The sequence below is a fragment of the Sorex araneus genome, chromosome 4 (assembly GCF_027595985.1).
Source record: "Sorex araneus isolate mSorAra2 chromosome 4, mSorAra2.pri, whole genome shotgun sequence".
Taxonomy (NCBI): Eukaryota; Metazoa; Chordata; class Mammalia; order Eulipotyphla; family Soricidae; genus Sorex; species Sorex araneus.
In genome coordinates, this window is record NC_073305.1 from 168,652,188 (window position 1) to 168,940,545 (window position 288,358).

The 288,358-nt window shown below is 37.9% G+C and overlaps 1 protein-coding gene across 2 annotated transcripts; it reads left to right on the plus strand.

Annotated features, from left to right (window-relative positions):
- The first annotated feature begins 49,603 nt into the window (after positions 1-49,603).
- Positions 49,604-212,402, plus strand: ADGRG6 (adhesion G protein-coupled receptor G6). 2 transcript variants are annotated; one of them, XM_055136942.1, is made up of 24 exons: positions 49,604-50,103; positions 57,881-57,981; positions 128,970-129,311; positions 131,832-132,455; positions 144,961-145,029; positions 155,836-155,921; positions 158,185-158,237; positions 160,813-160,875; positions 163,963-164,108; positions 167,357-167,468; positions 168,700-168,764; positions 169,353-169,563; positions 170,623-170,794; positions 172,384-172,524; positions 174,409-174,528; positions 177,416-177,461; positions 178,853-178,959; positions 183,770-183,897; positions 184,834-185,102; positions 187,776-187,872; positions 191,178-191,461; positions 203,638-203,739; positions 204,266-204,418; positions 209,517-212,402. In XM_055136942.1, coding segments are annotated over exons 1-24 (3,672 nt in total). In that variant the 5' UTR covers positions 49,604-50,101; the 3' UTR covers positions 209,696-212,402. The 2 variants fall into 2 exon arrangements, with proteins under 2 accessions (XP_054992917.1, XP_054992919.1); XM_055136944.1 differs by lacking the exon at positions 49,604-50,103 and adding an exon at positions 50,464-50,518.
- Positions 212,403-288,358: the final 75,956 nt, after the last annotated feature.

Consider the following 288,358-nt stretch of genomic DNA (forward strand, 5'->3'; position numbering starts at 1 on the left):
GATGGCCACTCAATACCTCTATTGCAAATCACAACACCCCAAAAGAGAGAGAGAACAAAAGGGAATGCCCTGCCACAGAGGCGGGGTGGGGTGGGAGGGGATGGGTTGGGGATGGTGGGAGGGATGCTGGGATCGTTGGTGGTGGAGAATGGGCACTGGTAGAAGAATGGGTATTCGATCATTGTATAATTGAAACGCAAGCACAAAAATTTGTAAGTCTACAACTGTACCTCATGGTGATTCACTGATAAAACTATTTTTTAAAAAAGCATTAAAAATAAATAAAAACTGTAGCACTGTCATCCTGTTGCTCGTCGATTTGCTCAAGCGGGCACCAGTAACGTCTCCATTGTGAGACTTGTTGTTACTGTTTTTGGCATATCGAATACACCACAGGTAGCTTGCCAGGCTCTGGCGGGTGGGCAGAATACTCTTGCTAGCTTGCCGGGATCTCTGAGAGAGACGGAGGAATTGAACCCAGGTTGGTTGCGTGCAAGGCAAACACCCTACCTGCTGTGCTATCACTCCAGACCTATTTAAAACAAAATAGTGATGATATTTATAAAACAAACATATAATTTGCAACTATAGAAATATTAATAAAGTTATAATCTTATATATAAAAACTGATAAAAAGTAGATGCAATGAGAAATCAGCAAACTAATCTATATATTTCAAGAAAAAGTGAAATCAAGATAGAAGAAAAGATATGAGAAAAATAATCTAATACAAAATGACACTTATAATTAATAAAACACAACTCATTTACTGAAGTCAACCTTTGATGAGTGAATAAAATATAAAAAAATCACTGTAATAGTAACAATATCATAAATTGTGAAAAAATACACTAAAATGTTCACAAGCATGAGTGATCACGAAATCCCATTAATCACCGTTTTCTCGAGTGGGCTCAGTAACCTCTCCATTTGTCCTCTCCCTGAGATCTTAGAAGTCTCTCTCCACTCGGCCCTCCCAATGATGTTGCACTGGAGGCTCTTTCAGGGTCAGTGGAATGGGATCCAGCTTGTTACTGAATTTAGCATATGAATACACCATGGGAAGCTTGCAAGGCTGTCCCATGTGGGGAGGAAGCTCTCAGAAGCTTGCCAGTTTCTCCCAGAGGGAGAAGTAGGCTACAATATATTGCGCGGCCCCAAAGTGGCCACGCATCTGGGAGCTCACTATTAAGTCTCTGGATGTTGGCTGTTGGGTTCCTCTGCCGGTACCTTTATGCGTGAGGCCCAAACGAACATGTGGAGAGGGGCCTCGAGCATGGCTGTAGCTAGGTTCTGGTGGTCTTCGGCCATGGGAGTTCTGCTTGGGGTGGGGAGGGAAGCTGGGGCCCATCCCCTCTGAGGAGCTCTGGGGAAGACAGCTAGGCGTGTGGGCAAGAGACTCTCTGCTAAAATGTTATGTTTATTAAATTTGAATACAGCTAAAATCAATAGTTTCTTGGGAAAAATATAAGTTTAAATAAGGAAATTTGGATTTATATTTTAATATATTTAAATTTCCCTCCTGAACCTGTTTCAAAAGGGAAATGGTTTCTTTAAAAATTGACTTGGAAATTACATGTACCAGTGATATAAAACATATATCTGAAAATTAAAGTTCCAGAGAATAGAAATTTGGCAAAAATTTCCTTAATTTATATCAGGGAGTTAGGGGTGGAGTGGGGAGTGGGTGGGGATAATGAAACATTCCAGAGCTCTCCTGGGGAGAGAAAAGGAAGTTAAATAAAAAGAGCAGTAAAGGTTTTCTAACACTCTTACTAGAGGGAGATGGCAGACAAGCAGAAAGCAATAAAGCAACTTGAAGAAGTTTAGTAGGCAGATGTTTGTGATTGATTATGTGAGCAAAGAAAGGAAAATCAACTGTTGGCAATCTGAAATTGCATTGAATATGTATAGTGCTTTGGATATTCATTTTGATTACGTTATTTCTTCCAATCTATGAAAATTGACTCTTCTTCCATTTTCTTGTATTTTCTTCTATTTTAATAGTCTCATATGCTCATGCACACACATGCACACACATCTACATATACATTGTTTGCATATGTAAATACAAGTTACTTTTGCGTGTTAATTGTTTAGTCAGCTCCTTTGTTGTATTGGTTTATTGTTTCTAAGAGTTTTTTAGTGGGGTCTTAGTGTCTTCCATGTATATTGTTGTCTGCAAGTCTTAGTAGTTTAACTTGTCAGTTTCAGTAACTTCAATTCTTTTTCTTGCCTAATTGCTGTGACTAAGTGAGAGTAAGTATCCTTGCTTAGTAGCTGATCTTAGAGGGAAGCTTTTCAGTTTTACATCATTATGATGCTGTCTTTGGGTTTGTAAAATATGGCCTTTACTATCTTGAAATTGGTTCCTTTCTTCCATACAAGTACCACATGCTAACCGATTGCACCACTGGAGCTCCCTATTTTATTGAGTATTATTTAAAAACTAAGTAATGTGTGTTAAATCTTGCTAAAGCTTTTGTCAATTGATGTGATCATATGATTTTTATCTTTTGTTTTGTTATTATGTTGAATAATAATAATTGATTCACATATGTTGAACCTTCCTTGAGTCCCAGAAATAAATGCAACTCGATCTCATGCATGTTCCTTTTGTAATGTTAGTGAATTCAGTTCAATAAGATTTTATTGAGGATATCTGCATCTAATGACCAGAGTGAAAATAAAGTGGATAGGGTGCTTGCCTTGCATGCTGCTGACCTGGGTTTGATCCCGGTTCTTCATATTGTTCCCTGATCCATATCAGGAGGAATCCCTGAGTCCTGATCCAGAGGTAAGCTCTGAGCAACACTGAGGTGTGACCAAAAAATTTAAAAAAAGAGAGAAATTTTATTAAGAATATTTGCATCTGTAATCATCAGGAGTATTTTGCCCTATAGTTTTTCCTTTCAGTTACACTGCTGTTTGCTTTTGGTATCACAGTAATATTGACTCCACAGAAGTTTCCAGGAAGGATTCTTGTTTTGTCCATAGTCCAGAAGAGTTTAAGGAGTGCAGGTAATAAATTTTCTATAAAGGTTTGGTAGAAGTCACTAGTGAAGCCATTTGGATCTACATTTGTATTCTTGGGTAAATTTTTTAATTGCTCTTTCACTGTTCTTACTTGTGATTTATCTGTTAGGATTTTCTACTGCCTCTAAACAGCAATGGAAGGTAATACAACTTTTAAACCTGTTCATTTATTTTAGATATTAAGCATAGTGGCATAAATTTGTTCATTATAACCACTTATCTTTTGTATTTTTGAGGCCCATGTTGTAATTTCTCCTTTTTAATTTCTGATATGATTTATAATGGTTTTCTTCCATTTCTTCCTTATGTATCTAGATAAGGGTTTATCAGAATTACTTAGTCTTCAAAATAACAGCTTCTGGTTTTATTAGCTCTTTATATTGTTTTCCTGGTTTCTATTTAATTGACTTCTACTATTTTTATTTTATCTTCATTATACTTTCTTTGTGTTTCATTTGTCGTTCTTTCTCTAGCTTCTCAAGATGTGAGGTTAAGTAATTTATTTTAGTTTCTACCTGTTTCCTGACATAAAGATGTATTGCTGTGAACTTCCTCTTAGCACTCCTGTTGTTGCATTCCATAATTCTGATAAATTGTGTCTTCATTCTCATTTGTTTTAAAGAATATTTTAATTATTAGTCATTTTTGCAGGGTAGGGCACACCTGGCAATGCTCAGGGATTACTGTTCGCTCTGCACTCGGGAATTTCTCCTGCTGATGCTTTAGTAACTATATGGGATGCCAGAATTTTGAACTGGGTCAGTTGCATGGAAGGCAACTGCCTTACCCATTGCATTATTACTCCATCCCCAAAGAATCTTTTAATTCTTCTTTGATTTCTTTTGGACCCACTGGTTGTTCAACATCATGTAATGTAGTTTCTAATCTTCGGATTTTTCCCTAACTTTCTTTTATGGTTAATTTTTACCATCGAGATGTTGTGTTCTGAGAAGACTTCAAGTGATTTCTACTTTCTTGATTTTAGGGACATTCATATTATGTTCCAGCATGTAATCTATCTTGGAGACTATCCTGTCTGTAGTAAGAAAAATGTACACTCTGAGTTGGGGATAGAGGGTCTTTTCATGTCTTTAGACCCAGTTCTTCCAGTCATTCATTTGGGGCTCTTGTTTCCTTGTTTCAGATTACTGTACAGATTGCACCTGCTGCTTTGATTTTTATTCCCCTTGAAGGTTTGTTACATGCAATTCTTGCATTTCATCTGAGTCTACTTACCTCCTTTCCATTTTCCTCCTATTTTTAGACCTTTGTATATTATTCTGCTTCTGATTGGAATTTTCCTGCTTTTTGTAGATCACTGGATATCCTTTGTAGAGCTGTTTTAAAAGGAGTAAATGTTCCAGCTGTGGATTTTTCTCCTAATGCATTTTTTAAAAATAGTTCCCTTAACTCCAAGTGATAATCTAGCATGATTGATGATTCTTGATTGGAGATAGTATTCTTTCAGTATTTGAACAGTATTCTTCCATTAGCATTTTGCTTGAACATTTCAGTTGAGAATTCTGTTGTAAGCTAATGCAAGAACTAGGTAATAAGTACTAGCAGGAGACATATATTAGTTAGACCTGGAGAGAGGGGCTCATGGGCAGCCTGCCCAGTGAACTGCAGTAAAAAGAACTAAAATCCAGTTGCAGGGATTAAAGATCAAGTTTGCATGCATACTAGTTAACTCAGCAAACTGTAGAGACTGAACAACAGATGAGGATGCACTCTCATAGATCATGCATTTTGGGAAGGATGAGACAACAGTTTTGACTGAGCATCCTTCTCTCAGGTTTCCAGATTCTAGCCTCTTGCTCTGCTGGGGGATGCTCACCTCCATATTGGTAGTAGTAAGACTTCCCAAGGTGCCATTGCTCAGCCACAATTCCAGGTGTTACTTCCCTGGGACAGTCCCCTATGGGTCACCCACACTTCCGGGCTTTCCAACTCCTCACTCTGGATTTTTCATCTGTTCCTCCCCTGCCTCTCTGGTACCCCAGAACCTCTCATTTTCTGCAGCTACCGCAGTCATCTAAGCTGTTCAGTACAGATTGGGACTTTGTTTTTGATATTGTGATGAGACAGTACTGAGTTAAATAAGGATTGAGTACTTGATGTATATTAAAATCAGTTTATAGACATCCCAACTAAATCAACTGCTTGAGGATAGCACAGCAAATGTTATGTTTTTGTCATTTTGAACTTTTTAAATTTTATTTTATTTTAGGCGCTGTAGTTAATAATAATGTTAATGGTAGGAATTCTTGCATAAATCATACTTCTCTCTCTCTTTCTCTCTCTCTCTCCCTCTCTCCTTTGGGGCATTATGTTTTGAAATACAAATACTAAATGGTTACCAGGTTTGTTCCTTTTCCCGTTTTCGGCATGCATTTCTTATCCAGAGTGGTCATTCCCAACTATCTTTGTCACAGTGGCCCCTTCTCTATCCCAACTGCCTTCTCTCCCCAGAACTTTAGGCAGATTTCCAACCGTAACTGATTCTCCTGGCCTTTGCTTCTACTGTTCTTGGATATTAGTCTCATATTATGCTTTTTATTAACCTCCCCCAAATAAGTGCAATCATTCTAGATTTTTGTTTTGTTTTGATTTTGGACCACATCGAGCAATGCTCAGGGCTTGCTCCTGGCTTGCACTTTAGGAAAAACTCCTGGCAGGTTCAGGGGGCTTATATGTGGTGCCAAGGACTAAACATATATTAGGTACTTGCCTACGCACTGTACTATCTTTCTGCCCCCAGAATCTAGATATTAATCTGCTCATTACTGAGACCATGTTTTGTACTATATGTATCTTTTTCATGGTAATGTGAGATGCTTCCGTGAAAATCCTCTATAGGTCTAAGGCTGAGTTGAAGGTTGAAGGCCACATATGAGTCACTATTTTGTTGACTGGTAAATAGCTTTAACTCTGGGGTCTCATTTTAGTCAGACTCATTTCATTGAAGGCAATCATTTTACTGAGGGCAGTCATCCAGCCTTTCAAGGTGGAACATTCCATGGCTTCACTTCCTGGGATACTATAATATTAATTATAGTATAATTAATAATATGTTAATTATAATATAGTATTATAAATACCCTTGAGGAGTATGAGGAAAATATTCTTTGAATCCCTTTTTATTTATAGAACAGGTGGTCAATTCTTTGGGCATAATAGTGAAGTATATAGATCAAGCTACCCCATTTAGAATTCGACAAAGCAGACTTTGACTGTCACTTTGAAAATTTAAAATTGGAGAACTATCTGGATTAAATTTCAAGTTTCATTATAATCAAAAAAACTGATTGAGTTTACTTAAAATAACATATGTCTAGGTCAAAGCATCCTTGTTTAACATTCCAAGAGATTTTATTTCAATTTTAAAAATATTTTTATTCCTCTCTGTTTAAAAGATGTTCATTTTCCTATATACGGTCTGTTGTTCTGAAAAAAAATTATGTCCTTATAAATAAAAGTCTTGAGGTACTTGGTACCACTTTGACTTTAGTAACACAATAAAGTGATATTTACATGGGTGAAGTCTTGGTTTTAATCCCCAGTTATGAAAAAAATGAGAGTCCTATTTGGTACAGTGATGAGAACTCCCTGTCTCAGTTTTCCACGGTGAATTTTTTCCCCGACTTTTCTTCCGCCAAGTCAATAGCAACATAAAAGCTCTGAGCTTTGTGATGGTCAAATTTGTATCAGACATCTCTAAAAAGTTTATTTCTCTAGACTTTTTTCTCAAGACTTCTTCCTGAACAATAAGGGATGGAAATAACTCCATTTCTAAACAGATAAGTGTACCGGTTACATTTTTAACCTGTCCAAGCTTTCTATTCTAAATATTTTGAAAAATTGAGTGGACTTATATACAGTTTCACCTAACTTTGAGATTTTTCATGTACAAATCTCAATGTTCAGTACCAAAGATGACTCTCTTGCATGGGAACTGAAACACAGACACCAGTTTTTCTCTGTGATATATAGACACTTGGGAAAGTAAGGAGATGGTTGCCAGATGTTTGGAAAATCAGTATGATCTGGAAAAACAACATCAAAGGATTTCCTTCCACTCCTTGGTCTGAAAAAAATCAGAATCCACTTTAAAGGACATCTGATTTCACCTTTCTTTGCAGCTGCATGGTATTTTATTGTGTATATATACCACATCTTCATAACCTACTCCTCTGTCATTGGATTCCTAGATATAGGATTCCTAGATATATCTTAGCTATTGTACTAAGTGCTGCAATAAATAACGGTGTGCATAGATCCTTTTGAATTAATGTTGTTTTCTCTTTGAGTTAGATGCCCGAAAGTGGAATTGCTGGGTCACATGGCAGCTTATGTGGTATAAAAAATAACTGGATGAGGAACTGTGAGGAACTGTAGTGTAGTAAAGGGGGGATTCCTAGATTACCCTGACCCTAGAGAATAGGGGTGAGAAAAGTATACGGACAGAAAAGGAAAGAAATAGAGGGAGGAGGGGAGGAGGAAGATGATAAAGATAGATAATAAAGGTACAGGGGTCAGGGGGCTTGGTTATGCCAGTGATATGACAGAGTGGTATAGATGGATATTCAAAATGAATACTCACAACACTGACACTGAAAACATGAACCCTAAACTATTACCACCGAACATTGAAATGTGACTGGCAAGATGGCAAGGAGAGGGAGTAGTGAAGTGTCGAAAGGAGGTAGAAGGGGTCATGGGAACACTGATGGAGGGAAGTTGACACTGTTAGTGAAATTGATACTGGAATACTGTATGCCTATCTGTTAGTGGGCAACATGATCCTTTAAATACATGGTATCTTAGTCAAGCAAAATATGGTGTTTCCTAAAAGGCTCTCTCTCTCTCTCTCTCTCTCTCTCTCTCTCTCTCTCTCTCTCTCTCTCTCTCACTCTCTTCAGCTCTTCAGGTGGCAGGATGAACTCCATAATATAAATACTGAGCAGAATTTTGTTGATTGCTCTTGTGATTTCAGCAGACTTCTATCTGGAGGATACAAAGGAAAAGAAGAAGAGCGGCTTAGACCCAACCCTAGGGTGATACATTCCGCTTGGATAAAATTGAAATTATTTTTCCCCATGGCTTCCAAGCCTTGACAGACCTAATGAGAATAAAGGGCTTATAATACTTAATAGTCATTGCATTTAGACTCCTCTCTTAAATGACAAAGTGTCTCCGTGAGAAGGGACTAAGACTAGAAATCAAGAGACTTGAGCTTTTAATATTGTTTTCCTCTAATTTTCTAAATCATGTAAGCCAGTCATTTTCTTTATTCTGCATTTAATTTCTTTGTTAAAAAAAAGCATGGCTAGCATAATCTTTATATACTCTTCAATAATCTTCTTATCTGCTCGAGCAAATCGATGAACAATGGGATGACAGTGTAACAGTTCTAATACTTTTATACAATTCTAACAGTGATAATACAATTCATAGCAAGAAGACTATGCATAAATGTGCATAAATTGTGCACTAGGTCTGTATTCTGGAATATTAGTGAATGAGTGAGTAGAAACTATGGGGGCAGAGAACTGTTTTCTTTTGGAAGAACTGGATGTACATCCAAGGTGAATCTGTGGCTATACAACAAAATAAAATACTTGTTCCAACAGAGGTCAAAAGGTAAAATGAGAATATCTGATACAGACTAGTGAAGGGGTGGATTTCCCGGTGAATTTAGTCACCACTGTAAATCCCACACCGATCAGAATGGATAATGGGATGAAACGGGGGGGGGGGGGCGGGTGGGAGATGAGAAGACAGTGCAGATAAAAGGAGACCCCCAGCTCTTTCCGGAGACTGCAGGATCAAGCAGGGCTGAGCGCCTGGACAGAGGGTTGAGCACAGACAGGCCTCATAGATCCAGAAAGGGCAGGATACAAGCAGGGCTCAGACGCCCAGGAAAGCTCAGATGCAGGCAGTGACAAGGTGCTGGGCACAGAGCCGAGACAGGGTGACAGGAAATGCGGAGGGTCAGTTGGGAGGCCCAGAGACAGCTACAGAGCGCAGGGATCTTGTCCATGCACACTTACTGTCCCTGGGTAGAAACTCGGGAAAGCTTAAAGGGGGTTAGTGAGCAACACAGGGTTGGGATAGGCCGTCATTCACGGGATGCGAGTAGGAAGAGACAGGGAAGTCATACATGGGACAGCACAGCCTCAGTTACAGGGTTGGTGACGTTGTTCATGGGTGAAGGAGAGGCCTGTTCAGCTGGGGAGGGACTATATCCATGTACTTTATCTGTACAACAAGCTCTAACTTTCAATCTTCAGAGTTTCGTATGCAAATCTTCCATACCATTCTCTTGAACCCACCAGTGCGGGAAAATCCACTTTTGCTCTAACATATAAAATATAGTCATTAATTTTTTAATCTTTTCATTATTACAAATTTAAAAGACCTCTGATACAAGAATAACTTCTCCCAGTTTGATTAGATTATTATTGCTGTTCCAGATATGTATCTTTCATAAACATGCACTTGTGTATATATTAACAGATACACACTAACTCATGCTCCACCAGCACAAGAGCAAGTGCATTCACTCATCTAGTTATGAGCCATTGAAACAGACTTCGGATAATTTAATTGCTAATGACATAAGAGAATTGAAGGAAGCACAAACACTAGAATAATAACATTCAGGAAACAGTATCAGCGGTTTCTGTCACAACAAACGCTGCTGCTTTCAATGGTGAACCATAAGAACAAGAAAGGAAAGCTCTGACTATGATTTCTGACTTGTGACTCAAAATTTTAGACCTGCAAGAGAAAACCTGACTAGGGAAACTTGGGGTTTATGCTTCCCTCTTAGCAAGATGAAAGACTTCGTCTTGTTTTGATGTAACTCCACTACTGCAAACAAGGGAAGAGGTAGGGATCTGGGAGATGCAAATTTCCAAAGGAATGTGAACAAGGTCTGAACAGTTAAAATCAACAAACATCTATTGTAGGTAGTTTTTGAAAACAGACTGAACTTTCTTTAAAGAACAATCACCATGCATTCTCCAAGACTAAATGTTTAAAAATATCTTCTCATTTATTTAAAAAATTAACATTGTTTTAAATATTTAAAAAATTTTTGTTAATATTTTCCCAAAAAATCAACATTGCTTTTTTTTTAAGATTGTATTATGGCTAAGCTTGATGTTCTAGAATATATACCACATCTATTTCTAGATTGTAAGTAATCCCTGATACATCCTTGAGACTATTGAAAATTATGTTTTTTTTTTATGGAAAAAACTGGTAAGTGCAAAATAACAGAGTGGGAGGCTAACACCCAAGAGTAGTAGAGATAAGGACCCGGAGGTCTGCCCCACAGGTTGGAAACTGGCCTCACATGCTGGGGGGAAAGGCAGCTCAGGTAGAGAAGGGAACACCAAGTAGAGGATGTTGGGAGGACCCATTCGGGTTGGAAGATGAGAGCTGACAGTAAACTATAGACCGAACATGATGACCACTCAATACCTCTATTGCAAACTACAACACCCAAAAGGAGAGAGAGCAAAAGGGAATGCCATGCCCTCAGAGGCAGGGTGGGATGGTGGGGGATGGGGGTGGTGGTGAGAGGGATACTGGGATCATTGGTGGAGGTGAATGGGCACTGGTGGAGGGATGAATAAACGATCACTGTATGAGTGAAATGCAAATACAAAAGTTCATAAGTTTGTAACTGTATATCATAGAGATTCTCTAATAAAATTTTTTTAAAAAAAAAGAAAATCTATTTTTAAGTAGTCATTGGGCTGGAGTGATAGCACAACCAGTAGGGCATTTGCCTTGCACGTGGCTGACCCAGCTTTAGAATATCCTGCCTACATGGCAGAGCCTGGCAAGCTCCCCGTGGTGAATTCGATATGCCAAAAACAGTAACAAGTCTCACAATGGAGACATTACCGGGCCCGCTCAAGCAAAATGATGAACAACGGGATGACAGTGCTACCGTGCTAATATATCCTTCATCAAAATGAAGAGATAGCATAGTGGTTAAGGAGTGTGTTTTGCAGGCAGTTGACTTGGGTTCAAATCCTAGACCCCCTATACCCGTACCAGATACTGCCAGGAGTGACCACTGAGCCCAGGGCTAGGAGCAAGTACTGAGCAACTTCTGTGTGCCCCTCTCCTCAAATGCATCCCTCATTCATTTTCACATTTTCCCCAATCCTATCTTCCTTCATCTCCAAAATACTTTTTTCAGTCTTGTATTTGGATGTTTCTTTTCTGAAAACTCCAGAATCATCTTGCATGAAGCACTTACTGTGTCACATTTTGTTATATTGTTAATCATTACCTCTTGAGTCTGGAACCTGGTTTCCTGATGAGACCATAAAATTGAGCCAATGTCAGAATATTGTTTACAGACTATTGGATCAGCACAGCATAGAGAAGAGATGGCTTTCTGATGCGTTAGGGCTTAAGAATACCCTTCCTCATTAGGAAGTAATGAGGGGGAAAGTTGGGGACAAGCCAGGCAGCAGGAAGGGCTTTAGGTCAAAAAGGGTGATCAAAGGAAAAAACACAGATGTGAATCACATCTCTCACTTCTCTTCAACTTTCCATAGAAATTGGCCAAGTGTTAAGTACATTCTAAGGGCCCCAGTAATTAACAATTGTGCTTCACAGAGAGAAAGGAAGACGTCGGCTTAGAGCTCTTAGAGCTGCGTCTGAGAAGGCAGAAACTTCAAGAATGTTCTGGTTTTCTTCTTTTTAAAGGTGAATCAAGTTTGAATATGTAATAACTATTTTAGTTCAGAGTGTTCATGAACGAGTGATTAGAGAGTTCTCACAGTTGTCAAAGAGATGCTCAGTACTGTCATTTATGTTCTGTCTCAGAAACCTGAGGCCCTCCAGAGTTCCTGGTAGGAATTGCTAATATCTACCAGAAACTCTGATGAGCAGCTACATAAAATGTAGGTCTAGAATAATCGATAGCTTTTTCTTTTTTAAGGAATCCTAAGAGGAAATTTAAACTCTGATCGCTTACTTTAACGCAGCGAACACAGATAAATGCAGAAACGCAAAAAATCAGTAGGGATTTGGTGTCTCTGTAGATGTTTTCATGTAAGGCAGCCTAATACACACATCTGCTACGCACACAGATGATCGTTTTTATTTTTAAAAGCAAGTCAATTATTCTAATTTCATCAACAATTCATTTCACTGATTTACAAATTTAGCCTAGTGACATTTAATGTTTTATTCTCTCCCATTTTGTCATTTAAGGCAACCATAAAAATTTCCATCTCGGGGCTCCATTAAATCACATTATTTTTGCTATAGAATCTCACTGCCCCAAGGGGTCTTAGTGTATTTTTATCTGTAAACATACACACAATGTTTTCCACAAGGAGCTTTTCCATTTGCTCTGGTTTCCATTGTGACCATTACATTGTACTGACCACCCACCAGTTCCTTGTTTTTCATGCATAATAAATTTCAAAACACATGTTCCAGCCAACGTCTGAGGTTAAAAAAAAAAAAACCTACCTCAAGGAAGGAAAATTAGGTATTCTTTTGATTTATTAATTGGCCATTAGACATAGGCACTTTTAAATGCACACAGAGAAACAGTGCTGTGATGAGGTCCATATGGCAAAGGAACTATGCTTCCTGTAAACAAAATAAAATGAAACAAAAAGATAAGCCAGACTTAGGAAAGTTTGAGAGGACATAGTTTCAAAGAACCAGAAAATGTAAGATTTCAAGTCGAATTTGGGGCACTTACCAAAATGGTCGTCTTCATCGATGAAATATTTTAAGCAGGAATGGAGTTTAATAACGGCTTGGCAGAAACAATTTTGCCATATAGCTCCAATTTCAGAGTTAGATTTCTCAAGTATGAAGTGTCCATGACTTACATTTCTCTGTGTCTAGGAAGTACATAAATAGTATTTTTCTGTGACTTAGTGTTACTTCCAGACACAAACCAAGGTAAATCTTTTTCTAGTGTTTTGTTTTTGCCTCTTCTTACCAGTTGTTTGTTTTCTGTATTGACATTGATATAGTACCGGATTGTCTTCATTTGATATTTCTAAAGGTAATTTTTAGAAGTCTGATACGATTCTGATATTTCTCTTATTCACGCTACTTGAATGTAACTTCAGAGTAAGTTTCACTTAAAATCCACAGACTGAGTTGATTTTTCGGTTGCTTGCCAATGTCTACTGCTAAAACTCACCTTCGCTAATATGTAGGCTTCTAAATTCCATCATTGTATATTTATTAACGGTTCTTTACATGCCAAACTAAGATTCCTCGGGGAACAAAGCAGCTGGAACACTGCTGGTTCTAACGCCCTTTACAGATTACTCTTCTAGTTGGCAGATTTTGATGAAAGAATAGATAGTTTTGAGAGAGTCTATTACCACAAAACAGAGCTAGAAGAGGAAGGGAGTGGGGAAAGAAGGGACCTTTATGGCAAATTAGTACAAAGGTTCACATTTTTAAAAGTTTAGTGTTAAAACATAAATTTAGGTAATATCAGTTTACAAGAGTGTTTATGTTTACAAACTTCAGGGTGCAATGTTAGTATACCATACTCGACATCAAAGTGCTAATAGTCTTCCACCGTAGCACGTTCTGCCCACCCCTCCTTCATGATCTCAATTCTGTAGTCAGAATTAAGGATTAGTTTTCACTGCACATTTTATATTATTTAGTTTTGTCTTCTACATACAACATGTAAGTAAGATCGTTTGATATTTTTCTTTCTCCTTCTGCTTTACTGCTCTTGGTGAAATACCCTTGAGGTCCATTCATGTGACAGCTTATCTTCTTGTATAGTTGAGGAGTATTCCATTGTGGACTCCACATCTGTATTCACTCACCTATCATTGGGCACTTGCTCCCCCCTCCTGAAATTAGTTTCTGTGAGTAGTGCTGTAATAAATATAGGTATTCATATATTTTTATTTTTATTATCATATATTTTTATTTTATTTAATTATTATATTTTTATTCATATATTCATATATATTTTAATTTTTAATAAAATTAAAATATAAAATTTTGATTTTATATTCTTTGGATGAATTAGAAATTGTTTTAGAAATGGAATTCCTAGATCATATAGCATTCCTTTTTTTCCCCCCTTTTTGGGTCACATCCAGCAAAGCACAGGGGATACTCCTGGCTCTGCACTCAGGAATTACTCCTGGCAGTTCTGGGGGGACCATGTGGGATGCTGAGAATCGAATCTGGGTCGGCTGTGTGCAAGGCAAATGCCCTACCCTCTGTGCTATTGCTCTAGCCCCAGAATTCCTATTTTTAATTATTTGAGAAATCCACAAAGGCCATATCAGTATCCATTCTCACCAACAGTGAATGAGGATTCCTTTTTCCTCCTATATTTCCATCAGGACTTTGACTTTGATAAAGGCAATCATAGAAATTAGATGGCATCCCATTGTAGGTTGGATTTGCATTTCCTTAGTAATCAGAGATTAATGAGTGTTCCAGTGCCTATTGGCCATCTGTATGTTTTTCTTGGGGATATGTCTGTTTAGCTTTTCCCATTTTTAGCAGGGTTGATTGGTTTTTATTGTTGAGTTTTGAGAGTGCAATACCTATTTTGGATGAAGCCTTTCATCAGATATTTCTTTTTTTTTTGTTATATTGTCAACTTTATGCATACATGGTTAATTTTTGATATTTCAGATAATCAGAGCTTTACTGCACTTTTTTCAGTCCTGCCTTTCCATTTGTTATAGTTTAAGCCAATAATTGTTGACATATGTATTTTTATTTTTTTGACAGTCTATATGTACCATTTTGGTTTGTGTTTCTTACATGGTATTATGTGTGGTTTATTTTTTTTTTTAATTTTATTGAATCACCATGTGGAGGGTTACATAGTTCTCAGGATTATGTCGGTTATACAATTCTCAAACACCCTTCCCTTCACCAGTGCCCATCTTCCATCACCAACCCCCCCAGTATACCTGCCGCCCCCTCCCACCTCCCCAGTCCCCACCCTTGTAAATGATGTTTCGCTTCATTTACGCCTTATCACGATTACATTCCATGTTTCAACACATAACTCACTACCGTTGTTGGGGTTTCCCCCAAAAAAGAAAAGCAGTCCTATTGCCAAGGAGGCATTTGATAGTTCTCCACTGCTAAGAATATAGAGATATTAAGTCCCGCTGTTTGTTACCTAACTTTTCTTTTTCCCCCTTGCCCCGCGCCACCGAGTTCACGCCTGTTTAGTAATCGCCACGCTGCCTGACAAGGGAAAAAAAACCCGAAAAGGGTGGTTATTTCCCGTCATCAGCAGGCGTGGGGCTCTGGCTTAGTTGATAGACTAGTAGAGTGTCTGCAAGCAGTTTCTGGAACCAAAGGTCCTGCGCTGGTATCGGCTCCGGCTCGAGATTCCACCAGCGTCCCACTGTTCCATGTACATAATTTTCCCCTTATATCCCATTCCCACGCCACCAGGTCTATTTGCTTAATGGACATCACACTATGTTTGACACCACGCCGCGTTTCTTCCCGAGAAAGAAGGGTATTTCTTCTCAGCCGGCGTGGGGATATAGCTTAGTTCAGTCTAGAGAGATGGCTACCACTTTGATTGCCTTCAATATTTCAGCAACAGACTATTCTTGATAGGATCTCCCACAAAAGTCCGACCTGTTAAAGAGGAACCATTACATATTGCTAATGCTAAGATGACATTAGGTCGCGTGGCCGCACCAGTGGCCGCGCGGTTTTGGGTTTGTGTATAAAGTCCAGGGAAAGTACAACCAGAAATAACATCACTACAAACTTTTACCCTTATATGGTGCTCATAAGATGGAGAAACCTAGAGAGAGACTCGGAGTTGAGAGAGAGAGAGAGGTTAGAGGAATTGGGGGATGCCCGGCTCCCACTGTTTCAGCGCCGTGAGGTCTCTGGTCCCGTGCCGGAATTAGTTCAGTGGGCAGCTTAGAGTCCAAGGACGCTTCCTTGGGCTCTTCCATCGTGCTGGCTCCGCAGCAGGTTCCAAAAGGAGGCACACGTGGGGGAGGTGGGTTTAAGTATCTATTGCGGTGGGCGGGGGTCACTGCCCCCGCCCCCTGGGGCCTCCCACAGGCGCGCGCGTCCTCTTTCAGCCCGCTCAGCATTTCCATTTTGCGCTCAGGAAAACCGCGGGTCCTGCGCTCTGTTCAGAAGGAGTTGAGAGAGAGAGAGAGGTTAGAGGAATTGGGGGATGCCCGGCTCCCACTGTTTCAGCGCCGTGAGGTCTCTGGTCCCGTGCCGGAATTAGTTCAGTGGGCAGCTTAGAGTCCAAGGACGCTTCCTTGGGCTCTTCCATCGTGCTGGCTCCGCAGCAGGTTCCAAAAGCTCATCAGATATTTCTTATACAAATATTCCCTCGATGCATTTTTGTTTAAATGATAGTTCCTCTCATTGTGCAGACTCATGTTAGCTTGATATTGTCACCTTTCTTGTTTGTTTGTTTTTGCTTTTGTTGTTCTTACCAGTGTAGTCGAATTACTGGAAATACGAAGGAAGTCAATATCATGGAATAATTTGTATATATTTTCTTTTCTTTTTTTTTTAATGTTGCTTTTGGGTCACACGCAGTGATGCACAAAGTTTACTCCTGGCTCATGCACTCAGGAATTACTCCTGGCGGTGCCGGGAGGGACCATTATGGGATGCTGGGTTTCGAACCCGGGTCAACTATGTGCAAGGCAAACACCCTACTCGCTGTGCTATCATTCCAGCCCCTGTAAATATTTTCTTCGATATATTTTATGGCTTTGGGTTTAACATTTATATCTTTAATCCACACAGTTAACTTCTGAGTATGATTTGAGTAGTGGCACTTTTTCCATTGTTTTGCATATTGCTCTCATATTTCCTGCCATCAGTTATTGAATAGGCTTGTCTCCATTTTACGCTTATTGGCTCCTTTACCATCATTTAACTGCCCGTTTATTGGAGAGCTTCGTTCTAGACTCACAATTTAATGTCAGTGGTCTGAGCATTTGTTTTTATTCCCATACCACATATTTTTTTACACATACACCACTGTAGTTTCATAATAGAGTTTAAATCAGGGAACGTGATTTCTTCTATCTTATTCTTCACAGGATTGTCTCTCTTCCTCCTCTCCCGCCCCTCCGTCCCCCTTCCCCCCCCCCGCCCCGCTCTCATTCTCTCTCTCTCTCTTCTCTTTTCATTCTGTCTGAATGAGAAATGAATCATATGAGGCTAAGAGAAGTTATGAGAGTCATCTAAAGTTAAGAAAATTCCAGTAGGCACAAAGTTCCAAGCATACTACGTCCAGGAAGGGACAGTTGAATCAATCATTTTAATGGTATGAATGTCGGGTATTTTTTTTTCTTTTTGGAAATAAGAATGTGTAACACTGTTTTCACTGTTTCAATTTGAAATTACCATTGTTATATTGACCCAGACACATGCCTCACAGCTATTTCATCCCTTTGATCACACAAATATATAACTTGGCAACATTCAAAACAATTTCAGTAAAAACACCTTAATGTAAGGGTTATTTTCCCCCTAGACTATTGCAGTAAACTCAAAAGCATTTAAAGTTCTAACCCATTTTCATGGTTAATAAAGCGCACTTCTCAGTTTTAAATATTTCACTTTCTGATTCAAATATCCATAGACAGGTGAAATCTACATTTAATATAACCAGTAATAAATTGAGTTTATATGTCCTATTTTACAACCATTTTTTCATCTAGTTACTCAAAGAAAAAATCTGTCTTTACGAAAACATGTCTATGCTTTTTCCTTATATATCCTCAGCATTTTTGAACTTTTTTAGTGTTCTGGGCTCTATTTTAAGAATTGTGGCATTCATTTTTTTATCTTAGTCCTTACAAAAACTCCATGAGAGTTCTTTTTTCATTTTATAGTAGGAAAATAGAGGTTTATTAATATCCCAGAACTTCAAAACAGATCCTGAAACCATTCTCTCTGACTTTAAAATAATTATTTCTACTTACCTACCACCTTGTCTGGAAATGTACAACTTTGACGTTTCACTTCAAATACAAATATTTCCCTTTTAATAATTTTTATGTCATGTTGTGTTTAATTTGCTAATATTTCTAAGGATTTTTCAACTATATTCTAAGGAGTTTTTTAATTACATAATATATATATAAATATTTTTTCAGCTTCCTGAAATTGTAAATTTTTTTCTTTTGAGTTTCCTACTATAAATTAGGCCTTATAAATGAAGTAAAGTGGGAAAGGTTTCTGTTTCATTCAGATGTAATTTGCTAGGATTAATACCTTTTCTTTAGTGTTTGATAAGGGTTTTTAATCATGGCATCTGCCCTAAAATTTTCTTTGCATAAAAAACTTCAGTTATAAATTGATGAGTGGAATATTGCTCAGACTTTTCTACTTGTTGTTATACTATTTTTTAATAGCATCATTTTAAAAATGTCAATTTAGGTACTAAATATATTGGCCAAAAGGCACTTCATCACCTTTCAAAATCTGCAAAACCCTTCCAAATCTTTCACTGCTAATAATGATGATTTTTATTTTCATTTTTAATTGCTCAGGATAGCTAGAGTTTATGAATCGTGACAAATTTTCTCCTTAACTTTTTCTTTGTTTCATTTATTTTTTTCTACTCCTTAGTTTCTCAATCTTAATTTTTACTTTATTATCTTCATATTTTAGTTTCATTTATTTTACTTGGATTAATTTTAGCTTTCTAAGTTGAAAGTTTATAATATGGGTTCTATATTTTTATTTTTTCTAATGTATTACAAATATCACAATCCTTTAAATACTGTTTTAGTTTCACTCAATAGCTTCGCTCTACTACGTGTTCATTATCACTCATTTGAAAATATATTCTAACTCTTTTTGGTTTTTTTCCCCTTTGGTCAATAAATTAATTCAACCTACAAATATTTATTTAATTTTTAATTTTTTTTTTGCCTTTTGGGTCACACCCGGCGATGCACAGGGATTATTCCTGGCTCTGCATTCAGGAACTACCTCTGGCGGTGCTCAGGGGACCATATGGGATGCTGGGAATCGAACCCGGGTTGGCCACGTGCAAGGCAAACGCCCTACCCTCTATGTTATTGCTCCAGCCCTCTAATTTTTAATTTTTATCTGTAAATGCTTGAAGTAATTTCAAGATGTTTCTCTTTTAAAGTTGTTTTAATTATTAAAGAACATACTATATAATTTTAGTCCTTTACATTTATTGAAAATTCTTATTATGGACCATTGTCCATGTTGGTAATGTATGTTTGAAAGTTGCAATCTAGTCATGTGGTATCTTTTGTATATATCAATGACTTGGTTTATAGTGTTTTTCAAATACATATTCCTTCTGATTTTCTGACTATTTTTCCTGTTAAATAATGGGATAGGAGTATGTTCTGAAATCTACTATTATAGTTCACAAAACTTATCTACTGTTTCTTTTATTCCTGACCCTTTGGGGGCCATTGTTATTAATTGTGTGTACGTTTATAATTATTACATATTCTTGTGTAGACTCATTTAGCTTCATGAAAAAGTTTTGCTTTTTCAGTAGTAATGACCCTTAGTTACACAGTTGTTTTGTCTTATATTAACATAACTAGTCCTTGTTGTAGTATTTCCATGTACATTTATTTGTTACTCTTTTCTTTCAACCTATTAGTGGTATTTGAAATGTTACTCTTGGAGAAAAGTAGTTTTATTAATGCAACATGAGATGAAATAGTAAAAAGAAGAGAGAATGAGAAGAACCCCATAAAATAAAAAAGGATTACAAACCCATGCAGACAATCCCCATTATGTGAAAACCTGGAGTATGTCTCCTCTGTACAATTAGAAGTTCTGATTTTTAAAACTGGTTTCCCATTCTCTGATTGTATGTGTTTAGTTAGTTTTGACTTATAACTATTCTTTTGACTATGACTTTTAAATCTTCAATTTTACTGTTATTTGTGCTTGTTTTTTTTATTGATTCCTCTATTCATCATTTTCAGCTTTGTGTTGATCAAATATTTTGCAAATATTATCATAAATTCTGTATTGACTTTATAACATATCTTAATTTGTTAGTCACTACTCCAAAATATATAAAATGTAGCTGTATATATTAAATTCTATTAAATTATATTTAATTATGTTCAGTTGAATATAAGAAACATTCGACAGTATAGTTCTGTTTAACTACTCACTTTTTTAATGCAAACATTGCTTTATATATATACACATATATAGTTATTTCAGAAAATAGTTGTATGAATTAAGCATTTTTTAAAATGTAGCTAGTAAAAAAGCCGTATATTTTGAAGAATATAATAAAACATATATTTATATTAATTAATATATTGCATATTTATTCTTTCCCATGCTTCATTTTTATATCTAAAGTGTAACCCGGCACAATTTTTCTTTACCCTGAAGAGCTTGTAAATACTGATGTTCTGTTATCACTATTTAATTTCAATTATTTTAACCTTAAAGTGTATTTCTTATTTTAATTTTGAATTATAATTTTTAAGACTATAGATACCTCAAATACCAACTTTTTCTCAGCACTCTGAATATGTCATTCCATATCTGCTAGCCGCTACTCTTTCTGCTTACAGGTCAAGCATTTACCATGCTGCTGTCTCTTTCTCTCTACTATGTTATTGTCCTCTTGCTGCTTTGAAACTTTCTAGTAATTTTTGACTCTCATTAGTTTGAATCAGATATGTCATATTATTTCTCCAGTTTTAAATTTGACTTAGGTTTTGCAAAGCATCCTGATTTGTGTACATGTGCTTGTTTGTTTTTGGTTCTTGGGCCACACTCGGCAGTGCCCAAGGTTTAATTCTGCCAGTGCTTTGGGGACCATATGGGACGCCAGGAATCTAACTTGCCTTGTAAAGGCATGCAAGTGCTTTGTCCACAATCTCTTGTGCCCCAAATTTTGTTTTTATTTTTTATATTTTTTTCTAATTTAATTTTGTGATAATATTATGATTTACAAAGTTCATAATAGAGTTGTTTCAGACAAACAATGTTACAACAACCCCACCAACCAGTTTCTCTCCTACCACCCAAGCTTGCTCCTTTGGCAGAAACATATTTCCTTTATATTGACTGCTACATTGTTTTAATCTATGTAAATAAAAAAATATAAATCACTTAACACAATATAATGCCTGCTTTCATTTGCTTAAATAAGTTTTTAACCTGGCATCTAAAATACATTGCATTTAACTTTATTTTCTACTTGGATCTCATTGTGGTAATCGTCTTATCAGTAACAAAATTTTAATTTTAATTCTTTGATAATATATTTTAGAGTTTATATGAAATAAGCAAAGCCTACAAATGGACAATTTGGTAAAAGTGAAGAGAATTAAGAAAAGGTAAAAAAGAAAATTTGAATAGACCTATCAAAATTTTATTCCAATTTAAAGAGACATGCTATTATTTATATTTTCTAATTCGGTCTTACCTTTCCTTCCAAAATATAACTCCAATGAGATACTGGGATCCTTCCGAAATTATTCATTCTGTTCCAATCTCGTTGTCCCAAATAAAGAATAAGTCACTGGTTTTGACTTAGAGATTACTGTTGAGTAACTCTGAGCTCTAACAGTTCTGCCCAAGGTCTTTTGTTTATGTTTTATCTTAGAGTAGCTGGGGTTTTACCACACTATGAAGTCTTTTTTCTTTATTAATTATGGTTCAACATTATAAGTATTCCCATTCATGATTAAAGATGGGATTGTTGTTTTTTTTCTGACATCACAAAACTAAAATCTGAAAACAATTTTAATCATATGGAAGAGATTCAAGTAATAATAAACATTTGCCCAACACGTTGCAAATTTTAAGGCATTGCTCTATCTATTAACTGAGGCACAAAATATGTAGATTGCAAATTGCTATATGTTGAATAGGTGTGACTGTAGTTTCAATTTTACCAAAATTAAGTTAAATATTCAAAGTGTCCAATAGTATGATACATATTTACAGGATGCTTAGAAAATCATGCTTTAATAGTCCTATGAACCATGTCATCCTCCATTCAGTTTAACTTCTCAGGACTTCATCAAGGATCCATATCAATGATTCTTCATTTATACTATGCTTTCAAAGCTACAATATTATAGGACTAATGGAGATCAATTTGAAAATGGTAATTTTGGAAATTTAACAATTCAATCTGTAAATTAATTATTAAAACATATTTTACATATTAAATAGATTGATTTCAGAACTTGTACATTTGCACAAAATTATAGAGCTCTTAACTTAGATATGTAATATATGTAATTATCATTTTAAGTCAAAATATTAATTTAGCATATTATTAATTGGCATTTTATCATTAAAGAAAGCATGTACTGTAAATAATTATAACTTTCATCTAAGCAACATTTTATATAAGGTAAAACATATTTAAACAGGAAAAATACAGTGTAAATGAATTAATAAACTCATATAATGTTAGTAATTTATTGGTATTCACAATAATTCTGATTGATATTGATATTCGACCTTTGATTTTAAATGGACATCCATTACATACTCCTAATATAGCTGGTTTAGATACAACAAATGCTCTCATTTCCTGTTTGTCTGGGAATTATTTTTATCAATTTTTAAAAACATATCTGACAACTGCAAGGTAGAGGATTCTTGGTAAAGGGTGATTTATATAGAATACTTTCACCATATTGTCTATCCTCTTCTTAAATGTAGAGTTTCATTTGAAAAATGAGAAGTAAATCTTAAATTGCTTTTATAATGTTTTACAAGTACGGGATTTCCTCTTGCTACTTAAGAATTTTCTCTTTTGGGGCTATTTTTCCTGCATTTTATTACTGTTGGTATTTTTGTCTTGTTTTATTTTTATCAGCATGATTTGAAACTCCTGGGTCAATATCTCAACCTATCTCTTCAAACTGGGGAAGTTCTCAGCCATTTCTTTCAACCATCTTTCTTCCAACCTTCTTCCCCTTTTCCTCTTTCTTTTCCTGTAATTTCTTTCTTTTTTTTTGGTTTTGGGGTCACACCTGTGATGCACAGGGGTTACTCCTGACTCATGCACTCAGAAATTACTCCTGGCAGTGCTCAGGGGACCACATGGGATACTGGGAATCAAACCAGGTTCAGCCGAGTGCAAGGCAAATGCTCTACCCTCTGTGCTGTAGCTCCAGCCCCTTTCTTGTAATTTCTGATTCTGCGGTTGTTCCTTCTCGTATTGTCAACTGTATCTCTTAACATCCTTTCGTTTTCTTCTCAATCTCTCTTCCGTTACCTATTCTTCAATGATGGGGTTTTTGTACTTCGTCCTCAGGATCACTGATTTAATTTGCAGCTTCATTAATTCTGCTCCTGAGATTTAATACTGTATTCTTTAGTTCCTTTTTGTCTACTTGACTGATTTTTTTTCATTTTTTCATTAGATTCTTCAGGTTTATTGATACTTTGTTCAACTTTTTTTCAACCTATTAAACATCAAGTGAAAGCAATGTTTGAAAGTCTTCTTTAGACAGTTTTAAAATATTTAATTTAGTTGAGGGTCTGAGAGGACTTTTGTTCCTATTCTTGGATGCATATCTTTGTTTTTCATTGCTCCCTTAGCTGATTTGTCTGTATGGTGGGGCTCCGGCAACTAATAATTCCTGGGTTTCTCTCTCTGGTCAGTGTTCAGTTCCATCACTGGGATGGGGTAAGGATAGAGATCCTCTGTGGTCTACCTGTGCTGAGCTTGAATGCTGGTGTCTCCTGCCCACAATTGTCTTTTTTTTTAATTAAAAATTTTATCTTTTGGGGCTAGAGCAATAGCACAGCGGGTAGGGCATTTGCCTTGCACGTGGCCGACCCGGGTTCGATTCCCAGCATCCCATATGGTCCCCTGAGCACCGCCAGGAGTAATTCCTGAGTGCAGAGCCAGGAGTAACCCCTGTGCATTGCGGGTGTGACCCCAAAAAGAAAAAAAAACTATCTTTAAATTGAATTTTCATAGCTTACAGTAGTAATGAAATTGTTATTACAGTTGCAGAGTACTACTTCAGTCCCTCCACCAGTTTTAAAGATTTTTCCTCCATTTTCACATGATCCTTTTGTCCTTGCCAGCACCATTCCGTTCCCTGTTCTATTGATCATGTCTTCATAATTTTGTCTATTGGGGATTGTATAATCCTTTTCTTTTTTATCTTTAATTCTCATCATATGAGTGAGATCATTCAGCATTTATCTTTTATCTTATGACTCACTTCACTCAGCATGACACCCTCCAGTTCCATCCAAGTTACAGCAAGCTGAAAATTTTCATCTTTCCTCACAGCTGAATAGTATTACATTGTGCATATATACCACAATTTTTTATACACTCATCTGTTGTTGCGTACACTTGGGTTGTTTCCAGGTCTGGGCTATTATGAATAGTGCCGCAATGAAATAGATGTACATGTGTCTGTTCCCACTTATGTTTTTTTGGGGGGCATAGATTCTCAGAAGTAGAATCATCGGATCATATGGAAATACTATGTGTAATGTGTTGAGGAATCTCCAAACAATTTTTCAGAAATGCGAATCAGGCAATAGTCTCATTGAGCAGTTGTGTTTTTTGTTTTGTTTTGTTTAGTCACCGTGATTTACAATACTGCCAATGGCAGGATTTTGTGCATGCAACATTTCAAGATCATACCTCCCACAAGAGCATTTTTATTTTCTCTACCATTGTCTCAGAAACCACCCCCCAAGCCCCCTTCTACTCTTCCCATCATGACAGGCTCAGTTATATAGTCAGTTCTCAGATTCTGTTGCTTTGGGCCATCCTTTGCTGTCCTTCTTTCTATTTTATATCTGTAAGAGAGAGGCCGTTAGTATCTGGCCCTCTTCTGGTTGACTTCCTTCTTTCTATTTTATATCTGTAAGAGAGAGGCCGTTAGTATCTGGCCCTCTTCTGGTTGACTTCACTTTTTCACTCAGAATGATATACTCTAGTTCCATAATGTAGCAGCAAATTGTATTTCATCTTTTTAAAAAAATATTCAATTAGTATTATATTATGTATAGCTATCCCAGTTTTGTTATTCGTAGATATTTATTTATTCTTAAACACTTGAATTATATACAGATTTGGGGCGATTGTGAACAGTGCTGCAAAGAGTGCTGAAAATCTGAATACTACAAATGCCATTTATGACAGTTAGGGACAAATGAAATTTTCAGGCCCTTGGGGTAGATGTTAAGAAGTGGAGTTAGTTAGTGGATGGTAAGATTGCATAGTTATCTAATCTAATGTTGTCTTTGAACTAAAATGAATTATAAAAATATTTTAAATATGTATTTTACTTTTTAAAAAAATCACTGAAAGTATATTGCCTCCTTTTCCATATAGAGAGGCTATAGCCGCCTGGGATACTTCTGAGAGTAGAGGACAGATGACACTGTTCATCCAGGCCACCAAGACCATACCTGGCATGTATTTTGCAGGGCTTTACATATGCTAGGCATGTGCTCAATCATATGAGTCTTCTCCCCACTTTAAGAGACAGTAGTCATCTAAGTAGGTCTGAAAAGTAAAGCTGTCAGTGGAGAACACAACTAACTTTCCTGTATTCCCTCTGCTATTGTTATGGGAAAGATCGAAGGAAAGCAATAGCCAATAAATAGGTGAATTGTTCTTCAGGACATCTTTGGAATAGCTCCTCCCCAAAGCAATGAAGAAATGACCTACACTTTCATTATGAGTATAAGTTTCTTAAGTCAACTTCAGCTGACATGGAAAATTAATGATTCAGGTGTAGCTGGGGAGCCATAAAAGTACTCATAGATATGGTTATTATCAACCTTTTTAAAGAGTTATACTTAATATCTCTATATTAAGAGTCTTTTGGCCCTGCTCCTGGCTGTCTTCACTGAGGCCCCTCGGAGGGGGGCAGGTTGAATTTCCCTCCCTGCCCCAAGCAGAGCCCCGGCAGCTGAAGACCTCTGGAACCCAGCCACAGCCATGCTCAAGGCCACTCTCCACATGTTCAGACAAGGCTCATGCACGAAGGAACTGGCAGAGGAACCCAGGTATGCGGGACCCGGCACTGAGATCTCCAAGTCTGCCCGGATAGGGACTGGGCCTCCTTTACCCAGATTCCCCATTTTCCAGTAGTTTGGCAGCCATACCCACAAACTGTGCCCGGTGCGGTGTAATCCGATCAATGGCCAACATCCAGAGACTATAAAACAAAGCTCCTGGAAGCACGTGGCCACATTCATGGCCACAGGACTTCTTATAGCCTAGTTCTCCCTCTCGGGAAAATCTGGCAAGGTATCAAGAGCATCCTGCCCTCACGGCAGAGGCTGGCAAGCTCTCCGTGGCATATTCAATATGCCAAATAGAGTAATAATGATGGGTCTCATTCCCCTTACCCTGAAAGAGCCTCCAATGTGGCACCACTGGGAAGAATGAAGAAAGAGACGCTACTAAAATCTCAGGGCCAGTACGAATGGAGACGTTGCTTGAGCAAATCAATGATCAACAGTATGACAGTGACAGTGATCTCTATATATTAATAGATTAACTCATAGTTAATAAATTATAATTGACATTTATCAATAGCCAATTTGATACATTTATATGATAAAACATAATCCAAAATGTGGTAAAATAATGATATAATGATTTTTTGAATATCATAACAACCAATTTTGTAATGGAAGGAATAACTAGTTATAAAAGATATTGGTATAATAGTAAATAATTCAATAAAGAAGCATTATCAGTATTGTTGAACATACTGATTTTAAATTATTTTTAATTATATTCACTTAAAAAGAACATTTATTGGCTGAATCAGTTGGGATTCTAGACATAGTTGCTTATGTCCAAATGCACTAGCATTTTCCATGTCAAAATATTTTTTTTCCTGAAACCACCTAACTATTAGCAGCTGTGTATGTGAGAATAGAGGAAGGATTGTTTTCACTTCACTCAAAGATTAATGATATTTTACAGCTTCAAAAGAAAGTTTCAGTTCTGGTTTACAGGGTCGGTACCTCCTTTTTGTCTCCTTTAATTTTATTGCCCTCTTTAAAGCATAATTATTTATTTTGTGGTGCATTAAAATAGTTTGCAAAGCAAAAGTTTTAATTGGAAGTAAGATTTTGCTTAATATTAACTCTTCATAAGTTCACCTTTCTTTTTCTATCATTTACCAGGTAGCACTACAGTCATTCCAATAAAACTTGTTTTGCTTTTTTTTCCCCAAATATATAGTGTTAGGTAATAGAAACAGGGTTGTGTGTGTGTGTTTGAGTGTGTAGGGAGGGGGCTTTGTTCTTTCAAAAGTAAGTTGAAGACTCACAAATAAATCTCGGAAGAGAACAGCACACTGCAGAGTTTCCTTCAGATCCCCAAATCATCACACAGGTAAAAATTTAACTCCACCTCTAGCATCTCAATTAAAATTTTAGAATTCCTGGAGTGACATCTCATACTTTATGTCACTTATATACTAAGAACAACATAGCACATTTGATGGGGTGTAAGGCAGAAGGCAACTGATATTGATCAAATATATATATGTATACATATATATACATATATATATTAGCACTTAGGCTCGACCTGTAAAAACATGTTAGTGATATGTTTTATATACATATATATACACACATATATTAGCACATTATTAGCATATATATTAACACACACATATATATAAATATATACATATATATGTATATATATATATATAAGGCTCAACCTGTAAAAACATGTTAAGTGATCTCCTATATAGGAGCTTAATTACTCCAAGGTGAGATACAACAATTTTTACACACTAACCTCTAAGGAAGCATTTTTGAATCATTTTTAATTGATTATTCATAACAAGCAATATAAAATTAATTATTTAGCATCTATTGGGGGGCAGGTTTGGGTGGTCATGAGAAAATTTGAAATAATGGTGGTGGAAAGGTGTAATGATGATGGGATTGGTGTTCAAATGTTGAATTTAATAAATTATTGTGAACAAATTTATGAAAATAAAATTTAAAAAATTTTAAGTAGAAAAATTCTCATAATATTAATTAAATTCTGGAATATTGACATTTTGATCCATGTCCACAGTTGCCTGACTTATCAGAAATAGAATTAAAGTAGCACAAGACTCATACAACTACATGAAAAATTGAATGGCCTTTGCCAATCCAATGGTATTTCTGATCATTTACTTTCACTCTGTTTCAAACCTCGAGATTTACTGGGTACTTTTTAACTTGCTGTGTGAGTTAGAAATCAGGACACACTTCCTTTAAACTCTCATATTAAAATTTAAAAACTGATCAAAATCTCAGCAAATTATTTTGTAACTATTGAGAAATTAGTCCTAAAGCTTATGCAGGGGCAAAATACCAAAACTAGCCAAGCCAACATTAAAAAGAGACAAAGTCAGCATATCAGCATATCAAAACTTAGTACTAACCTATTTTACTCAAGATGGTTGAGTGGATCAATGGAACATACTAGTGAGTTTAAAATGCACCCACATAATTATAATAAGTGATCTTTTACGAAAGTGTAAAGAAAATATTTTGGGGGAAAGGTGTGCTGTTTTCAATAAATAAGTCTAAAATAAGTAATTCAAAAACATAAATAAGAAATGGATCACAGAAAAATGAAAAACGTTAAACCAGAATATAACAAGGGAAGTCGTAGAAGGCTTTGGGACTAGCAATGCCTCTCCATTCAAAGCATGACCCATGCAATAAGTAATTGGCATGCTGGGTTTCATTAAAATTTAGTTGAGAGTTGTGAATAGTACAGTAGTTGGGGCAAATGTTCCTGACCTAGATAAGATACTAGACACCACATAGTCCTCCAAGTATCACTGATTGCAAAGAGTTCCTGACTACCACCAGGTGACCCAAGTTAGCTCAGTATCACAGGACCTGATCAGTGCTACATTCTCTGGTACTTGATTTGACTTAAAGATCCTATTGGTCAAGAATCACAGTGGGGTTCCAGGTCTTCTGGGTGTCACTTGGGAGGCCTATTCTCCCAAACTAAAATTTTCTTCTCTGCATAAAACATTTAAAGAAAACAGAAGAAAAGCTACAGAAGAAAATATTTACAAAAGAGACATATGTTACATCTGTTAAAATACTGTTTTCTAGAATATGTAAAGAACTCTTAAAATTCAACAATGCCATTTTAAAAATTTACCAGGGACCTTAATAGTCACTTCGTCAAGGAAAATATAAAAATATCAAATAAGCATATGAAAAGATGTTCCTTATATTTAATCAAGGAAATGTACTTGAAAACGATGAGATACTACTGCATGCCTTTTAGGATGGCCAAAAGTAACACAGACACTACCAAAAGGTGATGAGACTGAGGGACACACTCAGTTCTTATTTATGGTATTGGGTATGCAAGTGTACAGTCACTTCTGAGGAGAATTTGGTGGTGGTTTCTTACAAAAGTAAGCATGCTCAACATACGATACAGCAATCAAGTCTTTAATATTTATCAAAAGAAGTGGAAAACTGATGCTCATGCCAAAAATAAATACACACAAAATGATGTTTATTGTGGTTTTATCATTGCAAAACGTGGAAGCAACCAAAATGTCCTTCAGTTGGTATGTGGATAAACTATGGTACTTCCAAACAATGGGATATTACTCAGTGCTAGATAGAAGGAGCATTTTAAGTTCCAAAGTAGGGACTGTCCAGTCTTAAGATCTTAAAGGGCCTGTAAAAATCATTTGGTTTGGCAGGTGGGGCTCAGAAATCAATAAATTTATGAGCACTTTTCATAGCAACATAAGTTTATGTTACAAAAAGAATCATAAGAGTAACAGAAATTTTGATAGATATCTTACAGGATTGGGTTTGATCCTTAGTTATAATCCAGGATAGTCAGACTTCTTCAAAACCCTTAATGACTGGTTTGAGGCTCTTCGTGTTCCTGGAGTGAGCAGATACCATTGGGCTACACTAGCATGCAACAGGGATGAATGGGGATGTTACTGGCGCCTGCTCGAGCAAATAGAAGGTCAACGGGATGACAAGTGATACAAGTGATTTTACAGGATAGACAGGGCATTGCAAGAATATGTCAGGACAGACACTTATGTTTCTTTCTGGCTGCTTGCAGCCCATCTGCCTGTATTGTGTTGATTTAGTGGACAGTGGTGCCAGGCAGGCTGGGTGTGCTAATACAGTGTAAAGCTATAGCTATGCCTGATGATGAGCTGACATGTGATGAAAAAATTCTTCTCAAGATTCATTACAACGTCATCAACTTTGTTGTCAACACAGACAAAAACTCCAATTCAAGCTTCAACCACATGTCATGATCAAAAATCCTCCCCAGAACTGAATTTCAGACGATGATTAAGTAGACCTCAAGATTCCATTAGATATGTTCCAAATCCAAGAAGTAGGCTCAAAGAACATAATCATGTCACAGATAACAGTGGGTAATTATGAAAACTTAAGTGGTATGACAACCTACAAATGGAGAAAACAAAAACCAACTATGCAGAGTATCAGTCTTTCCAAGAGAAATGGACAAATGATTGTGTATTTTGTTGTTGGTGCTGTTGAAGCCAAAGTGAATCTTGTGTGCCTTATTTGTGGTGATACCTTAAAAATTGTGAAAAAGAAAAAGGCAACATGGGGTGTCATCACAGCTTCAAACATTTCATACTTAATGAATTGGAGGGTCAAATGTCCACATAATCAACGTTTGTCAGCAAAGTTTAAAATCACAAACCACTTTCACTAAGTCACTAGGCCTAATTCTATAAAAATACAATATTGTTCAGACAAATCAAGTAGTGTGCAAACTAGTCACAAAGAAGTTGAGTCCATGCAGAGAGAGAGTTTGTAAAAGAGTACATGGTGGTTAATGCAGAGTTTGTTGCCACAAGACAAATTAAAATTGTCTCTGAATGTTTGCCTAAGAGAACTGTCTCTCATAAGGATATTAAAGTAACACAACATATTGAAAAGCATTAAAGAATTCTTCACATTTCCAATTTTCTCTCTGCCTTGTGATGAGACAGCAAACATACACATATTGCCCAATTTGCCATTTTCATTCATGGGGTAACTGCAGACTTTGACACACAAGAAAAACTGCTATGCCTGTGAAAGGATGACCCTCCAAGAGGTGACGGCTTGTTTGAAAGACTTACTTTATCAATAAAGAAATGGGTTGACAGTGAAAAGTTAAGTGGCCTTATTATATAGAGAGCTTCAGCCAAGACTGGCTTGCAAAGGGAATTAATTCCATTTGTTAAGAAAGAACTGAATTGTCTGTCTTGATTTCGAGTTTCCATGCGCAGTCATTGTGGTTCAACAAAGTCAAGTGAACAGTGGTGCCATGCATAAATTTTGTGAGAAGCAGAGAGTTTAACAGCCGCCAGTTAAAGGAATTAGTGCATCATCTTGACTTTGAATCTGATGCTCTTGATTATTATTGTGAAGTGTGGTGGCTGAGTCACAGGAACCAACTCCTGAGGTTTTAGGAACATGCATTTGAGGTTTATTGAGGGATAAAGCTAAGCAATTCCTGGCGATGAAAGGAAAATCCATCAGGGAACTCAAAGAGAGCAAGTGGCTGTGTGATCTAGTGTTCATGGTGGACATTACCAAGTACCTCTCAGTGCTGAAGACTAATGTGCAGGGCCTCAATAGGCTTCTTAGCTTCTTGCTTTCAAGTGTTAAATCATCTGAAGCTAAGTTAAGGCACTGGAAAAACAGGTAGCGTTTTCCCTACCCGAAAAGGCCAGAAGCCATCTTTCACACTTGACTATGCTGGTGAATATATGAAACGAATTGAGGCATTTAATGATAGATTTAAAATGTGAAAAGTAAATTAAATTGAACATCTTTTACTGCATGGTTCAATGCAGAACCAGCTGATGACCTAATAACCTACAACACAGTCATTTGGCTGCAAAGCAGCTATGACCTGAAAGCTGGGTACATCACCCTCCACTGCTTACATGCTAGGAATGTTCCATAAGTGATGAGGAATTTTCCACGTCCTGGAGACATGCATTGAAACATGCACCTGTATTCTGGGCAACTTCCTGTTGTAAGCAGTTCTTTTCAAGATTCACCTTCTCATAATCACAACTGGACTGTAAACTGACCTACACAAATCAGAAAAGGTAGTTTGCGAGTAGCAACATGATACTAGTGATGATACTAATAAGATACCAACATGACATCAACACGATACATCACCTGTCTCACCATCAGGGGCTAGTTAGTTAAATGTTTGAACAAATCTAGTAGGCTAATTCTTAAGCTGATAATTTCAGAAAACCCACAAGTGATTTTGTATGTACCCAATGGTAATTTTTTCTTCTTTTTTTTAATAATGTGGGAGTACTGCTATTTGCTCAGCCATTGATTAAGCTGATTGAATTGGGCGTGAACTCCACATTACTTTTTTTTATTTTATTGTATCACTGTGAGATAGGACTGGAGAGATAGCACAGCGGGTAGGGAGTTTGCCTTGCATGTAGCTGACCTGGGTTTGATTCCTCCGTCCCTCTTGGGGAGCCTGGCAAACTACCGAGAGTATCCCACCTGCATGGCAGAGCCTGGCAAGCTCCTCGTGGCATATTCAATATGCCAAAAACAGTAACAAAAAGTCTCACAATGGAAATGTTACTGGTGCCCGCTCGAGCAAATTGATGAACAACAGGATGGCAGTGCTACCATGAGATAGAGTTACAAAGTTACAGATATTTGAGATCCAACTGTACAATGATGAAACACCTATCCCTCCACCAGTGCACATTTTCCATCAACGATGTCCCCAGTATGCACGCCCCCCCCCATCCCAGACCTCACTCTGACTCTATGGCAGACAATTTCCCCAATACTCTCTCTCTAATTTTGGGCATTATGTTTTGCTCGAATTTTCCCACCACCATTCAAGCCTACCTCCCAGGGGCAGACACTAGGTAATATATTTCCCATTGCACATTTTGAATATCATGAGAATTCACACAGCCATTATTATAAACGTAAAATACTAGATTGTAAACGGTTGGGTTCCAGAGACATCTCTCTATGGCATTTTGGGATTCAATTAGGAGTCTCTGGGCCAGGGCTGTTGGTGCGCTAAGATGGTGCCCGGAGGGAAATTGTGGGCATAACAGTCAGTCTTTTGGATGGGCAGGGACACAGGAAACAAGAGCCCCTGTTCTCCGCCGCCATGCAGCCTGACGATTTAGTCCTAGAACCCGCACACCTGCGCCTTGTTTGTGAAAGCTCTTGGTAACCAGGATTCCATCTGGAGTAGTCAGGGAGACTGCATCTGCTCCATCTCATGTGCCTTAGTGATATTGGCTTGGTATGGGGCCTGGAGAGATCTCCGGTGCTGTGTTGTCTTCCAGGATCACTGCTGTGTCTCTGGGCCAGGGCTGTTGGTGCGCTAGGATGGCATCCAGAGGCAAATTGTGGGCATGGCAGCCAGTCTTCTGGGTGGGTGGGGACCTGGGGAGGGACAGCCCAGGTCCTCTGCTGCCATGCAGCCTGGAGATTTAGTCCTGAACCCGCATACCTGGGCCTTGCTTGTGGAGGCTCTTGGTAACCGGGATTCCATCTGGAATAGGTGGGGAGGCTGCACCTGCTCCATCTGGGGTGCCCTGGTGATATTGGCTTGGTATGGGGCCTGGAGAGATCTCTGGTGCTGTAGTGTCTTCCAAGACTTGCCTTTGTGTCTCTGAGCCAGGGCTCTTGGTGCACTAAGATCCACATTACAAAATTTTCAGCAGATTATATCTTGGTGATATCCATCCTAGAGATGGTGGAGTCAGGCTGGGGTCATGGCAGCAATTTTGGATTGTGGAAGCAAGTGGCTGCCAGGAACTCTGCTTGGGCAGACACAGGCCAACCCACCTCCTCCAATTAACTTCAGTCTGTTTAGCCATGCATGGGTCTGAGCTTAACAGTGGCTTTTGATCTCTTTTGAAATTTATTTGGGGGTATGATGCTGCCAACAGGTCAACGTGTGCCTGTGGGGTGAGTTGCATCAGCAGCCTGATGGTGCCTTCAGGCTTCCTGATACCCCAAAATTGCCATTGTGCCTTTGGCCAGAATCAATAACTTGGGACCAAGTTTACCAAGAAATTAAATGGCCAAAAGTTAGGTATGGGGGAGCCACACCCACAGACTACCTCTGGATCAGCTATACAAGTTCATGGCTTTCTCAGAGTTGGGGTGGGCTACCTCCCCGTACTTCCCAATACACATAGAAGCACTGGCAGTCACCCCCATGAACCAACTCCAGGGCCACCCTGTAAGCTCTACCCAATGGTTCTTGGCGGAAGAAAAGGTCCCAGATCCCTCGAACTAAGACAGAAAAAAGGCATAACAGAATCATAAATTCCTATTAGGAAGTTAAAGAAGTCAAGAAAAGGAGGGTTATTATATGGTTCTAACTACCTGATGTTATAGTAAGGCAGAACTATGGAAACAATAAGAAAGATCAGTGATTTTTAGTGATTGTTGGAGGGGTGGGATGATTAGCTGGAGAACAGTTTGTAGGATGGTGAAACACTCTGTATGGTAATGTACTGAGGGATCCATCCATCTCCTTATGCAAATCCATAAAATGTTTAGTACGAAGGGTGATCCCTAACATGACCTATAGACTTTGGATGACTATTTTGTGTCAGAGTAGGTTATCAATTAGAACAGATATAGCACTTTGATGGGGAGTTGGGGATGGTGGGGGACGCTGTGCATGAATAGGTATTGAAGATATATGGGATATCTCTTCCTTTCAATTTTGTCTTGAGTCTAAAACTTCTCTTTCCAAAACTCTACTTAAAAAAATAAGGGTGGGGCAGGTGGATTGGAGTGCATGCTTTGTATTCTGTTGAAGCCCCTGGAGCACCTCCCCTCTCAAAAAAGTTAATGTCTAAATTGTAACTTTGGAGGTTAAAAAAATAAAAGTAAAGTTTCTCAAGCTTACAAAGTTACGAGATTCTGGTACATGTTTCAGTGCAGCTGAAACATGAAGACATATATTAAGTGAAATAATCCAGATACAAAATGAAAACTATGAGATAAGTAGAATAGTCAGAGAGAGAGAGGGAATAGAATGAATACTAGCAGAGACAGGGGAGGGTGGGTAGTTGTGCGTTGTTCGGGAGACAGTTATTTAATGTACGTGGAATTTCAGTTTGGGAGGACATAAAAGGTCTAAAGTTGAGCAGTGATGTCAATAGACAACAATGTGAATACACTAAAGCTACACTTCACTATCACTATCACTATCATCCCGTTGATCCTCAATGTGCTGGATAGGGCCCAGTAATGTCTCCGTTCATCCTACCCCTGAAATTTTAGAAGCCCCTCTTTACTCGTCCTTTCCAATGGTGCCACATTGGAGGCTCTTTCGGGGTCAGAGGAATGAGACCTATCATTGTTACTGGTTTTGGCATATGAATACACCATGGGGAGCTTTCCAGGCTCTCCCCTGTGGGCAGGAAAACTCTCGGTAGCTTGCCAGGTTCTCCCAGAGAGAAAACTAGGCTATAAGATGTCTCGAGGCTGCACTTCCAGGAGCTTGGTTTTATAGTCTCTAGATGTTGGCCATTGATGGGATTACACAGCGCAGAGGGCAGTTTACAGGTATGACCACATAGCTACTGGAAAATGGGAGATTTGGGAGGAAGAGGCCCAGTCCCGATCAGAGCAGGCTTGGAGATCTCAGCCCTGGGTCCCACATAACGGGGTTCCTCTGCCAGTTCCTTCATGCACGAGGCTCATCTGAGCATGTGGAGAGGGGAATGGAGCATGGCTGTGGCTGGGTTTTGGAGGTATTTGGCTGTTGGGGCTCTGCTCGGGGCAAGGAGGGAAACTCATCCCATCCCCTCCAAAGGGCCCTGGTGAAGACAGCCAGGTGCATGAAAACTACACTCTAATCTATAAATTCATTTATGCATGTTTATATGTCATAAAATAGATATAACAATATACTTTAACTATGATTTGAAAAGCCACATTAGAATTTTCAAAAAGTATGAAATTACAAAATTATGTGTAACATAGCAGATACACAAATGTATAACTACACAGCCAAAGAAATTATGAGAAATAGTGTCCTAACTTTCTTGACAATAAAAAAATAGGATTGGCCTATAGAAAACTAAGAGAAGGTAGTTTCGTATGATTATATTTCACAAAATTACTGTGTCTAAATGGTGTTCATTTAGAGGAGTTGAACTGACTCGGTTCAGATCGGTTTACCTGGTTTGCATATTTGCTCTATAAGTGTGCAAACAAGCACTGTGGGGATCACATCACCCCAATGTTCAAGATCAGTGCCTTTACCCCTCCTGCTGGGTTAGCTAGATCATGACAATTTGAGATGGCAAATCTGTTATAATGCAATCCAAAGAACTCTGGCTACAAACTCTAGGACAAGGAACAAACAGTATCTCAGGATAAACTAGTTATGAATTGACAACAGATTTTGACTGTTTATTCTACTGGTGAATATTGTCTTTCTCACAGAGGGGATTTTTTTCCATAGAAATGTATCATTCTATTTTGAAATTAGAACAATAAATGATAGTAGCTTCCATTGACCTTTTTTAGGTTGTTTTTGTCTGGGGACACCCTGGCAGTGTTCAGGGCTTACTCCTGGCTCTATGCTCAGAGATCACTCCTGCCTTGACTGGATACCATATAGGATACCGAGGATCAAACTAGCATCACCCATATGCAAGGCAAAGACCCGGCTTTCTGTACCATCTCTCCAACTGCTCCTTTAAAAAAATATATATTTTGTACTGTTATTAGTGGAAGGGGTTTTCCAAGTGTTCCTCGGGATGTTGGAATTCTCAGTCTGGTTTGCAGGCTGCTCAATGCAAGAGTCAGAGAATATGGTACTTCTCAGGCCGAGCAGTAGTATCAATTATCCAGGCCACCCTGGGGTTTCTCTGGGGCTTCCAAGTGTACCCAGAGATCCTCTCGGAACCACCCACTAGGGATCAAACCCATGTTGGTGCATGTGCCCTCGATGCTGTACTATCTTCTAGCTTCCATCATCTTTATTTCCCAATCTGTCAGATATTTATGAATGCTATCTCTGAGCATAGTAATAGATGAGTCTGGGTATCACTGATTCCCACTACAGAGGTGGAATCAACTCAGAGAGGCCAGTCTTTGCATGAAGTCTCCCTTCTAGAGCAGTAAGTGGTAGAGCTTGAATTCGCACCTCTGATTCTGTTATTCTCAATGGGCTCTGTTTTTCTACCGGATTCCCAAATTCTTGCTTATTCATGGACATTCAGAGTCCAGAACCCTTTGATTTCTTGCTTCCTAAAGTTCTGCCCCAAGCTTGATTTCCATGAGTAGTGAAGATTCTGCACCTTTTCAGACAAATTAGATTCTGGGTTTCTTTTTTCTAACAATTACTACTTTTACTATACTAGTCATATCTTACTTTCAGTTCAAGTTGTTTATCTTGAGATTGTGGTTTTATTTGTTTCCAAATCAGCTGATTTTGCCAGTCAATTCTAGAAACAAGAGTATCTCTCCAAGCCTAACAAAGAGCAGGTACGATTAAAATCATTATTTAAGAACGAAGTTCAAACTTTGACATTTTATTCTAGTAAGCAGATCAACTATCAAATAATCAATGATCTAACTGAAAATTGAATATGTAGAAATTAGCTTACTTTACTATATATGTATAAAATATGTACAAAATTTGTATATTTTACACAAAAAGTTGTAGAAAATTGTTAAATTTATGTATGTCAAATGAACCCAGCCACAACAGCTCGGATGAGCCTCATGTATGAAGGAACCTGCAGAGGAATCCAGGTGTGCAGGACCCGGGGCTGCGATCTCCAAGCCTGATCAGATCGGGACTGGGCCTCCTCCACCCAGATCCCCCTTTATTCAGTAGGTAAGCAGTCACACCCACAAACTGCCCCCAGCACCGTGTAATCCCATCAATGATCAAGATCCAGAAACTATAAAACAAAGGTCCCGCATTTGCAGCCATGAGACCTCTTATTGTCTAGTTCTTTCTCTCAGAGAAACTGGCAAGCTACTGAGAGTATCCTGCCTACATGGCAGAGCCTGGCAAGCTTCCCGTGGCATATTCATACAGTAACAATGATGAGTCTCATTCCCCTGACCCTGATAGAGCCTCCAATGCAGCACCATTGGGAAGATCGAGTAAAGAGAGGCTGCTAAAATCTCAGGGCTAGGACAAATGGAGATGTTACTGGCACCAGCTGGAGCAAATCAATGAATAATGGGATGACAGTGACAGTGTGATACAGTGATGTCTAATGAAAAGCATTCAGATATATTTAAAGCAGCAAAGATTGATTTCATTCAGAAGTATTTATAATAGGTGCAAAGAGAATAGTATAGAAATAAGTTCAGTTATGAATACAATAAAATAAAAGTGGTGATTTATTTACAATAATAATGGTTGCGGAGGAAGTTGGAAAAGTTACTAAGAGAAAATATTAGTAGGAAAAGATATTATTAAACTGACTTGATAGCACAATTGCCTAAATAAAGTCAGTATGATCTGAAAGGACTAATTTCAGCTAACCAAGAGTAGAAATTCTGGCTAAAGTTATTTGCAAGTGGGCTTCTTGCTGAAACTAAGCTAATGAGGGCATTAGGCTGTAGTCAGACTCAGAGATTCATGTCCTGAGTTTCAGGAAGAAAGTTCTTGTCAGTTTCAATGTATATAAAATATAAAATTGACTGTCCATTTTCATAAAGGTTTCTAAGCCACAGAGATCTCAATGAGGTAGAATTATCTACTTGTATTTCACCATCATCATCCTGTCGATCGTTGATTTTCTCGAGTGGTCTCAATAACGTCTCCATTTGTCCTAGCCCTGAGATTTTAGAAGCCTCTCTTTACTTGTCCTTCCCACTGGTGCCACATTGGAGGCTCTTTCAGGGTCAGGGGAATGAGTCCCATCATTGTTACTGGTTTTGGCATATGAGTACGCCACGGGGAGCTTGCCAGGCTTTCCTGTGCGGGCAGTAAACTTGGTAGTTTGCCAGATTCTCTGAAAGGGAGAACTAGGCTATAAGATGTTGGCCATGTGCTTCCTGGAGCTTGGTTTTATAGTCTCTGGATGTTGGCCATTGAAGGGATTACATGGCACCGGGGGCAGTGGAATTATCTGCTTGTATTGATCATTTTTAATTAATGAGTTTTAAATTAACCATTTTTTATCCAGCTATAGAAACATCTCAGATATTATGAGATGTTAGATATTAGTATCGATATCAATATAATAACAATAAGAATACTAGTATTGCTGCCACAAAGTGTTTATTTCTCTAACACTGAAATTTACTAGGAGAAATTTGATCCTCAATTCCCTAATATAGAAACACTTGCATAAAAACAGTCAGGATCTGCTAGATTTACCCTAGAAAGAAATAAATCTAAATCTAAATATGAATGCTTTAAAGGAGCCAAAGCATACCGTTTATCATTCACACTCAGCACTGCAGGAACTGGAATTGTTCCTCTGTGTCACTCTCACTCAGGAATCCGGACTAATGGAATCTTTAGCATTTAAAAAACAATTTTGCCAGTTGCTATGTCATGAAGAAAGAACAATAATAATTGCACTCCACTTCTTAAAACATATGCCTTAAAATGATACACATCTTTTATACTCACATCCTACTTGCCAAAACAAATTGTATTAACAAGTTGAACATCCAAAGAAAAGAGAGAACGCCTACCATGTGCTTAAAGAGAACTATCACTCTGGTGAACACCCTTTCTGACTCCCATAGATTTATTATAAAAAAATAATAGCAAAGGATTGTAGATTGTTGCATAAGAATCCAGAAAATCATACTTTATGTAATATGACACATCAACAAGTATATGTATCTGTTGTATATGTTTAGACCAGCTAAGTATTATTTCTCCATGACTTCCCTAAGTCTTGAGCCTATTACTTCTTGACCATTTCCAGTGTTACCACACTATTTTTTCACCCAGGGCTACTTGTCCTCTCCTTGTTTTAATATTCTCTATCCACCATCCATCTTAATTAATTCTCAACAAACATTGCTTTCATCATGGGGTTCTCCTGCCAAGAAGGCTAAACAAAATCAGAAAGCAGTAAAATTCAGTTAATTCCTTGGACTGCTCTTGCAAGCCTTCCATAATATACCACCAGTTAATTTTCCAGCCATATTAGCCTCTAGAGTTTCCAAGTGCAGATTGCTTGCTCACTTACTTTAAATACTTATCACCTTTACCAACTTTGTTGCAAAGATAGTTTCTCACTGTATCACTGTATCATGAATGGAGACGTTATTGGTGCCCGCTCGAGCAGGCAAAGGTAGTTTCACTGCCTCAAAATCCTCACCTTCTCTCTCCTTTCTCTTACATTGTGAAGTCTATGCTTCAGAATTTAATTTCTAGTTTTCACATGATAGGGTGTAAAAAATTACAAAGACGCGCACCCGGGAGGGGGAGATGATGTGTTGTGTTGTTTTGTTCACGGGATCTCGGGGCAACACTCTCTCTCACTCGTCACTTGCGTTTGGTGCTCTCGATCTGGGGTGTATGTACTGCATCAGGATGGCTTCTCCTTTGTGGTCCGCTTCTGTGTGTACCACTCTGCTCTCTTTTGTCTGTCTCTCTATCTCTGTCTCTTTCTCTGTAATTTCTCCTCTGGTCTCTTCTGGCCTCTCTCTGTCTCTGCTTCTGTGTCTTCTCTCTTGCTTCTGTGTCTTCTCTCTTGCTTCTGTGTCTTCTCTCTCTACTTCTGTGTCTTCTCCTGTGTCTTCTGTCTTGCCTCTATGTCTTTTCTCCGCTTCTGTCTCTTCTCCTTGCTTCTGTCTCACCTCTGCACCTTCTGTCTTGCTGTACTCTCTTCTGCCTGTCTCTCTATCTCTGACTCTGTCTCTGTAGTCTCTCCTCTGGTCTCTTCCCATCTCTCAACCGATCTCTCTTCCAATCTCTCCTGCTTCTCTTTCTGGAGCCCCACTCGCTCTCACTTCTGACTCTGACCTCCACTCTTACAGTCTTAGTTTATATAGCAATCACATAGGGGGGTGACACAAGGGTGGGTTGAACATTAACAAATCAACAAAGAGGGGTAAGACCACTCCTCCAGGAGATTAACTGGAGATTATCATCTAAGATTATCATCTAAGGAGATTACTCCAGATTACTAGGAAATCCACTCAAGGGTGGGATCCAAACAAGGGTGTGTCACTTTCTTCCTTCCTCAGCTAGTAATCCACTTAAATAGTTATAGTAAATTTACTTCTAATATTTCTAGCAATGTAATTCTGTATGAGTACAGTAAGAGATATATCAGACTTAAAGTTTGGTTCTTCCTGAGGACATTCACTATATATTCCAGACCACCGTCTTCAGGCCAAGTTAGTCTTCCTAACCCCATCAGGGTCCTAGTCTCATAGTTACCTTTGGATCATGACAGCATTTGTCTATGACCATGTTCTCAACTGTTGAGTATTGTGGCACTTTGGCCTGGACCATTTTGATGCCAGGGTATCTCACAGCTTGCTTTGGGGCCATTCTGTCCCTCGTCAGGACCCTGCTTTTGGGGTGGAGAAACTAAGGGCAACTGAGTTGAGAAAGCAGATGCCCAGGAGTAAATAGTATTGAAGTCAATCAGCTCCCAAGTTACAAAGCATAATATTAACTGTCTTCCTGTGTCCATACAGAAAGGACATTGCTTTAAGGTAGACTAAATTCCCTGCAGCAAGGTTAACAGGACAAACCCAATGTTATCCTACAATAGGGGATTCTATGAAAAAAAAATTTGCTAAAAATTGTCATTGAACTTGAACCTTAGAAGGCAATACTTAAGTTAACATTTGTTGAGTATCTTTTGTAATTTAGATGGTGTGGTAGACCATTCATTTTACTGTTTTGTGATTAACCCCCAACTTGTTTTTATTGCCCATAAAGAAGAAGAGTTTGACCTTTGTTGCATCTCAAATCTTATTAGTTTTTCCCTTTAGGGATAAGGATTCCCAGGGATCAGCAGGATTGCAACTGGCAGTACAACGGGTGAATGCAGTACCAGCTATCCAACTGAAGGCTTTGTCTATGCTAGTAGAACTTTACCTATGCTAAATGTATACTAGGCTTGTGTTTTGCCACTTGAGTCATATATCCTCACTGTTAAGACTCTTGTCTTGAGGAGAGCTTAATATTGCTTTGGTATGCAGAACAATCCCCTATGGATACAGGACATTTAACATTTGCTTGACTTTCTTAAGGTTGGGGTATTCTCTATACTCACTGGTTTTATTGTCCTCTTAATTCCCCAAAGACCTTTTATCTGAAAGGTTTTTCCTGAGCACATTAGAATATCTACCATCTCTATTTCTTTAATCCCTAATCTACTCTGGCTTCATGTTATTCCTTTTTATAGCCTATACATCTTCTTTTATTCCTTTACTATCTACCTCCTCTCTACCCCAAAAGAAATATGAACTGAATTACTAATGACAACAATCACAAAATTAATGTTTTAATATTTTATTTTCCTAGAGAACTCAGAAGTATTTGAAACTGTAAACTTTACAAAAACAATGCATTCTATAAACTTTTTTTGGGGGGGAAAGACTCATGGTGAGGAAAAAACTAAGATTGATACCATGCTGGGTATGGAGCTTAGCTCTAGTACTATCTCTCCAGCCCTTCTGAAAAGCATTAATTAACAACCCTGGGAATGAAAACTAGTCTGAGGACACTTGAAAGCAGTTAAAAGTCACATAGCTGAGAATCATTAATTTTTGTTTCTTAGATCTATATGTCTCTTCCTATACATTTATACTAATTAGAATGAACACTAGAACTTCCATATAAAATTTCCAGACAACTATAAATGATATGGGCCTATACTGGTTGTTTGAGGGTAGAGATGTTTGTTGCTTTAGGAAGAAAAGTCCTGGCTGAACAAGTTTCTGTGTCTGTAGAGTTAGTGTGAAGATGAAAGGAGATACTTAATAGTTAAATGCACATATGTAACATGGAGGAAAAATGTGGTAGTTGTCCACATAAATCATTATACACAACAGATTAGAGGGCTCCAGTATATGAAAGAACTTTTAGTACATGAAGTTCACAAAAGCCTCCATTTATTACCAAACTAGAATCATAATGTCACTCATGCCAGCTTTAAAGTAATGTGTAATATGTACTGATTATCCACAGGGTATAGGGTCTAACAAATAATAAGGTCTAACAATATCAAAAATTGGTTATACAAAAGGTGACTTTGGGGCACTTTAAAGGTATGAAAAATTAGTTTGACTATATCAAGAGTTCATCAAGGACAAGTAAGTCAGTTCCTCCAAATTCATCTGCATTATAATTAGAATATCTAAATTACCAAGTCGATCAGGAAACTAGAAAAGCCACATGAATGTCTTGATATATATAATCCCTAAGACCAATTGGGGGTTCCAGTTGGAGAAAGTGTGTGGCTTGAGAATAAGGCAAGACAGACAAACAATTGTTTGAATATGTGTACCTCCCGATGTTGATCATGAATGATTCATATCATCAGGAAGCAAACATCTCATGGAGTTCCACAGGTGCTCAGTGTGGACCAATATTAGCAGAGAAGAGAAATCATTGTTGTTTCTGCATATCAAAAACTTGGAAAACACAGTTAATGAAATGAACTGAATACTCAACTATCAAATGGAATTCTACAAACTGATACACCAGATAGAATACAGAAAAAAAACAAAACAAAACAAAACAAAAAATCCCTAAGTTCCCTGGTCATGGAATCAGATTGTTTCATTAGAGCAAGACAGACTTTCTGATGTGGGGACAGATTAAGTGAAAAGATTTTGGAGCTAGAAGAAGGAGACACCCCAGGAGACAAGCACAGTTCTGGAAGATTTCAGACGTTGGTATGGGATTAGTTTTCTGCTACATGTTGCATAGTTGCACGATATTGGGGAAGTTGCTTAATCATTTTGAACTTCAGTTTCCTATGTTGAAAATAGAAACAGTAAACATTTGAGGAAACATTGAATTTGTGAAAGCATGACATTTTTGTGAGATTAATGTTTGTTTTCTTCTTGCCCTCTATTTCATTGCGCTTATTCTTGTCCCCAGACAAGATTCTAGCTGGTGTATTTTTGTAGCTGCTTGAAACGATGGACAGAGGGAAAAAACTGAAAACATTCAGGCTTTTCATAACCCAATGCACCAAGAGACCAAGAGAATGGTGCAAAAATGAATGCACTGAGAACATGATGAGATGTAGCAGAGAGAGAGAGAGAGAGAGAGAGAGAGAGAGAGAGAGAGAGAGAGAGAGAGAGAGAGAGATGCCTTGGAGATTTAGAAGCTGGTGGTGCACTCTGCTTCCTAGTCAGAGACCGAAAGAGAGGCAAGGCAACTGAGAAAGAAGAGCTTGAAGAATAGAGAAACAGGTACTCATATTAGGAGTTCAGGATGTCATGGACTAGGATAAAACTCACTGACAAGTTGGGCAATTTGCCTGGACTAATGGCCCACACAGTTATACTCTGCTAAAGAAAGATCCTCCTTCTCTTTCTCCTTCTCCTTCATCTCCTTCTTCGTCTTCCTCTTCCTCTCCCTCTTTACCTCCCCTCCCCCTCCTTCCTCAGCCAGCCTTCCTTCCTTCCTTCCTTCCTTCCTTCCTTCCTTCCTTCCTTCCTTCCTTCCTTCCTTCCTTCCTTCCTTCCTTCCTTCCTTCCTTCCTTCCTGCCTCTTCTCTCCCTCCCTCCCTTCCTCTCTGCCTCCCTGTCTTCTTCCTTTCCTCCCTTTCCTCCCTCCCATTCCTTTTCTTCTACCCTCCCTCCCTCCCACCTTTCTTTCTTCTTTTCTCTTTTCCTTCCTTGATTTCTCTTTTAATTCCTCCCTCCCTCCCTCCCTCCCTCCCTCCCTCCTTCCTTCTCTTCCTTCCCTCCCTCCCTCTCTTTTCCCTCCCTCTTCCCTCCCTCCCTCTCTCTTCCCTCCCTCTTCTTTCCCACCCTCCCTCTCTCTTCCTACCTCTCTCTTTCCTCCCTCTCTCCTTTTCCTCTCTTCCTTCCTTCCTTCCTTCCTTCCTTCCTTCCTTCCTTCCTTCCTTCCTTCCTTCCTTCCTTCCTTCCTTCCTTCCTTCCTCTCTCCTCCCTTCCTTTCTTCCTTCATTCCTTCTTTCCTTCATCTGTCCCTTCCCTCCCTTCCTCTCTCCCTCCTTCCTTTATAAGAACACAACTCCTGGCTCTCAGGAGTTATTCCTGTTTCTGTGCTTAGGGCACTTAATTAGGTACAGGAGATCAAACCAAGGTCAGCTGCATGTCAGGCAAATGAGTGCCTTAACTCCTGTACTATTTCTCTGGCCCAAGTGTCATTTGCCATTTTTCTTTTCCCCTTCCTGAGGAAGAATGCCACAAGCCTGGTGACAAGAAAGGAATTGATTAAGGCAAAATGAGAGATAGGGAAATCCACTGAGTTGATTTACAAGCCAAAGTATTTTCAAGATATGTGACTCGAAGCATTTGATTTAGAAAGTTTATACATGCCCTGGCACAGAGCAGAAGATCAATAGTATAAAAACTGTACTTAATCCTACTGGAAGTATATTTTGAGACCTTTAAAAAAAAGCGATACCAATTTGTATTTAATAAGAATAATGTCCAGTTAGGAAAGGATCCCACGGTTCTCCAGGGCAAGGTGTAGAGCGCTCTTTGAGTCTATTGTCAGAGGTCTGGCAGTGACTCAGAGGCAGATAGGCAAGGAGTGAGTCACATGTGCACCGGGCTCTGAATGGTTAAAACAACCAGAGCTGTGAAAACTCCGGGAAGGCCAAACAGAGAGCTGGGAGCTGCCTTCAGACAGTTGAAAGACTTTTTTGTGGAAGATAGAATGTCCTTGTTCTGAATGGAAGTTGAGGGCATGACTATTGGATTCAGTGGACAGAAGGCAGTGTTTTTTTTTTTTCTTTCCAGAGTTGAGTGTACACCAGTGTAAAGGATTTGAAGACATGCGCAATGTTCATTTTGTTTGGAATGTTGTCAGAAGATTCTTGTATGCAGAGGAATGTGGTCTTGGCACTTTCATTTTTAGGATGATATATGGGGCAGGTGGAGACAACCAATACTGCTAAATTCCGAGAAATGTGCTGAGTGCTCTCTGTATCATTTGTTCATCTATTCTGCCCAATACGCCTTATCAGTTAAACATTATATGTACTTTTACAAATCAATTTATATGGCAAACTGCCAGCACTCATGCATTTGTGTATTGCAGGAACAAATTTAAAAACTAGGTTTTAGGCATTACATGCCATCTTCTACTCCCTTTATTTCCCTAATATATACGTGTGTGTCTGTGTGTGTGTTTGTGCGTGCATATGGAACAGAAACTATTCTTCTAAAATATTTTAGTTATGATTCATGTGATTGTATAGAAATTCCAGAACATAAACTTTTAAACATTTAAACAAACTATTCCTATAAAAATCCTAAGCCTCTCTTTAAGGCTTTTCAACATTGATTTTATTTCCCCTGACCAATTAATTTTGTGTATCCTCTCTATTACACCATGGCATGCAGGCATTTGATTAAATGTTATTCTGAATATTTCAGGAAAGGTGTGCTAATTAATTTAGTTTATGTTTTCAGATGAGATGAACATTGAAATTTTTGGCCTTTGCTTAGTGTTTTCTTCTCGGTTTCCTGAGAAGTCCTCATCAATCAGTGGAAGGCATTCACAGAACAAAGACTTCCCCCACGCTTAGCAGGAAGGCGTCCTGCAAAGAGACTCCCTTTGGGTAGTCACTGAACTCTTCTTTAAGTCTCCTGCCTCCTGGTTCACTCTCGATTTTGAACTTGCACTCCTATAACTATGTGCAACAATTCTTGCAATCTTTCTCTTTCATACCTCTTTCTCTCTCTTCATTTTCTCTATTGGTTCTGTTTCTTTGGCAAACTTTGGTCAAAAGTCATTTATATAAATATGCCTGTTTATCTGCCTATGTTTCCTTCTTTTTTTTTCTTTTTGAATTAGATTCCTAAGAGTATAACAAAAGTTTTTATAAATTTGGAAGTGGATTATTTCTAGTGAAGTCATTGGATAAATCTACAGTTTTAGCCAATACCTTTACTGCAGTTGTTTTATTTTTATTTATTTATTTGTTCATGTCTTTTTTTAAAATTGAATCACCGTGAGATACAGTTACTTAACTTTCATGTTTAAGTTTCAGTCATGCAATGGTCCAACACCCATCCCTCCACCAGGGCACATTCTCCACCACCAATGCCTCCAGTATGCCCCCTACCCCCCACTTTCAACCATTCCCCTGCCTAATGGCAGACAATTTCCCCTATACTCTCTCTCTCTCTCTCTCTCTCTCTCTCTCTCTCTCTGTTTTTGGGCATTATGGTTTTTTCGTTTTCCTTTCTTTTCTTCTTCTTCTTCTTATTTTTTTTTTTTTTTTTTTTGCTTTTTCGGTCACACCTGGCGGTGCTACCTTTTGCTAACTGGTGCAGATCTACAACCCCGGGTCTCATTGAATTAATATCTGTAACACAAGAGGACTCACTAGAGGACCTTTAGTTTCCCTTAAGTGCTACAATTCGACGTCTCTATTAATCATAGTGTTTATTCATCAAAATAAATACTGATAAGTCATAAGAACACACCCTGGATTTTCAGGCCTGTGGATTTACTGGCAGAGTGCCAGCTTCCTTTCTGGCTGAAACTATCTGTGCTTGAAGCCTTCTCTGTCTCTTTTTTTTCCACTCCAGCAGTTCTCTTTTGCTAACCAATCCATGTTAACTAAATTTTTGGAGGACTTCTGTGTGTGGCCTAGGCTTGCATACATGCCCCGAGGTTTACGCTGGTCTGATCTGGCTCTAGAAGTGTGTAGAGCTTTAGAATTTGAAGATTTGCCCCTAGAGTTTTGTGGACTGACTCTGGCAAAGTACACAAAGGAAAGGGAACTTCTTTCCAAATGTGAGTTCTTTTTCTCTCTTCTCATCTCCAAGGAGTTGTGTCTGAATTCCTTTGCCAGGCAGGACTTTATAGGAGCACTGGAGACCAGGAAGGGGACTTTTCTCCAATGAGTAACAGGATTTGCATTTGCAGATTAATCCTGCCAAATAAAATGTGAACATCTTCCCAAACCCCATTAAAAGCTTTCCCCCCTCTCCTTCCTGCTTCTTTCTTTCTCTCTTTCTCTCTTTCTTTCTTTCTTTCTTTCTTTCTTTCTTTCTTTCTTTCTTTCTTTCTTTCTTTCTTTCTTTCTTTCTTTCTTTCTTTCTTTCTTTCTTTCTTTCTTTCTTTCTTTCTCCTTTATTCCTCTCTTCTTCCTTCCTTTTTCCCCTCCCTCCCTCCCTTCCTTCCTTCCTTCCTTCCTTCCTTCCTTCCTTCCTTCCTTCCTTCCTTCCTTCCTTCCTTCCTTCCTTCCTTCCTTCCTTCCTTCCTTCCTTCCTTCCTTCCTTCCTCCCTCCCTCCCTTCTTTCCTTCCTCTGTTCCTCCTTTTCTTTCTTTTTGTGGTACAGATTTTAAAAGAAGGTACAATTTATCCAGTTCCATTTAAGTCTCAATGAAGCCACAGAGGATTCAAACAGGCAAAATTGTGGACCCCACAGTTTCTCTCTAGGTCTGGGCAAATTTTGCTCCATCAAATCTCTGAGATTGTTTCCATCCCATATCTGAGCCCCCCTGCCCTGCCCTCTCCACCAACCTTTCTTACCAGGAGGGATTTAAATTCAAATCCAGCATGCTGACAAAGGTTTAAAGGCAAAGGTTTGAGAGTAACCACTTCCCAGAGCTATTTGGACACTTTTGAAGGGACACCGGGAGACGAATATTTCCTTATTCGTGGAGCTGACTTTGGACTCCGCAGTGGCTGGGAGCCCTGGGTGAGTTTCTGGGGTGGGTGGGTGCGGACATAACGCCACTGGCCTGCCTCAGCCCCAGCCTCTTCTTAATGGGGTCTTTACCCTCGGTTGGTTGGAGCGACTTTTCCCCGTTAGTCGCACAGAGATGTGGGATGAAATGGTTCCGTGTATTCAAAAAAATAGATGGGGTCTTCCCGTAACTATATTAGAAGGAAAAAAGAAAGGGGGAGGAGGAGAGTGGGAAGAGTGGTAGGGGGAGAAAGGAAAAGAGAGGGAAGGGGAGACGGAGAAGGAGAGGGGAGGCGGGGAGAGAGTGAGGGCTAGAGAAAAAGAGCAAGAGAGGGAAGAGAGAGGAGGAAAGAGAGAGGGAGAGACCTACAGATAAGAGAGAAGCAGAAAAAAGAGGGAAGAGCCCAGCAGTGGGGCTGCCGCTAGCAGGGCGGCGGGGCGGCGGGCAGCCCGGAGTGCGCAGGGAGGGGTGCGCGCATCACCGCCCAGCTCCCCAGCTTCTCCTTTTTTCTCTTGTTCGGCGTCGGGGGCTCGGGGCTGCGATCTCCCAGCTTTTTGGGGTGACCTCGGGCTCGACCCGCTCCCCGCCTCCGCCCGGGTGCCTCGCGGGGCGGCGCGGGCTGCACCCGGCCCCCCCACCCCCACCCGACTCGGCCCCCGCAACTTCGTCGGGGCGGGCGCTGCCCCGGGGCTGGCCATCGCGGGCGCGGCGGGACCCCGCGGGCTGCCCGACGCCGCCAGCCGGGGCTCGGCCGCACCTGAGCCCCCGACTCGTGCCAAGTCGGGACCGGAAGAAACGGCGGGAGCGACTCGCCCCGCGAGCAGCCGCGGCGGGCCGGGAGGGAGCGGAGCCGCCCAGGGGGGCCGCCACGTGCCGCCCCACTCCGCCGGGGGCGCCCCCCGGACGCACCCCGAGCACCCCGCGCACCCAGCGCCCGCTCGCAGGCAGCGCGCCGACGTCTCCTAAACTTCTGGCCGAGCTGGAACTTGGCCGCCAGACCGCCCCCGGGCGCCGCCTGGACACCCCGCGCCCACCTTGCACCTGGCGCCGTCGGCAGGGGGACAGCCGGGACCCTCGGGAGCTCGGTGGCCCGCGTGCGCAGAGGGGCTCGGGGGTCTCCTCCGGGAGCGGCGGAGCAGCGGAGGGCGCGACCCCTGGGGCTGGCGGCGCAGTGATGCCAACATGTAAGTGTCACCTTGCAGCGCGCCCGCTTAGAGGTGCCCCTCCACGCCCGCAGCCCCCCAACGAAGTGATCTTGGGGAGGACCCGACTGCGGGGATGCGGGGACAGCATAAACCGGTTTGTCTCCACTTGGCCCCTAGGGGCTCTGGAGGGGAGGGGGCTGGGATCTTTCTCTCTCTCTCTCTGTCTCTCTCTCCCCCCTCCCGCCCCCCTCCCACCCCATCCCTCTCCCCCAGAGAGAGGTAAACTTCACTTTGGGGCGGTGTAGAGCAGAATAAAAAGGGCCGGGCTTCAAGAAGGGGGGTTTGGGGTGGAACGTGTTTTTGAGTCTAATTAAAGCAGGACTCAGCTCAGCCCGGCTGCTCCATCCAGGGCCCTGGCCCTGCCAAGGACGATCCGCACCTGGGGCCTTGGAAGGTAACTGGTCGGCTGAGAAAATGTTGACTTTCTCATTGTCACCTTAGGCTATAGGAGTTGTTCTTGGATGTCTGGCTTATTTTGGTTAAAAAAAAGTAGTTCAGGCCATGTGGCATTTTTCCGTGGTGGGGATCTGCGAGCAGATTCGTGGAGGGTTGGGGTTTGTGTGTATGTGTGTGTGGGGGTGTTTGGGGGCGCAGGGGGCTGCAGGCAGGGTCCGGGCTGGGAAGCAGCTGGTTTGGGAGACCCTAGTAGGTCCTGCTTACGTGGGAATTGTTCTCTAAGCGGTGGGTGCCTCAGGGCGACCCCGGGAGAAGGCCACCGCAGGGCACCCCCTGGCCCTCCAAATTGGAAAAAGGAGAAGGCTGTCTGTCTTTCCAAGGGCCAAGCTTAATTTTGTGGCCAATTCAGAAGTTACTTTTTCTCGCAATATGTAATTTTCCCTCTGGCGTTTTATTTAGTCTTTGGACAGACACACGGGCAAACCTTTTAACTGCCGCCCACTAACTAATGTACAAGAGTTTCTAGAAATTGACACCATCCCTCAATGACTGGATCCCTAGTCCTTTACACTTAACTTGACTCCATCAGTTTAATATGGGGCCGGTGCCTTTAGGGAAGTGGGGAGACAGACCTTCCTGGAACAAATCCCATTCTCTCCCTCCCCCGCCCCCCAATCTTGCCCCTCTGCACACATTTTTTTTTTTTAAAACAGGAAAAGTAGTGCCCAAGGCCTAGCTCTGCACTTGTGTTCCTGGTACTTAGAAGTTTAATTAGAATGGAGTCACTTATTTTTACTTTTTTTTACCAAACTGTGAAGTAATTCCACACCTGTGAATTTTAATATTTTGTTTCTGCCAGTGGAAGCAGCAAGGTATAATTCCAAGGAATTTATTTTGGGATACAGCCAAAATTCTCATTTAAGACTTATTCTCAAATACAGAGGCCATATTTTGAATAAATGTGAATTTGTTTTCAATTTTATTTTTTCCAAAAATATGGTAGGTTTTTAAACAACAGATACTTATGGAACTTCCTTTTGCCTTGCTAGGTAATTTAAATGTTATGGGAGAGAAACTATAATGTACATTAAAGAAAATATGATTATCAATATTTTTAAATAAAAGATATGAAGCTGATCAGTAAGAAATGTAAAAAGTTCCTAGTTAAGTCGTTTTGTAGTCCACTTAAATTCACATTTGATTAAAAAAATCTCATCATTAGCATAAAATATTAAATCATATAAAATACAGATTTTAGTAGCCTACATTGACTTCCTTAATTGAGCTATTTTGACTAAAAGTTTTCTATGTCTCGCAAGGTTATAATTGTTTCTTTTTTCATTATGGTGTTGTCAACTAATATGGAATGGTTTAAGATGGTCTGATACTTTTTGGGTATGAATGTGTTAGAATATCTATACTAAGGAAATAATACCAACTCCTTTCACCATAAATTTTCCTTGTATCTTATTGAACAATGTTAAAATAGAGAACATAAACCATATTAGCTTTTAATACTTTTCATTTTCATAAATTTAGGTACAGAGAATAAATATATTTTCTGTCTTCTTCTGGAGAAAGAGTATTGATGTGTATAAAAGGATATTGATGTATTGAAAAATCTTGATGTATTCAAATTTTAAAATTGCAGACTATAAATATATTTTGTAGTAGCAGTGGCTGCATAGTTTTTATCCCTTAAATTTTTTTTTTACAAATTTAGCAAAACTTGCATTAATTAGTCAAGCATGAAGCTACTGTTCCATTTATGGCTTATATAAATTACACGACATTGTGCTTTTCCAGTGTGAATGGTGAATGAGACTATTGTCTTTGGCTTATTGAGAAATAAATATTAGAAGCTTTTCAGTTTTACTGCCTAACTGGACATGACACTGATTTCTGGAAATACGGATTTGAAAGAGAAGCAGTTTATATGTTAAAAAGTAAACTAATAACCGCTTCCTTAAACTTGACTAACCATTTTTTCAACTGCCCATCGCTTACAGAGTTTACATTTTTTACAGAGTGATTTAAAGCTGCTGGATACTATATAGACTCTAGACTAAATAGAAAACAACCTTGTTCCGTATGTGTGGCATGCTTCAACGGAAAGTGTATCTTTCTGCTTTCTTTCTAATTGGCTGTTACTATTCTTTTATCTTTGTTGAATGACTTGAAGATGCACATTGATCCTACCTAAAGGCATTTTAACCTATAACTATTTAAAAAAAATCATTGAACAGCTATCAGATTTGAGTATAGGTCTCTGAGTATCATCTTACTCTTTCTTGTAAGCGTTACTCAGGTTGGAATTATTTGCGATATTTTAAGGAAAACTTTAAGGTTATTGGATTTTAAATATAGCAAAATGATGACCAATTCCTAGTGTATTAATGTGAAATCGGGGAGTGAGTCAGTATCGGCAATAAATTTTACAGAAATTTAATGAATGACCAGTTCCAGGAAAAGGAGTTCAAATGAAACACTGTATCAAAATGGGTACTATTATTAAAACAAAAGTACCCAATAGTGATGCCATGAAATACATATTTATTTTCAAGTGTAAGTATGCATATGTGAGTTTAAGTTTATTTATAATTAATTTTAAACCTACAAAGTATCACAATAGTAAAGCAAAGTACACCTGTATGCTGTGTGTTGAAGTATTTCTTATGAATATCCCATTTGTATTTTCTTTTTCTTCTTCACTCCATCCTATTACTTTTTATACACACACACACACACACGCACGCACACACATCAACATCCCCACTTCCACACCCACACACACTTTTTTAAAATCCTGAACCATCTTAGTGTGAACAAACATCAAAACTTAAGATGTTACTTATTATTAAATTTATTGAGATATTTGTAGACTCATGCAGTTGTAAGAAATAAATTTTTCATGGCACAGTTTGCAACCAGGACATTGGTACAACGTATTTTCTCCCCAGCTTTCCTCAGTTCATATTCTTGATTGTGTATGTTTCTCATGCTTTTAAATTTTATTATCTTACAAGTCAATTATGCCTGTCATAGCTCAAACATTGCCCAAGGTTTCTGCATATTTAAAGGGTTACATTTCTACCTATTTGAAGTAGGGGTGATACAGCTTAATAAAAGAACTTTAATAGGTTAATCCAGTAGCTCCTTTACATTTTATTCATTGCTTAGTCTTAGGTATATGATCTCTACTTATTTCTTTATTTATTTAATTGTCATTCTTTTTGCTCTGGAAGAATATAGTATTATTCATGTTATACATCATGCACATTTATGAAAAGATTTACCATAGAAATATAAATTGGATGTGGGAATGAATTTAATTCTGACTGTTGCTGGTGTTAGTAGAATTGGGACCCTGGTTGCTTCCCCACTAATTTCTTTTTAAATTGTGGTTTCTCATGGATCCAGTACAATGAAAGAAATGGAGGATAGTATGTTTTCTAGATAGCTTTAAGTCTACATTTGGATAGAATCATATCTAAAGGGGATTTGGGGTTCTACCCAATTTTAAAATAAATCCTTTAGAGGGGTTAAGTTCTCAATCTTCCTAAAACTGGATGCAAGAAATATTGTATTTTGTAGCCTATGCAGATTTAAAGTGGGAACAACTTTGTAATAAAGGTTCACAAGAACAGGTGAGTTTTCCAGCCAGGTGACTCTGAAAGTCATTTGGCTCTGCTGCTTCTGGTTATGAGGTCTTCAGAACAAAGTTTTGTATCACAGTTTTTTTAAAACGTTTTATATGACAGGTTTTATTGCAGAATTTTTAGATTCTTTTCAGGTTAGCCTGTCACCCTCTTCTAATCAAGAATATCTTTTTTGAGGGCTAGAAAGATAGTACAGAGGGTAGTGCATTTGCCATACACTACCAAAGTGGGTTCCATCCCCTTAAGGTCCTCAAGCAACACCAGGAGTTAATTCCTGAGTGCAGAGTCAGGGGTAAACCCTGAGCATCATTGGGTGTGACACAAAAGCCAAAAACAAAATCTTTCTTGGGGCCAGAGAGATAGTGCTGGGGTTAAGGCTGCTGCCTTGCATGCAGTTACATCCCCAGGAACAGCTTGAGGGAGCACAGAGCTGAGAGTTGCCCTTGAATACCACTGGGTGTGTCCTGACCTGCTCCTTCCCCGCCAATATTCTTTTTTTTCTTCAAATGAACTTTGAGGTCACAAGCCAAGTGACACAAGATCGTACTAATTTTTTTTGCAGTTCCTATTTAAAACTTAAGTAACTCTGTTCAGGATTTTCCATTTTTGTGACAAAGTTGTTTAAATCTCAGGGATGTGTCTCTGCTAAGTGATCCCCTGAGAAGACACACAGTACTTTCCTTCCTCTGTTCTATTCTTAATTTATTTGTTTCTGTTCTTCAGTAAACAGAAAAGTGGATGAAAGTTGGCATGTCATCTGGTTTGCGTTTGGTTGCAAATGCTTGCCCTTTTCTGTGTGACGGGATGAAGTCTTAAGAATTGCAACTCATCAAGCCTTTTGCTCTTCCTTTGCCATTATTTTCTGATAGGGTTGCCTTGCAGGCTGCTTTGGTCAAGCAACTTCCGGACTGAGTATGGAATTCCTAAAGTCATAAGCTTTTCTAGCAATGCAAAGTCATAGAAAATAAATAGTATTGAGTGTTGCCAAACTAGTGGACATGATTCCCTAAGGACCATTTAGAAAGTGTGTGAATTGGAGTAGATCCTAGTCACCAATTCATAAAGTAGAATTGCCAGTCCCATAAAGATGAAGAAATTGGGTATTTCTAGGGATAGGTATCCTCTTCTTTTGATATTTGTAAGGTGGCAGCTAGCCTCATCTTGCCCCTTATTTTTCTGAGCTTGTTTCTACCTCTGTGAAATCAGGAACTTAGATTTGTTTGGTCTTCTTGGTTCTCAATTTTTGGGGTTATATTGTACTTTTGTTTTAGGAGCATGTTCATCCATCCCCTATGAATGAGAAACACCTCAGTCAGCCAACAGCAATGGGAAACAGACTCAATCTTTCAAATGAGTGAACTTTCTACATGACAGTCTATCATTATATCCTTTTAAGGCCCTTAAGAAGTGCAAGGCAGTGTTCTTTTGTTGAATAATATACTATTTACATATGAGGAACTAGACTCAAAGTTCAAATGATGTCCCTCTCCCCTGCACTAACCACACAGTGAGATACTAGGATATGACAGTGCTACTTCAGATTTGACACCCACAATAGTATCATTATCATTAGACATTACTGTAATAGTGTATCCCATAAACAGTAGCACTGTGGCACTGTCATCCCATTGTTCATTGATTTGCTCGAGCGGGCACCAGTAATGTCTCCAATGTGAGACTTGTTGTTACTGTTTTTGGCATATTGAGTATGTCATGGATAGCTTGCCAGGCTCTGCTGTGTGGGTGGAATACTCTCGGTAGCTTGCTGAGCTCTCTGAGATGGATGGAGGAATCGAACCCAGATTGGCCGCATGCAAGGCAGATGCCTACCCACTGTGCTATTGCTTCAGTCCCCCATAAACAGTAACTTATTTAATCTCAAATATTATAGATGGATATATTTGAAAACACACCTTCCACATGAGAATGCTTTTCAGATCTTAACCTTTTCTTCTACAGTATTCACTAAAAGTTAACTGATGCTAGAAGTTCTAGTTTGGTGACTATGAAAATATGACATGGGTCTCAGACACTAATCATAATTTCTGTTTTCCTTGTGCACATGAATGATCAATTTTGTTTCTGTTCCCAAGTGATTCCCAATGTTGCTGCATAGTCAACTTAGTTGGCATTAGCTTAAGACTAATCCTAATTCATGTTGTTACGACATTTTCATTTCCTGGTAGACATATTATCCATGCTCTAATGGAAAGTTCAGGAGGAAAGGAGAGCTGATGTCTGTCGAGGGTTTGCTAAGTATCAAGCACTCTTCTTAAAAAGACATCATGTGCTATCACTGTCTAGCACTCTATGGATTAGGATCTATTGCTATTCATTTATTTATTTTTCAGTTTGGGGGCTATACCTGGTTGTGCTCAGGGATTTCTCCTAGCTCTATGCTCAGGAGTAAATCCTGAGGGAGAAGTTATGTCAGGGGACATATTGGGTGATAGAGCTCAAACTTGAGTCAGCCGTATGCAAGGCAAACCTGCCTGGTATCCTCTCTGACCCCTATTATTTTTATTTTATAGGTGAGAATGGAAGTGGGTAAGTCAGTTTTCTAAGCGTTGCATAGTTGCCTGACTCTTGGGAAATTTAGAGTCTAAAATAGATGGGAAATGTAGGCTTATGGCAAGTATAGGATTATTTTAATGTCTATTTTTGGATTATTCAAGTATTTTCCTTCCCACTTTTGTATTTTGTGTTTATATAATATTTTGTGTTTATATACCTCACTCTATAACCTTCCCCCAAATAAAGTATTACCATGACTTCGAAGTACCTTACTCGTTTCCTCACTTTTTAGAAATAAATGGAATCTTCAATGACCACTTCTAAAAATCAATGAACTTCTTGGGAAATGTTTTAGGAGCACAGTGTTAGCAGACAACTCCCATGACCAAAATGCCAATATCCCCCTCTTTCCGTCTATTGGAAAACCGTCCCCTTTTTAATGAAGTTAACTTCCTTTGGAGATTTCAAGATTTGCAGATTCCTTGCTCCCTTTTAACTAGGCCTGGGTCATGACGCTCCTATTCACAATTCCCTTCACAGTTGAGATTGTCTTTTATCCTTGCTGCTGCTGTCACTGGCTCACCCCTTCTGGTGAGATTCTTTCAATGAAAGGCTTTTTTTAACTAAGTTAGGTTAATATGGATGTGCTTGCCTAGGTCATTATTAAAGTTAAAGATGAGATGAGTGTACTTGAGTTTTCCAAACAGGACACCTTTGTATTGAATATTTCCATGTGTTGAGCAAGAGAGATTAAATAAGAACCCTCAGTTAGAGTCTAAATTTCAGGGAGATTATAGGGTAGGCTGATAGAATCCTTCTCTCCCTGCCCACTGGGGATAGTGATGCTGAAATGGCTTTCTTTTTTAATGTATATTTTTGACTTCTCCAAATACATCTACTTCTTCATGCAGAAGTCACCTAATAACATTATTCCTAGATCAGGAAGGTGTCATCAACTGGCAAATAAATTCATGAATTGCTTGTTTTGTTTCCTCCCTTGTGTAATTTGCTTAAGGACCATGATTAATTTTTGCATCTTAAAAGTACTGTCTTTTTTTGGAAGCAGGATTGAAAAAACTTGCTTTTCTTGATATTCCTCTTGCATACATTCACCTGGACTCTGAAGGTCAAGTGAGGATGTTTTACTGAGCACTGAGCTTCCTGATGGTGCTTTTCTTCTCTTGCAGGATGTTTCACTCACGTCCAGTGTGGAGCTGGCATTGGAAATGGAAGCCAAGTTCTCTTCTCTTCCTTCTGGCTTTATGTATTGTATCTGGTCCTCACTCAGGTCAGTAATACTTTGTTCTTTCCACCTCCAGTGTCGTAATAACTATTATATTTCCTTCAATATAAGTGTGCCAGTTTTTAAGTGATTTTATTATTATTATTATTATTATTATTATTATATTATTGTTATTATTTTGGTAGGTGGGAACAACCAGATGTGCTCAGAGCTTACTGCTGTCTCTACATTCAGAGATCACTCCTAGCTGTACAGGGGTACCCACTAGGTTTCTGGGGATTGAACCCTGGTCAGGGACTTGCAAGATAAGCACCCTACCTGCTCTACTGTCTCTGTGCCCATCAATAATTTTAGCTTTGTTGTCACTTTGTTTGTCCTGTGTCAGTCCTGCCAGTCTTTTTCTGTCAGTCTAGTATTTTTCTCTGATATTTCTAGGAATACTCCTATTTTAAAGGTTTTATCACCTTATGAGGATAATTATTGAATCTTGACTGCATTTTTTTCAGTTTTATTTATTTCCCTAGGTTATATGGAATGATGAGAATATGATATGAATGATATTGAAAATGTGCTGTTCTTTTAATGACTGAGTAGATGTGCAATGCTTAATTTTTTTCTAAGTTTTCATATAGTTATTTGTGGAAAATAATAATTTCCTATTTTATTTTTATTGATTTTATGATGACTTGCAGTTTGAAGTAAGAGTTTCAAATTAAGCTTCCATAACATGAAATTTATTTCATTGATTTAAAATTATATTAAATAGTTGATTTTTATTACAACAGTTTTGGAAATAGAATCTTAGTTTCTAAATACATTGTTGCAAGCTTTGAAAAATATTTTCAGCTGTTTTTGCAAAGTAATTTTTTTGTGTATTTTGGGCAATATTCAGTGGTCCTCAGAGCTTACTCCTGGTTCTGGTTCTGAATTTGGGGATTACTTCTGATAGGCTCAGGAGACCATATCGGGTGCCAGGGATTGAACCTGGGTCAGCCACATGCAAGGCAAACACCTTGCCCATTGTATTATCTCTTTGGACCCTTATCAAGTATATTAAGATTTTTATAATTTACTTACTTGGAAAATCCCTGGCACCTATTTAAGGATTCAAACAAAAGTGATCTCTTAAGTTTTTGTGTATTTGCTTTAATTACATTTTAGTCATGCTTTCTATTACTTTAATGCCAGGAAAAGAAAGCATACCAGTAACAAGATCTGATAATAAGCGTATATTTAAGTGTCATATAGCATTGAAGAACTTTGAAAAGTGATCTTCAAAGAACCAATTACATGATGTAAGATAAATTATGAGATTAAAATTAGTTGGAGTCTACTTAGTTTCATTTTTATTAGGTCATGCATTTGTAAAGTTTGGAGACTTTTAACTTTATATGTCAACATTTTAATTGTTACATGTACGTTAATTATCGTAATTATTTGAATAAAGTTAAACCCATATCTTTGGGCTCATTAAAAGGAGTCAAATGGGTTGAGACTAGGGTAGGGGAAGGGAAACAATTTGGATGCAAAATTTAGAGGAGTTATTTTTTGTTCAGGTCATTGAATCAAGATGCTTACATTTGTTTTAAGACTTTAAGTTTCTGTCTCACATGAGAAATCTTTTTGAAAAATGTCCTTATTATCCAGTATTTCTTGGGCATCTCATAGACTTTGTGATGTGTAGTTTTTGTCTTTACTCATGAAATCAGAATATTTGTATTTATATATCTATAGCCTTGAGTGACTAAAAATACACCTCATCTCCACTGAATATTTGAACCCACAAATACTTTAGAGTTATTATTGGAATTTAAATATGACAGTTATATGAATAAGAGCAGAGCGGATAGGGTGTTTGCCTTGCATGCAGCCGACCTGGGTTCGATTCCTCCATCCCTCTTTGAGAGCCCGGCAAGCTACCGAGAGTATCCCGCCCGCATGGCAGAGCCTGGCAAGTTCCCCATGGTGTTTTTGATATGCCAAAGACAGTAACAAGTCTTACAATGGAAACGTTACTGGTGCCTGCTCAAGCAAATTGATGATGACAGTGACAGTGATAATAAGATACTTGTAAGGCAATCCAGTATAGAGTTCCTTATATATTTTTTAACATTTTGGTCTTTAATAATAGTTTTATGCCATATATAATTTGGGGGGACATAAAGAGGTGCTCAAAGCTTTCTCCAGGCTTTGTACAGGAATAACTCCTGGCGGGATCCAAGGGACCACATATAGTGCCGGGAATCCAACTTCAGGCACCTGAGTGCTAAAAAAGAGCTCTAGCCCCAGTATTATTGCTCTGACCCCAGTCCCACCATATTTTAAAAGAATATTTAGTGCTTAACTATGATATATATATATATGTGTGTGTGTGTGTGTGTGTGTGTGTGTGTGTGTGTGTGTAGAGAGAGAGAGAAAGAGAGAGATTATATATCTATCTATACTAAACGTTTTCATGTTTTTGGAAAACCTTAAGGTATCTTAATGAGTCTAGGGGCATTGAATGGTATGTTGGTATTAGTGTCTTCCTCATCTATATCATCAACATTGGACCCACCCTTAACCCTGAAGTCACATCCTGGGTTATTACCTTTATCTATATTTGTCTACAGAATAGCCTTATAACTTCACATCTGCCAACAATATTCTTGACCTCTACCTTCAACTCCAAAACCTGCTTTATTTTCAATCATTCTATTCCAACCTGATATCATGTAGATTTTCCTGCTGTCACTGTTTTCTAGACACATGATCTTTCTCTGTTCCTTAACCATAACTTTCTAGTACTGTAATTACACATGCTGGTTCTATTTTGACACTCAGATATTGGTTACTACACCTCAGATAGGCCTTCCTAATTCCAGTTCAATGTAGCCTCAGTCTCCCTATCATTTCCCCTTTAACGGTAATCAAGATTGATTTTATTTGCTCTCTTAATTGTTACTATTTTGTAAATTTGGCTATGGTATCTAGGGTTGGGTTGTTGGCAAAGCCCTTTTTACATATTAGATGGAAATTATGCAGATGGTTAAAAGTTTAAACTCTCTAGCTTAGCTCAAGTAGTGTCTTTAGTTAAATTCGTATAATAAGATTACAACATGAAGTCTTTTCATAGGTAAATTAACATTTTAAGTTTCTCAATATTGTTGCATTTACAATTCAAGTAGTATACACAGTTTTCCCCCTTAAGACTTGAAAATAATGTACAAAATAATCCACAATCTCTTAGCAAATGATGAAGTCAACTTTTAGTAAATGCTACCATAAAATAATAGCTGAATGCTCAAATTATCCTAGAGAAGTGCAAATCAAAGCAACAGAATATTATTGTTTTTACATTTGAGATTGACAATATTTTCAAAAGTTTTCACTGTCAAGTATTATTGAAGTTTTTGGGAAAAGGGAATATATTGACAATAGTTGCTGTGATTTTTTGGGGGAATAATTAGACAATTATCGATCAACATTGAAAAAAAGATTAAGTATGAAGATGACATATCATTCCTCCATGGAGGCATAGAGTCTATAGGAGTGAAAAATAATAAATATAGAGAAGTCTGTTTACACTATTGCAATAGCAGTTGCTAATTATGCTAATTATTTCACGGAAGAATAGCTGTATAATTTATTTACAATTCATGGGGCAGAGAAATAGCACAGATGTTAAGGTGCATATTTTGCATGAAGCTGACCCTGTCACCTCATAGTCCTTTGGGCTCTGCTGGCAGTGGCCCCTGAGCACAGAGTCAGAGGTTCCCAAGGACTGCCAGGTGTAACCCCCAAGTCTCCCCAAAACTAGTGGATAATAAAATATAATTTATATCATGGAATACTGCACAGTCATTCAAAACAATGTTGTAAAATTGTGTGCATTGGTTTAGAAAGATGCCCACGATAATATTAGTAATTACTAAATTGCTGTTTATTCAAGATTTATGATAAGTTAAATTTCAAACTAGAATATATTATGTATATTTTTTTAACAAGACTATATACATAAATTAACAAAACAGAATGATAAACACTTGACTTTAAAGTAAGTCATCTCAGGGGCATAAGCTTGAGTGAGAAAGGGATGTGATGGTGAAATTTTGTTTATTGTTAAACATTTTAAATTTATTTGGGTTTTGGGTTTTGGAGGTACTCAAGGATTACTTCTGTTTCTGTGCTTAGATCACTATCACTCCTAGTGGTGCTTGGGACATCGTATGGGTTAGAGGAATCAAACCAGAGTTGGAAGCATACAAAACTAGTGCCTCACCCTGCATACTATCTCTCCAGCCTCAACAGTAGAATTTCATATTAATTTTAAATTACATTTTTTATTACAATGAGCATATGTTGAAGAAAAAAAACGTTTTATTCTCAAGGTTACATTTTAGAAATGGCCAGAGAGACTGTAAAAGCCTATGAATATTATAATTTTCTGACTCCTTCTTGATAAGACTTTAGTCCATCTTACCACTTTGCATATATTATACATTTGGTCCAGCAACTATTCAAATATATGAAAAGTAGTACTCTTATAAGTCTTCCAGGTTTGTAAAACCGTGTTAGTATTTTTTAGGGGAGAGGGGGCCACACCTATGGTGCTCATGACATATTGCTGGTTGTGCACTCAGGGATCACTCCTGGCTGGGTTCAGGAAACCATATGGAGTTCTGGGGATTGAACCCGTTAACTGTGTGCAAATCGATTGCCCTGCCTATCGTACTATCTCTCTGCCCCTCAGCCATGTTAATATTCTATCTGTAAAATTAGTAAATGTGTCTGAAAGTCAAAACTAAGACTAATTATTCAAGCTATTCTTCTCAAGGGAATATAAAATCAGAATGATACATGGCTATAAGAAAACCATAATTTTATTTATTTTTTTTTATTTTTGACTTTGGGGTCACAACCAGCATTGCTCAGTGCCTACCTCTGACTCTGCACTCTGGAATTACTCCTGGCAGTGTTCAGGGGACCATATGAAATGCTGGGGATTGAACCCAGGTTAACAGCATGCAGGCTAATTCCCTACCTGCTATACTATTGCTCCAGCATATTGAATGCTAAATAATGATCTCTCTTTTCCCCAACAAGGGAAGTAAGTATTCTGCATTACTCATAGACCTTATTTCTCCCCAATATGTCAGATTAATAGAATCAAAAGTTATCAACTAAACAAACTGTAGAAGATTAGATGCATGCGTTTCTCTGTGGCGTCTTTCCCGATGCTTTCCTTCTTCTACCTTTATGATTACTTGAAGTTGATGTTACTCAGTAGGAAATGCAGTTTTGGCTTCAAAAAGTGGATTATGTAGATGTGGATTGGTGGTGATGTCTCTCCATGCAGGCAATTTCAGGTGACTAAGCAGTGTGATGGATTGCTAACCAGAGTGTGCCCTTAGAGGGTATTTAGGAGCAGAGGCCATCAGCTAAAAGACCTGTGCTCTAGGGTCAGGTCACCTTTGTCTCCAGGCATGTTTATTGTCCTCCCACAGAATTTCATGTCAGACTAGCAACATGCTGGTGAGTCTTAAGTCATCTGAGGAATGTCCCTGAGCATCTCCTGCCTTCACTCTACTGTGATGCCTTGATTGGGATTAGGGGACAGCTGAGGGTCCATATCCTGTGCTGTAGCTAAAACACTGCTACTTTTGTGTCATAGGTTATCTTTATGAAGACTAAAAGTTCTGCTGATTGCGACTTAAAACATTAAGCAGTACATTGACTTTGCAGGAGCAAAGTGAATTGGAACAAGACAGAGGTCTTTGAATATTGAAAGAGTCATTGTGTGGAAGTGATAACAGATTTGTAAGTGTTGCAGAGAACGTAGTACATACTAGAGTTGATGCTCTAAGTAGCAAGTGACTATCTAGTAACTGGCTGCCAGAGAATGAATTAATTGTCCTTTAAATTCATCATCAGCACATTAAGAAGGACTCTTCATATTGAGACCACCAAGATCAAGATATCTAAATGATAACACACAAGGCTGAGGTAGCACTAACCAGCACAGTAGATCCTCAATAACTTTAATAATATCATTGTGAGATATAACAGTCATCACAACTTGACTCAATGAATCTAAGTTTTGATAATTTCATTTGCCTCTGTGTTGTAACAAATAATCACTCAATCACTGTTATCCCATTGCTGATCGATTTGCTTGAGCAGGCACCAGTAACGTCACCTATTGTGAGACTTATTGTTATTGTTTTTGGCATATTGAATACACCACGGGCAGCTTGCCAAGTTCTGCCGTGCGGGTGAGATGCTCTAGGTAGCTTGCTTGGCTCTCCGAGAGGGACGGAGGAATTGAACCCGGTTTGGCCGTGTGCAAGGCAAATGCCCTATCCAGCCCTGTAACAAATAATAGAAAGTTAAATTGATTTGGGCCTGCAAGAGGCGTGCTGTGGACATTGGTGAAGGGAAGGTCACACTGATGGTGTTGGAACATATGATACCTGAAGCATGTATTTTATGAATGTAATAAATCATAGCAATATGATTTATTATAATAATTAAAAGGACTCTATATTGAAAAGGAATTTTATATTAAATTTTTTTGGCTCTTCAGCCTAAGGTTTAATCAGTGTATATGTGTGTGAGAGAGAGAGAAGGAAGAGGGAAGAGAGCAGGAAGGGGAAGAAAGAGAGAGAGGGGGAGGGGAGGGAAAGGAAGACATGCAATTTTAATTTTTTTTCAGTCCCCACCTGGCAATGATCAGGGGTTACTCTCAGGGACCACCATATGGAGTATTGGAGATCAAATCTGGGTCAGCAATGTGCAAGGCAAATGGTGTACTATTTCTGGTGTACTATTTCTCCAGTTCCACAGCTTTTTAAAATGTACATAGTGTTATGTGTCTTATTTTAAAACCCTCTTTTCTGTTTATTTCCTTTTTAACTTTGGCAATAACCTTAGTAATGAACTAGAAATTGGGCAGGTAACTTTCTCTAATAAAGTAAATCTGGGTGACTCTAGACTTTGTCAGCTCCCACATTTTCTGCCATTTTAAAATGACTAATCCTTCTAGGAGTTTCCTTCTCTTAGCAAATAGAATTTGCAAGTTTTGGCACCATTCTTACTAAGATTGCAGTAGCGTATTTAGTAAGTAAAGAATGTGGAAAAGAACACATTGGGAAAGAACCAAAGGGAGAGAGGAAAAATGTATTCAAGACCTCGTAAGTGAATAATATTTTACTGGGTGAAGCAGTATAGAGAAAGTATGGAGGTGAGATGAGAAAATGAATTAATCCTACAATGAGATGAAGTCAAATCTTATAAACATCCTCTCCCCTTCACTGACCTAAGGTGATTAAACACCTGAAAAGAAAACAATATCTCTTGCCAGCACATGAGTTGTGGCTATCACCAGTTCAGATTAACCTTTGAAACATTTTCTAAAATAACTTTCAGGCAGGAGGAAAATGATCTAATGTTAGCTATGATATTTCTATGGTTAACACAATGATCTCATTTTTCCCCCCCAAAAAGCTCAATAAGAATATTTGTAAGCAAGTATTCTTGTTAGATGATCTCCTTTATCAGGAAAATAGTTTGAATGATGATACATTCTTTGTCAGCATATCTTGGTTTATAGCCATTTCTAAATCAGCTTCATTATAAACATGTGGTTTAAGAAGGCTGCCCTTAAAAAATGATAAAGGCATCTTCCAGAAATAAGCTGTTAGCAGTGAAAATCTACCTCTCTCTACTATAGTCTTCTCCAAGCTTGATGCTTCTTATTCAGAAACTTAAGAAAAAATGCCTAGAAAACTTAGGTTTTAGTGATGTTTTGCTTTGTTATGGAGTTTTAGACAAAATGAGTTCCCAGTACAGAGGTGTTATAAACCTAGCTCCCACCTGTTCCTGAATTACCTAAATCAGATGTGTACACAGGAATCTCACTGGATGCTAAACTAAGCATATATTATATCTATATTATATTAAACTGTTTCCTAAACCAAATGTGGGCTGCTAATTTCATCCCTTTTTAGAGTGGTAAGCTGATAATCTGTTGTCAGACACATGACCACAAAATTTCTGGTACATAGATAAAGTGCTAATATTTCAATATGCTTTTGTGGTTATCACAGAGCCTTCGAGGATCTGACATAGTGTACTTTCCTTGCGGTTAAATGGTCTTGATGCTTTGGTGTTTAGTTACAATGTTCATCACTTCTTATCAGCTATCTTGTTTTATCAACTCTCTCATTTGCACTCCTTTCATCCTTAGTGGAGTCTTCTTTTTTATTTCTCAAAATGAAGTTCTCTCTGAGTTTTCAACCATTTCTTATATTTCAGAATTATATCACAAATCTGTAGTAATTATTATGGTGCCATAGAAAAGAGAGTTTTAGTAAATATGTAGTAAATTTATCAAGTATTTTCCCCCAAGGGTTCCCTTTGCAATTTTGGATATCCATTGAAAATGAGTCCAGCAGATCAAAGAATTAGACATTTTGAGTCACTCTTTTCCAAAATATTATTATGGAGATACTAAAAGGAGTTATAGAGAACATAACGCTAGTATTGATGCTCCTAGACTTATTTAAGTATTTAAGGGTATATTATATTAGTAATATTCAAACAAGTCATGTCTGTTTGCTTATTATTTAATCTATCCATTATCTAGATTTGTATCTATCAAACTCCTTTTAAAATTCTGGTTATGCAGAACTAAGCCATGGTCTGTAATGTCGGGGAGCTTTAGTGTTGAGGAGAATAACGTGAGGTGAATAGAGGCACTGTAATATGTGCTGTAATGGAATTACAGATGTGACAACAAGCAAAAGCAGAATATATGTCAGAATTGTTTTCATTTCTGAGGTAATGTCAGAACTCTCTTTTCTAGCACGGGTGATGAATATTTACAAACTGTTATGACTTTGTTTTTAACAATTTGATAAGATTTCCCTGCAGTAAGACTGGATAGCTAGCTGTAAGCACTGCTCTTACAAGAGAATGGTTTAATGCCATTTGGTATCTGCCTTGAGAATGGACATCACAAAGAGAATGTAACAAGGGCAGAGTCAAATGCGTATATTCAACAAAATGATTTTGTAGAAGAGTATGTGCTTTTTGTTAGCATAAAGGATCTCTCTAGAAGAGAATAAGAAATGAAATAAATGGGAGGCCAGATCCAGAAAAATGTCACTTGAGAGATTAATTCTGGAAAAATTGAATGAGACCGTCAGCATCGGTGTAGTAAGGGAGATAGCTCCCTGCTGTCACTTATCACCTCTAGCTAACTTTTGCTAAGGCGTGTGATGAGAAATGCATGTTGAAGGGAAGAGAGGGCACGGATTTCCAAGGATCATCGGCTACTCAGTGGCATGCTGTTTTTTGTCTACAGAGTTTGTAATTTTTACTGTTTCATTCTTGGACCATTTGCTTCATAACGCAACCCTACTTTTCTCTTGGTGAGCACGAGGTGAACATTGGAGGTGTTGAGCATCCAGTCACCTTGATAACTTCTTGCTAATACTCATATTTAATAGTGACCCAGGATTGCTGTATCTGTAGCAGGAATGTCTTTATTATTTTTTTAAGTAATTTTTTAAAATCAACATAAGATTTCTTCACAACAGTGTAGATGTTTTACTCTTCAGGGGTATTACCATGCCCAGCAACAAGGTGTCAATCAATATTCTTCCACCCGATTCCATTGGATTCCTTCTTCCCCCTTCCCATTTGCCTTGATAATCTTGGTTCTATGGTCAGTGTAAAGTTTTAGTTTCCTTGGACCTTGTTTGACCCCTTGCTTTGCTTTGTGTTTTAGTACCACTTTTGAGTGAGATCATCTGCTAGTTTTCTTCTTTCTTTGCTTAGTTTGAACATCCTTTAGTTGTATCCATCCTACAGTAAAAGTCAAGATGTTATGTTTTGTTTTGTTTTTGTTTTGGTGCCACATCCCATGGTGCTCAGGGTTTACTCCTGGCTCGTGTTCAGGAAATGGGGGGGATGGGGGACTATATGCAGTATACCAGCAATTGAATCTAGGTCTGCCCTGTGCAATAAAAGTGGATTGTTTTGACAGAAATAGGTTATGTCTTAGCACTGAGAAGGCTCAAACTTACATGGGCTGTATGACACAAATTTGTATACTACATTTCTAGGACCCGAATTCTTTTTAAGTGTGAACTCTCGCTAAACATCTGGGCATTAATTTTTCCCTTTAAATTAGTACTTTAGAGTTGTTTTAATCCATTTTGGGATGTGATTAATTAAATGGTAAAGCCCGTGCTTGGCATGTAGAAGGTCCTGGAATCCATTCCTGGGACCAAAAAAAAATTACGGCGAGTTTTCATCATTTTGTTGCATGCTAGAGTGCCTCCCTGAATTATTCTTTAATGAAAGAGGAAATAAGTGGATGATTAGACAGATGGGTGAGAGAATTTGTTTATCTGCGTAGCACAGCATCTTACTTTCCTCTAAGGAGTGGCAGTCTACCTCATGAAAGAAATTGCTTCTCTAACAGGTAGGCGTACAACAGGGTCAAGAAAAAGGAAGCATGACAGATGTTATGTTTTTATAGAGCTGAGTAATATTCTTCTTTGTATTAAATAGCATCATTACTCATTGATTGTGGGGCACTTGGATTATTTTCAGTTCTTGGCTATTATAAAAGGGCTGGAGGCACTCATCTTTGCTGGATGCGTTTATGCATGAGTGCCTAAACCCTATACTTGTATCCAGTCTTTCTGTAAATCCACAGCTGGAATGATGCCATTGACTGAATTAAGTTCCTTTAAAAATTCTTACTGCCCATAGGATAGAATCCATAGTCTTTAATGTATATCATTTTGTGGCTCGTTGGCTTTAGAAAATCCTTCTTGCTGCCCGCTGATAGTTGGATATCAATGAAATATTGAATGAAAACAAAAGCAATGATTCATATATTTGGCTAAGAAAAACTTAATAGAAATATATAGTGATTTATATATTTATGTATTTTGCTAAGCAAAATTTAATATATTCAGATAATAAATTATTTAAGATAAGAAATTTGTGCTCAGCACAGTTACAACGTTGAGTTTAAAAATGAGTATAACATTTTACCAGTTTTTGAGAAAGGAAATTTCATAAAACTGCCTAATCACTCTCTGAGCCAAAGAAGAAATTGGTCATTCTAAATGACTACAATAACCAGAAGAGTCTATTTGTTTTTTCTTGTTCCAAGGGCTGATCTCCTGGAAACACATTTTTTAGTGCCAAACTAATCTCATCACTATACAGATATACACTTAAAAATACTTCTACTGAAAATAGAAAAAACTTATGACTTTCTTAACATTATTTCAGTTATTCCCCATTCCCTTTAGTGATGTTTCTAGTTACGACTATCTGACACTTCACATGTCCAAGTTCTGTCTTTTCAAAAATCAATACAAATTCCCTCGTTCTCTCAATCCTTTTGTTCTTTTTCAGCTATTTTTTTATTTGCCATTTTCTTCATTTCTGAATGTCCTGAAAGAGTTATATATGTTGGCTTTTTAATATATTGATTATTCTGCTTTAGAGAAGCATTGACAAGTATTAGGGGCATATGTGTCTAAATATTGTCAGAGGTTTCTTATCATTATTTTGGTTAAGTAGATGGAATTTATTCACTGCATTGTTATTAATAGAACAAGAAAAGGTTTTTTTTATAGAAAGTCTATTTCATTAGTCTCTTTAATGAGATCATCAACGATTCAAAATTTATCCAGTTTATATTTAACTTTCAGAATATGACTTTGTGCATAAAGTTTTATTGTACTTTTCCAGTTGTTCCTTTGGTTCTTCTGACTTACCTAATATTTTATATCACTTCTTTTCATTTTCTGATTTACATCTGATTTTCCTTCTTGGTTCTGTTATCAGTCATCTTTCTTCCCTTTCAAACACTTTTTGGTATTCTCATCATATCTTAAAGTGTCCTTGGAAGAGTTATTAAGAGATTATTGCTATGCGGTTGATTCAAATGGAGCTTAAAAACATCTTTATTTCCTGAATACCATGTCTGCCTGGATATACTTGACAGCATTCTTAATCTTCACCAGAATTTTATTGAAAACATTTGAACTGAAAATTATTCACCAGATTAGGCTTAAAACTCACATTTTGAGTGGTGATAGTTATGTGCATATAGATATGAAGCTAATTCCTAAACTCTGTAATATTGTAAACCAAGGATTAGTTTATGAAATAACAAAACTTAATAAAAAGAATTTATAACAAAATAAAATTTCCATTGTGGGAAGCAGAGATAAAGTATACAAAGTTTAGTGCTGCAGGTCACAATTATTTCGGTCAGGAAACTAGCTCTTTAGGCTTTGCTAATATAGATTATACATTTTTAGGCTTGAGATCAGAATAGCACTGAAGCACTGTAGTGCCAGGATAAAACAATTAAACCATATTGCTATGAATGAAAAGCATTAGCTTAAAAATCCAGTAAAATTTGGACATATGTAATTTAATTTTTCTGCTATTAAAAATATTTTATTTCTTTGTTTTTATTCCTTTCTTTGTTTTGGTTTTGGGGCTCCCCCTGCATCGCTAAGAGGTTAGTGCTGGCCCTGAGGTTGAGGGTGTCTCCTGGTGATGTTCAGGAACCACAGGCAGTACAGGGGAGTGAACCAGGCCCCTGTACTATCTCTCCATGCCTTTATTAAATAAATTTTCATTTTTATAGACCATAGTACTTTTAGAATGTTAAAAAATTTAATAATTCCTTTTGAATAATGAAAAATAAAATGTGTTATGGGATCATCATCATCATCCCGTTGATCGTTGATTTTCTCGAGTGGTCTCAGTAACGTCTTCATTTGTCCTAGCCCTCAGATTTTAGAAGCCTCTCTTTACTCGTCCTTCCCAATGGTGCCACATTGCAGGCTCTTTCAGGGTCAGGGGAATGAGACCCATCATTGTTACTGGTTTTGGTATATGAATATGCCATGGGGAACATGCCAGGCTCTCCCATGCAGGCAGGAAACTCTCAGTAGCTTGTCAGGTTCTCCGAGAGGGAGAACTAAGCTATATGATGTAGCTTCAGGGAGCTTGGTATTATAGTCTCAGGATCTTGGCAAAGATCCAGAGTTATGGTATATTTTAGGTTAAAAATGCAAAAAAAAAGAGAAAATGTGCCTTTGAGAACTTATTTTTAAAAAAACTAAGGGCAAAGAATTAACTCAATGGGATGACTGGATGCTTTGCATGTAGTTCTGGTCTTGATCCTCAGCGCCATCTTGCTGGGTCCTTTGAACAGTCATGGTCCCCTGAGCACCACTGGGCATGAACACCAAACATGACCTACGGATATAGGTCCTGAGCACTGTGGGCATGCCATGCCCTCCACTCCCTGAAACCAAACCAAACCAACCCCCCCCAAATAAATAATTAAAGATTAAGTCTATAAAATTCAATTTAAATTTGTACTGTACTTTCCAAGGTATCAAGATTTTTGTTTGTTTGTTTTTGGACCAAACCTACCTGTGCTCAGAGTTTACTCTTGGCTCTGAGCTCAGAGTTCAGGTGATCATAAAGGAGCCAGAGATTGAACCTGGGTCAGGTATAAGCAAGGCAAGTGCCTTATACATTGTATTATTGCTCTCATCCCAGCATCAGGATTTTTTCAGGACATCAAGATTATTGATGAAAGTGAAATAGTTTGATATCAGTGGCACTACTAATTCAATTCTCTGTAAGTAACTTGAGATTAAATTCTGACTTTGATATAAAATTTTGTAATTATGTCCTTGGTTCTTATAGTCAGTGTGTGTGTATGTGTGTGCGTATGTGGGAGGGATAGTTCCTTCTGAGTTCCATGTAGGAGGTACATGTTGTGAAACCTGAGGTTTTGCATTTGATTTCTAGGAATTCTAACAGAGATCCAGTAGATGTTGCTACACTGGATGGTTGATTTCTGCTTTTCTGACCCTGATGTCACTTCATTAATAATTAGCTATTGCCTATCAGTAGATGAATTGGACACTTGCCTACTTGAAATGTTTCAATCAGTTGAGAAAGGATCCTGTGAGAAAAGTTCTTCTCTTCTGTAAGTTTAATATGTATTGAAATAGTAGGATATTTTTTAAAAGATAGTATGTTTTGTATTATGTATTGAGCTTCTTTAAACTATTTGTCTAAAAGGAACCCATGGTAAACAATACATAGGGATTTTCACATGTTGAAAATATACTAATAAAATAATAAAGAAAGTCAAAATATCCAATGATAGGGGATTTGGTAAACTATGGTGTATTTAAATAGTGAAATGATACATATATCCCTAATTTTATATTTTCAAATTTTTAATGCAGTGAAATAAGAATTAAAATATAATTGAAAAGATTAGGATATCAAATTATCTGGGTGTGGTTTTAGAACATTGGTATAGGCTTTTAGAAGAAATAAAGATAGATAGAGATCTCTATTACTAATATTATTTTTTCCTTTGTACGTTATATTTAGGTTGCCAACAATTATCATAAACTGATTTAATAATGATATCAGATGAATGACATAATCTGTATATAGTAATGTATAAAGCAATTGTTATAGAATCCCTTGATTATATATACACATATATGCGTATACAACATATGCATATAGTACTCTTTGGTGATATGTGTAAATTACAGTCCTCAAATGTTAATTCTGAGGCTCTATTTTTATGTAAGAAAATTATTTTTAAGATATATGAAAAATAAAAATCCTGCCCTGAATACTGAAAGTACCACTTCAATTTTACTAAGGTTCACTGAAAAAGACAGCATGAGTAAAATATCAGAGTTAGTGATGTTGAACAGTTGGAACCTTCATATTTTGCTAAAGGGCCTATTTGAAAACTACTCTTTAGTTTTAAAAAGAGTTATATATACAATAACTTTTTGTAACTATATCTACCCTTAATTATGTTGCTGGCTGTTTATCCCAATAAAATATCCACAAAAAGACTTCTAGAAGAGTTTTGTATCATTATTTATAATAATCCCAAGTGAAGAATAAAATGTTTGCCAAGATGCAAGTAGGTAAATATATTTTTTTCTATTTATAAAATAGAACATTACTCTGCATCCCCCCACCCCCAAAAAAGAGAAATGGATTACTAGCAGCTGCAACAACATGGATAGGGAATCTCTAAAACCTGTTGAACAAGGAAGGAGCAGAGAATATATAGTCTGTGATTTTAATTTATAGGAGAGGCTGGAATAGACATACTGAGCTACAATAATAGAAACCATTAAAGTTACTTCCTCCAGGGAGCAAGTGTGAAACTCCATTTGGTTTATGAAAATGCTCCCAAATTCATTTGGGATGTAGTTTCATGGCTAGACGTCTCTCAAAATCCATCATACAACACTCAAAATATGTGCATTTTATTATGTCAGTTATATCTCCTTCCCAAAGTTCCTAGCTATTTGGAAAACAAAAATACTGGTAATAGTTCTAGGATACAGATATAGTACCACCAAGAACCATCAGGATTTTACTTAGCTGTTTCAAGAGTTAAATAATAGCTTTTGGAAGCACAACTTCTTTGTAATATTTTCAGGGCTTTTTGCATTATTTTGGTCATAAGCGAAGGAATATTTAGTTTTACTGAGTACATGGATTATGCTTTTTATATGTGCTCAGGGGTATTCTCTGTGTATGAAAACATTGTTAGAAAGGATATGTAAAAATTGTTTTAGAAGGGATATAGACTTAGTTCAAGCATAAGTTTTTAATAGAAATGAATGCAATCAGCTATATATCATTTTTCTCATTAGTTAATTTTTTCATATTAGACTTTAACTTTCTAATTATGACCTTACATGACACTTAATGATTTTTTTTTTGCTTTTTTGGGTCATACCCGGCGATGAACAGGGGTTGCTCCTGACTCTACACTCAGGAATTACTCCTGGCAGTGCTCAAGGGACCATATGGGATGCTGGGAATCAAACCCTGGTTGGCCGCATGCAAGGCAAATGCCCTACCCGCTGTGCTATCGCTCCAGCCCCACTTACTGATTTTCGAGGCTTGTTACCATTAATAAAATTGAAAGATAAAAGGGGAGTATTTAAAAAAATTCCATTTTTTTATCCTTATGATAAGCATGCTTTTTTCTTTCTATTTTTATTTTATCTTTGCAGAGCTGTTTATCATTTACAGCAAAGTGATTTGTATTTACTTCAAAGCTCTTATTAGTGAACAACTGCCCAAATATTTGATTGTTCAGCCAATATGAAGCATGAACTAGAAAGTAAATTTCAATTAAACACTTGAAAATTCCTAGTTGAGAGTAGACCCAGCACCTGTGGAGTAGTTTCTGAGGGCTTGTTTGTTCTGTTCTCCTTACTGATTTGAAGCTTTACGTGGGTAAATAGTGAGTTGAAAGCATCAGTCAAGATAGTCTCATTTCTGAAGAAGCACCTGCTACGGTCATCTCCCCGATAAAGGTTGCTGTTTGTCTAGGAAGGGTGTAATGAGAATGTGGCCATTGATTGGTACATAATAATGGGATCCATAGTCATCAACTGTTAATATCAAGATCCTAAATTATGAGCAGATCATAGAAACAAAATCACATGGAACCAAGAACATTTCCATATTGGATGAATGATTTGGTGAAGCTGTATATAATTCAGTGACTCCAAAGTCACTGAATTAAATATGATATAAATTAATATTATATGATGAATCTGAACTTTCACATTTCAAAGTCTAATCTCCTTTCTGGATTTCATAGATTTTAAAATTAAGCTGACTGGTAGCCAGTTTTGCTATTCAGAATGGGGGTTTATAGTTATAGTACCATTGACTATAACCATTAAGGAGGTTTCCTATAGATCTGGTATGTACAAATAGAGTAGGGGATATTTTTATGAATCATCTGCATTTTGAAGCCACTGTTTTCTCTTTGGCTTACAGCTACCTGAGTAAATAGCTAAGAAACTGCCTTCAGAAAAGGATATGGGGTTTACCTTATGTGTTACTTTTTTTTTCAAGAGTCAAACTTATATTTTGTTAGGTTTTTTCCATGTCTGGAGACAAGTGCTTTATGTATTTGTTCACATATATTGTTGCTTTTGGTTGAAGTAAGTTTCTACTATTTAACTATTTAATTGTTGTGGCTGAATCCAGGAGTTTCTACTTTGTTATTGTTGTTTGTTTGGGGGCTCAAACCAGCTGTGCTCAGGGCTTGCCTCTAATTCTGTGCTTAGGGATCATTAACTGGCTTTGCTTTGAGAACCTTATCTTCTAGTCATCAACCTACTTGTCCTCAATGTCTAGTCTTCAGCATCTAACTCCCAACATCTTCAACATCTCCTTCTCAGCATCTAATCCCCCACATCTTCAACATCTCCTTCTTAGCATCTCGTCCTCAAAGTCATATGTCTTCAACATATGAGGTGCAGAGATTGAATCTGCATTTTTTTGCTGTGAGAAAGGCAATCTCCCTACATGTTATACTGATGTCTCAGGCTCCATTTTGTTTGAGCTTAAAATATAAACCTTATTGTTTTCACAAAGCAATTTATTCCAAGGGGTGTTTTGCATACCCTTTTCCTTCTTGTGGCATCCTTCTGACCTTGTTTCCTTCCTGAGTGACCCTCCTTCTCATCCCACAGGTTGGTCCCTCTGTGTCATGATCCCCTGTTGATGTGTTTTTCACCTGTGGGTCCCTTGAACTATCCTGGGCTCCAGACAGGGCCAAATATCCCCAATTGAGAAGTGATGAGAGAAGACCCGATTGGAACTCAGTGTTTTGGGTTGCCTAAATGATGCCCATAATGCCTTATCAGTAAGTCTTGCTTTGATTCCACTACAGAGGAGCAAGTTTGCTTGTGACGTAATCTGAACTGAAAATCCTTGTTTTTAGGTTGACCAAATGTCATTCAAAGTTGCCTTACCAATTTCTAACTAAGTAGCTATTTTTATTTTCCTTTATGTAAACTTTCCTAAATCGTTTAACTAAGTTTTCTATGTTTTCATAAACTTATATTGTTCTTCTCCTTTCATGATTTTATTGGGTCCTAAAAAATGTAAAGTTTCTAACTCCACTACAAAATAAAATTAGCAAAAAAAATTGGCTTAGAACAAACAAATAAGTATGACTCAGTCAGTGGGGAAAATTATAGGACTATTCATTTTGAATCTTCAGCTTGCTGTGAGCATCATCATATACGACAGAGAAAGCCATGAGAGTCAGCTAACCTGGGGCATTAGTTATGCGCAGTTAGGGCAACATAACCTCACAGCATGGTCTAAAATCTTGTTTTTCTGTTTTCAGTGTGTCACGAATAGCATTTTTCACTTCTCTCCAGAACCAAAATTTGAAAAGCCTTATTAACTTCTCCTTAGCAATCAGTTTCTGAGACCTCTTTACTATTAAGTCCAAAATACATCTTTCTTTATAAATTTTTAGACTTTTCATTGAAGACAGACCCTTACTGCCACTTGCCTCAACTTTTGTCTTCGTCTTTAATCAAGTAATAAGCCTTTTTCCTGTAAACATTTCTTAATATGTAATTTTCTCAGGAATCTTGAAGAAGGTGTTGAATCAAGATGCCTTTATAGATTGATGTTCAAGAATCTTTACCATTTATTCTTTTTTTTTCTTTTTGGGTCACACCCAGCGATACTCAGGGGTTACTCCTGGCTTTGCACTCAGGAATTACTCCTGGCGGTGCTTGGGGGACCATATGGGATGCCGGGGATCGAACCTGGGTCGGCCGCGTGCAAGGCAAACGCCCTACCCGCTGTGCTATCGCTCCGGCCCCAACATTTATTCTTAAAGAGTATTTGCTAAGCTATTTTCTTATACATAATCTAAAGATAAACAACCTGAAAAACACTTTTCTCTGATAGTCCATGTACTTCCTTGCCTCCAAATCTCTTACATATCATTTGCTACCGTATTGTATTTTATAGTTATCAATATATTATTATTTTTTATTATTATTAGTCCCTAACATGTTGGAACTATGGGTTTTATATTTTTGTATTCTTCACAAAATTGAGAAACTATAGATACTACAATAAATTGATGCACACTTATTTAAAAACCCATACGGATAGGGTAACCCATCATTTTTATAGGTTTGATGTGATGGGCATAGCGCCTGTGCTGTATAAAAGTAGGACAAGGCACAGTCTGCATCTTAGTCATACACTGGAACAAATCTACTGTTATTATTCATAGTGCCACGAACACTACTGGCTCATTATTCACTCATTTTGGCATTGCCGATAGCTTCAGAAGTAGTAGCATAAAAACTCAACTTCACCCAAACTGTCTGAAGACTATGATATCAGGAAATTTACCACTTCTGGGATTTTTGCTATTTTTTTTTTTGCTTGAATGTTTTCTTTGTGATATGTTTCTGCTCATGCTTGTACTGTAACATGTCTTCTTACTGCTTTCCATAGAAGTGTTAAAAGTCTTACATCGTCATAGTCTTTACATCTCTCATGAGGCTAATAGTGTAGCAGAATATTCGGTCAAGGTAAGCAGATGTAAGACTTTAAAAACTGATCGTTCAAGTAATTATTTTTAATAATCTAGAAAAAAATCAGGGCAGCTTAGAACAGTTTCAACTACTCCACAAATTGGTGCTAATCTGAAGGTATAAATTAGCAAAAAATTACTGCTTTGAAGAACTAATGTCATCTTAGTGGATGATCTGGTTTAAGTAGCATAGAATTGAGTGTTGTCCTGTCTGGAACTCCTGAATATATTTAATTCACTGAACTCTGAACACTTGTTTTCTCATCTGTAAAAGGGTGAGGAGGTTGGATTAAAGGCCATCTGAGAAATTGCTCTTAATTTTTGTTTAAATTACATTATTTACATTTCTTGAGTTGGCTTGGGATATAATCTTAGCTTGACATTAAAATTTCCATTAGAAAATAATTTTAAAATTCAAACATAAAACTAAGATTAATTTTTTCTCAGCATAAAGATTTTAGTGAGTTTTAGATTTGGAATTTTAGGATATTTTAGATCAAAATTTCAAAATTGGTTGTATATATTCCCCATTAAAAAATCAAATTAAAATATACTTCTTATGACTTGAATAGAAATTTGATACAGGGGCCGGAATGATTAGCACAGAGTTATAGCACATGTATGGTGCTTGCCTTACATGTGCCTGATCCAGGTTCAATCTTCAACATCCTATATGGTTCCCAATCACTCCAGGAGGGATTCCTGAGTGCAGAACCAGGAGTAACCAGTAACCACTGAACATCGCTGAGTGGGTTCCAAAAACCAACTCCTTCCCAAAATATATGATACAATAAATGTTTGAAATATCTGTCAGTCTGTATGACAGATTTCTAACTTAAATGCATATTTACTGATTTAAAAAGGGGTTTCTGTCTTATAGTTAGTCTATTTATTACACTGGAATTAAATGTGAATTTATTTAAAATGGCTCATGATTATTTTATCCAGAAAGATAATGACATACCCTATGACTAATGACATATTTACCAAAGAAAATGATTTAATCATAAGCTATAATGCTTTAAACATTAAGATGTTTATTTAATGCCATTAATGGTACTTGAACTGCAAAGTACTTATATTTCAATAATACAAAATAACTTCATGAATTATATAGAATTTTGAATAATAAACTACATAAGTTATATAAAGACATATAGTCTAAAACAAAATATTTCTATTGAATATTTCTAGTATTACTAATAATATTACTAGTAAAATATCACTACAAAATATTACTACTAAATATCATACTAGCAAAATATACACAATGATGAGTAGGAATTTGTATGTAAATATAAAAATAGGCATAAAAGTTATGAATAACATCTTTTGAGAAACTTGTCTTCCAAATAGTTGTCTTTGATTTTAAACAAGCTGCATCTGCAATAATCGTGCAGTTTGATTTAAAGCAATATGCATTAAAAACAAATTAAGAAGTATTTGTTTTGTTTTTCTTTATATGTGCCTGGCAAGAAAAGCTGTTTTTAATAAATGGATTCCCAGTGTATTTCCCTTTCCTTACAGTGCTGCAAAGTTGGTGACTCTTCACAATTCTCATACAAAAATAAATGGCAATTAAAAATTGACAACATTTTAGAAATACAATTGGCAGACCTCAAAGCCCAGTTATTTATGTTACCGTATTATCATATTTGTTCAGATTCTCAGCCAAATTCTTTTCTCTGTTTGGTCTTAAATGTGGTTCAAATTGAGTGTCACACTGAATGCTGACTCCTTGTCGAGAACAGAGTTGTTTTGTTCTTATGTACCCCTTGTTCACTGTTCTTTTAAATTAATGGTGCAGAGACAGACTCATTCTATGAGACTGAGATCATCTGTTATCAAAACTCCGTTATTAGGTGGAGACAGAGACCTCATGGCTAAAGTGATCCCAGAAGCATCTGTGGAAAGACCCACAGGATCAAATGTGTGAGTGTGAAGGGAGTGTGCATTTGTGTGTGGGGGTAATGAACGATCAGTTGGCTGTGAATGCTTTTTTATACACTTGTGGAATTTATATCTGTATTTACTTGTTTTGTATTTTAAAAATTCCTCAAAGAATTCTTTGAGATCAACACAGATCATTCTTTCAGATATAAATACCCAGAAAAACATCTCAGCACAATTATTAAATGATGCAGTGCCAAATTATGGGTATCTTAAAAGCATAATTTCTCATTTTGGTGTTATTAAGAAAGACTAGTATACCTGACTGTTTTAGTACTTTGAGTATACTTTAGTCATTAAGTTGTTTTCAATTGTAATGTAACTCATGGGGTACTATCACTTTTACAACAATATTTTAATTTTTAAAAGTTCAGCAAATAAAGTATGAGGCTAATGGGCCATAGAATCTACCAAAACAATTATAAGCAAGATGAGGAAAGAGGAATTCAGTGTTTTTTTTTAAAGTGTCTGAGGATTTGGAGGAACTGGAAATACCATCAAGCAACTTTTCTCTATCAACTGAAAATCCCCTAATTCAAATTTAACAATTGTAGTTCACTTTTCTGTTAAGAATTGCCATTCCTGAATATAGTATGAAAATTAATGCAAGTAAGAAGCAAATTTTGTAAGTAGAGATTTCAGAAGCTAGATACCATTACTCAGTTCAGTTTAAAAATAAATTTATAGCTGACAGATATTGATAGGAAAATTCCATAACACCAGATTTTTTTTTACCTGCTCCTGGTGGTCAGTGGGAAGGACTATTTACCTACCAACCAGGAAGGATTTCTTACATATCAACCACCCTCAGTTTCTGTTCTTTGCCAGAGGATTGTGTAAAAAAATTAGTATTTGTTTATTGTTCAGAAATCACTTGTTTGAAGGGTCAATTCTTTATAAATCTTTCTGCTAAACCATTATGCTCTCTAATTCTTGAGGAAATTTTTGGGTTAGATAGCCACTAACCATGACTCATTATAGTGATTAATCATCAAAATGTTATTTTTTTCAATTAAAAAAGTAGGCCTACATTATAAAATTAAATCAAAGTTGAAATCAGTCACAGCAATGCAACCTATTTTTTTTTTCATAAAGAAATATTATCATTCTTTTGCTTGATAGTTTTCAGGGGCCCAGTCCTGGCAGTGCTCAGGGATTCCTCCTGATTCTGCACTCAGGGATCACTCCTGATGGTGCTCAGAGAATCTTATGGGATGCCAGGGATCAAATCTGGGTTGGCCACATCAAAGGCAAGTGCCTTACCCACTGTACTATCTTTTTGGCCCTTAATTGGATTCAGATAGTTAAGTCTTTTTTTTTTTTTAAGTGCCAGTGATTCATTTCTGTGTTGCAGAGGAGTAGAATGTATTTAAGGATAGTGAACCACAGTGAGGTAGAGCATGCACTGTAGCAATGTCATCCCATTGTTCATTGATTTGCTCAAGCGGGCACCAGTAACGTCTCAATTGTGAGACTTGTTGTTACTGCTTTTGGCATATCGAATACACCATGGAGAGCTTGCCAGGCTCTGCCGTGCGGGCAAGATACTCTCAGTAGGGAGGAATTGAACCTGGGTTGGCCGAGTGCAAGGCAAACCCCCTACCCACTGTCCTATCGCTCCAGTCCAGGTAGAACAAGAGCCTGATAAAATTTATATTTTATTCAGCAGTAGTATCTAGAGATACTAGAAGGAACTCCTAATGAAGTGAATTGAATTGACAACTCTGAGCATTTCTTCCTGTTAGATGAACCTGTCTTTCTAGAGGAGTTTTCCATCACTGTGTTCCTAGTGATTTCACTATCCATAAGTGATGGATAGTTTGTTACACTGTAGGCTTTCCACATAAACAGTGGTGCTCAGCATTTGGGTAGCTGACATATTCCTCACTCACTGCTTAAGATTTTCCTTCCTTAGGGACTGGAGCAATAGCACAGCGGGTAGAGCATTTGCCTTGCACGCGGCTGACCTGGGTTCGATTCCCAGCATCCCATATGGTCCTCTGAGAACTGCCAGGGGTGATTCCTGAGCGCAGAGCCAGGAGTAACCCCTGGGCATTGCCAGGTGTGACCCAAAAAGAAAAAAAAATCCGTTCCTTCCTGAAGGTTGTGAAGTCATGAGCCTTCCACTAACCTGCCACCTGTGTTAGAACAGGGAGGAAGACACAGGGTGGAAGACGGAAGCCTGGGAAAGGGCAGTGTGTGTGTAAAGGTTGGTACTGATGCCCTTCACTCTTCACAGCAACCCAGAGCCAGCTGCTGGGGACTTTTAAGCCTTGTCCTGAATAGGTTCTGAAAAGCCATGAAGTGTTCTGCTGGAAGACTTTTTTTTTTTTCAATTTGCCACTGCTTGTTTTTTAGAAGCACACAAACAGAGTAGGGGAGAGGTTATGAACTACGTGAAAATATTTTTTTTCTTGATGATATTCTCAACCACAAGGGGCTTATGCAAGCCGGAAAGATGTGGGAGTAAATATGGTAATATCATTCATTAATCATGAAAACCATATTAAGTAAAGGGCTTCCCCCAGCCCCCAGTGTCATATCTGAGGTCACCAGATTTAGTGTTGAACTCAACAGTTTTCTATCTTGGTTCAGAATCAAAAAATAGATGATATATTAGAGTTTCGGTATCTTGCCTTTCACTTCAGTGAAGAAAGAAAAAAAGCAGATTCAATGTACTATAACTTTGTGTTATTGAATGCATTCAGTGGACTAAACATTGGGATTGATTTATATACCCTTTTTCCCCCTCAGGCCCATTCATTTGGGGTATTGAACAGGAATAAATTCACCATTTGCTATTTATTTCCATGTTCTTTGCTAGAGTAGAAAAATGCCCTGTCTTGAACAGTCCTTTAAAAAAAAATGGTTACACTTCCAAGTAGCTAGTACATGGTAGATCTTCTCATGTGAAACATAATAGCATCATTTCAACTGGGTTTTCTTAAAACCACTTAATTTAGATAACTGGGTTTGAGCAAGAGTTTTGTGGGCGCTCTAAAAAGGAACCAGCTTTTGTCTGGAAGTCATTGATGGGAGTTACTTTTAGGGAATCCCAGCATCTTTTACAGTTGAGATGGTTTTAACTGGAATGCATATTCCATAGAATATAGCAGGGAAAGAATTAGGAGTGTCACAGAGGGGGAAGCCTGAAACCTGACCTAGCAAATCTGTGCTTTTCAAATTGTTCAGGATTTTTTTTTTTCAGTGGCAGTGGGGGAGGGGGTGAGTTGGTTTCCTCCTCCAACCTTTCCCATCTGTACAGTGCTGTAACCTGGGCATCCTTTTACCTCTGTACCTCTTTTTCCCTCTGGCATTGCCCTTCCCTCCCTTTCCCCCCACGCATCTATGAAGCTGTGGCTTCCTTTAAAGGGTGCAGTTCAAAGAGAAGCCACTGTGAAAAGGGCTGTGTCTTTTTAGGCTCAGCAGAAACGAGTCCTGCAGCCCAGGAGCTTTGTATGAGGCTTTCTGTGATCTCATCTGGCAGGGTCAGAAATAAAAAGGGATTCTTCTGTGTCTGCCGGTACAATCATGACGTTGTATGACGAACATGCACTGGGGAATCTCACAATGGCCAGCCCTTTGACAAGGAGACTTAACACTACTTAGAAATATTACTAAGTGGAGCTTGTTTTATTTTATTTTAATTTCATTTAATTTTATTTATTCAGGGCTACTGGATGAACAGTAGTCCTGAAATGCAGTGCTATTTACAGCTGAAAATTTTATGTCTCAGTATACAGAGGAGATTACCATTTGCTGATTGCTTTAAAGTGACTCTCTGTATAAATTTATGTATGAGTCTTTAAGGTGGGTATATTTACATTGTTTTAAGTAATGATCTTGATCCCTATTGTCAGGATATTGACACAATAGTTGATGAAGATGATTACCCTCTGTTGCTTTCAAACAGCTCTCCCCTTTTCTTAAATAGTGTACTTATGACTAAGGAGAAAACTATGTCACTGGTTCCCTGCCCCCGAAACATTAACTAATCAACTTTATTCACAATTTGTGGAATCTGGCATGGTTTCATGTTACTTTTTTTTTGATCAGTCTTAGGCTGCCTTTCAATGAGATGTGAAAAAATACTGTCATTAGAGAAAAGTTAACTGTATTTAACCTTTTGGAATCATACTGATATCTCCTATTAAGAACTTTAGGATGGTACAATTAAGTAGCGTTGTAGATTTTTAGAAGGAAATACTGTCATATCTGAAATACTAGTATTTCAGAAAAAGAAAGCATCTGTAAATCCAGTTAAAGTGCTTGGTTGTTCTAAAATTGACATGACAGCATTTAACATCAAAATAGGAGGAGGTTCTATTGATTACTTAAAATGATTCTGTTACAACAGCAGATTATAGGTTTCCATATTTGCCAAATAATTAATTAGTTATTAGATTCTTGTAGCAGACAGTACTTTCTAGCATAGTGATGAATGGGTAAAATGTTTTGGAATATCAGTGATAATCTCTTCTAATTCAATCTCTTCTTGGAAAGAAATTGGAAGACGTGCATTGGGTGACATTTTGTAGAAATGAAGCATTTCAAATTTTTAATAAAAGTATGTCATGTAAATTATTGTCTTGATGACCTTTCTGTGTTCTCCACTAAGCTAGAATGTTTTTATCAGGATGTTTTTTTTGCCTCATTTGTGAAGGAAGTCTGGGTTAAGCAGAGTTGACATTCTGCTGGCCCAGATAATGAGCCACCTCGTTCCACGGCAGCTTCTCTAGGAAATGATTTCCTTTCCTTATGAATCTTGCTGGGAGGCTTGGATCTTGTGTGGACATAAAACATTATTTAGAAAGTGAAAAATAAATGATAGCTTTTGCGATAGAGATAACAGTACGTTACATATGTTTTATATACATCCATTTTGCTCATTTTTGAACTTTTATCCTTGTCTTCCTTCTCTGTGAGTTAGTCTATATAAATTAGTGAGAATGCCCTTCCCCTTCTCACTCCAGAGAAAAAGAGTCAGAATGTATATTGAAGGGTCACCTTCAAGAGGAATAGGACAGTAGGTCTTCTGGAAGCTTCCAGAGAGGGCTTTTGCCCAGATGCCTGGAAAGTTAAGCATATGGTAGTGTCAGTGTGCTAGCTCATTATCTCCCCTCGTAGAGCAACCCTGAAAAATCCACCAAGCATAAAAATAACCTGGCACCTATGTAACTGCTTGGAGGCCTTGAACTATTTCGAAAGTCAGAGAGCTGTGATAGGTATAAACTTCACCACCCAATAGCCTAATGGTGATGATATGAGAAAAATATGGTCCTGTTATACTTTTGCTTAAAATTCCACAAAAACACTAAAATACTAAAACACTAAAATACTGAAATACAGTTAGAAATTTAACTGAGACAGTATTTACTTGTATGATTTTTACCCTTAAGCACTGTCTCCTGATCAGACCAATCCAGACTGGATGGAGTATGAGAGACCCACATAGTTAGTAAAAGAGTATGATAGATGGAATCATTTGTTTTCATTATCTCTCACATATTTAATGTTTTTTTAAAGAGTTTATCCTCCAAACCACTTTATTATTTGACAAAGTATTTGCACATGTCAGTAGAGTCATGACATGGTGACCTTGGATATCAGTGAGTTTTTCCTCTTTTGAGTCAATAGTACTGATGAATGAGCATTGGAGTGAGAACAATTTTAGTAATTAATTCATCTTCATCACCTTTAAAGTACAGGCTCCAGAATCTTGGAAACAGTAAGTAATTTTCTGATATTTTGAGGATGGTTCTAAAAATAACCTGTGGCACATTTCGGTTATGTCAAAACATTATAATAGATTATCTGATGTGCTGTGGTTTATTACTATTTAGGAAGGAGGACATAGAGTGCAGAGATATTAATTGATTGGCACATAATCACTTTAGGAATTAGTGGTACAGGAAAGGAAAGGGGCTTAAATTTAGCTCTTTCATCTCAAGCCCTTTGTTCTATCTATCTTATCACTCCACCTAGTTCAAATGGATATTGGTGCATAAAATCTTTTCCTAGAGACTGTATATCTAGTTAAGCTAATAGGTGTTTCCTGGAGAAGAGCTGATAAAAATTACTGCCTGTTGCGGACATGTGCACTAGTTGATTGGGGGAGAGAAATGGGTCTTTGAATAGCTCACAATGAAGTGGTCTTCCATAGTTTGTAGTTTCATGATGTTTCAAATGTGAGCCACAGAATATTAAGCTTAAAAATACATTAGAGGAAGTAAAAATTCCTGAACAAAAAGTAGACAAAATCAGCCAGTGGGAAAGCTTAGGAAAAGAAAAAACAATTATCGGGGCTGAAGCAATAGCACAGCGGGTAGGTCGTTTGCCTTGCATGTGGCCGATCTGGGTTCGATTCCCAGCATCCCATATGGTCCTCTGAGCACTGCCAAGGGTGACTCCTGAGTGCAGAGCCAGGAGTAACCCCTGTGCATTGCCAGGTGTGACCCAAAAAGCAAATTAATTAATTAATTAATTAATAAAAAAGAAAAATATCTAAGACGCAAGGAATGAAAACAATGAGTTTGACTAAGAAGAAAGGGATAACAGAAAGATAAAGCTGCTGCCTAAGACTTTACAGAGCTGCTAAGCAGCTTGGGATCCAGACCGTCCCATCCTCTGCCCTGTGAAGTTGGGGTGAGCTCGGAAACATGCTCAGAGTGCAGGATCCCATCACCTACCTTCAGGAGGAAAAGAAGTCCCAGTATTTGTGGCACTAGAAGTGGGAGTGAAAACTGCCAGGAAGTATTTCTTGGCCCAGAATTAGGAAGAACTTTCTAACAAAGAGAGCCACCAACAATGGGACATCCTATTCCCCCAAATAATGAGCTTCCTCTCACTGGCCAGCAAGGCAGCAGCCAGACATTGTTGACTGGGATGTCATCAGGAGTTCCAGCGCTGGGGCACAGTTGGAATCAGGTGAACCTAATGGTTCTTGGCCAAGATTCTGTGATTCTCTGTTTGGGTTACACCTTATTTCTTTCATATTCATTGTTGTATTTATTGTTTTTCACAAATAGCATCTACATGTAGGGAGAGGTTGGGGTTTATGAAACAAGATTAGCTGTGATTACCCTTTAAAAAGAAGCAACGAAATGAAGTTTAAAATAATGTATGCTAGGGGAAAATTAGCAGATTATGAGTCTTTGCAAACTCATAGTGTATAGAGGCTCTAAGAGTGGTTATAAATTTTAATAGAATGAATAAAGATAATTTGCAGTGGATACAAACACATCTGGGAAAGAGATTATTAGTGGCATTTGGAATGGCAGAAGAAAGAGGTTAAACAGAAAAATCCAAGAACCTTTCTAAGGAGCTCAGATGAGCTTTTTCCAAAAGCATTACAGATGGAAGGTCAGCATCGGGGGAAAATAGTCAGTATGTGAGGCCTTTCAGGTACAGATGTTTGGCCTTTGGTGGACATCTGATTTCTACAGAAGGTCTTTGTTACTTGGGGTGATATGGAAATATTGTGAACTCTGTTTCTCAATTACATATTTGGTAGTGTTGGGAGAGGAGGTTTAGAGAAGAAAAGGATAGGAAGGGGAGGAACAAAAGTCTAGGTAAGACACTGAAAATCAGAAAAGCTCCTGGGAGGACAGAATTACCTTCAGCGAAATGAGAAACCCATGGGAAAGAGTTTCTGGAGAGTATCAGAGTAAAAGGTCACTTTCTCCTTCTGGCAGCCACAGTGCAGAACTGGTGGGTCCCAGCTCAGAAACTGAGACACAGAGATAAAGAGAAGATAGAACTGAACCATGAAATCAGGTGAAATTCTAAAAGGAGAAACTCTCTAGGGAAAGGAGTTGCTCTTTAGAAAATAGTTAAAGTAAGGAGCACCGTAGCACTGTCGTCCTGTTGTTCATCGATTTGCTTGAGCGGGCACCAGTAACGTCTCCATTGTGAGACTTGTTACTGTTTTTGGCATATCGAATATGCCATGGGTAGATTGACAGGCTCTGCCATGTGGGCGGGATACTCTTGGAAGCTTGCTGGGTTCTCCAAAAGGGACGGAGCAATCGAACCCGGGTGGGTCTCGTGCAAGGCAAATGCCCTACCCGATGTGCTATTGCTCTGCCTCTTTACTTACTTTACTTAGTAATTCTAGAAATTTTAGGTACCAAAAGTCTCAGTGATCAAATAGAGCACCGGTAGGACAAATTTTGCAACAAATTTTATAACTCTAGGAACTTATGTTTAAACTAAACCATTACTTCTTATACCTGTTTTCATGTGTCATTAATTATTTCAATTCACAAGATTTCCTAAGTCAAATATTCTAATCCAATGCAGATACAAATACGTACATTGCCTTAACAGCATAGACCTTTGGACCATCAATTTTTATGAAACACGAGAAAACCTTTTTTTTCTTTAACTTAATTTCAATAGTTCTTGTACCTTAGTTATTTCAGATCATGAGATTTCTACACCAGATACTTTTATCAATTCCACAAGAATACAAACATGCTTTCAGATGGAATAATAATTAAAGAAGGCAGTCATCAATGAATATATAGAGAATGAGAAGAAACACCACATGAATATTTGGAGGAAGCTGTGAAAGAAGAGCTTGCAGGAAAATATAGTCAAGAACCCTCTGAGAAATCACAATATTGGGGGAGCAAGGGTAGTCCTGGTTGGAATGTTTCATGGAGGATTCAGATGGTGACCTGGGCTGACTTTCTAATTTTATAGATGTGGAAGGGCTGCAATCAGCCAGTCTTTCAGCTCATCTAAATTCTGGTAGTTGAGGCAGGCTGATTCCTTTGCCCCCTTTAGGTGCTAGTGGTGCCTCTGTCTTCCCCGAACATGGACTTCTATTCTGGAGCAAGCCTGCTCGGGAGACTTCTTCATGTGTAACTTGGCATCCAACACCGTTGTAACTGCATGTTGTTTCTGTATTTGCTTTTATCATGGGGGAAGCTAGACAGTTGGGACCTATGTGTCACAACTACGCTTGTAGTTATTTCTGAAATAATGTTTTGCGAGCAATACTCTTATTGCAAGACTGACCCTAGTCTAAATAGTAGGTTGAAAAAAGTCACTTTATTAACATACAGAGAGGATGATTGTTGGGAATACTTAATATGTTTCAAAATTACTGTTGTCTGATATTATAAAATGAAAGCTGCTTGAGTGAAATTAGTTCTTGGGGTGAATAGTTCATCTATTACATGGTGTCAACTATGCAGTTGATACTGAAATACACAACCAATATAACTATAATAGATATCACTTGCATATTGAGGCATATTTTAAAGTTCGGTGCTAAATATTTATAATTAGGAGTCTCTCCCAAGATATATACACATATCACTATTACTTTCTTTGATGACAACCTTTTTTAGAGGAGAAGTTATATTGTCATTCTATAGATATCTTCCTCATTTTGACTCTTACTGCACTTCCTGAATCTGGTGAGGTCAAAGTGGCGGTGCCTGAGAAATTCAAGGGAACAAGCAGGTTTGGCATCAGTGGGAGGGTGTGTCGTATCTGCTTTTTTCAGAATATCCCTTCCTTCCCCCACAGGGTGAATATATTGGGGTTTCTTCTTCCTTTCTTTGTTCTTATTTTCAGGGTGCGGGGGCGCTGCTCAAAGTGGTGCTCAGGATCTCTAAGGTCTCCACTGGCGATTCTCTGCCAGTGTGGCTGGTGGTTCAGTGTACGGGCCTGAGGAGGCAATGCTGTTTGGGTTCTGCGGTTCCAGGGCTTATTGGAATCACACTGATGGTGCTGGGGGCCTCCAGGGCAGTGTCTGGCAATGTTTATGGGACCATCACTGTATCACTATCATCCTGTTGCTCATTGGTTTACTCGAGTGGACGCAAGTAAAAGTATTTGCCTTTTTGTTGTTGTTGTTTGTTTGGTTTTAGTTCCAACCTGGTGGTGCTCAGGGATCATTTCTAGCTCTGTGCTCAGGAGTGACCCATGGTGGTGCTTGGGGAGCTATAGTGGTGCTGGGGATTTGAACCTGTGTTGACTGCATGCTGGGCCAGTGCCTTACCCCTTCCACTGTGTCTTCAGCCCTAATAGTGTTTCTCTCTCCTTCCTTCCTTCCTTCCTTCCTTCCTTCCTTCCTTCCTTCCTTCCTTCCTTCCTTCCTTCCTTCCTTCCTTCCTTCCTTCCTTCCTTCCTTCCTTCCTTCCTCCCTCCCTCCCTCCCTCCCTCCCTCCCCCCTCCCTCCCTCCCTCCCTTCCTTCCTTCCTTCCTTCCTTCCTTCTCTCTCTCTCTCTCTCTCTCTTTCGTGGGGGAGGGGTGGGCCAATGGTGGTCACACACAACTGTGCCCAAGACTAACTTTTCACTTTGTGCTCAGAGATCATTCCTGGCAAGGCTCAGGGAGACAATATTCTGTGCTGGGGATTGAACCTGGCCTGGCTATGGCAAGGCAAGTGCCTTAACCTCTGTACTAGGTCTTCAGTTTCCCTAGAGGTATTTCTTAAACAATGTTGAGAATATCCTACTAACTTTGCTTATGGTTTGAGAATTTAATTGTTAGTGAAGGCACTAAATTAAAAGTATTTGTTATATGTCATAAATTGAAACAGTGAAAGTACTTGGCATATAAAGAGTGGTTAAAATTTACCCTGATAGATATATCACCAAATTCATCTTATCTGTAGCATTCTCAAATATCCAAATGTATTTTCTTTGACATCATCTTTTTTTTAAATTTTATTTTTATTTGGGCTGGAGCGATAGCACAGCGGGTAGGGCATTTGCTTTGCATGTGGCCAACTTAGGTTCGATTTCTCCATCCCTCTCGGAGAGCCTGGCAAGCTATTGAGAGTATCTTGCTCGCATGGCAGAGCCTGGCAAGTTCCCACTGGTGTATTTGATATGCCAAAAACAGTAACAACAAGTCTCACAATGGAGACGTTACTGGCTCCACTCGAGCAAATCGATGAGCAACAGAATGACAGTGCTACAGTGATTTTTATATATTTATTAATTTATTTAATGAATCATCATGAGATATAGTTACAAAGCTTTTGTGATTGAGTTTCAGTCATACAATTATTGAACACCCATGCCTCCACCAGCATATATTATCCACCACCAACGTTCCCAGTATCCCTCCCATCACCTCCACTTACCTATCCTTCCTCCTCCACTCGGCCTCTATGGCAGACAATATCCTTCTTACTCTCTATATACTTTGGGGCATTATGGTTTGTAATACAGATACTGAAAGGCCATCATGTTTGGTCACCTCCCATCTCGAGCAATCCCTCCAACCATCATTGATTTAGTGATCCCTTCTCTATCCCAGCTGCCTTTTTCCCCAGCCTGTGAGGCAGGACTTCCAACCATGGAGATATCTTCCTGGCCCTTGTCTCTACTATCCTTGCGTGTTAGTCTCATATTGTTATTTTATATTCCACAAATGAGTGCAGTCATTCTGTGTCTTTGACATCATCTTAATACAAAGACTTCTCAGCAAAAAGACTCAAAAAGGTAAATAACTTAAATAAATAGATCTATGTATCAAATTCTAGAAATAATCTAAAAGAAGCTTAATGGAACTCAATTTTATTTTATACGTAATTGAATTATTTTTATTGCTTTTTCTAATGCAAGTACTTTTGCTTATCATCCATCAATCTATCCACCCACCCACCTACACTCACAAACTCTATGAAAAATCTGTATTTATTTAAATAGCTAATCAAATATTCCAAATTTTCAAGTTTTCAAATTTGCCCCTCTGTCCATATCCTTGACACAAACACCTGTCACATCCCATGGTCATTATTTTAACTCTCAAATTATTTAAGAATTGTATGTCTCTATTTTTATATATGTATTTATAGGATAGTTATTCATTTATAACATACTGTACAAATTTAAAATATTAATTAAAATTTTAGTTTCACTTAAAAAATCAAAACAGCTTCTTACAGTTTTTTTTTTTTAAGTTGAGGCTCCTGGTCAGAATATAATACACAAGCTTTCACAGTCACTTGCAGAAGAGCTATGGCCTATTTGCACTCATGCAAGACTCAGCCCAGCAGAGAACCCTTTCTTCTCCGACTGTCAACTGCCCATTGGCATTCTAGGCATAACAACAATCTGAATGCCTCCAAAGAAACTGGAGATCAGCAAACAGTAAGAATTGGCAGGAGGAACTGAAACTAAGGACTTGAATTAAGATCTAGTAAGCATGGTTAAAAGAGTTCTGATCTCAGTGTTTTCTAGAAGCCACGCTAATTTTAGAAACCCTCCTTTCCCTCTGCAGTGCCAAGAATGAGTACCGATACAAATTTTGACCGTTTCTTTTTCTTCTCTTCTCCTTCGCTTATGTGTTCAGATTTGTCTGTGCTGTTACTGATATGATGTTCCGTTGAAACATATTCCTTTGGTGATATCAAGGGCTAGTTTATGCAATGCTGGGTCATACTTGGCAATCATGAGCAGGCCTTCCACAAGACTATTTCATGCTCCTGGGGTATTCTTATTTTAAGGATTATTATGTGATTTACTAGAAGCACAGAATAAAAGCCACTAAGAAATTGTTCACTTAACCATTTCATTGCAACTCTATATTTAATATCAGATAATTGTTTCTGGATTGCCTTACATTACTGAAACCTTAGAAACTAGAGGATTTTTTGGGTACTTTCATTCTAGTGAACTACTCTTTCACATAATAGAGTAAGTATTCTCTTCTGTGTCATATTGTTATTTATGCATGTGTTTTGCAGGTGTGGCATGCATTAAAAATTCTGGGTTCAGATTTTCACAGGCTCCCCTCCAAGTTATTCCAAAATAGGTAGTTTAAAGTCATTCTTCATTAATTAAACTCTCATCTTATTTTTTTTCCTTATTAAGGGTGATTTTGCATGTTGACAGTAACTTAAATACATGGTGGACCAAGCTGTCTGCCCTGTAAGTAATAACACATCTGGCAATGTGGAACATTAGAAGTGAAGTGGGCGTTAGGTTGCCAAGTGTTATACTGACGTAGCAACAACTGCTGCAAGTTATTTTGCAAGGAAGGCAGCAGGGAATGCACATGTATTCATAATAATAAATGCCATTTGTACATTATTTACCAAATACACATTGTTTATCTATGATGTACAACTTTCCCTGTTCATGAATAAATCTGTATTCATTTTCTAGTGTATGCATTAAACTTGCTATAGGAGTTATTATGAAGTTAGAGATCTTCTAAGAATTTATAGGTGTTCATATAGATATAGGCTATAAAGTGTTACAATCTAAGGGTGGGGTGTTTGCTTTGCACATAGCTGACCTAGGTTTGATCCCCAGAATCAAAGTGTCCCCTGAGCACTGCCAGGAGTGATTCTTTTTTTAAAATTTATTTATTAATGAGTTACAGCCAAGATTAACTTTTGAGCAACACCAGGTGTGACCAAAAAAAATTATAGTTCCCAATAAGTGTTGATATACCTATCTATGTAAATTGAGAACTAGATTTTACAAAGGAAAAATTCTAAGAAATGTATCTTTATGCTTTAAGAGTAAAGTAAAGGTGTAGAGTTGTAGAGTTTTACATTATGACTCAACTCTCAGGCTCTGAGTCAGGCAGTCCCAGAGAGAGAAATGCCCTTTTCCCTCCATCATTCCCAATAATCGGAGGGACCTTCACCTTTCAATCAGTCCAATTGCTGAACCGCAACAGGTAGGTAATATTTTAAAATTTTAGAGGTTTAAATTGAAGTATACATAGTATGTTTCTTTTCTTATCAGGTTTCTGGGATACTTTCATTGTTTTTCTTGTTAAAGTAAGATATTTCAGTGAGTATATCCTTGGCCATGATTTTCTCTGGTCATCATAGTCTTTGATGCATATATAAAAACTAGGCTGTGGAGAGCCTCCACGGGACGTGCTTTGCAACAACAGTTGCACTGTGCTTGTAAATTGCACCTTTCTTGGTAAACAACACCTGTGTGCTTCGAAAACCATTCCTAATAAGGAACAGGATGTCTTCTTATAAGAAACCTTCTCATGCAAACAGGAAAAAGGACGAACGAAGCATGGACTAAGGACGAACTAAGGAAAAGGAACCAGGGGGGCCCTAGCTAGGCAGCTTCCCTCCTTATATACCTCTCGCTGCTTGTTTTCGCCCACGTGTCTGCATCTGATAGGTTAGTTACAGCTTATGGGCGTGGCAAGACATCCTGTTCCTTATTAGGAATGGTTTTCGAAGCACACAGGTGTTGTTTACCAAGAAAGGTGCAATTTACAAGCACAGTGCAACTGTTGTTGCAAAGCACGGTCCCGTGGAGGCTCTCCACACTAGGCATTATTGTTTATTACATAAGAGTGTTAATAGCATCTGTCTATCTTATAAGAATGTAAAACTTTTTTTAAAAAAAAGAAACCAAGATATTTATCGCTTGAGTGTAAATAAAGAGGGAAGTCCAAGTGAAGGCTGTATTCCAATCACAGTACTGCCAATGGTAATTCTATGGCCTTGGACCAGTTGCACCTTCTTCTTCCTTTTCCTTTTACTCCTCCTTGAAATGTATTAAATGAATGACTAATCTAATTCTGTTCCAATTAGAATTATATAACTGCAATGACTTTTCAAGAAGAGGGAAAGACATAAAATGATCAAACTCATTTGCAAAATATGCAGAAACATCATAGAAAACTCAAATCCAAAGACAATAGAAATGAAGGCCAGGAGAACGGGTCCGTAGTGGGTAGCTTGCCACAGTGAGGGCAGGGGGATGAGAATAGGGAAGGGACCACTAAGTCAATGACAGGGGAAAGTGATGATTCTGGACAGGAACTGGGTGCCGATAGGAGGTAAAGTGATATGCACGATACCCTTTCAGTAACAGCATTGCAAAGCTCAGTGACTAAAAAGGGAAAAAGAAATAAGGAAAAGAGTCTGATATAGAGCCAGGTTGGGAGAGAATCATGTGGGGACACTGGTGGAGGGAAGTGGACTCTGGTGAAAGGGCTGATACTCAACAGTTTACAACTAAAATTCAATTATGAGTTATTTTGCGTCATTGCATTTTCAGTGTAGCAAAAACAAGCAAGCAAACGAAAAAGTTCACTCACTGGAACTTGAGTAAGTGGGGTCCTCCAGTCACTCCAGATTGCTTTGTGAGTGTCAGAAGTAGAATCTAGAGTGACATCTTGAAGCTAGAGGTTTGCCATCAAGGTTTAATCTAGAGAACATTCGTTGTTCGGCGGGTGGGTGCAGTTTCAGCTGTTAAGAAGCCCCTAGTTCCACACTTGGTGACTCGAGTGGTTATCAAAGCCTGCTGTTCTAAGAACTTGTGTACAGAGGGAACTAAACAGAGTGCAAGGCATGGAGTGGGAGTTTTGGAGAGATGTAGCAAGAGGTAAAGAGGCAAAGCATAACTGAGTGGAAAAACAATTCCCCACAGGCCAGAGAAAATTGCTGAAAGGAAAAACATTTAGGGAACTAAGTTTATCTCAGAGATTTATTCCAAAAATAAAACTCCAAAAGAGTTCCATTTCCCCACAGCGACTTCCCAATTCACATTTTTGATGGACAGGGATGTTTATTATTCAAAATGAGAAATATCAATGTCCCACATAATCAAGAAAATGAAGAATGCTTTACTTGATTGTATGGCACGCTGTATATTTTGAAACAAAAATGTGAAAACATTTGCCATGAACTCCCCTAATTTTCTAATCATTATTTTTAAAAATTTCTGGTGCTGAAGCCACTCCTAGCTGTGATGAGGGCTTTCTCCTGGCTCTGCACTCTGGCATCACTCCTGATAGGGCTCAGGGAACCTTATAGGGTGCTGAGAATCAGACATGGGTCATCCATGTGAAAAACGAGTGCTTTACTCACTACACTAGGTTTCTAGCCCTTTTTTTAAGCATTTTTATTTTATTTTATTTTTTTATTTTTTTTTTGCTTTTTGGGTCACACCTGGAGATGCACAGGGGTTACTCCTGGCTCTCCACTCAGGAATTACCCTTGGCCGTGCTCAGGGGACCATATGGGATGCTGGGATTTGAACCCGGGTCGGCCGCGTGCAAGGCAAACGCCCTACCCGCTGTGCTATCACTCCAGCCCCTTTTTAAGCATTTTTAACTAACATTTACACCTAACAAAAGAACATAGATGTTTTCATAATCAACTCTTCATTTTAGTTATTTGATCAAGGCTAAAGTTATTTAGCTCTTAAGCAAAGTAGATGCTCTGTTTTTGTTTTCTGAGTTGGAGAGAGATTGGGGCCACACCTGGTTATACTCAGGGTATACTCCTGGCTCGGTGCTCAAGGGGAATCACTTCTGCTAGTGCTGGGGAGAACAATATCTGGTGCCAGGAATTGAGCCAAGGTCAGCTGCACCTGAGATATGCTTTAACCCATGTACTACTATTTTTTTTTTACCACCTAGATGTTGTGTGCTTTTTACATTTTTATCTTCTGGGTTTTTAAATGTTTACAACTTTATAAGCATTTTTAAAAAATTGCATGTTTTCCAGGGCCGGAGAGATAGTGCAATAGGAAAGGTACTTGCCTTGCATGGAGCTGACTTAGGTTTGATTCCCAGAACCCCATATGGTCCTCCAAACCTTTCCAGGGGTGTTCACACTGAGTGCAGATCCAAGACTAAGCCCAGAGCACCATAGGATATGGCTCCCAAACCTAGTGTAAATCTTCCTAAAAAAATATACGACATCATAGGAAAATGAAAGAGATTATTTTCATTTTAATTCAACTGACATGTTTTCATCTCCCTATTGAAATATACATTACATTATCGTATGGCATTTTGTGACAAAAGAGAAAGTACCTGGGTGAAGGCACTTGGCTGGCATTGGACAACCCCAGTTGGATGGAACCCTGACATGAGATGGTCTTTGTAGCATTGCCAGAGGCACCCCTAGCCACAGGGCTATAGCCCTGCAGTCGTTGAATGGGGCTCTCAAGCCCTGCAAATGAAAAGAAGCTAGACACTTAGCTATTAAAAAGAATCACTGTATCACTGTCATCCCGTTTGTCAATTTACTCGATTGGTCACCAGTAACGTCTCTATTACACTCAGCCCTGAGATTTTAGCAGCCTCTCCTTACTCAACTTTCCCAAGGATTGGGGGCTCTTTCAGGGTCAGAGGAGTGAGACCTATTGTTACTGTTTTTGGCATATTGAATACGCCACAGTTAGCTTGCCAGGCTCTGCCGTGCGGGCGGGATACTCTCAGTAGCTTGCCAGGCTCTCTGAGAGGTATGTATATATCTGTTACTGTATTTGGGACATGAATACACCACGGGGAACTTGTCAGACTTCCTGAGTGGGTAATAGACTCTTGGTAGCTTTTCAGGTTCTCCAAGAGGGAGAACTAGGCTATTAGATGTAGCTTCGGGGAGCTTGGTTTTATAGTCTCTGGATGTTGGCCGTTGATGGGATTACACAGCAACGGTGCCAGTTTCTGGATGTGACTGCCTAGCTACTGGAAAATGGGGGGTCTGGGTGGAAAAGGCCCAGTCCCTATCCAAGCAGCCTTGGAGATCTCAGCCCCGGGACCCGCACACCTGGGCTCCTCTGGTGTTTCCTTCATGCATGAGGCTCATCTGCATGTGTGGAGAGTGGCCTTGAGCATGGCTGTGGCTGGGTTCCGGAGGTCTTCAACTGTCCAGGCTCTGCTCAGGACAGGAGGGGGAGGGGGAATGTATCTCATTCCCTCCGAGGGGCCCTGGTGAAGACAGCCAGGCACAGGGGCAAGAGATTGCGTTACTCTCTTCCGGGAGCTTGGTATTATAATCTTTGGATGTTGGCTGTTGATGGGATTACACGGTGCCAGGGGCAGTTTCTGGGTGTGACTGCCTACCTACTGGAAAATGGGGGATTTTAAATGGGGAATTTTATGAAAAAGAATAAACAGTGGGAAAAATGTATTTATTAATTTTAAGTTACTATCAGTGAACTAAGTTTTCTGCCAAGAACATAAAGTTCTGACTGATTTAAATATACTTTTATATGTGCCCCAAACATGGTTTCCAGATATGTATGAATTAGTTTTTTTATAGCAAACTGAGATATGAATATTCATAACATATTCTCTGTGAAATGAGATCTATTTTTGACAGTTTTACATAGTTCATTGCTTTTTCTCTTTCTGATTAATAATTTTGATATCTAACTAAACATGTGCATTATGAAGAATTTAACCCAAATTATCTTTGTTATTTGTAGTAAAATGCCTATTCATAAATGAGAAGAGAAATATTGCTTGAGAAATCCAATGACCAGAGATAGCAAATCATCTTTTTTGTTTGCTTTATTTTGTTTTCGGAGCCACATCTGTCAGTGCTCAGAACTTACTCCTGACTCTGTGATCAGGGATCACTCATGACAGTGCTCAGGAGACCACATGGGGACCGGGTATCAAATGTGTGTCAACCAAAGGCAAGGCAATATCTAACCCACTGTACTACCTGTCTGTAGTGACCCATCCTTAAGTAAATGAATGATAAATTATTCTTTTAATAATAAATTCAAGAAAAATTGTACTTATTTACTTTTTTCAAAATGAGAAGAGGAATCTACGTCCATATTCTTGACACAAACCTTTTAATTTACTCTTTATTTCAGTTACTACATTTTCTTTCTGTCTCATTTGCTGAATTTTTTTTTATTGGGGGTAGGGAGTTGGACCATACCTGGTTGTGCTGAGGCCTTACTCCTGGCTCTGTGCTCAGGGATCACTTCTTGTGGGACCCTGGGGACCATATATGCTGCTGGGGATCAAACCTGGGTTGACTGCATGCAAGACAAGTGCCCTATGTGCTAATCTATTGCTCTGGACCTCGTTCATTGAAATGTTTTATGAAAAAAACTTCAGCAACACATAGGTTTCTTACATACAAATTCAGGTTCTCTTAAAACGATAAAGTTATAAATTTTAAGGAATTGATTTTTTAATTTGAGTAATATAAACGAACTTTAATATTTTAATTAAAGTGCTAGAATCAGAAATTTTGGAAAATTTATTTTGTTTGCAATGATAAAAATATTTAATCATCTGTAACTTTTGTCGTAACAAATTTAAAATCATTAAAATTTCTAGTTCACTTTTTCAGTTTAGTACGGTGCAAAAATGTAGACTTTCCCGTATCATGCTAAATGAAATGAGTCAGAAAGAGAGAGACAGACATAGAAAGATTGCACTCATCTGTGGAATATAGAATAATAGACTATAAGATTAACACCCAAGATTAGTAGAAATAAGTACCAGGAGGTTGTCTCCATGGCTTGGAGGCTGGTCTCTCATTCTGGGCAACTCAGAGAAGGGAACACCAAGTAAAATGTGGTCGGAGGTCTCGCAGGGGAAGGGTGATGCGTGCTGAATATAGACTAGAGACTGAACACAATGGCCACTAAACACCTTTATTGCAAACCACAACACCTAATCAGAGAGAGAGATTGAAAGGGAATACCCTGCCATAGTGACAGTGTGGGGTAGGGGGAGACGGGACTGGGGAGGGTGGGAGAGATGCTGGGTTTACCGGTGGTAGAGAATGGGCACTGGTGAAGGGATGGGTTCTCGAACTTTGTATGGGGGAAACATGAGCACAAAAATGTATAAATCTGTAACTGTATGCTCACGTTGATTCACTAATTAAAAATAAATAATTTATTTAAAAAAGAGTAAAATAAATATTGATCATGTAATATGAAAAAATGTAGACTTTCCCTTATAAATTATTTGTAATAGAAAATAAGTCAATAAGAAAAGAGTTGTCAGTTTATAGTCTCCTAGTTGAAATATTAAGATTTATAATACCTGATAGGATTTTATCTGATATATTTAACAAATGCATAATACAGCACTGAATTCCTGTTCCTAAAGTTTATCTAAACGCTAAAAAATGTCTGAGAGTCATCTCCGTTAAACAATAGCTGCAATTTCTACTGGATATTTTTTCTTTTTTGTTGGAAGACTTGAAGGGTTTTTATAGAAAAGTCAGAAGGATGGAGCTAACATGCTAATATGTGATTTATTGTTCTGGATTTATTACTCCGTGAAATGTGAAAGCAAAGCCTTCACTAGATGGTGTCACTGATTGTTTTGTTTCCAAAGAATTAGTGATAAGAAAAACATTACATAAGCTCAAAGCAGTAAAAGAAATACATACTTGAGGAAAATCTGGTGATGCAACAATTAGTATAAACAAGTTTTTTTTCATTGTATATCTTTGTTGTAGAATATTTGAAATAATTTATCAACATAGTATGAATTTATTGAGGTTTTGCATTACAAGCCGTGCTCTTTAGTTGTCTGTACTACATGTAACATTTCAAATATTTTTAAAAGTGTAGCTTGATTTATTCTTTAGCTAAGCTTAAAATTAATTTGGCATTTAGTTACAGCCAGGTTAAAAAGAAAAGAGTATGGACAATACTTTGAAGCAACTTCACTTATGGAAAGGGAATTTTTGTGACTATACAGATTTATAATTTATAATTATCCACGTTATATTTTATTTAGCTTTTTCATGTTATGTGGTATATAGAAGTTCTGCCTACTCAAAAAATTGGTGTTGAATTAGGTAGGTACTGTAAAATTATAAATAAGTTTATTTCCATTTCATTTTTGGTAATAGTTGGCAGGCAAGATTTAAGGGAAAAGATACACAGAGAATATAGACATACTATCTTTAACTTCTCTAACATTGTATTATGTAAATGATTCTAGGAATATAGACATTATATCGCCTTTGTGATGAAATAGGATGATAACTATAGAGATACTGGAAAAATCCCATTAGATATTTAGGGACATGAGGAAACAGAACTGATTTTACTACTTCAGATGACTCAAGGCTAGACTCGTGAAAGAGTAAGGGTGGGGGATCAGGAGAATGAGAGTCAGATTGACCCAAATAAAGGTCAGAATTATGGGTCATTCAATAACTGGACTGTAAAATATTGAGTATGAAGTCAAAGGAGAGTTGAGAAATATTATTTCACATTTTTAAAACTTCGCATCACCAAAAGCTCCCTACAGAGGGACAAAGAGTATGGAAAAAAGTGCTACTGTGATGAGTTTAAGGATATTTTGGAATCAAATTGACTGATAATTCAGTTGGTTCCCAGCCTAGGGAAAATGTACTTAAATTGAGGAAAAATATTAGTGGGTCCAGATAGATAGAATAAAGGTCAAGGTGATTGCCCTGAGCATACAATCAGATGTGAATCCTGAGTGCAGAGCCAGGCATGACCCTGGAGCACTGAGTCAAGTATGACCCCTTGAGCACTGCCAGTTGTGCTCCCTCCCCGCCCCTCCAGGATTGGCTGTCAGTGAAAGCTATTCTTCTAATATGCACAAACATTATAACATTGTATATGTGATGAAAATATTTAACACAAGTTTGTAAATATAAAAATAATAGTATACTTTTGTATCTTTTTTGATTAGAAACCTTTTCACAACATGAATTGCTTTGAATTCACAATAAAATTTCTGGTTTACATGTTTAATTTATGAATTTTCCAGTGGGTATCTCTGACATGCAGAAAAGAAAGGAAACAAAATGTCATAATTTAGGTGCCCCTCCACTCCAATACATTCTGCTAAAACCCTCTGCAATGATTTATTTTTTTTCATGTAAATTAATAATCAAATGTTTTTCTAATGTCAACATCACTATTAAGCTGAGGCTAAAGCATAACAAAGTGAAAAGGGAAGTTTTATTATTATATTGTTAAAAATTAATGTTTCAATAATCAAATCTTAACTACTAGCCAGACTGTAATTTGTAGCAAAATTGACTTTTTACATGAATCAAATTACTGTTATTTATTAGATATGTATGAAAAGACTAAAAAAAAAAATCCCTAAAGGTTAATTTTGGGAAAAGACTCCAGAAGAAATTTTGTTTTGAAGAGTTGGATTCGGAGGGATTACTTTAAGCTTGTTCCTTTTGTTGCTTTCGTTGCAAGTTCTGTTGTAGTCAAGTTCTCATGATGTCAAGACTGTTGGCAAACTGCAGGAAGATGGACAAAACTTTCTGAGACCTCTCAATGAGGGCTATTCGTTACCTTGGTGCAGTGGCCTTCCACTCAGTATTGGAGATTGACTAGTGTGATTTTGAACCACGGTAAGAGAGAATCTATCTCTCAAAGTTGTGTTCATCTCAATGAACACAAATGGTTTACTTGTCTATTCATTCTTCATTGATTTTCATCTCAAGACCAGGATCAGGACCAGACATGATAGTAGGCTTTGGAGATAGAGTGCTAAATAAGGTCTGTGTGTTCATGTGTCTCACAACATAAGAGGAAAGGAAACATGTTAAAAAATGAAATGAAAAGTTTACAGTCCAGAAAAGGGACATACAAATGTAAGAGATCTTACAGCCAGAATAGATGTTCCACTGACGTTAATGACTCACCTTTCCTGGAAAGCACCTACTCTTATTGGTCAGGGCCCAAGTCCTAATTGCTCTGGGCTCTTAAAACAGCTTTAATATTACCTTCGTTTACGTTGCTCTCATGGAGATCTTTCTCTACTTGAGAAACCAGATTTTAATGAGTCAGCTAGCTGATACTGTCAATAATGATAGTATCAATGAGTAAATGAGTAATCGCAGAGGAGCTAATTGATTGACCTGTGTAGATTAATGAATGATCTAAACATTAAGGAGAAGATTGTATGGTTACAATTTCCAAGTTTGTCTGTCCAAATTAATTTTGTGTATTTATTTCATGAGAGGAATGATCTTGTCAATAGCACGATAACTCTGGGTCATTTCTTAGGATTTTCTTGCTGGCTCTGAATAATACTTAGTTACTGCCATTGAGGTTTGATTAGGTTTTCCTCTTACCACACTCCCTGTCTCTACATTCATTTTGATAAATCGTCTTATTCTTTTCAGGAAAATTATCTTTTCTAAGATGACTATTGTTATTAATGAGACAAGAGTAAATTTATAAACATTTAAGAACATTCTGATCTTTAATTTCATGAAGAACCTTTCTTTATAAAACCCCCAAACTGACAAAAGTTTATATTTGAGTAAAGTAGTTAAATATTCTTCTGTATTTCTGTGTTAGTTTTTTGAAAAAAAATATTTTGGACCAAACTACCATGTTTTTTCTGGCCAACATATTTAAAATCTAAACATAAAGGTTTATTTTTCATAAATATATTTTGAATTTGACCTTCACAGGGAACATTTTAAGTGTCGTAATCAATGAGGTTTCAGGTACCACTTTACAGAGAACTACTGTGATTATGTTTTTTGTGGTTGGATTTTTCTGAGCCCATTAGCTACATGGTAATGGAGTGGTGGAATTAAGGTTTTGAGAATCATCACACCACCCGCTTACCAGAATTTCAATAAAAAACAAACATGAGTGATAGGTTAATGTTCTAGTACAGTATATTTTTAAAATGGTGTTTGTTAAGCCCTCTAGAGGATACTTCAAAGGAAATATGAAAATCCAGCTTTGATCAGCTAAGTTTTCTTAAAATTGGACGCTGTACGAAATGTTAAAAGATCAAGTGGGAGAAACAAATTTAGATATAGACATGAGATAGATCATTTTCCCCAGGAGGAACAATGTGTATCTTTGGTTTGGTGAAAAAATAGGATAATAGGAAAAAGTCATTTTCTAGCTCCCCACAGTTATTTCAAATGAACCCTTCCTCCGTTCATTTCTAACATCACTTGTTCCTAACATCACTTGAAAGCCTTTGCTACTCTCTGTGAATACAAAATACACTTTAATCGGTGACAAATAACTTCCTGTCTGCTTCAAAACAATTCATGAAACATGAGCAAAGCAATATCCACACTCAAATCTTTATATTTAGATATTTAGTCTTCACAGAAAAAATAACTAGTTTCTGAAAATTCCTATAGACCTTGGTGAAAATATCAGAAATTTCAGTTAGCAACCATAAATTTTTGTTCCATGAAAAATTAACATGATTAGATTCAAAATTTCAATCATTCACTGATCTGATTTCTGTAAATTGATCAGGACTTAATAAAAATATAATTATTGATCATTTTTCCCCTAATACAGATGATGTTCTTTTGTACCTAGTTAAAAATGCAAGAGTCCAGACTGAACAAAGGTCTTGGAATCTAACATTTGTGTACAAGGTGTAAGGTCATCACATTTTAATACTTACAAAAAGATATTAAAAGAGTCGTTTGCCATTTTCTGGTAATCAATGGAACTCAATTACATTTTTAATTTAACCTTCAATATATTTTCTGATGTCACTGCAGTATGGATGGAAATTTCTTTATTGAGCATTTTTTATGGAGCAAACTCTCTACTTTCATCCCTCTCCTTTTCCTATTTGGTGTGATATTTGAACCACACCTGTCTGTTCTCAGTGCTTTCTTGGATTCCCATCTCAGTGCTCAAGAGTGACACTGGCAGTGCTCAGAGGAACTATGTGGTGTTGGGGATTCGACCAGGGTTATGGCCTGAAAGACAAGAGCCTGTCCCTGTGTGTCTCTCTGGCCTCCTGACTTCATTCTCGGATGAGTTAATGAAATAACCACATGTTGCAGGTCAAGTTCTTTTTTTAAAAAAAAAAAAAAACTTTATTTATTTATTTTGTTTTTTGGGGTCACACCCTGCGATGCTCTGGGGTTACTCCTGGCTATACACTCAGGAATTACTCCTGGCGGCATTTTGGGGACAATATGGGATGCCAGGGATCGAACCCGGGTTGGCCACATGCTAGGCAAACACCCTACCCGCTGTACTATCGCTCCGGCCCCTGCAGGTCAAGTTCTTGGCACTCTGAAGTGGAGAGTAGCGAATTGGAAATTTTATAGTTGTCCACACTTGTGGAGGAAGTGAAAGAAGAAGGTCAAAGAAGAACGTGGGTAACAAGATAGTTATAACAGAAGCCTCAGCAAACACTCCGGGCAGCTTAGGAACTGATATGCCCTTTGCAGTTGGTATATTGGATTGAATCACCTGGGTCTTGTAGCATTCTTTTAACAGAGCCTGGCAACTGCTCTATAAATGGGGCATGACTTTGAGTGATGTGTCTGTATTCAACTGATTGCTCTATGGCCATCATGGCACAGGACACTTTATTTTTATTTATTTACTTTTGGTCTGGCGGCCACTCCCAGTGGTAGTGAGGGGCTAGTCCTGGCTTTCTGGGAGATTCTGTGTGGTGCTGTGGATTCCAACCAGGGTTGGCCTCGTGCCCGGGAAGTGCCGTTCTTTTTGTACTGTCTCTCGGACCCTACACACAGAACACCTAGTAGGTAGCATTTCAATAACCCAATAGCATTTCATAGGACACCTTAGTAGCTACAAAAAAGTGGCCATGTCCTTCATTTATGAAAAGAGACAGAGGTTTAAAGAAGTTGAATTGCTTTCTCTGGGACCACACACAAATGACATATATAACTGATCCTAAAATTTAGTCTTTTTGTATTGCATTTTAGAGAGTAATGTGGATTGTCTACATTCTAAAGTCACTTAACCTTTAATTCTAAGGTAAAATTGAAGATCAAATAATCACCATTAATACTATGAGCAACAATACTGCCGCCATAAGAGATCGAATGTGAAGTCTGGTTAGAGCTTCTGTTTTCAGAAACGTAGAAACACAAGAAAAGTAATGAACTAAAATTGAATATAGAACTAATCAATTTTCTCATCAATGAATGGATGAAAACCCGAGCTAGTATGGAAGCGTGTTTTAAGAATTAAATTGATGTGTCCAGAGAGATAGTATAAGAAGGGAACTTACCTTTCACATGGCTATCACAGGTGCATTCAATTCCTAATATGTTATATCATTCCCAAGCCCATCAGGAGTGATCCCTGAGCACAGAGCCATGAGCTAACATTGAACACAGATGGGTGTGTCCCCCAAACAAACACACAAACAAAAATTTCAATTTTAAAATTTGTACAAAGAAAGATAATAAATAGTATATACCTTGAGATATCTTAAGCACACTATAATTTATTTCTGTGCTTAAACTTGGTATTAGCATGCACATATTAGAGAATATTTTTATTGGTCATTGGGAAGCAGACATGAAACTATTATAATTTTATTACTTTTTATTATATTTTATAAGGAATTAAAATTATTTAGCATTATTTAGGAATATGAAAAAATTTCACTATTGTACTTCTATATGTGTGTTTTATATATGTATTTTATATGTAAGATTTTTATATGTAAGATTCACCACTTAAGTTCCAGTGCTATTGTACCCACAAATACCCCTATTTGTCCTAGTCCCCTTTCCCTCTGGTACCCAATTTTCACCAAGTCTAGGAGTTCATTTTCTTCGCTGTCTTTTTATTTTTGGTTCCAGTTTGCTTTAGTTATTCATGTCCTATTTTTTTTAGTGTAACCATTCACAGCATAGATATATTCCGCTGTTTGTATATGTATCTTATCTATCTATATGACAGTTTTTTTATCCAGTCATTTATAAATGAATATTTTGTGAATTGTGAATAATGCTTGTATGGCCATAGGAGTGTAGAAGTATGAATATCTTTTAAAATTAGTATTTTTATATACTTAGGATAAATTCCAAGTAATATCATGGATCATCTGGTATTCCCATTTTTCTTTGTTAGGGTATCTCCAAAATGTTTTTCACTGAAGCTGAACTAAATACTCTTGCTACCAACAGTATATGAGAGTTCCTTTTATCCATATATTCACCAACACATTGTCACCAATCATTTTTATATAATTTACCTAATAATAAATGGTAGTTGAGCACTTTTTGTGTCTCTGGATCATATATTTGTATCCTTTGGAGAAAGTCTGTTCAGGTCTTTTGCCCATTTTGGAGGATAATGTTTATTTATGGAGTTGAATGATTTTTTACATATTTTGGATATTAATCCATTGTCACATGTATGGGGTAAATTCTTTTAAGAAATCGGTTTTTTTCTTAAGTTTTGTCATTAGAACTTCTAAAACTATATTGTGAAGTAGTGTGTAAGTGGTTATCCTTGTTCTGTTCCAGATTTTAGGAGAATGCTTTTAGTTTTTCACTTTTGACTATATTGTGAACTGTTTTTCATACTTTTCTTTTATATTGAGGTATTTTTATTCCATTTCTGATTTATTACTTATGTTATGAAATTATGTGAATTTTTTCTGCATCTTTTTATTCTGTACATGTGATTATGATTTTGTTGATATGACATGTTACAATAATTAAATTATATATGTTAAACCTTAAATCTCTTGACTGAATCCTACTAACTCATTATTAATGAGTCTTTCAATATCTTGCTGTGTTTGATGTGCCAAGATTTTATTGAAAACTTTTTCATCTGCATTCATTAACGATATCGGTCTCTAGTTTTGGTTTTTGTGCTTTCCTTTTCTGATCTGGGATCAGAGTGATACTCATTTTGTAAACATGTTTGGGAGTGTTATGCTTTCCTTAATTTTTTGGAGTTTGAGCCAGATGGATACTGTTTCTTCTTGGAAAGTTTTGCAGAATTCACTAATAAAGGATTGGAGACAGCATAAGAGTTAAAGTGCTTACCGTACGCATGGCTGATCCAGTTCCAGCCTTGATAACACAGTTCCAGAGCACCTCTAGTAATGATTCTCACACAGTTAAGCACTGAGCATGTGACTGTCATGTGCATGTCCCCAAATAAAAACAAACAGCCAAACAAGATTCACTACTGAAGTTATCCAATCCTTATGTCAGAAAATTCGCTACTGAGGCTACCTGATTCATAAGCTACAAAATTTACTAGTGTAGCTATTGATTCATAAGGCGACTTCTGATTACTTTTTAAAAATATCAGCATTTGTGATTTGTCTAGTCAAGCTATTTTGTCCTTCGCAGTCTTGGAAGTTGTAGAATTCTAAAACTTTACTTTTGACTGTCTAATTTGTTTAGCTATAGGTGCTTTTAGTCATCTCTTCTAATGATTATAATTTTGTTTTAACAATAATCACTTCATCTCTTTCTATTTTTTCATTTTTTAATCAAAATCTTGTTTCTTTGGGGTCAGAGAAATAGTATAGAGGTAGGGTTTGCATGCAGGTGACCCAGTTCAATCCCTGACATCACATATGGTTCCCTGAACACTGCCAGGAGTAACCCCCGACCATTGCCTGGTATGTCCTCCAAACAACAACAACAAAAATAAGTTGTAAAAATAAGTTGTTTCTTTGTTTCGTGGTGATCCTTGATAAGTGTTTAATCAGTTTTATCAGTTCTTTTAAAGAACCAGCTCTGTCTGTGTTTTTTGTTGGGTAAAATGAGACTATTTACACTTAGGTGACTTTTGATATATGAAGTTGAGTTACTACCATTCTTTCTTTTGGTTTTGCTTGATTATGCTTTCTCATTTGTTTCAGCCCTTTCATTTGAATGGGCTCCCCTTGTGATTCTCTAATTTTTTTTCCATTTTGCCCTTTTACTTTGCTCCAGATTTTGTTTTGTAGTTACCATAAGAATTATGCTAGACTTCCTTTATTTAAATGAATCTTTTGTTTCACCCTGGCTTTCACTTACTGTAATTCAATATATAAACTCTGTCCATTTCTTCCTTTTTTTTCTATTTTTATATTTTCTCATAAAATTTTTGGCTATGTTACTGCCACTATAGTAATACTTAAAAATTTTGGCTAAATTTAATGTACTTTTGATTTTTTCTCTTTACGTGCCTTTTTAATAACTCAGTGTGTGTGTGTATGTGTGTGTGTGTGTGTGCACGCAGGCATAGTGGTTGTCAACTCTATTAGTATATGAATCTGAGTCCCTTTATTTCTTATTAAATTATTAAATTTCTTTATTTCATATCTTCTTTATTTCTTATTAAATTTCTTTATTTCATATTAAATTTTTTCAAGCTTCTTTGGGCTGGTAATTTTTAACCTTTTTTTTCTTTTTGGGGTCACACCCAGTGATGCACAGGGGTTACTCCTTTACTCCTGGCTCTGCACACAGGAACTACCGCTGGTGATGCTCAGGGGACCATATGGGATGCTGGGAATCGAACGTGGATCGGCCGCATGCAAGGCAAATGCCCTACCTGCTGTGCTATTGCTCCAGCCCCAATTTTTAATCTTTAAGTATGTAGATACATCATTCTATTTTCTCAAAGATTGCAGGGTTTCTACTGAGAATTCTGTTGAAAGACGGAGACATGCCTTTAGTATGTTATTCCCACTCCCAACCTCTTCAATATTTTCCCTATTATCATTGACTTTTGGTTATTTGACTTGAATTCAGAATTTTGGACGTCCCAATATCTCAACATCTTAGACTCTAATAATTAGTTATTTTCTTCTAGTAGGAAATTCTGAGCCTTTTTTTTTTTTTACTATGGTCTCTGCTCCCATATTTTTGCTTTCAACTTCTGGAATGCCTGTTATTCTGATATTTACTTGTCTAATGGAACCTGCCATTTCTCATGAACTTTATTACTTTTTCTTAATTCTTATTTTTTATCTCCATTTTCATTTGAGTCTTTATTGTTATTTTGTCTTCAAATTCTGTTATTTCTTTCCTAAACTGAGCCTACTGGTTAAAGTTTCCATGTTATAATGAACTTTATTCAGTGTATTCTTTATATCCTGCATGTCTGTTTGTAATTTTAAAAATTGTATTTTCATTATTTCTTTGATATAGTTTTTGTGTTCCTTTTGTTCCTTTCTGTTATCTTGGGCCTAATTTTCTGTGTTTGAGATTCTCTAATATTGTTTTGTTATGACTCTTCTAAATTCTTGCTATTATATCTTTCCAACCTGTGTTGCTATGTTTGTCCTCAGAGGTTTGTCATTTTCTTTTTAAAAAAACGACCTTATTTTCACAGTGATTGTTCGTTGAATTTGTATGCGCACATATTTTTTCATTTGTTTTCGTCAGGTAGTATTGGGTGGACTTTAATGTACCTTTGTCTCTAGGACTGTGGATGAGGAAGGGGACTGCAATCATGATTTGAAAAACAAAATTAATTACAGTGTTGACAGTAGTGGGCCAGGAAGAAAACAACTCAGAAAATAAGTCATGCCTTGCTCCTCCACCTCCGTGGCTATTACTGTTTCCTGCCAGTGCCAAAAATGTGTGCTATGGTTTTCCACATCTGAACTACAGTCGGATCTCTGAGTGAGTCAGTTTCCTAAAGTTGGGGGCAGAAACTTCGATCATCCAGTTGCTGCTGACCTGAAACACTATGATATTATTTTGGTCCCAAAGCTTACTTTCTGCCATCAGTATAGTTTTTCCACCCTTGTTATCTGATATTTTGATATTTGACTTCAACACTTTCTGTCTTCTCCAGTGGGGTTAGGTCTTCCAAACACACGGGTGGCAGACTTGTACCACGTCACAATGACTACCTTACTCAGTTCCTTCTCTCCTGAGTCCATGCATTTTTGTCACTAACGTGTGTGTATATGTGTGTGTGCGTGCTTGTGTGTGTGCGTGCATGTGTGTGTGCGCACGCGTGCGTGCACGCACATGCGCATGTGTGGTGTGTCTCTGAAGAACCAGACTGGGAACTAGTGAGGTTTTCATGTCATTTGTGTGATTTCCTTATGCATTAGAGAGGAGTTTGCTGCTTGCCTGTGTTTCACATTGTTTCATCTTCAACTACCTGGTTTGAAACTATAAATTAAATTTAGTAGAAAATCTAGCTCACCCTCATGATTCTAATTTTATGGATCTGGACAGTGAGACCCAGAGATAAAAAGAGACTTTACTAACTGAAATTAAAATGAAGAAAAATCTAAATGAGACTTGCATAGAAATGAAATTCACATCCCTGCGCATAGATCAAACATTCTTAATGTGAACTGTTCCCTCTCATTATTCCCCTAAAGTTCTGAATCAAATAAACATGTCGTTGTATTTTTATTTATTTTTAAATTATGTTTTTGGGGAGCTCTTCATTTGGTGGGTGGTAGTTGGGTGCACTCTTGTCTCTGTGCTTAGAGGTTGCTCACAATTGTGCTGTGTGGACCACATGCAGTGGCAGGGCACAATCCAGGCCAACTGCTTAGTGTCAAATGCCCTAATCTCTGTACTCTCTCTCTCTCTCTCTGGTCTTGTCATTGTGATTTCCTTCTTATTTGTCTACCAAAGACAGCAAAAGGACTACCACATTGTTACTTGAAGGTTAGACAAAGTGGAATACAACTTGGATTTTTTTTCCAATGAAAAATGTTTGACACTAAAATGTCACTTATTAGTGACTTTGTTAGAAAAGTTGTTTTAAATGTTCCAGCAAGAGCCATTGTTGTTAGTAATTATGATAAAACTGTGCCCCAGGAGTACATCTTTTTACATGGCTTCTACATCATTGCAAATCACATAAAAAAATCAAACTGTGAATTGAAAGTCTGTACCTAAAAGTGATGTCATGGGGCACACTGATGGAGCTAGACAGGATATAGTGCTGTCTTTGTCTTGTGCTCTGCAGTCCAAATCTGATTGTTGAATAATGTGCTTCAGAGGACAGTAGTGCCTTTCACTGGAATACTGTGTAAAAAGTTCCAGCCAGGCAATGTGCTATTTCCAGTCAAGTATATGGAGGGTTTACATACTGAGAGCAACTGGAAAGATGTTGGCATTGGAGCAACTCTGAAGCCAGTTCAAAATTAAGCTTAGACTTGTGTCCAAAAGAACTTCTGTGAACTATAGGTGTTCAATGTTCGGCACCCACTGTGAGAAAATGATTAAACCGGATGAATAGAAATGACAGAATACCAATATCCTTTAAGGCTTGGCTCATACTTCCCGTGAAGATTGGCTTTGCTGTATCAGAGTTAGTAATAACCATAGATGATTCTGAGTGTTCTGCAATTCTTATCTTAGATTATAATCAACTAGAGCATTTGCTTTTATGCCTTGGCCAAGAGTATTGAGCTGCTCTTTAATTTCAGCAATATATTCATTTCTCATTGCTCATGTCTGTTACAAGACCAATAGTGACCAAGGAACTTCAACTGAATTGCTCATTTTTGAATTACCACCTAGATATATAGAAAAGACCATTATAAGATAGCACAGAAAAATTTTCATAAGGAGTTATATTAGGAAGCTATTTTTGATAACTCAAAAATATTTCTGACAGAGTAACATATATATTAAGTAACATCACTTTATAAATTAATATTAAATTTTATTAACATTGTAGTTAACCTTATTTCTTTGACCCCTTTTGTATACTGAACTAGATGTCCTTCTACTAACAACACCATGTTAGCTATTGATCCTTTACTAAAATACCTAATGTCTTACTCATCCTAAAGTCTGGAAGTCAGCTAATTATATTGGATAGATAAGATAGTTTTTATTTCCTTATGCAGTGACTCAACACAAATTCAGTAAGCTTTTATAAATAGCCATTACCTATATATCTCCTGTTTACTATAATTTGTTATTGAATCATTCAAAAAGCTAAGTTTCTCATCTTTGGTGATGTTAAGATTTGATGCCAAAATGACACACAACTTTCCATTGTATACCTTAACCTCTGAAAACAATATATACCCACAGTTTTGTATTTATGTTGGAATTTTAATTTGCCATTGTTTGAAATTCCCCTTTCAGTTTTTCTGTAACACAGACTTCCCTATGTAATTTCAGCCATCATGGGGATTCAGTCTGCCTAGCTATGAGTGTAACTTTGATGAAGAGTGGGATGACTAAATCTTATAGCTTGTGCTGAGGCAGCGTCAACTCATACCTCTGTATTATTTCAAATTACTTCCTGAGATCATACTCTATACAACTTCAAACTGCCTGTTCTCAGTGGGATCATGAAAGGAATCTGCATATTAAAATAATATTTCTCTTCCTCTCAAACAATACTGCAAAGTTAGACAGCCAGCAAAGCACAGAAATCACTTTATAGAAACTTGGGCGACCCTTTGCTCCCCTGGGAATGAAACAGATGTGCCTGCTCCAGCAACCCCACCTCTGGCAGAGACAGTGAGCTTCGCCCCCGTTCAGCGAAGTTGAACAGTTCTCCACACTGACAAGCTTCTGTTCTTAGGTCCGTGCCTGCAATTGGAAACATGTGGCACTGTTTGCTGTGTAGACCACCTTCCCCACCCACTTTCAGTGGTTTGGCCTTCTCTGCGGCTTGCCTGCAGGTGTGACCTTACTCACCCACCTCTAACAAGTCGCTCTTCCATTTTCTGAAGTTTAAAAATACAACTGGCCAAGGGAAGACAGCAAGCAGACTTTTTTACTCTCCTAGAAACCTGTAATTATAATGTTTGGTGAACTTTGTGAACTCCAGGTTTGTGTTTGCTGCAGATCGTGACTGATGGTGAGGGTCCCTGGGGCAGAGGTGCCACCGTTTACATGGAGGGGAGTTGAGTGAGGTGCCTGGATGACCACAACCTGCCAGAGCCTCTCCGAGGTTAACACCTACCTCACCTCATCCCCAACCAGGCGCATTTTGAAATTAGATAAACATTTTGGCAATGGTGTGGCAAACCAAAATTTGGCCTTACTTCTCAATAGGCATATTAACTTTGTAAAAGCAATGTTTGCTTAGTACAGTAAGCCAGCGGGCATCCAGAGCACACAAAAGCAGTTATATTAAATAGAAAGGTGATTTTTTTTTCTGATGTAACCACACTCTAAATCTTCACAATCTGTCATAGCTTGCTCTATAATTCTAAGCCAGCAGCATTCAAAATAGCACAATGAGTACTGTTAGCAAGATGTGGAAATTTTCTTGAGCACTGGGAATATATCCCAGAAGCCAGGATGTTTGCTGACCATTAGCTCTACTTGCATTCAACCTGTATTGGCTGCCTTATGGTTCCAAAGGGGACCAATGAACACAAATAGGCTGAGAGTCAGGCATAAACATCAGTTCTTGCTTCATACTCTCATAAATACACTATAATCGTTAGTATAGTATATTTTAGTATAGTTATACTCTTTTCCATAGGGAAACATGAAACAGTTTCATGACTCTTCTGGAAATTTCTTCCTAGGGAAGGAAACAATCAAAGTTCTATTGAGTGTAAGAGTCTGAATGACACATAATGGGGTTTTAAAACTAGAGGGCAAAAAATGTGGAAATCTAGACCTCAATGTTTAGTGACCAGTTTGAGGTAGTCTAATGTACCAGAACGCATTATGATCCTAATTGTAATATGGCCAGATAATTGTGCTTGTACAGTAGATTATTGCAAGAGAAACATAATTTAGTCTTTCTTTTCTCTCTGATGCAAAGTAATATCTTACTGAATGCTATATGTATGGTAATTATTATTATTACTGTTATTAGTTTCATCATTATTATTATTGTCTTGGAAACCAAACCTAATGGTGCTCATGACTTACTCATGACTCTGAGCTCAGGGCTTACTCCTGGTTCTGAACTTAGTGATCATTCTGGTGGGGTTGGGAGGCCACATGGGATTCTGGGAATCAAACCTGGGCCATCCCCTTGCAAGGCAAGTGCCCCATCTGTCATGCTACCACTCCGGCTTCTAGTTATTATTTTTATTTCTCTACCTTTCCACACAATGTTGTAAAACCACAATATGTTTTGTGGTTATGTCTTACATCTAAAACTTAACAAAAATAACTTGGAAAGTGTAATTTTAAATTTATTAAGAATCTTGAGATTCTACCTTAACTTACAATTATATTATCCTCCCCATAATTATGTTTTTCCACAAAAATAGGAACTTTTTGGTAATTAGAGCTCGTGATTTGACAAATAATATTGTTAAAGTTCAATTTTAGCTTACTAAAAACTAAAAAAAAACCCCACAAAAGTAACTATTTCTCTTTCTCTCAAAGTCCTCTAATATAATTGAGATCTTTGTACAAAGTTTATATTATGTACATATTTTAAAAAGTAATTAATTCTAGTGATGGATTAGCTTAAAGCACTTTGTGTAATTATATAAGCTATTTATCAATAAATTGGAAAGTTTTCCTTAAAGTTTGTTTATTTTAAAATATCCATAGTAAGAAATTTTTACATCAGCAATTTCTTTTTAAATTTAATTTTATTTTTATAAGTAGTTCACAGCATTTGATTACATTTAATATTCGAACACCAATCCCACCACCATTACACCTTTCCACCACCATATTTCAGATATTTTCATCCTGAACCCCAACCCCTGCCCCAAAGCAGAACCAAAATGCTTTATTTTGTATTGTTTGTTATGAATAATCCACTAAAAATGAGACAAAAAAGGTTTCTTAGAGAAAAATGTGTGAAGATTTTTATATTTCACCCAGGAGCCATTAAACCCTTCTATAAGAGATTAGTAATATGTTGTTAAAGGTTGAGCCTTGCCTCTCTCTCTCTCTCTCTCTCTCTCTCTATATATATATATATATATATACATACACATATATGCATGTAAAAATATATTTCCCCCTAAGGTTAGTTGCCTTCTACTTTAAACCCCATCAAATGTGGTGTGCTACACTTGGTATATTGGTGATGTAAAGTATGAGATGTCCAGGTATACATTCACTCATGGCTGAGGCCTGTCCGAGCATGTGGAGAAGGACTGTGAGTGTGGTGGTGGTTGAATTCTGGAGCTTTTCGGCTTCTGGGGCTGGGTCCCTTGGGTGGGGATGGGAACTCGCTATGGCATCTCTGACATCAGCAATTTCTTTACTTTTTTTTTGAGGGGGTTCACCCAGTGATGCACAGGATTTAACTACTGGCTCTGCACTGAGGAATTACTCCTGGTGGTGCTTGGGGGACCATATGGGATGCTGGGAATGGAACCTGGGTTGGCCGCATGCAAGGCAAATGCCCTACCCTCTGTGCTATTGCTCCAGCCTGAATTCGGCAATTTCTTATTTGTAACATGTTTACATTAAAAGTGTTTGACTTTCCCCAGTAATTTATATTTCAACTAGTTGAAGGAAGAAAGTTGCTCTTTTTTTTATTCTTAATATTTGGTCAACACATGTTTTCTCATCATTTATTGCATAGTTCTCTCTTTGTAATTTTTTCCAATTTATATTTAAGCACTGTGATTTATTGTACTGTTAATAATAGATTTTAATGTATATACCACTGCCCCCCCAGCGAAGTTTCAATATTTTCTACCCATGTTTCAAGATCTTTGGTAAACTCAATTTTGTAGGCTGATTCTCAGGATCTACTGAGATTGGCTGTTGGTAGTTCCTACTGAGTTTATATATATATTACACTTACAAGGGAGAAAATTCTGTGTAAGTCTTTCTTTCTGATTGACTTCACTCATCAGAATACCTTCTAGTAGAGTGGCAAATTGCATGACTTCATTATATTAAGGCTAAATAGTACTCTATCCTGTGTGTATGTGTATGTATCTTTATGTAGATACTAGCTTCTTTATTTATCTCTTCTTGAGCGCTTGGATTGTTTACAAATCTTAAAGATGCAAACATCTTTTCCCCCTGCATGTGAGGCCAGCTTCCAGCTCAGATGGAGAAGGGAACACCAAGTATGGGGTGCTTAGAGGGCCCGACCTGGAGGGGAGATGTGTGCTAAAAATAGACTACAGACCTAATGATAGCAATTCAACACCTCTATTGCAGACCACAACACCCATAAGGAGAGGAAAAAAAAAAAGGGAATGCCCTGCCACAGAGGCAGGGTAAGGTAGGCGGCCTGAGGTGGGAGTGTTGGGAGGGATACCAAGATTATTGGTGGTGAAGAGTGGGCACTGGTGAAGGGATGGGTACTCGATCATTGTATGATGGAAACGTAAGCACGGAAGTTTGTATGTATGTAACTGTACCCCCAGTGGCTATAACAAAATTAAAATTAATTTTTAAAAGAGGCAAACATCTTTTCAAAATACCATTTTTTAATTCATGGGGTACTTTCCAAAAAAGTGAAATTGCTGGGTCATATGGAGGCTTAATTTTTTTTTGAGAACTCTCCATACTGTTTTCCATAGATAGATATTGAACTAGCAAACATTCCGATTAATAGTGAATAATCATTTCTCTTTTCCCATGTCCCTGCCTGAACTGTTCACTTTTACTTTATTTCTCAAATTTAAAAAAAAATGCTAAACTTAAGCAAAGTGTTGTCTATGAAGGGACAATAGTATTTCTCTTGCATCTATAATTTGCTTTGCTCTAAACCTTGGCAATTTTGGAGTACTTCAACTTTTGTGTACATGCCTGAATGACTTTAAAAAATTTTTTATTAGTGAATCACGGTGAGATACGTTTACATGCTTACAAACTTTTGTGTTTGCATTTCAGTCATACCATACAATGATCATTTACCCATCCGTCTACCAGTACCTATTCTCCTCCACCAATGTTCCCAGTATCCCTCCCACCACCCCGACCCCCATCTCCCCCGCCCCACCAGACCCCGCCTCTGCAGCAGGGCATTCCCTTTTGTTCTCTCTCCTTTTGAGTGTTGTGGTTTACAATAGAGGTATTGAGTGGCCATCTTGTTCGGTCTATAGTCTACTTTCGGAACCATCTTTCAACCCAAGTGTGTCCTCCTAACACCCTTTACTTGGTATTCCCTTCTTTATCTCAGCTCCCTGAGCATGTGAGGCCAGTTTCCAAGCCCTGGAGCAGACCTCCTGGTTCCTATCTCTACTACTCTTGGGTGTTAGTCTCCCATTCTTTTACTTTATATTCCACAAATGACTGCAATCTTTCTATGTCTGTCCCTCTCTTTCTGACTCATTTCACTTAACATGATACTTTCCATGTTGATTCACTTATATGCAAATTAAATCTGAATGACTTTTTTATGCTTCAAATTCAAAGTTCATTTGGAAAATTTTGAGATAAGATGGACCCTTCACCTGCTCCTGCTGTCTCTTCCAAATATATTCTCCTAGCATGTATAGGAAGGGCAATTTCAAAAAACCAGAACTTGTGCTGGCTATTGATTCCAGGTTCATTACCTGAACCAACTAACATGGAATAAATTGGGTTTGATAATCAGCAACATAAAATTTGTATTGTATTGCTACCTCTGTGTTTCCTTCTCTGATAGCCATATGCGGAAACATATAAAAGAAAACTGAAAAAGGATGCACATCCAAGCCTTTATTTAAGGGAAGCTGAATATAGAATGAATGAGTGAATTGACATATGATTAATATATGCTGCTATTAAATAACAATACAATCCTGAAAAATAACACTGAAAACGATTAGTATTTAAGCATCTTACTGTGGGTCAAGTGAAGTCCTCCTTCTTTATGTGGATATTTCATTAGCTGCATGTAGGCGCTCAAGATGTTAGTAATGCACTATTTAGCCAGTAATGACATCATTGCCTGGATGGGTATTAGAAGTATAATTAGCTTTTATTAGGTTAAGACATTCTCCATTTATGTCGGTAATGTTTAGTGATATTTTTCTGGTTAATGCCAACATAAACCAGATTTTCTCTGCAAAGCTGCCTAAATAATCCATATAGAAAGATTTCTTGTGACATGCTCAAGTAAAATGAACATTAGGTGAGTGTTTGTTTTCTGTAGCTCCCTCGGTTTTTTATAGGAGTCATAAAACATGTAAGATCAAAGCAAGGCAGATATTTTATGCACACTAGATTGGTGACTTTTCTGGCAATCGTGAGGCCTTGCTTCAGCAAGCCCTTGTAAACTTCATGTCCCCTACCCCTTTAACTGTTACTCTCTTTCCACAAACAAGCTGTCAGAGTAGCTTGCTGTCTTTTGTCTTTGTTCTTGTCATCTGTCAAATGCGCTGGGTTAGGCTGAATGAAGTGTCTCACTCCTTATTGTTGACTTTTTGTTTTGTTTTGTGGGGGTCACATCTGACTGTGATTGAAGGCCACTCGAAGCTTGGTGCTTTGGGGTTGCCACCAGTGGTGCTTAGGTACTATATGTTGTGGGGATCAAACCTTGTCATTCTTCATGCAAGGCCTGTGTGCCAGCCCATTGAGTCATCTCCCTATCCTCCGCCAATACTTCTTATAAGCATCTTTGTTCTCTATTAGTTTCGTCTTTCTTGTGTGTAAATGGGTGTGGTTTAAAGACTTTTACTTCTTTTCCTTTTTAAATTAAAAAAATTTTTTTTGAGTCACCATGAGATAGGGTATTACAAAACTGTTCATGATTGGGTTTCAGCGATACAATGTTCCAACAGCTATCTCTCCACCAATGTAATTTCCCAGCACCAATGTCTTCAGTTTCCCTTCCACCCTCCAGACCACCCTCAACTCCTTGCCTGCCTCTCTGGAAGGCACCTCTTTTCTCTCTCTTTATCTTTTTGTCTCTCATTTTAGGCATTATGTCTTGCAATACAGATGCTGAAAGGTTATCATGTATATCCCTTCAATTACTTTGAGCATTCAGTTCTTGTCCAGAATGATCATTTCCAAGTAATGTTGTCATAATGGATTTCCCTCTATCTTAGCTACCCTTCATGTTCTCCACACCCTTGTAGTAATTTCCAATCATTGACCTTCCCTAGATATTAGTTTCATACTTTTTTTTGTATCATCCCACAAATAAATAAAGTCACTCTATATCTGCCCCTCTCCTTCTGACTCATTTCACTCAGCATGATACTCTCCAAGTCCATCCATTTATAGGCAACTTTTATGACCTCATTTTTCCTAACAAATGTGTAGTATTCTATTGTGTAGATGTACCATCGTTTCTTTACCCAGTCATCTGTTCTTGGGCACTCAGGTGAATAGTGCTGCAATGAACATAGAAGTGCAGATGGTGTTTCTGCTGTGTGTTTTTGGACCCCCAAGGTATATTCTCAGAAGTGGTATTGCTGCATCAAATGGGAGCTCAACTTCTAGTTTTGTGAGGAATGTCTATATTGTTTTTCCAAAAAGGCTGTACTTGTTGGCATAACCACCAGCAACGAATGAGGGTCTCTTTGTCTCCACATCCATGACAGAACTGGTTGCTCTTGTTCATTTGGTTGTATGCCAGTCTCTGTGGTGTGAGATGATATCTTATTCTTGTTTTGATTTGCATCCTCCTGATGATCAGTGATGTAGAGAAATTTTTCATGTGCCTTTTGGCCATTCAAATATCTTCTTCGAGAAAGTTTCTGTTCACTTCTTCTCATGGGGATTGGATGTTTTTTTTCTTGTAAAGTTCTACCAGTGCCTTATATATTTTTTATATTAGCCCCTTATCAAAAGAGTATTGGGTGAATAGTTTTTCCCGTTCCATGGGCTATCTTTGTATCTTGGTCACTGTTTCCTTTGCAGAAGCTTCTTAGTTTTATATAGTCCCATTTCTTAATCTTTTCTGGTTTGGTCAGTGGTGTTTCATCCTTGAAGATGCCTTCAGCTTCAATGTCATGGAGTTTTGCCTACATTTTCTCCCATGTATCTTAAGGATTCATGTCTGATGTTGAAGTCTTTAATTAATTTTGATCTGACTTTTGTGCCTGGTGTTAGAGAGAAGTCAGAGTTCATATTTTTACATGTAGCTATCCAGTTTTCCCAGCACCGCTTGCTAAGGGGGCTTTCCTTGATCCACTTCATATTTCTTTATCCTTTATAAAAGATTAGGTAATCATATGTTTGAGGATCTGTGCCACATTACTCAACTCTATTCTATTGGTCTTTGGGTCTGACTTTATTCAAATAGTGAGTGCTTGACTTCTTACTTTCCTATCTGGATGCCCTAAATCTTTTTCTTCCCTAACTGCTATGGCAAGTACTTTCAGATATTTTGAATAGAAGTGGTGAGAGTGAGCAAATTTGTCTTATGCTTGATCTTAGAGTTTTTCTCCATTGAGAATAATGCTTACCATAAGTTGTGGCAGTTGGCTTTGACTGTATTCTGAAAGTTCCTTCAATTCCTATTTTGTTAAGAGTTTTCATCGTGAATCATGTTACATCTTGTCAAATGCTTTCTCTGTATCTATTGATATAATCATGTGTTTTTTTATCTTTTCTTTTATTGATATGGTGTATTATGGTGATTGACTTGCAAATGTTAAACCATCCTTGCATCCCTGGGATGAATCCTATGTGGTCATGGTGTATACTCTATTTGATGAGTCGTTGGATTCTGTTTGCTAGTATTTTGTTGAGGATCTTTGTGTCTATATTCAGCAGGTAAGTCAATCAGTGATTTACTTTTTTGTGGTGTCTCTGTCTTTTTTGGGTATTGGGGTAATATTTGCATCATAGAAACTGTTTGGGAGTGTTAATTTTTCTTTAGTTTCCTGGAAAAAATTGAAAAGGATTGGCAGTAGGTCCTCTTTAAAAACGTGAAAGAATTCACTGGTGAATCCATCTGGGCCTGGGCTTTTGTAAAAAATATATTTTTGCTAAACAAATATGATTAATTTACCTTTTTATAATTTAAGCCTTTTTGTGTGTTTTGCTGCTCTTATTTTAATGCCCCATCTGCTTCAGGATGGTTTGTAGACCCTGCAGAATTGAATCTTTACCATCTCCAGGTTTTTTTCCCTACACACTGCTCACATTGCACTTCAGCTAAGTGTGTTGATGACTTAAATAATCCACGCTCTCTCACTTTCCTTTTTTCCCACTTGCTGTCCCTGCTCCCCAGACATTTTCTGTCTTGCATTCTACATCTGTCTTTATTTCCCTCACTTATGTGCTATGTATTTAGGGTTTAGTTTTTTTCCTCACCCATTAGACATGCTAGCACTTCTGCAACATTTACACCTAGATTGATTAGTTGTTCTATCAGATGTATTTTGACATTATAACTATTCAAGAACTTTATGTACATTATCAAAATTCTGACCATACCATTAAATTATATCTCATATTTGTCCATGGCTGTATTCCCAGCATTCAATACAGTCAGGCATGTCATTACTTAATAACTATTACTCAAGTCCATAGATGTGGGGGATGAAGTAAGGAATCAGTTAAAAAATGAGAATGGATGATTTATATCTCTTTCAAAGAATGTCATTGAATCTCAGATTTGCGTCAAATATGATTTTATGCTTGTATTTACATTTAAGTTGCATCAAATTTGAATTTAAGTTCAAATTTTAAAGTTTGAGTTGCATCAAATGTGATTTTATGCTTGCATTTACATTTTCATGGATATTTGTGATATTGACATGGAGTATAAGTGGGAGGTTGCAAGACTTGGTAAGATCTGACAGTATACTAAACTAGGCAAAAGAGAAAAGATAAGAATCTTTATTCACAGTGTTACAGGAATTGAACCTCAGGGAAGCATTTCATTCTCTTTTGGGGTTTGGATGTGGCTCAATAACACACTTTTTTTTCAGGTTTAAGTCTCAGTTATACAATGCTCAAACACCCATCCCTTCACCAGCGCACATATTCCACCATCAAGAATCACAGTATACCTCTCCCCCTCTCCCCCACCTCCCCAGGCCCCCACCCTGCATGTGTAACTGGTAAATTTCACTTTACTTTCACTTTATTTTGATTGCATTTAATATTTCAACAAAAAACTCACTATTCAATAACACACTTTTAAAAGCAGTCCCAAAAGATAATCTGAAACTACGTGTCCATGTACTTGACATGGGAACTGCGTGTTCATGTACTTGAAATGGAGCAGACAATTGAAGAGAGAAGAAATACTCAGTCTTTCTTGGATGATTCTCTTACTTCTTACTATGACAAATCAAATAAGAAATATGATTTGAGAGACAGTATTTGGATTGAAGAATTTATGAGTAATTATTAAATTACTTAAAGTAAGAGAATTTTAAAAATTTAGAGAATTTAAAGAATTTACTTTGAATTCTTAAAGTAAGAGATATGAGTAATGATGTCAAATACACATTTGCAAGGGGATATTGCACTTAAGAGAACACTTGTATTCTCCGAATTTGAACATAATGAAGGCATGTGCATGGATGAGATAACCAAGGGAGAATGAATAGAGAGATGGGCCAGAGAGATGAAACCCTGTAAAACACTGACTCTAAGCACATTTGGTTAGAAAGAACAAAAATCCTCTAAAGCTGGATCATATGAAGGGTGATTATCATAAAAACCACAGGCATACACAAAGAACATCTCCCACTGATTAATGAACATAGGATGTCTAAAATTAAAACATCCTAGTTTCCTTTAATTTTTCTCTCCTTTACATTTTCTCTTTTTCTCTTTTCTCTGCCTGCCCATCAGCATTCCTCGGAAGTGGTTTACCTAGGTTCAATCCCTGGCGCTCTGTATGGTCCTCTAAACCCACCCGAAGTGATTCCTGAGCACAGAGCTATGATTAAGTGCTGAGCACTTCCAGGTGTGTCCCCAAGACCAAAATAAATAAAAGAGTGGATATAGCAGCTGCTAACATCAAGTTTTAGTGATTACTTCATCTGTTGCTCATAACAATTTTAGTAAAGCGTATGTGTTTCTAACTTCATACTCTTAGAGAAAACAAATCTAAGTAGCCGAGTCCATGATTTGCTTTCCTTCAGTCAGGATTCTCTCCCGGGGTTCCGGAAAAATATAATAACAAGAGACTGGAGAAAGACAGATTCCCTTGGGAGAAGCTACCCACATGGAGATTGTGATTAACCCCTGAATTATGTTGTTATTTAAGTAACACTTCCAAGATTTTAATATGAATTTTATCGCTAGAGAATTTTATTTCTTCAAAAAAATGCAATTCTTTAAAAAGAATCTTGATATACAAAGTTATGAGTGGTTGAGTCTCTGATGTTGTAACATTATGTAATGTTCTAATACCAGTGCCACCACCAGTATCAACTTTCTTATATAACTGGTACCCATGTGATGCTGTGGCTGATACCTCTCTTCTGAGAGCTAGACTTGTAATAAAAATAGTTGTAAGGGCAAGAAGAGCAGAGGGATTCTCTGGTAGTACGAGAAGAGCAAGAAGAGGATAAGGAGAAGGTATGAACTACCGTGGAGAGTCTCAATTAGCTCAGTGGTATCAAAGGTTATCGGAAGCCTCTTTGGTGTAAATGATCTACAGATTTTCAAATGATTTCTGACAATGTTCAAAAGTCAATACATATTGTATATTGGAATAGGAAGGTTCAGAGCTGGTAGTTTTCAGTTTAGGAATATGGAAGAAGATAAACTTAAAATGTGTTGATCAGAGGCAGATTAAGTGATAAGCCACATAAGTTGTTTCAAATAATGATTTGCATTTAGATTATGTGTTTCAGCAGCTAAAGAAAGACTCAACCAGGGCTTAAGATAGAACAAAAAATGTGTGGAGGTGTGTGCATATACAGACATGGCACTTGTTTTTCTTGCAAAGGACATATATCTATATAATAAACTGACACCAGATGGATGTACAACAGTTCAGTTCAGTGTTTGACTTTTTATAAAGTATGACTACTTGTAGTTAATGTTTGCCTTGTGATTACAGAAGAATAACATTAATAGTCTAAATATTAACAATACTAAAAAAGGCAGAAATGTTCTGGAGCGTTTTATGCATAGTGTGATTGGCTTTGGAGCCCCCCGTATTGTAAAGCTCAATGGTGCTGTATTAGTTTTGTCAAACTAAATGATTCAACTGGAATGGTACCTTGTTGTATTTCTACGTAAGTCATTGTGTTAGTATCATCATAGACATTGTACCAAAAAATATGTCAAAAGGATTAGTGTAACCTTAGGAGGAGTTTGGAAGCAAACTAAAATGAATTTTTAGTAGGAGATTAGAAGTAGGAAATAGGTTTAAGGGCAATTCTTACCTACATAGAAATGCTGACTTTGAGTGCTGAACTTTAAGAGTAGCAGTGAGGAAGCCAGCGCTGTCATATTGTCTCAGTCACAGATGTTACAGCCAGATTGTCTTCAGATTCCTTCCGACTCTAAGGTTCTTCCTAGAGCTCTGAGATAAAAAGTAAAATGCTTACTTTGATCAAACCTGTATGTTCTGTCATTAAATACACATCAGCATCCAAAGTATTATTTATATTTTACATGCCAGTGATGTGTATTTGGCAGCATTTTACCTGATCAGAAGAAATAGCATTTGGTTGTCCTGGTTTTGTAATGCTTTTGGCTCTAGAACTGGCCCTAGAACTCTCAGTTGCTTGCATTTAAATGTGATCTTCAGAAATCATCTAGTTGGCTCAATATTTTAAACCCTACTTCTCACTTATTAGAATTTTGCACAAGGAATTCAAACAATGACTTTGAAAAGAGTCAGGCTGAACAGGTAATGAAGATAACTATTCTGAAGATGATTTTCATCATGATTTCCCAACAAATGTATCAGTAGCAGTTTTACATGCAAATAAAGAACAAGGTTTAAATGATTTTTGTTTATGAATTTACACACTGCACAATAAAACAGTGTTGCCGGGACAGTTGTCTTTTGAAAGCAACTAAATTGATCTTATTCATTTACTCATTAAGATAGGAAAGTTCCCCTTTTTGAGAGATTTTTAAAGAATATAGTATTTGTTTATGGAGAAGTATAGACTTAAGGTAAGAACTCCTGGGACCTAGATGGGGGACTCAGTGCCTAGAAGTACTTTCTCGAAAGGGTGATGTTTCAGGTTTAATCTTTGGTGCTACCTGAGTAGAATTATGGGGAACCCTGGGACCACAATGGAGCATGTGATCTCCACTACACAGAACCTGGGGGTGAGCATGCGTGGCACTTAAAGGTGTGATTCCCAGCAGGCATCCTGGCGAAGTAGGCAGCCAGATATTTGGTCCCACAAAGTGCCACAACTGAATGCTACACCGCAACCACAACCAAGTGTGTGAGATCTTCTGGTCATCACGACAATAATAGCACAAAGGGAAGTGAAAGGAAAATGTGTTTACTCTAAAAAGAGAAATTGCCCAGGATCAAGTTTACATACATTGCATTTTTTGCAGTTTTTGTGTTATGAATTACTATTAACTACAACAAGGGGAAGGAAATTGGTGTGTGCGTGTGTAGGCAGAATAATCCAAGTCTCCGAAATGACAAACCAGTAAAATAAGTTATTTAATCTATAATGAAGGTTGTGTCTAAATTGAGACAGACTTTTATATAATGGGAAGGTTTTGCATTTCATATTTGGGAGGATTTCCAAACTCAAATTTTATAAATCTGATTTTCTTGAGAGTAAATATTTTTTATGAGCATAAACAGTAGTCATTTACTGCTAGGCATTTATAAGACTTAAGTAAGAGGGAAGCAGGGAGTGGAATTTGGTTTATCATATGTTTAGGATACCTGAATATTTTACTGTCATAAATAATTGATATGAGTGTTATTATATTGTTTTTGAAACCATTTCCAGACAGAGAGCTGGAGTTGGGTAGTCTTTAGAAGATCTGTCACTCTGATTTTACCAAAGCTCTAATCATTGGGTACATTAGTAACCATCTTTTACAAGTTGTCTTGTCTTTATGGAGAGCAAATTAATTTTTTTAGTGACCTTTTGTGGGCTAGAGCGATATCACAGCAAGGGCATTTGCCTTGCATGCGGCCGACCCGGATTCGATTCCTCCACCTCTCTAAGAGAGCCCAGAAAACTACCGAGAGTATCCCACCTGCATGGCAGAGGCTGCAAGCTACTCGTGATGTATTTGATAGCACAGCGGGTAGGGCATTTGCCTTGCACGCAGCCGACCTGGGTTCGATTCCCAGCATCTCATATGGTCCCCTGAGCACGGCCAGAGGTAATTCCTGAGTGCAGAGCCAGGAGTGACCCCTGTGCATTGCCGGGTGTGACCCAAAAAGCAAAACAAATGAACAAAAAAAAAAACCAAAAAAAAAACAGTAAAAACAAGTCTGACAATGGAGACGTTATTGGTGCCTGCTAGACAGTGACAGTGACCTTTTGCATCCTGTAGAATTAGCCATTACTTTTCATTGCCTCAAATGGGCAAATCCACTGTCACTGTATCACTGTCATCCCGTTGCTCATCGATTTGCTCGAGCAGGCACCAGTTACATCTCCATTGTCATACTTGTTGTTACTGCTTTTGGCATATAGAATATGCCATGGGTAGCTTGCCAGGCTCTACCATGCGGGCGACATACTCTCGGTAGCTTGCCAGGCTCTCCGAGAGGGGTGGAGGAATCAAACCTGGGTCGGCTGCGTGCAAGGCAAATGCCTTACTTGCTGTGCTATTGAATACACCACGAGTGCTGGCAATCAAACAAGGGTCTGCTGCATGCAAGGCAAGCAGCTTCTCATGGGCCCCTAACTTGGTGTTTTAAAATTATTTCTAAAGCATTGGGGGTTGTGCCTCCCAAGCAGGGCGTAGGGTTGTTGGCCAACCTGACTGAATGTTCAGTGTAAGTGTGTGTATGGGGGGTGTTCTGGCTTTGCACTGCCCAGTGCACTTTGCAGAGGTGCTCAGGCTGCACCTGGCCATGCTGGTGACCTGTGCGGTACCAGGCATCAAATGTGCTTTTGTGCAGACTCAGCTGTATGACCCTAGCCACAGTACAACTCTCCTACATCACTTTGCTCTGTATCTATTAATTGTAGTGATTTATTTCACTGGAAATATACTTACATTTAGATAAACTAGTTTAGTTCTAGTTTTTGCTATTATATATAATATATACTATAATATGTGTATAATACATAATATATAACTGTGGACAAGTTATATGATTTTTGTTAATCTTATTTGTTTCACCTGAAGATGAAGGTGGTACTTCTTTCCATGGATATTTTAAAGTCAAATGAGATAATTAAAAGGCCCTTTACTGCAACGTGATCTATAACTATAAAGAATAAGATGACATTGTGTCCAGTTTGACATTTATCCAGTTAGCTCCTAGTCATGTTTCTGTCTAAATACTAGCTACTCTAGATGAGAACCATGTTGTCACGCTTGAAAATTATTATGGTTGTCCTTTTTTCTGAGTGTCTAGATTCTATTAAGGTGGGAATTTCTTCTTTTAAATAGCAGATTTTGTGTTCTAATAATGATTACTAAGGGTCCACACTAAAATAGTGCTCTGTGCCTGGTAGAACTCCAAAGACATTAATTGTTAGCCCTCCTCAGAACCCTGGGAGGCAGGTCTATTACTATCACTAGTGTAAGAACATGAACCCGAGGCTCAGAGAGAAAACGGGCTTGCTCTAGATTCAGTAGTCAGTGTTTTTAGTCAGACTGAACTGCCCTGTTTCTTTCATTCTGTTCTTAGTAGACTATTTGGCACAGGATAAAGGAAGTAATGAGTTATTTGGACCTTGGATATAGTGAGTAGCATCTCCCCAAGGGTGCTGTCTGCATATGTATCTGGGTGACACATAGATTGTGTCTTGTTTTCTTTTCTTTTGTTTGTCTTTTACTCTTTAGCACCCATGTTGAACACGTTGTTAATTTATTGGGATTGTGTCTCTCACAAGCCCAAGGTGCAGTGACAGGAAGCAAAATTGGTCAGAGAAGCTTAGTCATCTCCCATCTATGAAATGAGGAAAATCATTGAAAAAAGAGTTCCAAAGGCCCATCCAAAGAAATCATTCACAGCACACGCATTCTTTCCCAATTTTTGGACACACTCTTTCTTGACTCATTTCTATTTGTTGCACTTAGTCATTCTTCGATTTAGGCGTGTTTCCATTATCAGAGACTCTGGAAGAACAGTGCGGGGAATGAATTAGAAAGGATGGAAAACAGTTAGAAAGGATCGAAGATAGGTAAATGCAAATTAATGCACAACACAAGGTGGCTAGCGAGAAAAGAAAAAAGGAAAACCATACTTGGGAAGCTTCACGTAATGAATACGTTCTTAACTAATTCAAGCATTATTTGTAATAACTACCATCCTCAAGAAAAGCTATTGCATATTACATACTGATGTTGCGTGGTTCAAAGAGAGGGAGGAGCATCACTGTCACTGTCATCTCGTTGTTCATCGATTTGCTCATCGTACCACTCACTTTGGAACAGACTGGTATAAACATTGGCAGAAATCTCATATATTAACACTAAGCTATGTTTATGGAAATCATTTTAAGTGTATTATGCTCGTCCCTGGGCTATAACGATAGCACAGCGGGTAGGGCATTTGCCTTGCTCACAGCCGACCCAGGTTCAATCCCTCCACCTCTCTGAGAGAGCCCGGCAAGCTACCGAGAGTATCTCTCCTGCATGGCAGAGCCTGGCAAACTACCCATGGCGTATTCAATATGCCAAAAACAGGAACAAGTCACACAATGGAGTGTTACTGGTGCCCACTTAGGCAAATTGATGAGCAACAGGACAGCAGTACTACAGTGCTACAGTACCTATCTTTTTAATAATATCAGCAGCTTTCAATAAAATATTTATTTTCTAAGAGTTTTCTTTCTTTATATCCATTAAGATCTACCATCACAGTTCTATAACCCCGCCACACCATTTACGTACCCCTTTAGACTCATATCTACTGTAGAGATTCTTTCTCATCAATATTGATCTGTGAAATCCATGAATGCCTTCTGAGGTCTCATGTACTCCATGAAATTGAAATGCCACTTTAGTGCCTTTTGTGCATGTTGCTGCAGAAAGTCCCTATTACTTTCTTTAGAGTCTCAGAGTGTCTGACCGCCCCCAAGATTGTGGTCCATAGCCCTATTTCTTCCATGTGTTTTTATTGATTTCTCTGTTTCCTTGAGGTAATTTTTTAAAATTTAACTTCTTATGATCCAGTAGATATTTGTAAATGTTAACAGTTTAATTGTCCACAGTAAGCAGTACTCTTGGTTTGTCCAATGCATCTGATCCCAGCCCTTCTCCGTCTCTCTTTTATCTGGCCCACAGTGTTGGGATGCGCCAACTGCAGGGTTGTCCTATCCAGCCCTTCTGGAACCTTCACTTCTCCGTGCTACCCCAACGACTATCCTAACAGCCAGGCCTGCATGTGGACCCTCCGAGCACCCACCGGCTATATCATTCAGATAACCTTCAATGACTTTGACATCGAAGAAGCTCCCAATTGCATTTATGACTCTTTATCCCTTGATAATGGAGAAAGCCAGACCAAATTTTGTGGGGCAACTGCCAAAGGCCTGTCCTTCAACTCAAGTGCAAATGAGATGCATGTGTCCTTTTCAAGTGACTTTAGCATCCCAAAGAAAGGTTTCAATGCCAGCTACATCAGAGGTATGTAAACCAAAGGCAGGCGCCAACCTTCTGCTTTCATTTAACATGTTCTCCAGTAAACACAAGGACCAGAAGACAGAGTTATGCTCTTTCATGTGAATGTGAATGATTAGGATTCGAATTTAAGAGCAGGAATCTGTTAATATTCTGTGAGCATTCTCTTTAGCAGTATATAGTTACCAGATCCAAAATCTGGTTATAGTAGAGCCGAGTTCTTTCATATTGTTTATATGCAGAACCTTTAAAGGCTGGTTGGAAGACATTAGATAGTTCACACATAATAATTAAAATCTGTAATTCTAATATCTCTCCACTGGACCTTTTAGACTATTTAGAAATCATTTTATTTTAGGCCTTTAAAATGCTGCCCTTTTAAGGAATTATGCTAGGAAAAATGCGGAAATATGGGATATATGGAAAATTAGCATATCAATTAAAATACAAAAATCTATTTATATCTAAGCCAATAAACAACTTAGCCTTAGAAAAATCCCTTGGATATTGTTAGTTGAAGGAGGTGAAAATGCTTTTATCAACTCAGTCACAGATTGTAGTATTCATACATTTTAATAACCTCAATATCTTTAATTGTTGTCTATTTAAGGAAAACTGAAATTTCAAAGTTTTGAGTTTAGTTATACATTTTATCTGCTGAGTTCTTTTAGTAGATAAGAAATAAGAAGCAAAACAAAGAAAGAGACGATTGTGATCTATTAAGAAATGAAAAAGCAAAGATATAATTATGAAAATGACTGTCAGTGTTATAACTCTTGTATCATTATTTACTATTTACCATTTGTGATTGATTATAGTATACGTGTCCTTAATTTAAATGTGGCTGGAGCGATAACACAGCGGGTAGGGCATTTGCTTTTTATGTGACTGATCCGGGTTCATTCCTCTCAGAGAGCCCAGCAAGCTACCGAGAGTATCCCGCCCGCACGGCAGAGTCCAGCAAGCTACCTGTGGCATATTCGATATACCAAAAACAGTAACAACAGGTCTCACAATGGAGGCATTACTGGTGCCTCGATGCACAAACCGGACAACAGTGCTCTAGACAATTTAAATGTATATGCCTTACCTTTTAAGTATGAGAGTTACAAGATATATGGAAATTTGAAAATATAAAAGCAAATTGGAATTTCCTACATGTCTCTTCCACCCATAACCATTATTAATAAATGACCAGTACATATATTTCCTTTCAGTTTTTTAATTTTAGCAAGTCATATAGGTTCCTAGTGCATAAATATCCCTTGGTAGCAATACCTATAAATTCTATTTTGAAAGTAGATTAATATTTATGATTAAATTAAATTCCATCATTATTTTAACATGGTATGCATAGTTATATGCATACCATGTTAAATATGCATATAATTATATAAAAATTATATTTTTAATCCCAGACCTATTCTTTGCATATTAAAATATAAGTTAGAAGCATTCATATGAAACCAGTATTAAATTGTGCTTTTAAGGAGAGCTACATTTTTCTCTAATCAGTATATGCTGCACAATACCTATTTTTAAAAATAGAGTTAAATTAATTATATTTTTAAACAATTTTATAATCATAAAATTCATAAATTAAAGCATTCATTCTTAATATATGTGCTTAATAATAGTAATCTCTATTAATAATCAGTAATAACTGTGTATTAACTCTGCTCTAGACAATGTTCTCGTATTCTGTAGATATTCACTTCTTTAAGTCTTATTTGCCACCTAAGTGAGTCACACCATTGTTCTCTTGTCACAGATGAAGAGATAAAGCAGGGAGAGGAGGACACTGCCCAGGTCACGCCACACTGGGTGGAAGAACCAGGATAGGAAGTTACACCCTCTCCCCATTCAAAAGCTAATATTTACTATTTCTCAAAAGTTAGCTCAGATGCCCACACATAGAGGAAATATAGTTGAAATGTCCATTTTTGTTGTGCATATGCATTTTTTTAGTGGATTTCTCCTTGCAACTTAATTTTCTTGGTTCTTAAAAAAAAAACAATGATGGGGAAATGTTGAGGCTATAAGGAGAGCTACATTTAGCTCTCTTTATAGAATGTAGAAACAGAGAAATCAATAAATGTAGAAACGAGGGTCACACATGAACATCTAGGTGGTGTGGAAGGCAGTTCTTAATGAAAATGGGAACCATTAGCTATTATGTTTAACAGTTATTGGAAAAATAATATGGTTTTGAAAAATCTTAATGGAAAAACAGAGCTTTCATTAAATTGATAGTCTCCTTAATTGTCTGGTTTTTTTTTTTTCAGTGCAGGGATTTAAAATATACTTGCATCAACTTTCCTTAAATAATTCAAAGGTTTAGGTGTCAAATCCAACTGTGATGAGTTCAGATTGGTGGTATTACTTACTTCGGTGCACAGAGAAAGGAGGACTCATGGAAAAGGGCGGGTAAAATCTGATTAATGGTGGAGGGGATGGGAGTATCATGTTTTGCATCTTGTTTGTCAACATCTGAAATTAACCAAGTTTTCTTATGTTTTCTCCTAGTTGCTGTGTCCTTAAGGAATCAGAAGGTCATTTTACCCCAGACACTAGATGCTTACCAGGTATCTGTGGCGAAAAGTGTCTCTATTCCAGAACTCAGTGCTTTCACACTCTGCTTCGAAGCAACCAAGGTTGGCAAAGATGACAATGAATGGACAGCTTTCTCCTACTCCGATGCATCCCTCACACCGTTACTCAGTTTTGGAAAGGACAAGAGTGGCTACTTTCTATTTATTTCTGGCTCCAAGTGCTTACTAAACAGTGTTTTACCTGTAAAGGATAAAGAAGACATTTTTACAGAAAGCTTTGAGCAACTCTGCCTGGTTTGGAATAATTCTTTGGGTTCTGTTGGTGTGAATTTCAAAAGAACCTATGAAGCATTTCCATGTGATTCTACCATTAGTAAAGTTATTCCTGGGAATGGGAAATTGTTGTTGGGCTCCAATCAAAATGAAATTGCCTCTCTAAAAGGGGACATTTATAACTTTCGACTTTGGAATTCCACCATGAATTCCAAAATCCTCTCCAACCTCAGCTGTAATGTGAAAGGGAATGTGGTTGACTGGCAAAATGAATTTTGGAATATACCAACTCTAGCTCTCAAAGCTGAAAGCAACTTAAGCTGTGGTAAGTCTGTGGCAGAGTTTTTATTTTTATTTTTTTGAGGCAGGGTCTATGAATATGTCCATCAAACAATAAATTACACATCTGTATGCGGGCATACATAGGTGATTATAAGTCAAATATATTTTATGAAAGCTTTTGGTTCTATCATCTAAAAATTTTCCTAGTATTACAAAATACCACACAATTCATCCATAATTAACAAGTTTTAAAATTAATATTTCTCAAATAGAAATTGAGGAATTTTTATTTGAGAAATATTAATAACAGAACTAAAACAGAAGAATAAAAAAATTAAATATTGTTTTGGAGGTACTGCATTAAAAAATAATCTTGAGAATTAGTTCTAAATAACATAATATAACTTGATCTTGGAATTATAACCTAAAAGCACTATAGTTGCCTAACTAGTATTAAATATCAGAACTATCCTTTTTATGAAAGTGTTGGTGATCAGAATTATTTATAAGTCATGTTTTCTGTTTATTAGAAAATAATCATTCAACCTCGTTTCTAGTTATCTTTCCTTTTTACATTCCCCTTAAGAGATTGTGATTTGTCAGAATGGCTAAATTTAAAATATTTAGAAAAGTCATTCTATGTAATGAAGAACTCTGAAAATCACTTATATTCTCCATGTATCAATAGTAATTCTAAAAGTCCTTAATTTTATCTAGAAAGAATTCAGTTACAAAATCATCGTAAGATTTAAATGTCATATGAATAAATCTAAGATTTAATGTGTAATTTTAAGCATAGGGGTAGCTCTTATTAAAGTAAGGAAGATTGCTCAACATGCCGAACTTATATCTAAGTGTCTTTGGAGGACATTCACTCAGAAATTCATTGCCAGTACTTTGAGCAAAAAAAGAGTTTTTGAGACCGGGTGCCATGCATCCACTTTCTCTGCCCATGCATTTCACTTACGGCTTAGCAACTTCTGTCACGTACTTCTCTGAGCAGCATATATTTTGGGTTGTTGGAAAAAAGAGTAAATCACGACCCTGTTCCGAAGGAGGCTTCAGAACTATGAAGAGCTATCAGACACCTTCTGGGACTTCCCGAGAGTCTCACTCTGCAGATGGAAGTGAAGAAAAGGTGTATGTTTGGGTGAGATAGTGAGCAGAGGAGCGGGCTATGGCACACTTCATCCATCCAGGTCATTATCTTTATGGGGGCCTCCTTACTTCATATACTGGGCCATTATTAAAAAGGCATCATGTAGACTATTTGTCATTTGCCTTTCTGTGGAGTAATATTTGAAGATTAAAAACTGTCCCCCCAAAAAATAAAATTGACCAGGTATACTAATAATAGCTATGGTTCTATATACTTAAACTTTATATATATTTATCATGACTATTGTTTTATCAATTACATATATTAACTTATTCCTTTTTTGTTTGGAAACCATACCTAACTATAGCAGTGTAGCACTGTTGTGCCGTTGTTCGTCGATTTGCTGGAGTGAACACCAGTAATGTCTCCATTGTGAGACTTGTTGTTACTGTTTTTGGCATATAGAACACCACGGGTAGCTTGCCAGGCTCTGCTGTGTGGTTGGGATACTCTCTCTCGGTAGCTTGCCGGGCTCTCCAAGAGGAACGGAGGAATCTAACCTGGGTTGGCGGCGTGCAAGGCAAATGCCCTACCACTGTGCTATCGCAGGGCTTATATCTGACTCTGCACTCAGGGGTCACTGCTGGCACATTGATAGTGGTGCTTGGGATTGAACCCTGGTTGGCAGCATGCAAGTCAAGCACCCTACCTTCTCTACTATGACTCTAGTTCCATATTAACTTATTTTCTACAAGATACATCCAATAATGCAAGCTTTATTATTCACCCTGGGTTTTTTTTTTTGAGTCACACCCAATGATGCACAGGGGTCACTCCTGGCTCTGCACTCAGGAATTACCCCTGGCGGTGCTCAGGGGACCATATGGGATGCTGGCAATCGAACCCGGGTCAGCCTCATGCAAGGCAAAGGCCCTACCCGCTGTGCTATCGCTCCAGCCCCTTAACCCTGTTTTGTATATGTGAGACCTCAGGTACAAAGAGATTAGATAACTAATCAAGTTCATGCAATTAATAACTGGCCAAGAATTATACACAGAAAGTTTGGCTTTGGAACTGTGTTTTCTTAACTGGCATAAATTAAACTGTTTTCAAAATATGCAGGACTATAAGATGAGATTTAATACTAGAGTAGGTCGTCAAGGCAAGAATACAAAGGTCCTAGAATATCCTCTTGGCCAGCAAAGCTTTCTCTAAGAAGACAATAGCTCACCTGATACTAATGCTAATTGTTTTAAGGAAAATGAATGAAATCTCCTACAATGCATAAAACTGCTTATATGCAAGGCCTTTTGTGGAATTTAGTATAGACCAATGTCTTAGCTTTACTTTAGAATACTTTTTAGCTTCGCAGGTTTGAAAACATTATTGTGTATATTTTTCTGGAACTAATATGGCTCTAGTATTCTAATATTCTATTATTCATGCTAAAAAAGTCCAAAATTTTAATAATATAAATTTATCATGGGAGATGTTCCTTTTCAATGATTGGAGTACTTTGTATATACCCACTAGAGCTTTTCTAGATAAATAGACAAGAAGGAAAGCTAACTTGTCACCAGATATATGATATGTGAATTGTGAATGAGAAAAGGGAAAAATAGTTTATTTAGTTTTATTGGGGGAGATGGAGGCTTTGGGGGACCCTACAGTATAGGATATGTAATCGGATGGGCACGTTATGCAAGCATTTTAACCCCTGTACTCCATCTCTGGACTGGAGCTATAAGCACAGTGAGTAGGGTGTTTGCCTTGCATGCAGCCAACCCAGGTTCGATTCCTCCATCCCTCTCAGAGAGCCCAGCAAGCTATTGAGAGTGTCTCACCTGCACAGCAGAGCCTGGCAAGCTACCCATGGTGTATTCGATATGCCAAAAACAGTAACAAGTCTCACAATGGAGTGTTACTGGTGCCCACTCGAGCAAATCGATGAACAACGGGATGACAGTGCTACAATATAATTTATATTGCAAGGTAGTATATAGTACAGCTAAACTTCTCTCAGACATTATATATACCAGTGGTTGACAAATCAGGAGTGTCTGTGGCAGGACACCAATTGGAATACAACTGAGATCATGAAATTTTGTATTTTATAGGTTACTTGTAGGCTTCAGTGGTAAAGCTGAGGGATTCTGAGAAAGAACATGACTCACCATCCTTAGTGTTTACTGTCTGCCCCTTTAAGAGAAACTCTGCCAACCCTTAAGACTAGTCTGGAGAATCAGAAAGATTTGGGTGTCTGAAGCTTATGCTTTCAACTACCTGGAAAATACCTGCAATGTCTCCTGAGTCAGAAGCAAGAAATAAACCATTCATTCAGAGACACTTTGCATGGGTGGGAATTACAACATTCATTTATTTATTTGTTTTCAATTATCTACATTTTGTTTGCATAATAATTTTAGGGTGGGATACGTGGCATATTGTATATGCCAAAAGCAGTAACAATAAGTCTCACATTGAGAGACGTTACTGGTGCCCACTCGAACAAATCGATGAACAACGGGATGACAGTGACAGTGACAGTGACTCTCAGTAGCTTGCCGGGCTCTCCAAGAGGGTTGCACCCGCACAGCAGAGCCTGGCAAGCTATCTGTGGTGTATTTGATATGCCAAAAACAGAAACAACAAGTCTCACAATGGAAACGTTACTGGTGTCCGCTCGAGCAAATCAATGAACAATAGGACTGCAGTGCAGTGCAGTGCAGTACTAATAATTTTAGAATACTTTATTATTCATAATATTTTCTTTTCTTTAAGTGAAATAATTGATTTATATTACTTTACTTTCAAGTATAGAAGTTTATACATTGTCACCTACATATGCTAAATTATTGATATAATTATAAAGCTATTCACTGTCTTTATAAATGTTGAAATATGTAAAGGCAAAATTTTTCAAAATCTCAGGTTTTTTATCTTCAATTTGGACATGCTTGCCAGTAATTCAGGTGTCCCTGGAAGTTTTGTTTAAATATTTATTTGCATGTGGGAGAAAGTAAAAAATAATAACAAACATGCATGTGAACAAAATATTGAGGGGGCCCAATATTAGAGCCCAAAACACAATGCGAAGGGTGCTTTCTTTGCCTCTGGGTGACCCAGGTTTGATCCCCAACACCACCTATGGTCCCTTGAGCACCACCAGAAGTGATCCCTACGTGCAGAGCTAGGAGTAAACCCTGAGCACTTCTGGGCATGGCTTCCAACACTGGGTGTGGCTGGTGTGTGGCTGGGCGTGGCTCCCAACACTGGGTGTGGTTGGTGTGGGTGTGGCTGGGTGTGGCTCCCAAATTTTTAAAGAAATATTAAGGAAGCAGTGGTGAGGAAGTTGCTTCCACTTAGGATAAAGTGAATGACATCAAAATCTAAATCCAAATTAAACAGAATAATCTTAAAGTCGGTATATGTATTGATTCCAGTTATTGGATTACTACTTAATCTGAGAATTTGGGTCAATTTCACAGAAAATTGTGAAATTCATTTTTTGTCTTTTGCAATCCAGATGAGCTATATTATTCATCCCTTTCCATGCCCCTTTCCTTTTAGTTATAGTTTATTTGCCTAAATTCAGTATTATCTTTATTTTTTATCATTTATCTGATATTTCACAAAAAGTTATTGAGGCGATCATAATGTATTCTGAAGAGTGATTATAGACCATGGGTTCCTGAAAAATCTGGAGTTGTGACTTTTGTCCTGTACTGTAGCCATGAATATTTATTAGTGTTCTTTTAGTCTCATTTTACATATTTTCACTTGCACACAGCTTAGATGATAGACTACTTTAAACCATTTTTGATACCATTTTCAAGAGGTACTGTGATTGGCAATGTGTTTAATGACACTTTCAGGAATTTATCGTCCCAACACCACACTAACTACTGGAGTGTTTGCTTCCCTCCACAGTTTCCCACGGATCTCTTCTACCCACCCAAACCTCCCACACAATGACTTTAAGTGGTTATTTATTGCCAAAACAAAATTTCACAAACATATTAATTTTTGAATACTATAGCTAACCGGGTAGAGCTTTTGCCTTGCATGTGGCCGACCCAGGTTCTATTCCTCCGCCCCTCTTGGAGAGCCTGACAAGCTACTGAGAGAATCTCGCCTGCACGACAGAGCCTGGCAAGCTCCCCGTGGCCTATTCGATATGCCAAAAACAGTAACAACAAGTCTCACAATGAGACATTACTGGTGCCTGCTTGAGCAAATCAATGAGCAATGGGATGACAGTGACAGTGATGGCTAACCTTGTAGGCAACAAAAGTGATAGGTTTTACCTAAGCACACCTCGTGAAGGGATCTGCCAGATCTCCTCAGTCTTATCCACTCTATATTCTTCCCACCTCAACTTCCTTTGTCATTAGATTGCTTCTTACCTCAGCTGGCATTTATATTAAGGAATCACTATGTAGGTCTCTTCCTTCACTTTACACAGGAAATTGAGGCTTTGAAGAAATAAGTGACGAAGGTATTGGTGAAGTAAAATGCACCTCTCTTTTTATAAAATCTGGGCATCCTCAGATTTCTTTAGGACTCTCTTTAAGATTTCTTACCCAGGTCTTATGATTACCATTCATTCATTCATCAAATACAAACTTATGGGATTTCATGTCCATATGTTTTCAAACTGATTTCAACCAAAGTTGTAGCATAAGCTGAAAAGTGTTCATGTACTTGAATTCCTTTAGCATTTGCCTGGTCTTCTTGACATTCCACTGTGACGTTACACCCACATTCTGTAGATTCAGATTTCCTGGACCGTTCTTCTAAAGTCATAAAGGGAGAGGGAGTTTCCTGAAGCTTAATCATCAGCTCTGGGAGTTGAGGAACCCAAGTCACTTATTAACGGACAGGAAATACCTGTAACAGAGATTATATCTAAGCTTGTTAGCTAAGCAGAGCTTCCACAAATGAAAAACAAGTATGCTCTATTAAGATTCTAACCTTTCCTTTTTTTTTTCCTGGAATGTTGTGGCTTACTGTTTATGGTAATAGCAATTTCCCAAAACTAATGACTGGTACAGTAACCAATGGGGAGCAAACTTTCATTCCCAACATTCCAGCGACCTGACAATAGATATTACATAGGAGCATTCATTATAAAATCAACTTATGATAGAAAATATGCAGAACTTAAAGAGCCCATTGCTAAATTAATTTAACAAAAATATTAGACATTAAAACAGTCATGTAGAACATAAATTATGCCTTGTCACTTATTTCAAATGTTAGATATATTTGCCTAGTAAGAATTTCTTAAATAATTTTAGAATGAATTTTTTCCAGTGGCATACTAATCTTAGTTGGGGTATACATAACTGAGAAATTTTCAGCAGGTGTTTCCTAAATATACAAATCTTTTATTTAAAAATAAAATTATACATATTTAAAAGATTAGTAATCATAATAATATATTTTGTAATTCAAAAGTTTCATATATATTGATTTATTATCGTTTTTAATTACATTAAAATCATTATCTGGTAATTGCCAAACACAACACCAATCCCTGCACCAGTGTTTCAAGATCTAACTACCGGTATCTTATAGTCCCTTCCCTCTTCACCTTCCAAGACATGATTCATCCTATTAGGCATTAACAGAAGGAAACTTTATTTGCACTGTTTCACTGTTGTCCCATTGTTCATTGATTTGCTCGAGCTCGCACCAGTAATATCTCCTTTGTGAGACTTGTTGATACTTTATTTAACAACAATTAATTTTTTTCATTTGGTAATATCTTTCAATTTGGGGCTGGAATGCTACCAGGAATGCTCAGGGGGTACTTAGGGGACCATGCAGTTCTGGGAATCGAACCTGTACCTCCCGCATTCAAAGCATGTGCTCTGTCCATTGAGATAACTCTTCTATACTAGAATCATTCTTCTTCCTTGAACACTGTGTGGAGGGAGGGAGGGGAAGGAGAGAGGGAGAGAGAGGAGAGAGAAAGAGAGAGAAAAGGTAGATTTTATTGAAACAGAAAGATGTGATGGGAGAGCAAGGGAGAATTGTATGTTCTAGAGACAACATAGGCTTCTCTAGAGTGGAAATAATCAAGGAAAGAAATAGGCAATCAAGTGAGATGCATATTGAAGAGAGAGCAGGGGCTTAAAGAGCATGCCTTAATTATGTTAATTATTTTTGTTTTTGTTTTTGTTTTTTTGTTTTGTTTCTTTTTGTCCCACACCTGATGATGCTCAAGGTTTACTCTTGGCTCTGCACTCAGGAATTACTTCTGGCGGTGTTTGGGGGATCATATGGGATGTCTGGAATAGAACTGGGTTGGTCATATATAAGGCAAGCACCTTATCTGCTGGACAGTCCCTCTGTCTCCAAGCATATCTGATTTTTAAGAATTAAGATTCAAGGTACAAATGATAACACTGTTAAATATACAAAGTTCTGTGATTGTCAGGGACAATTTCCATACTAAAATTTAAAATAATGGTGCAAGCAGTTGCCTGTGTCATGATTCCATCTTAAATACTGACCAATGCTCATTGGTTTTCACAAAGAACAGACAGCGCCTTATATACCTGTTTATTTATTTAACTGATGACTGATCTTTCCAAAGGAGTGGTACAGTACAACTCAATGAATAGGCTAAGTTCAAACAAATTGCATTTGCTTAACAAGCTCTTAAAAGCACTGATATTTATTAGCCACTGTGGATGTAAAGATAAGATGCAGTTTATATGTACACAACTTTATTGCTATTCTTTTTTAGAAATTTATGGATTTGTACTGATTTTTATTCCCAGTGACAGAGTTTTCAAGTATTATAGTTTTCCCTACAGAGCCATAAAACTCAGGTTCATTATGGACTCCTTTCCTTGATCTCTAACAAGTGATTTAAGTCAGTATTTATGCTGACTTAAATAATTTAAGATTATTAATTATTGTGCATAATAAGAGAACTAAATTTTTTCTCTGTAATAAGTTCATTCTTTGAAGATGCCAAAACTCTTTATGAATACAAATGTTTCTTGGAAAAGTCTAATTTAAAGATAATTATGAAAAATTTTATAATTTAATTTAGTAACAACTGCAAAGAGAATTGAAAAAAAAATTTTCTCCATTATTGCAATTCACAATAGACATTTTGTGCCAACTGCTATCATTATTGTAATTCACAATGAGATTTTAGTGCTGCCTGTTTTATTTGCATTATTGTGTGTACTATTAAGTAAGGCTGAGAAAAGTTATTGGCTAGACCCTAATAGACCCTAATTATTTTTTTTCCTGGTTTGGGGTCTTTTCTAGTGGTGCTCAAGACTTACTTCTGGCTCTGTACTTAGAGACTGCTCTTGGCAGTGCTCAGGAAACCATGTGGGAGAAAACTTATGCAAGAGAAACTATACTATTGCTGTGATCCACCCCTAAGTAAACAATGTCTCCTTTCAGTAACAAGATTTTGGAAGAATAATACACTGAAAAGAAAGGTGAACAGTGTTAGAATTTTCCATCAACTACACAGTTTCAGTGATTGATTAAAATTTGGTTCTAAACTTTATAATTGATATTAAATAAATGCCTTTGTTGTAATTGATTGTTTTGAATGGAGCCTCCAAGGCCATGTGGGGAACACCCAGAGCCTTATCCAGCTGTCCTGAGGAGTCAGACATTGTTGGAGATGGAATCTGGGGGCCTATGTTCACCAGGCGTTTGCTCTAGCCAGTTTTGCTACCTCCCCATCCTTACAAAAGTACCTTTAAACATCCGAGCAGTATCTCTGACCCCCGCCCCGCACCACCCCCTTATCAGTGAATACACACATAGGTTACATTCGCAAAACAATTCCTTGGTGATAAGTATATCACTATCAAGGAAATGCTGGTTTGGAAATCCATATGGGAAAACTGATAGAGAACGTAACTGTTTCATGATGATGGGTTGAAACCGGAACCAGGTTTCAACCCCGGTTTCTATATGCTTTTTATCATTTATGCAATTTTGTGCATTTTTAATGTCAGATTTATCAATATAACTTCTAATTAAATGTCACTTGGATTTACGCCATTTTCACTAAAATAATCTTCTAAGTTAATTGCTCTAGCTATATGGAACCATTGTAATTAGACTTTATTGAACATTTGTAACCAATTTCAATTGGCTAAACTGCAAGTATCCCCCTGAAAAGCCACTGATAAGTTCTATATTGAGAGATAATCGTTTCCCTTGTCACACATTTAAACAGATAGTTGTCGGACAATGAAACTCATGAAATGTTACAGTGTTAATTACCTTTCTCTAGAGCATCATTCTTCCGGATTTGCTCCCTGAGCTCCTACACTCTTTATTAAGCTGCGGTGGAAATGTAGTCGCCAGTAAACACTTTCCCACAGTGTTGTCTTATCTCCTTTTGTCTGCCAGAGATACAGTATTGGTGCCAGAGTGGCCGAGGCAGCCACAAGAGCCGGCACTGAGTGTAACTGGAGCAGTGCAGGAACCACAACCTGGGTCTCCTCCTCTCTGGCTCCCTTTAGTGGCTGCCTGAGATTTCCTCAGTCATTTTTTGAGTTTCACAAGCTAAAAGGTTCTCAGAAGTCCCTCACTGTGATTAAAAAAAAACAAATGAAGGGAAGTCAGGTCTTGTGAGGAAGGGCTATACATTGGGAATGGTGAGAAAAAAATAAAGGGCAGGACATTATTTGAAAATAATAAATTTTCAAATAGAAGATGAAATTCTCAAATACCTTTTTCCCTTAGAAGATGAAATTCTCAAATACCTTTTTTCCTTAGTATTCCTGTCTAAATTTTCAACCTTCCTGCCTCTCCCACCCCGTCTTTACTTCCTTTCCTAGTCAAACATCCTCTGTTTGCATTCACTGCTTTAAGGACAGGCAATCTGCAGTACATCATTTCCATGCTACAGACACTCATTTCCATGGGCCTGCTACAAAACTCCAGTGCAAAGTTAAAAATCTCAGCTTTACATTTTAAACATTTTTAACTTTTTAAACTTTCTTTTTGGTTTATTTGATATAGCTTCAACCTCCCTGAAACTATCTACAGTTAAGTTCTGTAAAAAAATCCTAGGGGTGGAGCAATAGCACATCGGGTAGGGCGTTTGCCTTGCACGAGGCTGACCTGAGTTCAATTCCCAGCATCCCATATGGTCCCCTGAGCACCTCCAGGAGTAATTCCTGAGTGCAGAGCCAGGTGTGACCCAAAAAGATGAAAAAAGAAAAAGAAAAAAGAAAATCCTTCTATAGGACGTTGTATTATCCTTTAAAATCTCTATCTCTTTTTTCTTTTTTGCTTTTTTGGTCACACCCAGCGATGCACAGGGGTTACTCCTGGCTTTGCACTCAGGAATTACTCCTGGCGGTGCTCAGGGGACCATATGGGATGCTAGGATTCGAACCTGGGTTGGCCGCGTGCAAGGCAAAAACCCTACCCGCTATGCTACCGCTCCACCCCCATAATCTCTATCTCTTTTTTTAAAAATCTGACTTTTAAGAAAATAGAGTACCTCCATCAGGTAAGACCTCTCCTGGTGGGTGGGAGGTGGCATGCAGTACTGTGCCTGACAGGTCATGACACAAGTTAGACATGTGTGTTCAACCATTTAAGTGATAGTTTTCATCCAAAAGTCTGATTTTTAAATATAGGGCTTTTAAATATAGTTTCCAGTATAGACTTACAGGTCTATCAAATCTCCGCCCTAGCTGGCATGATCCTAGACTCATGTACAGATTCTGTTTAGGTCTCCTATAAAGCCAGGTACACCTGTGCGTGGGAGCTGATGTCACACAGGTTATCTCAGTTCCCAACACCGACATTTAATGTTTATCCGACTCCACTTTAATTTGCCCTTCTTGCTGTATAGTGGATCTCCTTTTGCGAGATCGTTTTGTATCAGTTTTAAAGGTTGGAAACCAAAGAAATGTTCTTAATTATTCTCTTTTTCCCCCTGCTCTCCATGTAGAAATTAAATTCCATGCATTCCATTTTCACATGTCTTGTATCCCTCTCGTACTGTTTGTCATCACTGGACTCCTGATATCAAACCTAAATTATTAGATTATTCTTACTTCTTCTCCATGTTTAGCTGTTATCAAACCTCAGGTGTGTTTTCAAATTTCAGTCTTATTATTTTAAAATCCCTTCCTTTCTTTTGTTTGAATAAAGAGTTAAAAACAGAATCAGAATGATAGTACAATAAGTAGAGTATTTGTCTTGCAGGCGACCAATCCTGGTTTGATCCCTGACATCACATATAGACTACCAAGCACTTCTAGGAATAATCTATGAGCACAAAGCCAGAAGTAAGCCTCAAGACTGCTGGATATGGCCCCCAAACATAACCCAAACCAAAAAAACATTCAAAATCTTAGTGTTCATTTCTGGAAGCATATGGCAATTTATTCAATAAAGCATCTTTCTACTACAGGTGTGGGTTTATCACTGTGAGAGAGACATCATCCCAGCACTCGGGGTACTAATGTGCACAGTGCTTTACACTTCTCACCTTTATATTTGTATACTTATCACCAAAATCCCAGTCAACTCCTTTGGTCGGCTAATCACATATATCATTCAGATAACTAGGACTTTCTCACAGGGAAGATAGAAAATGTTGAAACATTAGAATCGAGTCACTATTACAGAAGTGTCCTTTTAAAATTAAGTGTACACTGAATTATATATTACTTTAAATATATTAAATTGATTAAATGTAAATAGGCACATACATTTGTAAATAAGTGTAAATGGCACAAATATATTTGCCTATTTACATAAAATCTATCTGTGAATTATTTTTCTGTCAATTTTTAAAGTATTCATTGGGATGTGTTTGGCTTATCTTCATCTACCTCAGCCTGTTGGCAAATGTCTGTTGATTGGCAAAAGGAGATTTAGTGCAACTGAGATATCCATGGCTAGAAAATCAGCTCAAAATCTGTTTCTTGATGAGGATGAGTCAGTAAAAATTTGAAAAGACATGACACAGACACCAATTTGAAATCAGAAAAACACATATAAGGTATTGAAAATAACATAGAAAAGTGTCTGTAAAGCAAAAATATGCATTTTTTCAGGATTAACAACATCCAACTTAACTCACATACCTTTGATGTTCATATTTCAACAGGAATTCTACCAGAGTCTTATCGTTGGATATATGAATATAGTCCTGGTTTTTCTCCCAAAACTTAAGGGGCAAAGGCACACTGTTTTCTTCCATGTACAGATAACCTATAAATTGAGTTAAAGATGTTGAGAGAGAAGTTTCAAGAACTTGATTTACTTTTGCAGGAACTAATAAGACACAAAGTTTTTAGAAGGTTTTCTTGTCAGGAGTATTACGGGTAGACTTTTGTCCTACTCCTGTTTCATCAATCACATGCTTTAGATTTTCTTTTCCAGATGAAATCATTAAGTCAAACTATCATATTCCTTTGTTTGTATCAAGGTTCCTACCTGATTCCACTCCCGGCAGCAGAACTTGCCAGCTGTGCAGATTTGGGGACCCTTTGTCAAGGTAAGGACCAGTCGTCTTCTAGACTCTCTTTCTCTCTCACTCTCTCTCTCTCTCTGTTTCCTGCTTGCTGTTCTAATCAATGTCGCTGTCACTGTTTTTCTTTTTCATCTTTTTTTTTACTTGAGAAACAGAAAGCAGCAAAAAGACAGAAGGATTTCTGGTATATTTTAGCTATGTGGATGCACAGTGCAGATTGTGTGGGGGTAGAATGCATTCTCAAACAGGATGACTACATTACCATAAAGCAATGAGTTTTCAAATGTGAATCACTATTTACTATTATAACAGAGTTGGTTTCATTTTCTCCTTTTATTTCTTCTCAAGTATATTGCAAAAGACCAATTTAGTTATGCAATATTTGTGAACCTATTTATTTCTCAAAAATAAGGGGAAAAATTAAGTTGAATACTCAGTTTAGCTAGACCAAAAGCTCTGAGACAATGTATAATATACAATATGGTTTGAATATTAAAATTAAAAAAGATAGCAAACTAAAACTAATATTAATGTGGTTTTATTAGTATCATAATGTATAATGTTATATTATGGTCAAGATTTCAGTTATGTACTAAATAACTGCATGCCAAATAAGATAATTAGTCGCTGTCTTAAAATAATATATCTTGTTTTATTTTTATTTTTCTCCAATTACATAAGCCTTTTTTGTCCATAAATCCATTAGATATTTCTGTGCAAAGTAGTATGCCCTATATACCACATTAAGAATCGTGAAGTGCCTTTTGTTAATGTTCTTTCTAAAAGGATCATAGCATGAAAGTGACAAGAGTTAGAGCCAGATCAAGTAGAAACCTAAGTTTATCTGTGGGTCCAGTGTGAGAGTAAAGAGGCAAGGGGAAGCAGTGTAAGTTATTGTTTTCTATGTTTCTCTTCTGAGACATTATTATCATTGAAAATAAAATTATTATTTTCTTTCCATTAACTCAGTGTAATGTTTACTTAGCAGTATGAAATCGGAAGAGCAACCCTTAAGTGTTTGTTTAGTTCAAGTATTGAGGATTATTTTTCTAGAATTTATTTTTCTTTTAATTTAATATAACTATGTACTGATTCTTTAGACCAAAGGGTCAGATCTCTCGTTCCCCTGCTATTTCCCTAAATAACCTCAAAACACTTTCATGTTCATTGATTGGTATACATACATAAAGAATACATACGGATTCTCAGGAGGAGCATAGTTTTGTATCAGGAAATTTAATAATACAAAGTTTTTAGGGGCTTAGCATGTTTCTAACATGGGTTCGACCCCTAGCATCCCATAGAGTCTCCCAAATCCCATCAGGAGTGATCTCTGAGCATAGAGCTAGGAGTAAGTCCTGAGCACCACGGGGTGTAACCCTGAAGCAAAAAAAAAAAAAAAGCCTTTAGAAGTTAAATTTTTTCTGCCTAGTCACTTAAGTGTCTTAAACTTAACAAAAAGTAAGTAGTAAGTACGTAAAGTATAAGACAAATTGTTATTGTACAAATGATTATACATTTAATACAAACGTACTGCAAAGATATCAAAAGGAAAATGTTGTGCGTATTTTATTATGCATATAGTCTTTCCAGAATCTCTTTAGGAAGATAGTATCAGAGAATTACATAAGGATTTAATCTTTGAGAGGTTTAATAATATCAGAAGCATAACTATGACATAATCCTTTGAAAATGTCTCCCCTGTAATACTTGCACTTTTAAAATCCACTTTACTCATCAATGTTTAGCAAACTTATTGGGCACATCAATTTTTTCTTTTTATCTTGTCAAAGATAAAATCATTTTCTTCAGAGATTTTATTTCTCTCATCTCCATGTTTTAGAAAGAGGTCTACGGAATTTACAGGTTCATAGGTGGTTCTGAAGTTCAGACTGCCCCCACGAACCTTTGGAAAGAAACCACTAAGGAAGCAAAGATGTAGTAAAATTTAGTAATGTTCTGTGAGGTGATCAGCCTGTTAATGATGAACGTAGGTTTAGAATAAAAAAATTCTTTCTCTTGTCCCTTTGTGCTGTTTTCATAGTCTTGTGTAGGATAATACAACAGGCCACGAGAGTCCATTCTTAATGTGCTATAAAAGGCAAAGCTTCATTTTACACATTAATCACCTTATTATCTTTAGTGACAAGAAATGGTTTCCATTGCTCCTCCCTATATTTCATGCATTAATTATAGGTTGCTCATCCATATTAACTGTCATATGCTCCTTGCAAAATTACATCTTTGTCATCTTTATTACCAGCTTCTGTAAACTCTCCTAGTACTACACCACGCACTGTCACCACTAACATCCCTGTAACTAATAGAACCGATAGACAAAGGAATGGTAAGAAATCATTACCTTTTATGATTGTAGTATGTGTGAAATGATGAATATTTGTTTTTATCTTGTAGGCACAAACGTTCAACATTTAATTGACCTATAACATTATGTTGCTTTCAGGTGTACAGCATAATAATTCAATATTTGTATATATTGTGAAATGAACACTACATTAAGACTATGATCTATAACAAGGAAACATAGTAGAGACATAACAAAAGCCCAGAGGCAATAGAAGCAAAGACCAGGAGAACTAGTCCTTAGTAGGAAATTCGCCATGGCTTGGTGGGATAGGGTAGGGAAGGGACCACAGCGACAAAAATGGAGGGAAATGGTTGCTCTGGACCAGGGTTAGGTACTTAAAGGTGGGAAAATGACATATATGAGACCCTGTCAGTATCAGGATTGTAAATCACAGTGTCTAAAGTGTGTCACACTATGTCACAGTGTCTAAAGAGGTGGAAAGGGGGGTTAAAAAAAAAAGCTAAGAAAATAGTGTCTGCCATAGAGGCAGGCCAGAGTGGGCAAGGGGTGGAAGGAGGGAAACCGAGGACATCTGTGGAGGGAAGTGGCTACTGGTGAAGGGATTAGTACTGGAACAATAGCCACTTGTATGCCTGAAACTCAGTCATGGGTAACTTTGTAACTTTTTAATTCACCTAGAGTCAATAAAAATTTTAATCAAAAGACTAACATTATCAGCATACAGTTAAAATTTTTTCTATGATCAGAACTTTTAGACGTACTCTCTATGCCATTTTGAAATGTGTATTATAGTATTATCCCTTGCTGACTAATTAAGTATTTATTTGGTATTATTAACTATAGTCACCATGCTATAGATTTGTTTGACATTTTCTTTATAACTGGAAGGTTGAAAACCTATAGTCTAAGTATATGAATGAATATTTAGTATTTCAATGTAGTTTATGTTATCAAAATCAATTAAGAAATTTGTACTTTTGCAAGACTAGTAAAATACATAAATGTAAGTTTCTTTGCTTTCATTCCCACTCTAAAATTAGTAAGACTAATACACTCCTGGAGCTATTCCTTTTTATCTTTAGTTAAAGTTCATTTAAAGGAAAAATTTAAGGTCAAACATTAATTAAAGGAATTAATTTGCTTCATTCTAGAGATATTTAAAGAAATTACTCATGATATTTGTAAGGTTATTCCCTTTAGCAAGATAGGCTTTTAAAGAATTTTACATTAATAGCTGAAAATGATCACGCAGGACAAGATCTGGGTGTTAAAAGTAGGCAAAGAAATATTCTCGATAACGTTTCAGTGTCAATATCGCAAACCATAATACCCAAAAGAAGGAGAGAGAGAGCGAGCGAGAGAGAGAGAGAGAGAGAGAGAGAGAGCAAGAAACAGAGACAGAGACAGAGAGACAGAGACAGAGAGAAAGAGACAGAGAGAGAAGAAAAGCCCCTCTCATAGAAGCAGACTGGGGGCTGAGGAGTGATGGAAGGAAACCTGGGGACACCGGTGCTGGGAAATGTACACTGGTGAAGGGGTGGGTATTGGAGTACTTCATGACTGAAATCTAATCATGAACAGTTTTGTAAAGGTCTATCTCACAGTGATTCAATAACAAAAATTTTAAAAGAATTTTGCATTTGTAAAACTTGCATATTTATTTTTTTACTGGAGTTAGCTTTATATTTATGCCAATTAGATTTATAGCAATTAGATATATTTATATTTATACCTATTAGAATTTTAATATTTTGCTCTAATTTCATTTGTGGAAGAACAATTATTAAAATGGAAATGTATAGCAGCTAAATCATGGATCATCTAAAAACTTTTTCCTGAATTTATTTTTCATTTTGTTTATAATTTGCAGATATACCAGATATTAAAATAAGAAAAATGCAAAATATATGTTAGGTGAATTGGTTTATTATTTAATTTGCTACTCTATTTGCAAAACATATATCCTTTTTATAATTTAAAATAAGCGATTTCAGTTTCTCGAAATAAAAAGAAGTTCCAAATAGGTTACCTCACCATGCCTGAAACATAGTGATATTCTTCAATGTAGAGAAGCAAAGAATTTTTCTCCATGCCTTTCATTTTAGCTCCTGAGACCATGACCCCAAGCCCAGAGAGAAGACCCCCTCACTTTTCTTTTTTTTTTTGGTTTCAAGATTTGCATCAATTCCTCTATATGACCATTTAAACTTGAAGTATGAAATATTTTATGTGAAGCATAGGTATAAATTTTACTACGGTTATAAAGACTCCGATTCAAGGAAGTGTTTATGGCTGTTCTGGTTGTTACACCACGGAGATTTATGAAGGAGCAAAAATTCCAGCAACCCCCAAGAAATCACCAGCAGTTAATGCTTCCAGTGCATATTTCTCATGGATTCCAGCCAGTAGATGGGAATATTATAATTCTAACGAAGTACTTTGCCCTTTGTATATTCAGACAAAGAGCCTCTGTGGCATTCTCCCTCCGGGACTGGCACATCCTCTACTGCCCAAGAACGTTTATACGATGCTGCAGAGGGCTGGTTTGGTGGAGTGGAGCTGTATTCACTCCATCATGTCATTTCGGACATTCTTGAAAAGAGCCTTGTTTCGTCCTTCTCTCTCTGCGTCATAACCTTCACTGGCATCCTAACAAAGCAAGCGAATGTTAGAGTAGGTTAAAAATGGTTGACCACATGGGCCCGGAGTGGTGATAGCACAGCGGGTAGGGCGTTCGCCTTGCACGCGGCCAACCTGAGTTGGATACCCAGCATCCCATATGGTCCCCCAAGCACTGCCAGGAGCAATTCCTGAGCACAGCGTCAGGAGTCACCCCAGAGCATCGCTGGGCGTGACGCAAAAAGAAAAATAAATAAATAAATAAATAAACAAATAAAATAAAATGGTTGGCCATAGGAAAGAAAACAATTAATTCCAGATGATTCTTGATAAAAATAATTTCAGATTTTAAAAATAAATACACTGAAAAGTCATCACATGGGAGAAATATCCTGAACGTTGCCTACTCAGATTTTATACCATCTAAACAATTTTACCATACCCTTGAACCACTTCTACTAACTCTGTCATAATTTAATTTTTTAATTGACCCTCATTTGAATTTAAGTCTTTGTTTTCTTCTTATTGGAAAATTGATATCTTTATTCCAAACTGGAACCAAAAGTGCTGCTTATTTTAAAAAGAAGTGAAAACAGTGACACTGAGTTGGCCTGATTGCTGTCTCACGATGTCATGTTGTCCTATTGCCGTCTAACGGTGAGATGTCTGAAGTCTTCATTATCTTTTTAGAAAGGGGAGCATTAACAGAGCATGACCAACTGAGATCTTTTTTCCTTGACGCAGTTAAGTTTTAAATCATCAAAAAGAGCATCACATGTTTACCTTGGGACTAAGTGGGACTTTGTATACATCAAGTCTGGACTACTTAAGACCCTTTACATGCTGTCAACATTTTCAGATGCTATAAGTGATATTTTTATATTCCCTGGGAAAATGATACAATAAGCATTCTCAGACTTGTGAGTTAATGTATTAGAGAATCTCATTTTCTTCATTTTAAGAAAGATCGGCAATACTGTCACATTTGTTACTTACCTTACTTGGCTCTTTAAATTTTGGACTATCGAAGACTTATACTGAATTTTTTGTCTTGATAGACCTGTGTGAGAAAACGGGGTGGGTGAGACAATTTGACAACAAGAAATATTGGTTGAGTATATCAAATAAAGCACCTTCCCCAACTTTCATGAAAGATTCTCATGTTTTGACATAAGGAGATTTTTGTTATTTTTTACCGGATACTTCAGGTCATAGATTGAGAAAAAAAATGTCTTTTAGAATGCTTTTCTTTAGAAACCTCCCAAATTGTGCCTAGAGGCTTCTGATATCCCCTCCCAGTGCTTCTTTTTTAACCAGGTTGGCAGGTCATTGTGAGGACCAAAAGACATAATAGTGAGTGCTTGCTTGGACATTGCAATGTTGGGGTTATCCTGGACACCATGGTGATACTTGCGGGCCTCTGGGCCACACCCAGTGGTGTTCTAGAGGCCGCTAGTTATGCACCGTATTCAAGAAACCATGTGGTACCAGTCAGGTACCACAAGCATGGCAAGTGTCTTAACCCCGACATTGTCTCTCAGCTCCAGAGAAATTATCTTGTGATTTACCTTTTTAATAGGCAGGCATTTCAAAATATAATTCATTTAATGACCTGCACTCCAATTAAATTTGTGCCATTTACATACCCCAGAAAAGGTCTTGGGCTAATTACTATTTACACTCCAAACTTTGCATCAATACTCAAATACTGCAGAATATTGGACGTTGGTGAGGTCAATATAAGGAACTAAGTAAGGAACTAAAACTAGTCCTTATTTTTGTCCTAAAAACCTTCTGTAAGTAGAAGTTAAAGCACCATTAATTCCCATTTTTCACATATGTTTAGCTTTATAATTTAAAAAAAAGCCAATGTCAGGGTATAGGTATGGATCTGATCATCAATCTAACTTTAAGCCAGGTGTCTTCAAGACATTGTGTAAGACAAGCAGGATTCTGGTACTTTTCCAAATGTCACTGCTGTGATAAAAAGTCTGCAGGACTGGGTTAAAGAAATAAGCTTGAATCTAAAGTAAAACTTGTTTTTATTTTGACATCAAGCTCTTCTAATATGTATTTTAAAATCTACCTTTTCACACCTTTGTTTCGTACCTTTGAATATAGAGTTAAGTAGTTTCATTCTTATGTCTCCAAGAGACTTTTAAAAGATAAATCAAGACAAAAAAGATAGCAAAGATTAATTGGGGGAAAAGCCTGTAGGTAATTAGAGCATTCTGCATCCTATTTTTGTTTAAGCACTGTGATTTACAATACTGTAAATCATGAGTTTTCAGGCATACTGTGTTCCAACACTACACCTACAACCAGAGTGTCAGTGTCCTTTTGCCAGTGTCTCAAGGTCATCTCCTACTCCCCCCCACCATGCCCTCTTGGAAATTGTGGTATGTACACAAATTGGACTACTACTCAGCTATAAAAAAGGATGAAAGCATGTCATTTGCCTCTACATGAATGGAACTGTAGGAATGTATCATGAAGGGAACAAATGCATAATTATCTCTCTCATATGTGGAATATAAAGAGACACGTGGCCAATGGTCACAGAATCACGGAGCCACCCTACAGACTGATACCCCATTTATAATGGCAAACAATTATACAATTAGAAATGTTTAGCCTTCCCCCCCATCCCCGCCCCGTAGTGCTGGGGACAGAAAGGGCCCAGCATCTCGCACACATGAAGCATGTGGTCTTACCACTGAGCCACTGAGCCATATATTCCATCCCTTAAGTATATTTCTATCATGAATAGAAATGTCTAAATCTTAAGTATATTTCTATCATGAATAGAAATATCTAAATATCATAAAGAAATATCTATCATGAGTTCTTCATGCCTGGATACTATTATTATAGAAATAAATAGGCTTTTAAAGTCTCTTGAGAAGATCTGTGAAGGCTTTTCTACTGAGACATCATGGGAGTTATTAAATTAAATTTTTCAGGGACTGCGGGGAGGGGTTGGGTCAAGCCCAGTGGTGCTTGGGTAACCATAGGCCACACACAAGGGGACCAAACCTGGATTGCCCACATGCAAGACAAGTCGCTTCCTCCTGTACTATCTCTTGACTCAGTGGGAGTTTTGAATCTTTAGAAGATCACTTAACTGCTAAAATGACACGGAAAAGCCTGTATCAGAGTGTCTTAAGTGACATTTTTTGGAATGACAATGCTTGAACTGTTTTTTTTGGCTGCAGTCCCATGCCTTCAGTGGAAATTTTATTTTGCTTTGGAAAATCACTCCTGGAAATTTTTTTATGATTCATTATCAACTGTATTTTCAAAAGTTTTTGATAAATCTCACAAATAGATTATGCTTAATAGTTTGGGGCTTAGTATGTAAATACCTCATTATGAGGTTTTCAAAGAAAGACTGTTTGAAAATGATTCAGAACACAAGAGAATCTGTAATACAAGGTAAAGTGGTTGGTTACATTTCAGCATTTTATTGGATATAAGCAAAGTAACTTTAAGAATAACAAATAAAAATAAAATAACTTTAAGTTGATTTGGGCTATTTCCAATATTCAATAGCTTTATCATTTAAGAAAGAAGTAAATGGAAAGAAATGAGGCAGAAAATTTTTTAAATTTAGTGGAAACTATTGTAAATGTTGAGAGGTCTTCATATATTTTGGGAGCATCAGTGATTAAAATCCTTATTTTAAATACTTTGCTGTATTTTCCCCACACTCTTAAACAAACACATGCTTCAGGTCTCCATCTAGTGGTGATTTTTTCATTTACTCTCCTGGCACCTGTGAACATTCACAGAAGGTCCCGAGGATCCAAAAATAAATATAGATTTTTGAGTTTCTACCATTTGAATTCCCTCTCAATTATTCATAATGCCCATGATTTGACATGACAATCTCTTTAGTATTAAAAGAATTTTGTGTGAGTTATGATCATTTGAAACACATCTATCTAAACATTTTTCATTCTGGTTATGTGTTAGGGAAATATAAAAATAAAAAAACATCAAAAATCTAAAAACTTTAGGAGCTGAAATAACCTGGACTGCATAAATTAAACTCTTTTGTCTTTTGACATTAGTATGTCAAATTTTATTAGTATAAAATTTATTAGTATAAAATTGACATTAGTATGTCAATTTTATATATTTTTTCATTACATTCAGGAATGGCAGTATTTAGCATGAAATTCTCACTGTTTGGATGGAAAAATATTTTCTTTATCAGGATAGATTTTGACCTTACAGGAGTCCTAATTTTGTAATTTTTCTATTGCCACTCCATTAAATTATTTTGAAATACCTTTACATTGTTTTCATTATCAATTTTATTATTGATTCATATTTAACTTAAGACCTTCCAAAACATAAGTGTGAAGAAAAATTATTGGCAGTAGTGGAGATCCAAAATTTTTGTCTCTTTGTAACCCTACTGTATTTTTCAAAAAGTAATTTTCTTATTATTCAACTTTAGTAAGATTTCCTATCAAGCACATCTGGAACTATTTACTAAACCTTAGCTGGTGAACATGATTTTTATTTAAGAATAAATCAGACTTCTTTAAAGATGGCTCTCAACTGGACAAAAACAACCCAGGACCTCCTGTCCTTTTTCTTCTTTTGTTTTTGGGCCATGCCTCACAGTGCTCAGGGTTTACCCTCACTCTGTGTTGAGTAATCACTCTCGGTAGTGCTCCAGAGACTATAAAGGTCGCTGGGGGTTGCACCAGAGTTGACCATGTGCAAGGCAGTCCCCTCACCCCATACTGTCTCTCTGGACCTGAGAACCACCTCCCTTTCCCATTGGTTTTCTTTTAAATCATTGCACTGTAGCACTGTCGTCCCATTATTCACCGATTTTCTTGAGCGGGCACCAGTAATGTCTCCATTGTGAGACTTGTTACTCACATTTGGTATGTTTTTGGCATATCAAATATGCCTTGTTAGCCCAAATAATTCTGCCCCCAAGCACTCTCTGACCTCTCATTGATACAAATAACTACATTATAGAATTTTTCTGAAAAATTTGGTTCATACCAACCGATAACTGAAATGAAGTAAATGCTCCACCAGAGAGGAAGAAGGGAAGAGAGATAGATAGATCCAAGTATGCCCATTCTTCTTCCGATGAAATCCCAACACTTAGTCTTCCTCAAAGGTTCACATCCAGTGATGACTTCTTATAAAAACTGAAATAAAAATTTGTACGAGCAGGTTACCACCTTATCAACAAATTACCACTTTATGGAATTAAAAATTGCAAACTGAGTGAATAGACATTATAGAACAATATCAAACCCTTGTCCCTGGATTGATTTTCTCACAGAAAATCAAGACTGATTTTCTGTGAGAGCAATGACAATCAGACCAGAGGTGACATAAAAAAATGACGGAAGGGTCATGGGAATTTTTTTGTGTGGAGGCTGAGTTAATTGCATTAACTTTGCACACTAATACTATAGACTTTAACATGAGACTAGTCGCATTATATAACCTATAAGTTAAAAAATACTAATTAAAGAATAAGCAGTGTCAGAAGTACAAAGATTCATGAACTTCACATACTTCATACAAATGTTGATTTATAATGCTGTATACCTGAGACATGTGATTTTATATGCAATATTTAATAGAAAAGTTTACAAAATGGTTAGCAGACAATTTATTTGGATGATGATTTAGGAGCAATAAATTATCTATAGAAGTGAACTGATTGCTATTTCTATGAAATTACCTAGACCAATCATTGGAACCAAAATATCTTAGAAACTGTAATGGTGTGTGGAAGGTGTTTTCTTTTCAATTGTACGAAATTGTGATAATCGTTTAAATGGATAGTTTTGTGGCTGTGAAATATATTTAATGGATGAAATCCTATTTCCAATGGGCAGATGGAATTTTATACAGAATTTCTGTAGTGATTCAAAACCTGCTTCGTCACCCTGAGGTAAAAGTACAGAGCAAAGTGGCAGAATGGGTAAGTGAACTTGTAAAATTTTCTTTCTAAGTTCTAAACCTTCAACCTCTTGAAATATAACAAAGGTTCTATTGTGTGGTTAACTGGAGCCACAGACCATAATGGAATGTAAGTGCTCAACATGAATGTATAGATAGATCCATAGAAGTGCTATGGAGAGACAGCGAAAGAGAGAGAGAGAGAGAGAATATTTGAATAAAGAACAACCCCCCAAAATAAGGCTAATAGATTATTGACATGTGAAAAAAAAACTACCACACAACAGAATTGTGCTTTGGTTGGAATCTTTATTTTGTACCTGTATATTTTAAGCACAATTTTAAAGATTATATTTCTTCTTTGTATAATTATTTGGGGGGTTGATTCAAAACCCACAATGTATCAAATTATATGTTATAAAAATCTTTTACCCATCTTTGTAGCCTTGTAGATCATCTGCTTGGGAACCAACCCTTCTACTTGGAAAACACTTTTTAGTTTTATTCTAAAATTTCTGTGTGTTTGTATTTGTGTATGTGAATGTGTAAAAATAATATTTACATTTAAAGGCCACAGACATTATTTTCTCCTTTTATGTTAGTGAACATAGTTTATAGAGCCTATGCAGTATTTAATTTTGTCATTGCCACTCTTGAAAATATATCTAATATCTATCACACATTGAAGAATATAGGGGGAAATGTTTTAACTCGAAAGCAACAACTTTTAAAATAAGTTGACCTCAGAAATAATAGTATATAGTCAACAATTGTAAAAAATGGGGATAAAAGAGTGAGATAACATAACAGAATTGAGAGAAAATACTGTTTCTCTTTGGATTGATGAATTAACATTAGTAACTAATTCAGATGCTTAAAAAAAGTTTCATTTCTAAATGAAGAGGCTATTCCAGCAAAAAGCACATTCATGAGTCCTATGTACTCCAGAAGTGTTTTTTTTTAATTTAGTATGGTTTCAAAGAGTAAACTTTACTTTTATTCTAAGATAAACCACATCTGATGTTATTAATTGTGAAATTTAGTATTTGCTTTAGAGTATTGCTTTAGACAATGTATTATTTTACATTTACATTTATTTCATGGTTTTTTAATATAGCATAATTCTGATCTGAAGCTAAACTTTACGGGAAATTCAGTTTAAGATGCAAGATATTGACTTATATATATGTCACAGAGAACATTAAAACGGTGTTCCTTATTCTATCATTGCTATTTATGATTTCAAATAATTTAATGCATTTTTTCTCCAGCATTTTTTAGAATTTACATTATTTTAGAAATGCTTCTAAAGAAGTCTTACTATGTTTGGAACATCCCCCAAAAGTCCTTTGGAGATAGTGATTGTAAGGTATCATATCAGTAAAGAAATTCTCTTTTCTAATTGTGTTGAACAATGCATTTTGATTCTTATTTATATTAAAAGCACTTTATGCTTCATTAAATATCTGGTGCTCAGGCTCATAAAGACTTTTCATAACCATCCTTCACATTAATGTAGTTCAACTACTAAGTTCATGGTATTTTGTTATTGTGTTTACTTTTTTTCTTTTTCTTTTTTTCTGTGCAATGCACAGGGATCACTCCTGGCTCTGTGCTCAGGAATTACCCCTGGCGCTGCTCAGGGGACCATATGGGATGCTGGGAATCGAACCCGGGTGGGCCGCAAGCAAGGCAAACACCTTACCCACTGTGCAATCACTCCAGCCCCAGATTGTGTTTACGTTGTTAACTTAGACTTTTTTCTTACCATTTGTATGAGATGATGATTACTAGTGAAATGTTTTTTCTTCTCAGCGTTGCTCCAGTAAATGGTCAAAAGGTGTTTATCATGTGCCTTTTCCCTCTTTCTCCGCTCAGTGTTTTAGCTTAATTTGAAGGGTCCTTATAAAAGGCCTATTGTAGAGGAAAATAATATGTTTTTTAATAGACATACTGGATTTTCAGTTTGGGATTTACTACTTATTTTGGTAACTTGGGACAAGTTATTTAATCTCTCTGAAACTCAGTTACCTTCTCAGTAATAGGGTAGGGCAGATAAAAAATGATCTCATTCATTGTTGTAAAGTTGAAAAATAAAATATGTAAAATTCTTGGCATATGATAATCCAGTAACTGTGATTTTACCTTTTCTTCACTTGTTTAGCTCTGTGGAATTTTCCCAGAGATTTACATAATTAACAACTTATCCTTGGGGCAAGGGATGAATTGATTCAATTGAAAAATAAGTATGACCAAAACTCATCCTTTTTCATTATATTTTTTAGCTCAATTCAACGTTTCAAAATTGGAACTACACTGTGTATGTGGTTAATATCAGGTAAATATAAGAATGGACTGTTTCAGAACTAAAAAGCAGTCTCTGATTTAGCAGTACTCTCTTCCTTATTGATTATACCTAAGCAAACATAGACAGAAGTACACTTATACACAGATGTACTATACTCTGAAAGGCAACTCCATAAAATGTTACATTTTGTACAAAACCCTCAGAGCTGTAGCATTTTTATTGTCTTTACCAATATTATTTTTAGCATAGTATTTAAAATTTTAGCGCACGTAAAGCATGTTTTTTATTTAATGTAAGCCACATATATGTAAATCTATGTATTATTTCAATGCATGTTATAAAATGTCCTCAAATGTAAAAGGATGGTTAAATATAAATGAAAGTTCTATTCGTTTCTTCTGTGTCTCACTGAATTATCTAAAGCACTCATTAAGTCAGACTGGAGTGATAGCACAGCAGGTAGGGTGTTTGCATGCGGCCGACCCTGGTTCAATTCCTTTGTCACTCTCGGAGAATCTGGCAAGCTACCGAGAGTATCCTGCCCACACGGCATAGCCTGGCACATGACCCGTGGTGTATTCCATATGCCAAAAACAGTAACAAGTCTCACAATGGAGACATTACTGGTGCCCGCTTGAGCAAATCAATGAACAACCGGACAACAGTGCTACAGTGCTACTCATTAAGTGACCTGTATCCAGTTTAGAGATTATTTTTTCTATAGAATTTCTAGCCTCTCAAAATTATCTTTTGCTGTCCTTTATTAAGTATTCCACCTAGTCCTTGGCAAATAACATCATCTATCTATTCTCTTCTGTACCTTGTCATCACAGTCCTTTCCCTCTCTCCCTCCCTCCCTCCCTCTCCCTCCCTCTCCCTCAATCCCTCCCTCCTTCCCTCCCTCTTTTCCTTCCTTCCTTTCTCCTTCCCTACTTCCTTCCTTCCTTCCTTCCTTCCTTCCTTCCTTCCTTCCTTCCTTCCTTCCTTCCTTCCTTCCTTCCTTCCTTCCTTTCTTCCTTCTCTCCCTCCCTCCCCATTCCTCTCCCTCCTTTTTCCTCCCTCCCTCCTTTTTCCTACCTCCCTACTTCCCTCCTTCCCTCCCTCTCTCCCTCCCTCCCTCTTTTTCTCCTTCCTTCCTCGTTCATTCGTTTGTTCATTCCTTCCTTCCTTCCTTCCTTCCCTCCCTCCTTCCCTCCTTCCTTCCTGCCTTCCTTCCTTCTTGGTTTTATTGAAGTATAATACTTTTATTGAAAGAAATTTACTTCAAGAAATGTGAGGGGAAAGATATGTGTTCAAAGAGAATATGGTTTTCTACAAAGTAGAAAAAAGCTCTTTATTTCCTTCTTTTCTTTCTTCCTTCCCTCCCTTCTTTCTTCACACCCACTGATAATCAGGGGCTACTCACAGTTTGATTCTCACTAATCACTCTTCCAATACACAAAGCATATTCTCCAACCCTTTTAATTACCTCTCCAGTCCCTCATAGTTTATTCTTAATTTGGCTTCTAGCATTTGTTATGGACTGGAGGACAGCACAGCGGGTAGGGCATTTGCCTTGCATGAGGCCGACACGGGTCTGATTCTTATGTCCCTCTCGAAGAGCCCAGCAAGCTACCGAGAGTATCCCGCCCTCACGGCAGAGCCTGGCAAGCTACCCATGGTGTATTTGATATGCCAAAAACAGTAACAAGTCTTAAAATGGAGACGTTATTGGTGCCCGCTCAAGCAAATCGATGAACAATGGGATGACAGTGCTACATGACAGTGACAGTGCTACAACATCTATTATATGAATTCTAAACACATTTATTTAGAAATCACTGTCATCCTGTTGCTCATCGATTTGTTCGAGTGGGCACCAGTAACGTCTCTCCTTGAGAGACTTATTGTTACTGTTTTTGGCATATCCAATACGCACGGGTAGCTTGCCAGGCTCTGTCGTGTGGGTTCCATACTCTCGGTAGCTTGCCGGGCACTCTGAGAGGGGTGGAGGAATCAAACATGGGTCAGCCGTATGAAAGGTGAAAGCCTAATATTTAGAAATATAATTGGAAATATATTTTATGAACTCAAGATATGGAAGCACATAGAAAAGGGGAGAAAATTGTCAGAATAGTTCAGATAGCATCATTAAATAAGCTAAAGTTAGCTCCTATCTATCCAAGTATCTCTTGTTTTTTTTGTGTGTTTGTTTGTTTGTTTGTTTTTTGCTTTTTGGGTCACACCCAGCAGTGCACAGGGGTTACTCCTGGCTCTGAACTCAGGAATTACTCCTGGCAGTGCTGGGGGACCATATGGCATGCTGGGAATTGAACCTGGGTCGGCAAGGCAAACGCCCTACCCACTTGCTGTTGCTCCAGCCCCGTATCTCCTGTTTTTAATCATCCGCTATGCATTGTGAGCATGAAAGCAAATGCGAAGAGCTGCTGAGTTTTATTTGATTATGGCGTCATTATGTCAAGAGTGGGTGGAAGAATCTCAGAACACAATTTGGAAAAACTGCTTCTGTCTGTATGCTTTCTGCCTCTTTATTTCATCCCCTCAACTTTGATTCTTTATGATATGGCAGAGGGATTAATAGATGGTATGTCTGTTTGTATTCCAGCTTTCACCTAAACACTGGAGAGGACAAAATTAAAGTCAAGAGAAGCATTGTGGATGATCAAAGGTAACACTGACGAAGTCTTCCAGAAAGTCTTTCTTGAACTCTCAGTCTCAACTACCTAGTAGATAATTGAAAAGAATGTAGTGTGAGAGAAACATTTTAATTAAATAACTCACTTAAATTATTTCTTCGGTGATAAAGCATGTTATTGTTTTCCTTGTAGTTAAAACTATAATTTAGCAAAGTGGGTAGAATGTACACCTGATTAAGATGATTCAGAATCAGGGCACTTAAAATTAATGAATTATTTTTGATGTTTCCAGTTATTGTCATCATTACTCAATAACTTATTTGAAATATAAAACAGAGCTTCAAAAATTAATAATAGCTTTATTTAAAGAACTTATTGTAGTCTAAATAGAGAGAAAAAAATAAAGTACTTAGCTTAAGTACCAATATAGCATAAGGTGCTTGCCCTGCATACAGTTGGCCTAGGTTCCATCACTGGCATATCCTGTGGTTCTTGGAGTCCCTTTAGGAGAGATCCCTGAGCACAGCACCAGGATGAAGGCTTGAGCATCACTGGCTATGCCTTCAAAGTCAAAGAAATAAAAAACAAGCTACTGAGTATCTAATGTGAGGAGTACTAAGATTTCTTTGATGGAGGATGGGGTGGGGGGTCACTCCCAGTAGTACTTGGGGGTGTTTTGGAACCACTCATGGCAGTACTGAGGGAAAACCTACAATTCTGTGTCTCATACTTAGGACTCCTGCATATTTTCTTATTCAAAACCCAGCTAATTTTCTAAAGTCTACATTTAAAAATTGATATAAGGAATATGACTACACTAAGTAATTTATTCTATCTGGCCACCGCATATGTAATCAGTTGGCTTTTACTTCTACCTGACAGTGGTAAAATCAGCCCTTATGGGTATGTGTCGTACCTGAGAAACTGTTTGAGAGACATTTAAATTCATGGAATCACAGTTTTCTGTCTCTCAAGTCTATGTGTAACTTAACAGATTTTAGAAAATCAAAGGCAAAAGGAAAGAAGACAATGTACTTAGGAAGATCCAAACATTAGTTTTCCTCTGGTGTTAACTCCTTGGCATTGCTTTAAAATTTATTTTCAGTGTTTTCCTCTCCTCTTTTGCTTTTCTCTGCTGCCCTTAGCATCACTGATAAAACTTTATGGCCCTCATTATTTTTCTCCCAACAGCTATCTGCTAGTTTTCAGTTTCTTTGTCTCCCAAATGTCTCTGTTCAATTCAGTTGTGACACTCAACACAAGCTGTCACTACAAGTAGTGCTGTGTCATCTAGACCAGAAGCCAAAGCCAGAGACAGGCTTACTCAAGTTGAGAGTGATTGATGATAACTCCAGCTAGATCTTGACTTAATCAAGGAATACTTTTGCATAGACCATATTAAATATTATTAAAATATCACAGTTCCCCTTTATATTTACATTTGTTTATTCACTCCGAAATGTTTCTTTTAGATGGCTATTAAGTATCAGATTGTTTTAGAATGAAATGGCTTTTCAGAATGAATTATGAGAACGTAGAACTCTTTATCTTTGAAATTAGCACAGTATTTAAAGGGAGTAGAACGATTCTTTAATTTCAGCCAGCCATAAACAGCAAATATTTTCTTCTTTCTGCTTTTGTCTCAGAAATATATTAATTTTATTTCGTTTTAATTTATGCATACAGAACTTTATAATGTCATCGCCTTTTTACTTTATAGTCATAGACTCCGTATTATTGTTAAAAACAATGCCACTGCCTAGACTTTGATATAGGAACGATAACTAATATCAATAAAACATGCTAGATCTGATTTAGTAGTACACACTTCTCCTCAGAAGGGAAATAGGAAATTTTTGTTGCACGAGAGAAGTGTTCTCATATAATGAAAAAGTTTTCTCCTATAAATGGTCATATGATTTTGCTTCAGTAGCACGGTAGCACTACAGTGTTGTTCATCGATTTGTTCGAGCGGGCACCAGTAACGTCTCCATTGTGAGACTTGTTGTTACTGTTTATGGCATATTGAATATGCCATGGTATCAATCATAATTTTGATTTCTTCTTCTGACTGTAGTAGTGATTACTGTCAAATTGAAAATTGTGTTGCCTCAAAATATAGAGCCAAAATCTTTAGTGGTACCTCTAGGATTCATCTATTTTTCTTATAGATCTATTCTTTTTAAAATTTTTTCATGTGGGCCTTACTTAACAATACTCAGGACTTACTCCTGACTCTGTACTTGGGGATCACTCTTGGAGGGCTCAGGGGCCCATATGGGATGCCAGTCATTGAACCCAGGTCTGCCACTTGCAAGGCAAGCACCCTACCTACTATGCTGTCTTTCTGGCTCTCGTATATTTTCTTTTTAAAGACATCTATGATTAGTTTATATGCTGACCAGTAATCAATTTTTGAGTTTGTATTATATAAAGAGCTTGCAAATATCTTATAAAATAGAAAGTTGCTTAGCAAAGTTTTGGAGAAATTCCAACACATTTCTCAATAAAAATTTCAAAACTCAGAATTTTTTTTTGATTTCTGATCAAATTAGATTAGATTATCAAATTAGATTAATCGAAATGTAATTTTTCAACAAACATTTATTTTGTGTTATAAAGAAAAATGTAAAACTAACCAAAATTAGTTATTCTGCTTATGTTACAAAGTATTACTTAAACATTAATCAAAAATGGTATTATACAATGAGTTTGTGCTGTGGTAGTATGAGATAGCAATATCATATAAAATATATTCCTAGTGAAAAAATTTTATTTTGGTTTTTGGGCCACACCCAGTAATACACAGGGCTTACTTCTGGCTCTGCACTTAGGGGTCACTTCAGGCAAGGCTTTGGGAACTTTATAGGATGCTGGGGATTAAACCCAGCAGTGCAAGACCAGGCCACTACCTGCTAAACTATCTCTCCCTCCACCCATTGAAATTTTTTAACATTAATATTTAACAGCAAGTGTGCCTTGGACTATTTCTTTAATCTCAATACTGTAAGTCATTCATCTTACTAGTATATCGGAATGTCTTGTTTTTAAAGGTTTTTTTAAGCAACAGTGAACCAATGATAATACCAGTAATACTTTTATCCTAATTGTTTTCCTAGGTTGATGATTTGGGCTCTCCTAGTATACAATGCTACCAGCAACCCCACTTTAGAAGGGAATATCATTCAGCAGAAGCTCTTAAAAAGTAATGAGTCCCTGGATGAGGGTTTGCGGCTATATACAGTGAATGTGAGGCCACTGGCAGGTAAGTACCTATAAATTTTAATGTGTACTTTTTGTAGCTATATAATGGTTTAATTCAAATAACAACACAATGTTTTTCATTATATATTTTCACTTGTGCTATTGAATGCTTTTCCCCCCTAATGTGTAAGTCATCCTAATATGATATTCATTACACGGTTAGCATAAAAGATTCCAACTTTATATCCATGGATCCAAGGACATGAAAGACATAGATGAGAACTCATATTCGATCCTAGGGACTTATTGTGAAAAAACCAAGAACAGGATTAAAATGTCAAAAAATAAATAAAAACCTATACCAAAATAGCCTTCAACTTTAGAGATAAAGAGTGTGCTTAAAGAAATAAAAACTCTGCATATGTATACATGGGGAATTCCAATAAGGGACTATCATGAAAGGTAATTCCATATTATAAATATCCTCTTCACTCTTCTGTCTCTGTGAATGATAACTCTCTTTTCTGGAATAGATTGGAAATCTGGAGCTTTTCCTTGAGCCTGAACTCAGTCCTTACCTTCCACCAACTAGCTCCATCCATCACATGGAGTTGATGACATTTTCCCCAACATTTCAACTCTTTTATGTACCCTTCCTGTTCTTTGCCCAGACAGAAATCATCACCTATATAGTTTTGAAGTCTTCTCCAAATCTTCTCTTCTATCAAGGGAAGCCTCTGAAGCCTTTGAAGCCTTTCTGCCATCACAGTGTATCCAGAGCTGTCACCGCCTTTCATCTCCAACTCATGCAGTCCAGTTACTCAAGAACCTTGCCTATTAGATCATAGTGTTTAGCTCCCTTTCTTTATGCTCTTTATGTCTATGTACACATACATATATACATTCAAATCCATTTCTTTTAGCTTGAGAACACATATTATTTTTCATCTATCATAGTAATCTTATCAACACCCTATCACTTAAATTATTAAATAAATGAGGTTTCGTAGGTTTGTTTTAAAGTCCACATGGTCAAGATTATGGACAAGAAGAGGTAAAGTTATTGTTCTAATGTCTTATGGTCTTGATTAGGGACATTAGTGGAGATTAGGACAAAATAATACCGACAAAATCCTTTTTTGCTCTTTCTGTTGGTTTTTTCTTGTGGGTTGCATAGGGGTCCTGATAGGCATTTGCAGTGAAATTTAACCCATAATGGTTCAGTTCTCAGGCACCTTATTGCAAGCTGTGTGGGCTTATGGGTGTTTGGGGGTCACAAGAACTATATCCAGCTGGGGAGGGAATTTGGGTCCCTGCCCATGTGACACGTGCGTCCTGTACCTTGAGCCATTTCCCTGGCTCTAGAAAATTTCTTTATTCACACTCAGCTGGTGAAAGTGAGTAGCATAGGTATTATTTAGCTTCTAGGCGGTTATTACTTCTTGAGGTCAGAATTGTAATATAGGGGCTGGAGAGATATACAGGGATGAGATGCTTGCCCTGCACATGCTGACCCACGTTTGACCCCCGACACTACACATGAGGCCCCAAGAGTGATCCCTGAACTCAGAGACTGAGCATCACCAGAATGGCCCAAACCCTCCCCCCCAGCCCCCTGCCAAAAGAAGAATTCCTGCATAACAAAGAAAAATACTGGCATCTCACTTCTCAAAAACACTCAACCTTCTTTAATGTGTCCACATGCACAATTACAGAAAATTCCCACATAAGGGAGAAGATGAATCATTATTGATACCAATATCATCATTAGTGAGAGCTTCTGAGTCTGAGAAAATGCATGTTAGTGAACAGGGCTTTGGGGAGTAGGAAGTGGACAGAAATGGCCATTTCACATTTAGGAGTCCACCAAGAAGCAGCAGAGTTGCTGGTTAGTTTGAATATGACCCTGGATCCACCAACTCCATCTCTGTCCTCAGAAGCTGAAGAATCCTAGAATAACAATTTCATGCCTAGATAATATGTATCACCAACTTAAATTCTGTATGCTGGTATTTCCTGCAAGTGGATCCATGAAGAAAATCTTATATCAACTGGTATAAAAGGGTCCAATCCTGACTATTTTAGGACTCAGATGATGGAGTAGAAAGCTATTGAAATACCCATTTGGGGGCCACAGTGCTGCTCCCCAGTAATCTGGAATGATTTGCTGTTTTTTTCCACTTTGAAACACAAGATTTTATTTTCTTGACCTATTAACTTTTATTTTCTTGTGAAGTTGAGTCATATCATTATACTTATTCAAATAGTTTGGAAACCACAGGTGGAAGGATTTGAGAGGAAAATGTCTGTGTGAAATGTGCAGTACCCATTCTGTTATCTCCATGTGCTTACCCAGCTAACCTCCACAGAAGATGTTTTTAGAGCAGGGGAAGTTTTTACATAAAACTTGCTTGGAACTCAATCATGATGTTGACGGCATTGATGCACAATCATTTAGGCTTTATTCTTTGAACAAAAAACCAAAGAGGAACAAATTGCCTTTTGAATTTTTGAGGATTATTTCCTTGTTAGGTTGCATTTTATTTTTAAAAATAAATCTTTCTTTTGCTAATTTTATCTGATCATGATGCATTCAAAGATTCCTCTGTCCCTCTTGGAGAACCTGGATACCGAGAGTATCCCGTCTGCACGGCAGAGCCTGGCAAGCTACCTGTGGCATATTCGATATGCCGAAAACAGTAATAACAAGCTTCACAATAGAGATGTTACTGTTGCCCGCTCGAGCAAATCAATGAACGATGGGACGACAGTGCTATAATGATGCATTAAAATTATAGGGTTTACTGTGCATGGACTGGAGCGAGAGCACAGTGGGTAGAGCATTTGCTTTGCACGTGGCCAACCCCAGTTCAATTCCTCCGTTCCTCTCGGAGAGCCTGGCAAGCTACCGAGAGTATCCCGCCTGCACAGCAAAGCCTGGCAAGCTATCTGTGGTGTATTCTATATGTCAAAAACAGTAACAACAAGTCTCACATTGGAGACATTACTGGTGCCCACTCGAGCACATCGATGAGCAAAGGGACGACAGTGCTACAGTGCTACAGTGCATGCATACGTACAAATGTGTATGTTTTCCTTTTATTTTATAATATGTAATTTTTTCTCTAAAATGTACTAAATATTGATTTATCTGAATTTCTAAATTTTTAACAAATTCAAAATTTAACTTGTAGGTCAGTATAATTTGAATCAATGCTAGTTACTAACATTGTTCTTTTGCTCTCATTTTAAACCTCTGATTTCAAAATATAGATGAAAATGTCTCACGTGGCTCTTATTTTCACGTAGCTTTCTGTCCTGAAGAGGAAAACCCCCCTGGCTATCTCTGGCCAATGATCCCACCTTCTCTATACCTACAAGAGTGCAAACAGAAGAATGGCTTTTTTGCTTCACGGACATGGTAATCAGTCTCTCTGAGTCTTGTGGTTCACATTACTTGCCTCTCAAGGGTAGCATAGAAGGCCCCTTGCATTGCATGTTGACTAGAAGAAAAGCAGGCTAGGTTGTCTGTGTACGGTCAAAACACACAGTCCATGGAGAGGAAGGGTCAGGAAGAGTAAAGATGACAGAGGTTCCCAAGGAAAAATGAGGCAGCTGGCCAGTGGAGACTCTTGGACAGTATTTCTAAACCAGGCCTCAGGTGACAGTCATGTGAGTGGGAAGCCCTAGCATGAGATGGGGCTCAGCCAGAGAAGACGGGAACACGGGGAGGACACAAGGTCAAGTGGGAGCCACAGGCAGAAAAGGGTGGATGGAGAAACACTGCTCTTGGGGTATGTAGATTGTTTGCTAAGTATTTAACAAAACTTAGAGTCCTTTTGGGTTGGAGGGATAGCGCAGTGGGTAGGGCGTTTGTCTTGCATGCGGCCGCTCTGAGTTCGATTCCTCCATCCCTCTTGGAGAGCCTGGCAAGCTACCAAGAGAATCTCGCCCGCAGGGCAGAGCCTGGCAAGCTACCCGTGGCGCATTTGATATGTCAAAAACAGGAACAAGTCTCACCATGGAGACGTAACTGGTGCCCGCTCGAGCAAATCCATGAGCAACGGGATGACAGTGACAGTGACAGAGTCCTGTTGATTGCAAGGGATTCACATTTCAGGGGATTTACAATCAAGAAGAAAAGTGAAACCTGGTTCTTCATCCTCCATCCCAATACCCGATTAGTTTTCCTGTGAGAGTTCTGAAACTGAAGCTGCTCAAGTAGAAATATTTTGTTCAAACTCCTGTGTTTGACATGTTAGTGAAGAAATATATGTAGAGATTTATTTACTTGAATTTAAATCATGTATATATATATTTCTGGCTGTGAAGGCCTGGAAAATTCCTGAACTAGCCTTATGTACTCATCTAAAAATGTCACTTATAAATCCTATTTTTAATACTTATTTAACCATAGAAGTTTGATGTATCTGAATTTAGGAGGCGGGCCTATTATTTATATTTTGTTTCCGTGGTGTATGCTCCTGATTTGTTCCTAATGAGAATTTTTAATCTAAGTTTCCTTCAAGTTATTATTGTTTTTTTGTAAAATAGCAAATATCTTGCAAACTATAAAACTTATCATTAATTTTGTCAATTACATTGTTATGTATGCCAAAATTTGATATACCTTATTTTTTGTTGTTTCATAGTCACCTAAATTCTGCCAATGCATCTATAGCCTTCTGGGACCCTCCTGATCTCTCCAATTGTTCAAGTGAGCTACTTTTCTTTATTTCTGTAAAAGAAAATAAAATGGCCTTATATTTCATGCGTTCTATTCTCTTCAGTCATATTCTTTGGCAGTTTGATATTATTGCAGTAGTAAAGCTAGGCAAAGAATTGTTTCACTTACTTAAGGTAAAGAATTCTGGTTTTTCTTCATTCTACTTTCATGGTGAAGATTTGAAATAGTAATGTTCATTGTGAAGGAGATTTAAGATAGTAAGAAAATTTTGAAAAATATTTAACAAAATAATTTGATATTTGTTCTAGTGTTTTGTAATTTTGGAATAGCAAATATGCACACATATTTAGTAATGTTAGGGCATTTCTCTCAGAACCACTTGTGAAAATTAGTCCCTACAAATTATTTCCCTAAGTTACTCAATTTTTATTAAACCAAAGAAAAAAGTTAGATTCTAGATAAAGAAATACTATTGCCATGAGAAAGTTGTGGTGAGGGGTAAAAACAGGAAACCATATTTGCTGTGTCAACTATAAATTGCTCTGCTTTACATTTATGCCAATGCTCAAAAATATACATGTAAAACTTTATGTATTGTTTCTCCAACTTTTCTTTTAGGGGAAGCAAATGAAGTTGCCAATGAGATTTTAAACTTAACCAGTGATGGACAGACCTTAAACTCAGCCAATATTAGCAGTATTGTCGAGCAGGTCAAAAGAATTGTGAATAAAGAAGAAAATATTGACATAACACTTGGCTCAACATTAATGACTATATTTTCTAATATATTAACCAGTTCAGACAGTGACTTGCTTGATTCCTCTTCTGAGTAAGTTTTTCCTTTCTTTAGAAAATGTATTGCTTGAGTATGTTACAGCAAATAATTCTCAGATAGCTGAACGCTTAGAGCCCAGATTTTATAATTAAGCCAATTGAAGACTCATTTCTAAATTTGAAATAATGGTGGTGGGAAGGTGAAGTTCTGGTGGGATTGGTGTTGAAATGCTGAATGTAATCAATTAATGTGAACAAATTTATGAAAGTAAAATAATTTTTTAAAAAAGACCCATTTGTAAATATCATTTTTCACAAAGGGAACTTCAAGTGCTCTTTTTTTCTGCATGAGAAAATGGAATTTATAGTTATTGCATAAGATATATAAAGTTTCAGAGAGGCATCATGAGTACTTCATTTCATCTAAAAGTGTTAATTGAATTAATTCAGAAAAGAAAACCTATTGCAAATATTAATGCATGGTTTTTAGCTTTCTAAGAATATAACAAGTATTCTATTCACATCTTTATTAGTCTCTATTCTACAGACAATTGTTCTAAAAAGGAATTGTCTAAGTTAGGGTGAATGTCACACAATTCTGGTTGTAAACATTTGTTTTTAAAAAATATTGATACTAGGATAATTAGTTTTCTATTTCTGTTTCATTCCTCTTGACCAAAGGTTTTTGGTAAAAATTATAGTTTTTGAATTAATTTATCAACATAATAATTACAATTATTTATATTGCCTTAAAATTCAGAAATTAGTTTTGATATGTTGTATTATTTGATTCTTGCTTACTTATTAAGTAGAGAGGTTTTATATCATATTGTGAAAGAAAGGTTAATATTGATGGATCACAGGCTATTACTAGAAATATTAAATTGTTTATTTTACTTAAAGTCTGCAATCATCTTAAGATATATCTATCACTTTGCTTATATAAGTGACATTATTATGGTTTGGGGTAATTGTGTGGAATTGATTTTTGGAGCAGAATATTTAAAGACCGTTTCATTTGGTTTGTATTTTTCCTATAGGAAAATGCACAACACTAGCATGTATATGCAAGCACCTGATATATGGTACAAATATGCCATTCTTATCTCTTTAGGGCTTTGAAAACAATTGATGAATTAGCCTTCAAGATAGACCTAAACAGTACATCACATGTGAACATCACAACTCGTAATTTGGCTCTTGGAGTGTCATCCCTGTCCCCAAAGACAAATGAAATTTCAAATTTTAGCATTGGTCTTCCAAGCAACAATGACTCATATTTTCAGGTAAAAATACTTGTAATTTAATTAACAAATAAAAACAATCTGATCACCTACCAGTTGCTACTTGATGGAGATCTTGGTTGAGGGGTGATGGAGAACTTGGTTGAAAGTTGGCTAAGATTAACAATGGCAGTGCCCAAAAAATGAAGTAGATAAAGTTTCAGAACCTGGAGAATGGGGGTGATCCTATTCCCTCCCATATGAGCCAATATTTAAATTAAGTATTATTGCCTGAATAGAAGCCATCAATTGAAAATGGAAGTAAGGATCAGTTTGGTCAAGAAAAAAAACTTGTTTAAGATTTCGAGGCAGGGTGTAGTATCCTTCGCTACTGATTTTCAAACCGTGTGTTATAGTCACTTTCAAGGCTTAACAAAAACAGATTGCTGGGTTCCATCCATAGAGATGGTCCTGGGGGGTTTCCTTAACATTTTCATTTATAAGTCCCTATTATTGCTATGTTGGCTGCTCTGAGGACTGGACTTTTGAAAACAAATGATGTAGAAAGTGAGAATGAAAAGGCTTTGGAGAGGCTGGGTGAGAAGCTGGAGGCAGATTTATGGGGGGCTCCTCTAATCCGTTCATAAGACCCCTCAACATGTGCTTTTGAAGTTCTTCCTGTGCGCTTCACAGTGGCTGCCAGAGGGGACAAATTAAGTCATTGGACATCATCTTTGGCCCAAGGGAGTGCACATATGTTATACATACTGCTTCTCAACTATGGTGATGGCCACACAATGTTTGATGGCCACACAATGTTTTTGAAATATGGATACAAGAAACCATTCTTTGTGTTCGCTTTTTTGTTTTGCTTTTTTTTTAATAAACAAGATTCTTTAAGTTTCAGATTTTAAGTGTAAAAACTCTGTCAGCTTCAGTCATTGTTCCAGTCATATTTGCAGGAAAACACATGTTGGCTTGTTCTGAGGATTCAGGAAAAATGATATCCAGAAGAATTGATTAAATATGAATGAATATCTCTATGAAGAGGATAGCTCTATGAATATCTCTATGGGGAGAAAAGATGTTTCCTCCCCATAGAGATACACATTTTCTGGAGTTAAACACATGAACTTTTATCTCTTGATGTTGTTGTATCTATTTTTTTTTTTTTGCTTTTTGGGTCACACCCGGCAATGCACAGGGGTCATTCCTGGCTCATGCACTCAGGAATTACGCCTGGCGGTGCTCAGGGGACCATATGGGATGCTGATATTCGAACCCGGGTCGGCCGCGTGCAAGGCAAACGCCCTACCCGCTGTGCTATCACTCCAGCCCCTCTATTTTTTAACTTAAGTGTTGTTGAGAAAACCTCAGGATCTGTTATGGGTAAATTGAACTCTTTTACTTAAAAATATTTACTGATTTGTAGGTTTGTCTATTTGTTTGGTAAATATCAGTGCATTTTCTCATATATTGCACTTGTAAAACTTCAGTGATTCTGTGGAGGGTGTTCACTCCAAAAAACCAGTGTAGCAGAAGATAAATTGATACTGTCAGTGGTTATTCTCCTGACCTTATCTGCATGTGCAGGAAAGTTGTCAAGGCAATTTAGTTGCAATCACATCCCAAACATATCTCTATTGTGACAGATGGATTTTGAAAATGGACAAATGGACTCTCTGGCTTCTGTAATTTTGCCTCCAAACTTACTTGATCATTTAAGTCAAGAAGATTCTGAATTAGTTAAAAGAGCACAGTTTACTTTCTTCAATAAAACTGGACTTTTCCAGGTAAGTGTTTGTTAAATTGCTATTTTCAATTTTAAATAAAGCCTCTTTACAAAAATATGAAATCATAGCTTCCCCGAAAATCTACCAAGGAGTAAAGTCAACCTATGCAATTTTCCAAAAACAAAAATTTTAGTATCATTTGAAAACTATTTCACTTCATACAATTATGCTCATTGACAGGAAACATTCACCTTTATAAAAATAAATCAAATATATTAAGATGTGCATAATACAATTAAGAAATGGAATTAATAGATTGTGATCTATCTTTATGTTAAATATTTTATATACTCTGGTAATTTAGACCTTCAGAGTTAAAGAAATTATATACTAAAGGAAATGGTTTGTATTTATTATTTTTCAGTTCAGCAGAAAGCGCTGTTTACATAGTGAGCAACATTCTTGGCTTTAATCATTTTTCTCATTAGTATTTCAAAGGACCTTTGGACCTTGCACATCCCCAATATAGAGTGGCATTGTGCTGAGCTCATATTGTCATTTTTATTGGCATCATTTGTAGATACTAGAAAGTTCACTGCCAGAAAACACTGGTGACCTCTGGTTTCCTTTGAAAGTACAACCCATCTAGAAAAGTTTTACCGAGCCCACTTTTAAAACATCAAAATTCTGTGTTAAATTGAAGATACTTTTCTGTATCAAATAGTTTGACCCGTTATTGTTACAAGAAAAGAGCAATGGTGAAAGCCATTTGAAATATTTCTAAAATATGTTCCTACTATTTCTAAAAATATTTCTAAAATATGTTTACACCATTTGTAAAGAAAGGGACAAACTAAACTACATGAAAGGAAATGAATCGGAGTCATATGTTGTCATTCATTCCAAATATTTCAAATTTTGTCAGTACATGCTTTAGATTAAGCTGATATCTAGCCACAGAGATCTGGAACAACCAAGATGTAAGAATCTGTCATTGTCTCATTTTAATCTTATCTACTCTACACCATCTTTCCCTTCTATTTGACATCTCTCAGTCAAAGTTATTATAAGGAAATATGTGTTTTATTTTTAAGGGTTGATTTTTAGCAGAGTGAAATAGCTGTACAGATCCTATTGTCCTACCTTCAGATAGTGAGTGCTATATGAAAAAAAGCTGGGAATAATCCCTTTGTCAAATTTATTATAAAATTATTTATCCCTTTGTCATACCAAAGTAATTTGTTGAAAATATATTCTGGATGATGAAAATTTTTCGGCATTCAAGCAATGCTGTAGTTACTCTGAACAACTGATTTATAAACTACCATAGAGAAATTCAGTAGATCCAACACTAACAGTAAGGAAAGAGGAATGTGATGATTTTCCTGGAGCATGATCTCACTGTATGGATTTCTGTCACTTGCTGACTACTCTAGCTACCAGCAATTATGCAGCAGAGGTGACCTGCCTGTACCTTAATTCCCATGGAATTACATTTAATGAACATATAGTGTGACTTTGTGAACACATCAGACTGTTGTCAGGAATGTGAAAGATGAATTTTTTTGACAGTGTATTTCCTGTAAAGGAAACAACTTCAGCTACTTTATAGGGTAGGGAAATGATCTAATTGTTTCATAGATTTTTATGTGTTTATTTTCTTTATGAGGTTGCATTGTTTTTGATAGTAACTGACTGGTGTAAAGAATTGAGTTTTCTGAAGCTGCCTGAAACATTTTCACTTAATGTTCCCTCAACCTATTTGTTATAAGGGAGAGAGCTGAAGCTCTTTCAGGAAAGCCAGCAATTTGATCTTATAAACAGGATGTTCTATAATTAAAGATCTTAAGTGTAAAATGTGCTGACAATTTGCTTACTTTGGAGCTCCAAAGTGAAATAAAATTGTGTACTTTTTTAAATAACACTGTTTCTTTTCTTCCAAAGGATGTAGGGACCAAGCAAGGCTCTTTAGTGAGTTACGTGATGGCATGCAGTATTGGGAACATTACCATCCAGGATCTGAAGGATCCCGTTCAGATTAAAATAAAACATATGAGAACTCAGGTAAGAAAATACCACAAACAGGAATGGAAGAAGAAAGGCAGATTATTGCAGAGAGTTGTTGGTATCAGGCTTTCCTTATTTTTATTTTTAGGGTGGGGGGCATACCCAATTGTGCTCAGGGGCTACTCTTGACTGCCTCAGGAGTGACCCTTTGCTATGACAGGAGACCTTTGGTGGTATTGGGGATCAAACTGGGCTTGGTCACATGCAAGGAAAGTACTTTAAACTCACCTCCAGTTTAACCATTCCATTTATTTTTTAAAATTTTTAATTTTTTTTATTAGTGGATCACCATGAGGGTACCGTTACAGATTTTTTTTTTTTTTGCTTTTTGGGTCACACCCAGCAATGCACAGGGGTTACTCCTGGCTTTTCACTTAGGAATTACTCCTGGCGGTGCTTGGGGGACCATATGGGATGCCGGGGATCGAACCCAGGTCGGCCGTGTGCAAGGCAAACACCCTACCCGCTGTGCTATCACTCCGGCCCCACCGTTACAGATTTACGTATTTTGGTGCTTGTATTTCAGTCATACAGTGCTCAAGTACCCTAACCATTCCGTTTCTTAATGTGACAGGAAGTAATCAGCACTTACTTCTAAGGGGTAATTTTCAAAAAAGGGAGAGAATAGCTCATCATGTCAGGTCAGGTCATGGTGGCAGTTGTGTGGTGGTGGTGGTGGTGGTGGTGGTGGTGGTGGTGGTGGGATGGTTAGTCTTATTTAGGACTTAAGGGAAGTGAAGATAAGAGGGTCAGCCCATTAGTTCTAAGAAACGGCATGTAATACTTGAAATAAATTAGATATAGATACATCTGTACTGTCTAGCTATGGAAAGTTTTGCTTATATTCTAAAGTCAAAAGTCATTGCAATTGAGAAAAACAATAGAAGCAGAACAGGGATAACTTTATTTTTATTTTTTGAGAGGCTGAAGTTGTTTAAAATCTTGGCAAATATGCTCACTTTTATTTCTTTTGTGCATTATTTACTTTGCACATGGTGGACCTGGATTCGATTCTTCCATCCCTTTTGGAGAGCCCGGCAAACTACCAAGAGTATCCCGCCCACACAGCAGAGCCTGGCAAGCTCCCCGTGGTGTATTCAATATGCCAAAAAGAGTAACAACAAATCTCACATTAGAGACCTTACTGGTGCCCGCTCGAGCAAATCGATGAACAACGGGACAACAGTGCTACAACAGTGCAACAGTGCTACAGTGTTTTATTTATTAATTTTACTCAGTTGGCGTCATTACAATATTATAACATTATTATTATTATTATTTTGTCCTTGTAGACCCAACCACAGATTCCCCACCTTTTCTATAGAGAGGGTCTCAGCCAGGATGCTACACTTAGGCAAGCAGGCAGGAGATATGCTGGCGAATAAGGTTGCAGGCTGAGACGTCAACCCATATAAGCACCAGCTCTGCGTTGTCACTAAACCCTTCGAGAGCCCCTTCTTCTATCCTTTGGATATTTTGTTTCAGCAACTTAATGCATAGAGAATTGTTTTTTGGTTTGTTTTTTTTTTCAGGCCATAGTCAGAGGTACTCTGAGCTTACTCCTGGTTTTGTGCTCAAAGATCAGTCTTGATGGGTTTGAGGACCATATGGGGTGATGAGACTGCATCTGGATTGGTCATGTACAAAGCGAGAATCCTACCCTGTACATTACTATCTCTCTGACCCCCACAGGGATTTTTTATTGTGATGAAATGTACATAACATGACATTTACTATCATAACCATTCTGAGCATACAATTCTGTGGCATTGTTAGTAAGCATTACCACATCCGTCACCAGGACTGTCTCATGTTCACTATTTATGTCCCCAATAAACACTTATTTTTAACACTTTTAAAAGTTGTTAAAATGCTCATGAACAACTATTTCTCCTCCATACCCTAACAACGACCATTCTGCTCTGTTCTATGCATTTACTCCAGAAACTCCTGTAAGTGTAATCACATAGAATTTGCCATTTGGTAGCAGTCTTATTTCATGATATTTCTAAGCTTTATCCATATTATAGTTTGTGTCAGAATTTCCTTCCTCTTTCAGTTTGGATAGTATTCAATTTATACACAGACTCCCAACAAAAATAAAACCCACACACCCACTTTTGTTTATCCATTTGTCCACTGATGGACACAGGCATGCTGATTGCTTCCACCTTTTTGATTATTGTGAATAATGCAGCTCTGAACATCGATAGACCGTATCCCCATTTGAATGTCTGCACTCAGTTCTATGGAGGCATATTTCTAAACATAGAATTTTGAGATGAATTTATAAGGAACCTGGTTCAATGTAAAGAATGATATTTTATGCTGAAATACCTGTAGTGATCCACAGATAAGTGGTTAGCAGGATTTCTTATGAAGCTATCATTAATTTCCATGTGAATTCTTGTGAAAGGAGATTTTTCTAAACTGCCTGACATTCTTAGGTCCTATTGGTATAGCTAAAACTGATAGATTTATTTCTCCCTCTTTTTTGGAGGAGTGCTCCCCAACAGTGCTCAGGTCACTAAGGGTCATCCCCAGCTATATTTTCAGTTCACTCTGTGGGTCTGACAGTTTCATGCTGTGGCCCAGTCATGAAGCACTGCTCAAGCCCTGAGGTGTCGGAAGCCGTTAGGACCACAGGTGGGGCTGCCCAAGAAGCTACCAAGAGTCAGTGATGCTGTGGACCAAGAGGATCACATCTCAGGGTCCATGAAATGCTAAGAATCAACACTTGGGGCCCCCTTGAGCTCTCTCCTCCATAATGATGATTCACTTCTTTGTGAAGCCTTTAGCTTTTGTTCTTTTCCTGAATGCTAATCACATGATGTTTCGTTTATTTTAAACACAATTTCACATGTTTATTCTTATGTTAATGTAGCCAGTGCCTCATTCCATCTGTGCCTTCTGGGATCTGAACAAAAACGGTAAGTTTTAAAATATTGGCTGTTTTAATAACAACTGCATTTGAAACGTTGTTAAACACCCTCATTTCCTTTCATCTCACCCCAAACCAGAATGACTCACAATGTAAGTGTGATGCTACAGGAGCTGCCAAATTTCCTTTAGAAGTCTTCAGAAGTGACTTCTACTTTCTTTTTATTTGTAGCAAGATGTAATGGGACAATTCGAATGTTTTTACCCACCTCTGGTTTAAGTTAGCTATTAAAATATAATTTGCTTGTCATTGCCACTTTTAGATGAATGTCCATATACGCTTGAGTTTTCGACACTTGTGAATTTATCTGATATACTCAAGACAGGCCATTTCAAAGGCTGCCTCTTGACCTTCAATTGGTGGGGGAAAGCTAGAGGTCTCTACATGCAGAAGTAGTTTAAAAGGTGCTCGAGTAAAAGCGTTTCACTATGCAGTCAATGAGGGAGAATAGTCTAGCCGATGTGGAAAGGAGCAGTGCTATTTGAGGACCTCCTTTGGTTCTGTTTCAAGTGGCCGCTTCTTAGTGTCCTAAAACCCCCTGGACAACTTTATGAGCTGCTCCCCCATGACATTTAACAAGCAATAGAGGAGGACAAAACTAAGAGACACTGTGTATGGTTTGGAGAGCACTTGGTAGGGAAGGACAAGCAGGTGACTTACCACCTCTGCTCTTCACAGCTCACCTTCCCTGGGGGTCCCAGTGGGACAGGAGCGGTCACTGGAAGTGGCCAGTACCAGCGTAGGTTACTCGCTGGCAGTATAGTTGGAAGGTATCCTGTAGCCCTAGCTTGATGGTTTTCTGAGAGCTGGAGATTTTCGTTGATGTTGTTTGACTTCTAGTTGCACTGTTTTTAAGAAGATCCTGATTTATTTGACACGTGGTTAAAAAATGATACTGCTTTGTAGTTTTAAAATAGTCTATAAAAGTATAAACTCCTAGCATTTTATATCTCATCATAATAGTCACCTGACATAACCTCTATATCCCTAATAGCATGTTCGGGGCAGTAGAAACTCTGTCTTTACATATTCACAAAAACAAAGATTGACCTAAGTGATGAAGAAGGGGGCTTTCCAGATACTACATTAATATCTAACATATTAGAGAAAAGACATTTATCTTATGGACATTGGCTTTAAAATATATTGGATTAAACTTGAACCGAACATTCTCCAGAGGCCCAGAGACACTTCAGTGAAAGACAGCTGAAGACTCCTGACGGGCTCAGAATGAACAGCTTTCCAAGTAGTATTTCTCTATTACAAATAAACTGTGAGGCAGAAAAGACAGGCATATTTCTATAAAAGATGATGCTATCCATTGTAAAAAGGCACAGACCTGCTATTTTTTTCGCCCTCTTTGTTGACTTACTCCCACAGAAGGTTCTGGATTTTGGAATACTTCTGGATGTGTTGCACAGAGAGACTTGGAAGCACCTGAAACCATTTGCTTGTGTAACCACCTCACACACTTTGGAGTTCTGATGGTATGCAAGGAATTCCTTTCATTCATTTTAAAATTAATTCCTTCTTTGCTGGTCTTTATATTTCATTTCTTGGTTTTAGTTCAGGTAACATGGTGCAATTTTATCAATACTTACAGTTTTATTGACATAAAATGTCCTTATGTCACTTCTAGTGCAATTTCATCCTCTCTCCCTCAATCCTACTTTTAAATATAAATTTTATAGTATAAGGCCAAGGATATGTCACTATTTGATACTGTCGCTCACCCTGTTTTATTTCTCTGTATATAACAGATGAATGAATCATCCAGTCTTTGCCCTTCTTGCTCTGATTTATTGAAATGAAATAATTTTGGAAGGCACATACTTATTTTTGTGAGTTAGCTTTTTTCAATTATATATTTAGGGAAATATTTTCCAATAGTTCTCATTTGTACCCTGAATCTTAGTTCTTAAGAATCTAAGAGATTCTGTGCTTGGGGCCTGAGCAGTGACAGCAGGTAGTATGCTTGCTTGCACATGGCCGACCCAGGTTTGATCCCCAGAATCCCACCTGAATCCCACAGGCAGAGTGATTCCAGGGTGCAGAGCCAGGAGTTACCCTGCACACACTGTGTGGTCCCAAAACCAGAAAAAATATCTAATGTGCTGAGATTGGATCTTACAATACGCAAAACTAATCTTAACCAAAAATATCACTGTATCACTGTCATCCTGTTGTTCATCGGTTTGCTTGAGCAGGCGTCTGTAATGTCTTCATTTGTCCCTGTCACGTGCTAGTGTAGCCCAATGGTGTCTGCTTGCTCCAGGAATACAAAGAGCACGTTGTTGTTGCTATTTTTGATATATCAAATATATCACAGGTAGTTTGCCAGGCTCTGCCATGTGGGGAAAAAGAAAAAAAAAGAAAAAGAAAATAAATAAAATAAATAAAATAAAAACAAAGACGTTGCACGGCCACAAATGTGACTGTGTGTTCCAGGAAAAATTGCATCATTCTCTTCCGGGAGCTTTGTTTTATAGTCTCTGGATCTTGGCTGCTGATGAGATTACATGGTGCCAGGGGCAGTTTGTGGGTGTGGCTGCCAAGCTACTGGAAAACTGGGGGTCTGGGTGGAGGAGGCCCAGTCCCGATCCTAGCAGGCGTAGAGATCTCAGCTACGGGTCCCACATACCTGTGTTCCTCTATCTGGGATAAAATAATCCCAGAAATTAGAAAACCACAAGAAGACCCTAAAATTCTAGAGAAACAGAGTGAGGGAACCAGAGAAAGAAGAAGGAAGAGGCAGGAAACTTAAAGAAAGAAATGTAAGTTTGGCCAGGGAACTGTGAAAAGTTTCCCCAAAAGTTGACTTCCTATGGTTATCACTCATTATATGGAATGTCAGTCGGGTGCTGTGCTAGGGATCCTTTTGTGTCGTCAGACTGCTACAGCAAATCCTCCTTCTGGAGATGGGATTGTGGGAGAAAAGTGTAGGGGAAAGTTAGGGACCTTGGGGCCTGAGAGATGATGGGAGTCTTAGGCCTTCCAGAATTCTTCTATTCCTTCTTTCTACTGGTCCTGTTATTATCTTATTAATAAGTATAATCGTTTCAGACAAAAATTAGATTGCATCAACATGTTTTTCACTGCTCATGCTTTCAAGTGCTACACTACATGAAGTAACTTGTTAGACTTCACCCACAGACCTAGAACTTTACCTTCTGTCTGACATGCTTGTGTTTCTGGTGTCCCAAGCACCCTTGGATTGTGAAAGTCATTGCTTTTGCATGATCGCTCATTCAAATATAGAAGCAGTAGTCTAATTTATTTAAATATTTAAGCTGTGTCTCTGGATGTTTGGCCGTTGATGGGATTACACAGTGCCTGGGGGCAGTCTCTGGGTGTGACTGCCTAGCTACTGGAAAATGGGGGATCTGGGTGTAAGAGGCCCAGTGCCGATCCCAGCAGCCTTGGAGATCTTGGCCTGCACAACATCCAGCCAAACATCCAGAACCTATAAACCAAGCTCCCGAATGCGTGCGGCCGTGCGACATCTAATAGCCTAGTTCTCCCTCTTAGAGAACCTGACAAGCTACCGAGAGTCTGTTTCCCACTTGGGAGAGCTTGGCAAGATCCCGTGGCATATTCATATCTAAAATACAGTAATAGATATATACATACCTCTCAGAGAGCCGGGTAAGCTACCCATGGCGTATTCGATATACCAAAAACAGTAACAACAGGTCTCATTCCCCTGACCTTGTAAGAGCCTCCAATCGTTGGGAGAGACGAGTAAGGAGAGGCTGCAAAAATCTTAGGCTGAGTTTAATAGAGATGTTACTGATGCCCCCCTCGAGTATATCGACGAACAACGGGATGACAGTGATTTTGACAGTGATTTAAGCTGTGTGTGCTTGGACATGATTGTATGTTGAAATATCACTGTCACTATCATCCCATTCCTCATCTATTTGTTCGAGTGGGCACCAGTGCTGTCTCTTATCATGAGACTTATTTGTTACTGTTTTTGGCATATCGAATACGCCATGGGTAGCTTGCCAGGCTCTGCCATGCAGGCGGGATACTCTCAATAGCTTGCCGGGCTCTCTGAGAGGGGCTGAGGAATCGAACATGGGTCGGCGGCCTGAAAGGCGAATGCCCTACCGCTGTGCTATCACTCCAGCCTATGTTGAAATATAATAGTAGATAACTTGGTAGCACAGATCAATTCACTATTGAGAAATGATTTATGCACAAGGAGAATTTGACTTCCCATAACTTTCAATGATCAATTTCTGCATGTTCTGTTTATATGTTATTATGAATTTGTCATTACAGCTTACCTTTTCTGTTGCCAGCTGATTAAATGACTAGTTTGCATGTATGTGGAAATAAGTATGTTTCATTACTATCCTTCAACTTTCCACCTTGGCAAGATTTTAAACTGCTGGAAGAAAAATTTCCAAAATTTATCCTTTTTGACTCTGTGCCCTGTATTTTTCAGCTTTTCCAGACCACCAAGACGTTAAGAGTTTCTCTGGGTTTACACATTATTTATTCACTAACATGAGATAGATATTCTGAGTCTGCTTTGCCCCCGTGATCCATCTCCAAATGAAAAGCCAAGCAGACATATTCCAGATTTTTTCTCTTTATCTTCTGCCTGCAGATGTATGAATAATTTAATATACTCTGCTGCCTTGCCTTGTAGTAAAGCTGGTTTTCATATTTTTAAAACTGCATTTCTTCCTGCCTATTTCACAGGAATACATATTTCATGATTTTCACGAAGTGGGTCTTTGGTCCTTTTGTGGTAGTGAGGAATAATAACTGTGTACATTTTAACCACAAACATTAATATTATTGTAGCAGTGCTACCTTAACTATAAGAAAATATAATTATGAAGAAATAAGAAAGGTACACAAGTATGATTAAAAAAAACAGAAATACAGGAGCAGGATTGTGTGTGATTGTATATCAATAAGTAGTGTCATTTTGGACTGAAGTGATATTACAGCGGGTAGGGCATTTGCTTGCATGCGGCCGACCCAGATCCGATTTCTCTGCCCCACTCGGAGAGCCTGGCAAGCTACCTAGAGTATCTCGCCCGCACGGCAGAGCCTGGTAAGCTACCCATGACATATTCGATATGCCAAAAACAGTAACAACAAGTCTCACAAGGAGACGTTACTGGTGCCTGCTGGAGCAAATCAATGAGCAATGGGATGACAGTGACAGTGACAGTGTCTTTTTTTTATTTTATGTAGTGGACTTTATTGTGGTTTACAAATCAACTATCACAGCATCATAGAAACCACTTTTTTTTTAAGAGCCAGAAGCTTTTCACAAATTACTGGGGGATTCCTTAAGACCATTTTTCTTGTTTCGTGAAGTCCTTGAGGGAACAGAATGTTGGTTGACCTGACCGATCTCTGACTCCAATCCCAAGAGCCCTGGGTCCCTTAGAAAAAGCCCCCCGTCCTTGATTCCCTGTGTCCTCTGAATTCAGCCATTTTGTGCATTTCTCCATGCTGAGAGATTCTGCTGCCTGTTACTGCACCAGGCAGACCTGGAATAAGTCCTATTTCTTCTTTTTTTACATTATTATACACACAAACATTACTTGGTCAAGGCCTTTTGGTATCAAACATGCCCTCCTTTGCCCAGTAACTGAAGACCAAAGAGTGTCAATGAGATATTCCTTCTAGAATGTTCTTTTTAAGATTGGATTCTCAACTATCTGTCTAATGGAGGTGACTTACTCCTCCCAACAGGGTTGAATAGTTGTCCTTAACTCAAGATGTATCCTGATTCTAGTTCCTATCTAATAAAGAAAAAAAATCTCAAACAGAAGATCATCGCCCCGTGCCCCATCCACCCCGAGCTTTGACATGGCCACACGAGGTTCGGGGCTAGTGACCACAGTACAAGAATTTTCACAAAGGTCTGGCCCATGCGCACCACAGTGAACTCCCATAACTCATTTGTATTTGTGCCCCAGCCCTGCAAATATAGGATTGGGCTTGGTCTTTTATCATGTATTCATTTTCTTGCCGCTTTTCTGTTGGATGCTCACTGATTTTGCTCTTCAACTCAAGCCTGCATAAGACCATGGGTACCAAGACACCATGATAGAACAATGTGCAACCCCCGCCTCCCCCCCCTGAGTCTTACTGAAGTTTGGGTTTATGAGTGATCCACAAGAGTGGAAATTGTAATACTGATTACCATTGTTATTTAGCCCCTAGACTGAACTATTCTCAGGGTAGCAATGAACTTTCTGCTGAAACAGAACACATTCTCATCAAATGAGAGATTCTCACAGCTGCTTCTCATGTTTTGTGTAGGATCTTCAAGGAACTGCCTCACAGATCGATGCAAGAAACACTAAAGTTCTCACCTTCATCACTTATATCGGGTGTGGAATATCTGCTATTTTTTCAGCAGCAACTCTACTGACATATGTTGCTTTTGAGTAAGTATTTTTCTATCTGCCAAACCCAGTGCTAACTGTTCCAAAATGTGAATAAGAAAATTGCTTCAGCTTTCAAAAACATTTTATATGCTTTGTGAATCATTCATGCAGGGTGGTTCAGTTTTCATGTTCAGGTTTCTGAATTTTCCAGCTATAAAGTTGTAATTTATAATTTCTGCATTTTTGCTTATAACATACGCTTAATCTTGTTAAAAACGATTGGCTTCTAAGTAAATAAAATTGTGTAAAAGGCTTTTTAGATGGTAAAAGCTAAAAGCAAATATTTACTTTTTAAATCTTATAAAATTAGTCCTGAAATAAAACAAGTTTAAAAACATTCAGGAAATTTGCTTCTTTTAAAAATTTTTTGAGTTTTGGAGCCACATCTGGCTGAGCTCAGGGCTTACTCCTGGCGCTGTGCTCAGGGCTGACTTCTGGATCTGTGCTGAGAAATCATTCCTAGCAGGGATCTGAGAGCAGTATATGGGGCCGAGGATCAAACCTAGGTCCATCGAGTCAAAGGCAAGTGTCCTCTCCAGGCCCAGAATTTGTTTTTAAATAAAAACAAACTTCATAACTCTAGAGTCTTTCCTGAATTAAAAGAAAGACTGCCAGTATCAGTATTGTAAATCAAAGTTCCTAAAGTAAAAATCTTAAAAAATAAAAAATAAATAAATAAAAATAAAAAAAAGAAGAGAAACATTTTCTTGAAATCAGTTGAAAACAAGTAGAAATAATTTTGCAATAAAGTTGATATTTAAAAAAATCTTTATGTTTCCCAACTCCCACTCCGAATGGAGCCATGTCATAAAGACGGTATGACCTAACCATATGCAGAGCTGGGAAACACACGGGCATTTGCTGCCTGAGTATGAAAGACTGAGTTGCGACTACTAGTTCTAGAATATCTCTTTCTTGTTTGTTTCTGCCTTTCAGAAAATTGCGAAGGGACTATCCCTCCAAAATCCTGATGAACCTCTGTACAGCCTTGCTTTTCTTGAATCTCATCTTCCTCTTGGATGGCTGGATCACCTCGTTTGAGGTGGTCGGCCTTTGCACCGCCGTCGCGGCCCTTCTTCACTTCTTCCTGCTCGCCACCTTCACCTGGATGGGGCTAGAAGCCATTCACATGTACATCGCTCTGGTTAAAGTATTTAACACCTACATTCGAAGATATATACTGAAGTTCTGCCTCATTGGCTGGGGTAAGCCTCCTAAAGTCTTTTTTTTTTTTTTTTTTTTTTACTATCATGGAAATTGTCACATGCTCTTAAAACTAAGTTTTACTTAGAAAGAACCACATGCCAAGAAGCACTTTCAAAAACCTGTTATGTCTTTGGGTGTGATATCTGCATCCAAGGAAGGTTTTTTTTTTCTTTTTTCCCCCCAGAATGTTATTGTTAAAACCTGTTCAACAGTCCTCAGCTCAATTCAGGACTAAAGGGGAAAATTCAGGCTCCTGAAACACGGTAGAGAGTTTCCTATATGCAGAGCCAGCCCACCCAGGTTTGAAGCGGCAGCTGGCAGACAGCCACACTCTATTGCATTTCTGATACAAAGGCCAGCACAGACTCTTAGTGACTCTCATTCCCACACCCACACCCAGGTTCAGTCTTAGAAACAGAATGTTTTGTACAATAAGGACTTGCGTATTCATTTTGTCAAGAATTTTTCTCCTTTTTTTTTTCTTTTTGGGTCACACCCAGCGATGCTCAGGGGTTACTCCTGGCTTTGCACTCAGGAATTACTCCTAGCGGTGCTTGGGGGACCATATGGGATGCCTGGGATTGAACCCGGGTCGGCCGAATGCAAGGCAAACACCCTACCTGCTGTGCTATCGCTCTGGTCCCAAGAATTTTTCTCCTTTAAAACAATGTCCATAGATTTCCTTGTCAAAGGAAGCTCCAATAAAGCTCTGTGCAGCACTTGGGAACAGATCGTTAACTGCAATGCTGTGGGGTGGGGCAGAGAAAGAGGAAGTTTTAGGTGTCGGTGCCAACTGAAGATCAATTGGTGGTGAAGAGAAGCCCCAGTGATATATCATTATCAGGAAAATGATTACACTGGAAAATGTCAAAGGTCATTTCGTAGGAAGGGCACCCAGTGGATGAAGGATATGGGGTGTAGCATCTTGAGGCAGGCAGGAAGTGTCAGGCTATAAACCTGAATGCATTTTGTAGGAAGGGCACTCAGTGGATGAAGGATACGGGGTGTAGCATCTTGAGGGAGGCAGGAAGTGCCAGGCTATAGACCTGAATGCATGTCACCCAGCTAGCAGGGACTGTGTCCAAGTTCTGCCTCTTGAGAAGCAAATCTTCCTCACGGGATGCAAGTAGGCAGAGAGGAGAGGTGGGCAATAGTGGGTAGGGCAGAGACATTTTATTTTGTTTTTTAAAATAGAAGAGGGCTGGAGTGATAGCACAGTGGGTAGGGTGTTTGCCTTGCACGTGGCCGACCCGGGTGCGATTCCTTCTTCCCTCTCAGAGAGCCCAAAAAGCTACCGAGAGCATCCCGCCCACATGGCAAAGCCTGGCAAGCTGCCTGTGGCGTATTCGATATGCCAAAACCAGTAATACCAAGTCTTACAATGGAGACGTTACTGGTGCCCGCTTGAGCAAATCGGTGAGCAACAGAATGACAGTGATACAGTGACAGTGTGAACTAAAACGGTATTTCTACATCTTTTGTTCTCCATGACCCCATTTTGACCTAGTTTCCTTCCTGTGGTATCTGTCTTACCAGTTACTTCCCTAGTTTCATGTTCGACCTAGTTTTTTATGCAACTTTCATATGAGTGCCTCTTGGAATATCCTGGCCCCCCAATCTAGAACACCGACAGAAATTTGACATTGGACTACTTACCATGATTCCTTCATTGGACATGAATGGTTGTACTGCCCCATCTGAACTATTACAATGGATGGATTTATATTGGATTAGACATTTTAGATATGCTCACAGATCTCTTTTTTAGATGGCATTATAGCAAAATGAGACATTTCCAAGGTGTTGAGTCATCTTTAATAAAAGCAGTGTTCAGGGGCTGGAGATATACAGCAAGTAGGGCTCTTGCCATGCACACAGCTGATCTGGGTTTGATTCCCAGCATCCCATATGGTGCCCTAGGCACCACCAGGAGTAATTCCTGAGTGAGCCAGGAGTAACCTCTTAAACATGAACAGGCTCAAAACAGACAAAGAAATAAACAAACAAAAAGCAGTTTTCAGGGGTTTTAGGGTGCTTTGGGAATATATTGATTTGCTTTATAAAAAAAGTAAACTCTTAAGAGGTTATACCCTCATAGTTTTAACCCCAAATTTCTCTACGGGGTGCTGGGGGTATCGTGGAATAAGGGCAGAATAAGTTGTACTGATGTAACTCTGGCAATCTAACATGTGTCCTTAATGAGACCACATTACTTTAAAGCAAGAGGAGTCTTTATATATTTGCTATTTCATGGTAGGTTTTAGTTGTCAATCAGAGAGAGCTGTCGTGTATCAGAAAAGGGATTTTACTAACTGTTTCCAAAGAAGTTCTAAGAAATTTAATTTGATGATGCCATTGACACAGTCATCCCATTGCTCACTGATTTGCTCAAGCGGGCACCAGTAATGTCTCCATCGTGAGACTTGTTACCGTTTTTGACATATTGAATATGCCACGGGTAGCTTGCCAGGCTCTGCCGTGTGGGTGGGATACTCTTGGTAGCTTGCCTGGCTCTCTGAGAGGGATGGAGGAATCGGACCCGGGTTGGCTATCACTCCAGCCCGATTTTATGATGTGGAATTTTATTTTTCTCTTTGCCGTTATCATCCTTACAAAGCAGCTGCAGATGCTTCATAGTTTGTTTACAGCAGGTTTTTTTTTTCTTTTATCAGGTTTGCCTGCTTTGGTTGTATCAATTGTTCTTGCCAGCAGAAATCAAAATGAAGTCTATGGAAGAAGAAGTTATGGAAAAGAGCAAAGCGATGAATTGTAAGTAATAAAAACTTTGCTGGGAATTTGTTTGTGAGAATTATGTATCTTCTCTTTCCTAAAATTTACTTATGTTTCCATGCCAGTAGTGGGTCTCTTATGTTAGAAGATTGAAATAAACCTCCTGGTCTTCACTAAGGTCTCTGCTTATCATCAGTGAAATATTCTAAGTACACTGAATGTTGGAGATACTTTCCACATTAACACTTTTCTCTGGCATCTTGTGGGATTCAGAAGTATGAGGTACTGTGTTTCGGCCTGAGAAGACCTATTCTATTTGTAGCAATTCATTCTACTCCCACCTCTTAAACCCACACACATCCTCGACAGTTAAATAAAGGTATCAGTGAGTGACTCAGTGCCAAATGAGGACTATGTAGAACTGGAGTGGAGAAATTGGAAGTTCTTGGATAAATTAGAAAAATGGCCTTTGGTCTGTGAGGTCATGTGACTAAAATGCTTAAATTTTTCAGTTTGGGTAGTTCTCTCATATTTTACCTAGTACCAAATTATTTTAATAAATTATTATTGATTGAATGAATTACTGGATAAATAAAGAGTCTGCTAGCAAGAGATCTGTGATTTACATTCTGTGCACACTTTATGGATAATGAACACTTGCCTATCAAAACAGTACTCAGTCTGTGACCACTCCTTCATGGCATTTTCTTGTTCTTTATTACTAACCTGGCATGCAGAAGATCCTATAGGAACCAACGGGAAATTGAATATGTAAGCCAGGAATTTCAAAATACTAAGGAAATTCCCATGTAGAAATAAATACTGGCTTCTGGATCTAGCAGTATCCTTTCGGGGACCATTATAGTAATAGGTATTAAAAGTAGATGTCAGGGCGGAGGAGATAGCTAAAATGAAACACATTAGACCAACCATCCCCAGGAGTGGCTCAGGGCTCTCAAACCCCACTGGAGCAGTTCTTAGAAACATAGGAATTAAATAACAGTAGAAATCAATGCGTAGTTTCTAACTACCAGAATTTGAAAAGTATCTTTATTCACTCCTACAGAATTTTAAGGTACATGTAGTAAATTTCTGTGTTGTCAGTAGCTCTCATTTATTGAGCACTGAATGTGGGAAGTCAGATTGCACAATTAAAATCATTAAATTCACCCAGTTTTCTTTTTTTTTCTTTTTTAAATTTTACTGAATCACCGTGAGATAGTTACAAGCTTTCATGTTTGGGTTACAATCACACAATGAATAAACACCCACCCCTCCACCAGTGCACATTCCCCACCACCAATCTCCCCAGTGTAGCCCCCGTTTCCACCCTCCTCCTGCCTCCATGGCAGACAGTATTCCCTATACTCTCTCCCTACTTTGGGATATTATGGTTTGCAATACAGACACTGAGAGGTCATCATGTTTGGTCCATTATCTACTTTCAGCACACATCTCCCATCCCAATGATTCCTCCAGCCATAATACTCTTAGTGATCCCTTCTCTATTTTAGCTGCCTTCTCCCCTCCACACATGCTGCAGGCTTCCAGCTATGGAGCAATTTTCCTGGCCCTTGTATCTACTGTCCTTGGGTGTCAGCCTCAGGTTATGTTATTTTATACTCCACAAATGAGCGCAGTCCTTCTGTGTCTGTCCCTCTCTTTCTGACTCATTTCACTTAGCATGATACTCTCCATGTCTATTCAAATGGTGAAAAAGTACATGAAAAAATATTCTGCATCTCTAGTCATCAGGGAGATGCAAATCAAAACAACAATGAGATATCATCTCACACCACAGAGACTGGCACATATTCAAAAGAACAAAAGCAACCAGTGCTGGCATGGATGTGGGGAAAAAGGGACGTGCCTTCACTGTTGGTGTGAATGCTGACTGGTCCAGCCTTTCTGGAAAACAATATGGACAGTCCTTCAAAAACTAGAAATTGAGTTTCCATCTGATCCCGCAATACCACTGCTGGGTATATATCCAAATGATGCAAAATAGCACAGTAGAAATGACATCTGTACCTCTTTGTTCATTGCAGCACTGTTCACAATAGCCAAAATCTGAAAACACCCCAAGTGCCCTAAGAGATGACTGGTTAAAGAAACTTTGGTACATCTACACAATTGAATACTATGCAACTGTTAGGAGAGATGAAGTCATGAAATTTGCTCATCCAGTTTTCGAGGCACCAAATAACTTTTTTAGAGGAAACAAATGCCGAGGCCTGGCAGAAGATTAACTCTCTTTACTCACTTTGCACATAGTATGGTTTTAAAATGACATTTATTTTACATCCTGTATATCATTCTGAGAATCAGATATCCTCACTGTAAGAAGATGCTATAGTTTAATCCCACATTAAAATGCAGTTTCGGTATGAAAATATTATAGTGCTACAATCAAATCTTTCCTCAACTAAACCATTTCCATCCTGAGGAATTTTCTCTAGTAATAAAATTCACTTCCACGTATCTTAGTACAAACAGGCTCTTCTCTCATGACAAGAAACACGAAAGTAGGTGGCAACTGTTGTTCATTTCCTGCTGGAGATATCAAAGCCAGCAAGTCTACCCACACTTGGTCTTTCTCTAAGAGAAATAGAGCAGTTCCGGTATTCAGTTTTGTGTCTGAAATGGATAGTGGGAAAAGCCTCATGTCATTTGAGTCTATCACTATTAATTTTTTCCCAAATTCCCTTGTGAACTCTAGCTTTCAGCACAGTTGCCTACATGACTACCTTTTAAATTTAAAGAAAATAAGAATAATAAAGAACTTAAAATTCTCTGTATTTAAGCCCTGGTGCTGCATGTTAGACATAAAAAGGATGAGGTAAAAATTGGGAGTGAGCCAACTGAAAGTATCTTCATGCCAAACTAGAGCTCAAAAAGCTTCCTTGTTTTCTTGATTATTTTTTCAATAACTACATGTGAAGAAATTGGTTATCCAGGAAGAACTGAAAAACACTGAAAACAGAAATGAAGAAACTGAGCTCCAAGAACACAAAGCACTTTTCCTTTATTATTTTTTATTGATTTACAAATATCTTCATCGTTGGGTTCTAGACACTCTGTGTTCCAAGACCAGTTCCAACCTCTCTCCACCAGGGTCCAACCGCCCCCCTACCCCCCCATCTCACCCTTACCCAGTCTGCTTTCTTGACGGGCACCTTTTTAAGTTTGGTTGTTAAGGTTTGAATTTTCTAAAGGCATTTGACTATGTCCACCCATACAATGTTCAGAAACCCAAACCAGACCAGAAGACGTCTTAGGTAAATAGGAAAATTGTATTAAATGTCTACCCATCCCACTCCCGTTCTCTTTTCTTCTTCATTAAGCTGTTGGATTCAGGACCCAGTTGTATTTTACGTGACCTGTGCGGGATATTTCGGAGTCATGTTTTTCCTCAACGTGGCCATGTTCATTGTGGTGATGGTGCAGATCTGCGGAAGGAACGGCAAGAGGAGCAACAGGACCCTACGGGAAGAGGTTTTAAGGAACTTGCGCAGTGTGGTCAGCCTGACGTTTCTTTTGGGCATGACATGGGGCTTTGCTTTTTTTGCCTGGGGACCCTTAAATATCCCTTTTATATATCTTTTTGCCATCTTCAATTCATTACAAGGTAAGAGGCATGATTCCTGAACAGTTTCCATCACTTTTTTAAAAAAATCTCATTTGCAAACAGCTGCATGGGGAACAGTCATGATTCCCAGGGCTGAGCATAATTTCTCGGGGAAAAGATCTGGAATGGAAAGAGGAAGTAGATGCCAGTTTGTGTTTTGGTGCTGCATCCCAAACACCTAGAATTATACCTGGCACATTGAAGGGCCACAATAAATATAGAGTTGAATGAGTGAATATGACTAAGGGAGGTGCCCAACAGGAAGTTTAAAATAATACACCCGGCACTTTTACTATCTTCACTGGAAATATTGATCAGTACTTTTCATCTGTGTGTTTAGCAATTCTGGCCACAGGAATTTTTAGAATTTACAAAGAAAGAGCAATTGTTTGGCTCTTTGGATTTTAAAATAAATACTTACACTCTAACTGAGAAGCGCTTCTCTTTCATGAGATGTAGCCATCAGTTGAACAATTTAGCAAATATTTGTCAGTAACCTGCTTTGTACAGCAACACAAGAGTTCTTTCATGGAGCTGTCTTGTTTCAGAACCCATAATAAATGCCCTAGGGCATTCTGTGATGAATGTAAATTTTAGGTTTAAGTGAATACTTAGTTGGATGTTGGATTGTAAAAAGCATATTTAGAATTTTGCTGAACGGGGCAATATTTCTGCTTATCTGGAGCTACTGGCAAGACACTTGTAGCACTTGTGGGTGTACGGAGAAGCATGAACTAAGTAAAACTTCACAGTTGAGCTAGGGAGTGTGGTAGAAAGCAGACGAGCTGCTCAGCAAATGAGGTTCCTGCAGGCATGTTCAAATACAAGAGATATATTATACAAATTCTTTTCCTTATCATCTTAGGTTTCCTATGAGCTTGTGAACTCCTAAAAATACTATCTTTCATGTGTTAGTTTCTCAACAATGGTTTGTGAGATAAATAAATTGCTAAATAGTAAGAGATTGGGGCTTTAAGGTGGCCTAATTCAATCTAAGGCTCTTCTGTAATAAATTCAAATGAGTTTGTTAAGTAACTGTTATTCAAGTTTACTTTCTCATAAAAGAGAAAATCTCAGGGCTCATTATCTTTAATAAATAGAATAATGGGCCTCAAGTATCCCGCCCAAAGTTGGAAGCTGAATAGGTAGAGTCTGAGTATATCTTTGTGTGTTGTAGCATTGTAAAGTGAGTATTCTTCTATTTAATCTCCCCAATAGTATGTAACATAAAACTACCTAGGTAAATATTGACAAAAATGTCCATTAACATTAGAAATTCCATGCTTTTTCATTTCAGGATTGTACATGAAAGGCACATTATTCTGCCAGCCCAAGCTTGTTTTTGCTTTTAGAATTTCCTGGCAGTTTCTGTAACCTTCAACAGCTACAGTTGTCTGTTCAGCTCTATTTCCATTAATGAGAATTGGGATGTTTTACTTTTCCCAGAGTTGGTCTCCAGTCAGGAGGGAAAAATGTTGTAAACTATCATCAAGTTGGCATTCTTCATAAGTCACTGATGTTTAAGTCTGATTTTAAATTACATAAATTCAGAAAAGATTTCTACACATACAGAGTTGTCTTAAAAGACACCTCCTAAAAAATAAAATTTAAATTAAAGCACAATGAAACATCTCATGAGTTTTATCAACCCTTGATTACTGTCCAGATTCTGCAAAAGCGCTCAGAACGCTAATGGAAAGTAACTCACTGGCTTTTATTTGACTCAAGTTCTAAACCCTCTCAGTGAGACTTGGTTGTTGTTAAAAATATAAGCCTTTGGGGCTGGAGCAATAGCACCAAAAGGGCATTTGCCTTGCACGCAGATGACCTAGGTTCGATTCACAGCATCCCATATGGTCCTCTGAACACCGCCAGGAGTAATTCCTGAGTGCAGAGCCAAGAGTAATCCCTGTGCATTGCTGGGTATGACCCAAAAAGCAAAAAAATAAAAATAAAAAATAAAATAAAAGTATAAGCCTTTAAAAAAATAAGCGTGTAGAATGTTACTAGTTTAAAGCAGTGTTTCTCCACCTTGTACTGACCCTAGATCCCTTAAAACCTTATCTCCTTCCTATTGTTCCCTCCCCTGGTCTCCTATCTTGAGCTCTACCCAATCCCCCCTACCCATTTATTGTATATTATGGGAATTTCATCTGTGACTCCCTTGGAATTTTCTGGGTGTCCACATGGGGCCTTATGGGATCATGAAACTGAAAAATGCTAGTTTAAAGAAATAGTGGCAGTGAATGCAAAATTGATTCAGATAGTACTAAGAGTACACAATGTCTCTTTCCAACTAATACTTTTCTTCCTTATTATGTGGACTTTTTTTTGCCTCACTAAAATTATCTTCTAATGGCAGACAATGATATTAATCATATACTTTTACCATATAAAAGTGCTGGGCACCTATAGAGAGAGAGTGTGATCAAAGATAGGATGTTTAAACTGAATCAGTAATAACTAGATGAGTATCAGAATGGGAAAAGGATGATTTTCAGGAGAGGGTACTTCATGACAAGCAATTTACTGTAGTTAGAGATGATGATATATACTCCCAGAATTCAAAGGATGCTCTTAGAATCTGAGAACAGAGAAAGAACAAGAGAATAACACAGTGGTGGGTCTGGCACCAAGGGTTCCAGACCTGTGGAATGGCATGACAAGATAGATGAACATTTGAGACAAAGTCCTTATTTATGGACCTATCATTCAAAAACTGTTTCCCCCAAATTATTTTAAATGAATATTGGAAAATTACTGTAATCATGAAACTATAACTAAAATCATATATACTTGAATAAACTCATATTAAGTAATAAATTTAAATTAAGCTTAAACCAAGTTTGGTACTTTCTAACCTTCCACAGTATATTGCTTTAATATTTTTAAAATTTTTTCCTCATTCATTAAACCATATTAATCATTTCATTGGCCTTCTTATTCTATAATGGAAATATATATCTCTTATAATGGTGGAAATACATATGTGTCAAAAAAGTTTTGTGGGCCAGGAGATAGTACATCGGTTAGGGTTAATGCCCAACATGTGCCTGACTCAGGTTCAATACCTGCCATGATTTGGTCCTTCCAGCATCTCCTGGTACAGTTCTGGTAGGCTCTGAACATCCACAGGTGTGGCCCAGGAGGTCTCCAGTAGCCATGGTAATCCTGTTATCGCAGTGCCTGGGTCACATTGCATCCTTGGGCCCTTGCATTGGTCTAGTTGACCAATAATCGCTGGTGGGAACTCTGGACCTCCTGAGCACTTTTGGGAAACCCCTAGACACTCCAAATGTTTACAATTTCTGCCACTTTCCCAAGATAATCATTGCAAGTGATAGTATCAGAAATGGTATGTTTTCTAAGAAACAAAACTTGAAAAAAAAAGTATGGTATACACATTTCTATTTGAAAAATGTATAATTCAAAAATTATAATTCTTATGTCTGACAACGCTAACTTTATTCCGTTAGACATCACTGTATCACTGTTACTGTCATCTCATTGCTCATCGATTTGTTCGAGCAGGCACCAGTAACGTCTCCATTGTGAGACTTGTTGTTACTGTTTTTGGCATATCTAATACACCATGGGGAGCTTGCCAGAATCTGCTATGCGGGCAAGATACTCTCGGTAGCTTGCCGGGCTCTCCAAGAGGGGCAGAGGAATCAAACCTAGGTCTGCGGCATGCAAGGCAAACGCCCTAGCCACTGTTCTATTGCTCCAGCCCAAAGCACATTTATTACAAAGAAATTAAAGGCAATTCTCTACTTGCTGAGATATCTTGGCCCTTGTCCTCTGGGGTAATATTTATATACTTGTGGGGTTGAATTATTGCCGTGAGAGGCAAGTTATCAAGACACATCACTGCAGTGATGTACATTATTTCAAACTGAAGTTTGTTACCATGAACTGTGAAAATGTAGTTGACACCATAAATGACACTATTAATTAGATTAGCCTTCTTCTACAGAGTTGAACTTTCCTGACAAGTTTATCAAGATTGAAAAATCTATCCCCAGTGGAGCTTGGTCTTCAGTTTTTCCTCTCCAGTTGTGTAGCACATGATTGATTGGGCATAATTAAGCCATTTTCTGTAGATATAGATGACAGCATGATAAAATACATGTACTTACAAAAAAAAAACCTACTCTATGGTAAATACCGAAAGATATTACTATTCAGAGATAGTTTTCATTTATTAATTTGATGAACTTGAGATACTAAGCCACAGAAATTATTTATAATTACATATAACATTGTGGTTAGCAACAGAAATTATTTATAATTGCATTTTCATTGTGGTTAGCAAAACACTTTCATGGGACAGCTGAGATTTTTTTGTGTAATTTTTGAAAAAAGTTTGGGAAGTTGGCAACCTAAGAAGACAGAATTTGCTCCTTTTTACAGCTGAAGCAAAGTACTCGGATACTTTACTTTTACAAGATAAAATTAAATATGCTAACACAACATTTATAACATATACATTGTAAGAGTTAAAAAGCATATCATGATGGGACAGAGAGTAATCAGAAAATTTAAAGAAATGACTGCTTCTTCGTATTTTGACTTCAATGTTTCTAGAAAGTGAAAATCAACTTTCACTCAAAAATCTGTTTCTATTTTAAGGAATAAAGGAAAAAAGCAATATCTTACTCCCATTAAGCAAAATTATGTACTAAAATATATTTGCTACTATTAACAATTTTAATGCTGTTGGTAAACTAAGAAAATAAAATGATGATTTAGCAGGTAAGCTGAGCCACAATCACATGCGGCATAGATGGTGGATTTCTGCCAAGCTGCAAGATGAGCCAACTTCAGTCCACTTCTGAAATGACACCTCTTGGCTGAGATATTAACTCTGCAAGGACTTGAGTTACTTGCCTTTTGGCAGCGTATATTGTTTCACAGAGAAATGACTTTCTGAAAGGTGCCTTGAGCTATGAAATATGGGGGTTTTAAGAAGCTCCCAAAGATACCCAGTCCAGCAGCCAGCTGCTGCAGCTACAGCAACAGATTATGAGCGATTTGAAAAGTTGGACTCAATTATCTACTGCATGTGGCCCCTTTGGTCACATGCACTTGATAGACACACACAGTTTCATTAATTCTTGATTAATTTTGCTATCAAGACTATAGACCTCTATGCCCAGGAATCTGATTAGGACATCAATCACTGTCTAAATTATCCACTCTGATTACATCCCACATCCCAGAAATTCTATCTGAAGTTTTCCCATGACATGATCTACCTTGACAGGATTCTGGACCTTTTTTTTGTGGGATATGGAAAAAGTTAGCTTAGGCCATTTGTCAGAATTTATTGATGACAACCTTGCTGAAAATGTCAGTGGTCTTTAGTTGGTAACTAGGAGATGCGAACCTAAAGTTTGTTTATATTTTCCTCCAGGACTCTTCTCAGAAATGACCTTTTAGAGTAATAAAAGCAAGACAATATGTGCTCCCCTGAATTTTACTCTATACCATTTATTTCTCAGGTCCAAAGGAAACTGTTTCTTGGCATTTTTTGAAAACATTTGATAATCAAGCTAAATATCTGAGGATACTCTTTTGGTTTGCTCATTGTACATCTGCCCTGAAAGTTGTATGTTTTTGCCAGACTCAACCAAAAGGAATGGATTTTATGTGGGAGACATACCTAGCCAAAATGTTGAGGCTAAACATTTCTCTCTTTTTTTTCCCCTAATCGTTAAATGAGTCTTCTAAAAACCAAGACTGAATACAGGTCTATAAACCCTAACGTGAATATTACATGTCTACTTTGATTCAAATAAGACTTACTTTTCTTTGTATCCACAAGAATATTTTATAAAATTGGTGTAAGGGTTGGATTTTTTCAAATTCACTTCTGAATTGAACCGGGGGTGGGGTGGGGTGTTATTTTATTTTCCTCCCTAATTCATAGACAGACCCACTTCCTGCATACATGAAATTCCTTCTTCATCATGTTGAAATGGTGGGGCTGGAGAGATGGTATAGCGGGCATGAACCCTGCCTTGCATGTGAATGAGCCAGGTGTAATCCCTGACACCCCAGATGGTCCCCTGAGCCCCACTAGGAATGATCCCAGAGCAGAAATCCAGGAGTAACCAGGAGCACCCCTGGGTATGGCTCCAAATCCAAGAAATAAAACAAGCAAACAAAACCCCCAAACAATTGAAATGGCATTTATTTTTAATAAGGAATTTGCAAAATTTACTGAGAAGTGATTTTAACTTCAAATACTGGTCTAAGTATTTTTTAAAATAAGCAAACACATACCTTTTGTGATTGAACTGTAATGATAAATGGGGTGACAATGAGAGAGTGAGATAAGAGAATACAGGACTGGTTAAGATTTTCTTTTGGTTACTAACATGGACTCTGAGTTTCAATGAGAAAATATTCATTTATTTTTAAGCTATTATTGAAGAAACTATTGCTGAGAAACTTTGACTCAGATTCATCTGAATGTTGATTTTTTTTTGGCTAAGAGTCTTAACAAAGAACCTTCTAAAGCTCTGAATTATGAGATATAAAGGTTTCATGAAATTCACAGTGGCCTGTCAAGATGAAGTACAGGCTTTCATTTTGAATTCAATCTTTGGAGTCATTTTTAGCTCTCAGCTTTTATAGGCAATGTTCCCTGCTCCCTGGTTAGTTAAATAAAGCTGCACGGTACTATGTAAAGGCTAGTTACATGGTCCCAGCTCACAGTGTAAAGCCCTTTCCAGAAAGCATATTTTTCCAAGTAATATGAAGATCCCTTTTGAGGTGCAGTGGGGTCCATCTGAAGATTTTCAAAGGGAAAGCATTTGGTCGAAAGAAAGCAGAATTGACAGGGATGAGAACTATCAAATGTTAATGTAGAACTCTAAAATTTTATGACTAGTTCCGCTTCTGGCAGCAAAATCTGCAAGCGGATGGGGGAATAAACTTGGCATTTGGAGGGAAGAGCCCTCTGTGCTCTGACTTTGGCCTGTAGATGCCCTTGGCTGTCTTGCTCTATTTCTACTTCTCTTTCCTGAAGTGTTTAGAATTTCTTTCCACACTGGGTATGTGTATTCTTCCAGATGTGGATACCTACCACATTTCCCGTGGATGAAATCTAAAACGGATGTTTTGTTCTGAATGACTTTGGCTATAGCTCTGATTATTGAACCAACTTAGATTTCATATGAAAAGGGCTAATTACTGCAAACAACGTCTCTTGAGAATCCCATTATGGTTTAAGGTGGAAAATGTATTCCATGGCTAAAGAATGTACATTCATAACTTGTTTCTAAGAATTATAGTGTCTCTCATGCCTGTTTTCTACTTTCATTAGGAGGTACACTAACAGATATAGACTATATAATACAGAGTGATGTAATTTTTAAAGATGAATCAGATTTTGAATTCAATGTATATATCATTATTTTATTAATACAGTGTTACCCTTTAAACAGATTGGATGTCTGTGTAATTATAAGTAAATGTGGTTGCTTAAAATAGGTAATTCCATTTAATTCTATATAATTATGATTTTAGAACAGCACTATATAGTCTAAACCATGGTTTTCTTCTGTTTTTCCCCACGTTATTTAAACACGATGATTTACAAAGTTAGTCATGATGATTTTCTACAGGCATTCAATATGCCAACACCAATCTCAGCACCACCGCCACCTTCTCTCCACCATCGTTTCCATTTTCCCTCAAGCCTACCCCCCTCGAAGACCCATAATCATTTATTTTATATTAATCATTTATTTTATATTGCTTGTTATCACTAAGTGGCTAATGGAATGATCAAAAGATGTTTCCATAGGAAAACATTTGTGAAAAATGTTGTTATCTTACCATGGAACATCAAGCCCTTGTCTGAGGGTTTACTCAACTGTTGTTGCAAGTTAAGCCTCTGTGTTTATGTTTTTGTTAGTCAAGATTCTGCCTTACATCCCATCCAATCTGGTACACTACTGCTGGGATGGCAATGTTGTCAAGTTTGGAGATGCTGCAAGGCATGGCAGATGCCATGAGGTCGTGTACTGTGAAAAGCGGGAAGACTTAGCTGGGCACTCTGGTGGTGGCTTTGAGGGCAGCTGCCAGAGATTTTCTAGTTGTCTGCTTCCTCCTCAGACAGTCCTGCAGGTCTCAGCCGGCAACAAGTATCTGAGAAATTTTTGTAGCTGGTTGATCTCTTTTGAGATTTACTTAGGAGTCCCTGAAATAAAGCTGGTAGGTGTTATCTTACCTGGCAGCAGGGGTGAGATGTGGGCATGTCTGCCAGGGCATCTGGACAGGGAGATGGGGGGAGGGCACCCATACTGATGCCAAGAAGGCCTGGAGTGAAAGATGGTTTTCACAGTTTTATGATGTCAGTTTTATCTTACCTTTACCTGCCCTCTGGCTTTGGTAAGCATTAGATCCCCAGCCTGACTCTCACCTTAGCATCTCAGCAGGGCTCAGAAGCAAATTTATGAACTAGTCCTCTTCCATACTTCCAAACACCAAACAAAACTCTGAAGTTTGTTTTTTTTAATTCAGTCACTGTCACTGTCACTGTCACCCCGTTGCTCATTTTCGAGCGGGCATCATAACGTCTCACATTGTGAGACTTACTGTTACTGTTTTTGCCATATCAAATATGCCACGGGTAGCTTGCCATGCCTTGCTGTGGGGGCGCGATACTCTTGGTAGCTTGCCGGGCTCTAGGAGAGGGGCGGAGGAATCGAACACGGGTCGGCCGCATGAAAGGCCTTACCGCTGTGCTATTAAATTTTTTAAAGTATCAAGTACTAAAGGGCAACCACATCTAGGGTATTTCACCTGCTCTCAACTAAAAAAAAAATTAATTGACTTCATGAGGAAGGCCTGGATAAATACCTGGGAGAAAAGTCCTTAATTGGAGTTTGCAAATTTTTCCACTTCTAATAAGTTATTTTGTTAAACAACTGTTTAACTGTGTTACAGAAATACTCATAAAACAGATTCTACCAGTTCAGCACCAGTTAATAAAAAAAAGAATGAATCTGAAGCAAAGGAAGTCTCACACGGACTCTCTGTTGACCTTACTAATAGGCTTTCAGATTTTTCTTACTCAACACTGTAATGGCCGTCACCTTGTAAAAAACATTAAAGCATCTCTCAAACAATCCAAATTATCTGTATACTCCTGGTTATTTGGACCATTGGTGACACAAAGTATGTTTACTTTTTTAAAAAAAAATTATTATTGAATCACCGTGCAATACAGTTACAAGCTTTCATGTCTGAGTTTCAATCATACAATGATCAATCACCCATCCCTTCGCCAGTACACATTCTCCACCAACAATGTCCCCAGTATACCCCTCTTTTCCAACCTTCCCCGTGCCTCTGTGACAGACAGTTTCACCCATACTCTCTCTCTAATTTTGGGCATTATGGTCTGTAGTACAGATACTGAGAGTTATCATGCTTGGTCCTTTATCTACTTCAAGCACACATCTCCCATCCCGAATGATTCCTTCAACCATCATTGACTTAGTGATCCTTTCTTTATTCCAGTTTCCTTCTCCCCCATCTCTTGATACAGGCTTCCAACTATGGGGCTATATTCCTGGCCCTTGTGTCTACTGACCTTGGGTGTCCATCTCATATTATGTTATTTTATATTCCACATGACTGCAGTCCTTCTATGTCTGTCCCTCTCTTTCTGACTCATTTCACTTAGCATGATACTCTCCATGTTTATCCACTTATAAGGAAATTTCATGAGTATGTTAACTTTTTTTTTGCTATTTTTTGGGTCACACCAGCAATGCACAGGGGTTATTCCTGGCTCTACACTCAGGAATTACCTCTGGCAGTGCTCAGGGGACCATATGGGATGCTGGGAATCGAACCCGGGTCAGCCTGGGTCAGACATGCAAGGCAAATGCCCTACCCACTGTGCCATCACTCCAGCCCCCTGTTTACTTATTTATATTAGCATGCTGTAAGGAATTAGATGCTGTAGATGTAGAAAGCAATGCAAAGTAATCAGATGTCAATGAGACTATGAAGATGTGGTCCAAAATGAATAATTGCTTCTCCTTACTCTCTGGGAAGGTGGATCTTCATACAGACTCTGGCCCACTCCTAGCTTCCTGGCATTGTTCTATGAATGGTCAGCATGACACTGTACAGAGAGCCAATATTTTGGGAGGAGCTAATTTAGTAAACTAAAATGAGGAATGCAAGAATATAAGATGTTCATCAGTACCATGATAAAAATATGTATGGAAAAAATTGACTCGAGGCTAAAGCAGTTTTAAATTCAAATTAACAATTGATGATGGCCTCCTTGAAGGGTTCAGTGCTAACATAAGACCTGAATAACCAGTCGGAGCATGGTCTGCAACTGAAGGAAAATGTTGAGGTGGCATTCAACAAGAATTAGTGTGATTCGTAGTTTGAAGTTAGCAATGAATAAGATTTTTATTTAGAAAATTGAGGATTTGAGATGCTACTAAGTGAATACTAAGCCAAATATAAATATTTTGTAAGCACTGTGTATTGGTTGTGGTGTGGTGCTGGGAAAGTAAGGAATTGTGTGTGTTTGTGTGTGTGTCTGTGTGTGGAGGGGTTTATGGTATTTGTACAACCTGTATGGGTAATAATGTAGCCATAGAAGAGATAGAAATCTAGAGTTCAGCCATGAACTTTGCAATATTTAAAAATAAGGTGGAAGAATATACTAAGATCAAGAAGAAAAATCGACAGAAAACTGGAATAAAAAAGTCTCAAAAACCTATTTCCAGGATGCTGTGATGATTAATTTTATTGGATGCTCTTAAGAGGTCTAGCAATTTGGGGTGGGGGGAGTGGAGCAATAGCACAGTGGGTAGGGTGTTTGCCTTGCACACAGCCGACCCGGGTTTGATTCCCAGTATCCCATATGGTCCCCTGAGCATCGCCGGGAGTAATTCCTGAATGCAGAGTCAGGAGTAACCCTTGTGCACTGCCGGGTGTGACCCAGAAAAGAAAAAAAAAGAGGACTAATAATTTGGGATGGAAAAACAAGTTAGCAATACAGAAGTCACCAGGATTTTTCCAGTAACAGTTGAGAAGTCATTGCACATGTGGATGGGAGCCTATTTGGAGTGTCTGAGGAAAAAAAACTCATAGAAAGTGGAGACAGCAAAAATGTTGACCATTTCAGGAAGTTTTATTAGGAAAGGAAAAGGGAAAATTGACTCAGGATAAAAGATTGATGATTAAGGAAAGATATTTTTACTTGTTTCCTAAAAGAAGATTACTAGAATATGCTTATAAGTATTGAAAATAACCCAGTATGTAGGATTAAAATGAAGAGAAGAAGAATGGATTAAAATTCAGAATTAAGTTCTTTTAAGTTAAAAAAAAATAATGGCTTCTCAAGGACCATTTACACTGTGAGTTTTTAAAATAAGTAACAGTATAACTATAAATATGAATGCTGTTATACATGCAAACTTATTCTTGCATTTAAATGTTGAGAAACTAAAGCAGCCAGGTGGAGCCACATAAGTTGCTTATTTGGGGACATTTTCAAGACTTAAAAATGGTACTTTTCTATTACTCAAACTTATATTCATAAGCAAAAGAACTCAGAATACACACATTTAAGTCAGTTATGCTTATGGATGTGTTTGATTTTCTCTTTTAACTAAATTTTGTGCATGTTTGCATATAAATTTCAAACATCTATAAGGAAATACTAAATGCCACTTCAATATAATATTCTCTGTTTCACTTGGTCTTCGGGTTAAGTTATATTGAATACTGAACATAATAGAGAAAGAGAATGAAATGCAAATAATCTAGATTTATTTGAGTCTCTGTTCTGTTCTGTTTGTTCTGTTTTGCTTTTGTTTGGGGGCCACACCCAGTGATGCTAAGGGTTTACCCCTAAGCACTCCTGCTCTATGCTCAGGTGTTCCCTCCTGGCAGTGGTGCTGAGGATTGAACCCAGGTCAGCCACACACAAGGCAAGTGCCCTGCTGGCCATGGGCCCTGCTCCATGAGACCTCTGTTCTAGGTAAAACAGAAATCTATGCGTTTCAAGATTCTTTAGAATATTTCATTTTTAGTGATTGATAATAAAATGTGAAGTCTATGCATTTTCAAGAGATTTATTTAAATACATACCTGTTGGCCTAACTACCTGTCATCTTCGGTTGCAGGCATGTTTATATTTGTCTTCCACTGTGCGATGAAGGAGAACGTACAGAAACAGTGGCGACGGCATCTTTGTTGTGGTCGATTTCGTTTAGCAGACAACTCAGGTAAAAGGGCATGTTGGTAGTTGTTTTTTCCCATCTGGGAGTTGCTGATATGTGTCATTCGGTCCAATGGCAGAGCAACCCAGATCCATCGGGAGGAAGTTATAAAGATGGAGTATGTCAAGGGGCTTGTTCAGTGTCTTAGATTACTAAGACTATGAGCACTGTGAGGAGTTAGGGACTCCCAAGAGATGAAACGAGCGCCTAAGTCTTAATGTCTGATTTAACAACATTATACCCTCTTTTTCATCTTTTTGAGTTTTTTTAAATTCTATTACTAGGAAAAGAGATTTTTCAAAAATAAAAAACGTCTGAGGAAAATATTTCTTTTTCTTTTTAACCAGTGTAATAAGTGGTTAGTTATAGTTATCAGAAAAGTCTTAGAGCAAGATTTTGTGCAGCATATACTCAAGTCAACATGTCTCTGATTTATTACTCTGGATAAATGATATAACTTATTCAGTGATAATTTATGCAGCAGAGCCAAAGTCTCTAATGCACATCCATAGAGCAATGCCATTTCTTTCAGACTGGAGTAAGACTGCTACCAATATCATCAAGAAAAGTTCTGATAATCTTGGGAAGTCTTTGTCCTCAAGCTCCATTGGTTCCAACTCAACCTACCTTACATCTAAATCAAAATCCAGCTCTACTACCTACTTCAAAAGGAATAGCCACACTGGTGAGTCATTCTCATCGTGAGTCCACGGTAAAGATGTTTTCTCACATATTTATCATCACAGTTTTATTGAGAATATCGTCAAGGTTTCATGAAGATTGAAGGGTTACAGGGCCCAATAAGGTGCTTATTTTAGATTTATGAAAACAAAAATGTATTTGATGACTTTATCTAATAGCTTATTGATTAAAAAAATTATATGTATAACATAGCACTGTCATCCCATTGTTCATTGATTTGCTTGAGTGGATACCAGTAAAGTCTCCATTGTGAGACTTGCTGTTTCTGTTTTTGGCATATTGAATACACCACAGTAGCTTGCCAAGCTCTGCGGTGCAGGAAGGATACTCTTGGTAGCTTGCCAGGCTTTCTGAGAGGGACTGAAGGATGCAGTCCTAATATCACTAACTCTGAGCATTATTGGAACTTGATTGAAAACTTGGTTTTCTTTAAAATATAGTGTTTCATTAAGTTACATTCTTTTAGTGATAAAACTGTGTAAATAAACTGACTTGTCGATTTTTTCTGTGTATTGTGAAATTTGCTCCAAGAATTGGCAACAAGAGAAAGGACCATCTAGAATGGATATTGCACTTTAAACTATTAATGCTTTCGCCATCAAAGTGTTACTAGTAGCTTCTCTTTAAGAATAAGAATGGATAGAAATAAGATTGATTAAAATTAAAAATGACTAGAAACTAAATAAGAATGAAGAAAAACATTATTTTTAGAAGCAGGATAGTAAGAAATTTGTGTTTTTAATATTTTCTGTATTCACATGATTTTTATGATGACTGTTGCATTCCTGCATTGAGTATGCATAAACAAGACTGAAGATAATATGAAAATAAAAGCTGTTTTTGAAAAACATGATAGTGAGTGAGTGGATGAGTGAAAGGTGCAGCTAACAACATGCTTTCAAAGAAAAAGAGAATCATTGCTATTTTAAAATACTAGTTTAACTTAAAATAGTTTTCAATTTTAAAATAGAAAGTGCACCCAGGACTTTCTAAATTAAAGGATATTGGGAAAAATTTAAATTCTAAAATTTTTTAGCTACTAAACATAAACAGAGGTGAACAGCACAGAAAAGATTTATAATTGCTTTTTCACAAGTCGGTGGTACGTTATGTGATATTCCTAAAAACATTCACATTACAAGCAGTTGAATTACAAATGACTCAAAATGACCTTTTGTTTCACTTAAATCTCTCTGTGCCCTGCCATCAGATTGGCTGAGGGATGCATAAAATAGCGCTGTGGGGGAAAGCCAGAATCTTCAGAGAATTTGATGATTTGAAAATTACTTTAAAAAAGTTTGAAGACTTGGGGCCGGAGCGATAGCACAGCGGGTAGGGTGTTTGCCTTGCACGCGGCCAACCCGGGTTCGATCCCCGGCATCCCATATGGTCCCCCAAGCACCGCCAGGAGTAATTCCTGAGTGCAAAGCCAGGAGTAACCCCTGAGCATCGCTGGGTGTGACCCCCCCCCAAAAAAAGCAAAAAAAAAAGTTTGAAAACTTATAGCAGCTTAGAACAACTGTTCTTAAAGTTTCTTTACGTTCTTAACATTTCCTGGAATCAAGAAGATGTAGGGAATTAGTTGAGAACTGTGGAATCTTTTCCACAATAAGATGAAGCCTTGAGATCAATACACGAACCTTGGGAACCTGTGCCTCCAATGTCTCTGAAAGGAAAACTAAGGACTGGCATATAGCCTGGGATTATTCTACCTGTTTGGTAGTTTCCTGGCACAAAATATTTTTCAGTCATGATGAATAATGTCTTCATTTTAATCAATCAGCATAGAATTAGGTTGTCTTGGCTGGGAATTCACTCAATTGTAGAACACACACTACACATACATAAGCCCCTGGGCTTAAACCCTGGAACAGAATAAAAATATCAGAACTTATTTTGCCTCCTCTTTGAAAATGCAGTTAGTTAATACACTGCAGGTCAGTTATTAAGGAGAGACCTTACACCAATCGAATTGTTTTCCTCTCTACACAACTAAGAAGAGCCGGCCTGAAAAAAAATGCCAGTAGATAATCTGGAAACAGAAGCACTTGGGGAGTACAAATGAAGTATTTGCAAGAATTAGTATGACTAAGCTATAGAATCAAAGGGAAAGTAAGAAAGAGAGACAATTAGATGTATACAAATGGAGTCAAAAAGGAAACTTTACTATTTCAAAATGGTCTCTCTGTGTGTGTGTTTTAAAAGAATGTGTTAATCTTTGTTTTCCTCTACAAGACTCTTAAGATCAAATGGGTTCTTGTCAGCTAGAATAAGGATATAATCAGGTATGTGGAAGGTATGCCTATTATAGCATAGATTTTATTTTCTAATTAAGCAACACACCAGTGGCCTTCTGCTATCTAGCCAGTTCTCAGTGGGATAGCTAGAATGATTGGGTCACTTGGAGAATGCAAAACATCACTGCTTGTCATCATAGATATCTAGTTGGTTTATTTCCTGGAATTGATCTAGAAATTCATATGTTTATGGCATAGATAATGTCTTCTAAGAGCATTCCTTCAGCAAAGTGGATCCTTCAGGTAAATTTTTATTACTTTTATGAATGCATGATTTTTTTCTGCAAGGTAATGAAAGAATATTTGCATGAATAAAACTAAGATTCCTGCTGCTCCAGCAAAATTGCTTTTTCTTTACAATACTGCCCAGCTAGCAAAATGATATTCCTGCATAAAGCTGGAATTTCTGAAATTTCAAATAGTCATCGGCTGTGCTGGCTCTGCTCTGCATGGGGGTGTCTGCAAGCCACTCATCCTAGGCATTGTTCTATACTCTGCAGTTAGTGCATCACTTATCAGGTATAATAAAAGAAAAGCAGCACTTGAGAGGTTTGTTCTAGAAGGGAATAAAGTTCTTTACTTTTTCATAATTCATATCTATAGCTTTAGCTATTTATCTCAACTGCAATGTACCATGGCATAGCCAAGGGGGATTTACTGGCTATATCATTGCACATTAATGGAAGTTGCAAGAAAAAAAAATATTGTAAATTCCAAGCCTGCTTTTTGAAAATTTTTATTTGCTTGAAATTTCAGCTGAGGTTAAATAATAGTTCATTTCCCTAGCCCCTGGTTTTGCAGTGTGCAGTTAAAGTAAAAATCTGTTTTGCTCACAATGTGTCACCTAACTGAAGGACGAGGCATAGCATGAAAATAGCACACACACATATATATGTGTGTATGTATGTATGTATATGTGTATACATATGTATGTATATATATATGCAGCATTTGTTCAAAATTTTATATGATTAGATTTGAAGACACTACCAAAGAAGTAATATATTAGGAATGAAGCTTATCAAAATTTCTAGAAAGTATATGTGCCTGGAATTTGTTAGTGAAACAGAATAACTATTTCCTTGAAGTTTATATAAAGTTCTTTTTAAAAATAAACTGAAAATTTTTTTTTATTAAGACTGAAGGCAATAGAAAAACCTGCATCAGAAAGCCAGTGGCTAGTGAATACATGAACTGAATGAAAGCATGGAATCATCAGCTTGCTGAGAACCAAATGGAGAGGGCCCTTATATTGTTCATCTGTGAGCCTTTTTCTCATCAAACCTGTGTTTTAATTTTTCATGCTCCAGTCTGCCTATTTCCCATAAACCAGTTATTTTCTATATCTTTCATTTGTGTGAAATGAGCACAGCATTTTCTATTGGACCTTTATTTTATTTGTTATCTATTCAGATCCAGTTGTTGAATAATTTGAGTTACTTCCAAAGATAGCAGATATAGTGATGATGACTTTTACCAATAATTGATAGTTTTTTACTTTATATAATTTATGGTATCCAGCTTACCCAAAACATAAAAAAATGATATGAGCATTTCAGTTTTGGAGCCAAAGATTCTCAACTATCGTTGTTTCAGGATAGTGTTGTGACTTTCCTTGGTGAATGGATAAACTACAGCTATGGGTTGTGGATTGTACTTCATAGAAATTCCTATTTGCTCCTTAACTGGTGTAAAATCTCTATGGGTAGTATTTCTTTGAAATATGGTGAGAAGGAGGCGGGGAGGCGTAATATATTAATGGGTTACAGGAAGACAACTACATATGTATTTGTAGATTATAATAGAGTTTAAGTGAGTTTGAGAGCGTTATTTGAGCCAGCTTTAGAAAGATATATTTTTTTGGTATATTTAAGTAGCATTTAAACATTTGACCTGAGAAATTTAAAAGAGAACTTTTATTGATGTTTATTATTGTTGGTCACTCTGATGTTATTACAAACAATAATGACATAATTCTGAGACTATAGTATGGTTAGTAAAATATTTTTTTAAATTTATGGAAAAAACAGTTTTGTTTTCTACAATTTATGGATAAATTTACATTTGTACAATTGTAAAATTTTAAAATATGCTTTTCTCCTACATTCCAAACTTTTTGCTTATAGAGGTTCAAAATATCCTTTTCTATGTGCTTTAATTTTATACTCCGAAGTCTCTTAAATTTTATTTTATAACTTATTTACTAGGACATATTTTACATATTTACTATGTCAGACTTATAAAAAGTAGAGGAGGTGGTATAATAAGTCCCCTGTATTTATCAACTGGTAGTCACCCATCTATACCTACATTATTTGGAAAACTGTATAAGATTAACATTTTTTCTATATAAACTTTAGGATATTTTGTTTGTTAATAATAAATAATTTGTTAAAAACTATCTTTTTATCCTTACATCCATTTATCACATATAGTTTTTGTGGCAGTTTTCTAACACATAAGAGAATATTTTGGCTCTTTGACAAATGATAAATGGCTCTCTGAAAACTATAATGACAAGAACATTTCTTAGAGCAAATACCAACAGAAAACTCTAGAAGGCAAGATAATATATTCACTCATAGTTAGGAATACACTTTTAAAATGAAATCCACAATATTTTAGTGTACTCTATTACTTTGCTAAGAAAGAACCAGAGCTCTGTGTTGATTTTTTTTTTAATGTACCGCTTTTAAATGCAGAAGAGAATCCACTGTGGTAGCCCTTGGTTTTATCACCAGTCTGTCTTTCTTACAGCCCAATTTCTTCTATCCTTTCTTACAGACAGTGCTTCCATGGACAAGTCCTCTTCAAAACTGACCCGTGCTGATGGAGAACAAACATCAATCATCCCGGTCCATCAGGTCATTGATAAGGTTAAGGGTTATTGCAGTGCTCATTCAGATAACTTCTATAAAAATATTATCATGTCAGACACCTTCAGCCACAGCACAAAGTTTTAATGTCTTTAATACAAGAAAGAAGAATTAGAAATGTGAAGATCTTCAAGAAGCGAAAACTATGAGAAGTAGATGTTGTAACCTAGAAAACTTCATATATGTTCTTTTTTCTTAAGGAGACTTTGTAAAATTCAAAAATCTGTTTTCAGTGTATTTCTTCCATGAAAGTTTCCACCTTCAGTGAAACTTCATTGATGAGAGCATCTTGGCTTAATAGCCACAGGGTAGACTTATTTTAAAAAATATGTAATTGAATTGAAGTAGTCAGAATGTGGGGAGACATTAAAATTAGGGGACAAGGGAAGAGCAGAGCTAAGGATATACCCTTCTTTAAAGCTCAATTACCTCCTATCTAGTAGGTATGGATGTGGCCACTTGCTACATAATTTTTGCCAACACTCAAAAGCATACTAATATGCATAGCTATTTTATATGTACATCTATTTTTATTTTATTGCTAGTTTATATGAATACAGAAAATTTTGTTTCTCCTTTCAGTGAAATTTCAACTGCAGATACAAAATAACGTTCAATCTTTTACCCAAAGAGCAGAAAGGGTTTTTTTTTATTATACTAAATGTTTGGCCTTCAAGACCAGGTGAATTTCTAGTATTTAACTTATCTTATTTAAGACACAAAACTTAGCTAAACATCATAATTAATTAAAATGTGTTCTCGTATATTATTTATTATTATAGGTTCAGGTGTAGTGCTTCAATCTAGTGGGAACCTTCCAGTAGTTGTTCAGAAAGAGTACATCTCTTGGCAGGCCGGGTATGTGGTTTTGAATAGACCATATACTTCACATATGTAAGGCCCTATGTTCAACCTCTTGCATGGCCACCCACAAGAAAAGAATCACTTCCAACTTCCATTTCTTCTTCTCTGCTACATAAGAAGCTCATGGGCTCATGGAAGGATGAGGATTTCCAGGAGGTATGCTTGCATGCCGTGGTTACTCCACTTTAGCAAATAAAGCCATTGAGATTTGATGGTTCTATCTGTGCTCCAAAGAATCTGAAATTTCCAGCTTCCCAAATGAAAACGCCTCCTACTCTCCCTTTCAAGTTTTGTTCCAGGGAATATAAACTGACACATATGGATAGCTTATCATAATCAACGTAATGTGCAATCACAGAAATATACAATCGCCAGTCTAAAAACAATTTGTATATGAAATCCTCTGATTATAAGAGCCAGAGGAGTTCAGGCAAGATAGATTGTGTGTTACTTAAGAATGACATGGTTACATGGAAGCCATACATAGCATTCAGCACCTTACCTAACTTTCAAACTCTCGAGAGTCAGATGCTTGCTAGTGAAAGTTAGCAGACCACATTTTAATCATTCTTACATGATGGAGTCATGTTCAGTTTAGTCTCCGTTTATGCTGTACCTTGACATTTGCTCTGAGTTATGTGGGAAGAATCAAGCTCTGGGAGGTATAGCAAAAGTGATGAGAAAATTTCCAGAATGTCTATTAAAGGCAGAAACCAGAATTGAGACCCGGGAGTATTTTCTTTGCCTCAAAAGGCAGAGATCTATCCTAGGCTCTCTCCTGAGAGACAGAAGAGATTTTAGTCTCTGGATAAATCAAAAGTTTCTCATTCTCGGCCTGATCTTCAATGGTCAACTCTACCAGACTCAAAAGATGGCGTGATAAAGTGGGGCTGAGATTTTCTATCATTTCATTTGGCAGCAGCCTGGAATCCCATCATGGAGACATGAGCATTGCTCAGTTTAACCTTCATAGGAATGGGGTATGGAAAAGTTGGGTAGCAAATTTTAGGTTCACTAAGGTTTATTATAGTAGAGCCAAATCCTTTTCTATAGGCACATTATTAACTGGGTGCTGTTCTGCCAGGGGTTATATATGAGTGAAAATTAATCCTACATATTTACTGGATCTTCATATACTTTTCCCCAAAACTGTAGAGATTCATGACGGGATTTAATTAGCTTGATACTGTGAGATTTTTTTCCACCGTGTTTACTTATTTAATAGCAATTAAAATGTAGCTTTCAAGTGAGTTTTGATTTCTACTCATGTTAATACAGATCTGGGAAAACATATTTTTTTATTTCAATAGTTGAAAACAGAATCACCTACACTTTCAAAATTTTAGTAATTGGTTAAACCTAAGTAATCATTGCATGGAAACATTTTCAAATGGATTTCAAAGACTAAGCCATATTCTCCTTTCAGTTCTAAGCATGTAGTTCTCACCCTCATTTTGGCCCTCAGTACAAAGCTGCGGGAATTTAGCTGGGTATCCAGAGGCTAATTTAGCTAAACTTAAATTAATAATGGTATAAATTTAGATTTTATGCTCCCCTTAAAGATGGCATCGTGTTGGTATAGGATCTTGGGATATTTTCCATTATTTTCATCATTACATTTTATAGGTTTTCCCATTATTGCCATAAAATCTTTTGTACATATTTATTTATTTGTGTTTATACATGTGAGCTTGTTGCATTTCTTAAACTTTATATTGCCTGACTTTATTTTTAGTTAACTTTCTGTTGGAGAGGTTGTATATATATTTTGGGAATACTTTGTGAAATTGTTTTCTGTAGCAAATTCTTTGACTGTGTTGAACACAAGTGACTGTGAGTGCAAATTAGGAGCTGTAGTAAGAAACTATGAGAGCTGATTTGCCATTTTACTCAAAAGGAAAGTGTTTTTCAAATAAATACTTATATTGTTTGTGTTCCAAATTATTCAGTTCTTTTATGAGTGAATGCTTTCATTTCAGACTCAAATAAGGAAAATATTATTTGACAACTGGAAAATAACCCGCCACCTATTTAACTAATTAATCTAGTGACAGAGGTCACTTTGCCAAAGCACTACGAATAAATATGTTCCAGAGATCCACTTCACTGGGGATGAATCCAAATGGAAGTTTCTAGATTTCTTAGATGATTGAGACAAAGTCAAGCCCAGCTATAGATTTAAAGGAACACATGATTTTAAGGAAGGGGAGTGGAATTAGTAATCTTACAAAGGTGTTAGAACCTGGTTGCTTTTCTCGCATACATAGATACTACTTGCATTGTGTATTTTCAACCTAGAAAATGACACCATTGATCAACTTCACTTGATCAAAGCAGAACCTTCACACTTCCTTTTGCTGTAGTTATTTGGAATAACTCTTTTCAGCAGACAGCCAAGGACTAGTTTGGCTCAAGGCCCCACTTGGTGCTAAATTGTGAGGTGTGTTGCCTGGTCACTGCTCATTCAAGGTCTTGTTGGCCAAGGTTTGCATCTCTCAGCCAAGCCATGTTAAGAAAACAGGCAAACAGCTGCCGAATGTTTCAACCGCAGTCATCAAGGACTGGGTTGCTTCAGAAAACCTTGGGAGTCACTATAGGAGCAGATGGGAAATAGTTATTTGACTTGCAGGCTGACCCATGTTTGTAGAATTTTAAAATCTGAAGAAGGAGGCTTTTATGAGCACAGGAATTTTGAAGAATTTCTGGTCTTCAACGGAATAATCTTCCACTTCTCTCATAAAAGTATTACACCTCTCCCCTTCTCACCGCTCCTTTCCTTTTTTTGAGTTCTCCAGCAACCCCAGTTTTCCTCCTTTCTTCCATCATCCTTATCTAGCTTCTTCTTTTTAAGATAAAGATAATTCATTTTTTTCTTTTTTTGTTACTTCAGAGAGGAAAAATGTTTGCTTTATGTTCTGTGACCTGTGTCATCTTAAGAAAAGAAGAAAGAAGTGATTTGACCTCTTTGTGGAAAAAAAAACACAAATCTATAAATATGTTTAAGTGGTTGGTGTTTATTTGCTATCTCTTGTCATTTTTTTATCCTGATTCTGTGAAGGGTGTGGTTAATCCAATCTTTCATGTAAGGAAGCTGGTCATTAGAATGAGTGATCTGTCTGGACTCATGGAGAAATTAAGATCAGAATTCAAATCTTCTAATATTGTACTTATTTTTTATATCCAAAGATATAGAAATCTCTAACCTCTTCCAAAGAAAGAATCAAGCCCTCAGAATTGTGTGTCATATAAAAGAGACTTGGACTCTTGAAACACTGGTGACTTGGTCTTTAAGTTCTGCCAGATTCTCATCATCCTCTCCTGGAAATAAGAAAAGTCATTCTGGGTATAGATATCGGAAAATTCAGGCCATCAGTGGGGACTCATTGAGGTGAGCTGGCTGGCAGATGCGGAAGAGAGTTTGTGGAAGGACGATGAGGTCTCTGTGTAAAAGCAAAGTGTCTTGATGGGGGTAGGGAGGGGTTGTCTGCAGGCATGAGGAGCACACCAAATCTTCTGGGTAGAGAAGGAATTAAATCCTAGTTTGGCGTTAGGAACATGACCAGGGAGGGATGTTAGTAGGCAGAGGGAGAAGAATGAGGATAGAATAAGGCACTTTGAAAGAGGGATCTGGCGATGTCTCCGAGAAGGGACAACACCTGTCAGACTTCAAAACCACAGCAGCCACCCTTTGAGAAGCGCTAACTCACCTCATCAAGACAGCACTGAATCCTAAGCACGGAGCTTTCCAGAAGCCTTGGGATTAGAAGAGGTGAGAAACAAAGAAAGCTTTTCAAGAGGTTAGGGAAAAAAAGTTGTTTATGTCAAGCAATGTGGTGAAAGAGGAAAGGAGGGAGGTTGGCTGAGTGATTGATGGAGTATAAACAGGAAAGATGTCTTAGGGAGTTTATTTTTCATTTCTTCCTGAGTGGGCTGCAGTCCTGAGGGTGACCAGGGAGATCAGGAGAGTGTGGACATTGGGCGAGTGTGGGCGAGCATGGATGTTGGCTCCCAGGTTCTGCCCATGAACACAAGAACGTAGGACTCTTGGAGGACGGGTTGGGTCAAAAAGAAGAGGCTCCCTTACATTCTGAAGTGGAGCAGCTGTTGTGAAGCAAACCGGAGGAAGGGCTGGAGCGATAGTACAATGGCTAGGGCGTTTGCCCTGCACGTATTGACATCCCATATGATCCCCTGAGCACTGCTGGGAGTAATTCCTGAATGCAGAGCCAGGAATAGCCCCCGAACATCACTGAATGTGACACAAAAAGAAAAGATAAAAAAGGTAAGTGGAGGTAGAGGGATATAGAGGAAGGATTGCTGTATTTCATACCTTTTGTGATTTTTAAGGAAGCTTGCAGCAAAATAGAAATCTGAGTAAAATTTTAAAGATTTCGAACCACTTTCCAGCCAGTACCCAAGGATCTCTCAGACCTAGAGGGTCTGTTTTCACAATCAAGTGTTGGACACCCCTCCCCCCAGTCAATGCAACATCAAAAACAACAGAAACTCAAAGGACATAAAAGGAATTTAAATTTTACAATTGAAGTAACCTCATAAGGAACACAAATTCTTAATTAAATTTGCTGCTGCGGTATAATACAGTGGGTGTGGCAATTGCCTTGCATGCAGCCAACCCAGTTTTGGTCCCTGGTATCCCAGATGGTCCATTTCTCTGCGTTATATTCCGGCGTGCAGAGCCAGGAGTAATGCCCAAGCATGTCTAGGTGTGGGCCAAGAACGAAAAGAAAAAGAATTCTTGACTAAATTATGGAACAGTGTTTGTTTGTTCAATAACTTTTACAATATATCTCTAAATCTCATTAAAACATAGGATGTTTTGAAAAATGTCATTTACTTCAAGATAAAACCTTTAATATTTGACTTATTCATTAGGAATTTATTTTCAAAATGTGGGACTAATTAGATGCTGAATTATTTCAGAAACACTCCAAAATACTTAAATTCTTTAAATTATGCATTCTGGGAAAGTACACACCGGACAGGGTACTAGCCTTTCACACAACTGACTCTGGTTCAGTCTCTGACACATTGTATAGGAGTGATCTCTGAGTGCAGAGCCCAGAGTAAGTTCTGAGTGCTACCAGGTGTGACACCCCCCAAACAAAACAAAACAAAACAAAACGACAAAAAAATCATAGTATATGGGTTTTTCTACCCAACGATGTTAATATTAGCTCTAGGGCATTTTATGATTTTGTTTTGTAATTTTCGCTCTCATAGATGATGGTACTTTGCTAGCCATGTAACATATGCTTAGTCAGTGTTTACTAAATTAAATTGAAGTTTGTATATAGTTAACCACTGTATTTTATATTTTATAGAAGTATTTATTAACTTTAACTCGGTGGGTTTACAAGAACATGCAATAGAAATTCAAAGCAAAAAGTTGTCATTATGGCATTCAAACATATCATTATATTTTACCCCAATTGCAATATGTCACTTTTATGGGGTGCAGGCAAGGCAAGTTGTCACATCCGGAATGAGTAAATAAATAAACCTGTTTGGGGACAGTTGTCTTGGGAACTGTCCAATGATTCAAACTGGCTTAAAAAGTAGGGAACTTGGGCTGGAGCAGTAGTACAGCGGGTAGGGCATTTGCCTTGCACTTGGCTGACCTGGGTTGGATCTCCAGAATCCCATGTGGTTCCCCAAGCACCACCAGCAATAATCCTGAGTGAAGAGTCAGGATAACCTGAGCATCACTGGGTAACCCCAAAAGAAAAATAAATAAATAAATAAAGTAGGGAACTTAATGTGAGAGTACAAAGGGTCTTCATAGAACCTGGAAGCTGAGAACATGGCAAAATTTTGAAGAATCTTAGACCAAGAATAAAGATCCAAGACAAGTTGTCAGTTTCTAGACTGGAAGATAGTGCTGTTGTTAAAGAACTAACCCTGTATGAACCAGACCCAGAATCAATCCTCATACCACATAACTTCCTGGGTACTGCTGGTTGCAACCCTGGTGGCTCCTGTGCTCTCCGGCACTGCAGGGCCTGAGTAGCACCACATCACTGGTACTGAACAGCCACCTCAGTTAGAATAACTATTGCTGGGAGTGGCCCTCATCCCCTGATTACCTTGAGAGAACCCCCAAAATAATTTTTAAAGTAATTTTCTGGGCTAGAGCAAAAGTATAATGAGTAGAATGTTTGCCTTGCATGTGGCCAACCCCAGGAACTGCATCTGGTTTCCCAGGCAACACCAGGAGTGATCCCTGAGGACCGAACCAGGAGGAAGCTCTGAGCACAGGTGGGGGATACTTTCCCCAAAGTAATTTCCTTTGGATGCTATGATTTGATTGTTTTTTTCCTTTCAGTACTTCATTTCTTAGAGCAGTTTTGTTTCACAGAAAATTTGGATGGTGCAGAGGTTTTCCATTTATTTACCCAAATTTTCTCCCCACCGCACACATGCATAACCTCCTCAGTCTAAAATAATCTCCACCACGTGCCATCCCATTTCCAACTTCAGTGGCACTTTCTTCTCACCCAGAGACCATAGTTTACCTTAGAGTTCATCCTCGGTGTTGTGCACGCTATGCATTTGGACAAATATGTGAGGATAAATAGCCATTGGTATAGTAAGATGCAGACTATTTCCACATCCTCTCAAATTTCTGCTCTAACTCGTCATAACTCACTTTTGCTGGCCTCTGGAAGCCAGTGTTCTTTTTACTGTCTCCATATTTGAACTGTGTTCAGAATTGTATAGAATTGGAATCATGCAGTATTCAGCCTTTTCAGAATGACTTCTGTGTCGTATATATTTAAGGGTCTCCCATATTTATTTTATGACATGATAGTTCTATTAAGGGCTGAATAACATTCCATTGGCTGGATGCTTAGTCTGACTGATTGACTGAAGAACACCTTAGTTCCTTCTAAGAACATCTTGCTTATTTAGGAAATCATGAATAAATATCTTCGGATATGTGTCTGTGTAGACATGTCTTTAATTTCCCTAGGCAAATACTAGAGTATGATGACTGAATTGTATGGTTAAGTGTGATTCTATAAAACTGCCAGACCATCTTCCAAAGAGATGCCATTGTGTTTTGTCATTTCCTATAACTGCAGCAGACTGCATTCCCCCCCCCCCCCGAGACCTTTACTTTTCCTTTCAACACAGCTGTTTTACAAGAGATTCTAAGGTCCAATAGCAAAAATACTGGACTCAACTAAAAGTTAACTTATTCAATACTCTATAACTTTGGTTTAAGTGTATCTTTGTTTACACTCCAGAGCAAGTGTTTCTGATGACTCAGCTTAGTTCTAATTTGTACTAATGGTCCAAGAAATTTATACCTATTGTCATAACAATAGTTACATATAGCTCAACATATATAATTATATAAAACTTACTCATAAACAGAAGCCATGGCCAGGGCAAGGAGAAAGTTATAGACCGTGAATGGGCTGAGAGCAGGTTACAAACTATTTCAGACAAGATTCTTAAGAGTATATTCTCTTCAAAGTAGGTTATGCCCCCAAATTTTTAAGTAGTATTTGTCAAAGTGTGTGAAATAGCTTATCAAAGACCTGATTTCATCATGCCGATTCCCATTATTGTGGAAGCAGAATCTATTTCTAAATTCAAGAAATTTATTTAGAAATTTATTCTGTCTTTACTTGGAAAGACAGAAAAGAGGAAGCAAGGTGGTGAGGTGTTACACCTATGGAAGGAGAGCCAGAAGAAGCAGGAGCAAAAACCTCGGAGCACAGAGAAATCAAGAACAGACATCTCAGTCAGCCTGCCAAGAGACTGGTGCAGAGGTCTTCTGGCAAGAAGAAAGGCTATGCACAGCCAGGCCCTGTATTCCCACCGTGCTGGGCTTTTGATTGCATTGCTCAAAAACTGTTCTCAACTCTGAGCAGCAGATCACAAAAGCTCTGTGTCTGGAGTTAGCCAAGTCCATGCATCGAAGTAAGTTCTCTTGGGAGATCACAGTCGAGGATGATCTGAACAATTTCCAGATACACATTCACAGATACACAGTATGGCTCAAAGGTCTGCTTTAAAGGGTGTGTATACCATGGACGAAGCCAGGTTACTATGGTGGATGGCTACTAGACACTGGCAAAACAGGCCACTAATGGGTAGGGACTCTCTAACTTCGTCTTCCAATAAGAGATTTAAATGACAGAAAGTGGAGTTTAAAGAGGAACTGTGGGTATATTGGGTAGTCACACTTGTGCAGTATATAAAGACACACGGGGGAGGGCAGATAGTATCTAATGATCACAAACCCTGGAACTTGTCCCCAGAATTGAATTACCAGGCATTGGACAAAGGAGACTGGGTGCTGGGGAAGGAATAGGTGGACTAGAAGTGGCCTAAAGAAGGTATTTGCAGGGGGATGTCTTCTGCATTTTGGTACTGATGGAGGTGAAATAACTTGTTACACCAAAAGAATAACATTAACACTACATTTAACTTTTGAACCTGAAACTAGTAATTTATTCAAAATGTTTTTCAGGTAGCAATACTTATGTGTATGTGTGTGCCTACGTACATATAGACCACTTCAAATGAAACTCAGAATTGTGAAAAGGAGATTTTTTTCTCAGAAACAATCCCAAGCAAATGCTCCAAATATGAGTTAAATGAATAATGTCTAACTAGATTGACTTTTAATTTTCTTTCTGACCTTCAAGTGAGTCTTCTTGTATACTAGTTAATCTAAAATCTTTAGAGATCATTTTTTCTATTATTAACTCAACAAAGACTGAGCTTTGAGTAATGACACAGTGCTAAATCATAAGTATAGATCATGAATAGTATCTATTTTTTAGCATGCAAAATGAGGACATTTAATGGCTCTTTGCCATTACAGATACATAAATTTGTAGTTATTTAGTGCTGCTTTTTATTTAGATATCCAGAAAAAAATATAAGGAATTGATAACATATAGCTCTAATTCTTCCAAATCATTCCCAAGTCACTTAGAATAATTTTCTTCAAAGAATTTTTTTTTCTAACATCAGTTCTTCAGCTATTCTGCAGTCAGTATTTCCTCAACCAATGCACTTGATACTTAAGAGTTCTCTCCCCCATCTTTGAGTTAACTTTCATCCATAGTTCACCTAACATTTCTTTGCAGGGAAAGGAGCCATGATGAACCTAAGGCAGTGGAAATACATGTCTTAGTGAGCAGACAGTGAAGATCAGAGGATATGAAGATCAGATCCTCTCTTTGTGTCCAGTTGTCTGTTTTCCATGCGCTGATCTAACGAGTCCTTGGCCCTGCCCTTCTGAGGTCATGGCATTTGGCTGCTGTTAGAATTCTATTTAATTCTACTAAATGCCGTAGGTCAGTGCCAAGTCTCCGTTGTGAAGAGGCTCTTCAGAATAACACAGGGAGTGTATGAGCTTGACCTGTTGGAAATGACAGAGTCACAGTATAATCTCTGGCTTGTTTTCTCTCACTTTTAACTCGGGGCGGGGGCTGAGTTATAGAGGTCCTGCTCAAATCTGGAAAAATTATTATGCCCCATGACCAAAACTACTGTACCTTAGTCTCTTCTGAAAACAAGAATAAATGAATGTAAAATAATTGTTTCACTTATTTTTCATTAAAGAACTACTATTGGTATACCACTCAGAAAGCATGATCTGAGGTTGCTTTTAAAAGGCGAAGAGGTTTTCTTTCAGAATTACAGTGTCCCCTCTGTGTCTGCCTGTGTCCATGTGTTCAGCCCTGGTCGCTCCTCAGAGGCGGGGCTGGTATGTGCAGGTGGAAGGCGCTGTCTGTGAATGTTCAGGCCCAGCAGGATAAAGGGGAAGTCCCACTTCAGGCAGTGGGCTGTGGTCACCTCCTAAGACAAATGGAGCTAGAAGGGATCTGAAGCTTTTCCATTTTTCTTTTTCTTCCCAGAAGTAGTGATAGGATAAAGAAAATATGTGTTCTTGAATTTCTATTAGTACCCATCACAAACATACTCTGGTGTCTCTTTTTTATTATCAATTATGAAAAAAATTTAACATATGGATAGTAATGCTTCTGCCACTCACCCACTCCCTTAGCTAACGCATGCCCAGTAGTTTGTTCTTTGCCCATGCATCTTCCACTCATTTCTCTGAAGTACAGAACTCTGACTGCAATGAAGCTCTGAAAACGTTTCCTCTCCTTTTTTCCTTAAACACAACCTTTACCTTGAATTCACTGGCAATCCCTTCTGACCATGCTTTTGTACTCTTAGTTCATTTTCCGCTTCTTACTTTTTTTGGGGGGATGAGGGGGTCACACCTGGTGATGCACAGGGGTTACTCCTGGCTTTGCACTCAGGAATTACTCCTGGTGGTGCTCAGAGGACCATATGGGATGCTGGGAATTGAACCCGGGTCGGCCGCATGCAAAGCAAGTGCCCTACCCACTGTGCTACCCAGCCCCTTAGTTCCTTTTATGACAATCAATAAAAAAAGTTTTGTATGCTTTGAAGTTTTATCTATGTTACATGTAGACTGCAAGTATGTATCAAACCCTGCTCTCCCAAAGATCAGAGTTAGGGAAATCGCTGAAGGGGTAGAGCACATGTCTAGAATGTGTGAGGCTCTGAGTTAGATCCTAGAACCACATGAGTCCCTGAACATCCTCAAGTGTAGCCCTGGTGGCCCCTGAGTGCCACAGGTCTGGTCCCTGTTCATTTATTTGTTTTTTTTTTCCAGCCATGCCCAGCTGTACTCAAGGCATGGCTGGAAAAATACCTTGAGAATGGGGTACCAGTTCTCAATGCTCTCAGTGGTACGTTGGGAGATCATGAGACACTGGGGATTGATTCTGGGCCTCCTGCATGCAACAGCATGCATTCATTCTATTGAGCTCTCTCTGGCCTGCCTCTATGTTTTGTTTTGTTTTGTTTTTTTAAATATGGAGCCATATATACCTCTCGGAGAGGTACCGAGAGTCTCCCGCATGCACAGGCAGAGCCTGGCAAGCTACCCATGGTGTATTCAATATGCCCAAAACAGTAACGATAGGTCTCATTCCCCTGACCCTGAAAGAGCCTCCAATCATTGGGAAAGATGAGTAAGGAGATGCTGCTAAAATCTCAGGACTGGGAATAGAGACATTACTGGTGCCCGCTCGAGTAAATCGACAAGAACAGGATGACAGTGATCTAACCAGTGTAAATGACTCAGTATTTAAGTGCACCCTGAAAGAATTGTGATATACAAAACCTTGTTTGCTTCATTTTCACTACAGTCTCACAAAACACTTCCACTGTATCCTGGCCCTTCCCTCAGTTTTAAGTTCAAAAAATAGCATAAACCTAAGACAACTAAATTTTGAAAGATGAAGGTAGTTTTTCAATAAGTGATAGTAGAGAATTCTAAAATGTATTTCATAAAAGTAAACCCTCTCTGGTATTGAAATATTATATACTAAAAACTCAACTATCAATAGCTTTGCAAAACTCAGTTTTTTAATACAATAAATTAAAAAAAATTGAATTAAAATTAAATGGCAAAAAAGAAGTAAAGTAAATCCTTTGTTTCCATTGCTTCATAATACCTTAGTCTGATTAAGAAAGTCATAGGGGGTATAGAAAAAATAATTCGTATTAATATTTTTAGTTATTTTCTTTAGAAATTATGATGGGCTGGAGCGATAGGACAGCAGGTAGGATATTTGCCTTGCACATGGCCCACTTGGGCACAATTACTCCGCCCCTCTCAGAGAGTCCGGCAAGCTACCAAGAGTATCTTGCCCCCAAGGCAGAGACTGGCAAGCTACCCATGGCATGTTCAAAAACATGCCAAAAACAGTAACAATACAGTTTTTGGCATGTAACAACAAGTCTCACAATGGAGACATTATTGGTGCCCGGTCAAGCAAATTGATGAACAATGTGAATGACAGTGACAGTGACAGAAATTATGATGTTTTTGAACAAATATTAAAATATGATAAATTTTAAACAAAACATTTTAAATATTAATGATTTCTTAATGATCACTAGGAGTGCAGAGTGAAGTATATAATCTCTGAGCACAGCCAGGTGTGACCCAAAAAACAAAAATGAAAAAGATAAATTAGACCAAATGTACTAGCAAATGTTAAAAAAAAATTATTAAAAGAGGATACACATTCTACTCAAGTAAAAATGTAATAGTCCTAAGCATAGGGTGAGATCACATGCTAAGGTAAAAATCAAGTATCAAACTGAAAAAGCTTAATCAAGTTTCTTTGCTGACCATGTCATATGAAATTGTCATATGAAATCAATTACAAAAATAAAATTGAAAAATTGCAAATATACAAAGCATGGCACTGTGAATAGACTGAGACAATGAGGAAAAATAAAGAAAAATATTTGGAGAAAGCACATGTATTTATTTATATCTATTTTGTTTTGCAGCCACCTTGGGGCTCGTCCTGGTGTGGTGTTTAGGGGACACTCACAGCACTGCGTGGGGAGTGCAGAGACAGGAATAGAGACCAGGTCTCCTTTTTTTTTTTTTTTTAAAGAAATATTTTATTGAACCACCGTGAAAACAAGAAAAAAATACAAAGCTTTCAGGTTTAAGTCACAGTCAAATACTGATTAAACCACCATCCCTTCACCAGTGCACCCGTTTCACCACCAAGAACCCCAATACACCCCCCTCCCACCCCACCCCTCATCTAAGTAGCTAATGATATTCCCATTATTCTCTATATATATTGAGTACATTTCATATTTCCATACAGAACTCACTATTATTGATTGGAAATTTTCCCCAACAATCAGGCCTGCCGAATAGGCATCATGTAATAATTTCTCTTCATTGGTAAGAGTGAAGACTTTGAGTCCGCGCGGCCGCAATAGCCGCGTTTTGGGTTTCTAATATTTTAGCTCAGTTCACAGTCAAAATGGATGGCTGCAAGAATCCGCTCTGGTGCCAAAATGGGTTAGGAGACCTCAGGATCACAATCAATAGGCGCGGAGGCTCTGCTTCTCGTGCCGCGGCTCTGGGTTCATCTCTTGGCGGAAGGCGCGCCGGGAACACCCCCCCTCCCAGGACCACCTACAGGCTACGTCACTAAAGAAAGTCCTACCTCCTGGTGGAGGAGACCAGGTCTCCTTGAGGCAAGCATTTGCTCCAGCTCTGTGTGTCATCCCCCTCACCCTGCTGATAAGTGAAGACATTAGCTACCCAACCCCCTAGCATTCAGTAGAAGTGACATTAAGAGAAGTGCATGGTTTATTTTTTTCATTTGCTGATTTTAGCAATATGGGTTTGCAACAAGAAACATCAACAGAATGGGGTAGTGGGGTTCTGAGAAAAAGTTTAGTGGGTTGGGCATCTGCCTTGCGTGCACCCAATCCACGTTTAATACCTGGCACTCTGTGTGGTTCCCCGAGTCTACTACGAGTAATCCCTAATCAGAGAGCCAGCAGTAAGCCCTGGTAACCACCAGATGTGGGCCAGAACCCAAAATAAACAAACAATACAACTGGGAAAAGAAAAAAAAACCCAAATAAATAATTTAGTGTTACACCTAAATGGAATAGAAAAACAAGCAGAACCAAAAATCAGTGAAAGAAGATGGCTTTTAAAAGTAGAGAAGGAAAAATAAATATAAAATCAGAAAGGCAATATGAAAATTTAATGGTCAAGAACTTTTCTTTGAACAGGTAAGCAGAAGTGACAAATCTTTAGGTAAACAAACCTTAACTCTCTGCAAGGAGAAAACTGATAAATCACATAACTGTGAAAGGAAGTTATAAACAGATACCACAGAAATCTAAAGGATCATAATACTACTATGAACATAAAAACATAAAAATATTATTGTGCCAAATAAATTTTATAATTTAAATGAAAGATACAAATTCTTAGAATCATCAATCTTCCAAAACTGAATCAGAACATCATAAGGGAAAATAATCTGAACAGACCAATCATGATTTATAAAATTGAAACTGTTATTAAATGTCTATAAAAAACAAAATCTGCGGGCCAGATGACTCACAAATTCTATAAAATGTTCAAAGAGTATCTGGCACTTGTTCTTCTCAAACTCTTCTAAAAACAAAGGTAATAATGCTTCAAAACAAATTTTATGGGACCAACATTATGCAGATATCAAAAGCACACAATGACATAAAAAACACTATTGAACCATAAAAAATACTATTGAACAGTACCTCTGATGATACAAATGTAAAAATCCTCACCAAATTCTTAGGAAATTAATTCCTTATTTAAAGGATCATAAGCCATGACCTAATGGAATTTATTTCAGGTATGCAAAGGTAATTCAACATATTTAAATAAATCAGTGTGATTCAACACATCAACACCATCATGTCATCATTGAAACAGAGACAGAAAAACTTATTTGACATTCAACATTCAACCTTCAACAGAAAAACATTCAACATTCTTTATTACCCTCCTCTATCCTCTTAAGGATTAAGAAACTAATCATTAATCATTTTAGGCAACTAGAATCATGATACTGTTTGTTGATCCTTCATTATCTTATGATCTTATTAATTTGTAAATTCAGCACAAATTTTTCATTAACTCCCACAGCAAGACTATATGTCATGCAATATAAAAGATGAATAATTTGTGAAATTTAATGTTACAGTTGATCAACTTTTATGTAAAACAATTATTTGCTTTTTCTTTTTTACTTCTGAATTTTTAAATTGATAGTTTTAGTAATGATTTTAACCAACTTTTACAAAGTATGCTGTGTAATATGTTCACAAGCCATGATACACACTGCTACCTGATTAAGTTTCCTAAATCCAAACTCTGGCTATATCATACTTCTGCCATTTGCTAATGGATCTTAAAAATATGACTTTTAGTATTGACTTTGTCAAGCAGATAGAAATTAATGAGAAATGATATACAATTATTAAAGCTTATGTTTACAGAGAACTTTTGTAAATTTAGTATGCCTTATTAACAGTTATGAAAATGATAAAAAAGGTTAGTTAGGGTTCATTTCAAGTCCCTGAACATCATTGCTATTGACTCCTTATGCATGTTAAGTGTTAAATAAATGCATATTTAATGACTTCATTGATTTTGTCAGTCTACAACTTTTGGAACAGTAGTTCAGTTTCGGGTATTTATCACTGTATCACTGTATCACTGTATCACTGTCATTCAGTAGCTCTTCGATTTGCTCAAGCGGGCGCCAGTAACATCTCATTCATCCCTGTCACACTGAGAGTCAGGGGAATGAGGCCCATTATTGTTACTGTTTTTGGTATATCAATACACCACGGGTAGCTTGCCAGGCTCTGCCATGCGAAAATCTGCATCGCTTTCTCCGGGAGCTTTGTTTTATAGTCTCTGGATCTTGGCTGTTGATGAGATTACATGCTGTTGGGGGCAGTTTGTGGGTATGACTTCCAAGCTACTGGAAAATGGAGGACCTGGGTGGAGGAGGCCCAGCCCTGATCTGAGCAGGCTTGGATATCTCAGCCCCGGGTCTCACATACCTGGGTTCCTCTGTCGGTTCCTTCATGCATGAGGTTGGACCAAGCGTGTGGAGAGGGGCCTTGAGCATGGCTATGGCTGGGTTCTGGAGGTTTTAGGCTCTGCTCAAGGCAGGGAGGGAAACTCAACCCACCCCCTTTGAGGGGTCCCTAGTGAAGACAGCCTGGCATGGGGGCAGGAGGTTCTGCATTGCTCTGCGTTGTTCTGCATTGTTTTTAATCATCTGCAGAAATTTTTCTCTATATTTTGCTTAATAAGCTTATAAAATTTTGTTTATGTAATTGTCATAAACAGAAACCAAACACTGAAATACCTGTACAATCATATTTCACGATTCCACAGCAGAGCAAAAAGCTATGCTTTATTTCACTTTGCATCTTCTTCTGAGCAATATGAATGTTGCCTTAAAGGGAATATGGAAATTTACATCAGAGATCTTTCAGCATCAACATTTTCTTTAAAGTTTCTAGCACTCACAGGCATGTGTCCAAGGCAAAGAATTTGTTTTGTTTAAATTTTTATTCTCTCTATTTTACTTAATAATAGATTATATAGTGATGAATGTTTCATCTTCCTCATTTATGGACATTTTTGGACACAACTTAGCCATTTCTAAGGTATGAAAATTATTGCAAGAGTTCTTCAGTGACCTGTGACCTGATTTAAGTCAATCCCTCCCACTCAGTATATTTGAAACTTAATATATCCGTGCATTTTCTTCCTACATGTGTGGTCCAAGTTTCCTTCTTATCTCTTGAATATGCAGTTTCCTTAATGGTGTTTTATTCTGAGAGACCATATCATCCCATGTGATATGTCAATAACTATTGTTCCAATTGTTCTGAAAGATGCTTCATTTTTCATATTTTATTGTGGTTCTTGGCCTCTTTTCTTGCATAGTAAATGATAAAAGGAAAGTTATATTTATATTCAGAGTTGCTTATTCTCATGATTTCAAGTAAGTCAGCACATCCTTACCAAGTTTGGTTAACAGCATTAAAAAACAAACAAAACAAATTTTCTAAAGAGAAATGAATTAACTTAAAATTATGAATTTTAGAAATAGAATAACTTGAGGACTTACACTTTTTTGGGTGTGCCAGACTACTTTAACAAATGTATTAATGAAGGATATATCAACAAAGTAGCAGGAAACTATATACATTAGAGAGAGGGACGGTCAGACACTTTACATTGAACCCCATTTAATGTAAAGAAAATCCACGCTTAGATATTTCCTGCAATTCCTTCAGTCAGTCTTCCAGAGATGGTTCTCTCAGTCTGGTTCGCAATTCTTGTCTTATTTCAAGACAAGAAATTAATTTTAGTGTAGCTTTTATGTCCACCCTGATAGCATGCACATTGTCCCTAAGATTGGCCTGAAGGTGATCACTACCTAATATTCTGCAGATCCTCAAAGAGTAGTAAGTCTCAGGAGAATTTCCTGCCCAACAGATCAATTTAAATAGAGTTGAATTCTGCTCAGAATTAGAACAGGATACATGCTGATTGTCCATGTGTGAATTCTGTAATTGACTTTTTTTTGTCATATTCCCTTTGACTATAACTTCTTCAAAGACAGATCATCTTGACAACTGCGAGTGCTCAGTACCTGTTACGGTGTTTGGCACTCAGCTGGTAACAACAGAATGTGTTTTTCTGTTGTTGTGCTTTTACTCATAACAAAAAATCTCAAGAAATGAGTGGCGGTGTTGAAAAAAAAAAGTATAGTGATAATGTGAGTAGTGCTATACCCACCAATCACCTTATGTGTAGCTGGGTATAGAAAAGTTCATAAATTTATCTGGATAGAAACCTTAATTCTAGCCCTGCCTTATCTGATATGGTAGGATCAATGGAAACTATTGCAGAGCAAATGTGTATAATATTATAGAGGTAAAAATACTGTACTCAAAAAATTTTATTAAAATAAATAACTCAATGTTATAAAAGTTTTCTTGGTGATGCATTGAGCATCACCAAGTGTGGCCGCAAATCCAAAAAATAAAACAAAAGTGATCCATATCTTAAGTAATACAAAATTTCATATATGAATAAAATGAAATAAAATGTCATATGTTAAGGTTATATACACACATATAGTATTCATATTTTGGAACCTGCCTTACCATGAATGAGCATTTTCCATCATAAGGAAAGTAATGCTATTAGGATTATCAGAGAACTGTGAAAAGACTAACACCTCTCTCTCTCTCTTTCTCTCTCTCTCTCTCTCTCTCTTTCTGTTTCCCTCTGTTTTGGAGCCACACCCATTTGTGCTTGGGATTTACTCCTGGCTCTATACTCAAGCATCACTCCTAGTGGGTCTCGGGGGAACTATAGGGTTCCAGGGCTTTAACCAGATTCGGCCAGGTGCAAAGCAAGTGCCCTTAATACTGTACTATCACTCAGACCCCCTGAATGCTTTTTCTATCCCATTGCATAGTCAGGTGTCTTGCCTTGACCAATCTCAGGAGTGGGTTAATTGGACCTTTATATGGTCCAATTGGATTATTTGGACTTTTTATTTGGACATAAAAATCCATAATATTGGATTATTATGGATTAATTGAACTCAATCAAAAAATCCTAAGAGGATGGAAGTTAAAATCTTTGAAAAAAAATTTTGCTAAAAAGATGAATAATTTTTATCTCCTTTTGCTCATTATGAACTGCTTCTTTATAAGAGTCAGTAATTTACATGAAAGGTTGAAAAACCTTGGAAGCAGAGGAAGCAGCCTATTAACTGAGTCACTGATTTCAGATCTCTTGGAGCCTGAGAATTTCTTAAATAATTTACATAATTTTGGGAGTGATAATTTCTTTTGGGGTATAGGGAAGCCAATTTACATCATTACATCATTTTGACATCATTAGATTATCCTCCAATGGAAAAGAGCACAGGTGTCTCCAGCCAAGCCCTTAGCTTCCATTCATACCCCTTATAGCCTAGTGCCTTGTACTGAGAATCTCATTCTGCAATGCTACAGAAGAGAATTTGGAAGCAATGGGAGTTAGTCTCATTATTATCCAATGCGCCTTAGGAAATGCAAATGTTGTTTTTTGTATCTTAATGTTATGTAATTTGGTACCCCACTCATGGATGCAAGATAAACCAAGAGAAAACAAATAACATATAAGTATATATATTTATACAACTATGTATACATGTGTATATGCATATACACATACACAGATGGGAAGATACTGTGAACAAGAAAATAGAGTCACTATTACAGAGAATGAGAAGGTCCATAAAACCTTCTGTCTACAACTACAGAAAGTCAGTGGTTTAGTTTAGTTCCTCATAGACACACACAGAAATAATGTTTAATCTGGGAACCCATGATCACTCAAGCTAATACTTAAACGAAGAAGTTAGTGATTGAGGAATCGCATTAACAGAATCTAAAATCTTGTACTATGACTTCATGATAATCAGCCATCATCGTGTAAAAGCTATAATGAATAGGTCATTCCTCAGTCACACTTCTTTATTTGGCCAGTATATCTATATGCATTTTACCATATTTTCTTGCTCTAGTTTATTGTTTTTGCCCTGGATCGACTTTCTTGATTACATTCATTTTTTTTTTGCTTTTTCGGTCACACCCAGCGATGCTCAGGGGTTATTCCTGGCTTTGCACTCAGGAATTACTTCTGGTGGTGCTTGGGGGACCATATGGGATGCCGGGGATCGAACCCCAGTCGGCCGCGTGCAAGGCAAACACCCTACCCTCTGTGCTATCGCTCCCTCCCTGATTGCATTCATTTTTGATGAACATTTCAGTGAGGTCTGAAAGAAGTATAAGCCCACATAGCAACCATCACAATCAAGATGCAGAACTTTTTGTTCATCCTAAAAGGTCACAAACAGTAACTGAGCAATGATTAACTCTCAACTTGCCATAGGAAGTTACAGTGCTGTCACTATAGATTAGTTTCATCTACTCTAAATTTCATATAATGTAGCAATATAATACTTATTACACATTCATTATATATTTCTCAACATGCATTTGACACTCACCTACATGATTGTGTGCATCAATAATATCCTGCAATAACTGAAAGCCTTAGTTCTCTAAATTTTTTCTTAACCTTGCAAAGTTGTCTTGGTTATTCAAAATCTTTTACAATTTGTATAAACTTTAGCATGAATTGGAAAACTTTTTCTAAAAGCTAAATAAGTATTTTAGGATTTAAGAATCGCAAGAAAAAGGCCTTTGTTTTAACTATTCAACTCTGTCATTCTAGAATTAAAAATTCATTAGACATTCTACATGAATACTCATGTTTGTATGACTAGCCTAATAAAAGTTTGTTTATAAAAATGCATGGATGGTAACATTTAGTTGGCAAGTACATATACAGACATATGAACATATACATGCAATTTATTATATGTTGGGATTTTGATTGGACTTACTTCGACTATAGAATAATTTGTGTTAATTTACATTTTAAAACCATTGAATTTTCTAGCCTAGGAACAGCATATGTTTCCAATTTATTTCAACTTTTTTAATTGCTCGTAGTAATGTCTCATTTTAGTATACAAATATTGTTAACTTTTCTCAGATTTATTGTTAACTATTTCATTTTGTTGATGCTTTATAACTATGCTAGTAAAATTTAAACTTTCTTTGGCTAATTGCCAGCATGGAGGAACATAATTGTCCTGCAATACCTCCCAAAACGAAGTATAAATTTCATTTCATTTTCCAAATATTCCATGATACTATAGAAATAAACACTTAGAATAATTTTATTTAATCTGAATGAAATTATAAGTTCACTGTTGAATGGGAGTGGTACTAAATGGGTATCACTTTAGATAATCACCTACTGTGGTACACAGAAATATAGAAAACTCGTATGATTATCCCAATAAATATAGAAAAATTCTTTAAGTCATGAACATCAATTAGCAAAACAACAATAATGAAAACTTCTGTGACATGATCAATTTACAAGTTTAATAGTTATAACTATTATTTACTAATTAAAAACATGTCCTTGTGTTTGGAAATAAGACAAAAGTTCATATTGACACAATCTTGATTCAGTAGATCTTGGCAGGACACGAAGGCTAGATAAAGACAGAAAGTTTAAGTATTATGAAAATTATAATCATTCATAGATCATACAATCTTACACAAAAAATTCAAAGAAGCATAAGTAAATTACTAGCACTAGCAATAAATTTAGCAAAATTATTTACATATTTGTTTATTTTTTATATTTTAACTTTCTCTATTTTATGTATTTCTCTAAGCAAAGTAGCATAAAAATAAAAGTATAAATATTTGCATAGGGTAATATAATAAAAATTGCCTTTTGCAATAGCATAAAAATAATAAACATGGATAAAAATATACATGAGCTTTACCCTGAAAAAGGTTAAGCGTTACTTGTAAAAAATGAGTTAACCTGAATTGAGAACTGTATTATTCTCATATTTTAATATAACATAAAAATACCAGGTTCTATTATAGTGATCTATACAATCTATTGCATTTAAAATCTTATCAGGCTTTCTTACTCTGTGTAGAAATCAGGAAAGAAATAATAAATTTTTATAGAAAGATGAAGGTCAGTAGTAACGTAATATAGCATAAAACTATAGTAGTTATGCCAATCTCATATTGACAAAACATACGTAAAATAGCAAATAATCTATGTTAAAATTATATCTCAATTCATGACAAAAATGCAGAGTTAACCAAAAACCTTAGGGTGAAAAATATTTTTTAATTCTTATTGAACACACATGAAAAGCCAACCTACGTGCCAAACCTGATTTTAAAAGTTAAAACAATATGGAGACTGAGAACTGGTCTTTCCTAGGAAGCTTATTACTGCAAGAGGGTTCGCGGCACAGGGCACGGAGCAGGGGACACTGGGATATGGTGGCGGGAAGCCTTACAGGTGGAAGGTGTGGGGTTAGGATGCTTTTGCATGAGATCCTGCTAATATCAATATTGCAAAAACCTGATGCCTAAAATAAAATATTTAAAAACATAGCTGCATCTTGTTGTTTTTGCTGTAGTTGCTGTTATTTTTGCTGTAGGTCATACACTTACAACAACAGTGTTAACCTTTACGGTTTTGCTCTAGGAAGTTACCGCATCTTCACCACGACCAAAGTGCCATGAAGCTCCACCACTGTTTATTTTTTTTTAACATACTTACGGTGTTGCCACACAACGCCCAGCATCCCAGTGCTAGGATCCCCCCAGCTCTCTTCCCAGGGACCCTTTCTCCCCAGCCCCCAATTTTCTCGGATCATAGCTCTATACAGTAACAATGTTACCAGATCGCCCTTTTGACTTTTACTCACAAGATTCAAGTCACAAAGTTATTCTTATGCAGAAAAATCAATAATTGTTAAATGTTTGTTCCTCTGCTCTAAATCGTAAAGTTCTGTTGTCCAAAACACTGCATACATTGAAAACGCACAGTACACAAAGACCAAATGCGCATAGCTATGCGAAAGATTCATCGCTAGAGCCCTTTTCTTTCTACCTTATAAAATGGACTGGCAGCCAAACCTAGAAGTGGCCAAAAGACTCGAATAAAAACTGAATAAGATGAGAATTAAAATCCCAATAAAACGCACCATCAACTCTCATAATGGCTAAAATCAACAAACTGTCACTATGGAAAAAAAATAAATCAACCGAGGGATCGAGGACAAAGCTCAGAGGGGTGGAGCATAAGCTTTGCATCCAAGAGCCCTGGGTTCAATTTTTAGCACCTTAAGGTCCCCCAAGCACTGAAGGGTGTGACCCCCAAAACAAAACCAGGAGAAACAAGAACCTGGAACTTTTGTGTATACTTGGGATGTATCTCTGGAGGCTTCCTGCATCCCGCTTGGGAGACCCTCCCCTCCCCGCAAAAAAGACCCAAGAGAAATAGGACCTCCCAAACCACTAATTCGATCACACCTTCCAAGTCCAGTTTGGTGTCTGAGGCAATGTGCCTGAGTTCCAAGGATTAGGACCCGAGACTACCGCTGTGGGTAAGTTCAGGAGTGAATGAGCCAAGCACTCTTCAGAAACGGTGACACACCAGAGGTTTTGACGGGCTTCACCTGCTTTACTGCAGCTGAATGGTGGGTGGAAGGCTGGGCTGGCCTTCACTCTTGCTCAACTGCAACTCAGGACCTGAACGACACAGCACATTAATGTAATGTTAATCATCACATTCTAATTTTTCAGGTCTGAGGGGCTTTCACCACTGGTTGGTTACTTCCGCCACCTATGAGCTGCCACGTGAATGATGACTAGGAATCAGAACTAAATGTTCAGAGTTTTCCCCAATCTATTTGTTGAGTCGACTCTCGAAGCAACATTTTGTTGCGAATAAGGGTGAATCACAGCAAATGATTCCACGGCTAGAAAGTTACTTCTGCTAAATTACCTGTTAAATAACATTTATCAAGTTATTGACATCTGCATTTCAGTTTGATTAATGATGGAAGACAATGCTACCAATTTCACAGAACTCTGGAAGCTATAAGAGTTCAAAAGCTATATATGGCTATATAGAGACTGTATAGCTATACAAAAACTATATGTAGAATGGTCACAGACTGGCCACTCATTATAGAGGATCTTTGTCATTACAGTGTCTTAGTTTTCTGGCTTGTACATTCAAAGTTGCGTTTTCGTAATTTTGACACTGAACTGCAACTCTGCCACTAAAAAAAATGAAATTGTGCCTTAGCGGGGGGAAATGTCAAGAACTTGAATTTTTTAAAAATTTTTTTAAGTTTTATTGAATCACCATGAGATAGTTACAAGCTTTCATGTTTGGGTTACAATCTCACAATGATCAAATACCCATCCCTCCACCAATGCACATTCCCCACCACCAATATCCCAGGTATACCCCCCTTTTCCCACCCTCCCCCTGCCTCTATGACAGACAATATTCCCCATACTCTCTCTCTACTTTTGGGCATTATAGCTTGCAACACAGACACTGAGAGGTCATCATGTTTGGTCAAGAACTAAAATTGTTTATAGCAAGTAAAATAAGTCATAAAGTGAAAGATTCTTTTATGATTTCACTCATATGTGGCATCATGAAAGCAAATGAACTGGCAGGAAAAAAACCCTCATATACTAGGTATAAACTCTGGTTACTAGAGGGAAAGAGGGAAAATAATTTACTGGTAGGAACTAGAAGTAAGGCTGTTTACTACAATAAAACCTATCAGACTGGCACCTTAGTCATAAAGAAGGAGAGACACTCTAGCTTAACCTCAAGAGCCCTGTACAAAGGGTCCGGCTGGCTGCTTATTGACTACGTTCCTGCTCCCCACCCTGGGTTCCTACCTCCTGACATGTGATCCATTGTCTACATCAATGGTACTCCAAGGGTGGTGAGCAGGTGAATTCAGAGCAATTAGGTAGACCAAGGATGAAGAGGTACAGGGCTGGAGAGATGTGCAGCAAGTAGGATGTTTGCGTTGCTGACTCAGGTTTGATCCCTGACATCCCATAAGATCCCCTATGCTCATCAGGAGTAATCCCAGAGCTCATAATCAGGAGTAAGCCCCGAGCACCGCTAGGTGCAGCCCTCCTTTCCAAGAAAAGAATGAACAAGTATATTAAAAGTAAAGGCCTGAATATTCACAAATCTGTGGATAAAGGGCAATAGCCAATCAGCAAGCATCATAAATGTATCACATTAAAGCCAGGGTAAGATCCTATCAGATCCTATCTTGCCTGGGGGCACATTTCCAATCTTCATTGTCTAACTGAAACTAAACTTGTCCTGTCCAGGAGACTAGCTCTACCTTGCTTTATTTTTTTTTTTTAATTAAGGGGACAATTTCTGCTATGAGTACAAGGATCTCTTTGCTGACGGAATGACTCTGAATCTTTAGAAGCAATAGAGGTGACAATTATATACACAGAAAAATGTAATACTAATCCCTCCCAAAATACCATGATACTGTAAAACTAATGGTAACACTGCACTGTAGCACTGTTGTCCCATTGTTCATTGATTTGCTCGAGCGGGCACCAGTAACTTTGCTATTGAGCTTTATAAGCTTTTGCTTTATATATCTTGGACATTAGCTCCTTTTGTGATGTATGGTATGCAAATATTTCCTCCTAGTGTATCACTGTCATCCCGTTAATCATCGATTTGCTTGAGCAGGCTCCAGTAACGTCCATTGTGAGACTTCTTATTACTATTTTTGCCATATCGAATACACCATGGGGAGCTTGCCAGGCTCTGCCGTGCAGGCGGGATACTCTCAGTAGCTTGCCAGGATCTCCAAGAGGGACAGAGGAATCGAACCTGGGTCAGCCGCATGCAAGGCAAATGCCCTATCCACTGTGCTATTGCTCCAGTAATGGTAAATCAATAAAAAATATGTGCGACTTAAATCGTAAAAAAAATTTAAATATGTGAATTATTTTCTTTCTTCCCAACCAGTGATTCATTTTCATTTAATCTACAGTTTTTATTAAACACCTATTATCCACAACAATATGGACAACCATAGGAAGTTCACTGATAAGTAGAATTAGGGTCTCTCCTGCTCAAGTTTTAGCACGTCAACAAAAAATGTGCTGAACAACTAATAACAACACAAAATGACTAAAGCTATAAAAACAAGGAGATGCCACAGAAATAACTTATTATTCACATAGTGAAGTGTGAGAGTAGCACGGTTATGTTTTTTAAAATATGCATTCCCCTAACTACCACACCACTGACCGCGAATTTGTTGACAGGAAAATACTGCTCTATTCTCATATATTTCTGCAGATCAGAAGTCATAAAATCTAGGTGTCAGTGGCTATCCCCTCTGGAATCCCATTGTTTGCCGCTGCCAGCTCTTAAAGTTGCTTTTAGTATTCCTTTGTCGGTGGCTTAATCAATCTCTGTCTCTTGGGACAATGTCTTCTCTGATATTGGTTCTTCTACCTCCTTAAGACAAGCCGTGTTGTCTGACCTGGGTTGACCTGGGTCGTTTAGGATAGCTACCCTCCCCATCTTAAGATGACCTCGGAGTTAACTCTGAATCCATAGTTCTTAGGACGAAAATGAGTCCAGGGATATCCTACCTATGCTGGCTTCTAACACAAAACACATTTTGCTCTCAAGAGTTCATTTGAAAGAAGAAGGGAGGATTTTACCCAGCAATACCACTGCTGGGAATATATCCCAGAAAAGCCAAAAAGTATAGTCGAAATGACATCTGCACTTATATGTTCATCACAGCACTGTTTACAATAGTCAGAATCTGGAAAAAACCCAAGTGCCCTAGAACAGATGACTGGTTGAAGAAACTCTGGTACATCTATACAATGGAATACTATGCAGCTGTTAGAAAAAATGAGGTCATGACGTTTGCATATAAGTGGATCAGCATGGAAAGTATCATGCTAAGTGAAATGAGTCAGAAAGAGAGAGACAGACATAGAAAGATTGCACTCATCTGTGGAATATAGAATAATAGACTATAAGACTAACACCCAAGAATAGTAGAAATAAGTACCAGGAGGTTGTCTCCATGGCTTGGAGGCTGGTCTCTCATTCTGGGCAACTCAGAGAAGGGAACACCAAGTAAAATGTGGTCGGAGGTCATGTGGGGGAAGGGTGATGAGGGAAGAATATAGACTAGAGACTGAACACAATGGCCACTCAACACCTTTATTGCAAACCACAACACCTAATCAGAGAGAGAGAACAAAAGGGAATACCCTGCCATAGTGGCAGTGTGGGGTGAGGGGAGACAGGACTGGGGAGGGTGGGAGGGATGTTGGGTTTACTGGTGGTGGAGAATGGGCACTGGTGAAAGGATGGGTTCTCGAACTTTGTATGGGGGAAACATGAGCACAAAAATGTATAAATCTGTAACTGTACCCTCACGTTGATTCACTAATTAAAAATAAACTATTAAAAAAAGAAAGAAGAAGGGAGGAACTAATATATGCAATAAGAAAATTTGGTTTTTACTGGGTCAGGCTCTCGAATAAATAAGATTTACTGTAACTTCAGAGATTCAGAAATCTCACATTAATTGATGGATTCCTTAAGAAAGGATCTACACCTCACCAATGGAAGCCTTCGCCCGCCTTTCAGTCTGGGTAATGCTCTAAATATCCACAGGGTGGCGCCTCTCACCGCCTTTCCTTCATCCTCCCTCAAACCTGGCATGGATTTCTCAGTACCTTTAGACATTTTTGTCCTGCATACTTTATGTTCTGATATTCTAATAAAAGATATTAAATTTTTCTCAAATTATTTCCTCTATCGGCTGTTAGGTTGATGTAAAAAGAGAGCGAAAAAATAAAAGGGAAAAAAATGTCCCTAAAGATGTGGGTTCCACGGATTCATCTGCAATAACTCATTTTGCCAGCAGATGGCAGCGCACCATAACTAATGGTTTAGCTCTCCATCACACCAGCGTGAGTTACAAAATCTTACAGAGATTTTTATAGACCTTATCTCTTAAAATGTTTATTTTTTTTCTTCATCGCCAATGTATAAAAGATTGTTGAATTCTAAATTACAATCATAAATAAAACAGAAAAGTGCTCTGATGGAGCGCACAGTTGGTGAATCAACGTTTTTAGGCAAGAATGGGGAATTGTCTGCTCAAGCTTTCTTTTTTTCTTTTTTCTTTCCTTTTTTATTTTTGGTTTCCGTTTAACTGTTGTTTAACTACATCATTTGTGGGTCTCTATTTATCAATGGATGGTTTAGCTAACAGCTTTTGGGGGGGGATGCTCAGGAATTACTGAGCGATGCTCAGGAATTACTCCTGGTGGTGTTTGGGGGACCATATGGGATGCCGGGGATTGAACCCAGGTTGGCTGTGTGCAAAGCAAATGACCTACCTGCTGTCACCATCATTCCAGCCTCTGTTCAAACTTTCTTTGAACATTGCCTTGGCCTGCTGGAATACATCTGAGCACACATCTGAAAGTGAAAAAAAGGAAAATAAAAGTCAATCGAAGCCTTATATAGACAAGGAGACTTTCACATATCATTGGACATAGTAAGATTCACATTAGTCACATGAACATTTTACCATTTCACTATATTCATTCTCGAGATGACAAATTTAGGAATTATGAAGTCTAATCCTTGCCCCGTTACCTGCCCTCTGTGGTTAATGAACAAGCAATTTATCTCGTTAATTTATTTTTTAATTTTAATTATTTTAAATTTTTAAAAAAATTTCTTGAATCACCGTGAGATACAGTTACAAGCTTTCATGTTTGAGTTACAATCATACAATGATCAAACACCCATATCTCCACCAGTGCACATTCCCAGCCACCAATCTCCCCAGTATACTCCGCCCTTCCCCACCCTCCCCCTGCCTCAATGGCAGACAGTATTCCCCAAACTATCTCTCCACTTCTGGGCATTGTGGTTTGCAATACAGATACTGAGAGGTTATCATGTTTGGTCCTTTATCTACTTTAAGCACACATGTCCCATCCTGACCGGTCCCTCCAAGCATCATTTTCTTAGTGATCCCTTCTCTATTCCATCTGCCTTCTCCCCCCAGCTCATGAGGCAGGCTTGCAACTATTGAGCAATCTTTCTAGCCCTTGTATCTACTGTCCTTGGGTGTCAGCCTCATGTGATATTATTCTATACTCCACAAATGAGTGCAGTGCTTCTATGTCTTTTCCTCTCTTTCTGACTCATTTCACTTAGCATGATACTCTCCATGTCTATCCACTTATAAGCAAATTTTATGACTTCATCATTCCTCACAGCTACATAATATTCCATTGTGTAGATGTACCAAAGTTTCTTTAACCAGATATCTGTGCTCAGGCACTGAGCTTGTTTCTAGATTTTGGCTATTGTGAACAGTGCTGCGATGAATATATTGGTATAGATGTCATTTATACCATAATTTTTTGCATCCTCATGATATATTCCCAGAATTGGTATTGCGGGGTCATATGGAAGCTCAATTTCTAGTTTTTGAAGGACCATCCATATTGTTTTCCAGAAAGGCTGGACCAGTTGGCATTCCCAACACCAGTGAAAGAGTGTCCCTTTTTCTCCACATCCACATCAGCACTGTTTGCTTTTGTTCTTTTGAATGTGTGCCAGTCTCTGTGGTGTGAGATGATATCTCATTTTTGTTTTGAGTTGCATCTTCCTGATGATTAGCCACATGCTGAGCCACAAAAATACCTCCATAAAATTAATAAGATAGAGATTGTATCAACAATCTTCAGAGACCATGATGTGCTGAAAATAGAAGTAAATCACACACACAAACAGAAAATAAAATCAAACACCTGGAAATTAAACAGCTCACTACTGAACAACAAGTGGCTTAGAAAGGAAATCAAAGAGGAAATCAAAAGATTCCTGGAAATAAATGAAAAGGAGGACATGCGTTACCAAAACTTATGCAACATGGCAAAAGCTGTATTAAGAGGAAAGTTTATAACTCTACAAGCGAGCCCAAATAAATAACCTCACAGCTTGGAGAATGATCAGTAAAAGGGGTCCAATCTGGGCAGGAGGAAGGAGATAATAAAATTCAGAGCAGAAATCAATGAGATGAAAACCCAAAAGACAATCCAAAAGATCAATGAAACCAAGAGCTCGTTCTTTGAGAAAATAAACAACAGCGATAAAACTCTAGCAAGATTCACAAGAAAGGAATAGAGAAAACTTTAGTAAACGGAATCAGAAATAAATAGAGGGACATCACGACAGGAACTACAGAAATTCAAAGGATCCTCAGAGATTACGTTGAGAAACTTTATGTCATGAAACAAGAAAACTGCAAGGAAATGGATAAATTCCTGGATTCCTATAGCCTCCCAAGGCTGAACCAAGAAGAACTGGAATACCTGAACAAACCTGTCACCATCAAGGAAATTTAAAGGGTAATAAAATGTCTCTCCAAACACAAAAGTCCTGGCCCAAACGGATTCACTAGTGAACTCTTTCAAATCTTTTAAGAGGACTTACTCCCAATCCTATTTAAGCTTTTCCAGGAAATTCAAGTATTAGAAACACTTCCAAACAGTTTCTATGAAGCAAATACCACTCTGATACCAAAAGCAAACAGAGATACCACAAAGAAAGAGAATTACAGGTCGATATCCCTGATGAACACAAACACTAAGATTCTCAACAAAATCCTATCAAACAGAATCCAACAACACATCAAAAAGATCATACACCATGACCAAGTGGGGTTAAATCTATTAATTTATTTTTCAAAAAATTTATAATTCATGAAATGAAAACCTTAGGGGCCAGAGAGATAGTGTAGGGATTTAGATGAACACCAGCACCTCTGGTTCCATCCCCAGAACCATGTATAGTCCCCACCAGGATATGAGTACAGTTGGCTGTGGCTCAAAAGAAAATGGTTAGGTGTATAAAAGAAAACAAGTGTTTGAGGTTTGAAAATTCTTTCTTTCTTTCTTTCTTTCTTTCTTTCTTTCTTTCTTTCTTTCTTTCTTTCTTTCTTTCTTTCTTTCTTTCTTTCTTTCTTTCTTTCTTTCTTTCTTTCTTTATTTCCTTCCCTTTCTTTCTTTCTTTCTTTCTTTCTTTCTTTCTTTCTTTCTTTCTTTCTTTCTTTCTTTCTTTCTTTCTTTCTTTCTTTCTTTCTTTCTTTCTTTCATTCTTTCTCTTTCTCTCCTTCCCTCCCTCCCCCCTCTTTCTGTCTTTCTTTTATTCTTTATTTCCTTTGTTGTTGTTGTTCTTCTTCTTCTTATTATTATTATTATTCTTTCTCCTTCTCCTCCTCCTCCCCTCCACCCTCCTTCTCCTTCTCCTTCTTCTTCTCCTTCCTTCTTCTTTCTCCTTCTCCTCCTCCTCCCCTCAGCCCTCCTCCTTCTCCTTCTCCTTCTCCTTCTCCTTCTTCTCCTTCTCCTTCTCCATCTTCTCCTTCTCCTCCTCTCCCCTCCTTCTCCCTTTCCTTCTCCTTCTCCACCTCCCCCTTCCATCCTTCTCTCTCCCCTTCTCCTTCTCCTTCTCTTTCTCCTTCTCCTCTCTTCTCTTCCTTTTATTTTCCTTTTAATTTTTTGCCACACCCAGCTGACCTCCACTACCCAGCCACCGCTACACTCCAGGCCACTTTCCAGACTGCACGGCTGCTTTGCGGCCACGTGACACATCATAAGACACTTAATACCCATTTTCCATAATTACCATGCCATATTTGATGAGGTACAAATATGCTGTGAACTATGGGGACACCTGTAAGGGCTATTGGAGGCCGCCCTTAAAGCCTCCATCCCTCTCGGAGAGTCCAGCAATCTACCAAGACTATCCAGACCACACAGCAGAGCCTGGCAAGCTACCCATGGTGTATTCGATATGCCAAAAACAGTAACAACAATGGGCCTCATTTCCCTGACACAAAGAGCCCCCAATATGGCAGCGTAAAGAAGGATGAGCAAGGAGAGGCTGATAAAATCTCAGGGATGAACTAGACTGCCAAAATGTAGAAGGACAAAAATGATTTTTTGTACTTTCAACACATGTATGCTGGCATCGGAAGCATCCATCAAGGATCTGATGGTGCAAGAGCAGACAATCAAGTATGACATCATGGTTCTGACTGAGATGAAAAGGCATTGATCACATCACAGCATTTTCGACTGGAGAAGAACTGTTCCTTGGAACATGCAAAAACAGAGGTGTCGATGGTGTCAGTGTCCTTGTCAACACGAACTTGGCTATGAACATTGATTCATTCGAATGCCTAACAACCCAAATAGGATGATTACGCTTGAGTAAATGTGGCTCACTGCCAGCAGTTTCTATCTTCGTAATCTACAAACTAACATCCAACTAGGATGAATAAGACACTGAGAAGTTCTATATGGAGCTGGAAAAGTTCTATAAAGAAGACCACACCTTCTACAAGATCATTGTTGGTGATTTCAATGCCAAGATAGGACCGAAAGTTCACCCGAAGAACTCCACATCAGCACCCTGCTCTAGAATGGAAAGAATAGGGCGAGAGATTGTCGGAGTTCATCATGTCAACCAAGACCATCCATGGTAACTCACAGTTCCACCATCTATTTCATGCAAAATTCTACTTCACAGAGTTGGGAGAAAAGACTGCAAAGTTTAAGTTTAAGAAGAGAATTCCCAGAATGACCACCAACTGGGAGCTCTTTGGCACTATTGCAGCAATGTGGGAAGATGCCATCATTGACAACATCGATGAGGAATACAATTGACTGGTTCAGCACCTCCATGACTGCACGAGGAATGCTGAGAGTGGGAAAGCCACAAACAGACCCCTGTCTTGGGAAACTCTTGAGCTCATTCACCAACGTGGTTTGGCACAAGCCTCAGGCAATCACAAGCTAACATCTGAGCTCGCAAAGCTGTGCAGAAAAGGGATAAAGGAGGAACTCAAGATGACTGCCCTCCAACACCCTGACTGATCTGTCACATTCTCCAGAAGGGCAATGGAGAGGATTATTCATGACTTCCATTTCGTCAGTCAAGATGCGTACAGCACCCAGTCCAGACAAGGTCAGAACCTAGCCTGAAGAATCTGCCGCCAGCGATGTGTAGGTTGGTGGGAATGCCGACTGGTCCAGCCTTTCTGGAAAACAATATGGACAGTCCTTCAAAAACTAGAAATTGAGTTCCCATATGACCCTGCAATACCACTTCTGGGAATATAACCTGAAGATGCAAAAAAGCACAGTAGAAATGACATCCTTACCTATGTATTTGTCGCAGCACTGTTCACAATAGCCAAAATCTAGAAACAAGCTCAGTGCCCGAGAACAGACATCTGATTAAAGAAACTTTGGTACATCTACACAATGGAATACTATGAAGCTGGTAGGAGAGATGAAGTCATAAAATTTGCTTATAAATGGGTATACATGGAGAGTATCATGCTAAATGAAATGAATCAGAAAGAGAGGGACAGACATAGAAGGACTGCATTCATTTGTAGAGTATAGAATAACATCACATGAGCCTGACCCCCAAGGACAGTAGATACAAGGACCAGGAGGATTGCTCAATAGCTGGAAGCCTGCTTTGTGAATGAAGGAGAAGGCAGATGAAATAGAGAAGGGATCACTAAGAAAATGATGACTGGAGGAACCAGTTGGGATGGGAGATGCGTGCCGAAAGTAGATAATGGGGGACTGGAGCGATAGCACAGCGAGTAGGGCGTTTGCCTTGCATGTGGCGGACCCAAGTTTGAATCCCAGCATCCCATATGGTCTCATGAGCACCACCAGGAGTAATTCCTGAGTGAAGAGCAAGGAGTAGCCCCTGTGCATCGCTGGGTGTGACCCAAAAAGAAAAATAAAGAAAGTAGACAATGGAACAAACATGATGACTTCTCAGGGTCTGTGTTGCCAACCATAATGCCCAAAAGTAGAGAAACAGTATGGGGAATATTGTCTACCATGGAGACAGGGGGAGGGTGGGAAAAGGGGACTGTATTGGGGATATTGGTGGTGGGGAATGTGCACTGGTGGAGGGATGGGTGTTTAATCATTGTGAGATTGTAACCCAAACATGAAAGCTTGTAACTATCTCATGATGATTCAATAAAATTACAATTAAAAAAAATTAAAAGGAATCTGCCCCCAGTACTTGTCAATATACTCTTCACATGCTACCTGTCCGAATGCAAGGTTCTGTCCCAATGGAAAAACCAGCAGGATCATTCTGTTGTACAAGAAGGGAGACATCCACGACATTGGCAACTGTGGCCCAATCTACCTGTTATCCATCATCTACAAGTTGTTCACTCCAGTCATCCAGAATAGAATAGGCAGAACACTAGACGAAGGACAATCCATGCAAGCAAGCAGGGTTCGAAAAAGGATTCAGCACGATCGACCATATCCACACAGTGACCAACCTTATTGAAGTTTCACAAGAGTTTGAGATGCTGCTCTGTCTAATGTTCATAGATTTAAAGAAGGTCTTTGATTCTGTTGAGACTGAAGTGGTCATTGAAGCCCTAGCCAAACAGGGTGTTTAAACTCAGTACATCAAGATCCTCTGTGAGTTATATTATGGATTCACCACAAGGATCTCACCATTCTACAAGGAAGTGATCATTGATGTAAAGAGAGGGATTCGGCAGGGCAATACCATTTCACCAAAACTCTTCAGTGCCACCCTCGAGAACTTCATGCAATGACTGGAATGGGAAGGAATAAGAGTGAAGATAAACAGTCTTTAACTACACCACCTCCGCTTCGTTGATGACATCATTCTAATAACACCAAAAATTAGCCAAGTGACACAAATGCTGGGTACATTAGCCAAGCAGCACAAATGCTGGCTGACTTCGACAGTGAGTGTGGAAAGGTCGGACTGCAGCTGAATCTCACCAAGTCAATGTTCATGAAAAACGAACTAGTCCTTGATGTTCCATTTGCTCTCAACGAAACACACATCTCAGAATGCAGCAGCTATGTGTGCCTGGGTCGAGAACTCAACATGAGGAACAACTTGGTGCCAGAACTGTACAGGAGCAAGAGAGCAGTGTGGAACACCTTCAAGAGCATTGAAGAAGTGGTTAAGAGGATGAAGAACCTCTGGCTCCAGGCACATCTTTTTGACTCTACCGTTGTTCCTGCACTAACATATGCCTCAGAGACCTGTGCTCTATGAAAACACGAAGAGAACGCTATTTGGGTATCTCAAAGAGGAATAAAAATAGCTATGGTTGGAGTATAACGTTTAAGGCAAGTGAGAGAAGGAATCCAAAGTTCTGACTCAGTCAACAATCAAGAATCAGGGACGCTGTCTTGTTTGCTAAGGCGTTGAAAATCAGATGGGCCAGACACGTAATGTGATTTAGAGATGACCGCTAGACCAGAGTTGTTACTGACTGGATTCCACTGGATGTCAAAAGACCGCGTGACTGCCCACCTATGAGGTGGTCAGACTTCTTTATCAAAACCCTGAATGAACGGTTTGAGGTTCTTAGTGTTCCTGGAACAAACAGATACCATTGGGCTATACTAGCACGTGACACGGACGAATGGAGACGTTACTGGCACCTGCTTGAGCAAATCGAAGATCAACAGGATGACAAGTATGACACAAGTGATACCCGGCAGGACAAGGGAGAACCTCATGGGGTGCTGGGATTAACCAGGGTCAGCTGCATGCAAGGCACAATCCCTCACCACTGTACTATTGCTCGGGCCCAGAGAGATGCCTTGAGTACTCATATTTATCCCCTTAAACTTTGTCATACTTAGAGTAGAGTAGAAACCACAAGCCTGTGTGATCTTGGAAATAGTTTCCAGTTTAATATTCTTTATTCTTCAAACATATAGAATTACAGGTAAGACAGTAATGATCTCAAAAAGTGCTTGCTGCTTGGATAAAGACAAAAATCACAAAAATCACAAAAAACTAGTGCAGCCAGTTATTAAGACCAAGGCAATCTACTCTAAACAATCAGATTATCTTCCTGTTTGCTGTGGTCTCATACAGTCATCCACGTTTTAGCTGGGATTGTACAGTACGTGCTCTGAGGGGTGAGAAGTTTGCTTAAAGAGAATACTGGTTTCTCTGCCTTTGTTTACCCAACATAGGTGTCTGACTTTAATAAGTGCCAAGAAACAAAGGTGGTGTGGCTTTCTGCTGAATCATGGCGGACTGAGCCAATGAATTCGAGAGCAGCTCAGAGTTCTTAAGAGCAGAGAGAAAGGCAATTTAAGGCCAAAGGAGGGACCAGAGAGATAGGACATTGGGTGGCGCTTGCCTTGCAAGAAGCCTGGTTTCAATCCCTGGCATCTCTTATGGTACCCTGATCCCACTGGGAATAATTTCTTAGCACAGAGCCAGGAGTAAGCCCTGAGTACAGAGCCAGGAGTAACCCCTGAGAGCAGAGCCAAGAGTAACCCTGAGCGTTGCTGGGTGTTGCTCGAAAAACAAGAGGAAAATGTTTTTGAAGGACAAAGGACTCCGGAATAGAGGCTGAGAGCGGCTGGAGAATGAATCTTCCTGAGTTGACACATCAGCTCTACCAGTGTGGACATGTGACTTTGGTTCTTGAACTATTGTTTTGGAGATGACAGTGTCTACTTTCCAGAAAGGATAAGAACTTATAGAACAAACAACAGTATCCAAATAAAAGTTATACAAGAATGCCAAGAAAATTTCCAGTTGTCGCTCACAGGATTCCTGCGAGTGCCCCAGGCTGAGATTGCTAACTCTGCCCGTGTCTCCTTCCTTTCCATTCTCCACACAGCAGACAAATCTATTATCATTAACTATTACTAATATTTAGCTTAATATTTTAAATCTGATTATGAATACATTTATGATATTTATTTACACCAATTTATAGATGTAATATTTTAATTGCCATTAAAATATTATAAATGAACTTTGGGGGGGCTAGAGCAATAGCACAGCGAGGAGAGCATTTGCCTTGCATGTGGCCAACCTGGGTTGGATTCCCAGCATCCCATATGGTCCCCTGAGCACCGTTAGGAGTAAGTGCTGAGAGCATGAGCCAGGAGTAGCCCTTGTGCATCACCGGGTGTGACCCAAAACACAAAAAAGTAAATGAATGAATGAATAAATAAACTTTGGGTTTTATTCAATATGAATTTTGCATATTTTAGTAATTATGGCTTATGTTTAATATTCAATTTTAATTGACTATTAATTTTACCAAATAATTTTTAAATAACAATTTTACAGTTATTCATAGTTTATTGCTTTTATCAATATTTACTACATTGAATATTTATAAATTTAATATTTTCATATATATTTATTATTCGTCTAGTGTTCTGCCTATTCTATTCAGGATGACTCGAGTGAACAACTTGCAGACGAAGGGCAACAGGCAGATTGGGAGATAGTTGCTGATGTTGTGGATGTCTCCCTTTTTGTACAACAGAACGCTCCTGCTGGTTTTCCATTGGAACAGAACCTCGAATTCAGACAGGTAGCGTGTGAAAAGCTGAGCCAGTGCATTGATGAGTACTGGTGACAGATTCTTTAGCTGTTCAGCTCTGACTTTGTCTGGACCAGGTGCTGTACACATTTTGACCGACCAAATGGTGTGTCGGATTTCAGAAGGGAGGACATTGGGAATGACATACCCATCTGCGAAATTTGGTATGTTGGCAGGTGGATGTGGCTGTTGAAGAGATCCAACTAGAGGTCGTGAATAATCCTCTCCATTGCCCTTCTGGAAGATGTGATAGATCCATCAGGACGTCAGAGGCAGTCATCTTGGTCTTGTAGTTGGCAAAGGACAGGCGAGCATTGCGAATACTTTTCCCGACTTCTGCCACATCAGCCAACACTGCTGTTCTTCTCTCTTTGAGTTCTACCTTTATGGCTTTTCTGCACAACTTTGCAAGCTCAGACATTAGCTTGTGGTTGCCTGAGGCTCGTACCAAACCACTTGGCGAATGAGCTTGAGAGTTTCCCAAGACAGGCATCTGTTTGTGGCTTTCCTACTCTCAGCATTCCTTGCACAGTCATCGAGGTGCTGAGCCTGTCAATTGTATTTCTCATCGATGTTATCAACGAAGGCATCTTCCCACATTGCCGCAATAGTGCCAAAGAGCTCCCAGTTGGTGGTAATTCTGGGAGTTCTCTTCTTAAACTTAAACTTTGCGGTCTTTTCTCCCAGCTCTGTGAAGTAGAATTTTGCACAAAGGATATAGTGACCCGATCCCGTTTGGAATTTTTGGGACAACAATGACATCGGTCAGGCAAAACCGTCAATTGAATAGGATGTGGTCAATTTCGTTGTGGAACTGTCCACCAGGAGACTCCTATGTCCAATGTTTAGATTCAGCCTTCTGGAACTGTGAATTACCATGGATGGTCTTGGTCAACTTGATAAACTCAGACAGTCTCTCACCCCTGTTCATTCCATTCGAGGCCACGGGTCCTGATGTGGAGTTCTTTGGGCCACCTTCTCAGTCCTATCTTGACATTAAAATCACCAAAAATGATCTTGTAAAAGATGTGGTCTTCTTTTTAGAACCTCTCTATTTCCATGTAGAATTTCTCAATTTCTTCTTCATCGTAGTTGGATGTTGGTGTGTAGAGATGAAGATAGAAACTGCCGTCAGTGAGCCACATTTATTCAAGCGTAATCGTCCGATTCGGGTTGTTAGGCATTGAATGAATGAATGTTCTTGGCCAAGTTTGTGTTGACAAGGACACTGACACCACCAACGCCTCTGTTGTCACATGTTCCAAGGAATAGTTCTTCTCCAGTGTTGGAAATAGTATGATGTGATCGATGCCTTCTCGTCTCGGTCAGACCAATAATGTACTTGATCTTCTGCGCTTGCACCGTCAGGTCCCTGATGGATGCTTCTGATGCCAGTGTACGTGTGTTGAAATTACAGACTATCATTTTAGTTCTCTTTGTCTTGGCAGTCTAGTTCATCCCTGAGATTTTATCAGACTCTCCTTGCTCATCCTTAACACTGCTGTACTGGGGGCTCTTTTGGTGTCAGGAAAATGAGGCCCATTGTTGTTACTGTTTTTGGGATATCAAATACACCATGGGTAGCTTGCCAGGCTCTTCCTTGCAGGCGGGATCCTCTCGGTAGCTTGCTACCTATCTTAGAGGGATGGAAGATTTTAGGGTGGCTTCCAATCGTCCTTACAGGTGTTCCCATGGTTCATATCATGTTTGAACCCCATCAAATATGGTGCGAAAATTATGAAAAATGGGTATTAAGTGTCTTATGGTGTGTCGGTCCAGAAGTGTCTTGGAGCATGGTTGGCTGGGTAGTGGAGGTAGTGGAGGTCAGCGGATGAGGTATTTATCTGGCGCAGATAAGGTGAGTCATCTGAGTTTGTTGCCTAGGGTGCCGGAGATTGGAGGAGGCAGACAGAAGATCATGTTTCCAGGGCTCATTGAGCCTGGAGTCCAAGGTCACAAAGTCCTGCCTTACCTGGTTCTGTGCGGCTTCACTCATATTGAGGTTTGGTCCGAGTGTCCGGAAAGCGGCCTGGAGCGTGGCAGTGGCTGGTAGTGCACGTAGTGAAGGTTGGCTGAATAGTTATCATCCTGAATAAATAGGCAGAACACTAGACAAAGGACAACCATGTGAACAAGCCAGGTTCCGAAAAGGATTCAGCACAATAGACCATATCCACATGGTGACCAAGCTCATTGACATTTTGCAAGAATTCAAGATGCTGCTGTGTCAAACGCTCATTGGTTAATGGTCTTTGATTCTGTTGAGACTGAAGCAGTCATCAAAGTCCTAGCCGAACAAGGAGTTCAAACTCAATACATCAAGATCCTCCGTGAGCTGTATTATGGATTCAACACCAGGATCTCACCATTCTACATTGACATAAAGAGAGGGGTTCAGCAGAGTGATACTATTTCACCGAAACTCTTCAGTGCCACCCTTGAGAACGTCATGAGATGATTGGAATGGGAAGGAATGGGAGTGGAGATGGATGGTCGGCAACTATACCACCTCTACTTCACTGATGACATCATTCTAATAACACCAAACATTAGCCAAATGGCACAAATACTGGCCAACTTTGACTGCAAATGTGGAAAGTTCCAACTACAGCTGAATCTCACCAAAACAATGTTCATGAAAAACGAACAAGTTCCTGACGTTCCATTTGCTCTCAACAGAATGAACATCTCAGAATGCAGCAGCTATGTGTGTCTGGGTTGAGAACTCAACATGAGGAATAACTTGGTGCCAGAACTGCACAGGAGGAAGAGAGCAGTGTGGAACGCCTTCAAGAGGTTGAAGAAGTGGTTAAGAGGATGAAGAACTTCCGGCTTCAGGCACATCTTTTCGACTCCAACATTCTTCCTGAACTAACATACGCCTCAGAGACCTGGAACCTATGAAAACAGGATGAGAACACTATTCAGGTATCCCAAAGAGGAATTGAAAGAGCTATGCTTCTCAAGTGAGAGAAAGAATCCGGAATTCCGACCTCCGTCGACTATCAAAGATCAGGAATGCTGTCTTGTTTGCAAGGCATCAACAATCAGATGGGCCCGACACATAATGAGATTCAGAGAAAACCACTAGACTAGATCTGTTATGGACTGGATGTCCATGGGATGTCAAAAGACCATATGGCTGCCCACAAACGAGATGGTCAGACTTCTTCCTCAAAACCCTGAGCAAACAGTTTGAGGCTCTTCGTGTTCCTGCAGTGAGCAGATACCATTTGGATACACTAGCACGCGATATGGATGAATGGACCCATTAGAGCAAATCGAAGATCAACGTGATGACAAGTGACAAGTGACAAATGATATTTATTATTCAATTATTTGCTTTTATTTTAGTGTAATAATAATTGTCACTGTCATCCCATTTCTCGTCTATTTGCTCAAGTGGGCACCAGTAACATATTCATTGTGAGACTTCTTGTTACTGTTTTTGGCATATCGAATATGCCACGGGTAGCTTGCCAGGCTCTGCTGTGGGGGCAAGATACTCACGGTAGCTTGCCGGGCTCTCTGAGATGGGTGGAGGAATCAAACCCAGGTCAGCTGCTTGCAAGGCAAACGCCCTACCCACTGAGATATCGCTCCAGCCCGTAATAATAATTACATTTAATATTATTGTTCAGTTATCAGATAAATTATTAATTAATGAAAATGGGATGTATTAAAGGTCAGGGAGTCAAAAGTTTAAGTATGAACTATAACTTGTTTAAATAATCTGCCAAAACAATGCAAAAGAAATATGTTACTAAAGTAATTTCATGTATTTCAGACCAATTTTAACATCAATTAATTCTATAATTAGATAGGCCTACTCTTAGTTTTAAAAGAACTGCAAACATGGCTATTTTTAATTTGTTTTTCTAATTTTGGTCAAATGGGTAATTAAGTGTTATTTCACTATATGGAAATGGGAATAAATTATTTCAAGTAATCATTTTAAGTTTTTTACCTGGAACAAAACTTCCCAGAAATCAAATTCTAAAAAAATACTGATATTTTGTTGATTGAAAGGAAAAGAATGTACGGTAAGTTTTAGGAGTGCCCAAAAGCCGGGGCTGGAGCAATAGCACAGCGGATAGGGCATTTGCCTTGCACGCAGCTGACCTGGGTTCGATTCCCAGCATCCCATATGGTCCCCCGAGCACCACCAGGAGTAATTTCTGAGTGCATGAGCCAGGAGTAACCCCTGAGCATTGCTGGGTGTGACCCAAAAAGCAAAAAAAAATAAATAAAATTTTTTAAAAAAAGGAGTGCTCCAAAGCATCCCATGGTATTTGTTCTTTCCCAACTTGGAAAAAAAAAGTGCACGGTATTAGGCCTGTTTGGCAAGCTAAAGCTCCATGAAAAGCACTGTCACATGTGGGGGCCTTCATCATTGAACCTTTTAACACATATGTGGTAGACTATGGATATTTTGCCACCATATGTCTCTGAAAAAGACCATGACAAATACTCAAGATCAGGTTTGTCAGGCAACAGAACATGAAAGTTGCAGAGTTTAGAGTAAAATTGAACTCTTAAAATCGCAGATTTCTGAGTCAGGCAGTCACCTGTAAATCACATCTTACAGCTGAAAATTTTAATTTTCTCTCTTCCTGACACAGAGCCTTAAGTAAACATTTTTTATATTGCATGTCATTATATTTGTTTGCCTAAATCTGGAAGAAATATTCTCACTTTCTAATAGATATTTTGGAAACTGGTATTTATTATCCAAATATATAACAGATAATTTGGAAACATCTGAAAAGATATTGATAATTGAGAAGACAGATTACAGGAATATTTAGTAGTATTTTAAAAACTTGTACATAAGCTAAAACTCAAAATATAATTCCAAAAATATATATAATATTGCTCTTGGGGTGGGTAACAGAAAATGTTAGATTCCATACATTGTACTTCAACATTATATTATGACAAAACCCATTTTTCACTTAAGTTCCCCTTGCAGGATGAAATATAATAAATTATCCCAAAGCCCAATATTTTCATAGCTTCCTTCTTCCTCCCACAAATGGAAGTAAATTGGAAAACCCAACTGTTAATTTTCTTCTTTCAACTTTTCTATAATGAGAATTTACTACTTTTATTACTGAATCCTTGAATTTATTCATACTTTCCACATACCCAGATAAAAAACAGGAAAATGAATTAAAGGAGTAGGGGGAGAGGGAGGAGAAGGGTGTGGGGAGAAGGAGAGGTAGGGAGAGAGAGAAGGGGAGAGAGGGGGGCGAGGGAGAGAGGGACTCTGAAGGCCCCAATCTGTCCTTTCTGGTCAGGAGCAATAGAAGAGCTGAATCTAATGTAACTGGATAGCCTTTAAGGTTTTGTAGTCCAAAGAACGATCAGAATCTTCTGTTTGGGGAGGAAATGCTCAGGTCTTCAGGTGTGACATGACTTGGGGATCCCTGTGAAGCTGATGGTTAACCTCTATTCCATTCCTCTTGTCTGCATCCAAGCCTAAAGGTCAGGTATGAACAGTAAGATCAGCATACAAAGACAGGACATCACCACTAATGAACTGAGAAAGATGCAACCAAGTACATGCCAAGAACGAATACTGGTACAATGCCAGACAAGAGTCAAATATATTTGAACAAATTTCCAGATTTATCACTGTATCACTGTCATCTTATTGTTCATCAATTTACTCGAGTGGGCACCACTCACTAACATTTCCATTTGTCCCAGTCCTAAGATTTTAGCAGCCTCTCATGTCTTGTTTTTTCCATGATTGGAGACTCTTTTCAGAGTCAGGGAAATGAGACCTGTTATTTTTACTGTATTTGACATATCAAATACGCCATGGGGAGCTTGCCCGGCTCTTCCAAGGGAGCTTGCCAGGCTCTTTGGAAGATTTATATGCTTAGTATATACCTTACTACTCAATGTTACTACCCTAGAGTAGACTCAATTACCCAAACATCGCGATTAACTTTTCTGGGTGCATTTATTTTTCCTATTAGAAAGCACCAATGACAAGCTTAAATAAAGTCTTTTTCCCTAGTAGCAGTTTACTCTTCCTGCAAAAGTTACTCAAAGGCGCAAAAAGCGTTTTCTTGCTCTATACTTGTCTCTAACTCCGGTCAATAGATTTACACCCCACATCTGGCATGGTGAAACACATTACAGAGACTTGAGACCCCATTAACAAAGCCACGTGAGAGGATGGGAGTAAGGGATGTCACAGTTTAATTATTTGGTAGGGGGAGGATGACTCCAAGAATCTAGTCTAAAGGGATCTTCATGATGTATGGTCGAGAAATGCCTAGATGCATTAAGCACTGAGGTCTCTGAGTATCTCCATTCTAGAAGACACCTGTTCTAAAGATGTTTTATGACTTGGGGGAGAGGCATTACATCATTTCTGAAAGGACACTCTGCTTTCTGTTTCCACTTTCCTTCAACATTTCATGCATTTATTCTCTTGACACTTGGAGACTTGGTTTCAGGGGCACACATATCATCCAAATTACTTTTCTTATCATGACTCACAGAGAGACAAAGAAGCCTGCATGCAAACCTCTTTAAGAGATTCAGGTAAACCAAATTCTTCAGGGAAATAGCTTTTGGTCTTAAGTTCGGTCACTTATAGATAACTATAAGTTTCCATTTTATTTTATTTCAATTAATATTTTATCAGGATAACATTGGCTTGCATGAGTGTTGACGTGTTAGGGGTACAATATTATACCACATCCAACACATAAGTTACAATATTTTTCTCCACACTTCACTGCACACTTTAGTCCATTTCTGCCTTTTAGTACTCTCAAATCTACTGTTAGTTTCAGTGTTTGGTTTCAGTGAATATTGTCTCTTCTATTGCTTTGTCTTTATTTTTCACATAAGTGAAATTACTTAGTATTTGTCCTTCTCCTATTCTATTAGCATTGCTTCATCCAGTTCCATTCATGTTATAAGACAAAAGTTTTTCTTTTCTAATAGCTAAGTAGTATTCCATCATGTGTACATACACACGCATATGTATATATGCATATATACACACAATAGGGTTTATTTTCTCACTTCTATTTCTAGATTTCGTCTATTGTTAAGAGTGCTGCAGTAAACATTCATGTTATTCAATTTTAAATGCTGAGTAGTTATCAAGCCTGGCTGCCTTCTATGTTTTAAGGACTGGCTTCATGAAGAAGAAGCTTGAGTTTACCCAGCATCTATTTATAATGTTCCATACCAGCTGAAACAGTCACTGTGGAATCCTAAGTGATTTCTTTAGTTCTGAGAACCTCTCCTGGTCTGATAAACAAGACCCTGTTACAGTACTTTTTAAGATTTAAAGCCATGTATATAAAGTATCTTATAAACAATAGGTGCTTAACAAAGATGGCACCTATTGTAATTATTATTATATGAAAATTTGTCTTGCCTTTTGATAATTTCCAATAGTATGCCCTTTTATAACTCTACAATACAACGGATAAAAATCTCCTTCCCCTCCTAAGCATTCTGAGAGCACTCAGAGGACACAGACGAGGCCAGTGACTTTGGTTTTCAGTAATATGCCTGACAAACAGGGCGTGGATCTTATATGCGTAGGAAATATGAACTTTTAGCTGATCAGAATCTCCTTATCTTTCTGGTACCTGGGAACCTTCCACCCTACGTTTCCTGGTGAATGCAACACTTCCCATTTACAAAGTGACTAGTTATGCTTGTTCTATAGAATCCTTTGACCACTCACACTGGTCAAGCCTGAACTCTGAATTTAGATAGTCAGGCAACTAAGTGGGCAAAAAACTATACAGATTTAATGCAGTCCCTATCAGGATACCCATGACATTTTTTAAAGAAATAGACAAAACACTCCCTCCTGAAATTTATATGGAACAATAAACCCCCATCAATAACTAAAGCAATCCTTGGAAAAAAGAAGAAGATGGGTGCCATCACCTTCCCCAACTTCAAACTCTACTGCAAAGCAGTAATAATTAAAACAGCATGGTATTGGGATAAAAACAGACCTGCAGACCAATGGAACAAAGCTGAATATCCTGTCACAGACCCCCAAATACATGGCCACTTAATCTTTGACAAAAGAGCAAGAAATGCAAAGTGGAACAAAGAAGCCTCTTTAACAAGTGGTGCTGGGAAAACTGGATAGCTACCTGCAGAAAAATGAACTCTGACCTCTGTCTAATGCCAGGCACAAAAGTCAGATCAAAGTGGATTAAAGACCTCAATATCAGACATGAATCTATAAGGTTCATAGAAGAAAATGTAGGCAGAACTCTCCATGACATTGAATCTAAAAGCATCTTTAAGGACGAAACAGCACTGACCATACAAGTGGAAGCAAACATAAACAAATTGGACTACATCAAACTAATAAGCTTCTGCACTTCAAAAGAAACAGTGACCAAAATACAGAAAGAGCCCACAGAATGGGAAAGAATATTTGCCCAGTACCCATCTGATAAGGGATTAATATCCAGGATATGCAACACACTTGTAGAATTGTATAAGAAAAAAACCTCCAACTCCATCAAAAAATGGGGAGAAGAAATGAACAGAAGTTTCCTCAAGAAAGAAATACAAATGACCAAAAGGCACATGAAAAAATGCTCCACATCCCTAGTCATCAGGGAGATGCAAATCAAAACACTAATGAGATATCATCTCACACCACAGAGACTGGCACACATTCAAAAGAACAAAAGCAACCAGTGCTGGCATGGATGTGGGGAAAAAGGGATGCTCCTTCACTGTTGGTGGGAATGACGACTGGTCCAGATTTTCTGGAAAACAATATGGACAGTACTTCAAAAACTGGAAATTGATCTTCCATATAACCCTGCAATATCACTTCTGGGAATATATCCCAAGGATGCAAAAGAGCACAGTAGAAATGACATCTGTACCTATATATTCATTGCAGCACTGTTCACAATAGCCAAAATCTGAAAACAACCCGAGTGCCCAAAAACAGATGACTGGTTAAAGAAACTTTGGTACATCTACACAATGGAATACTATGCAGCTGGCAGGAGAGATGAAGTCATGAAATTTGCTTATAAATGAATAGACATGGAGAGTATCATGCTAAGTGAAATGAGTCAGAAAGAGAGAGACAGACATAGAAGGACTGTACTCATTTGTGGTGTATAGAATAATATCACGTTAGGCTGACACCCAAGGACAAGGACAAGGGCCAGGAGGATTTCCCCATAGCTGAAAGACTGCTTCATGAGCAAAGTGGAGAAGGCAAATGGAATAGAGAAGGGATCACTAAGAAATTGATGGCTGGAGGAACCAGTTGGGATGGGAGATGCATGCCGAAAGTAGATAATGGACCAAACATGATGACATCTCAGTATCTGTATTGCAGGCTATGAGGCCCAAAAGTAGAGAGAGAGAGTATGGAGAATATTGTCTGCAATGGAGGCAGGGGGAGGGTGAGAAAGCGGGGGTATACCCGGGATATTGGTGGTGGGGAATGTGCACTGCTGGAGGGATGGGTGTTCGATAATTGTGAGATTGTAAGTCAAACATGAAACCTTGTAACTATCTCATGGTGATTCAATAAAATTTAAAAAATTTTTAAAAAAGATATAAGTGGGCAGAAAGAGAGTTCATGCCTCCTCAGAGCAACAGTACCTTGAGTTGATTGACCAAAAAGAGGGGCCCCAGCTGGGTTTGGCACTATCCCCTAGTTGTCTTACTTATTCACCTTTTCTAACTCTTATTTTGACCAGTTACTCCGTCACCCCTTCCAATGGTGATCCTGACCTCATTAATGCCTCATGCAATATCCTTTACCCTGTTCCAATAATATGAGACATGCTAGGACACTTTTTTACAGTTGGACAATTCCTTCCATCCACAAAGATTAATTTAGAAATTGTTTCAATTCTTCTTAGTGGTAAAAATGTTAGAAAATATTTATTAGACAAGTGTACTTTGTGTTTGATACTTTTAAATATCATATAAAGACATTAAGGAAAAATAAAAATAGGTTACTTTTTATTTTACCATTTCACAGAGTAGGAACTATGCCCAGAGAGATTGCATAACTGCACCGCATATGTGAGTCAATGTGTGGCAGAGATGAGAACTGAATCCAAGTGTGTCTAACCCCAGTGCCTGAATTCAAATGACTTCACTCTCGCCTCTCTGGGGAACCTGGCAAACCGTGTTCTACTTTAGCCCTGAGAAACTGGGTCAGGTTACAGATCAATCACTGAAAACATTTCATCTAAATTTCAAAAGGCAAATAAGTAAAAGTTACCAGAATTCTGAGAGGTTTTCTGAAGCAAGCCAATGACTATTGAATCATTTTAGTCTATCATGATTAAAAGGTTTTTGTTTCCCTGAGAATGGATGGAAAGACTGGAGTGATTAACATTGATTTATAATTCCAAGATTCAGGAAAATGAGGAATTTAAAAGAGAAAAATATTAGTTTCTTGCTCTAGATGTCAAGTTCATTTTTGATATTTCCACTGGGCAATGTGACATTGCCAGAACACAGGGTCATCTGAATACAATGCCAGTCAATTCAAATTTAAAGTAGTTATAAGCAGCACACTGTTGGAATTTTTAAAATAGACATTAGGGGCCAGACAGCAAGACAATTTCTTATTTAAAGCAGTTGAGTATTAAAAAGGAATTTCTGGGGTTCAGAGAGAAAGTACAATGGTAAGGGGTCTGATTTGTAATCAGTTTACCTGAGTTCTATTCCTCGAGCCTCCAAGCACCACCGGCAGTGACCCCTAAGCACAGAGCTGGGAGTAAGTCTTGACCACAACTAGTGTGATTCAACCCAGTCTCTCCCCCTCATTTTGCAGTGAGACCCTGAAAATACAGACATGTAATTCTCAATGTCAAACTTTTTTCTCTGTTGCTCATGCCCAGGTAAGCGAGTTTCCTGCCACTTACTATGCCAGGAGTAACAGATTTTTTTTCATAGCAGCTGCCAACCCAGGCAGCCAGAGCCTTAAATTGAGTTCCCTACCTCTCAGTTTCTACTGAGGACTCTCGGGATGGGGATGGGAGAGATGCCTCTGGAGACAGGAGCAGCCAGGCCTGCAGACTGCAGATTGCATAGGTAGACCATAGGGGTTTACACCTTTCTCCAAACCAGAAATAGAATCAAACTCCACCAACCGGTGAGAGAAACACTGGAGTTCTGAGCATCTGGAGATTCACCCCATAGACAACAGAATGACAAGGGTAAACACATACACACATACACACACATTCAGAAACTCATCTGCATTTTAAGACGGTGACAAAAATTCAAGAAGATCCTCAACTACATTGGGCATTTAAAACTTCCTAAAGAAGACTTTCAAACAACAACAACCCAGTTGAGGATTAATGATCTGAAAAAAATGAACAGGGAATCAATAAGCCTGAAAAAATCTGATGGTTAAAGAAAAGCAACTGAAAGTATTCATTCAAGTAGAACCAAAGAAACAAAAACATTCGGCAGCAAACTCAGCAGCAATAATAATGAATGAAGCTGAAAATCAAATTAGTTATCACAAATGTGGCATATAATTCCATTACTAAAGAAGAGGTGGTAGAAAAGAGATTGAAGAATGAACCAAAGAGATTATAAAAAATATTGTTGACAGCACCAGGGAGATTTAACTTAAGGGTCATTGTAATTGAGGTAAGAAAAAACGGAGAAGTAAAGGGTAGCTGTTTGATGAAATGATACCCTAGGACTTCCTCAGTTTGAAACAGAGTCTGGTGATTTGATCTAGTGCCCCCAAAATGTATCAATCAAAGTAATACCACCAAGACATTGTAATCAAAATGAAAAGAATCAAAGACACAAGCCTCCATAAAGCATCAAGAACAAAAATCTTATGTACAAGGAAATAAAATAAGATTCACATTAAATTTCTCAAATGAAACTCTACAAGCAAGAAGAAAATGAGATTATGTAAATTATTGAATGAATTGTACCCCCAAGCAAGAATCCTCTACTTTACTAGATTGTCACTCAGAGCTGAAGGAATGATAAAAACATTCTCAGTTAGGGATACTGAGCATCTTCAAATAAAAAGTAAAATTCAACTGGCAAATGCAACCAAGCTCTTCATAGATAAATGGAAACAAATCCATTTATAGTAATAATTTCTCTAAATGTCAGTGGACTGAACTCTCCCATTAGGAGGTAGAGTGGCCATATGGATTGGTAAACAAAATTTAGCTTTCTGTTGCCTATAGGAGACACATGAACCATCACAAGAGAGACAAACTAAGAGTGAAGTTTAGAAAACAAACATAAAGACTAGTGGTAGACTAAACAAACTCAAGGTGGCCAAACATGTATTAGACCAAATGGTATTCAAACTATATAAAGCAACAAAAAACAGGGAGGGAGAGTACATTCTGTTTAAGGGACCAATAGATCAATAGGATTTATCATATATCATCAAATTAAGGGGCAGCAAACTTTATAAAATACCTATTAATAGAAAAGAGAAGATGAGGTGATATCAACATAATAGTACTGGGGTGACTTGAACATCCACTCTCACTGTTGGACAAATCAACTAGACCAAACATCAACACAGAAGCACTGTAGCAGGGTAGCACTGTCATCCCGCTGTTCATCAATTTGCTAGAGCAGGCACCACTAATGCCTCCATTGTGAGACTTGTTGTTACTGTTTTTGGCATATTGAATGTGTCACGAGTAGCTCGCCAGCCTCTGCCATGTGAGTGAGATACTCTTGGTAGCTTGCCAGGCTCTCCGAGAGGGATGAAGGAATTGAACCTGGGTGGCCGAGTGCAAGGCAAAAGCCTTACCCGCTGTGCTATCGCTCCAGTCCATAGAAGCAAAATCCTTAATTGAGGCATTGGAAGAACTGCAACTAATATATCTGAGTGGGATCTTTCACCCTCCAAATTCCTATGTACCACTTTCTAAAGTACACTTGGAACATTCTACATAATAGACCACTTGTGGGAGCACAATTTCCGTGTCCAAATTGTTACAAAAATAGAAAATCTATCAAACCAAATCAAGCAGTAGATGAGAGAGAGAGAGGAAGAGAGAGGGGGAGGTGCTTGCCATAGAGGTAGGCTGGGAGTGGGGTGGGTGTTGATGGGAAAAAAAACTGGGAACACTGGTGCTGGGAAATGTGTGCTGGTGGCGGGATGGGTATTGGAACACTGAATGACTGAAACCTAATCATGTTATGACCAAGTGGAATTCATTACAGGGATGCAAGGATTGTTCAATACCTGTTAAGGAATTAATTCAGCACACTATTTTAATATAAGAAAGAAAAATAATAGATTAGATCAATAGATGCAGAAAGAGCTTCTTAAGAGATTCAAAACCCATTCCTGATAACAAATGCTCAACAAAATGGGGATAGAAAGAGCATAACACTGGATAGTAATGACCATAAACAACAAACTCACAGCCAGCATCATAATTACTGGTGAAAAAATGAAAAATTACTTCTGAAATTAGGCAAAAGACAAGGATATCCACTTTCTCCAGTATTATTCAATATAGTTATCGAAGTAATTACCATAAAAATCAGGCAAGATTTGAAATAAATAAGTCATTCAGATTGCAAAAAATATTAAACTATTATTATTTAAAGAGAACATGATAATATATAGAGAATACCCTAAGGATTTCACCAAAAAAGCTCTTAATAACAGTAAGCCAATACAACAAAATCAATACACAAAGTCTGTGGCGTATTTGATATGCCAAACACAGTAACAACAAGTCCACAATGGAGACGTTACTGGTGCCTGCTCAAGCAAATTGATGATCAACGGGAAGACAGTGATACAGTGGGAGGAAATATTTGCATACGATACATCACAAAAGGAACTAATGTCCAAGATATATAAAGCGAAAGCTTATAAAGCTCAACAGCAAAGAAAAAAAGGCCAACCCATCAAAAACTTGAGAAAGACACAGTTGGATGGCTAGAGAAATATGAAAAAGTATTCATCATCAAGGCTGGAGCGATAGCACAGAGGTTGGGCTTTTGCCTTTCACAAGGCCGACCCGAGTTCAATTCCTCCGCCCCTCTCAGAGAGCCCGGCAAGCTACAGAGAGTATCGAGCCCGCAGGGCAGAGCCTGGCAAGCTACCCATGCATATTGGATATGCCAAAAACAATAACAATAAGTCTCTCAATGAGAGACATTACTGGTGCCCGCTCGAACAAATCGATGAGCAATGGGATGACAGTGATACAGTGATACAGTGATTCATCATCAGGGGAATGCAACTCAAAATGTCAAGGAGGTATCATCTCACATCAGTGAGAAATAGCATAAGTCATAAAAACTGGAAACAACCAGTGTTGGTGGAAAAAATGAAAAGGAACCTTCATTCACTTTTGAGAAAAATCTTGTATGCTTCAGTCTTTACTGAAAATAGTAGAACCTTCCTTAAAACCTAAGAATACAGCCTTTCCGGCCCTGCGCGAGATCGACCCCAGAGGCAACTGAACCACTTTGGACACGAGCGGCGCCCCCAAAATGCCTCCGGGCTGTGCGCTCGGAGCTTCTGGCCCAGGCGCTGCCAGCGGGGTATGCTCTTTTCTCTCTCAACTCTTTCTTTTTGAACGCAGCGAGGCAATAGCCGGTTTTTAGACTCTACAGGAAACCCGGGAAAGCTGATGGGATCCGGACTTCCGGATCCGCCCTGTGCCGGCCGACATTTAAGCACAGAGCCATGTGGGGACGCTCCTTTGCGGCCCCGCGCGAGATCGACCCCGGAGGCAACTTAACCACTTTGGACACGAGCGGCGCCCCCAAAATGCCTCCAAACTGTGCGCTCGGAGCTTCTGGCCCAGGTGCTGCCAGCGAGTGATGCAATTACCAAAAGAATTTTCCCTGGACTTCATATAGAAATCCAAAACCGCGCGGCTGCTATCGCAGCCTCTCGACCTAATATCTCTTGATTGTCAGCAACGTGTAAATGTTCCTTTTTGGCAGGGCTTAACGTGGGGGGAAACTCCAAACAATAGTACTAAGTTTTTTGTTGAAGGGTAAAAGATTGTAGCGATAGAATTTTAGGCAGAAATTTCCCTGGACTTTATATAGAAACCCAAAACCACGCGGCCGCGGCAGCCTAATGTCATCTAATCATCAGCAATATGAAATGGTTCCTTTGTAATGGGTTGGACTTTGGGGGGACCATAATAGGGTTAAAGTTTGTAGTGACGTGTAATTTCTGGCTGTACTTTCCCTGGACTTTATACAGAAATTCAAAGCCGCAAGGCCGCTGCCATGGCCGCGCAACCTATTGTCATTTAATCATCACCAATATGAAATGGTTCCCTTTTAACGGGTCGGACTTTGGTGGGAAATCCTAACAAGAATAGTAAGTCTTTTGCTGAAATATTGAAGGCTACCAAAGTGGTAGCCATTTCTATAGACTGAACTAAGCTATATCCCCACACCAGCTGAGAAGAAATATCCTTCTTTCTCGGGAAGAAACGCGGCGTGGCGTTAACCATAGTATGATGTCCATTAAGCTGACACGGACCTGGTGGCGTGGGAATGGGATACAAGGGAATATATTATGTACTTGGAACAGCGGGACGCTGGTGGAATCTCGAGCCGGGGCCGATACCAGCGTATTACTTTTGGTTCCAGAAACTGCTTGCAGACATTCTACCAGACTATCAACTAAGCCAGAGCCCCACGCCGGCTGATGACGGGAAATAACCATCTTTTTTCTCGTTTGTTTTCCCTTTGTCAGGCAGCGTGGTGATTACTAAACAGGCGTGATCTCGGTGGCGCGGGACGAGGGGGGAAAAAAATAGAAAAGTTATGTAACAAACAGCGGGACTTAATATCTCTACATTCTCAGCAATGGAGAGCCATCAAATGCTTCCTTGACAGTGGGACTGTCTTCTCTTTTTTGGGGGGAAACCCTAGCAACAATAGTGAGTTATGTGTTGAAACATGGACTGTAACCAAGATAAAGCGTAAACGAAGTGAAACTTATCACTTACAAGGGCGGGGACTGGGGGGGCAGGAGGGGGTGGGAGGTATGATGGGGTGGTTGGTGATGGAATATGGGCACGGGTGAAGGGAAGGGTGTTTGAGTATTGTATAACTGACATAATCCTGAGAACTATGTAACCCTCCACATGGTGATTCAATAAAATTTAAATTTAAAAAAAAACAAAAAAAAAACCCCTAAGAATACATTTCCTCACCCAGTATTCTATTTACCACAGATAAGAGAGATCATTTTGTGCTTGTCTTTTTTCTTCTGGCTTACTTCACTCAACATGATATCTTCCAGTTCCAACCAGGTTGCAACAAATTGCATGATTTCATCTTTCCTTGAAGCTGTATAGTATTCCACTGTGTACTCATAACACATCTCCAGTATCCATTCATCTACCATTGGACACCTGGGTTGTTTCCATATCTTAGTTATTGTGCTGAGTGCAGCAGTGAATAATGGAGTGCATATGTCCTTTTGAGAGAGTGTTTTTATGTCCTAGGGGTAGATGCCCAAATGTGAAATTCTTAAGTCATATAGCTCTTGAACCCATTGTTTAATAGAGAGATGGAAAGAAATTAAGTGTGGTGTGGGGGGCGGTGTCGGGGGGAGAAAACAGGAATTAATGGATGAATAGGCATCAAGACATCATTTATACTGGTGATATTGATGAGTGGTATAGAACACAGACAGACTCAACGAAACTGAAAACAAGAGATCTAAGCTGCAACCTCTGAAACTTTTTAGTGTTGTCAGGCAAAAATGGGCAGGGACTGGGGTAGGGAAGGAATAATGGAGCTCTGGTGGAAGGATGATGATACTGGTTATGAAATTGGTGTTGAAATATTATATACCTAAAACTCAACTATTAAAACTTGGTAATCACAGTTCCTTAATAAGAAAACTTCTGAAAAAACTAAGAACAGAGCTTCTATACAACCCAGAAATCTTCTTGGCATCTATCTCAAGAATACCAAAATAGTCATTTGAAGAAATGTGTATATGCCTGTATTCATTGAAGAACTAAGTATAGTAGCCAGGATTTGGAAACAACTCAAATGCCTAATGACAGATGATTGGATTAAGAAATTGTGATATATAAGCCCAACGGAATACTGCATACTTGTAAGAAAAGATGAAATATAGCAGTTTGCTTCAACTTGGATATAACTAGAGGCACTGATGTTAAGTAAAATAAATCAGTGATTATATTGGATGATTTCCCTCATTTGTGGTATGTAGATGAAATAAATGTATATAGAGAGAAATAAAAATAGAGGAATACACAATATTGAATGAGGGTAAACCTTTGGCCTTTGGTATCAAAATTGAGTTTATCAAGTATTGGGGGGAGGCCCGTATGACTGGAGTATTAGCGCAGTGGGTAGGGCATTTGCCTTGCATGCGGCTGACCCGGGTTTGATTCCTCCGCCCCTCTTAGAGAGCCTGGCAAGCTACTAAGAGTATCTCATCTGCGCGGCAGAGCCTGGAAAGATACCCATGGGGAATTTGATATGCCAAAAACAGTAACAGTAAGTCTTACAATGGAGACGCTACTGGTGCCGCGGCAGAGCCTGGAAAGATACCCATGGGGAATTTGATATGCCAAAAACAGTAACAGTAAGTCTTACAATGGAGACGCTACTGGTGCCCTCTCGAGCAAATCAATGAGCAACGGGATGACAATAATACTGATACTCTGGGGGGAGGTAGGACTGGAGGAATGAAGGAGTGACATAAGAAGAGTTGGAGGGTATGAGACACTTTGTTGGAAGTAAAAAATGCAGTTACTTTGCTTATCAAAACTATGAATGTTAATGTTATAATTGTAATAATCTTACCAAAGTGATAAAAACTTTTGAGTGCTTATTGAGACCCCATGACTTACAAAGTTGTTCATAATAGAATTGTTTCAGGCATACAATGTTCCAACATCAATCCAACCACCCTTCCCTCCATAAATATCCTCAGGTTATCTCCCACCATCCAGCCTGCCCCTTTCGCAACCATATACTAGATATATTCTATATTACTTGATCCAATAAAACAGAAAGGAATGTAAAACAGAATTATCAGAAAATAAAACAAGTCAATCTGTGATCATTAATTGCTATGTTTTTAGCCTTTCTTAATCTAGGAGAGGAAAACCACAGGCACCAGTAGTCAGTGCCATATTCAATGCCACACAATGGAAACTTTCTTTCATACTTCATTGGAGCTCTTTTAACGCTTCTCGCAAAATTGGTTTCAAGGGTATAAGTTCCCTAAGCTGTTGGCTCTCCATGAAATTCTGTATAGTTCCTTGAAATTGGTATAATATTCTAACTGGATAGAGTATTCTTGGTGAGGGTTTCTTTTCATTGAGTTTTCATACTATATCCTTCCAAATTCTTCTGGCTTAGAGTCTCATTTGAGAGATCTGCTATGCATCTTATGGGCTTTCCTCTGTATATAAATTTCTCTTTTGCTTCTTGCTGCATTCAATATTCCATATCTTTGAATTTTGCCATTTTGAGTATAATGTATCTTGGAGTTTTCCTAATTGGGTCTATTTTCACTGTAACCCTTCAGGCCTCTTGGATTTCGGTGCCTGTAATCCTCGACTCTGGGAAGTTCTTATCCACGGCTCTTTTAACTATTGCTTTTCCATCGTATTTCCTGTATTTCCTTCCTATTCTCCAGGGACTCTCATGATTCTTATATCATTCCTCCTAAACTCATTGCATAACTCTCTGGTGTGCTGTTTTATTTCTCTCAGGACTGTTTTTCACCTTCTGCTGTTTCCCAGTGGTTTCCTCCTTCTTATCTTGGAGCTCCTTGATCTTGGAGCTCAACTTCTGTTATTCTGTTCTTCAAAGCTTCTATTGACTTTTTTTATATCACCACCACATTCTTCGGTTCTGTCATTTCTGTTTGCTGAGTAGCTGTGCTAGTGTTTCTTTGAACATATTGAACATCCTCATCATACTGTCACTTAAGATACTGTCTGAGGATTTGCTGGTGTTTCTTATGTCTTCTGTGATATTCTTTTGCTCCCTGAGTTTTGCGGGCTTCTGTGTGTTTTCTCTGTTGGTTTTCTAGTGTTCTTGCTGTGCTGGGGTGAGTCTTTCTAGTTCACTGCACTGGAAGCTGCTGAGGAATTAAAGCTGGGGTTGTTCTCTATCTGCGCCACCTGTTCTCCCAGGGTCACAGGACGAATAACTGTGAGCGGCATGTAATTTGCTGAGTAGACCTGACCTGTGCATTTCAGGATCTGTGCTGTGGGCCCTACTGTGGCACAGGTTGGGCATGGAGGCTGCTGGGACCCACGGGGAGGGAGGGTTCTACCTCCCTTTCTGGAATAGTTTCAGTGATATCATCCAGACGCAAGACTCACTGGGATGATAGAGCAGCAAGCAGGTCAATACAATTGAAAAAAAAATTAAGTGAAAAATTCCATTTTCTAGCAATAAAAAAACACTGGTGGACCCTTAGGTTAGACTTGAAGTAAATATTAGATATTCAGAGAAATCTATAGTTGACATGAAAATTAACGTCAAGATAAGAAGTGTTGGTGGTGGTGGGGAACGTGCACTGGTGGAGGGATAGGTGTTTGATCATTGTGAGACTGTAACCCAAACATGAAAACTTGTAACTATCTCACGGTGATTCAATAAAAATTAAAACATCACATGAATCATGAAATCCTGTTAATCGTCAATTTCTCGAGTGGGCTCAGTAACCTCTCCATTCGTCCTATCCCTGAGATTTTAGAAGCCTCTCTCCACTGGGCTTTCCCAATGATGCTGCATTGGAGGCTCTTACAGGGTCAGGGGAATGAGACCCAGCTTGTTACTGGCTTTGGCATATGAATACACCATGGGAAACTAGCAAGGCTCTTACATGTGGGCAGGAAACTCTCAGTAGCTTGCTAGTTTCTCCCAGAGGGAGAAGTAGGTTATAAGATATTGCTTCTGGGAGCTTGCTTTTAAGTTCTGGATGTTGGCTGTTGATGGGGATTACACACATCTGGCTGGGTTCCTCTGCCGGTACCTTCATGCGTGAGACTTGTCAGAACGTGTGGAGAGGGGCCTCGAGCATGGCTGTGGCTAGGTTCCGGTGGTCTTCAGCTGCCGGGAGCTCTGCTTGGGACAGAAAGGGAAGCTGGAGCCCATCCCCTGCGAGGAGCCTGGGGGAAGAAGACAGCCAGACATGCGGGCAATTTTTTAATTTAAAAAATTAGAAAATAAATAAATAATTTGCTGTGAAAAAAATAGAAGTGCTGCCACAGGAGTCTCATCTATGCCTATTTCTTGAAGACAGTGATCTTTTTATATTTTAAAGATAATTTTTATTATCTTCTTTTTAATACATCACAATTTCTTTTGACAACAATTCAAAACCACAAGAAAAAGAAAAGACGAGAATCCAGAGCCATAGCATAGCAGATAGAGCACTTGCAGTGCATGTAGCCAGCCCGGGTTTAGTCTCTGGCACCCCATCCGGTCTTCCAAGTCCACCAAGAGAGGTCCCTGAGTACAGAGCCAGGAGGAGGCCCTGAGAAATGCCAGGTGTGCCTTAAAAACAAAACCCAAACCAAAAATGATATTGACTCCAGAACAGCCAAGCATTGGTTGGAAACAATAGTTAACAGATTGGTATTTTCTGGCAGGAAGGATACAGACTAAGTCTAAGGGGGAATTGTCATCACATGGGGTCACCTGAATTTCTGGTACAAACATAAGATTTCTCTTAAATAACTTGATTGCATTTTCAAAATTTCTCCCTTTCATTCAATAACTGAAAGCAGTGCCTTTGTGCCCGATAATGCAAAAATGTGGTTGAAATTAGTTGGACATAAGATATATTGAGAACAAATCTCATAAAAGACAACATTAATAAGCTTGCCTATTCTTTTTTCTTATGTTGGTTTTATCAATTTTTATTCCAGAAGCTTATTCTGTGAAATAATAATCTACTATGCTGCTTAAGCTTGCTGTCTATAAAATGATGATCTATCAGCTATGGCAGGAGAACAAGGTTTATAATGTGTTTATAATGTATTCTGCAAGGAGAACATTACCTCTGACTTACGCTATAATCATCTTTCACAGAGCAAACTAATCCATATTCCATTAGAAGCCCAGAGAAGCTAATGAAACCTGTCACTGACCTCTAATCCTTATGCTTTCTCTGTGTTGTTTCCTTTTACCATACCAAATTTTTGTGATGTCTCTCTCTGTACTGATTTATTTTTCTCCTTTCCCACTCTGTGTCTCTACAGTAGATCCATGGGGGTTTCAGTGGTCCCATGAGACATGCATCCCCAAGGAAATGGGGACAGGCCCAGAAAAGTCACTGTACACGGGTGTGGCCCAATGGGGAAATAAGAGAGTTGCATCAGAACCTGAACTTTGCCTTTTGAAACTGTCTCTAATCCCTCTTATCTTTAAGGAGAATTGAAAGAGTCGAGATAGGAAGAGTACTTAAGGCCATTGGAGAGCAGTTGCTTTCCTCGGATAGAATCCTTTTATTCCTCTGGCATTGTCCGATGAAATATTAAAGTACAGAGAATAGGTCTCAAATTATGGAGGTTCTGCCACTATGTGATGATATCTTTAATTTCTTTAAGCCTTCACTTTACCCTTTCTCATAGGTATGGGTATACAGTGTAAACGTCTCTTGTGTACAGTAGAACTCATGGCACATTGATTTGTGTTCTCAAATTATTTCTGGAGAATTGGAAATTTTTAGGGAGGCCATCCCCCTAGTAGTGCTCAAGAGGTTCTGTTGGTGGGGAGAGGACTCTGGCAATTCTTGGTCAAGTTTGTTGTTGGTTTTATTGTGACAGCCCAAAGATTAGGTGTTGTTGGGCCCTACAATAATGGGAACCACCAGCACTACCCTTGTGGGTGGTACTTTGGGAACCTTTAGGACAATGCCAGTGGTGCTCAGGGAAGCATATGGTGCCAGGAATGAACTGGGATGGGCCACATGCAAGACAAGTTCCCTAATCCTTGTACTATTTCTCTGGCCCCAGAACTAAATCTTTTTTTAAAAAAATATTAAACCTAATCAACTAAAGAACATGTTTATATAAATTACAAATCATGCACATACCTACAATTAATATTTATCACTCATGAAACTTTCATATAAATTGCAAGAAAGTTTCCTTATGGTCCACCTCATTTTAAGATTTCTCTATGATGGGCTAAGGTAGAGAATGCAATGCAGATGGGAAGAAAAAGATTTTATTGCAAAATATTTTTAGAACATCTTTAGCTTTGTATCTAAATGAGGTAATGAAACTAGGTATTTTCAACTTCTAATGTTGTTGAGGGAAAAATATAAGCACATACTGCTCTTTAATAGAATAAGGTCTTGCGGCCAAACTATACCATTAACAGCATTTCTCTGCTCCAGTAGAATTAGCATTGTTTGGCTCATGAAGTAATAAATATTATGTATTTCAACTGACCAATTAATAGCATGTAGAACACAACTCCTGAACAAATATAGATCAAAGAAAGAGCATCTGGCTTTTTGGCAATGGGAGGAGACATAGTAAATGTAATGGAAAATTACTCAGCAACTTAATGAGTTACTCAGAGACATTAAGCTGCACTGCTTCTTACTAAGGAGGCAACATGCAAGGTCATGGTATCATGGAAAAAATATTGGAATGAATTCATCTCTAAATGCAAACTTCAACTGTTTTTAATTCAGAAATACTTTCTGAGCACCTAATATGAGAACCTGCTTGAAGCCATGTTATGCCGAAGTTTAAACCTTAGCTCTATTACTCTTTTGTTTGTTTTGACTATAAAAGTTTAATGGTCTCTCTCTCTCTCTCTCCATTGTCTATCTCCATATTTTACTTTTACTTTTTAAACCTTAAGTGCAAACTTGATAAATGTTTGCATATCCTTCCAGATTAACATTTGGAACATTGTATCATCTGTTTGATTCATTCCTGTATACTCCATAGAAGAATGACACAAAATGTACTTTTGGTATTTTGTATCTGGCTTCTATCACAACAAAATTTTTCTAATGTCACCCTTTGTTGTCAAATACTGCATTTAAAGATTGCTTTGTAGTTTTTCATTATATAAATGCAACCACAAGATGCCCATAGAACACCTGTTGTTTGATAACATATGGATTATTTTCAGTTTGAAATATTATGAAGAAGAGCTTCTCTTAATATAGCACTCATTTTTCTTGATGCTATACCCAGTACTGCAACAGGTAGATTATAATGTCTTAATATGTATTGAAAAGCTCTACACATAGTGATGGAGGTTTATTGCACTTTCATATGTGTGTTAACAATAAAGCCTAAAACATACAGATATTTACATTGTTATATGCTAGTGTTATCACTATTAATAACTTTTAAGGTATGATTAAATTTAACAAACACTGGCACCTAGCTTTCCAAATGGATGTGTCAGCAGTTCTCGAGAAATCCGGCTTCTCACAGACCATTTGACTGGACTGTAGTCATTCTGTTGTGAATGTCACTGTTACTGTCACCCGTTGCTCATCAATTTGCTCAAGTGGGCACCAGTATTTCCTCCATTGTGAGACTCATCGTTACTGTTTTTGGCATATCAAATACGCCAGGTAGCTTGCCAGGCTCTGCTGTGTGAGCGGGATACTCTTGATAGCTTGCTGGGCTGTCCAAAAGGGTTGGAGGAATTGAACGCGGGTAGGCTGTGTGCAAGGTAAGCGCCCTACCTGCTGTGCTATCACTCCAGCCCATTGTGAATGTACTAGATGCTAATAGTGATCACCACTTTCTTTCACCATGTATTCCACTTCAGTTGGCTTTCTTCGAGGAAATGGCTGTTGACATTTTTTGTTGGTCAGGTTGTTTTTTTCTGAGCCTCAGTTCCTTGTCTGCAAAGTAGGGTCAATACTAATATCTTATACTGTGATTGTTGTGGGAATTAAATGAGGCCGTACATATAAATGTTTCATACAATGCCAGGAACACATGCTCAACAATTATTTATCATTATATTTGTCAATACTGTATTACATTACTGAGTAAAAAAAATAAAGTGATGTTTAAGTAAATGTAGAACTGAACTCCTAGAGCTTTAGATTGGCAAGAATTGGAGTGTTAACATCACCCAGACATTGAACTTATGTAAGGACAACATTAAACAGATATTGAGATAGATGATGATAAAAATTACTATTTGTGAGATGCTTTTGTATATCATATTTTATTTTGGTATAAATCTGAGGCTAATGAGACATGAGGCTTTTACTTAGGTAAATGCATTATGAATGATTAAAAATGATACAAAAATAAAAAGCTTTCTATAGAGGCAAATGCTTTCCTTTGTCATGCATAGTTTACTAGGATGGAAAGGGATGGATCATGTAAAAACTGTATTTATTTTTTAAAGGTTCTAACTTTTTTTTTATGCCTACAATAGGGAAGCTGACACTCTTTATTATCTTTGTCAGTGCTTAGGATGGTCTTTTTTTTAAGCCATTCTTTAAATATCTGGAAGCATCAGATAATGTTTTTTAATTTGTGCTCACCTAAACACTAAAGATGCTGAACATCATTTCATATGCTCATCTCTTTGATAAAATGTATGAGCAACAATATTGAAAACCACAATGCCCAAAGGGGAGGGGAGAGAGAGAGAGAAAGAGAGAGAGAGAGAGAGAGAGAGAGAGAGAGAGAGAGAGAGAGAGAGAGAGAGAGAGAGAGAGAGAGGGAAAGCACCTGCCATAGAGGCAAACAGCGGGTGAAGGGTGGGTGGGTGATGGGAGGGATCCTGGGGACACTGGTGCTGGGAAATGTACACTGGTGGAGGAATGGGTTTTGGAATACTGTATGATTAAAATCCAATCATGAACAGGTTTGTAAGGGTCTATTTCACAGTGATTCAATAAAAACATTTTTAAAAAGTATGATCAAATATTTTGACCATTTAAAAATGTTTATTACTGACATTTAAGACTAATATATATGTATATGTACATATTATCTCATTTATTTATCAGATACCTTCTAAATATTTTATGTTTTTTTTTGTCTCAACATGTTTTTAAAAATTAGAAGTTAACTTTGGGGGGCAGGAGCAGTGCTCATGGGCTACTTCTGGCTCTGTGTTTAGGGGTTATTTCTGTCATCACTCATTGTTGCCTTTGTAACTACTTTAAAATATTGCAGTTTTGGTTTGTTTTCATTTGACTATTGGGTTTTTTTGTTTGTTTTGAAACACTGATTCTTCTATTCAAGCTGTGAAATACTCCTTTAGTGTGATTAGGTGATGTCCTATTGTAAACATATTTCTAAGATTATTTTTAAACCTCTATAGAGGTTTTTGTATTTTGATACAAAATAAAGTTCTTTTACTTCACTGAAGCATTTGAGAACATGTATTGGATATCCCCTACTTTATAAGTAAACTCAGAATTCAGGAATGACTGTAAATGACTTTTCAAACTTTCTCTTAAAGAATTATATGTATTTTATGCTGAGGACCAATAATACATCAGGTATTTTAATATCTGTACATAAAATTGAAAATGTTATTTTTAATCATTCTTATTAACATCTAACCCCAGAGAGAAAGTGGCTAACTTGCCCACTTAAATAAGAGAAAACTAGGACGCGGTGGAGATTTCTAATCTAACTTTAAGTTGCAAGTGGGAAGCAACATTCAAATCTATTTCCTATAATATTTCCTACAAAAAATTGGATTTCCTTCTAAATATGTTTTCTGCTAACTTTAATCCAATTTTCTCTCTTTGAAGGGAAAATAAAGCACCATATCTAACATTTCTTATGCAAGAGGCAACATAATTCTCCTGGCCTTTGTTTTTTAATTATTTATGTTCAAGAAGTCTAATATTTTTTTTCTTTTGCTATGTCTGAGGTTGAGTCTTATGGCATCCCATACTCAGGGCAAGAAAGAGCTTTTATTTGATGATGAACCACTATAAATTTTTGGTTTGTTTTTCTCTTTTGACTCTGATAATATCTGATTGCCTAAAAGTTCAACATCTATGCAATCAAATAATCTATTCCTTTTTCTCTGACACCTATTCTCCACATATTTATAATCTTCCACATTTCACATGAATGCACAGATCCTTCCCATTCTCTTGTTCTATTTTTAAAGACTTTTTTTCTGCCGAGATTTTCCTTATTGCATTTTTTTTTTGTTCCACACACAACGACATCCTCTTCGGCAGCAGTGCCAGTGAAAACGAGGCAGGAGACCAACTGACAGCCTGTTTCCCATCACCCCCGCCTGTAGAGAAGTCCACACAGTTTCTTAATTAAAATTCATTTTAGGGCTAAAATAAACAGTGACCATAGAAAAATATGAACCGTGTAAGTTCCCAACCAGCCATATCTCTAGGGTGAGTTGTTATGTTCTGAATATACTCAATTTTGTTTAATATGCTTCTCACAGGGAAGAATTTTACTGAATTCTCTTTTCTCTGATTGTGACCAAAAAGAAATAGAAAGAGGGGGAGAAAAGCTTGCTATTTTAGTACTGATGGTAGCTATATTTGGAGAGGAAGCTTGTGTTCTATTGGAGGCTAATTTCGGAGAAGATTATAGTGCAAATTAAGGATAACTAAGATGGAGGGCATGAAGTACATGAAACTGAAAATGCCACTTTTACCTATAACCAGCCAAACTGAGTCATAGTAACTTTTGGTACTTAATACATCCTCAATGCCCCTTTGGGGATAGTCTAGATTTTGTAATGTGTCCACCAGGTTCAAACTTTCCTTCTCTCAGTTCAGAAACCAAAGCTAGCATTTAAAAAGTCTTAGATGCATTGGCATAAAGGAAATATTCTGTGATGATAAATGAACAATAATTTACCACCTGAAGAAGCAGTCACACTGCCACCAAGCATTTTTCAGGAGAGGCAGAAAAGGACATTGATCATAAACATTTGCTTCTGACATACTGAGGCCACCTGTGATTTTCCTGGCTTAGAATTGAAAATAAAAAATATTTGCCTCACCACTTATACTCCTCCCAAACGATGTTCACACTGTGTAAACAGTACTTAATTTCAGATGATGTAGAAAACTGGAGGTAAAAACTCTTTGGCTGTGGAAACTGGAGGGAACATCTTTCATTAAAGATAGTGTAATGAGGAACTGTGGGTCATGCAGGATGGTGTCGATTATAGAAGCTGCTGAGATAGACTGTAATTTGTTTTTAATTAGAAATATAATTTTAGACACTAAAGGCAAAAATAAATAAGTAGAACTACATGAAACTAAAAATTTCTCCAGAGCAAAGTAACAATAAACAAAAAGGAAATCTATCAAAGAGAAAGAGAAAAAAGTTGCAAATCATATGTATATGATATATGTTATATATCATATATATTATATGGTTATCATATATATATTAGATGTTTGTGACAATGGGCTGGAGCGATAGCCCAGCGGGTAAGGTGTTCACTTTGCACATGGCCGACCCGGGTTTGATTCCTCTGCCCCTTTCAGAGAGCCTGGCAAGCTACCGAGAGTATCTCACCCACAGAGCAGAGCCTGGCAAGCTGCCCATGGCGTATTCGATATGCCAAAAACAGTAACAACAAGTCTTAAAATGGAGACGTTACTGGTGCCCGCTCGAGCAAATCGATGACCAACAGGATGACAGTGACAGTGACAGTTTGTGACAATAGTTAACATTGTTTTGCATATTTGAAAATTGTTGAGGATAATCATTAAAAGCGCTCATAATAAGGAAAACATTCTTGACTATGCATGATACCAGATGTGAAGTAGATATATTTTAGAAAATGCACTATAGCACTGTTAGTCCCATTGTTCATCGATTTGCTCGAGCGGGCACCAGTAATGTTTCCATTGTGAGAATTGTTGTTACTGTTTTTGGCATATCGACTGTCACTGTCACTGTCATCCCATTGCTCATCAATTAGCTCAAGTGGACACCAGTAATGTCTCCATTTTGAGACTTGTTGTTTCTGTTTTTGGCATATTGAACATGCCACGGGTAGCTTGCCAGGTTCTGCTGTGTGGGCGGGATACTCTCAGTAGCTTTCCCGGCTCTCAGAGAGGGATGGAGGATTTGGGGGCATCCTCTAATCGCCTTTACAGGCGTTCTCAGTCTATTTATAAAATTTGATAAATATTTTAATCATCTCCTTCTTGTAGTACACTGTACTTCTAATTTTAAAAAGTATTAACAGGGGTTGGAGCAAGTACAGCAAGCACAGCAAGTAGAACTCTTGCCTTGCATATGGCCAACCCAGATTCAATTCCTAGAACCTTGAGATCTACCAGGGATGATTTCTGGGCCCAGAGCCAAGAGTAAGCCCTGAACACAGTGGGTATGGCTTAAAAACCAAATAAAAATTATTAACAGTACTATTATAAACAGCTACATAAGTTAGTTTTGGCTCTGTAAGAAGTACATTCTTTAGTGCTGTTGATCTTAGCAAGTATTCAAAGGATAAAAATTTGAGAGCTTCTCTATATAACATAACATTATTTATTTGAAGTGGACAGTTCTATTAACACAATTTGCAATCCGTATACTTAATTTGCAGAAGCATTTAAAATCAATTTAAACTCAAGTTGCTTGCAATAAAGAAATTAAAGGTATATTTTCAACTTATGAAGAAATGCCCTGCAAGTAATTTGTAATTCAATTACTCTTTCTTAGAACAGCGTGTTATCCAGGCTAATATAATCTTAAGTTATTCATTATTCATTCGCAGATATGTTCTAGAGAGCTTTCTGCCTATGATGCATGGTGAAATGTATGTATTGGCTAGGGAAATAGCAATAACGGATACTAGAGTGATGAAAAGGATTATAGCAGATAGAAACATCTACTGCAGATGAGTCCTCTGAGCCCCTACCATGTACCAATCTGCTTTAGTCTGTCTTTTGTGTGGACCCTTGAGTCTCTTATACACTTGAAGATGGCACATAAGCAACTTTTTTCTTCCTGTTGGCTCTTAATTCTTCCCTATAAGTTTGATTAGATAATTTATATTATACCTGCAACAAATGACCTATAACTTAGGTAATTTGCAGAAAACCATGGTTTGATTCCTTGCACCACAAATGAGTTCCCTTAGCAATACTGCACAGCTGTTAGGAAAAATGAAGTCATAATATTTGCCTATAAGTGCATGGACATGAAGAGTATCATGCTGAGTGAAATGAATCAGAATGAGAGGGACAGATATAGAATTACTGCATTCATTTGTGGTAAATAATATATATGTATATATACATATGCATATATATATAAAGGCTAATAATCACTGCCAGGGAAAATGGGGGCAAAGTGAACTGGTCAGTGGTTGGAATCAAGAACAAGTGTGTGGGGGGCAAAGAGTAGGTAATATAGATAAGAAAACAGTACAAAAAATAGTTGGAAGTGATCACTTTGGACAAGAACTGAGTGTTAAAATTAGGTAAAGGGATATTCTTTATAACGTTTCAGTATTGGTATTGCAAACAAAAATGCCCAAAAGGGAGAGAGGAGAGAGAGAGCAGGAGGAGGAGGAGGAGGAGAAAAAGAAGAAGAAGAACAAGAAGAAATAGAAGAAGAAGAAGAAGAAGAAGAAGAAGAAGAAGAAGAAGAAGAAGAAGAAGAAGAAGAAGAAGAAGAAGAAGAAGAAGAAGAAGAAGAAGAGGAAGAGGAAGAGGAAGAAGAGAAAGAGGAAGAAAGAGGAAGAAGAGGAAGAAGAAGAAGAAGAAGAGGAAGAGGAAGAAGAAGAAGAAGAAGAAGAAGAAGGAGAAGGAGAAGAGGAAGAGGAAGAGGAAGAAAAAAATTGTCAGCCATAGAGGTAGGCTGAGTAGAATGGGAGTGGGGATGGTGGGAGGAAACTGGGGACACTGGTGCTGGGAAATGTACACTGGTGGAGGGATGGGTGTAGGAACACTGTATGACTGAAACCTAATCATGAACAGATTTGTAAGGGTCTATCTCACAGTGATGCAATAACAAATTAAAAACAATAACAACAACACAAACAAATGAGTTCCCTAGATATGCCAGGAGTATTCCCCAAGCACAGAGCCAAAAGTAAGCTTTTAGCACAGCTGGGTATGGCTCAATTTCCCCACCCCACTCATGTTATTAATAAAATTACTCGAAGAACCTATACCTTTACCTCTCTATAAATACTAAAGTTGCCCAAAGCTTTGACTCTAGTTCCTAATTCCTCTCCATATTGTGTTTTATAACTCAGAACTGGATCTCCTTAACCCAGAAACATTATATGATAGTTTTCTGACTTTGGACTCAACAACATTTCTCTGTTTTCTACTTTTGAACTCTGTCATTTGTGACTCCACTGCTTAGTATTGTAATGACCTGTTTAATGGTCACTTCACTCATTAAGCTGTAAGGATCTCATGAAGAGTAAGTGCCTCGAAAAATACTGAATTTTGATTACCTAAAGCAGAGTCTGGAAAATGATATGACCCATACATATTACTGAATGAATTTTGAGTCTTGGAAAATGACCAGGAGTACACAAGAAGTTGAGAGAAAATTTTAAGCATAAAAATGTCCAGAATATTCAAAATCATGGAAGTAGAAAAACTGTAACAGATCTACTCATTTCAAACTATTCAGTGCAATAGAAATACAAGGTATGAGGGAGAGAAAATTAAGCTGAAGTTATTCTATTTGGGGTCATTAGGATTCTATTGCTTGCCAAAGAGATTGGACTTATTAGTCACAAAATAAACATAAGACTGTTAGTCACCTGAACAATTTCCTTTATTGTAATAATTTGAAATAGTCATTTCTGTGTTTTATACTCAAAAGACATTAATACACTTTGATTTGAAAGCTAAACAAACTGTCCAAAATGTGTGACTAAAATCAGTAGAATGGTCATTCAAAAGCAAAATCAAGTACAAAAGTCTAAATTTAGGAGTGACTAGAGAAAGTCATTGGGAATCATGTGGTAAGTGTGGCAGGTTAAAGAGATGCTGGCATTAGGAAGTTACTGCATTAGAATAAGTGAGACAGGAAGGTATGAAACTAACTCACCTCTGAATGTGGAGACAACATATTATTTGTCACTGGCTGGCATGATATTCCTAACATATTTAGGTGTTGAGTGGATATTCTGAACTCATAAGTTATAGCCTCCCCCAAATCAACTTGAGTTGATTAAAGATAAAGGATGATAGCATGAAGATGAACTTAAAGAAAACTGTTTCCCACTTACAGCTATGCAGTGAATCATGTTTCCAGTAACGTGAAATAAGAACTTCCAGAGAGGAACACAATAGGTGGTATTAGCAAAAATGGGTTCTATTTTGAATTTTAAATACCCATGTAATTCCTAAATGGAAATTTCTAGTAGATGACTGGAAATACACAATTGGAGGTCAGAAGAGAGGTCCAATATAGAGACAACCATCAATATAGATTAAATTGCCACACATCAATATAGATTAAAAATGAATGGATATGGATATAAATTGACAGGCAAATGTGTAATGAGAAGGTCAAGATCAAACCCGAAATATACCATCATTTTTCAGGATGGAAAAAGGTACTGAACCTGTATTGGGCACTAGGAATAATTAAGAAAACTCAGAGAAGATTGTCCCATAAAAGCAAAGGGGAGAAGCTCAAGGAGGAAGCAATTCACTATGTCAGATTCTACAGAATTCTTCAAGTGAATGAACCAAAAACTACTTCAGGTACTTAAAACAAGAAGAGATTTATTCCTCAAATCTAGCTGCAAAGCCAGGTCAGGGTCGTCGAGATAAGACAGCAGGTAAGGCATTTGCCTTGCATGCAGCCAACCTGAGTTCGAGCCCCAGAATCCCAGATGGTATCCTGGGCACCACCAGGAGTAATTCCTGAGTGCAGAGCCAGGAGTAACCCCAGGGCATCACCCCAAAAGAAAAAATAAACCTCAAAAACAAAGCCAACTCAAAGTTCAAAGGACTGAAGCTATAGAGTCTAAGGAAGGTTTTAAGTCAATAAAAACTGGGTCACGCCTCTTTAATCTGGGACCCAGAATAATGGCAGAGCTGCTACCTGGGGCAACTCCAATTTGGCATGACAAGGGGGAAGGAACAATGAGACAGGAAGTACTGTTTCCTAAACTCTGTCCAGAAGTGACATTTCATTTTCTACTATATTTTATTAGATAAATCAAGGCAAATTACACTTTCTTTTACTTAGATCCCGAGGTCTAGACCCCCTCCATGAAAGCACATAAAGATTATTGCAATGATGAGCAGACCTAATGATTTTTTTCCTGGAGCTACTTAATTCTCTATACTCCATTTTATTAATCTTTAATAACGCTAGTAAATTGTACTTACTACTTCTTTAGGACTGTTAGAAGGTTAAATGAATACTGCACACAACATGCTATAAGCCATCACCGGTCTATTGCAAACTCCATGTAACTTTTAGGTATTGTTTCGTTTCTTTTTTTACTTAACATGTTTCCTTCTTACAGTTCCACGCTTTTAACTTTGGTCTTGCTCCCTCCAGCCTCATTTGGTTCAGGTCTGCTTTTACTTTTGCTCTCCAAATGAGAAGACCCCCCTCTCCACATAGCTAAGGAAGGAATAGACACATTTTTCCTTCCTTGTCAAAATAAGTCAGACTTCTCCCTCAAAAGATGACAACTCTGCGAGATTATAAAATTAGACTAAGTAAATTGCTTCTACCCCCTACCTCTCTTAATGGGTAACAATGGCTTGACTGCCACCAACACTAAAAAGTTATTTGGATCCAGTCAATTATTTAGCTAGGTAATAGACTTTGATAGCAGCTTGCATTTTGAATCAACTTCAAATGCCTTCAAACCTCCTCTTCTCCAAGGTGGCATCTTCAAACAGGGATAAAGGCTTGAGAGCAATCTTTCCACTTCTACCAACCCTTTCTCTATGAACCAGGAAATCGGATGCCACCAAGAACCTACTTCTGTCCTCTGTCCGAGAGGAACAGAATCCAATGCAGCTGCAGCTTACAAGGAAATGTGCCTGAGTACAAACAGCTGCCTCTGCTCTTTGCATCAGAGAAATGCAAAGGAATTCATAGAGCCACACAGGGTCAGAACAGTGACTGAGCCATTCCTATGAGGCAGATACTATTCACCTCTTTGTCAGTACCACCCCCCAACACCCCCCCACCACACACAGACTTTTCTCTGAATGTTTAGCTGAATAGCAGTCTAAAGCACACTAGGTGGTCCCCTTTCTATGACCTAGGCTTTTCCTCCTTCCCCCAGTCTCTTGGGATCAAGATATTCTCCTGGGATTCCTGACAATGATGAGAAACATCCAGCAAGCAACTATTCCATTCTGGCTCTGACCTCACATTCTTAAAGAAGGAAAGATGGTGATATTTTTCTCCACACTGTCATCAACTCAGGAATATATTGTCTGGCTGTCAGGAACTCTGCTCTTGCTTCCCTAAAGAGTGTTTGAGAATGAAGAGTGCCACTGGCTATTAAGCTGTCACTACCAACCTTGCCTGCCCACTGCAGCAGACCTGAGCACTCTACCAGATTATTTCATGCATGAGTTCTGGTTCCAGTATGCTCGCTGGAGGCATTAAATATCACAAAAATCCACTGGAGGGGAAACCAATAAATTAAACACCCTCAATATCACAAACATGCAGGGATACTGAGAATCTGAAACATATACATGTTACTTTTACTTTAAAATGACTCAAGTTGTCAAAAAAGTATAGCAACTAAGACTAAATAGACAAAAATATCAACATTGCTGTTTGCTTTTGGACCACACTCTGCTGTGCTCAGGATTTGTTTCTATTTCTGCACTTAGGGATCATTCCTCGCAGGCGCAGCAATATGTGGTATCAAGGATCAAAGCTGGGTGAGTTGTGTGCAGGGCAAATGACCTTCCTGTTGTACTATCACTCTGGTCCCCCAAATATCAACATTTTCCCAAAATTTTAAAAACCCAAGAAAATGTTACGTGTGGAATCTAAGGTCTCTGCCAACAATTTGATTTTCCTTCCTCTCATATTCTTTCCTCAGCTCTACACTTTACCAAAGGTAACTACCAGCCTAATTATCTGATGGTAATTTATTTATATATTGCATTCCTCTGATATTTTAAAGTGCATCATACAGCATTGTTATTTAAACACTCTCTTAGATTCCATTCAATTTCCATTAAAAAATAATGGCTTAAAGGTTTATCTAAGGTGACATGTGTAGAATCAGTTTTATATTACATCAGTTGAATGTAATTATATATGGGTTTATCACAACTCCCAAGGTTTTGGGGGGAGGGTTGGGAACCACAACTGAGTAGGTTCAGGGCTTTCTCCTGAGTTAGAGTTCAGGGTTACTCCAGCCAGTGCTCAGAGGAGAGTATGTCATGCAGGCTATGGAATCCAAGCTTCTTGCATTAAAAAAAAATACACTTCAACCCTTTGGGCTATTGCCTGGTTCTATCTTTTCAATTTTTGATGAATATTTATGTATTTATGATTTAGTAGTTAAGTATAATTTTGCAGTAAGCAAACTTTGTCTTATTTGTTTTCGTGTCACAGCCCACAATTCAGGGCTGGCTTTTGGCTCTGTGCTTAGAAATTACTCATTAGTGGTGTTCAGGGGGCCATACACAGTGCCAGAGATTGATGCCAAGAGTACTCTTAAGTATGCTTCCTTGATAACATGTCTGAGAATTTTTCTATGACAGTGTTTGTTGACATTTTGTTAAGGACCCTCAGAATTACTTTTATGTTATTCAAGAGCCTAGGTACACATAATAAATACATATATTGAACAGAAAAAAACTTAAGAGGGTTTCATGATATTTTGTTGTATTCTATTCTACACCATTCCATTCTACTCCACTGAATTCCATTTCTTTCTGAATTATAAGATTGAGATACTAAATTCACTCTAAGATCCCACAATAAGGTTCGATAAATACTGGCCTAAGGTCCTATTAGGGAGCATAATTTCTGTACATCTCAACATTATTAGATATTGCCACACAGTTCACTCAGTAGTAAGATGTACATAAATTTAGATATTAAAAATGTAAAAATGAACATATTATAAATTTTCTAAGTTATTTCATATCTTAGACATGATTTCTTTATTTAGTAAGTGAAGTTTCAATATTTTTTACTTGTTCTTTTACTTTATGTGTATATTATTATATGAAATTTTAAAATCTTAGCGTGGACAAATCAGTACAATGATATATATGATTTATTTAATTATTTATGCTGTAAGACAATAAATATTTCCACTGGGTGATATACAAAATATCTTCCTTTCTTTCCTAAAATTTCTGCACATCATTTTCTAAAGTTAGATATTCATCCAAGGGACTAGAGCCATAGCACAGCGGGTAGGGCATTTGCCTTGCATGTGGCCGACATGGGTTCTATTCATCTGTCCCTCTCGGAGAGCCCGGCAAGCTACAGAGTATCCCGCCCGCACGGCAGAGCCTGGCAAGCTACCCATGTCATATTCGATATGCCAAAAACAGTAATAACAAGTCTCACAATGGAGGCAGTAGTGGTGCTCACTCAAGCAAATCAATGAACAATGGGACAACAGTGCTACAGTGCTACAGATATTTATCCATTTGGGGCTTGTATTTTCCTATACTGTGGCATTGAAGTGAATGGCATAACAAATTATTCAGAAAGACTTTTTAGTAATCCATCCTTTCCCACAATTTCCCTAAAAATTGTAGGTTTTTTTTTTTTTTTTTTTTTTTTTTTTTTGCTTTTTGGGTCACATCCGGCGATGCACAGAGATTATTCCTGGCTCATGCACTCATGCACTCAGGAATTACTCCTGATGGTGCTCAATGGACCATATGGGATGCTGGGAATTGAACCTAGGTCGGCCTTATGCAAGGCAAATGCCCTACCCGCTGTGCTATCACTCCAGTCCAAAAAATTGTAGGTTTTTAATACAACTTTTGTCATAGGACAAATAATGAATTTGTTTCTTAGAATTTAATACAACTTTTGTCATAGGACAAATAATGAATTTGTTTCTTAGAATTAAATTTTTCATTATACTTATTTATCTCTGCACCAGCATTACATAACTATTTACTAAAGCTTTATAAATATTATCCTCTCAAATTGCATTATTTGACTGTTTTCTTGCAGTTCTTTTGACATTAGCTTATCTAATGGAAAAAACATAACAAATATTTCATTGAAATTCCATTGAATTTACGGATGTGTTTAAGGAAACTGTCATATTTTAATTTTCAATTTTTGAGTCTATGAATGTCCTTCAGGCAATTGTATAAATGACATATACGCATCATTATAGTATTATGCACAGTATTTCCAATGCCTTAAAAACCTCTTGCAAGTAAGTTCTCTGCTCCATTCCTCCCCTCACTGAGGAGTTTCTTTCCTTTCCCTTCTACTTTCCAATAATCCTGTCTACTTAAAACAACACAAGACAAAAACCTCTCTGCTCTGTCTTTTTATCTCTCCCCACAGCATCCTGCTATTTTTAAGGTTCACTCCTAGGTTTGTGTGTTAATGTTCTATTTGTTGTTCTCAGATCTAGTTAATTGAGAATTAACGATTTCATTTTCATAATTTCTATTGACTTGTGTCATATACTCTTTTGCATGACTTCATTTTACTTTTGAAATTAGAGCTTTTATATGTTAGTGACTCTATCTTTTGTTTATAGTTTAGCTTCCTTTTATTCCCCTTGAAAGATAGATCACCAGGTATAGAATTCTGATTGACTGTTCTTTTCTCTAGTACTCGAAGATATTGTTCTATTGTCTTTTGTGCTTTACTATTTTGATAAAGAAATTTTGCTGCCAATCTAATTGCTATTCTTATACAGATAATCTTTTCTTTTCATCACTTTGTTATTTTTAATTATTTCTTCTTTTTATATGATAATATCCTTACAATTCATCAGGGATGATCAGATATTTCCTACACACTACATATTATAGTCTATTCTAGTCTGTAAATGAATGAGTCTTACTCATTAATGGATTGTGATGCATATTTTATTTCAGGAGTGGTAGTTTCTTCTGTGGTCATGAGAAAGCATAATAAAATTCATTTTGTAATTCCTTAATTAGATCTGTTAATTTTTTAACCTCCTTTTTTTCTTTTTTTTTCTTTTTTTATTTTATTGAATCACTATGAGATAGTTACAAGCTTTCATGTTTGGGTTACAATCTCACAACCATCAAACACCCATCCCTCCACCAATGCACATTCCCCACCACCAATATCCTGGGTATACCCCCCTTTTCCACCCTCCCCTGCCTCTTTGGAAGACAATATTCCCCATACTCTCTCTCTACTTTTGGGCATTATGGCTTGCAAAACAAACACTGAGAGGTCATCATGTTTGGTTTATTATCTACTTTCGGCATGCATATCCCTTCCCGACTGGTTCCTCCAGCCATCATTTTCTTAGTGATCCCTTCTCTATTCCATCTGCTTTATCCCCTCCACTCATGAAGCTGTCTTCCAGCTATGGGGAAATCCTCCTGGCCTTGGGTGTCAGCCTAATGTGATGTTATTCTATACACCACAAATGAGTGCAGTCCTTCTATGTCTGTCCCCTCTTTCTGACTCATTTCACTTAGCATGATACTCTCCATGTCTATTCATTTATAAGCAAATTTCATGACTTCATCTCTCCTGCCAGCTGCGTAGTATTCCATTGTGTAGATGTACCAAAGTTTCTTTAACCATTCATCTGTTTCAAGGCACTCAGGTTGTTTCCAGATATTGGCTATTGTGAAAAATGCTGCAAAGAATATATAGGTACAGATGTCATTTCTATTGTGCTTTTTTGCATCCTCGGGATATATTCCCAGAAGTGGTATTGCAAGGTCTTATGGAAGCTCAATTTCTAGGTTTTGAAGGACTGATACGCTAACTTAGGGAAAGGACTTTGCTTATTCTATGTACCACTGAGGGCTTGTTATATTTTTGACTATCTTAACAAAATATCAACAATAGCTTCACAAGGAATGATTATGTAAGATGAAAGTAAACAAAATGACAAGTTGGCGAACATCAAATTGATATACCCTCTTCTTCCTCAAAATCATGGTTGCAGAACGTATTAACTTTCTTCAAATCTTTAACTCTTTCATTTTTGCATACAAACATAGTTGAGCATATGGCAATAATAAGCTTTCCAAAAAAGTTGATCAGGCATTCAAATCATGTTTGTATTACAGTAACTCTCCCAACAAAGTAACATTCCAGAAAGCAACATTTATTCTTTTCAAATCTCCAAGGTCAATATCACACATCTTGGTAAATATAGTGCACAAAGAGCTCTTTGACCATCTTTCCCAATAATGAAGGAACTCCAGGACTGGAACTCTCTGGGGTCCAAGGACTTCATCTCCTCATTTCTGTCAATAGCAAAGTAGGAGAAATAGCAAATAAAAATTTTAAAGCCAGGGCCATCTACCAAACACCTTGTTTCCATCAACAGTTTTGACTGGATCAGCTATTTTCTGATTCTAATTAAGTCTCTCAAAAAAATAAAATAAAAATTGTATGTCAGCAGAAGTGAGAGAAATAAAGGCAGCAGTTTTTTCTTGGCAAAAGTGATACTTTTGTTGGCTAAAAACTATGTGAATGAAGTCAGCTTTTAAGAGCTTATGGTTTCTTCAATATAAACCTAATAAATTAAAATTGGAAATTTTTTATGCCATTTCTACAAGAACTCATCAATCACTTATTTGTTTCATCTTTCTCACTCCTATCTTAAATCCAAAAAAGGAAAGTATTTTGCAAGTCCTAAAGGTTTAGTTAAAGCAACGACATTGCTATGAGTATAGAAACAGGGTTTTAGCTAAAGAAGTTTAAAGAGATTGTTTTAGTTTAGTTTTTTATCGTGCAAAAGGAAGAATCATGGCTTTGAGAGAGTGGGGGAAATGAAAACCTTCGGACTCTTCAGAGTTGGTGTCTGTTGACATAGCTATTTATTAGCACAAAAGTCTTAAAAGACATACAAAAGATAGGAAAGAATTATAAAGCAGCTTCCCATATACAACCTTCAGTTGTATGAAGTATCAAAACCATTTTGCTAGGTAAAATTTGTACTTAAACAAAATCACAGAATTGCTCCTCTTAATCCTTAAGTCCTTGAGTACAGTGCAAATATGATATGCATGGTTCAACAGAAGCTGTTGTCTGTCTTCTGTTTTATAATTAAGGGAAAAGAAAATGAAAGCCATTTGTATTTGGGTCATTTGAATAGTAAGCTGAATCAAAAAACTCAAAAAATTATAAAAAGTTATTAAAAACCTAGATTTAAGGTCATAAAGTGAAATAACTACAGGTCTTATGTGAATATTGTAGATTCAGTGAAAATATGAGGAGGTAGTGAAGGCTACGTAAAGTGTAAAGCTTTTTTCTCTTCCAAGGACTTGATTATTTAAAGTTGTCTTAGAGGCAAAAGTTACTTTAAAAAGCACATTAAGGATTAAGACTCATCTGCAAAGCCTCTCTATCTTTCCATTTGAAACCTCCCATCTGGATACAGAATTCCTGAGCATTTATAGATTTCCAAATAAAAGTACCATTCTTTTAGAAGATTGTTTAAAATATCTGGATTGCAACCTGGCTTTTGAAGTGACATCTGCTTGTCTTTACAGCTCAAATATATTCTGATGCTGACACATTTAAACAAAACAGAAGATTTTCTTTACTCTTTTTGCTAGAAGAAATTTTCTATGAGGTAAGTCCTTCTGAGGCATCAAGAAATATATGAGGCATCAGTTTTCTTTACTGAAAACCAAATCACAGTACCACAGAGCCCAGGACTCTTGAGTTCCCATGTGATCTCTCCACACAACATCGCATATAACCATGCCTTCTCTGTGGCACATATAGGTTAACTGACAATGCAACATCAAAGTTAATGATATGAAGGAAAGCATAATGGTTAGGGATTGCAGAGATGAGATCAAACTTTACATTGATGGCTCTCTGATGATCAATTTACTTAGATTATTTAAACTTTATTTTCCTATATCTAAGATGAAGATACTATTAGTATTTCTTTCCAAGGCTGTCAGCAACAAATAACCACGGGCTAGGTAGTTTAAAAAACAGAAATAACTTGTCTCACAGTAATGGGAGCTAGAAATCTAAGAACACAATATTGGCAGGGCTGACTTCTTCCATTGGCCTTAATGGAGAATTCATTCCCTGCCCCTCTCCTGGCTCTGGGTGGTTTTCTGCAGATTGTTAAACTTTCTTGATTACTGCTCTAGTATTGTGATTTCTGCACTATCTTTGCATGGTTTTCTCCTTCTGATTACCTGTGTCCAAATGTCCTCATTGTCTAAGAATCCTGTCATACTAAATCGAGGACTATTTCAGTGGGACCTCATCTTAACATTTGCCATGACCTTATTTTCAAATAAAACCATAATTTTATGTACTAGAGATAAAGATTTTAACATATGATGGAGTTGGGTTTACTTTAACCATCACAAAATGGTTCCTGATTTACAGTATTGTCTGAACTAGAGACATACTCTGATTAAAAATTAGATCGTAGTAATCAATGGAAATTATTACCTTTGTATAATCAGCAATCTGCAAATCTGCCAAAATGAACCATAAGCATGATAGTTTATAGTTTTATAGGCATTAGCCTCTCAATCTATTTTATATGTGGCTTCAGAGTTTCTAAACTTTGAGTACAATTGTTTATTTTTCCTAATTAAAGAGGCTTAGTGATTTCTTCTTTACTGAGGAAAGGTTCATTTCTCCCTGATAACATAAAATGTCTGTCCTGCTTCCCTTATTGTACTCTTTCCTTACTCCCCAGACTGGAGTGATAACACTGCGAGTAGGGCGTTTGCCTTGCGCACGGCCAACCCGGGTTCGATTCCTCCATCCCTCCTGGAGAGCCCGGTAAGCTACCGAGAGTATACGAGAGTATACGGCCCACACGGCAGAGCCTGGCAAGCACCCGTGGCGTATTCGATAAGCCAAAAACAGTAACAACAAGTCTCGAAATGGAGACATTACTGGTGCCCGATCGAGCAAATCACTGAACAAGGGGACCACAGTGCGGTGCAGTGCAGTGCTTCCTAACTCTCCAGCTTCAGACCTGCCCCATCCCAGAACCTCTACTCTATTCAGGTTGAGACGCTTGCTAGCTATTCTTTTTTCTTTAACATTTTGGTGCTTTGTATGGTTTGGGATACATTTATTCACCATCCACTTATAATGTTCATTTATCTTTTATGACTCACTCAAAGATAAGTTGTTTTTTTTTTATTTTGGTGAGTTTATGAAGCTAAAAACATTTTTAGTATGAATTTGGTAGAATGTCAATGGTGCAATCTTTTGGAAAAAGCTAAGGAGATTCATTTTAAAGATAAAATAATAAGTATATCAATGCATTAATATCATCATATATCCAAATGATATAAAAGATCATTTTAAAAGGCATTTCACCC

Excerpts from the sequence above, each read along its gene's own strand:
- ADGRG6 (XM_055136942.1), top strand. Across the intron at positions 57,982-128,969 it reads TGTATCTGGTCCTCACTCAG|TGTTGGGATGCGCCAACTGC; the intron begins GTCAGTAATACT and ends TCTGGCCCACAG. Across the intron at positions 203,740-204,265 it reads TCGTTTAGCAGACAACTCAG|ACTGGAGTAAGACTGCTACC; the intron begins GTAAAAGGGCAT and ends CATTTCTTTCAG.